The sequence below is a fragment of the Carcharhinus amblyrhynchos genome, chromosome 1, assembly GCF_965287045.1.
Source record: "Carcharhinus amblyrhynchos chromosome 1, sCarAmb.v2.hapA, whole genome shotgun sequence".
Taxonomy (NCBI): Eukaryota; Metazoa; Chordata; class Chondrichthyes; order Carcharhiniformes; family Carcharhinidae; genus Carcharhinus; species Carcharhinus amblyrhynchos.
The window spans coordinates 95,739,068-96,027,425 of NC_137324.1; the positions used below are offsets into that span (position 1 = coordinate 95,739,068).

General features: G+C 41.7%; 1 protein-coding gene and 1 pseudogene across 2 annotated transcripts; both read right to left on the reverse strand.

The window, feature by feature from the left end:
* Positions 1-102,262: 102,262 nt before the first annotated feature.
* On the reverse strand, positions 102,263-102,807 carry LOC145349876 (small ribosomal subunit protein eS12-like; annotated as a pseudogene).
* A 5,033-nt stretch (positions 102,808-107,840) lies between these two features.
* On the reverse strand, positions 107,841-236,458 carry stim2b (stromal interaction molecule 2b). Of its 2 annotated transcripts, XM_080189133.1 has the most exons (13): positions 235,921-236,458; positions 235,324-235,514; positions 204,664-204,794; positions 152,853-152,967; positions 138,403-138,514; positions 136,434-136,549; positions 131,929-132,106; positions 130,229-130,406; positions 122,393-122,560; positions 121,933-122,033; positions 116,543-116,781; positions 111,110-111,311; positions 107,841-108,971 (listed from the first exon to the last, which is right to left on the reverse strand). In XM_080189133.1, exons 2-13 carry the CDS (start codon positions 235,469-235,471, stop codon positions 108,506-108,508), a joined length of 2,154 nt encoding a protein of 717 aa, XP_080045259.1. In that variant the 5' UTR covers positions 235,472-235,514; positions 235,921-236,458; the 3' UTR covers positions 107,841-108,505. The 2 variants fall into 2 exon arrangements, with proteins under 2 accessions (XP_080045259.1, XP_080045269.1); XM_080189143.1 differs by lacking the exons at positions 204,664-204,794; positions 235,324-235,514; positions 235,921-236,458 and adding an exon at positions 177,891-178,094.
* Between the last annotated feature and the right edge of the window lie 51,900 nt (positions 236,459-288,358).

The window sequence follows — 288,358 nt, forward strand, 5'->3', positions numbered from 1 at the left end:
ATCAAACTGGACTTTAACTAAGATTTTTGCTGCTAAATTATGTCTGTAAATATTAAAAGTAAATATCTTATTCACTTTTTCAAGCTATTGTTTTGAAATTAGCTCAAAACTGTTCTGCTGCTTCGTCAACAAGCAATGGTAATATACCTTTCCACAAAAACTGATAGAGGATCCAAAGACTAATACAGGAATTTGGGCAGTACAGATATTATAGCGTATCACTGCACATTGCTTGAATATTTTAAATGAACCAATTTACTAAATTTGTTCCCTAAATAGAGGAATTAGTTGTCTATTATTCACTGCTGCTGGCACAGTCATTTGCATTTAAATGTATTTCAGGGCAAGCTTGTGTAAATTCTCAATCAGACATTATGCTATCCTTTCTTCCTGATCCTTTCTAGGATCATCAGAGTCATCTGTTCCTGGGGATTTGCTCTTCTACACCAGGGGAATATCCTGCAGAGTGGCTGCTTCTAAGCAGAAGTGATACTTCTCAGGCGAATTAGCTTAAAGTACTGAAGAACTGCTCCTGGCTGCAGAAATTCCCATATCTTTTCATTCAAAGTCTGTAATGTTGAATGTTTCCGAGAATGGATATGAATTGGGATTAGAGAGACGTACAGACTTTTCTAAAAAATTCTTTCATGAGATGTGAGCATTGCTGATAAGACCAGCATCTATTGTTCATCACTAATTGCCCATGAGAAGATGATGATGAGCTACCTTCCTGCAAAGCTGTGGGTACACCTACAGGGCTTTTTTTTGCTGTAGCAGTTTGGTACAGCTAAGTATCTATGCCATTTTAGAGGGCAGCATATTATTGTGGGACTGGAGTCACATGTAATCCAGCCCAGGTGAAGATGGCAGATTTTCTTCCCTGAAGGGCATTGATGACCTGTTTTTTTTAAACAACAATCTGACAGTTTCATGGTCACGGTTATTGAGACTAGCATTTTTTTAATTGCAGAGTTTCAAAAATTAATTATTTGAATGCAATTGCTGCCAATTAAACTTTATTTATTGGAGTCGCAGGTACGCTCACTGCAATGAAGTTACTGTGAAAATCCCCTCACTGCCAGTCTGGCACCTGTTCAGGTATAGAACATAGAAAACTACAGCACAAACAGGTCCTTCGGCCCACAAGTTGCGCTGATCATATCCCTACCTACCAGGCCTATCTATAACCCTCAGTCCCATTAAATCCCATGTACTCATCCAGAAGTCTCTTAAAAGACCCCAACGAGTTTGCCTCCACAACCACCGACAGCAGCCGATTCCACTCACCCACCACCCTCTGAGTGAATCACCCACCACTCTCTGAGTGAATACGTCCCTAAAACACTAAGGGAGAATTTAGCATATTGATATGGTTTGATTTATTATTATCGTATGTATTAACATACAGTGAAATGTATTGTTTCTTGTGCACTATACAGACAAAGCATACCAAAACATGGCTAATGCACCCAACCAGCGCGTCTTTCAGACTGTGGGAGGAAACCAGAGCACCCAGCGGAGACCCATGCAGACATGGGGAGAATATGCAGACTCTGCACAATGACCCAAGCCAGGAATCGAACCCATGTCCCTGGCACTGTGAGGCAGTAGTGCTAACCACTATGCTACTGTGCATTGCCATGGTAGAATTTGAATCTTTGTCCCAGAGCATTAGTATGGGCCTCTGGATTACTAGGTTAGTAACATTATGATTGCACTACCATCCCCTGAACATATTTAACTTATTACATTCCTGTGCTAACCAAACATTGCATTATTTTACAACTTGGGAAAGAAGAGCCTCTGCAGTTCTTAAAAGATTAAACCAGTTTTTACTTTATAGCTTTTAGCTTTTCATCAAGCCATTACTGTCAAATCTGAGAGCACATTTCTCTATTTAATGCTATTAGCATTCCACTTTCAGTAAGATAATATTTTTCATCACAGCAGTACACGTTATGATTGATTTTGGTGCAAAGGCTTAACAGTCAATATTGCGATTTGCTGTGCTAATAGGTTATGGATAATGCAGTATATTCAGGCTAAAATGTATAAACAATTGCCTAAGGAGTTCTGTGAACAGCAACTTCGGTTCGCAGGACTCCAGTGGAACCCACCATAAACAGCAGGAATCCAGTTGCACTAGGTCCTTGCTGGTACTGTGGATTCTCCGTTGTCCTTCTTGCTCCTCACAAGATAGATCCTGCTTCTCTGAGCAGTCAGGATCCACTCAAAACTGAAGAGCTGATCTACTGAGAGAGGGAGAGAGCAAGAATAATGGAAAATCGATGAGTGCAAATGAGTTTCCCAAAAGCGGTCACTTTAGAACGGGATGGAAAGCTTAAGTACATAATATGAATCATCTTATTCACTGATATTAATTGATGGGAAGTGAACGCCACTGGCTAGGTCAGCATTTATTGCCCATCCCTAGTTGCCTTTGAGAAGGTGGTGGTGAGCTGCCTTCTTGAATCGCTGCAAGCAATCTGGTGCTGTTAGAGGGGGAGTGCCAGGATTTTGACCCGCAACAGTGAACAAATGGCAACATATTTGCTCGTTGGGCCGAAGGGCCTGTTTCCCGTGCTGGGTTGTTCTTTGTTCTATATTTCTAAATCGAGATGGTGAATGATTTGGAGGAGAACTTCCAGGTGGTGACACTCCCAGGTACCTGCTGCTCTTGTCGTTTTAGATGGTCACAGCATGGGACACCAAAGCCATATTTAAGGTTTGGGGGAGGTCTGAAGAACTCACTCCATCAGTGTACAAGTGGCAAATTCTTCACATACAAGGGACAGCTGGGCAGTGGAAATGCATTAGTTGAGTGGGCACTCATCTCTTAAAAAAGACTGCACCCTCAATTTCAGAGGGGGTTTATTTTGCTGATATTCACTTCTGATTTTGAGGTCAAATGTGATATGGGCTAAACGTTGTTTCATGTTATTTTTAAAATTTACAATAGCTTATTGAAATAAGTTTTCAGAGGCCAGTATCCCTTCACCAGATTCCCTTTCATTTACAAGCCCCACTTAAGTTCACAGCGTTACAAGTCTGAGTCAGCATCCAAAGTACCAGGGGACCTGTCATTCCCAGTTATATATACAGCGAAGGCTCCCTGATTGGACAAGCAATAAAGACTTTAATCTGGCAGTTCATATTCTAAGAGGCCAATCTCATTGGCCTCATCAAAGTCATTAAACTTATTGAACAGAACCACATTAGAGCAGAGTCGGGTGGGATTTTCCAGCTCCACCCACCTGCCACCAGGATTGGCCAGTCCCGTCGAAAGTCATGGACACTTGACTGGGCAGCCGAATTGCCCGCAGTGGGTCCCACCATAAAGGAGTGGAAAATCCTAGATATAGTCAGCAGTACGAAAACATATCTAGTACATCCTTCATAATGTGTTGTAATCATTGTGATGGATACTCTGAAGGCGATGGCCTAGTGGTATTATCATCAGATTATTAATCCAGAATTTCAGTTAATGCTCCGGGGATCTGGGTTCAAATCCCACCATGGCAAATGGTGAAATTTGAATTCAATAAAAAAAATCTAGAATTAAGAGTCTACTGATGACCATGAAACCATTGTTGATTGTCGGAAAAATCCATTTGGTTCAGTAATGTCCTTTAGGGAAGGAAATCTGCTGTCCTCACCTGTTCTGGCCTACATATGACTCCAAAGTCACAGCAACGTGGTTGACTCTAAACTGCCCTCAGGCATCTAGGAATGGGCGATAAGTGCTGGCCAGCCACTGATGCCCAGGTCCTGCAAATGAATTTAAAAAAACTTCTGGGACCACATTGTGCCCCAAGTCCCATATCCAAACCTATTTCAGAAGTGATTCTACAGCTATCCCAATATAGTTTTAAACCAATCTACAGAACCATTGAAAATCCAGAGAAGGACGGCAAGTGTAAAACTGATGCTAATTAATATTAACATGTATGTAAGTAATTAACAGGTTAACATTGCAGATCAAGTGAAAAAAATACTTCCTGTGAAGAGTCATCAATAGCATTTGCCAAGAATATTAACAACTAAATTGTGCCCATACTTACAGGCCATCCCTTGTATGGATTACAAACTACAGAATATATTATTAATGTTCAGTTGAATGTGATTTGCATAATATATCTACCTGCGGTGACTGGGAGCAGTTTCCTGTTACCTACACAGCCCTCAGAATATCTCTGATTATATTTTAATTAGTTATCATGGGACTAATTAAAATTTCTAGCTCCAGTATTTATTGGCATTGTAAATATTCCAAGAATATGAATGCATTTTAACTTATTTATATTATCCCTAATTGCTGGTAACAGGGGCTTATGGCATTTGGCAAGTCAGGAAAGGAATTGTAGTTGAAATCAAGTACCTGTGATTTGGCGTTGTTAGTTATATTCTGTTAACATCCACAGTTCTAGTGAGTCGTGGGAAAAGATAATTAGTTATATAGCTTCAGGGACTGTAACTCTCCTTATTTTTTGCAAAGATTTTCAATCTGGAAGGCGAAATTTATTGGACATGCAAATAGTTTCACAAAAATAAATTTCATATCATCCAGAATTGGTGTGTGTGTGTGTGTGTGTGTGTGTGTGTGTGTGTGTGTGTGTGTGTGTGTGTGTGTGTGTGTGTGTGTGTGTGTGTGTGTGTGTGTGTGTGTGTGTGTGTGTGTGTGTGCGCACACACTCGTGCGATGGAGGTAGGGAGGATTATGGTGGTTGGGGGTGGTCAGAACTCCCCAGTCACCTGACAAAGGGGAAAAGCCCCAAAAGCTAATGGCATTTGCTACTAAATAAATCTGCTGGACTTTAACCTGGTGTTGTGAGACTTCTTACTGGGTTGGGGGTAAGAGCAGGGGTGCCCCTTGGGCAGTGCCAGCTTGGCACCCTGGCACTGCCCAAGGGGCAAACTGGCAATGCCCATCATGCATCGGGAAGGGCCAGGGGGGCAGGGTATTGGGGGACAGGACTTACTTGGTGTGATTAGTGGGAGTGGGGGACCCGTTGCCACTCTGCATTGAGATGATTGGGAGAGTGAGGCAGGTGGTGATTGGGGCTGGCCATTTGGGTGTGAGGCAGGTCAGGGCTGCCAGGGATGTGGGGTGGGGGGACAACAGGGCTTGCCCGGAGGTGTTCAGAAAGCCGGCAATAAGGGGGTAGCTTGGAGAGCTGGCCAATGATTAGGCTGGCCAACAATCTGGAAGCCAACAATGCGGGACAACTATCTATGCACAGATCTCCATACCGACAGACCGGCACATGCGCAGTGGCCTGCTCAGTGCTATGCTGCCATACTCTTGGACGGGAATAGGCCCCGCCCCAGAATTCCACATAGAACACACTGAGGCACTCTGCAATACTCAAAGTGTTGAAGATTCGTTCTAGAGATCACACTAAAAAAACTAGCGGGAGTGTTTCCATTATGAAGAGAGGTTGGATCGGCTGGGGTTGTCCTCGTTAGAGCAGTGGAGGTGTGTACAAACTTACAAAGGATGTAGATAGGATGGAGAGGAAGAATTTTTCTCCTCTTTAACAAAGGGCTCAATAACCTGGGGACAAGATGTAAGATAATTGGGCAGGACATTTAGAGAGGATTTGTGGAAAAACTATTTCACCCAAGGGTGGTGGGAATCTGGAACTCACTGCCTGAAAATGTGGTCGGGGTGGTAATCCCAACAGCACTTAAGAAGAATTTAGGTGAGCAGCTGAAATGTCATAACATACAAGGCTTCAGGCAAGTGCTGGAAAATGTGATTAGAATAGATCAATGCTTGATGGTCAGTGCAGATATGATAGAAACATAGAAACATGATGGGCTGAAGGGCTTCCTTCTGTGCTGTGGAGCTCTATCTCTACAACTCAGTTGGCTTGGTAACAAGCCTAATTGATCCTTGGTTACTTATTTAAATATGTAGGGCAGGCATCTGCATTATTGGAGTGAACTCAGAACTCAATAGTAGAATGGGCTCCTGCCCTATTTTAATACCACCCAAAACAGGCCTGGCACAGACATGTAAAATATAGCTCCAAGTGCCCATTGGCTCATCAGTCAATGCTCACTGACATTGGTTACTGGTCTGGCAATGCATCAACTTTAAAATTGTAACCCTTCTGTTCAAATTCCTTTGTAGCCTTCTCCTTCCTTTCTATGTAACCTCCTGTAGCCCCTGCATTCCTCCCAGATAGCTGCTTCTCTAATTCTGACATTTAGTGCATTCTTGATTCTGACAATACATGTTTTCCTTACTGTGGGATCTTCCAGAAGTTCCAGCCTAACTGGAGGAGGGTGAAAAGTTGCTCTCTGCTTTTGGCTTACTCTGTGTGTGCCTCCACCACACTGCCTGCTTCCACCACTCCGTGCACCTCCACCATTCCGTGCACCTCCACCACGCCGTGTACCTCCACCACGCCGTGTACCTCCACCACTCCATGTACCTCCACCCGCCATGTACTTCCACCATGCAGTGTACCTCCACTATGCCACGTACTTCCACCATGCCGTGTACCTCCACCACACCATGTACCTTCACCACGCCATGTACTTCCACCACGCCGTGTACCTCCACTATGCCATGTACCTCCACCACACTACCCAGCTCCATCACACTACCCAGCTCCATCACACTACCCAGCTCCATCACACTGCCCCAGATATGTCTGAGAACCTGTCTGAAGTTCTGCTTTTTGAGGTTTCAGAAAATCAATATTAACCATCAAAGGTTACACTTCTGGGGAAATAATGGCATAGTGGCAATATCAATGGATTTGTAATCTAGTAGGCCCAAGCTAATGCTCATGTGTTCAAAATTCCAGATCAGCCACTGGAATTTAAATTCAATTCATAGAATATGGATCTGCCTCAGTGATGGTGACCATGAAACTTTCACTGATTATTGTAAAAGCCCACTTGCCAAGAGGGAAGGAAATTTACTGTCCTTCCTGATCTGGTTCCATGAAATCCCGGACCCACAGCAATCATATTAACTCCTTCCTAACTGCTATGTGAAATGGCCTAACTGGCTACTGAGTTGCAGCAATTACTGATGGACACCAAATGCTGACCTTGTCAGCACTGCCCACAGAAGAAGGCATTTAGAATGCTTGGTTTCATTGGACATTGAACATTGAATACAGGAGTTGGGACATCTTGTTGAAGTTGTACAAGACAATTGGTAAGGCCACACTTGGAATACTGTGCACAGCTCTGGTCACCCTATTATAGAAAGGATATCATTAAACTAGAAAGAGTGCAGAAAAGATTTACTAGGATGCCACTGGAACTTGATAGTTTGAGTTATAAGGAGAGGCTGGATAGACTAATACATTTTTTCTCTGGAACGTGGGATGCTTAGAGATGATTATAGGTGATTATAAAATGATGAGGGGCACAGATCAGTTAGATAGTCAATATCTTTTCCCAAAGGTAGGGGAATCTAAAACTAGAGGGCATAGATTTAAGGTGAGAGGGGAGAGATACAAAGGTGTCCAGACAGGAATTTTTTTTCATACAAAGGGTGGTGAGTGTCCAGAACAAACTGCTACATGTAGTAGTAGAGGCGGGTACAATTTTGACTTTTAAAAAGCATTTACATTGTTACATGGGTACATAGAACATAGAACATTACAGCACAGAACAGGCCCTTCGGCCCACGATGTTGCGCCGACCAGCTAAAAAACAATGACCCTCTAACCTAAACCAATCCCTTTCCATCCATAAACCTATCCACGGATCTCTTAAACGCCCCCAAACTAGGCGCATTTACAACTGCAGCAGGCAGGGCATTCCAATCCCTCACCACCCTCTGGGTAAAGAACCTACCCCTGACATCCGTCCTATAACTACCACCCCTTAATTTAAAGCCATGCCCCCTCGTGCTAGCTTTCTCCATCCGAGGAAAAAGGCTATCACTGTCCACCCTATCTAAACCTCTAATCATCTTATATGTTTCAATAAGATCCCCTCTTAGCCGCCTTCTTTCTAACGAAAACAACCCCAAATCCCTCAGTCTCTCCTCATAGGACCTCCCCTCCATACCAGGCAACATCCTGGTAAACCTCCTCTGCACCCTCTCCAAAGCCTCCACATCCTTCCTATAATGTGGGGACCAGAACTGCACACAATACTCCAAGTGCGGCCGCACCAGAGTTTTGTACAGTTGCAACATGACGTTGCGGCTCCTAAATTCAATCCCCCTACCAATAAACGCCAAGACACCGTATGCCTTCTTAACAACCTTATCTACTTGATTCCCAAAGGGTAAGATGGGTATAGAGGGATATGGGCCAAACATGGACAATTGGGACTAGCTTAGAGATTTTTTAAAAAAGGGCGGTGTGGACAAGTTGGGCCGATGGGCCTGTTTCCATGCTATAAACCTCTATGACTCTATTACTCTATCTGATGAAAAGAATAAGTGAAAAGGCAAAGGTTTACAATGCTACGACTAAAATTCAGCACTTAAGGTATTATGCTCATCTGCGTTAATGCAGAGTAGCATGACCAGATGAAGCCTGTTGTGAGGCTTTGTCAACTTTAAATTACTACTGTGTGTTCTTTCAATACTCAACGCTGCGTTATCTCTATATTTTCCTATGGATTGGCCAAATCATTCAGCATTAGTAGCCAATTGGACAGCTATTAACAATTCCAACAATTCCCACCCACCTGACTTGTGATAGGTATCTCCTCCCACGATCTGCACACCTGCTTACACACAGCTGGAACATTTTACAACACTACTTACTGTGACAGAGAAGTTCCTCACACAGGGCCCAGCTTGACATCCAGTCCGCATCTGGGACCAGTAGGGCTGATTCTATCCCACACCACATGCCCAACTTGCAGCATGAAGATCACATTATTCAGGAGCCTTTCTATCACAGCAGGTGCTGTGAATCAGGAATTTCCCTAGTCAAGCTTTCTGTCTCAGTCGTGAGATCTGGGACCAGACATTCCGGACCAAGAGGAAAATGGCATGAGGTCACGAATGTGGAGGAAAATCAGGTTTAATGCCTTTAAGGAATTTCAAATTGTCTTTAAGTAGCAAACACCCAGCTATTTTATCCACCCTCCCAATCAGTAAGCTGCTGACCAGTTGCATTTAAGTTAAGCCCAACCACAAAAATACCAATGGCCTCCGCTGACCACTGCAGGCAGTTAGAACAGATTCCCCACATACCATTCACCCCATTGAAACAACACCTAAAACTGACCCTGGTGACACCAAATGGTCTCTAATCATTCCTCTGCAGCCAGGAAAACCAGTGGTAGGAGACCACAGCATGTGACCCTTGAGAACATTTCCTGATAATTGGGAAGGGTATGGGGCAAGACCAGAGATCAGTGTTAAGTGGCCATTGCAAAAGGCTGACAATTGGTGTTTGAAGGTAGGATATCTGTGACTGTGGCAGTAAGTGAGAGACAGAGGCTACAGTCAGTAAAGGCAAGGACCAGGGATTTCCTGAAAAACAGGTGGGGAGAGCACTCATGCCCGGAAGAAGATTCCCAAAGAAAACTTTCCTTCTTCAGCCAACAGCTCTCATTTGTCTTTTACTGCCAGAGTTCCCGCCCACTTGCCAGCAATTGAATCAAAACAAGCTATCAATGGCATAGTTGGTGCCTGATTAAACACGTTAATGAAATGGCCTGCTTCTTTGCAGCGGGACACATATACCACGTAAATCCACACTGCGTTCCATGTGAAAGCACATAGAAGGAGGGCATGGTACCTTCACACATTGAGACGATAGAAGCCAGTCACTGTGAGCAACCGCGAGATGGAAATGATGAGGATGTCATCCTGTACAGGAGGGATGGGGAAAATTTGAATGGGAGGGGGACAAATGTCTTAGCAGGGAGGTTAGCTGGAGTGTTTAGGCAGGGTTTAAACTAATGGGGGGGGCGGTGGTGGGGATGAGACTGATAGCTCATTAGACACTGGGGTCGGGAGTGAGTTGGGTGATAGGGTAGGTTTGGGTGAAAGGAAAATTATCAGGGAGAATGAGGTTCTGAGTGGCCCTGGTGGGTTGGACTGCGTCTGTTTCAATGCGAGGAGTGTGACGGGTAAAACGGATGAGCTTAGGGCCTTGATGTTTGTGAGGAGGTTAGATGTGGTGGCAGTAACGGAGTCGTGATTACGGGAAGGGCAGGACTGGCAGCTGAATATTCCTGGGTATAAGTGTTTTAGGTGTGACAGAGGAGGGTTGAAGAGAGGTGGTGGGGTGGCGTTGTTAGTAAAGGAGCACATCACAGCAATGCAGAGGGAGGACAATATGGAGGAGTTAGGGATTGAGTCGCTGTGGGTGGAGTTGAGGAATAAAAAGGGAGAGATTACGATGCTAGGGGTATACTATAGGCCACCCAACAGCCCGAGGTCAGTGGAGGAAGGTATTTGCAGAGGCATTTTAGATAGGTGCAGAAAGAATAAGGTGGTTGTAGTGGGTGACTTTAATCTTTCTGGACTGGATTGGAAGGTGCCTAGAGCTGGAGGTACGGATGGGGAGGAATTTGTAAAATGTGTGTTGGAAGGGTCCTTGGAGCAGTACGTAACTAGCCCGACTAGGGAGGGGGCTATACTGGATTTAGTGTTGGGTAATGAGCCGGGGCAGGTGGTTGAGGTTGAGGTAGGCGAACATGTGGCTAACAGTGACCACAAGTCTGTCTACTTTAGGATAAAAATGGAAAGGGATGAGTGCCGTCCGAAGGGGAGGGTGCTGAACTGGGGGAAGGCGAGCTATAGCCGGATTAGGAGGGAGCTGAAGGACACTGATTGGGAGGGGTTGTTAGCGGGCAAGTCCACAGTTGGTAAGTGGGAGGCTTTCAAGGGCAAACTGATAATGTTGCAGGAAAGGCATGTGCCGGCAAAGAGGAAGGATGGGAAAGGCAGGATTAGAGAGCCGTGGATTACAGGGGGTATCGAAGACTTAGTCAGGAAGAAGAGGGGGGTATATGTTAGGTCGAAACAACTGGGAACGGAGAGAGCGCTGGAGGAATATAGGGAGAGTAGGAGGGAGCTTAAAAGGGGGGCTAGAAGGGCAAAAAGAGGGCATGAAATGGCTTTGGCTGATAGGATTAAGGAAAATCCAATAGCATTTTACTCTTATGTTAGGAACAAGAGAGTGGTTAGAGGGAAAATTGGACCTCTTAGGGACAAAGGAGGGGAGCTATACATCGAGTCTGAGGGAATGGGGGAGTTCCTGAATGAATACTTTGCGTCGGTATTCACAAAGGAGAGAGGTTTGGTGTCGTGTAATGTCTTGGAGGGAGCTGTAGATCAGTGGAAGGAAATAGCCATTACGAGGGAGGAAGTGTTAGGGTTTTTAGGTAGCATAAAAACAGATAAAGCTCCGGGGCCTGATGGTATTTATCCCAGGCTGCTTAGGGAGGTGAAAGATGAAATTGCTGGCCTCTGGCGCAAATCTTTGTCTCTTCTTTGGACACAGGTGAGGTCCCAGAAGACTGGAGGGTAGCAAATGTGGTACCGCTGTTTAAAAAGGATAGTAGGGATAACCCTGGTAATTATAGACCAGTGAGTTTGACATCGGTGGTAGGAAAATTATTGGAAAAAATTCTTAGGGATAGGATGTATGAGCATTTGGAGTGTTGCGATCTGATTAGGGATACGCAACATGGCTTTGTTCAGGGGAGGTCTTGCCTTACGAATCTGGTAGAATTTTTTGAGGAGGTGACAAAAACGGTTGACGATGTCATCTATATGGATTTCAGTAAGGTGTTTGACAAAGTCCCTCATGGTAGGCTGGTAGAAAAGGTTAAGGCACATGGGATACAAGGACAGGTAGCTAGATGGATTGAAAACTGGCTGGGCAACAGGAGACAGAGAGTAGTAGTGGAAGGGTCCTTTTCTGGCTGGAGGTCAGTGGTGTGCCGCAGGGCTCAGTATTGGGATCTCTCCTGTTTGTAATATATATAAACGATTTGGAAGAGGGCGTACGTGCTGTGATCAGCAAATTTGCAGATGACACCAAGATGGCAGGTTTGGCGGATACTGAGGCGGATTGTCAGGTGACACAGCAAGATATAGATAGGTTGGTATACTGGGCAGATAGATGGCAGATGGAATTTAATCCTGACAAATGCGAGGTGATGCATTTTGGAAGGAATAATGCAGGGAGGAGTTACGTGATAAAAGGTAGACCGATTAAGAGTATAGAAATACAGAGGGACCTGGGAGTGCAGGTGCACAAGTCTCTGAAGGTGTCAACACAGGTAGAGAAGGTTGTGAAGAAAGCTTATGGAATGCTAGCCTTTATAGGAAGGGGTATAGAGTATAAGAGCTGTCGTCTAATGCTTCAGTTGTACAGAACATTGGTTAGACCGCATTTGGAGTACTGTGTCCAGTTCTGGTCACCTTACTACCGGAAGGACGTGGAGACCCTGGAGAGAGTGCAGAGGAGGTTTACCAGGATGCTGCCTGGTATGGAAGGACTGAGTTACGAGGAAAGATTGGAAAAACTGGGGCTCTTCTCCTTAGAAAGACGGAGATTAAGGGGGGATCTGATAGAGGTGTATAAAATAATGAAGGGAATAGATAGAGTCAACAGTGGCAGGCTTTTCCCTAGATTGGGGACAACTATTACAAGAGGTCACGATCAAAGGGTGAGGGGGGAGAAGTATAATTTGGATACCAGAGGGAGATTTTTCACGCAGAGGGTCGTGGGGGTATGGAATGCGCTACCAAGTAAGGTGGTGGAGGCAGGCACGTTGGACTTGTTTAAGGTTTACTTAGATAGACACATGAGTGAAACAAGGATGGAGGGTTATAGAAGACGGTATTAAATAGGGTCAGAGCCTCGGGACAACACTGGAAATGTAATATTACGTTAATGTTTTGTCTTTTTTAATCCACAGGTGTCGGTCCACCTTGTTGTCAAACGAGGGGCATGCACACGGTGGGTCATGCATGGGCTGCTCTTGGAGGTTTCGAGAGTGGCCTAGTACTTCGTGTCGTTGTGTGTGCTTAATCCTGGACCAGCAGACGGGTACTACAACAGCTCAGTGACTATCACTGCTAGCTGTGCAGATACATGGATTTGGGCCTGTGTCTGTGGGAGTTTGCTCATTCTCCCTGTGGTTGTGCGGGTTTCCTCCAGGTGCTCCGGTTTCCTCCCACACCCCAAAGATGTGCTCTTAGGCTGATTGGTGTACCAAATTGACCCTACACTATTCTCCCCTGGATCTGGCTACATTAGGGGTACCATTCACATACACACAGGGCAGGGTAGGTGTAGGAAAATGCTTTGTTGAAATGGCGGCGCGGGCTCGTTGGGCCGAAGGGCCTGTTTCCTGTGCGGGGTTGCTCTTTGTTCTTCGTTCTTTGTTCTTTGTCAGCAGGTTCATTATCAATGATGGAGAATCACCCATAGCAGGGGGCAAGGATGGTGTTTCGGGCACTTTGGAAGCTGGTGTCGATATTCGAGGTGATACTGTTAATGCACTAAGTTGAAGGGGACATTCGTATGAGTGCAAAGAGTGGGTCGTTTGATAGGGATTATGGAAAGATGTTGAAAGACTCCTGACCTGGAGTCTTCTCAAAATGCTTACTCTAATTACCACCTTTTGTGTCTCCCACTTTCATTCTCCCCCACTCTGCAGATGGAAAAAACACCTGTCCAGAGCCTTCAGAAGCTTTTACAACTTATCAATAAAGTGCTGAGTTACACAATCCAGCTTCAGTCACTTCCAGGAATGAGTTATCAATACTTTTATAAGTTCTGGCAGATTCCAGAATGATGCATGGGTAAAGTACACCCTGTATCTTTCCACTACCAGCAAAGATGGTTTCTACTGGAAATGGGGGCCGGACTTAGAAATCCAGGTGCCTGCCATCATTCTGAATAGTCCACAAAGTCTCTACGAGCGATGGCCACAGCTTAATTCAGATCTCAACAAACTCCCTGCCAGTCACTTACACTTGCTTCATCCTCTTTCCCCATCATGCCTTCTCCTTCTCCGCTTTCTTGTTTTCATCTATCCCTCCTGTTATCTTTTGTTCGCACTACCTCTTTTCCTTTAAACCACCTTTCCAAACACTGTGATTAACAGAACCAGGGGCAACATGAGGATACATTCTTTTTACACAGTTATTTGTTCAGAGCTGGAATTCACTACTTGATTTTTTTTTAAGTTTATTTATTAGTGTCACAAGTAAGCTTACATTAACACTGCAATGAAGCTACTTCAAAAGTTCTCCGATCGCCACACTCAAGCGCCTGTTCAGGTACACACAGAGAGAATTTAGCTTACTAAATACACCTAACCAGCACATCTTTCAGACTGTGGGAGGAAACCAGAGCATCCAGAGGAAACCCATGCAGATATGGGAAGAACGTACAGGTTCCACACAGACAGTGACCCAAGCTGGGAATCGAACCTGGGTCCCCGTCTCTGTGAGGCAGCAGTGCTAACCACAGTGCCACTATGTTGCCCTTAATGTAATGTAGTGAAAGAAGATTCCGTGCAAAATTCAAAAGAGAATTGGATAAATATTTGAAGGTAAGGAATCTAGATGGTTATAGGGGAGAGTAGAAGCAGTGGGAAGTAATTGGATAACTTTACCAAAACGGCAGCATAATTAATTGATTGGCTCTTTCTGTGCTGGATCACATTGTAACACATTGATGGTCATTTCTTCACTTCTACAATAAGCGTATTTCCCTAACTTCAGGTCAATGCACTCTAGTCTCCAATCTTTCTGTGGGTTACCAATGTCCAATGCCATGTGATATCATCTATATCCATAATAAGTACTATATATACAGTGTAATATTCCTGTTTTTAAAAGTAAATCCTTCAACTCTCCATGAACCTCATGGAAGATCTGATGGTACTCCGGGTTAAATATTTAGTGATATTTTTGTTAAACTGTATTAAAACGTAGTTGCGGCTTAAAGTTGATCGCTGGTTTTAAAAATAACTTTTTGTTATACTGGGATAACAAAAAAGTACATTTCCTTTTGATTGAATATTTTTAATATTTCATACACTTCCCGTCAGTCATTAGAGCACAATAGTCAGCAAGCACTGGAATCACTCCGTTTACAATGTCATATATGACATTTGTTATAAATAATCCTCACTTTGTGATGACACTGCTGTTTAATTGTACCTCATCCCGAACAATTATTGAGGTAAATTTAGGAAGTATGAGTATTCAGCCAAGACCACATACAGAGTCATTTGCTGCCTCTGGATTGTGTCATCTACAGTTTCCTCACTGCTGATGTGCACTCGTGACTCCCCAGGTGAGTAGACTAATCGTTATCTAAGTAGGAGACGTCCCACCTCAGATTGTGGAACTATACTTATATCCCTATCTTGACAATAATTGTCCGCTACAATTATACAGCTTTAAGCTTTACTTTCCAACCTGTGCAGAAAAAATGCGGTCACATTTTTCCTGTGATGACACATGCACCCGTTAAAAATAATCTGTAAGGATTCTTCAATTATTGTCTTTGTTACAGACTTTGAAATTCATGAAATAAACTCCCAGGGAGCTAAAGGATGCTATACCAGATGATTTTGTGCATTCCCATACTATACTGCATTCAAATATACATTCAAATGTTCTTAGTCATTTTTCCTTATTTTTGTTTCCCTATCCCAGTCAGCTTCTTGCATCTCTGCTTCCTTCCTCGCATTGAACAATATAAGCTCTTATCAATGCTGCTTAACATTAGCTTACAGCAGCAAAGCAGAAAATCTGAATTATTTTTGTTTTCCTGAAATGAAAGGTATAGAGCTCAGACAATTGAGAAAACTCGCCCATCAAAGTTAGCCAGGTCAAAAATTCATTGGGCTCTGGGAATCGAAGCAGGGGTCTTTAGCACTCAAACGCTGGGTCCATTTTCTGCTCCTGTTTCTGTTCCTGCTTTGGCTTTAGTTTTGTCTACATTGCAGACTAATGTCTATGTTCCACTACCATTAATATGGGCTGTGCTAGCTGAACCAGACGTGACTTGCTAAAGGGTGCTCCTGACCATGAGACCCTCTAAGTGAAAATGAGATAGAGATGCTATAACTTCTTTAAAAACTTTTAATTATTTATTAGACACAAGTAGGCTTACATCATTACTGCAATGAAGTTGCTGTGAAAATCCCCTCACCACCACACTCGGGCACCTGCTCAGGTACACTGACGGAAAATTTAGTATGGCCAATCCAGCTAACTTGCACACCTTTGGAGTGTGTGAGGAAACCAGAGCACCCAGAGGAAGCCCATGCAGACACAGGGAAAACATACAAATTCCACACAGGCAGCAACTCAAATCAGGAATCGAGCCCAGTCCCTGGCGCTGTGAGACAGTAGTGCTAACCACTGTGCCACCATGCTGATTTGTATCTTGAAGATTTCAGGTGATGGGGCTGTGACTATTTCCTTTGGCAGCTCTTTGCACAGTGGGATTGCCTTTGGAAAGAAAGGTTGTTGGTACACTGACTTGGAAACAAATGGTCTTTGTAGATTATGTGGATGGCTACCTTGTGTTTTGTTATTGCCGGAGGGCACAAAGTACTTGTTTCTGTCAATTCCCACTAGTCCATTCTATATTTTATAAAACATGCTCAATCTCATTTTTTCTCTCCTTTGCTGCAGTGATCCCATTCTAAATCTTTGATCAAGGATTTGACATTGTGTATTTCCCATACTGATTCACACAGAATCATGTAGCACACTGTTGGATAACTTCAGTCTTATTTATATCTCTAGCTGTGCAAGTATTCCACACATAACTTGCACCCTCCAGGATTGGACAAATAGATGTTTGGTGAGCCATGACGTTAAGATTTAAGATTTAAAATTGTATCCTTTGAGCTCTTTGGCTACCGAATCAATTTAGTCTCATGCAAAGTGTGATACAAATCTAGATTTAGCTTCCAAAAATGCTGTGGGCAATGCGACCATTGGAACTTTCAAAACTGAGATGGAGAGATTTTTGTTAGGTGAGGGTAAAGGGATAGGGAGCAAAGGCAGAAGAAATAGAGATGCAAGATGATCCATGGTGGAATGCTGGAAGTTAGGCCTGATGGGCTGAATGGCCTACTCCTGTCCCTAATATTTAAATACCCTTTAGCTTAGGTTATTTTAATCAAAGCACTAAGTAAGTTTGCTGTTGAAGATGCAGTCAAATTATTTTGTACCCTCCTAGATTTCTACAATCTCTGCAGGTACTAATTTATTCATTTTATAGTTTGTAGTGTCTTAATGGAATGAGCTTTAAATTATCTAGAGGTCCATAGATGCAAAGCAAGCAAACATGTATACTGCGATTACATTTCAATATTTATCAGAAAACAGATACTTTCTAATTTATTTTTAGTGTGTTTCCTCCTCTTGTTCTGGTAATTAATTATTTTTGTTTCCTTCTGGTCTGACATAGATTTGTATTGGGAACAGTCAATTTAAGAACAATGCACCACGACAGACTTGGGTTTGTGAGCTCCATTTTTCTACATATATATGTCCAATTATCAGCTTATTTCATCATATTTCTTTTATTTATCTGGCTTGCAATAACATGTCACAAATTTCATTACTTTTCCTTTATTATTTATGGCGCACTATTTTTCCTTAAATGGTCTGGCAATTTCCATTTCAGAAAAGAAGTCTCTGTGCTCATGAATTCGTATATTATACTATGCAGCCCTTCAATAACTAGAACCAATTAAAGCAGCTTGCTTCCATTGCTCTGTTGTAGTTCTATCTTTAGTACTGAAACATATGGCAGTAATGGAGACATTAGTGTTCACTAAAGTTTTGATGTCCTCCCTGGTTCTGAGCCAGATAAAGCGACAATGCTGAGCACCACAGCAGCAAAGGACATGTCTTGAATCGACACTCTCATCACCAACTATTTTGATGGAACTAACTTTAATAGATTCAAAATGCATATGCTATCAAGAGGTGTTAAAGCAGTCTTTACACAACATCAAATATGTTATATTCTCATTTACGTCCAGCTTTTATTTTTTTATAAGGTGTGCTCACTTTGTTGTGTTACAAAGATAAAATGGAATTTGATGTCTGTGGTCAATACTATGTGGCATAAGTGCCATCTACTGGAATTAATCATCATTACATCAAAACAAACACCACAGAAAATGGTTTTTATATTCCAAACATGAACCTGATACCCATCACCTACTCATTCAATCTACCCACAAGGCCTATTTACTCAATCAGCTCCAGCAGTAATACCACCTCACAGTGCTGTTGGAAAGACTTAGATATTAAAGATTTCTTCGCAGGCACCTTAACTACTGAAATCATTTTATTTAGATTGTGTTTGCTAAAGAATTTGATATTAAAAATTATGGCCTCACAGTTTCCCACTCCAGCTCACATTTTTGCAAAATCCTTACTTCCTGTGGTTTCTCATATAGCGCTAGTTCTCAGTGCTTTGACTGAAGGACCCCTTTTCAAAGAGATTAGTAATTGTGGATTTCTCCCATCTGAATTAGTAGTTAGTTAGGCGTTTATCCATCTCAGGGGATAACAGATCGCACCCAGGGTCTATGTCTGTTCTGGATTGAACATTGTCTGTTGTGGCTGTAGAGACTGATTAGGAAGTGCCAGTCCCTTCCATAGCTGACACAGATGAATGGTGTTGGTCCCAGGTTGTCTGCTGATTCTTTTCCTTTCTGATGGATACAGCCATCTGGTTCATTCCTCTTGTCTTCTGCTCTATCTGCACCCTCCATGACTGCTTCTCCCCAGGCGCTCTGGTCCATAGTGAGGACTTCCCGTGCATCAACTCCAATCACAATCAACCTGAAGTCTTGCTTGTGGGCATCCTTGCATCGCAGCCATGGGTGACCTGTTAGTCTCGTGTTGATAACAAGCTCACCATGGAGCATGCCTTTAGGGATACAGCCATCAATCATGCAGCTCACAAGATCCAGCCAACGGAGTGGCTACTGACTTAAAGAGGGTAAACAGGACAGCATGGTGTCACAGTGGTTAGCACTGCTGCTTTGCAGCACCAGGGATCTGGGTTTGATTCCCAGCTTGGATCGTTGTCTGCAAAGTTTGCACATTCTTTGTGTGTCTGCTTGGGTTTCCTCCAGGCACTCCAGTTTCCTCCCACAGTCCAAAAGATGTGTGGATTAGGTTGATTGGCCATGCTAAATTGAGGCAAGCTTTGAGGAGATTAGCAGAGTAAATACATGTGGTTATGTGAATAGGAAGGCTCAATGGGCTGAATGGCCTCCTTCTGTACTGTAGGGACTCTATAATTTAATACTGGGGACCCCTGTACACTGGTATATCTCCACATTCAGCAGTCTGCCTTGCCAGGAGATGCCCAATATTCATGTAAAACACTGGAGGTGGAAGTTGTTCAGTTGTTTTCTTGGCTTGTATAAGTTGTCCATGCCTCACTACTGCAAATGAGGGTGGTGAGAATACAAGCCTGGGACACAACGAGCTTTGTATTTTCAGCTAGTTTGCTGTTAGGCCACATTGGACCTCTCAACTTTGACATGACGGCTGTAACTCTGGCAATCTCAGTGTGGATTTCAGCATCAATAGACAGGCTGCTGGTAATTGTTGATCCAGCGATGTGAAACTGTCAGCTGATCCTGGCATCACCAAGTATCCTGAGACTCGGTGCAGCTACTAAGCTGGCAGGTCGACAGCTGGACTAATCAGAGTGAGGAAGGCGGGGAAGGAGTTGATTTGAAGGAGGAGGGGGGATGGGGTGGTCAATTGGGGATGGGGTGGTAGTGTGGAGTGGAATCAGATTTCAGAGACTGGGAGAGGGAGGAAATTGGAGGCCTGAGGATGGGTGAAGGGTCAGTGTGGGGATTCGATTGTCTCCTGCTGAGGGGTGCGACATGCGTTGGGTTGGAGTGATGAGAATTTGAAGGCTGACATTAGTGTTGGCGTTGAATGGGATCGGAGGCTTCAGGCGGTTTGCCAAAATATAAAAGCTTCTCAGGCTGTTGCAAGTATTCAGCAACTTGGTGTGAAGGCACTGACCTCCTGAACTCAGCAAGACCTTCTTTCCATGTCAAGGCTCAGGAAATCCAAGTAACAAAGTTAAAAATCTACAGTGAGAATGATGCTTACAGCCTCATTATTACGTTTAAAGTTCCAACCTGAATGCTCAGAAAGGACTTGAGGTAGATTTGGGCAGTCAGAAAACAGATTTCATGGACATGAATTCCCCTAACTAATCTATCTGGAGTTTCTTTTAGGTTAAAATTCAGCCCCTTTGTTGACATCAAACATTTACAGCCAGATATAGTATCGTAGAATGCAGAGTAAAGCTTTCTCCGCTCTGTCCCAAGCTTATGGATGGCACAGTGGGACAGTGGGACAGCATGATGGCACAGTGTTTAGCACAGCTCCAGAGACCCGAGTTCAAGTCCCGGCTTGGGTCACTATCTATGAGGAGTTTGCACATTGTCTGCGTGGATTTCCTCCAAGTGCTCCAGTTTCCTTCCACAGTCTGAATGATGTGCTGGTTAGGTTGATTGGCTATGCTAAATTCACCCTAGTTTTTGGGGGATTAGCAGAGTAAATATGTGGGTTTACGGGGATAGGGTGGGATTGTTGTCGGTGTAGGCTTGATGGGCCAAATGGCCTCCTTCTGCACTGTAGGGATTCTATGATTTTAATATGCTGCAGAAAGTCATTCTGCACATTTCCTTCTCTGTTACAGCCAATCTTAGACCTGTCTGCGTAACATTGCCCAATTAGTGTTATATTGTGAAATGGTGCAGTCCCGGTCTGTAACTTTCTGTCCATTAAAATTAATGGATTCAAAAATACAGGCTGGATGGTAAGTAACTTGACAATATCCTATATGTATTTGCAGCACCCACTAGGAGCACAGAAAGAGAATTTGTGCCCATAGATTGAGACTGTCAAACTCAATTCAAATAAGAACTTCACATCCAAAGAAAGCTTTCACCTCAGCAGGCTAGTTTGGATTTGAAATGAGATCCCAGAGGGGAAAAGTTAATATTTGAGCCACTGCACCCACTCAGTTTTCCAAGCTCTAGTGGATAGCCAGAAGGGATATTGTTCAAGTATACATTATCAACAGCTTCCAATTCTTTTGTGTTGTACTTATTTTCTGACTGCATGGATTGATTTTTGGAGAAGTTGACTAGATAAAGACATTCCGCTTTTTAATGCTGTGAATCTATAATTAATCGGAATAGCAAGATCTACAGGCTCACAAAATGCCTGCCTGCCTTATCTAAGGAGATGATTTTGATGTGTTTCACAGCTGGGGTCACTGTCCGTATGGAGTTTGATATGGAGATGCCAGTGTTGGACTGGGGTAAACACAGTAAATAGTCTCACAACACCAGGTTAAAGTCCAACAGGTTTATTTGGTAGCGAAAGCCACTAGCTTGACGAAGGGACAGCGCTCTGAAAGCTATTGGCTTTTGCTACCAAATAAACCTGTTGGACTTTAACCTGGTATTGTGAGACTTCTTACTGTGTGAGGAGTTTGCACATTTTCCCCATGTCTGTGTGGGTTTCCACCGGAGGTTCCAGTTTTCTCCCACACTCCAAAGATGCGCAGTTTAGATGGATTGACCATGCTGAATTGTCCCTTAATGTACCCAGATGTCTCCAGATAGGTTAGGGGAATTAGTCATGGTAAAATATATGGGGTTACAGGGAAAGTGTGTGTGTGTGTGTGTGTGTGTGTGTGTGTTGGGGGCATGGGGGGGTGTTGGGGGGCCTGTGTAAGATACTCTGTCAGAGAGTTGGTGCAGACTTGATGGGCTGAATTGTCTCTTCTGCATTGTAGGGATTCTATGATTTAGTCAGATGGTAAAAATCAACAACTTTGAACATGATTTGACGTTGTCCCTATTACACCGTTAAATTTTGCTTAGTCAGTTATAGTCAATTCATCAGTTCTGCTGAAACTATCCCACAGTGCCCAGGTCTACAAAAATATAATTTACAAGTTAATCATATTTTTGATAAGAATCCATGCATCACGGGTTTTTTTTTAAATTGACCGCCTATCATGGGAGATGATATTCTCCCCAGCTGCCTTATAGAGAGCTACAGGAGAAACATAATGGAAGACTGCGAACTAAAAAACACCTGAAAACACATAATGCAGCAACATATGATGCACAAGTAAGGGAGATGTTTGCCAAATGCTCGATTATTCTGTAGAGTTTATCACTAAATATTATAAAGGGTTCATTCTTCTGATATATGATATTTAATAATACACCATGCATTGTTGTTGCTGAATGTATAAGATATACTAAAATAAAGCTGCCTGCATATTAGTGGAATTTTTGTTTGCTACGGTTCACAAAACAGCAAAACCGACACCATGGCTTATTGTTTCCTATCGCAAACCAAAATATTTCACTTCTGATCCATTTCCACTTAATGATATTATCACTCTTGTTGCTGTTGTGCTAAATCTTAACAGCTGTAATTCATTCTGTCATTGGCTTTCTTAAATGCACGGCGTCTGCAGTTTGCTCCATCGTGTTGTCAGAAGAATGAGTTACTAGATCAGTGAATGATATTGCTGTGGATTACCTCCGAAAGGTTCGGATATAGAAAAAGCTGAGCTGTGTATATGCTTCCGCAATCTGGCATCTGTTTGGACCATTTATTCAGCAATCTCTCACACATCAGTGCAATGTTACTTACTGCACTGGTTTTGTTTCATCTCCTTAAATGTCAGAGTGGTGAGAACAAATTTGTCTCGCATGTTCCAACGCATGGATTGATTCTACAAATATATATGTAATAACTCTGGTGGAGAGGTTAAGGGGTAACTATCCCTAAGTGGATGTGAGTTCCTTCATTTGCAAATAACTGAGTTTGTGTCTCTACAGCCCTTATCCCTGCATAGGTACAGTTATGCCACTGTTTATTATAGTATTGGTCACACGTTACATGGTTAGTATCAGCTGGGATCTCAGAGTCATTCGTTAGCAAATGTCAAACTTCTTTAATCATTTGCTATTCAATTGACTGCTCGTAAAACAGATCCTGGGAAAAAAGTGGCCGATATCTTCTGGGTCATTATACACCATTGTATGATCTAAGATATCCATTGGGACACCTTGGAATTAAGTGCATTGACATCTGTGGGAATTGCCCAGGAAGTTTGAACCGGCAATGGACAATTTCCCTGCTCCCTGAGTCACTCTGAAAAAATCTGTGATTCTGAGTTAGAGACTTCAAACAATTCTGATTTCCTTACCTGCATAATTATCCAGGAAATATTAGACAGAAAAAGCCTTGTCCAACTACATAGCCCACCTCTCCCTAATCACACTGAATCCCTCCCAACCCACTTTGGACCCCATTCCCAACTACCCCCAACACCTCTGACCACCCCCCAACCTAAATGAACAACAACCCCTTCCAAACCCACAGTTACACCCCCAACCAGATCCAACTACACTCCACTACCTAACTAGCCTCTGGCCCACCCTCTCTGGTACAAATCCATTAAACATGCATGGTTTGTTTAGATAGAATCATCTTAAGTTCATACTGTTTTAGCCATTCCATCAAACTGACTTTAAAACAAACATCTAACCATATTTTGGCCATTAGGACAGCTTCAGTTCAACTAAAATGAACTCTGTCATAAAACAATAAAATAAGCCTGTTCCTTCACACTCATTTGCTTTTCCTGCTTCCCCAACCATCTTGACTGTTAAGTACTCAACAAGTTAGAACTGAACCATTTCATTTTAAGATGTTCTTACAGGATAAATTCCAGAGATATTACAGATTATAGAAATTAGTATGATCCTCAAAATCTCACACCTCACCCAATCCACTTCCCACAATACCCACCTATCACCCTATTTATCTGACACCTCACCCAGTTACCCACTGACATCACCCAATACCTCCCTCCACCATGCCCATTCATCTCTCACCCACTCACTAATATTCAAACTGGACAGTTAAGATAGTACTATAAAAAGCAGCTGCATCTTGTCTTACCCCAATGCTTCTGCACTGCAGTGGATTTCTCCAATGTACACTGCACGCCACATCCAGAGAAGGTGGGCTTGGAACACCCAGCAAGAAGTACAGAGCAGCATCCAGACTTGGAAAAGTTTGAGCGATGCGGCAATCCGGTGATGACCGCCCCATTGCGGAAGATCCAGACAAATTCATTCCTTGTGCTTTAGTAATAGCATTAATATGGTAACTGTTAATACAGCTGATTGTGAACTTTGAGCTGAAAAACAAGGCAACATGCAGAAACGTCAAAGCAACGCTAAAGCTTTAACGAATACAATTTCAAACAGCAACACCCATTTATTGTCTCTTTGGGGAAATGGCAAGAATTTTTGAGGCAGAGTCTTGTGGACTTAGGTTATGGCAAAACAATAGGAGCATTTCTGAGTCAGCAGGCTGACCCTCCGAGTAACAAGCCTTGCACAACAAGAGCAGCCAATTAACAGGATCCCGCTGGAATTAGTGTCCAATTCGGCACAATGTAAGAATCCTAAATCAGAGCAGAATATCTAAAGGGACATCAGCAGCACTCACAGCGCTATCATTCTGCATTGTGAGCTGCTCATTTGCAGGTATTAAACGAGGATAATGGATGGCAGAAAGGAGAGGGGTTCGTGGACATGAATGAAGGAAACATGATGTGATAATGGGAGATTGAGAACATGGTGAGAGCAGGGTGAAAGCATGGTGGCTGGTGCTCTTTCCAGAGGATAGCCAGAGGAGGCCAGCCAGACTCCCAAAAATATCATCGCTAGAAATCACTGGGGAGGTGAGCAGCTGGAATGTGGTGCAGAGAATATGGATCCAGTTCAGGAAATGGTTCAATGATCCCTTGACATCTGACAAAGTCAATGTCACGTAACTTCATGCTGGAAACGATCACTCATTCATTTCCTTATTAGTGTCCAGCATGCATATGCTTTGAAGAAGACTATTCGCATCTACACAGAAGAATATCTTCCCAGGCTTCACCTTAACTCTTCAGTAATACAGACATCAATGACAGTCATCCTCAAAATGTTTGTATTTCACTTTCCCTCTCATAGTGATGCCCACCAATAACAGATCAACATCCAGAGCAAAGACTGTGCTCCTTAAAATCTGCCATTTTTCATTGCAGGATTACTCCCAGGAGAGACACAGAAGCAGTGATATTGCGTCATTGAACATTCTGTTGGCAATGGAGAGGAATGTTGTGGAAATCAGGAATGTGGCAGCAGTGCAGGCTGTCACAAATGGAGAGATGGGGATATACAGAAACCAGCCCATTGTGCTGGAGGAGCACATTGCAACAATGTGCGCCATCATATTTCAGGCATTTGAGTACATCACAACTTCCATTAAAAGAGTGGCTAACCTCAAGGAGAGTCATATATGGCAGGCAATGACTGGATGCAAGCATGCAACAATGTCCTCCTTACGGTGGCAGCTATATTGAGAAGAAAGTAGCAAAAAGCTTGGTAATAAGACCACCATATTTGTATTTAGCCAAATGTTCATCCACACGTTATTAGCAGAGAGGTGCAGGTCAGCCCCAAAAAGGAAGAAGAAGACAGGGGTGAGGGCATTAGGGCTCTCCTCAAGTTTGCCCCAGATCATGGCCTTTCCTTGTGACTCTTCTGAAAGAGGCATGGACACTCTTGTGCAGATGCACATAGGGCAGTCTTTGATGGAAGTCTTGAAGATTCCACAGAGACCTGTTTGTCATGTATATATATCATGTCAGGTTTGGAAAGACATTGGTTGTCTCCAACTGAGTTTCAGCCACAGGGGTGGCACCACATAGAAGGAAAAGAGAGGACACTGAAGCCACCTTAATGGCACAAAGGGATTGACTTGGGTATGGCTTCTATGTCAATGAGGAATTAGTTGGCACCCTTGGCTGTGGTTATGGTGCTTTTTATTTCCCGTCCATCATTGAAGATGGTTAGGTTAAAGTAGGCCAGTGTCATGAGACTCTTAGATGGCAATACAATGTAGAGCTTGAAATGTGTTGATGGAACCTTGCAGGTGATAACTTTGTTGCAGGAAAGAGTGTGATGTGAGAGTCAACAGATAGGACAAATGGCATGAATCAAGCACTGCCCCCTTCTTCCTCCCATTAAACACATCTAGACAAGGGTAATACGGACTTCTTTGGATTGCAGGTTCACGACAAGCTGGCATCATAGGCAACTCCACTTGGTTATGATCAGAATTTTAAATGAGAAGTGCGAGAGGTGAACCAACGTAAGATACTCAAAGGAGGAGAAAGTGCTGGAGGGATAGGTTGGACAGGCCAAGATGTGGTTGAGTGGTGAAGGCCACTACATCACCACCATGGTATCTGGGCCAAGCAAGTAGCGAGACAGAGACACTTTATTTACATAACATAAGGATTAGGAGGAGAAGTAGGCAATTCAGTCTCTCAAGCCTGCTCTGCCATTCAATAGAATCATGTCTCATCTCACCTGGGCTCAGTTCCACCTTCCTGACCATTCCTCATAACCCTTCATCCTGCTACTAATCAAAAGCTCATCTATCTCCTCCTTAAATTTGCTTAGTGTTCAACGTACAGAACACAGGGGTAGAGATTTCCATAGATTCACAACCCTTTGATGAAGTAATTTCTCCTCATTTCTGTTTTAAATCTGCCACCCCTTACCCTAAAACTATAGCCTCTCATTCTAGAATGTCCAACAGGGGGAAATATCTGCTCTACAGCTTCCCTGTCAATCTCCTTTAGCAATTGCGGGGAAGGTGTCATCATCCATCAGCCCAGTTTTTCATCAAAGTCATAATGTTGATGCAATCATTTACAATAAATCTATAGGTTACCAGTGGATGGTTCTTTGACCCCATAGAGGCCAATAACTCTTAAAAGCAATGAATTCAGACAACACCAATGGAAAGAAAACCTTCACATAAAATTTCACTCATTGGGGCGGTATTTTACAACCTCATTGCATCCATTTTGCGGCTGGAAAATATTGTTACATTGGCCGTGATGCAATTAGTAGGATTGGCACCGTTTTCGTTTAAATGACCGGTTCTTTACTTTGTAGCTATGTCCCCTTGTTCGAGACTCTCCCACTAGTGGAAACATCTCATCATCTACTCTGTTAAGCCCTCTCAAGGTCTTACATGTTTGAATAAGGTCACTCACTATTCACTCTTCCAAATTCCAAGGAATACAGAGCTAGACTATTTAATATATTTTAATAGGATAACCCTCTCATCCTAGGCATTAGCCTGCTGAGTCTCCTTTGGAGTGCCTCTAATGTTACTTTTGCCTTTTTAGGTAAGGGGACCAAAACTGTTCACAGTATTCCAGATGAGGCTTCATCAACACCCTGTAGAATTGCAACAAAACCTCTCTATTCCTAAACTTCGACCTCTTTGCAATGAAGGCCAAAATACCATTTGCCTTCTTAACTATTTGTTGGACCTGTCTGCTAGATTTTTATGATTCACTAGAATACTTAGATCCCTCTGTATTTCACTCACCTGCAGTCTCTCTCCATTTAGATAATAATATGCCTTTTGATTCCTCCGACTGATATGCATGACCTCATCTTTGCACATCTCCATTTGCCAGCTTTTCACCCAATCACCCAGTCTATCTATATCCCATTGCAGAATCATGATATCCTCATCACAACCTCTCCTTCCACCTATCTTTGTATTATTGTCAAATTTGGAAACCTTACATTCTGTTCCTTCCTCCAGGACATTAATATAAATAGTGAACAATTGTGGGCCATGATCCTGCATAACCTACGGTACTCAACTAGTTACATCTTTCCACTCTGAAAAGACCTATTTATTCCAACTCTCGATTTCCTTTGTGACAGCCAGCTTTCAATCCATGCCTATACATTTCCTCCAATTCTATGGGCTTTTACTTCATGTATCAGCCTCTTAATTGGCACCTTGTCAAATGCTTTTTGGAAATTTAAATACAACACATCTACAGGTTTCCCTCTATCTACTCTTCTGTTACATCCTCAAAACATCTGAGTAAATTTGTCAAGCATGATTTACTTTCATAAAACCATGTTAACTAATTTTGATTGTATTCTGCTTTCCTAAATGATTGGCTGTTTCCTCTTTGACTATTGACTCTAGCATCTTGCCAATAATAGCTGTTAAACTAACTGGCCAATAGTTCCCTCCTTTTTGCCTTTCTCTCCCTTTGAACAGGGAGTCACACTGGCTGTTTTCTAGCCTTCTGGAAGTTAGCAAGTTATGAAAATTTTCAACCAATAGGTCCACTTCTTCCATAGCCACTTCCATTAAAATCCTGGCGTGCAGTTCATTGGATCCTGGTGACTAGCCCTCCCTTAGACACTTGAGTTTCTCTCATACTCTATCCCTTATGATTGGGATTTTTGTAAGTTATCTGAAATCAGCCCACCTCAGGAATATGTGCAATGTCTTCTACTGTGTAGACTGATGCAAAATAATTATTTAGCATAACCGCCATTTTCATGCTGTTAGCAATTCACCAGTTTGTTGGTTTACTGTAACAAACCAGTTAAAATAAACATAACTTAAATATTAATTAACAGGTGAAGGATATTTCAAATAAAATGGTAAAATTCATTTTAAATTGTAGATACAACAAAATTACAAACATGTTTACGAACTCTCTTCTTTGGGCTACAATAATCCTGATGGCTCAGAATCCCCAGAGGGTTACTTCTCCATCTCTTTAAATGATCTGGCAAGCTCTACCAACACTGAAACAGCAATAATGAATCTTGTCAAATCCACAACACCTTGCTCTTCCTGTCTTTAACTCTCTCTTCTTTTCAACTAAAAAGCAGCCACAGTAACAAAGTCTCAGCTCTTTTTTCAGAGACCTGCTTCAGCATCAAGATCTGTTCAAAGATTCTCAAAAATATTATTATTCCATTTGGAATGAACCTTGCTTGTTTCCACATTATGTGAATCCTCAGTATGTTCTCAAATCCCAAACAGCAAACACAAGCTGACCCAGTCCCATTGCAAATTAGCTTCCTGTTTACCCTTAGCTTCCTACCTGTTCATCCTTATGGAAACCTTGTATCACACGAGCGTTTTGTGGTATAAAATGATGTCATTACCAGGAAACCAATTAACCCGTCATCAGAATATTCCCCAACCTATTTTCGTCTGAAAGGGATATTGCACAACAGCAAATATAGGTTTTTCCCAGTATGTGGGTCATCACATACTCCTCACATGAAAGGAAAAAGATTTACTGAAGCAAGGATATTTTCACAACCCTTTCAAGGTATGACATATTTTGACATTATAAACACTTTAATAATTACTTTATTACACACTATACAGGTGACATTTTCCCTTTGGTAACACCTTAAGGCTTAACCTATAACAAAAGCAATTAAACATCACGGTTAGATTTTAAGTAATTCCAGCATCAAGGAATTATCATAACTCAGTCCTCTTCCTCTTCTAACTCTCTTGATGGGGCATCAGCAATCACATTGATTTTTCCTGCAATATGCACAATGTTTAAGGTAAAGCCTGTGGCTGGGAGTGACACACACACTCACACAGACACACAAAGACACACACTCTCGCACACACACATACACACACACATGCACACACAGATGCACACACGCACAAACACACACACTCCCACACACACACATGTTCTCTCTCGTTTGCACACACACCCGCACACTCTCTCTTGCACACACATACACACACACTTGCCAGGATTTTAACGCTTCGTCCGTCCCAGGCTCGTAGGATCCTGCCTGAGGCCATTGGAGAATGTTGTTCTGCAAGCCTCAAGGCAGTAAAATTTTGGCCACACTCTCTCTGTCTCGCACGTGAACACACACACACACACACATATACATGTACAAACCAGGCAACCTCTTCCCTAACCCTGATCCTGGGCTCCATACATCTGTCAGGCCTTGCAGCCAGTGTCTTAGCAGCGGGTCCCTGCAGTCTTTCTTTCTGAGGGTCTCAGCAGTTCCTCCTTGCCCCAGAGATTTGGCAGTCTCTCTCCCCCATCCCCAGAAAAACCTGTTTCTCGCCAGCATGCTCACTAATGTTCTCTGCTCCTCCAATCACAGTCCGTTTATCACACAAATGAGCTAGTGAGCCTATCAGCAGCAAATGTGGAAGAGGAACTGCCTTTGATTGGAGGAGCAACCACTTGCAGAATCTTCAATGTCACATACCTATCAGAATTTTGAACAGTGGCTCAGGGGTCACATAGAATGGCAACAATCTGGCCCCTGGGCCTTATGCTGGAAAGACCTGTTCCAAACCAATCTAAGAATACAAGTAGGCTATGGTCAATTTGGACTAATATCTCCTTGGGACAAAGCCTGTTACTCAAAAGTTGGGGATTGTCTTTGATGCTTATTAAGCTTCCTAGAGAAGCAGCCTCATCATGTTGGAGCAGCACCACTCCTGCCCTACGTCATTGGCATCAATACAGAATTTGAATAACTTGCTGAAATTTGCCGCTGACAAAATTGGCCCGCATATCAAAACAGTCTTTAATTTCTGTATACCTGTCAAATCTCACATTTTCTTTAACAAATTAATCAAGAAGGGGGTGACCACTGTGCTGAAATTAGAGACCAACTTCCTGCAGAACCCATATACACAAGAGAATCCTAGTATCTCCTTCTCCATCTTAGGGGTAGGAAAATCTAGTATGGCCTGAACTTTGGCTTCTTGAGGTAATACTTGACTTTGACCCACAATATGACCCAAATAAATGATCTTGGCCTTGACAAACTCACCTTTGCCAGGGTTTTGACAAGGTTAGCCTTGACTAGTTGGTCAAATAGAATCTCCTAAATGTTTAACATGACCCCTCCAAGTATTGCCGTACACCAAAGGATCATTGGCAGTTGCCAATATCCCAGGAGAACATGAATCTTGTTGACAAATGCTGTGCTCCCAACTCAATCGATACAATCCTTGAGGTGTATGTAGGGATTTGCAATCTATACTAAATCCCAAGGTAAGAAGATTCCAGTTGAGGAATATTCTTATTGCAAAAGTGACAATCAGTAATTTAGAATGCAAGCAAACAATATTTATTGGATAACAAATAAACACAATGTAAATATGTCGGATTCCCAAATCACAGACAGCAAGGACGTTTGTGAAGAGTAATTTATTCACCAGCTTCGCAGCTACTTCAACAATTGTACTCTGCCCACGCTCTCATGGTAACTCCTGCGCTCCTGACCGTAACCTGTTTCGTAGCTGTGTCATCACCTTATCATGTGGCCACTCAGTCTACACTTAACATTCCACTAATCAAAGCTTGGCACAATACATTGGACAGGATTCCAGAAATTCCCACCCGAGGTCAGCGGAGATTTCCATTGTCAGACTCTCGCCAATGCAGATTCTGTAGCGGGCAAGGTGATAGAGTTCCGGCCATTATGTTTCCTATAGATCTCAAGACCTTTCGGCCTTCTCTTCTTGGTTCCGTAAATCTGGTCCTTTGACTCATGACATCCTTTGAGATTTCAACTCAGTTAACTTAATTCTAACATACATAGAAACCACTTTGCACCTTTTGTATACTTCAACTTTAATTTTGCAGTGTACCATAACTGCAGTAACAGCATTTTTCACAGAGTGTTTTTCTCTTTCTTTCTCTCTCTCTCTCTCTCTCTCCCCTCTCTTACCCTCTCAAGCTGAAAGTAGACTCCTGACAAAATCCATTTACTTTCTCTTAAGGCAATTGCTTTAGCCCTTATACTGGAACTTATTACTGCTCTGGATGCTTACGACAAATCTCAAACCCATGACAATTACATTAGCCATCACTGGATTCATACAGAAATCCTCAGCCTCTGACAATTTAGTCACTTCTGGATTCTTAAAGCAAATCCTAAGCTATTACAATTACTATTGACTGCCAATTTTCTCCCCAGTTGCTAAATTTCCTATCAAGTGCCCCATTGCTAATTCCCAGTAACAATCCCCTTAACAAAAATCCCAAAATGAATGCAATCCTCTGGCAAGTGCAAATGCCCCTGGCAAGTGTCCTATTTTATCCCACTTTTTGAGATAGTTTTTGCAGCATTCAACCTCAGTTGTTCATTAATTGTGTTAACACAATTAATAATTTCTAACCAAATATTTGCAATTCTTGACCAATCGGAAGAGTGCTTACGGCTGCCCAACAATAAACTAAACTTAACTTGTACCCTATGTTTACAATTCAGGCCATCCTTCCAGCCAATCAATGCCCCTATTTTGGCTTTTATTTATTGCTCCTACTAGACTTACTGGAGCCCAAATGTACAAACATGCTTTGTTAAGAATTCTACATGTTCTTTCTTAAAGCTGCATTACAGTATTTTGACATTTAAAGAGATGCTAAATTAAAGAATTCTTAACAACACTCCAATAATACATACAAATTAAAGCTAATCATGACTAAGCTTATGTACAGTACAATTTGCTAACTTAAGCCTTATTAATTGCATAAATGTGTCAATGAGGTGAAGTCTAACATGTGATTAGATTTGGTCTAACCAATGTTTTATATAATTCCAACATGTCTGCTCTTAAACTCTATGCCATTCATTATGTATTTTCTTGTCTTGTTTGCCCTGCCCAAGTGCATGACCTCAAACTTATCAGGATTGAATTCCATTTGCCTCTTATCAGCTCATCTGTCCAGCCCGTCTATATCCTCCTGTAATCTAACGTTGTTCGCCTCATTATTTACCACCCCACCAATCCATGAACTTACATTAACCCTCTTACATTCAAGTCTAAATCATTTAAGACAGTAGGACTAGGGGGCACAGCCTCAAGATAAAGGGGAGGCGGTTTAGAACGGAGTTGAGGAGGAACTTCTTCACTCAAAGGGTGGTGAATCTCTGGAATTCTCTGCCCGTTGAAGTGGTGGAGGCTGCCTCGCTAAATATTTTTAAGAAGCGGGTTGATGGGTTCTTGATAAGAGAGGGGATTAAGGGTTATGGGGAGAGGGCGGGAAAGTGGAACTGAGCCACGACAGATCAGCCATGATCTTATTGAATGGCGGGGCAGGCTCGAAGGGCTAGATGGCCTACTCCTGCTCCTATTTCTTATGTTCTTATGTTCTTATATATACCACAAACAACAAAGGCCCCAACACTGATCTCTGCAGGATCCTACTAGAAAGTCTTCCAGTCATAAAAACATCCCTCAACCATCACCGTATCTTTCCTGCCACTCAGCCAATTCTGGATCCCATTTGCCAAATTTCCTTGGGCACTTTGCTACCAGTCTCCCATGTAAGACCTTATCAAAAGCCTTGCTGAAGTCCAAGTAGATTAAGTCAAGTGCGTTGCCCTCTATGGGCATCTACATAAATAAAATTGGTCAGACATGACCTCCCCTTAACAAAACTGACTGTTCTTGATTAATCCCTGCCTCTCCAAATGCAACATAATCTGTTTTTCTGAATTGCTTCCACTTCCCTGCCACTGAGGTAAGACTGATTGGCCTGCTGTTTCCTGGTTTATCCCTTCCTCCTTTCTTGAATAATGGCACTCCATTACAGTTAAAAAAAATCAATTATATTATCCTCATTTTATTTGCTTTCAAACAAATATGTAGCCTTTGTTAATAATTTGTCCTCTTTGTTAAGCTGAATTACCCCATTTTTCCCAAATATAGCTTCAGTGCTATGTTTTCAATCATGTACTCTGCTGGCTCAGTGTTCACCGATGTTGTGCACGTGGAGAGATTGTTCTGAATTTCTCAAACTTCTTCAGAACCTACTATTGGAGTTCTGAAACTATGGGTAGGATTTTCCAGCTACACTTACCTAAGACCAGAAAATTCTTCCCGAGGTCAATGGACCTTTGCACGGTCCGCCCCCCCACCCCCCACCCCGCCCCCATGGTGGGCAGCCGGGAAAATTCCACCCTGTGTTACAATATTCGTCAGCCTTGATTTCTCAAATGTAATGTAAAATAAAGAATCTATCCCAGCTTCACCACTATCTTTCTGTTATGTATTTCATTGAATAATGCTCAGCTGCAGACAGCCATTATTGAACTAACTATATTTATACCATCCCATTACATATAACAAAATGGTCAGTTTTGTAATATACAGTACTACAGTAAATAAATGTCAACTTTTTATTTTGTACATTGTTTGACAGAAGTTGTAATATATTTAGCGAAGTCATGCTCTCAATAACAGAATCAGTTAAAAATACTCTTTCCTCGAAGCAACGTTGAGAATCTCTTCTGCTATTTTCTGCACCAGGGAATGACTATTCATCAGGCACTAAGCACAGTAAGATTATCAATTTGCCCTATATTCTCAAAGAAATTCCAGTTTGGAGGGGAGCAGAAGGGTAACGACTTGCACGCAGTGGTGCTGATAGCCTGTTGTTGGTTTTCATTCAGATTCAGATCTTAACAAAATAACAGAACCGCAGCAAAGCATTTCAGCCTTTTTTTAATTAGTACAACACTGAACTCAGCCAAACGCACAACAGACCACTGTTTCTTTCTTGTTAACTAATTTGGCATATTAAGGAATCAATAAGCGACAAGCTATCACACATGCAGCATTCCAAACACTTCTAATTCTGCTACTAAAATAACACAAATGTTCGCAACAAATAAATAAATACACACTTTTATCAAAATCATTATCAGCCATTCCCACATTGCTTTCACTCTTATAATTGGTAAACTATTAATTAGCACAAACCAAAATCAGAAAATACACCCAAGGAAATAGCTTATTATGTACAACAAATCACTTCCCCAGTTCCTCAAACTCGCAAAAAATATCAAACTTATTTTAGGAGAAAAGCTTTGATTCAAATATGAATTCTATTTGAAGCAGCTATCTTAGTTATAGGACAGATTTTTCAGTTTGAATTTCTGTTCCCACTAACCTTGATCTGATTCTCATGACTGGCAAATCCAGCCTCCAGCACCAACCTAAATAACAGCAGGTCATTGCCATTGCAATCTCCACTCTCGTTCCACTCCAGCCATTTACCTTCCATCAAAATGTGTCTGCTCAATAGGGAACAAATGTCATGATAAAACACTGTAAGTAATTTTGAAAAATTAGCAGTGTCACTCACAATGTATTTTTTTAATGTAAATCATGTGGAAGAGCAGGGACTAATGCTCTATCAAAACATAAACTGTTTATATCTGAAGCCTTGTAACATAATTGCATGAGGGTTAGTTGCAGATACCACTAAAACCCTAAGTTACTTTCATCATGATCACATCTTAGTAAAATTCCTGTTCCCTCAGGTTCAAGGGATACAGAACTGAGTGGCTTTACCTCTGATTACCAGAACTGTGTTAACAATTAGATTAGCACCATTGCATTGCTGAATGTCATCAGTCATGAACTAATGGGAAAGAGACCAAGGAATATATGCACAAGGAGGTGTGAAAATTATACAATTGTTGTAAATTGTTGTTTACTTATCTTCATGTAGAATGGAATAGTAATAGCGTAAAGAATTTGTTTGTTAGTTGTCACCATAGCCCTAGTGAGGCCATTGGCCAATCAGATTGGCTAGCAGGTCTCTGAGATGGGATCTCTGTCCAAGTGAGGCACAGAAATCCCACTTCCAGCCACTTAATGCTCCTGGGAGGGGTAGGCAAGGGGCAGCTGGCATGGGTGGAAATGCGATTCCCACTGATACTGAAGGTATATGTGCACAAAAGTTATTGGAGATGGCAGGGAAGGTTGAGAGAGTGGTCAATAAAGCACGTGGGGTTCTAACTTTATAAATCGGAGTATAGAGGGTACAAAAGCAAGGAAGTTATGATGAACCTGTATAAAACGCTGGTTTTGCTTCAACAAGAGGATATCAGCCCACTGCAAGCACACACTTGGAAAAGAGTGAAGCTATTAGAGGGAATGAAGAAAAGAATCACTCCTCGCCACTTCCTCACGCTAACAGACATTGTAAATAGTTCCCTCTATTCCTGTACTGTTTGCTTCCCTTTCCAAATTGATGCCAGCACTCCATCCTCAAAACAAAATCACACTCAACATCATTGTCCCTGCACCTCCAACCTGCCTTTTTGAAGTGGCCCTAATTAAAATTACAAATGGCATCCTGTTGACTGTAACCATTACACGCTATCTTGCCTCCTATTCTTTGACTTTTGCTGAGCCTACAACATGGAGGATTAAAACATTTGTTGCTGCTGAGATCAGTGCATGTTCTTCTCATTCTCACCATAGCAGTAGGGTATGGCCAGTGAGTTTGATTTCTCTTTGGGATTTGATTTGCTCAGCAAATAAGTCTGCTTTAGTCATAACAATAGAAACTCAGGTTTACGATTCAGATGCAGATGGAGATAAGGAAGAAGAAACAAGACAAAGCATTACAATCACCGAGGAGAAGGAAACCCATACTGAATGAGGAGAGAGTGCAGAATGTCCGGGATCTTAGAAGGAGATCAGAACAAAGTCAGGAGGTTGGTCAAGAGTCCTCAGAGCCTAACCCTGTAAAGTCTGAGACTTGTGGGGAGGTACAGGAGGATGTATGTAGTCTGAATAAAGGCTTGAGGAGTGATGTAAAGAGTTAATATTAAAAGTACCTGATGCTGATATAACTATGATGTGATGACATACAACTTGGTAACAGAGGAGAAATCCAAAGTCAAAGTTAAAGACTTTTTACCTGAATGCATGCAGCATTCATAACAAAATGGATGCATTGTCAGCACAGATAGAAATAAATATATGTGACCTTATACCGTCACATTTTTTTTATTCGTTCATGGGACATGGGCATCACTAACTGCCAGCATTTATTGCCCATCTCTAGTTGCCTTTCGTGGGCAGTTGAGAGTCAACTACATTGCTGTGGTTGATGTAGGCCAGACCAGGTAAGGATAGCAGATTTACTTCCTTAAAGCATATTAGTGAACCAGACGGGTTTTTCCTGACAATTGACAATGGTTTCATAGCATTTTTCATTTCTAGGCATTTTTTATTCAACCCAAATTCCACCACCTGTCATGGCAGTATTCAAAGCCGAGGCCCCAGAACATTAGTTGAGTTCTTGGATTAATAGTCGTGTGATAATATCACTTGGCCATTGCCAATCCCTATGCCATGGTTCCAGGGTGACCAAGGGCTAGGACTTAAACCTTGAAGGGTATTTGACATTTCAAAAAGATGGAAAGCTAGGAAAAAGTGGTGGGGTAGCTTTGTAAATTAAGAATACTATTAGTAAAGTAGAGACAGGTATCCTTAGATTGAAAGAGCAATGCATTGCCATAAATGTTCTGGCCTTACCTGCCTGGGAAATCATTGCAGGTGGATTGGAAAATTTGACAGACCATTTAAAGTTCCAATGATCCCAGGTGGGAATTTCCAGCCTTAAGGCAGGTACAGCCAGAAAATCCCTCCTGTAGAATCAGTTTGGATAGAGATAAGGAACAGAAATGGTAAAAAGTCACTTGTGAGAGTAAACATTAATCATATTTTTGGATAGAGTATACAGGAAGAAACAATTGGGATGTGTTAGAAAATTACTGGAATAATCGTGGGTGACTTTAGCCCACACGTAGATTGGAAGAGTCAGATTGACAAAAGTAGCCTGGAAAATAAGTTCATAAAGTACATAAAGAACAGTTTCTTCGAGTAGTACATCAGATAGCCAACCAGGGAACAGGCTATTCCAGACATCATAATGAGATAGGATTAAACAATAACATCATGGCAAAGCAGCCTTTATTTTTATCCATTCATGAGGTTTGGATGTCACTGGCTGGCCAGCATTTATTGCCCATCCCTAATTGCCCTTGAGAAAATGGTGGTGAGCTGCCTTCTTGAACCACTGCAGTCTCTGAGGTGTAGGTACAAAGTGCTGTTGGGATGGAGTTAGAACATAAGAACAGGAGTAGGCCATCTAGCCCTTCGAGCCTGCCCCGCCATTCAATAAGATCATGGCTGATCTGTCGTGGCTCAGTTCCACTTTCCCGCCCTCTCCCCATAACCCTTAATCCCCTCGCTTATCAAAAACCCATCAACCCACGTCTTAAAAATATTTAGCGAGGCAGCCTCCACCACTTCAACGGGCAGAGAATTCCAGAGATTCACCACCCTTTGAGTGAAGAAGTTCCTCCTCAACGCCGTTCTAAACCGCCCCCCCTTTATCTTGAGGCTGTGCCCCCTAGTCCTACTGTCCTTTCTGAGTGGGAAGAGTCTCTCCACCTCTATCCTATCCATCCCATTCATCATCTTATATGTCTCAATGAGATCTCCCCTCATTCTTCTAAACTCTAATGAGTACAAGCCTAGTTTATTCAGCCTCTCCTCATAGCTCAACCCCCTCAACTCCGGCATCAGCCTAGTAAACCTCCTTTGCACTCCCTCCAAGGCCAAAATATCCTTGCGTAAGTGCGGCGACCAAAACTGCACACAGTACTCCAGCTGCGCCCTCACCAGTGCCCTATACAGCTGCAGCAAGACCTCCCTACTTTTATATTCAATCCCCCTCGCTATGAAGGCCAGCATCCCACACTCCAACCTGAAGTAAATTAATAAATCCACCGTAAATGCTCCGCTATTTTAGGCGACAGGCTCCTTGCATTAGAAAGTAAATGGAATTGTGATCGCAAGTTCTAAGTACAGGTGGTCAGCCTGTGTGCCTCTGATACTCTGTGCACTAGTTTAGTCTCAAGGAAGCAGGAGATAACCTCACAAATAAAATGAATCTGGAAAGGGCAGAAACTAGAGAAAATCCTTGATTCATAGCTACAGCGGGGGATGTGGACATGAGGGAGGTGTTAGCGTTAGTTTCAAAAAATTTCATAGATTCCTCTTGTTGCAAAGAGGGAGAAGAAGGCACAAGAGAGGACTTAAGGAGACAGTCAGTAGTAGAAAAAGAAATTAGTTCCAGAGATCGGAAATGAGGATAGAGTGGGGAGTTTGGGGCTAATTGCCTTGGAGAGAAGAAGGCTAAGAGGAAATTTGATAGATGTGTTCACGAGGGGCCTGGACAGAATAATTGCACCCATTCCCACTATTAACATATCAATGAGCTAACAGTGGGATTCCAAATGGATGATATGCAATCTTTATTTGGAACCGGAGTATTACCAGGCCAGACTCCTTTCCTGGCATTACTATAATCAGGAATGCTTCAACACACATACAAAGGACAAACTAGCTAACACAAACACACAGCGCAATAGAGCAGAACCCAACGGCAAACAACACAGCAGGGGTCATTTATCAGCCAAGGATGCTGACTCACTCTGCTTTCAAATATCATGCCACCCAAGTGATACATAGACTGTACTGCTTTAGGAAAGATTACTTGTGTTCTTTCATTTGGGTAGAATTAGATTGATGTCTAGTCTAGCAATGTGAAAGCAGAAAACGTAATGGTGATGTCTTCATCCAATATTGAGAATTCTGGCTTTGACCACACTGTAGTGAATCAATTATGTAATAAACAGAAACTTCCATTGTTACAATACTTTTCAATCTTGAATTCCTTCAATAGTGATACATCCAATCTTCTCACAGGATACTTCTTCAAAATGTAATCTCAAAGTATCACAAAGATAAAACTAGACAGCAATTGAAAGCATTGTGACAGAATATTCTGAAAATTGTCATGAATGTAACATTAGGTAATTTCAGACACCATTGAGATAGTATATTCTGTCATCATCTGTTTAGATCTAAAGTATGTTGGACTGTATATATTATTGTTGAGGAGTGAGGAAGCTGACAGATTGGGGAAAATTATGACAGCAGAAAAATCTGTACTTCTAAAAGATGGCTGGCACGATACGACAAGACTCAAGATCAGTCAAAGAATTTCTTCACAGTTTGATTTATTCTCCTAAATAAATAACAATTCTCTACAACACTCTAGGCTGTTGCCCAGCTGATCTGCTTTGGGGGATGTTAAACAACGGCAAAGGATTTTTATTCTTCTGCAAAGTATTGTAAAACTTTTTATCTTTGACAGTTCCTTCCCATTTTCCCCCTCCGTACATGTGTTGCCCAAGGATAAAGACAATGCCTCCAAAGGCATTGTCCAAACAATAGACTGGCTTTTTTTAGGTGAGTTCAACATCTGTATGATGCAAGAGAAGGTTCCTCCTGGCTCACTTTATTCATTTCCCAGATGCTTAATCTCAGAATCAAAATCAATCGTAGAACCCTACAGTGCAGAAAGAGGCCCTTCGGCCCATAGAGTCTGCACCGACCACAATCCACCCAGGCCCTACTCCTATATCCCTACACATTTACCTTGGACAAGACCTGGTCATTTCAAACAAATCTCAGTGAAACACTCAATGCTTCATACTCAAATCACACAGGTCAGAATTTAGTCACTTGACTCCACTTTTGAGTGATAAATTATCGAGATTTCAGAGTCGTAATATTTCCATCATTACAACGAAGGCTACATTTCAGAAGTACTTAATTAACTTCAACTATAAGCTGCTTGGAACATTCCAAATAATTCCAACTAAACCTGTTGGACTTTAATCTTGTATTGTGAGACTTCTTACTGGAACATTCTGAGATCATGCAAGTCGAACAAAACACGTATCTTTCTTTCCTCAGTAGCAACCTCTTCCTTTACATTTTCAGAACCTTTTGGGGAATTTTAACCCCAATCAATGAATGAATTCGAGATGGATGGTGGGTTAAACTGTTAAAAAAAATCAGAATCCAGACAGCCAACTCACTCCAATTCCATAACAGAGTAATGGGGGTGCAGGAAGCTACTTGACAATTTAAATATTATAATGAGGCTGCGTGTCTCACTTTTATGCACCATTTTAAATTTAATTTGCACTCCCCACAGATATAGGGAGTTGAAGACCATTGGAACCCAGAAGAGGTGATGGCCTAGTGGCATTATTACTAGACTAATAATCCAGAAACTCAGCTAATGTTCTGGGGACCCAGGTTAAAATCCCACCATGGCAGATGGTGGAATATATCTTAATTCCAAAATATATCTGGAATTAAAATGTATATATACATATATCTGGAATTAAGAGTCTACTGATGACCATAAAACCATTGTCAGAAAACACCCACTAATGTCATTTACGGAAGGAAGTTGGCTGTCCTTATCTAGTGAAGCTTACATATCACTCCAGAGCACAGCAATGTGGTTGACTGTCAACTGCCCTCAGGCAACTAAGAATGAGCAATAAATGCTGAGCAGATAGTCATAATCCATTAATGAATTTTTTAAAAAACACCAAATTACTCTCCACAATTTGATACCCTATGACTTTCTCCCCTTCCCCAAGCTTAACATGTCCCAATTTCCCTTGTGATTACTGCCTCACCCTCTGAGATCACTCCTCCTATGTCTCAGGAGATCACTACCTGCCCAAGATTGGAATTGTTTTCTCTGCCCCTCACCCACTTGTTGGAACTCACTTGGTCCTGCAACTGTTGGCCAGCATTATTCCCTGCCTAACCTGAAAGCCAAGCCAAATGAAATGAAACAACAACTCTAATTTGGATAAGAAATGAGCAGCTGCCTGAATTATTTACAGACAATATGAAGACAAGGATCAATTTCTTCATTTCAGCTTGTGGAAATTGCAGTGTCGGGTAAATTGGTTTTGTACTCCTTAAATATCTATAACAGACCATGTGAATTCACTTACATTGAACAAGATGCATCATCTATGATAGAAAAAATACTGTTTATTCCTAATTGAGACCAATGTGTCGTTCAAGCAGAACAACTGTGAGTTAATTAAGGACAGCTCCACTGATTTATAAAAGACAAGTCGTATGTCTGACAAATTTAATAAAGCTCTTTGAGAAAATAATAGTGTATTGATAAAGGAAAGGAAATGTATGTCATCTAAATCGATTTTCATAAAATATTTGATATGGTGCCACATTGGTGGTAAAGTGAAGATATAAGGCATTAAAGGGAATGTGACAAGCTGGACAAGGAGTTGATGGAAGAATATTTCTTGGCTCAAAAAAAACTGCAAACAGTGATGGCCGCCCCAGGGCCAGGGGTGACACCACCACTCTTCTCAATGGATAGCGGGAACATGGTGCATTTGCAGTTGACACATCATGACAATGCAATTATGAATAGGACTGTAAGTACCTTCAGGAGGTCAGAGACAGGTTAGTAGTTTGAGCTCACTTAAATCTGTTGAAATTGAATGCAGATAAATGTGAGATGATACATTTTGGAAAGAAGGATAAGGAGAGGAAATACATATGGAATGGTGTAAGTTTCAAGAGAGAAAAGAGGCTTAAGCAATCAGACACACCAATCTTTAAAATTGAGGTGGTAATAAAGCTTTATAAATGCCAATAGTGGCCAGTGCCTGGTGGCAGTGCCGTGGTAGAGCAGGAGCCAAAGTCAGGGGACAGTGCCAAGGTCAGTACCCAGGTACTGTCCAGGCTTGACTCTCTCCACCCCTGCAGGGCTGTACTCACTGGGGGACCTCCAGTGGATTCTGCTAGCCAAGTGCTCATCATGGGGAAACTGTTGTGATTGCAAACTGACATGAATGGACAACTTGACATGGGGGAGACTGTCAAGAAAGGCAGGACTCCCATTAGTTCAGGGCTCCTATTCTCTGTCTCCTCTGCCATTCCCATCCCTCAAAAACAGGGGCAGAAAACTCCCCCTTTTAGAAATAAAAGCCTATTTCACCAAGAACAAGAATATTAAGAAAAGACCTAAAATATGGTTTCAAATTATGAAGGATTTGATAGGCGAAATAAGAAAATAAGTTATTTCCATTTGCTGATGAATCAGTGACTTTTGAGGATGAATCCAAGATCACCAACAAAATAAAAAAAAGACTCATTATGAAAAATATTTTTAACATTGTAATATGAAAATTGTAATTAGTCTTTGGAGGCAGAAGTCCCTTCACCAAAATTCCTTTATTAACAAACTCTTAACAACACAGAGAGTTAGTAGTCTACTTCAGGGGTGTCAGGTGAACTGACATTCCCAGTTAAGTATAAGGCAAAGACTCCCTAATTGACCCATCAATTGGATCCTTAATCAGGGAGTTCATACTCCAATAGGCCAACCTTAATGGCCTGATTGAAATCATTGCAGAAATATCTCCCAGGAATACAATCCATAATATCTTCAGAAAATGGACTGGATAAGTATTACAAACAGAACTTTTTTATGGGGTGTAGATGAAGGATAGGTAATGGAGATAAATTGCTAGCATTTTGTGAGCTGGCACTAGTTCAGTGGTCTAAAGGGTTTCATGATCATTTCTGCTCATTTTTCTTTTCAATTATTTAAGTTGACTTCAAATTCTCAAGCTGCTCTGGTTCATTCACCATTCAAGTATTGTGAGCAGTTCTGATCACCACAATCTAGAAAGGATACAAAGGCTCTTGAAGGGCTGCAGAGGAAATTTATCAGAATGGTTTCAGGGATGAAAGATTATAGCTACAATTGGAGAAACTGGGGCTGTTCTCCTTGAAGGGAGATTTGATGGAGGTGCACAAGGTTATGACAGTTAGATACAATAGGTAGAAAAAAACAGATCCCACTGGCTAATGGCACAAGGACACAGATTTTAAGTTTAAAGTTAGTGTCACATTAACACTGTAATGAATTTACTGTGAAAATCCCCTAATTGCCACACTCTGGTGCCTATTCGGGTACATTGAGAGAGAATTTAGTATGGCCATGTACCTAACCAGCACGTCTTTTGGACTGTGGGAGGAAACCAGAGCACCCAGAGGGAACTCACACAGACACAGGAGAATGTGCAGACAGTGATCCAAGCCAGGAATAAAACCTGGATCTTTGGCATTGTGAGGCACTGTGCCACCATGGCGAGAGATGGAGGGGGAAATGTGAGAAAGAATGTTTCAACAGCAGGTGATAATGACTTGGAATTTGCTGTCTACAAGGGCAGTAAAGACACAAACCATTAATGATTTCAAAAGAAAGTTGGATGGACATTTGAGGGAAACACACTTGCAGGACTATGGGTATATAGTGGGTGAATGAAACTGACTGGCTTGTTCTATACATGGCCAACATGTATAGAACATGTATAAATCATTGGGCTGAATGGTCTCTGCCTGTGCCAAAATGTTCCCATGACTTCCTTCTGTACCACAAACATTCTGCGATTCTATAATTCCAGTGATATATTTATGGAGACGTTATTTTGAAAATGTCACAAAGAAATGCAATTAATTCTAACATTTATTTTGTTTGTCCTTTTCTTTCTCTTTTTTGTGTGAAGCAAGTGCTGATGGCATCACCTGGAAAATGATTTGGAAAAGATACCGAACCTGACAGTGTGAAGGAGCCAGATTAACATGTGTAGCTGATCTTAAGAACCCTTGGGTTACAGGCTAACTCTAACAGTGTTAATTCAGCTCTCCAAACAGTCAGCCTCAGCAATCCATGCAAGTCACAGCCCTGAACAAATTATCAACACTTATAGTGTTACATGAATCAACAGAAATTATGTGACCCACCATCAAAAGTATTAATCCTTACCTAAATGTTTTGGTAACAATTTGATTATTAAATAGGGTTCTGGGGGTACAGTGCCTCTTTTAATTTTTGAATCCAGTTTTTGTATAGAAACCACCACAATATTCTTATTACAATCAATATATCAACCAGGTCATTTTAATGAATTTATTTGCGTTCCTGCCTTCGAATATCAACAAGTCCTCTTTTTCAAAGTACAAATCATTTATTTTTGCTTGAACTCTGCAAGAAAAGTAAAATACATTGGCAGTATTGTTCCTTGGGTAAATCACATTTACCTGTTTGAGATGAGCAGGAACCCATTGTGATTTTTCATTTGCAAATTCCACTCATTAGTTATTAAGCAGAAGCTGAGTTATGTTATCTGTCACATAATGGAAGAACAACATGGACATAGCTACTAATGAGGCACTACTAATGCTCGGTTTCCAATTTAAACAGTTTGATGAATATTAAGCTAGACTACATGTTTCTAAATCCTGCATATCATCTAATTTAATCTGCACTAAAGCTGATTGCATAGAAACACGTTAAAAGGATTCGGTCTCAGAGAACAGAACAATTTTCATCTTATTGTTGCTCGTCAGCACTGATTATTCTTTTGATGGTTGCAGCATCATTGCCATTGTCAATGTCAAACAATACACTGGGTTTATTGATAGCTGTAGCTTGCATCCATGAATATTTTAACAGCATATTCCATAGCTCTATTTATTTTAACTCAACAACAGCTTATATCTATATAACAACTTTGATGCAAATGAAAATGCCAAGACACTTTATCAATAGGGATATGTAAAAAGGTCACCAATCCAGAAAAGGAAAGACCGGGGGCGGGGGTTTCAGCGACTTCATCAGACTGCTGGAGGGAATCCTGATGCCCTGAATGGGGCATCAATCAGGATTCCTGCTGGGCCTGAGAGCTATAGGGATTCATCGACCTGTTCTGCCGACTTCAATCAGGTTCCCGCTCACAGCAGACTGCAACCCAATCATTATATAAACCCCCTCACTGTAATACAAGTAACAGGTTTGACCTGTTCACCAGCCCCCTCCATTCTCGAGTGGAGAAAGGCATCAGGTGGGCTTTGGTGCAGGTCATGAACAATGTGAACCCCTGTGCTGGACCTCAAGTGGGGGTCAAGGAGTTAGGCCCAGTCGCCGTTTACCCTTCTGCCACTGCCAAGCTGCAGAGGAAGGGTCCCTCAAGGATCCTGGGGTTGAGTGCTCTCGGTCTGGGGGCAAGAGGTTGACCTTGTCTGAGATGGGGTTCTCATAGCATTCAAGCATTCATGCCCCTTCTAGCCTTGGTAGACCTGAAGATCACTCCAGCATCTGATTTCATGCAGTTCTTTAGCCAACATCTTCATTCCACCTGTCAGCTGTGAAAATTTTCAAGTGGCCAGGTCACTTTAACCTCCGTGCTCCCCCTGTCATCTAATCGGTTTTTAAATCACTGCACACTGCATCCTTCAGCAGAGATTTCTCTTTCTCCCTGTCAGGGGACAGCAAACTACTCTGAAGTCCTCTGACAGAGAGGGGGTGTCAATTTCATTGAGGAGGGTCCCCCTCTCCGCAGCTGTTCACTGAGCCCCAGTGCATTCACACAGCTTTTATTTGTCATCCCTGAGCCTTCCTACAAAACTGAAAGCTTTTGAACGGGCTGTTTTTGGATGGAGATCACAGTGTCCTTTGAAAATAACTCCTTGATCCCCGAAAGTCGAGCTGGCTGGTGGGTTCCTTGGCAGATGCTTCCAGTGCCAGCGGGAAATGCCCTGGTTTTCCCATGGCGTGGATACTAAACCCTGATTGAGGAAAACCATGCCCTGCGAGTTGTTTGGACTAAGATATAGCTTTTGAGGAGTTTTTTTAAAGGCAGATAGAATTGGAGTGATGTTCACCCCGCCATTGCTGCAAGCAAGGATGGAGAATTTGGTGCTCAGCCAAATCTCCATCCTCTGCAGTGGGACCGGACAATACCGCCAGCGAGAACTGCCGTAAATTCCCGCTGTAGTGTTAAGTGAGTAAACTTCAGTTTTACGACCGAGGGGGTTGAAGGTTTGGCTCTTTTCCTTCCCAAATGATGGGATAGGGGAGTCGAACAGAAGAATGGAGAATTCAGGAGAAATACAGGGCTGAATTGGATTGCAGATCCAGTGGAACAGTTTCACAAAGGGAATTAAAGATGAAGCAACTAAACTTGAGATACAGGGGGCACAAAGCCAATGTAAATCAATGAGGACAAATGAGAATTATTAACAGACAAGATACCCACATCAAAGTGCTGAGCAAGTTAAGCTTATGGAAATTGCAGAGTGTCAAACCAGCAAGGAATGTATTGGAGTTGTTGCATTTGGCAGTGTAAGTGACACAGTTAAGGTTTCATCACTAAAGGGACAAGGGCAGATAATGCAGCAGAGATGAACATTAAATGGCCTTTGTAATGGAGTTCAGTAGGATGTCAAAACTGTGATGAGACTGGATTAGGGTAAGAAAATAGAGAGAATGTGGGGCTGAATTTTCATCTAGTTTTGCGGCATGCTTTGGTTCATAAAAGGCCATGTGGATTTCCTCCACATTCCCGAACCTGCATTATTTTTGATTGCATTTTTCACAGGTAGGAATGCCCTCTGTATAAAAGGCACAACCACAGCCCACTGACAGAAAAATGCGAGAACAAGAAAACAAGTAGTAGAAACAGGAGTAGACCAAATGGCCCTACCATTCAATACCATCATAGCTGATCTCAGCCTTCAACTCCACTCTCTCTTTCACCTCCCATATCTCTTGGTTTCCTGAGAGACCAACAAGCCATTTTTCCCAATCTCAAATGTACTCAATGATGTAGCATCCACAACCTCTCTGAGGCAGAGAATTTCAAACATTAACAACCCATCGAGTGAAATAATTTCTCCTTATCACAGTCTTTATCCTAAGACTCTGCTCCCATTGTTTGGAATCCCGGTCCAGCAGGAACAACCTCTATTTTTCACCTTAGCAAACCCCTTCAGAGGAATCCCTTTAAATCCACACCCAGCACAGCTGAACATCAGCAAAAAGGAGGCATGTGCCTTCAAGCTCAGCCTCCTTTTGTGTACAAAAACACTTAAAAATTCTGCATTCTAGGATGGCAGCAGCCCATCCCATCTGTGGTACACAGAGGTACAAGTGGAGCAGCAGCAGCCTAAAATGCTTCCCTTATATGTGCATTACTCTAAGACAAGAGGCACCACAATGTCACATACTGTAAGAAAATGCATATAATGCTGAGGAGTTATCCACCTGAGAGGCTATACAGTAATAGATATAGAGTCATAGAAGTTTACAACATGGAAACAGGCCCTTCGACCTAACTTCTTCATGCTGCCTTTTTTTTAATGCCTAAGCTAGTCCCAATTTCTTGCATCTTACCCATGTAACTGTCTAAATGCTTTTTAAAAGACAAACTTTTACCTGCCTCTACTACTGCCTCTGGCAACTTGTTCCAGCCACTCACCACCCTCTGTGTGAAAAGTGTGGACACTTCTGTATCTCTCCCCTCCCCCCTCACTTTAAACCTGTGCCCGCTAGTTTTAGACTCCCTCGCCTTTGGGAAAAGATATTGACTATCTAGCTGGTCTATGCCCCTTATTAGACCTCTACACGATCACCCCTAAGCCTCCTATGCTCCAGGGAAAAGTGTCCTTATCTATCCAGCTTCTCCTTATCACTCAAACCACCAAGTCCTGGTATCATCCTAGTAACTCTTTTCTACACTCTTTCTAGTTTAATAATATATTTTCTATAATAGGGTGACCAGAACAATACACAGTATTCCAAGTGTGGCCTTACCAATGTCTTCTACAGCTTCAACAAGACATCCCAACTCCTGTATTCAATGTTCTGACCAATGAAACCAAGCATGCCGAATGCCTTCTTCACCACTCTGTCCATCTGTGACTCCACTTTCAAGGAGATATGAACCTGTACCTCTAGATCTCTTTGTTCTATAACTCCCGAAAGCCCTACCATTAACTGAGTAAGCCCTGCCCTGATTCGATTGACCAAAATGCATCACCTCGCATTTATCTAAATTAAACTCCATCTGCCATTCATCAGCCCACTGGCCTAATTGATCAAGATCCCATTGCAATCTTAAATGACCTTCTTCACTATCCACTATGTCACCAAGCTTGGTATCATCTGCAAACTTACTAACCATGCCTCCTAAATTCTCATCCAAATCATTAACATAAATGACAAATAACGGTGGACCCAGCATCGATCCCTGAGGCACACCACTGGTCACAGGCCTCCAGTTTGAAAAACAACCCTCTACAACTGCCCTCTGCCTTCTGTCATCAAGCCAATTTTATATCCATTTGGCTACCTCACCCTGGATTTAACCTTATGCAACAACCTACATGTGGTACCTTGTCAAAGAATTTGCTGAAGTGCATGTAGAAAACATCAACTGCACTGCACTTCTTGGTTACCCCTTCAAAAATATGTGAAAGTATGTAAAATGGAGTTTATTTGTTAGTCACAAGTAGGCTTACATTAACACTGCAATTAAGTTACTGTGGAAATCCCCTAGTCGCCACACTCCTGAATCTGTTTGGGTACACTGAGGAAGAATTTAGCATGGCCAATGCACGTAACCAACATGTCCTTTGGACTATGAAAGGAAACCGGAGCACCCGGAGGAATCCCACACAGACATGGGAGAATGTGCTGACTCTGTACAGACGGTGACTCAAGCTGAGAATTGAACCTGGGTCCCTGGCACTGTGAGGCAACAGTGCTAACCACTGTGCTACCATGCCACCCTGCGTCCTTGATGTGATCAAGAGGCAATGAGGCAATGTGAGAGGAGGATGCATCAAACCTTTCTGAGAAGACCTCCAGCCAAGGAGAAACCAGAGGCTCATATTCTCAGTGGCCCTGAAAGTGACAATGACTCTCAATTTCTTTGCAAGGAGCTCTTTGCAAAGCTATACATCTGACCTCTGAGGGATCTGAGAAGCTGCAGCATACAGATACATCCATTGGGTAACCAATGCTATTGCAGAGACACAGAGGGTGGCAGGTTTGCTTCAATCTCAGCGTTTCCCAAGTGTAAGATATAGTTGACTGTACACAAAAAGCAATAAGAGCACTCTATGAGAATGATCAATCCAAAGGACTACCGTTCCCTGAATACACAGCTCATCTGTAATCACCACAAAAGATCTGCAGCTGCTACCCTGGCAATTGTCATGACTTGTTAATCCTTAGAGAGTCTGGACTGGCAAGAATGACTAAACCCACCCCCTTGATGCACAGCTGGACAGCATGGGCTCAGAGAGTTAGTACACACTGAATGGGCCAAATGGTCTCCTTAGAACCATAGAGCACTACAGCACAGAAACAGGCTTTCTGGCCCTTCTTGGCTGTGCCAAACTATTTTTCTGCCTAGTCCCACTGACCTGCATCTAGACCATATCTCCCACACCCCTTTCATCCATGTACCTGTCCAAGCTTTTCTTAAATGTTAAAAGTGAGCCCGCATTTACTACTCCTTCTGCAGTGTAGGGATTCTATGGGATTCTGTACCCTTTGACTCTCTTGTTAGGCAAGAATCTATCCAACTCAGCTCTAGAAATATTCAGTGATTCTAATTCTACTGCTCTCTGGTGGAGAGAATTCCACAGGCAATGGCTCTCTGAGATAAAACTCATTTCCATCTTAAAAGGGAAACCTTATTTTTAATCTGAGTCCCTCATTCTAGTCTTCCCCACAAGGGGAAATAAGCATCCATCCTGTCAAGTCCCCCCAAGACTTCATATATTTCAATTTTAATTTAATCAAAGGCAAATTGTTGTAAGGCATGATGGTAAAGGGTGAAAAAGGCAGAACCACATTCTTGGCGAACTATGAAAACCTCAGAATGTGCAAGTTATTATCAGTAAAGTTTCTCCTGAAAGAACACTTGATGTAACTTCACAAATAAAGTTTATTCATTGTCCAGATAAGACAGATGCTTCCCAGACATGGGAAGCTCCATTTGCCCGGTTTGGCCAATGGCATGGAACTAGATGGTAGGAACCTTACCTCTGATATTTGAAGTCAGGCTTTTAGGGTTGCTAAGCAATAAAGGAAATTGGATTAGCCAAGATAAGAGTTACCTTCCAAATTCTACAGACTAATAAAAATTCCATTATGCCAAAGGATGAAATGCGATTGGCTAAAGTATGTGACAGGTGTATTAATGATTTTTATAAATTGAAGATGATTGATTTAAAGCTAATGAAAGGCAGGAATAATTGATCTGAAAAATGTCTTATTGATCTGTTTTGAATTGTATACATCAGGATTCATTGGAGAGGTCTGGCTGCTCCATCTTTGAAGGAGCCATGACCCTTTGGTGACTTCTCCTAGAGGCCACTAGTCAAATAAAAGGTATGTCTTTAAACTAGGACACCGGCTTTCATGAATCTTGTATTATCTGAAGTTTTGTGATACCCAGCCACCTTGCAAATCCCACTAACAAATTCAAATTCCACCGTCTACCATGGTGGGATTCAAACTCAGGTCCCAAAACAGTAGCTGAGTTTCTGGGTTAATAGTCTAGTGATAATACCACTAGGCTGTTGCCTCCCCAGCAGTTATCCCAATGGCTGGGCAGTCTACAGCGATGGATCTCAGCTGCCATTCCTACAAACCACCAATTTGCCACCCTCAAAATAGTCCTGTTCAGTCCCAAAAGCTCCTCCCCCACTACAACACTGCAGTTATTGCCACTGCACAGGTGATCATACATTTACTGCACATGCTGGTGCATAAGGTTCACCACAAAGTTGGCCACTCTCTCATGGACGCTCATCATGCATCCCCCCCCAACCACACACGTTGTTGCATGTCATAACAATGACAGATTCCTCCATTTGAAGATGAAAACCTAGCTCCTGAAATCATTGGAAAGGGTGTGATAGAAGTTGAAGAGAATCATTTTGGTCTTCCTAGCATTGAGCTGGCAAAAGTCACAAATCATCCAAGCGTGAACACTGGACACTAGATCAGTCCTCACAGAGTCTTGTGTCAAAGAAAGGAAGGAACAGATTAACTGAGAAGTTTTGGAAAAGGGAGCAGAACAAGAACCAAGGCGTTTATAGTCAAGGTAAATGAAAGCTTTACCTCTGAGAATAGCTGGAGCTGAGGCAAATCAAAGTAGTCTCCAGAGGACTTTGGCATAATGATAGTTGCTCTATATAGAAATAAATAATCTTAAGATATTGTAGCATATAAAAGAATTCTTGTGGGAATCAAGAAGTAAACCCAAGGTCTTAGCACATGTGAATATAAACTATGGTGCTATAACATATTTGTTATAAACTAACCATAACATATTTGTTATGATTAATCTGTTCTTTATAAATTAAGGTTGTATTTTGTTTACAAAGAGGGAAATCCTATGACGTAACTCTATTGATTGAAACAAGGTATCTGTCTAAATTTCTCTTCAAATGTTAACAATATTAACAAATCGTAACAACAGGCACAGAAAGCTTTCAACACGTAAACTATGAAAGTAAAATCTTGTTGTCATTCCCTTAAAATAGAAATGATAACATATTCCTCTCTCACAGCAGTTTTAACTATTACTATGGGTTCTCAACTTACTTACAAAAGAATAAAAGAAATGAACCACAATGTGTTTGGACAATTGTTTTTGAATGATTGATGCTTCCTACCATGATAAAAGTACAACATAGTGTGCAGCTGTAGTTCCTTTTAAATGGCTTGGGCAGCACAGTGGCACAGTAGTTAGCACTGCAGGCTCACAGCACCAGGGATTCAGGTTTAATTCCAGCCTCGGATCACTGTATGTGTGGAGTTTGCACATTCGCCCGTGCATGTGTGGGTTTCCTCTGGGTGCTCCAGTTTCCTCCCACACTTCAAAGGTGTGCAGGTTAGGTTGATTAGCCATACTTAATTACTCCTTAGTGTCAGGGCATTAGTGTCGGGTTAAGGGGATGAGGCCTGGGTGTGAATGTTGTCAGTGCAAGCCTGATGGGCTGAATGGCCTCCTTTTGCACTGTAGGGATTCTGTGATTCTGTGACATGGTGCTAAGTCAGGCCACAAGATTTAGTTTGGGTACAACATGGTAAGCAGTCCTAGATCATGCTGTAAGGCATGGGATGATCCTTCATGTTTTTGTCATACTGCAACTAAGCATCCTAGAGTGTTAAAATTGCAGCATGGTGACTGCACAAAACACCATGAAGACACAATACTGGGATGGTGCTCAATTAAAGAATTGGTAAGAAAAAGACCCCTCAGGGTAAATAGGACAATGCACCAAGGGGACCAGCACAAGGTCAGCTGAGTCAGGAATAACCAAGGTGTGAGCCAGATTGACAGTAGGTGAGATAGAGTCAACAAAATTGTCATAAAAATCAGACCACAGAAGGTTGCAATTATAACAGGCAGAGTTTTGGAAATGTACAGCTACAGCGACACTCACCCCAAATACTGTAGGAGAAGGAATGTTAAAGGGATATTACTGGAATGTCCAGAAAATTCCCTGGTTTCAACTGGGATGCAACTAACCTATCCAAATTTAGAATGTTTAAACAACTTAGAGAGCTATGGTTTGTTGATTCTGGTGTGTCTAAACCAGACACACAACCCATAAACATTCATCTGGCAATTGGGAATGAAGGTCTACAAAGGCTGAACTAGTCAGGATTGACATCAGAAGACCTAAAGGATCCCCAGAAGATGTTGACTATGTTTGAAGACTGGATCAAATGTTTAACCTTCCAGGTTAAACTTCCATATTAATTGAACTGGGTTCATATCATTTAGACAAAAGTCTATAGAATCCATTGAACTGGGTTTATATCATTTGGACAAAAGTCTATAGAATCCATAGATCATTCATCAGCAGCATCAGAAAAAAGGATATGTACTGTGATTTTTCAAATGCAAAACTAGCAGACACAATTGTTGAGTGGTGATGGCAACTGCTCCATGGAAACATTTCAGAAATATCTACTTAGTCATTCTAAAACCGTATAGCATCAAAGAAATATTCAAGAATGAATGTACATATGAAATGATTCTCACAGGTCGACAGTGCTCACAAGTCCTAAATATAACCCTAACTTTTGACACACTTACTTGAACATGCACACCCAGCAACACATGTGGAAGGTACAGTCTTCTGCATGCAAGAAGGAAATGCCCAGCTTTAGAGAGCTGGTGCAGACATGATGGGCCTTAAGCCTCCTACTGCACTCTAACAAATTTGTGATTCTGTAATTTCCAGGAACCCTGCTAAGCATGTTGCAGAAAGGGCGATTGGCAGCAACAGTGCACTAGAGCAAAGGCTGATGCAGCTACAAGGAGCCATTCACTGATTCAAACAGACAGTGTACATCAAGCAATAAAAATGACCATAAGATATCCTACTGGAAAAGTATACATGAGGTGATTGACAAACCAAAATATAATGACAACAACATGAAGAGAAGTGAATGCATGTTTCACACTATCAATCTCATGGAAAACGTAGATACCATCAGACCATCCAAAGTGTTTGCCAAGATTCAAATTACCTGTCCTAAGAAAGTTAATAGCTCTTTGTTATTGGCCAAAATAAGCATGGGGCAAATGATAACATACTGCCCCTGCAAATTCTAAAGTACATGTAGCCATAGACATGGAGAGCCATAGCAAAACCTACTGCTGTGGACCCTCAGCAGACAAAGGTTTGCTAATCCAATGTGCAGGGTTCATCATCCTGGAGTGTCAAAGATGTGACACATCTTGGACATTAAAGGTCCTGCAATCCAGTTTACCTTGCCTTCACATGCCTTCACATGACAGTCTGAAGAATTAATCAGACACCACAAGTCAGGTCAACCTAGAAACTACAGCTATCATCTCAGTTCATGGCCTAACATCAAAATATTCGGAATGTTTTGACAAAATTGACAGTTTCCAGGGAGCTGCAGCATAACACTTACAGAGGAATTAAAATCCACCAACTTTATAAATAAATATTAGGAGTTGAAACTTAGGCTGGTCGTAAATATTTTTGCCTTTTGTTTTCAATACAGGCATAATTCGTCTGATAAATTCTTATTTTATTTTGCTCTGAATTTTAGTGTTGGTACTTGCCTGTTCTACTGAGGTGAGTACAGGGCCCATTTGTTTGGAATGAAGGCAGAATGGTGGTTGGAGAAAGAATGGTAAAGCTGGGACTAGTGGTCAGTAGAGAATGGGAGAGCTGAATTACTCCTTGATAAGTTTGGCCACGAGTGCTCAGGCACATAGAGATTCTTCCTTTTCCACCTCCTTTCCCACCTCCTGTGGCACTTGCTAGCAAGGTTGTGGACATGCTGCAGATGACAATCTAAATATCTGCTCATGGATGTGACTTCGGAATGGGTCCAGTTTATGGAAATGTTGCTTGTTGTACACATAATGATGTTCCTCGTGAGAATATAGCTCATTGTAGGTGTGCTGTCCAACTGTGAGCAGGTTCCTCACAGGAGCCATAAGCCATGGTGAGAGAAGCAAACTCATATTGCTCATTAGCCAGCCTGTAACTTGGCAAATTAATTGGAGTGAAGGTTGTTCAAAGGCCTGTTATTGTATGAAAGAGTCATTATTGCTACCAATATAGTGAGCCTAGACTGCAGTTTGCAAGTGTAAGTACTTCCTAAGTGTAATATGAGATGCATGGACAGAAAAGTCAATGCTAAAAATTCAACAATGACATTATAGTATGATCAGCGGAATTAATTCTTCAAAAAGAGTGTGAATTATGTTCCATCAAAAGACAGTGGGCCTGGAGAAGGGTCAAGAGCTAACACTCTAAGTAATGGAAATGTCCCAACCTTAGTGCAGTGTTGCCTACCCCAGCTCCTCTGCACAACCTTAATTCATAGCTTGCACACTTCCAACCAATAGAGCTTATTGCTGGTTGCTGATTTTGTTTGTGTCTCAAGCATGCAAGTCCTCAGCAGAATTTAGTCAGGGTGACATCAATATCTGCCTATTCACCAAAAAAAATGTTATTACTTCTTCACAGATAAATCTTTTGTATTTTGGCAAGAAAAGAAAATAAATCCCATTAGAAGTAGAAATGGTGTTTGACATGACAAAATGCATCTAAGAGTCATAGATATTAAGAAATGGTCACTTGATACATCGATTTAAATGCATATACATTCCTCTGTAAATCAAAAGAAGTTCTATGGATTGTCACACTTGAAATACCCTATTGCACAAGTATAATCTATCTCCTTTTCTTAAGCTTATTTCACCGATTTCATGAAAGGAATGTTATATATATATTAGGTGTCACAGTTTGTCATGCTACTTTTTATTCCTTTATCAGCAAAGATGCAGTGAAGGATATTCTGGTTCTATGATTACATAGCACCACTTAACACTGATGCAAAGAAAACACTGCAACAGAGACAATCACTTTATAAAAATAAGTTGGGATATTGTAGAAGAGACGCTCTCAACACATTCTCATCTCTACTGATGCTAACAGAACTGGGTCTTAGTCCTTGTTTGTGAGCTGTCTCCCTAGTGTCACACTATTCTTTATACTTAAGACTAAACACTAAGTATCAGGAGCCTACTTGCCCCTAAGGGGCAACGCAAATGAAACCAATCCTCTCCTCAGGAATTCCCTTTTTTATGCAATAGCTATCACTGATCAGGAATAGAAACACTCATGTTATTTTCCTGTAGCTACCCTTGGAGTGTTAAATAGAATCCCTACAGTGCAGAAGGGGGCCATCCATCCCATTGATTCTGCACCGACTCTCAGAAAAGGCATTCCAACCAGATCCACCTGCCCCGTAACCCTACGCCTTCCACCTAATGTACACATCTTTAGACACTGAGGGACAATTTAGCATAGCCAATCCACCTAACCTGCATGTCTTTGAAATGTGGGAGGAAAAGAGAGCATCCAGAGGAAATCAACATAGACACAGGGAGAATGTGCAAACTCCGCACGGACAGTGATCCAAACAGGAATCGAACTCAGGTCCCTGTAGCTATGAAGTGGTTAGCGGTGCTAACCACTGTGCTACTGTGCCAGCATGCCATTTCAATCCAGAAACTTGCCTGCATGACCCCATGTTACACAATAATCATAAATTCCAACATCGTTCTAAAGAAATGGTGGATTCCATTCCAAAACCTGGAAAAGACCCCATACTTGCAGCTAGCTGCCATCAAATCACTCTCCTGTTAGTCCCATGCAAAATCCTGAATGCCTCATCCTTCAGCACATACCCCCAATTGTAGAAGAAGTCCTTAATGTGGTCAAGCTGGTTTCCGAAAGGACTGCAGTACAGGGGAGCAGGTACAGGTCCTTATCATTTGCATTGAAAATGGCTTTCAGAAAAACAGGTTCCTCAACCTCTCAGCCACCTACGACACTGTTTAACACATTGGTGTCCTCCTGAAGCTGTCGTGGGTCCTCTCCCACCCAGATGACTAAAAGCATTGGAACGCTGCTGAATAATCAAAGGTTCAGGCATCACCTTGGACAGGCAAAGAGTACACAAAAAAGACAAACCAATGGACTCCCCCAAGGCTCAGAACTGGCTCCAACCCTGTTCAACTTGTACACAAATGTTCTTCCAAAAACTACCTCCTGAAAATTCATATATTGAGTAGAAGGATTGGGAAATTATGTTGCAGCTATATAGAACCTTGGTTTGGCCACATTTGGAGTATTGCATGCAGTTCTGGTCACCACACTACCAGAAGGATGTGGAAGCTTTGGATAAAGTGCAAAAAAAAAGGTTCACCAGGATGTTGTCTGGCCAAGGTCAAGTACAGAAACAACTCTTGATTGCCAAAGTAGCTAGCTGAATTTTGGGTAGTTCTACCATCATTCTCCCAACTTCAGCACTTGCACTCTCATACTGAGCCCCTCTTTGATCAAGATCACACATGCACAAACAGGGCCCTAGTTTACCATTGTGTCGGGCACGCAAACGTGGTAAAGTCAGGTGTGAGGCCATTTACGTGATCCACGCCTGTGTCCAAGCAGATTGCACTTTACCGAAACCCGGGAATGGTGGCGATCCGATTCGCACCTGAAACAGGCACAATGGTGATTTGAATACATTTGCATGTATTTCAATTGAATTAATGAACTGCCCACCCAAGTTTATCAGCATTTCCTCCTTTACCATGGTGTTCGCTGATCCAGAATCGCACCAAAATCAACCTGCTGAATAAAAGTCTGAATCGGGTGCTCCAGCTGCTGAAGAGGCGAGTTCAGAGGTTCCAACTGCCCTCTGACTCAGATCAACGGTGGGAGGGAGAGAGGGAAGCGGGTTAGATCATTCTTTGATTGGTGGGGGGAGGGGGTGAGTGAGGCCAGAGTGTTGTCTGGTTGGGGTGGGGGAGGAGGAGGCGGGTCAGATATATCTCTGGTGGAGGGGGTGGTGGGGGGGCAGAGGGAGGCCCAATCATTGTCTGGTGATGGTGGGGTGCGGGGGGGGGGGGGGGGGGGGGGTGTGGCGGGGGAGGTGGAGTGAGAGCTGATTGTTGTCTGGTAAGGGGGAGCGGGGACCTGATCATTCTCTGGTGGTGGGGGTGGAGGGGGGTGATCGTTTTCTGGTGTGGGGGAGGGAGGTCCAATCATTTTCTGGTGGTGGGGTGGGGGGGGCAGGGGGTGGATCATTGTCTGGTGGTGCTGGGGGGGAGGAGGGGGTGGGGGGGATGCTGATCGTTGTCTGGTGGGGAAGGAGGAGGAGGCAGGTCAGATGTTCCTCGGGAGTGATCTGACACGGGCACGCCGTTTCAACTTTTTTCCAACTGCGCGTGTGCAGTTCAAAGCTCCGATCATTTTGGTCACGCTAAGCCTCGCCCACAGCGCAATTCAGACTCACAATTTTTTTTCAGGTTGAGTGGGTACGGGGCATCTGAAAGCAGATTTCCAAGTCGGATCTGAATTATGCCCAGTTTCAGCATTTAGAATGAAAATGGTAAAATCAGGCCCACAAAGTTGATAGCTGAATGCTACCATGCATATCAGTACTAGAACACTACATTCAACACCACTCCCTTGGCTCCTGGGCCTGGCAAACATTTTTCCTCCACATATCCACCAACTTGCAACATCCCAAAAGATGATAGAAGAAGTTTGCAATAATGTGTATCTGCCACTTCATGCTGAGCTATTCAGCCCACCCAAGGTACAAATCCCAACAAAAAGGCCGATCTGGGAAAACCCTCCCACACAGGACTTCAATGCAAATTCCACCTGGAAAAATGAATGGGAATCATCGGACATGACAAGCAAGTACATGGTCTCAAACCCAACCCAACGGCTGACTGGTTTCAACTTAAGGGTGAAGAGAGAAAAGTGTAAAGGGAATATTAGGGGGATGGTTCTTCACACAGAGAGCGGTGGGAGTGTGGAATGAGCTGCCAGATAAAGTGGTGAAAGCGGGTTCACTTTTAACATTTAAGAAAAATTTGGACAGGTACATGGATGAGAGGGGTGGGGGGATATGGTCCAGGTGCAGGTCAGTGGGACTAGGCAGAAAAATGGTTCAGCACAGCCAAGAAGGGCCAAAATGCCTGTTTCTGTGCTGTAATGTTCCATGGTTCTATGGGTCTAAGGAAAGTGTGGTCCACTTGCAACAGGTTCAGGACTGGCTACAGCCCCTGCTGGCATTGTGCCAGTGGGGCACTGTGCCAGACCCCTATGTGCCTGGAGGGGCGAGCAGCCTACACCACATCAGAGAAGAGCATCCAATCCACAGACACAATGGAGGCCTATCCACAGCAGGACTGCAAGAAACTGCCTGGTTTAGGGACTTCGCATTCACTAAATGAATAAATATCCAGAAATAATATTCACGCTTCTATTAGCCTAAGTTTTGGAACAATTATAACTGTGGATATTGGTGTATAAGTTAACATTTGAAGCCTCAGAAATACCTCCAAAAACAAGGGTCAATTTATATGCCAAGTATAAAAGTGAGCCACCAACGTGCATTTCGGTGGTTGCCATTTTGAAATGCCATTTGCATCTGATGCAATGAATGGGCATGCCTTAAACTCCCAAGCACACTTACAAACTCCATATCACCTTCTTTGATCCCTAGCATTCAGTTCTAAAATATCATTAAGTGAAATATGCATTTAAAGTAATGAAAAATTCAGGCTGACTATGAATGTGAGAATTGGTTGTAAAGGGTGGTCAGTTTATATGCTGAGTGTGTACAAAAATTTGATTTTTGGAGTTGGAAAAGTTGGCTTATTTTGTAGGCTGGATTGAATTAAAAGCCGCAATTTCTGGTAGTTAAATTCAAACCAAAATTGACATTATTTGGGATTCAGAAATACTGGAACTCAAAAACAATATATCCACAAGGATAAATATTTATCATAAGTACAAAGTGACACAACGGAAGAGATATGTGAGAAATTGGTAGTCATCATGAGAAAAACAATAAATGCTGGAGAGATGCTAGCAGTCGAAAAATAGACAAACAGTATGGATATTCAAATAAGGTACAGAACAGATCCAGACCATTTCAGAACCACCTGCCATATATCCCTGAAATAATGGATTCTTAGGAACTATTTCAGGCAGTAACCAAGGAAATGGTGGCACAGTGTAGCACTGCTACCTCACAGCATCGGGGACCTGGGTTTGATTCCCAGCTTGGGTCAACTGTCTATGTGGAGTTTGCACGTTCTCCCTCTGTCTATGTGGGTTTCCTCCGGGTGCTCCCACAGTCCAAGAGGTGCATGGTTAGGTGCATTGGCCATGCTAAATTCTCCCTCAGCGACCCCAAAAAGGCGCTGGAGTGTGGTGGCTAGGGGATTTTCACAGTAACTTCACTGCGGTGTTAATGTAAGCCTACTTGTGACTAATAAATACACTTTACTTTGAAAAGCAACTAGTATTAAGTTAAAATGGGAATGTGTTGCTCCTTGATGTGGAGGGAAAGATCCTTTCCAAAAAACAATTGGGAACTTTAGAATTTGATGTGAATAGATTCTGACAGAGCACTGCTTGAAAGATTGCAACTTAAACAAAATTGGAATGTTTGGAAATAAATAATCTGAAGTTAAGAAACAGTGGATGTCTGGTCATGCAATGATATTAGGCGTGAAGAAATAGTAGGTAAAGTTCTCCAGAAACAAGTGCTGGAGTCCTTATTGAGAGTCATTTTGAATATATGCAATGGTGCAAAATCAGAAATAGAAAATTTCTCCTGACTTTATTTCTATTTATTTCAATGAAACTAAATGCTTCTCTTTATTCAGATATCATCAGACAAAAAGCAGCATTTCAATCTGAGAAGAAAGTTTGGAAACAACAAAATGAATTAGACAATTTTGGGGAACAAGTTTCCAAAAGTTGCTTCAGCGCCATTATGTATGAGCAGGAAGGGGCTTGAGACATTGGGCTGGATTTTCATTCTTGAAACCTGTGCACGGGGTCAAGAAATATTACAGCTCACTGCACGCTCAAATAATGGGATCTTCATTCTGGGGTTGGGGTTATAAAGGGAAGGAAAGAGGTGAGGAGATGGATAACGACTCTCACCAACTTTTACAGATGCACCACAAAAAGCAGTTTTTCTGGTTGTATCACAGATTGGTATGGCTCCTGTTCTGTCCAAGGCCACAAGAAACTGCAAAAGGTCATGAACGAAGCCCAGTCCATCGCGCAAACCAGCCTCCCATCCATTGACTCTGACTACACTTCCTGCTGCCTCAGCAAAGCAGCCAGCATAATTAAGGACTCCATGCACCCCGGACATTCTCTCTTCCATCTTCTTCCTTTGGGAAAAAGATACAGAAGTCTGAGGTCACATGTCAACCGACTCAAGAACAGCTTTTTCCCTGCTGCTGTCAGACTTTTGAATGGACTTACCTTGCATTAAGTTGTTCTTTCTCTACACCCTAGCTATGACTGTAACACTAAATTCTGTACGCTCTCACTTCCTTCTCTATGAATGGTATGCTTTGTATAGCGTGCAAGAAACAATACTTCTCACTGTATACGAATACATGTGACAATAGTGAATCAAATAAAATAAAATCAAATCAGAAAAATGCTAGAGTCAGGCCTATTTGCCTTGGAACAGTTCAGAGGCAGCCAGGGGGACCATTGGGTACCAAGCAGACCAATTAAAGGGCTCACTTTGATACCCTGGGACTTCATTGCAGGTGAGTGATTGACTCTTGGGTCCTCTAGCCTTCAGCACTTGTATCTGCTCCCCACACCAACCCACCCTCCAGAGGGTGGTGATCTAGTATTATCACTAGATTATTAATCCAGAAACTCAGCTAATATTCTGCATACCTGAGTTTGAATCCCACAACATCAGATGGTGGAATGTGACTTCAATTGAGATAAATTCTGGAATTAAAAATCTACTGATGACCATAAAATCTTTGTCAATTGTCAGAAAAATGCATCTACTTCACTAATGTCCTTTAGGGAAAGAAATCTGCCGTCCTTATCCGGTCTGGCCTACATGTGACTCCAGAGCCACAGCCATGTTGTCAACTCTCAACTGCCCTCTAAAAATGACTTAGCAAGCCTTTCAGTTCAAAGGCAACTAGCAATGGGTGATAAATGCTGACCAGCCAGCGATGTCCATGAATGAACAAAAACTCTCCATACCTGATCCATGCCAATTCATGCCAATGCATGCTCTCACTCTCCCCCAATGACCCTTCATGCCCTCATACCTTCCATGCCAGCCTATGCCCCTGAATCTTCCCATGGCCCCTTAAAGGCCCTGTGCCAACACATGGTTCATGTTAAATTTCAAAATTTAAAAGGCAGAAGAGATTAAAAACTTGAGAGTTTGAAAGTTCCACAGATCTTATCTGCCTCTTAGAGAATCTACATCAACCCTTAAAAATCATAGGTCACACACTGTGGGATAAGAGCTTTGTTCCAGTGAAAATGGAAACTGTTTGAATCAGCACTGAGTTCAAATGGCCCTGCTGGGTAAGGGTTTCCTTCATCCACCATGTTCCCCACCCAGTGAAAGTGGGATCTGTGGGCAATGGGGGCAGGAATCCTGACACCATTTTGATTGAGGTGCTGAGTCTCCACAACTCCATAAAAATCTGACAAAGGTCATCTTGACTCAACACAACGGCTCTGTTCTCTCTCCACAGATGCTGTCAAGACTGTTGACTTTTTCCAGCATTTTCTGTTTTTGTTTCAGATTCTAGCATCCACAGTAATTTGCATTTATCCATAAAAATCCAAGTCATAATGTGTAAGTCATGTCCCGTCCCCTTTCCCCTACTGGAGAAATGGGGTCTGTTGGAAATTGGGGCAGGACTTCCAGATCCTTTCACAATTCTTTGATCTTTGATTTGATTTATTATTGCTACATGTATTCGTATACAGTAAAAAGTATTGATTCTTGCGCACTATATGGATAAAGCATACCATTCATAGAGAAGGAAAAGAGACAGTGCAAAATGTAGTGTTACAGTCATAGCTAGGGTGTAGAGAAAGATCAATTTAATGCAAGGTAAACCAAAAGAGAAAATACTGGAAAATCTCAGCAGGTCTGGCAGCATATGTAAGGAGAGAAAAGAGCTGACGTTTCGAGTCCAGACGACCCTTTGTCAAAGCTTAATACAAGGTAAGTCCATTCAAAAGTCTGATGGCAGCACGGAAGAAGCTGTTCTTGTGTCAGTCAGTACATGACCTCAGACTTTTGTATCTTTTTCCTGATGGAAGAAGGTAAAAGAGAGAATGTCTGGGGTATGTGGAGTCCTTAATTATGCTGGCTGCTTTCCAGAGACAGTGGGAAGTGTAGACAGAGTCAATGGATGGGAGGCTGGTTTAAGTGATGGACAGGGCTTAGTTCACGACTTTTTGTAGTTCCATGCGGTCTTGGACAGAGCAGGAGCCATACCAAGCTGTGATACAACCAGAAAGAATGTTTTCTATGGTGCATCTGTAAAAGTTGGTGAGAGTCATAGCTGACATGCCAGATTTCCTCAGCCTTCTCAGAAGACTAAGCACAGAGCCTTATTGTTCCATTATTGTTCCAGGAAGTTCCAGGATTGTGCAGTGCAGTTACTACAGCTGAGAAATGAAGAGTGCTGCAACTACAGGTTGATATAATCCTGCAGGGTTTGCTTAATGTTTAATGCATTCAATTATTCTGATCCCCTTACTATAACAATACAGTCTCTACCTAATAAATAATTACTTTGTTATTGATAGGAAGGGATGAGTGTTTAACTTAGTGGATTGCAATGCCTTTTTAAGTTTAAATGTGGAGTTTGTGGTGTTAGTTTAAGGAGAACCCCACTGATTCTATTGTGTACTGACAAACAGTGAATCCTGTATTTGTTTTGGCAGTTTTAATATCTTTCAAAATTCTTATGAAAATGATGACATCAGAAGGGGAATTGACTGCTCGCACTAATGAACTTCCCTGGATCCATGCCTGAACTGCCTTTAGCTAATCACTGTACATATTAATCAATTCAACAGCCTGCACTGTTTGATTAACGGAAAATCTGATTTTGCTACCCCAGCTGAGGGGTGGTCTTTGAAGAATTTCATCTACAAATTGTCCCTTTACAGGGAGGGGGCTCTGAAAGCTCCATATAAGAAAATCTGATCAGTAAGAACTTTAAAGGGAAGATTTCAGTTAATGTGGAGGTACTTTTTTTCTATTTCTGTTATGATTTTCTTTTCTATTCCTGACCCGAACACCAATCAAGTTACTAGCAGAGAAGAAGCCAAATCCTGTGTTGCATTGAATTACATTGAATATACTTTTGGCCAACCAGCCATTCCTACATTTTTGCTTCACTCGAAATGCAATTGAGCAAGAGACACAGGTCACAGTTAAGAGAAAGCAAGTGGAAAAGAAGAATATTCTGGCCAGGCAATAAATCCAGACCTAGAGATTGGTATTCTACTGGATCCCATGTGAATTGATACACAATTAAAACTTTTTTTTAGTTTACTTATTAATGTCGCAAGTAGACTTACATTAACACTGCAATGAAGTTACAGTGAAAATCCCTGAGTCGCCACACTCCGGTCCCTGTTTGGATACACTGAGGGAGAATTTAGCATGGCCAATGCACCTAACTTGCATGTCTTTCAGACTGTGGAAGGAAACTGGAACACCAGGAGGAAAGCCACACAGACATGGGGAGAATGTGCAGACTTCGGACAAACAGTGATCCAATCTGGAAATTGAATCCCAGTCTCTGATTTTTGAGGCAGCAGTGCTAACCATTGTGCCACTATACCACCCCTCATGTCATTCAAAATATGAAGCGGTAGAAAAGTGCCAAATGGAATTAAATCCAGGGAAGCGTGAGATGATGCATTTGGTGAAGTCAAACTAGGCACAAAGAATTACATGGAAATGGGAAGATATTGAGAGATGTAGAGAAATTGAGGGACCTTAGAGTGAATGTCCATAGATCCCTGTAGGCAACAGGGCAGATTGATCAGGTGATTAAAAGACATATGGAACCCTTTCATTTTTTAACCAAGACATGAAATATAACAGCTGCAACTCTTACATTTGCTGCAACTATATAAAACATTAGTTAGCTGCAACTAGAGTACTGTATGCAGTTCTGGTCACCTCATTACCAAAAGGATGTATTTGCATTCAAGAGGATACAGAGGAGATCTGTGAGGATGTTGGAAGGGCTGTAAAATTGCAGCTATGGGCAAAATTGGATAGACTGGAGTTGTTTTCCTTGGAACAGAGGATGTTGAGGGGAGATTTAATTGAGATGTACAAAATAGGGAAGGGTCTGAATAGAGTGGTTGGAAAGGGCCTATTTATCTTAGCAGAGAGTTCAATGACTTTTGAGTGCATAGATTTAAAGCGATTGGTAGAAAGATTAGAGGGGAGATGAGGTAAAATGTTTTCACCCAGAGGGCTGTGGGGGTCTGGAATTTGCTGTCCAAATGGGGAGTGGAGGCAGAAACACTCAACTCATTTAAAACCTCAAGTGTCGTAACGCTCAGGGCTATGAACCGAATGCTGGAAAGTGGGATTAGGTTGGGTGGGTCATTTTTCATCCAGCCCAGACCCAACAGGCCGAGTGGTTTATTTTTGCGCTATAAACTTTTTTAATTTTATGATATTATGGCAGAGCCCACCACCTATTAATCTTGCACTTACTGTCATGGTGACCCTAACAGTCTGCTGCAGCAGATGGCATAACTTGGTCAGTGGATTTATAGTGAAGCAAATATGACAAATACAGCTCTCCTCCAACATGCCCAGGTAGGAATCACCTTATGTGTAAACATGGGTCACATGACAGTGGTGTGAGTGCTTATAGTGTCTGAGGTGAATTGATTCTTTCAGTTATTGACCCTTCATGAAGTGGTCTTCCTCATCTGCACCAAGCAATACGATGAGTGCTAACAATGGAAATCCCATTGCTCCAGTCTTGTTAGGTGCTATTTGTATTGTTGCAGGACTGTGATAGGGTAACATGACACATTGTGCAAAAAGCAGCATCAGGCAACAAAGGAAAGCAATGCAAACTTTTCAATGCAGAAATGGAAAACAGGCACATTCTGCAAACCAAAATCAACTTTCAAGATTTTTTTATGGGTGAAGGTGTTGCTGTAAATAAAGCATCATCTAAAATCAGGACATAGGGGTTTATATTAAATAATTTCCATATGTTAATAAAATCTAACAAAATCGGTCCTTTGTTCTCCTAATTGGTCTCCTGAATGATGTCACCATGATAAAGCAGCAGGAGGTAGTGTAGATTGTCCAGCCGACTTCATCATATCCAAAATGAACCTGGGTGAAGTCAAAAGTAGGTAACAGCAAGGACATACTCGCCAAAAACCTTCAATCATGTCCCTGGCTGGGATTCTCTGGTGCTGCTGCAGTGAATGAAGTTTAGGCTGGGTGTCCCATTCTGCTGGTAGCAGGGCAGGAACAAACAAGACCAGAGAACCCCATCCACATTTGCTCATGCTTACACAGTAAGAAGTCTCACAACACCAGATTAAAGTCCAACAGGTTTATTTGGTATCTTGAACTTTCAGAGCACTGTAAGCTTATGCTACCAAATTAACCTGTTGGACTTTAACCTGGTGTTCTGAGGCTTTTTACTGTGCGTGCTCCAGTCGATGCCACATCTCCACACCATGCTCACACAAAGAAGTAATCAATCCTGAATTAGTTGTTTTATCTAATATAGAGATACCACACTCTCACACCATCTGAAAGACGCATTGTTACAATTCCAGCTGATATTATTACTGAACAATCAGGACCCAGAGTGAAACGTTGGCTCAATAGACATTAACTTTTATTTTTGTTTAGAGACATAGATAAACAGGTCTGCCAATTAACTTTTAATAAAAGAATATAACATTTATTAAACATGAAAAGATCGACAATAATGCAATGCCTTCACTCTACCTATATCTTTTTGGATGTACACAATTTTTTAAGGATAACACAATTTACAAGATATACAAGATATAATGATCTTAGTAATTTACAGTCCATGTAAACCAATAGGCCAACTGGAAGTAGACATTCTATACCCCAAGATCAAGTGGCAGATACCACCTAATATAACTTCTGTGGATTTCTCATCCAGTCGCCCCAGATGCTTATCACACTGTGAGCCAACTGGTCTCACTGGAACGTGATTTCTACACCAAGGATGCTTTCACCAAGGATACACTTCCAGGATCTCAATCTCTCCTTTCCATATTCCTCTGCCTTGGATTGCCACATGCTTTCAGGGTTTCCACACAGGTACCCAGCCATGCCAGCAGAACTTCACTACTTCAGAGGCTACAATGAAGTATCACCAACCTTAGGATTACTTCAGATGTTTGGCTTCTCATTGGCAATTTCACCAGGTTTGCACCTTTCAGCTCTGTCAACTTTTAGACAGCATTCTGATTTAAAGGCATTCAGTCATAACCCCACAGATAATAGCTTCGCACCATTGGCTCCCCAGCCAAGCCGATATACCTGTGGTTCATCTTGCACTGAGCAGGATTACTATTGCACCTTCACTTTTATCATCAGAAAGATAAAACTAACCTGTTGATAGAGCATCTGAAGCATCTGTCTGAACCTTTTTTAACTTCAGTAAACAATGTCTTGCTCTAATTTCAGTTCTTTGCTCCTTTGACCTCAGTTTTCTAGTGGCTTCTCTTTCATTCCCTGGTTTCTAGAACTACTATTCTCTAGCTTCTGGGACTTATTTCTGTTCTTTACTCCAGTGTCCTGCCTGTGCTGGCAGTTTCTGTAAGAACTGTTTTCTTCTCTAATTCCAACTCAACCACATGTGTTTATGTTATTCAATGTGGGCTCTTCATTGCTAAGCAACAACCTAGTCTTTCTTTAAACCCTATTTATTTTCATTTTATAAACCCTTTAATATACAATTTAGGTACATTGCGGAATGAAATCAAAATCCACAGATATACAGGCACCTTTGTTTAATATGAAGCTAACTAATGTTTCAACCCTTTCTTATGTAAAAGCTCTACCAGATTTCTAATATCACAAATACAAATATAGACTATTTAAAATTAATTGTTCCCTGACAGTATGCAGTCTTAGCCATGCCAAAAGCATACAAAGACCTCAGCTATCTCCAGCATATAACAAGATATGTGATAAGATTCCTATATATTCATCTGTGCAGTTATCAGAGAATGAGGTTGTATCATGTTTTTCCCACATTAAACCATATAAAGTTCCTGTCCTGATGGACTGCAAGGTAATGTACCAAAACAATATATTCATCAGCTCAGTGGGGTACTTACACAATTATTTCATTTTTTTATTGGACGTATGTACTGTTCCAAAAATTCAGAAATCTTAAGTAGCCAGAGGCCAAATCACTTAGTAATCTTAGACCTGTGGTTCTCACTTCCTTATTGGGTAAGCACATGGAAAGAGTTGTCAGTAACTACCTCAACTTATCTGTATCAGATTATCTTGATCCTGTATAATTCATTTATGAAGGTTATCAGGGAATTGAGGATCTACCCCTTCCTCAGTGAACCTGATAACTAATCACCTCCAACAGCCAAAATCTTTTGTGCGTGTTTTATTTATTGATTTTAGTTCAGCATTCAACACAATGCAAATTCACATCCTGTTACAAAGTTTGCTTATTTTAAATATGAACTGATGTCTAATCCATCGGACCGTTGATTTTCTTATTGACCACCCTCAGCATCTTTTTTATAAATGGCCTTTTAACTGATTTATTTTAAACACAAGTCCCCTCCTCAGGGCTACGTTCTGCCATCTCTGTTATTTCTACACAAACGAATGATATGAGAATCAAGTGAACTAATATTTATTTACTTAAGTATGTAGATGATATGGCTTTTGTAGGACTATCTTTCAAAGATAAAATGACAACTGAAGGAAATTACTTTGAACATGCTGCCACCCTTCAGAGATGGTGTCAGTTGAGTGCTCTGCAGATTAATGTGGATAAAACCAAAGAGCTACTTTTATATAGCAATGACCTTCATATGTGAAAACCTCTGTATCTTAATGGCCAACTGATAGATGTTGTAGAATGTTTCAAGAATCTGGGAACACATATTGACTAGAAGCTAAGCTTCACAGGGAACACCAACTGTACTTTAACAAAAGGCTAGTCAATATCTGTTTTTAATTAGAAAACTGAGAGAGTTTGGGTTAAGTCAAGATATTTTAGAGAGGGTACACAGAAGTCTGGTAGAGAGCATCCTCACATTAAACATGATAATCCAGTATGATAACTTAAAGTTAAAAAGAATAATAAACTGACCAGAATTGTCTACACAGTAGGCAAAATCATTGGTAGACAGCAGACACAGCTCGATAACCTACTTAACAACACAACTAAGGGGAAAGCTCAGGCCATCATCGATGATGCCTCTCACTCTTTATATTCTCAATTTGAAAGGCTCCCTTTGGGCTGGCACTTTAAAATGCCTATTGCCAGGAAAAAATTGTTGAAGAGGTATTTTGTTCCCAGTGCCATACATTTACGAAAAAACATAATGTACACTCAACCCTGCAGTTTTTATTTATTCAACTGTAGTAAGTGTTGTAGTGGCAGAGTGCAATGTGTTATGTTTGTGTGGTATGGATGTATGTTATTTATGCATAAATGTATGTATGTTGGTGCAAGTGTTCACTGTTTTTAAACTATTGACTGTATGATTATATGTCATACTGGAGGTGAAGTCAAAGACAATATCCTACTTTTGCATAGACAATTAAGTTCTTTTCTATTTTCTATTCTATTCTGTTCTATCAAGAATTGGATGTCTTCCTCATCACAGTCCTCTAAAGTCCAGTGATTTCTGACATTCATGGATTGCTTATGAATCAAGAATTAACTGACATTGTGAAAGAGTGATTCAGCCCACATTTGTTGTACCTGGACTTTTATGTATACACTATCCAAGTATCACATTGGGAACTCAATGTTGACAAGTGTTGACAAACTAAGATCTTACATCAACGACAAGGACAAGGAATAGAGTAATCCTAAGAACATAAGAAATAGGAACAGGAGTAGACCATAAGCCCTTAAAACCTGATCTGCCATTCAATACAATCACGGCAGATCCTCGGCCTCACATCAACTCCCCACATCCCTTGATTTCACTCAGCGACCAGAAATATCTCTACCTCAGCCTTAAATGTGCTCAATGATAAAAGTTTCCACAACCCTCTGAGGCAGAGAATTTTAAAGATGCACAACAATCTCAGTAAAGAAACATAATCTTCTCTAATCCTAACCATATATGATTGGCCCCTTATTCTGAGGTTGTGCCCCCGAGTTCTAGGCTTCCCAGCCAGGAAAAAAACAACCTCTCAGCATCCACTTTGTCAACCTCTTTTTGACCATACTCACTTAACTGCCAACATGCAACATCTTTATCTCCTCATAATAGCTTTCAATCCTGCCTATCTTTGAATCATCAGTAAACTTAGATATATTACTCTCATTCTCTTCATCTAAGTCATTAATTATAGGTTGAAAGTAGCTGAGGCCCCAGCACTGACCCTTGTGGCACTCCACTAGTTACAGCTTGCAACTTGTAAAAAACATCATTTATTCCTATTCCCTTTTTTGCTATCTATTAACTAATCTTCTTCCTATCCATACTAATATATTAACTCAACTCCATGCAACTCTAACTTGCATTAGATTTTTGTGTGGCACCATATCAAATGCTTCTGGAAGTCCATGTATACTAATCTACTGGTTTCACTTTATCTAGTCTACAAGCTACATCCTCAAAATGTGTATTTGTCAAGCATGATTTGCCTTTGGTAAAACCATGTTGACTTTGATCATACTATGCGTTTCTGAGTGTATTGTTACAATTTCTTTAATAATAGATACCAGCATTTTTCCAATGATGAATGTCAGGCTAGTTGGCCTGCAGTTCCCTCTTGTCACTCTCCCTCCTTTCTTGAATAGCTTTCAATCCACCTACTCCATTTTAGAATCTAGGCCCTAGACACAGAACAAACCTGATGCCTGTAGTTACTTCAGGAAAAGTAATGAAACAGATGAAATAATCACATCTGCATGGTCTTCTTCCATTGCTGATAGGAGTTCCCCTTTCTTGTTACACCTACATAGTTATACCCATGGATTTATGGAAAATGGGCACTATTTTCTAAAACAAAATGGAGAATGAACAACCTGTGCGGAAATTCGTTGGAGGTGAGTGGTTATGTGTGGGCCAATTTACATGAAGCCGCACAAGACTGGAAGACAGCCTGCCTTTCTGGGCAGGATGCTAAAATGCAAATGACCTTTTTGGGAAATTTTATTAAGGAAATATTAAAATGCAACAGATCTCTCCTGTGGATTGAGTTACTACTATTGTCCAAATATCAGCAGAAACTAGTGCACTATGACCCTGTAGGCTTCTCAGCTGCAGAATTGACTTACACAGGAAGGGTGTGATGAGAATCCATTTTATTACAGAGAGATGCAAATGGATGAAATTCAAACCTGATTGCAAGTCAATGCTTAAGTTATCAAGGCCCATTGGAATAAATTGATCCTATGGTTCCCCAACAAAAACAAGCTTATGATAAGGAACATTTATTAACACATTGTGAGTCAGTCAGTCAGTCTGGGAGATAAAGAGACTCAGAGGGAAGAGATGCAGCCCAGCGATGAAAGTGTCCTGCCTAGAATCCACTGGCAGGCAGAGAATTGGGGCTAACTTTTTACTCAGCAATTTGAAGAATCAAGCCAGGTCTGGGGGTTTAACTGCATCTCACTAGGAACCAAGGCAGAAATCCATTGCTGGAAGTAGTAAGCCACTGTGAACTTGTTGCCGCCAACTTCCAACTTCCATTTCTTCAGTGAAATAAAAAGGGAATCATCAGCCCTACCATGTTCCAAGCTTCCATCTTGAAGGATTCAATAATAAATGTGAATTTTGGCCTTTTTTAAAAACCTAAGTGCATGCTACCTGGAGGAGGGAAATAAAATGAGCCTTGGAGACTATATTGAATTTGAAGAAAAGATTTTACTCCACATGTTTGAGGGACAGATGAACTCGGGTCTGAAATCCCAGTTGCCTGCGAATTCTCTCTGCCCATTGTAGATTTGATGTGGAGATGCCTGCGTTGGACTGGGGTAAACACAGTAGGAACTCTGACAACACCAGGTTTAAGTCCAATCAATTTATTAGATAGTAAACTCACAAGCTTTCAGAATTTGCCCTTCATCAGGTGAATGGAGAGTTCTGGCCTCAGACAGAACTCTCCATTCACCTGATAAAGGGCAAACACCAAAAGCTTGTGAGTTTACTATCAAATAAATTGGTTGGACTTAAACCTGGTGTTGTCAGGCCTCTTACATCGTAGATTTGTACAGGCTAAAATACATTTCTTAGTCGCAAAGTTTTATATTATCATATTAATTCCTCAAGTTGGATGCAAGTGGTTCTTTTAATCTCATCACGCAAATACATTTTTCAGTACACCCCTTCTAATCATTTCTCTGGACATTTCCATTTAGTCGATTATAATGTCAAAGCATTGTGTTTGCCCAACCGATCTAAACAATGTGTTAATTTTTCGCCCCCCCCTCTGCTAAATGATCACGTTTTTCATAAGAACATAAGAACATAAGAACATAAGAAATAGGAGCAGGAGTAGGCCATCTAGCCCTTCGAGCCTGCCCCGCCATTCAATAAGATCATGGCTGATCTGTCGTGGCTCAGTTCCACTTTCCCGCCCTCTCCCCATAACCCTTAATCCCTTCTCCTATCAAAAACCCATCAACCCGCTTCTTAAAAATATTTAGCGAGGCAGCCTCCACCACTTCAACGGGCAGAGAATTCCAGAGATTCACCACCCTTTGAGTGAAGAAGTTCCTCCTCAACTCCGTTCTAAACCGCCTCCCCTTTATCTTGAGGCTGTGCCCCCTAGTCCTACTGTCTTTTTTGAGCGGGAAGAGTCTCTCCACCTCTATCCTATCCATCCCATTCATCATCTTATACGTCTCAATGAGATCTCCCCTCATTCTTCTAAACTCTAACGAGTACAAGCCTAGTTTATTCAGCCTCTCCTCATAGCTCAATCCCCTCAACTCCGGTATCAGCCTAGTAAACCTCCTCTGCACTCCCTCCAGGGCCAAAATATCCTTGCGCAGGTGCGGCGCCCAAAACTGCACACAGTACTCCAGCTGCGGCCTCACCAATGCCCTATACAGCTGCAGCAAGACCTCCCTACTTTTATATTCAATCCCCCTCGCTATGAAGGCCAGCATCCCATTCGCCTTCCTGACCACCTGCTGCACCTGCAAGCTGGGTTTTTGCGATTCATGCACAAGGACCCCGAGGTCCCTCTGCACCGTCGCCTGCTGCAGTTTTTCGCCACGTAAGTAATAGTCCTTCCTACCATTCTTCCTACCAAAGTGGACCACCTCACACTTGCCAACATTAAATTCCATTTGCCATTTCCTGGCCCATTCGCCCAGCCTATCTAGATCCTTCTGCAGACTCTCCACACCCTCCGCACAATTTGCCGTTCCCCCAATCTTGGTGTCATCAGCAAATTTCAACACCCTGCACTCGGTTCCCTCCTCCAGATCATCTATATAAATGGTCAGAAGACTATGACCTCTCTAGGCTGTATGGAGCCTAGTTGTCTTAATGCCAGTTCTCCCATTGTCATGATAACTCTGAAAGATCTTCTGCGTGTTAATATTGTTAGAAGTTGATAGCAAATGCTCATCATTATCTGTCAGCAAAGCAGGTCTCTAGCTGTCTGTGTTAACCCTTTTCTTCCCTCTGGTGAGGTTTGGCTCTCTGGCCTTGCTCTGTGTAACTGTGCACTGAAATCAAACAAAATATGAACAGACACATAAATTAAAATATAAAAGACACAATCCCTGATATTGCCCTGCAACACTATGTCTTTTGTAATTACCTTTTCTTATGTTTGTGCATTTTTGTGCTTGTGTATGGGTGCTGCTGTCAGTACATCCAGATGTTAAGATTAAATTATTTTTTAAAAAGCTTAGGAGAAAACCTGACTTGTGTCCATTCTTGAGGGTCGCAACACTCTTCCATTTTAAAACACGTTTTGGCAGTCAATTGAGAGGTCAGAAAAGGGGGAGAACCATCCTACTATCTTTTCGCTGTTCATAATATATTGCACACACACAATACATCAAGGACTGTCAGGGTACTAATAACTAGATGCATAGCATGTGAAGATTAATAAGGGGCTGTTGCATCAGCATTCACCATTTATTCAATAACATTCAGAAAAATAGGTGGGAAAGCTACATAAGAATATAAGAACTCGGAGCAGGAGTAGGCTATTTGGTCCCTCGAGCCTGCTATGCCATTCAATAAGAAAATACCTGGTCTTTTCATGGACTCAGCTCCACTTACCTGCCCGATCACCATAACCCTTAATTCCTTCACTGTTCAAAAACTTATCTTTGCTTTATAAACATTCAATAAGGTAGCCCCAGCTGCTTCACTGAGCAGGCAATTCCACAGATTCACAACCCTTTGGGTGAAGAAGTTCCTCTTCAACTCAGTCCTAAATCTGCTTTCCTTTATTTTAAGGCTATGCCCCTTAGTTCTAGTTTTACCCACCAGTAGAAACAACCTCCCTGCTTCCATCTTATTTATTCCCTTCATAATGTTAAACGTTTCTATAAAATCCCCCCCTCATTATTCTAAAAAGTGTGCAAACTCCACACAGACTGTCTCCCGAGTCCGGAATCGAACTTGGGTCCCTGGCATTGTGAGGCATCAGTGCTAACCACTGTGTCACCCGTGCCACCCACAAAGGCTACACCAATCCCTGCTAAACCCAGGATTAAAGTAGAGGCCTTCAGATATTCAGTCTAATACGCTCCCAACTGAGCTATTTTGGCTGGCATATATTCAACAGATGATTTTTGTATAAGGAGCCATTGTTACAGCAAGATCTTGATTTTGAATAGGGGTGTTATTTGAATTGGCTATATTTATATAAAAACAAGAAATCCTCGAAACTGCATGGAAGTTGATCAATGAGAAAAACATTTATATTGTGGTATATCAGTTTAACAGGTAGTTTACCATCTCGCTTGCAACACCATTTGCAAGGACCTTAATCCATATGGTTCATTGTTAGTTTTTTATTCCTTTATGGAACATGGGCATCACTGGTTCAGCCAGTATATATTGTGCATCCCTAACTGCCTTTCATTTCAGAGTCAACTGCTATTGTTGTGGATCTGGAGTCACGTGTAGGCCAGACAAGGGTGGCAGATTTTTGGGTTTTTACAACAATGGTTTCATGAACTCCCATAGACTCTTAATTCCAAATGTTTTTAAATTAGATTTTCCCCATCTGCCATGGTAAGATTTGAACCCAGCTCCCCAGATCTTGCCCAAAATCTCTAGATCGCTAGTCCAGTGACAATGCCACTACACCAATACCTTCCCTACACCAAAGCACAGTGAGAGATAATAAAAGTGAAAATTGGAGCAGTGAAAATGGCAGATTGTGTTGCCATTCAGAAGCTTAAAAGAAGCCAGCTGTTCCCACTATCAAAACACAGAGTACTTAGAGCAGAAAGCAGATTGTCTGATCAGCCATAATAAACTTGCCATTGCTATACAAGCAGCCTGGAGATACCTCATTTTCCCAATCTTTTTAAATTTACCCTTCTCTGAGCAAACTTCTAATCAGGAAAAAGTGAACATTGGAATAGAGACAGAATGCTGAAGGCTTGCCAAACATTTGCCTGAAATTGTTTGTCTGCTCACCATGTGTCTCACTCACTTAGATTATTCTTTTAAATTTTATGTATTGCCATGAATTGTAAGTAGCTGAGTTGCTTTAAATCTCTCCTTAAATGTCACATTTGTTTCAGGTTAAAAATGGTTACCTACTGAGAATCTGGTCAATAAACAAAAAAAAACAAGAAGGACAGCATCAAATGCTGTAACAAGCAAACTAAAATGTGTTACAAATTGCCAGGGAGAAAACAGAAATAAACTTTCATCTGTCGATGTAAAGTACAACACCAATTTGAGGATTTGAAAATAGCTTAGAACATAAACTCAAGTCTAAATATTATTCACTTATCTATAACAAGAATGATTAAGACTTTTTGTGTATATTTAATATATATGTTATTACAACCAGTTAACAGCAGGGTGGTGCAGAGGCTTTTTAATTGTGCAATTACGTACAATGCAATTTTGTGATTAAGGACAGCTTTAAAAAAAAGCAGCCAATCCTGACATCCTATATTAATGATCCTTTAACACTCTTCAAATACCTAATGAGGCACTTAACCAATGTAATTGATGCAACTTTTGCCAATTCAGCTGTTAAGTATGCTTTACATTTATGAAATAGCTCACTGACAAGGTCTTGTAATCATAAAGTCATAGAAACCCTACAGTGGAGAAGGAGGCCATTTGGCCCATTGAGTTTGCACTGACCACAATCCCAGTCCTATCCCCATAACCCCATGCATTTAATAAGAACATAAGAACATAAGAAATAGGAGCAGGGGTAGGCCATCTAGCCCTTCGAGCCTGTCCCTCCATTCAATAAGATCATGGCTGATCTGTCGTGGCTCAGTTCCACTTTCCTGCCCTCTCCCCATAACCCTTAATCCCCTTGCCTATCAAAAACCTATCTACCCGCGTCTTAAATATATTTAGCAAGGTAGCCTCCACCACTTCAACAGGCAGAGAATTCCAGAGATTCACCACCCTTTGAGTGAAGAAGTTCCTCCTCAACTCCGTTCTAAACTGTCTCCCCCTTATCTTGAGACTGTGCCCTCTAGTCCTACTGTCCTTTCTGAGCAGGTAGAGCCTCTCCACCTCTATCCTATCCATCCCATTCATCATCTTATATGTCTCAATGAGATCTCCCCTCATTCTTCTAAACTCTAACGAGTACAAGCCTAGTTTATTCAGCCTCTCCTCATAGTTCAACCCCCTCAACTCCGGTATCAGCCTAGTAAACCTCCTCTGCACTCCCTCCAAGGCCAAAATATCCTTGCGTAAGTGCGGCGACCAAAACTGCACACAGTACTCCAGCTGCAGCCTCACCAGTGCCCTGTACAGTTGCAGCAAGATCTCCTTACTTTTATATTCAATCCCCCTCGCTATGAAGGCCAGCATCCCATTTACCTTCCTGACCACCTGCTGCACCTGCAGGCTGGGATTTTGCGACTCATGCACAAGGACCCCGAGGTCCCTCTGCACCGTTGCATGCTGCAGTTTTTCGCCATGTAAGTAACAGCCCTTCCTACCATTATTCCTACCAAAGTGGACAATTTATCTTAGCTAGTCCTCCTGACACTAAGAGGCAATTTAGCCTGGCCAATCCACCTAACTCACACATCTTTGGACTGTGGGAGGAAACTGAAGTACCTGGAGGAAACCCATGCAGACACAGGGAGAATGTGCAAACTCCACACGGACAATGACCCAAGCCACAAATTAAACCCGGGTTCCTGGTGCTGTGAGGAAGCAGTGCCAAATACTGTGCTATCCTACCACATCTTGTGCCACTGTGCTGTCCCTGTGCCACCCCTGATTGCCATTTTATGGATAGAGCTCCAGCAGTGCTATTGAGTTGAATTTTGGGTGAAGGTAGGGAGGATAAGTGCAGAGAACAAAAAAAAATTATTGGCCCAAAATAGGTATGAAAATAGTTGTTCTGACAGCGCAGAAGCCCAAGCTCAATCTGCATGGAAATGTCACCAACATTAGTCAGTGCCATTTTTAGGCTGCCCTGTGGTCAGCTAGAATGACAGCTAGGCCTTATTTCAATATTGCAGTAATTTTCTAGCACCCATTTCAGATCCAGATTGTTGAATTTGTTTGCACTGTTGCAACTCATGATGTTATTTTTGGGTGTTGAACAGCATGCAAGTGATCTATAAAAAGGACTTCTGGATGCAGTTCAGAAGAGAAGAATGAAAACTTCCTCAAATTGTTCTTTTGTGAAATCAGGTATTCACTTAAGCATTCATTCCTTCCACCATGGGCACACAGTGGCAGTAGTATATACCATGCAGCAACTCACCAATGTTCCTTCAACAGCACCTTCCAACCCTGAGATCCCCTCCCATCTAGAAGAACAAAGGCGGCAGGTATATGGGCCAAGATCTTACAGGGCAGCAGTGGCCCCATCCAGAAAATAGGGGCCAATCCATTACTGGCCTATTGTGGAAGGCCAACTGCATCTCACGTACAGCAGACAGTGAGCTCCTGCAGGCAGGGCTAGCATCACTTTAAGGGACAAAGTTTCATCCCCAAAGACTGTTGAGCAATCGATGTTGCAGAGCACAAGTAAGCTGCTGAAATATTATCAGTATTTTCTCTGGTAAGATCAGCAAAAACCACTAATTGGAGCTATGCAAATATTTTGAAGTTCCAGTGCACTAATTGGTTCTCCATACTCTACCAACATTAATCCATTCTGTGATAGACTTTCCAGGTAGCATTCCTTATTAAAACTCAGGTTAAAACTTGAACGTGATATGCAAGGATCAATAACCAAATGATGTAAGCTTGGACAACCTTTTCCAATCTGGAATGTTAAATCTTAGCTCTTTTATTGAGTTATTTTGGTCCCCAGAGAGAGAACAACTTCATGATGCGCCAGCTTTATGATGCTCTACATATTTATTGGCTACACGGGCATATTTGGCATTAACCATTTAATCCAGAACTTTGTGTAGAGGGTTCTGCCAGTCCCACACTGTAAGGCTAACTCACCCTCAGGGTTGGAATAGGCTGGCACCCTCACTTTCTGTTGCTGTGCCCTCTTCTGAATACTGCACATATATCAAAGACAGTACTTCAGGGAGTGCAGCACTGTTGAAGGTGCTGTTTTTCAGATGATATCACAAACAAAGACACCCATCCACTTGATCGTGTGGCTGTAAAAGATCTGATGGCATTATTAAAAGCAGTACAGGGGAGTTTTCCTGGTTTTCTGGGCAACATTAATACTCTGAACAAATATCAATAAAATAGTCATTAATATACTATTGTTTCTGAGACATTACAGTGCATGTTTTAACTGCAGTGTTTGACAGAAAAAAATTAGTAACCACATCTCAGAATGAATTCATCAGTTGTGAAGTCCCTTGGGATGTCCAGTTAATGTGAAAGAATATATGTAGCTTCCTGTTCCTACATATGATTTTCCATGGCATGATTAGAGTCTCTAAGTGATGAAGAAGTCATAAAGCTGCTTAAACGCATCCTCATTGTCTTGATTATAGTCTTATTCTACCCAGTATCTCTCAAATTCCATTTCCCCGAGAATCATTCAGTCTGAATAGTCAATTATCCAGCTAGTTCAGTTTTCCCTTTAAAGTAGCAGCAATCAATTGAGCTGTGGGTAGATAGCTAACGGTTTTACAAAGAAATAATTCTGTTTTTTAAAATGGACCTCCACGCATGTTTGAAGTTAAAGCTTGCTGAGCACTAAGGATAAGACTTAAAGGCTCTGACTGCGCCTTCATAGGCCTCAAGAGCTGAACTTAGTTACCGTGGTGAAGATAAGACAAGCTTCCCACTGGGTCTTTGCTCATCAGGAGTAACATTGATCAAAACGTGAAAAATCAGGCCAGCAGGTCTGCTTCTTACTCTGAACCCTCGAGATATAACAGGGCATCCTTCAGTATATAATCATATTTAGTATCTGCTGGAAATCTTCAAATAACAAACCGAGTGAATCTGATGGAGTTCTGTAGTGCTGGGGAAAGGATTTTTTTCTGTTAAATTTTGGTCTGACCTCTGAATTACAAGTCAGATGAAATCTGTTTGACAGACAGGGGCTTTGTTTTTGCAACATGAAGGATGACAGGGCAGAGAATGCTTTTCACTTTTTGCACCCGGTGTCAACACTAAGCTTTACTCGGATAGCAATGATTCAGGCCCAGCACAATGCAACGTTGCACCCTCTGTTATCCAGTAAATTGTGTATTGTGAAAGTGTAGCATTGAATCATTTCCTCTTCCCACACTTTCAATCACAACCGCTCCTCAGTTCAAAACTAAACCTGGTTTCAAACTGCTTCGCTTAGAATTGTGCTTTTAAGAACTTCAGAGGGAGGCGTTTTTCATCCCACTCATACTTCTATTATAGTTGATTCAAGAACTAGGGGGGTAATTTTCACTTAACATGAAACAGGTGACAATGAGTCAGAAGCCCATTTTACAGCTCTCCCAATTTTTATTTTTTATTCAATTCAACAACATTAAAACCTCATTAGGTGGGAGAAAAGTATTTCAATGCAATATAGCATCAAACCTGCATCATTGGCTGGTGCTGGGGATGTGACTGTGCCTTTGGGACTTTCAAACCTCATCAACAAGAAACTTCATTTGGTACCAAATTGGGGCAAATCCAAATGTGAATTTGAAAGTTAAAGTGAACACACATCTCACAGGGATGAATAAATACAATTAAATACCAGTGATAAGCTCCTTTTAGACCAAAATCTCAAACTATTTCTTCTATTTACTTGCACTTCTATCTTGCCATTTATCAAGAGCACAACATGGGAGTGTTTTAACTGGAAAGCAGATGAACAAAGTTACTAACCTCTCACTAGTACCTGCAGATTTTTGATTTGATTTATTGTTCTTTGCAATTATCATTATATTACAGCAAGAAGTCTCATAACACCAGGTTAAAGTCCAACAGGTTTATTTGGAATCATGAGCTTTCAGAGTGCTGCTCCTTCATCAGTGCAATCCAACGACGGCATCGCCACACCATGTTATACTACAGATCACAGCTCAGAGTAAGATGGGAATATCTGTTGTCTCCTTTTTGACCTTTGGTAAGCTAAACATATTCTGCGCTGACTGGTATTCAACTGTTACTGTTGATAGTGGGTGAGTAAGTAGAACTACCAGCGTGTTCTCTGGTGAAATTAGCAAAACTTAAAATGAAAGTTAAAAGGATTCCAGGCAAGCAACTTTGTAAATGTGGCACAATACTAATTGTACCCCTATTGCAGATGTTCTGAAAAATTATGGGGTGTGGTCAGTGCAGACATGATGGGCCGAATGGCCTCCTTCTGTGCTGTAGGGATTCTATGAAAAAGGGGTGCGAGACTGTTTCCTGGATAAAAAAAAGTATGTGATTTCACACCTAACTACACTCTGCAGTTTAAAGGCAAAATTATTGTAATTTGGAGCTGGCTCTGCTTGTTTTAAATTTATTGTTCCCCTTCTGCACTCTGAAATAAAGCACAAACATACTGTTGTCCTTCTTATTATGACAAATCAAGCCAAAAATTAGTATTCAAATCATACCATAATATTCAGTCTTTCACTACACCCCATGTATTGATTGGTAAGCTTGTCAGGTCTGCTGAGAGAAAGTCAGATTTTTGTGAGGTAGAGGTCACAGCTATATGTATGTGCCATTATGGCATCGCATGCCTTCTCACGCATAAGAAAGCAAGAATATACAGAATTCAGAGAAACCCCGGGGAGAGAAAAAGACTGGTGTGTTAGTGGATTATTGGAAAAACACCTTCAATTGAACTTGAGACATTTCATTGTTTCTGCTAGTATGCACTCTCCACTTACTAAACAGCTACTGATAGACCAGAACAAATTACCACTGGTTTATTCAGCTGTATCCTTCGCCAGAACGCGAGGTACGGTTGTAGATTGATTTTGCGTTCTTCAATAAGCTTCTCGGCAAATTCTATGTATCATGTCACTAATTTTACTCTGCATATAATTAAAGGATATAATTCAGCAGCAGGCCTGTAAAAACATTTCTTCCCATCCTGCAAGAGTAGAATGGGAGACATATATCGCAGCAACAGCACTGAGTTCTAGTGTAGCATCACAAAGAAGGATGAGGTAGTTCTGCAGAACAAAAAGCAGCGAGACCATTTCATCGGTGATTTCCGCAAATAAACCAGGAAAAAATGCTGCTCTTATCATATTTAGTGGTGCAGAGCAGAAATATTACTGTAGACCTCAGAGTTACATAATGATAAATGGCTTCAGTGCAGCAGCAGTAGTTAGCATGCAGAGTGACACAATCCCTCGGGTTATTACATTCCCTGAAATATATATCATTGATTACAATGTAGAAAACCAAATAGGTTCAATTGAAATAAGTGCGTGCTGTAATACATTTTTTTACGTGTGTTTTATTGTGTATTTTGTTCTCTATTGAGTTTGATAGCCCTACAAATTGAACAGCTTCCTGACCAGCCTGCAGGATGCTGTTTAAACATGCAGCATTGCTCTGTATGCCTGCGGGCAAAGTGGGGTTTAAAGTAAGGCTATGACCTGAACGTCTCTGAAGCAAATTGTTCCATTCAGTTTTTATTAAAAATCTCCAACCCAATTCATTATGTACAACACAGAACAAAAATAGAAAAGAAGCCAATTCTCTCATTCAGAAATAAAATAAACCATTGAGATTGTTACATAGAAACATAGAAGATAGGAGCACGAGGAGGCCATTTGGCCTTTTGAGCCCGCTCCACCATTCATCACAATCATGGCTGATCATCCAATTCAATAGCCTAATCCTGCTTTTTCCCCATAACCTTTGATCCCATGTGCTAAGTGCTATATCCAGCCGTCTCTTGAATGTATTCAATACATACTTTCATGCATGTGTTGGAAATACACAGCAGGTCCTGCTGCATCAGTAAAAGACAGTATGCTAGAATCTGCTCCTATCTTTCTCTGATGTTGACAGGACTGTTCTGCATTTTCAGCGTTTTATAACTTTTCTTCTCAAAATTCAATTGTATTTGCTGTGTGTGAGGAATACTGCCGCTGCTCATTGTGATCCCACTTCAATATTCTTCAACATATTTTGGTGCAGTCATTCATGGGGGGAAAAATCATGTGGATATAACTTCAAGCACAATTGCTTTTGGGGAATGCTGAACATAGATAACTTACACCTTGGAATTGTTTCAGGATTAAACTAGTGCGGCATCGAAGCTACCTACTTTTTTTATACAGGTGAAGATTTGCAGCAAATATAATCTCTTAGCCTCTGTGGATGCTTTGGGGGTTCTTTTTTGGAATAAACTCCAGATCGTTCTATAAATCAAATTGATTTAATTATGTCTTACAAGATCCTTTGGGAGGGAAAAACAAATACGTAGGAATTTTGCCAGCGTGCATCTTAATAACATAACACAGGTGTTCATTCATCAGCTGCAGCTCTGCACGTGGACTCGTGCGTTACGGCACTGTCGCCCCAACAGCTGCTTCCTGCTTCATATTCCTCAACCGAAGGTGAGATAAAGATGTCTCCTCACTTGCTTGCTAACAGTAGTACAGTAACTGTAAGAGATTTCATGACTGTCGCTTCGGAATTGCAAATGCATTTACGACTGGCAAAATGCACCACACCATTTAGGGCAATGATGTAGATTTCTGTGTTATGGCACAGATACGTACACTACAATGTGTCTGGTCTTTTGTTCAACTATTGTGCATTCCTGCCATCTAGAGGTAAGATGTGAGGTAGCAGCTATAGTTCCATTGGTAAGAAGAAAAATGATAATTTTTTAATGGCTAACTTTCAAACCGTGAACCCCTTAATGGGTGATATTCCGGCATCGTCACGCCTAGCACAGATCATGCTAGTCCAGGAAAATTGCATGCCCGGCACCCAACTATTTGCAGTTATCCCAGTCCCTTGCTATTGGTGCGAATCGGATTGCACCCAGAAAGGGTGTGAGGTTGATTAGTGTATTTAAATTAACATTTGAGGATGGATTCTCCCAGCTGCCGGATCTTTCAACCCTTGGGCCTGGCGAGAACCACCTCAGGCCACCATTAGCGGAGATCAGGTGTGAAGTCATGCAGGGGGGCTCAAAGGCTAATAATATCTCCAGGTGGTCAGAGACACGGCTGGGTGGTACCCATCTGCCAGTGTGCCAGGGCAGTGCCAAGGGGTGGGCCCTCGGTGGAGGTTATGGACGGGGTTGAGCATGGAGAGGGGACACAAAGGAAAGCTATAATGGGGTCTTAGAAGTGAGGGGTATGAAGGGGGCTCACAAAGGAATGAGGCATGGAAGGGGAACCCATTGATGGGCACAATGCCCCAGTACTAGTGATATATGAAGGGAAAGGGGTGGGGAATCATGCTGCTGATGAGGGGGTAGGGTTCCCAATGTCTGGGTGAGGTTGGGGGTCTTCCAGTCCACTGAGAGATTGGGGTTCCATTTTGTCTTGCAGCCGGGTGCACCGTCGTGTTCAGGTGTTGCCCCTCTGACAAACCCCAGAACCGGCACACAACTCACTACTCTCCAAAATATGAGGAAGTGTAGAATGATTGCGGTCCAGTCCACATCGGACAGGCTGGCCCAGATTGTTTAAGTTTTCTCATCATTATGAAACTTAGTCATTGACTGCTTAATGCATGTACAAGAACAATTCTGCATCAGCAGGTGATATAAATAGCAACAAAATAAACAGTCAGTTAATTTTGGTATTTATGTTTTGCTAGTACTTGGTTGAGCAAGGAATGCCAGGTGAACTTTCTATTCATCATTGAGTGCTGCCTCACAATCTTTCATGTCCATCGAAGCAGGCAACTGATTTAGAATTATAGGGCAGAGTTTTACAAGTCCCCATGGGTAGTTTTGTACATCAGGGGAGGGGGACGTAATATTCCACAGGTGGCCATTGCATCGCCCTTCTATTCACACTCCACCTGTCCACAATTTACAGTGGGTGGATGAGGCGTAGGCCAATCTGCCCACCTTCACACCTATTGAGGTCTTTATGTAGCCACTCAAGTCACTTCCTGCCTAGTCTCTATTTTGAGGCCTACATGAGGAGGTCAGGTTTCAAGCTTGTGGTTTGGAGGTGGAGGTGTGTGGTGGAGAGAAGTCTGTCAGGTTACTTCACTTGGGTCTTGTGGGGAAGGGGGAAGGGGGAAGGGGGAGGGGGCTTCCGTTAAGGAGCAGTTGGCATTAGCAGGAATGTGTTCCCCACTGATTTTATTTAGGTAGCAGAGGAGGAAATCCCACCATTCATTGAATTCTGCTACTAGAATCATAAAGCATTGAACCATGAACCATTTGGCCTATCCAGGAATGAAGGGTTTGTCAGATGAGGAACAGTTGAGGAGTCAGATTGCAGCATCCGCAGAAATGGAGTTTAGAAAGATAAGAGGGCATTTAATTGAAACGTACTGAATATTGAGAGGCCTAGATAAAGTGGATGTGGAAAGGATGTTTCCACCAGTGGGAGAGACCAGAACTCGAGGACGGAATGCAGGAATGCTCCTTTAAAACGAAATGAGGAGGGATTTCTTCAGCCAGAGGGTGGTGAACCTGTGTACTGCATTCCCACATAGATCTGTGAAAGCCAGGTCATTGAGTGTCTTTAAGACAGAGACAGATGGGTTCTTCATCAAAGTAGGGGATCAAGGATTATGGAGGGAAGACAGGAGAATGGGGATGAGAATCATATCAGCCATGATTGAATGGTGGAGCAGATTTGATGGGTCGAATAAGCTTAATTCTGCTCCTATATTTTATGGTCTTATTACATGTCCCTTGCTCATTTCCCAGAGCCATGCAAATGTTTCATTTTCAAGTATATTTCTAATTTGCTTTTGAAAGTTACTATGGAAAATGCCTTTCAATTAAAGTAATACATTGCAAATCACAAGTTGCTGCTTTAAAAAAAAATCCCTTCATCTCCCTCTCTGGTTCTGTTCCCAACAATTTTAAATGGTTGCTGACCTTTCTGCCAGTAAAAAGAGTTTACCGTACCAAAAACCCTCATAATCCTTAGAAAGGGAAAGTTCTCCAATGAAGAATTCCTTAGTGTGTTGCAAGGATTGGTGACTACATCTTTCTTAGGGAAGTCCAAACAAAAATCAGTTGAAACCAGCATTAATGCTTAGGTCCCATGGTTAAAAAGTTCCAGCTATTGGCCTACAAAGAGCTTTCATTCGCCATTTGCATTGTTCATATTTCATTCTTCCCATTTAGTATAAATTGCTAATGGAAAATTACTGCAGATGCTGCAATCTGAAACACAACAGAAAATGCTGGAAAATCTCAGCAAGTCTGACAGCATCTGTGGAGGGAAAAGTTTTAAAGTTTATTTATTAGTATCAAAAGTAGGCTTATATGAACATTGCAATGACATAACTGTAAAAATCCCCAAGTTGCCACACTCAAGCACCTGTTTAGGTACACTGAGGGAGAATTTGGCATGGCCAATACACCTAACCAGCACATCTTTCGGACAGCGGGCAGAAACCGTGGCACCCAGAGAAAACCCGCACGGACATGGGGAGAACATGCAGACTCCGCACAGACAGGAATTCCCAAGACAGGAATCGAATTTGGGTCCCTGGCATTGAGAGGCAGCAGTGCTAACCACTGTACCACCGTGCAGCCCAATAGAAGCAGCCAGCATAATTAAGGACCACACGCACCCTGGATATTCTCTGTTCCACCTTCTTCCTTCGGGAAAAAGATACAAAAGCCTGAGGTGACATACCAACTGATTCAAGAGCAGCTTCTTCCCTGTTGCTGTCAGACTTTTGAATGGACTTAACTTACATTAAATTGATCTTTCTCTATATCCTAGCTATGATTGGAACATTAGATTCTACACTGTCTTGCTTCCTTCTCTATGAATGGTATGTTTTGTCTGTACAACGCACAAGAAACAACACTTTTCACTGTATGTTAATACATGTGACAATAATAAATCAAATCAAATTAGAATACATTATAGTTTTTTTTTGCATCAAGACTTTTTTCCCGTCATATATTAAGCACATACTTTGGCACTAGTTAATTGGTATTAAGTTGCAACATATTTTAATATTTTATATCAAATTCAACCATCTCAGGAAATTACAAACTCCAAACATCAAAAAGACCATAAGACAGAGGAGCAGAATAGGCCACACGGCCCGTTGAGTCTGCTCCTCCATTCAATTATGGTTGATATTTTTCTCGTCCCCATTCTCCTGTCTTTTCCTCATAACCTCTGATCCCCTTATTAATCAAGAACCTATCTATCTCTGTCTTAAAGACATTCAATGAGCTGGCCTCCATACCTTCTGCAGCAAAGAGTTCCAATGGTTCATCACTCCCTGGCTGAAGAAATTCCTCCACATCTCTGTTTTAAAGGATCATCCCTTTACCCTGAGGTTGTGCTCTCTGGTTCTAGTTTTTCTCACTAGTGGAAACATCCTCTCCACGTCCAGGCATCGCAGTATCCTGTAAGTTTCAATAAGATCCCTCCTCATCCTCCTAAACTTCAATGAGCTCTTCATTCCAGGGATTATTCTTGATGAACTTCATCATTTGATTTTAAACAATATGTAATTTAAGTAATATCTTACTAACAATCCAGTTCATTACTGTACAGTGACAAGATTCTGTGTTCAATCCTTAGGTCCCACTGGCAGTCATTCAGATAATAGGCCAGTAAATGCAAATATTAGTTTTTGGGAATGGAAGAATAGTCTAGTGGAGTGGTTAGATATGCTGAATCCACGAGGACCCCTTAGAGTAAAACCTTGATGCTATTTTGCACTATGTTGTTTAACCTGTCAATACTAAGCATCTTATTATCCCATTTCAATAGTACTATTATCCTTGTTTCTCCAGCTCTCTCCAGAAAAGTGTACTTGCCAGTCGATTGGAAGTGATTGATCAAATAATTTCAAAATGTATACCAAACCATGTTATACCAGTTCACCTGATTTTACCTTTAAATAACTTCCAATCTGCTGCACTTGACCTGCTTTTCATAACCTCACGTTGACTTCATTGTCTTTACACATGCCATATGCTATTAAATTGCTTCCTTCATTGTAGGTTCTAGATATTAACCTAGTTGGCTCAGTTTTCTAATTTCTCAGATCTTGTTGGCTACTTGCCAGCTCTAAATTATCAGAAAAGTTTTACTAAAGTCTTACTACTGCAAACTCATTTAACATCATGCTGTAAAATATGATTAACAGAAGCATAGTTCTCTATGAATCATGTGTTTTAGTTTCTAATTGTCCATGTAATTTATGAAAAAAGATATTTTCTTGTTAGTTAAGCTATGAAAGAACAAACAGAAGCTGCAAGTTTTGCAGACTGTGTAAGATAATAGTGGGGCAGAACATGTGAAATAGTTATATCAATAGTAGTTCCATGATTAAGAGTATCTTCCAATTTAAGTATTTAGCTGAGAGTACTACTAGCTGGTTTTATTGCAGATACTATTTTGAAATAAAATGCATTTAAATCTCATTAGTGTGCCTTATAATTAATGGAACTGGTTGTGCTTATGGCATTCAATTTAAAAAAAATGTGCCCACAAATTTCTTTATTAAAACTCTCAGGTTTTGATCTATTATTCATCTATTTATAATTTCCGTTTCTTCTATTTCAAATCCAAGCTGTGTGAATTCGTAAACCCACCCTGTTTCCATATATTGATCTCGTTCACGCACCACTTTCAATACCTGACTTTTCATCCTCACAGAAATGTAAAATCTTGAGAAACATTGGTTCCTACATTTTTAATACGTAGCTTTCTGTCTTATCTGTGAGCCATGCCTACTTATACTATCCTTGTATTTGTGTCTGAGTGTTCTCTACCTATTATTGAGGATCTGCTTCGCTCACTTCATAGTAGAAAGGAGAAATGGCCCTGAGGGAAGGAGTGTCAAGGACACAACAAGCGTTTGTGAAACACCTGACTCTATTTATAACAGCCCCAGAGGCCACTCCAACCCCCTGCCACAAAATGGCAAACACAGCAAACGAGAATGTCAAAATAACCCAACCATATTTAAAGTAAAGTAATTGCTGAATAGCAAATTGGCTTTTTTTTTGTAGTTAGCTTACCTTTTAGCTGGGGCAGGGAATATGATTTGATGACCTTTTAAGGAACTTACATTCTTAATTAACACATAACGGTGATTTTTCAAACAAGGAGAGCAGTTTTATGCTAAATGTATAACACATGATACGAAGTGAACCCAGAGTGGAAAATGTTGTCTGACGTTTGGGAATGTTGTTAATGGGTGGGCAGGGTTACAGTTAAAATGAAACACTAACAAAAATAACATAGAAAATGAACAGCATAGAAGGAGGCTATTTGGTCCATCATGTTTGTGCTGACCATGACAGACATCCAGCCTGATCCCATATTCTGTCAAGGACAATTAGGGTTGGGCAATGAATGCTGACCTAGCCAGTGAAGCCCACTTCCCTTGATGAATTTACAAAAACAAATGCATTTCAGCTCTTGGCCCTGCACACTATAGGTTACAATATTTGAAGTACTTAACCAGACATTTGTTAAATGCAGAATGTTATTGTTGCAGAACAGGAGGGAGCTATTCGGCCCATTTTACAGTCAGGATTTCTGCCTCTACCACCCCTTCAGACAATGAGTTCCAGGTGCTCACCATCCTCTGGGTGAAAACATTTTTCCATCAACTCCCCTGTAATCCAGTTCCAGATTGAATACCATTTACCACTTTTCTGCCCACTAGACTAATGCATTGATATCTTCCTGCATCATCCAGCCATCTTCATCAGTAACAACCACACAATTTTTTAAATCATCTGTAAACTTCTTATTCATGGCCCTGTATTTAATTCTAAATCATTGATATGTAATAGTGAGGGATCTGGCAGTGAGTCCCTTGAAAAAGCCTTCCAACGCCCAAAAACCCATCAACCATTTCCCTCTGCTTCCTGCACTAAAAAAGTCTCACAACACCAGGTTAAAGTCCAACAGGTTTATTTGGCAGCAAAAGCTTTTGGAATGTCACTCCTTCTTCAGGTGAGTGAGGCGTTGTGTTCACAAATATAACAAATATATAGACACAAACTCAATTTACAAGATCATGGTTGGAATGTGAGTCTTTATAGGTAATCAAGTCTTAAAGGTACAGACAATGTGAGCAGAAAGAGGGTTAAGCACAGGTTAAACAGGTGTATATTGTCTCCAGCCAGGACAATTAGTGAGATTTTACAAACCCAGACAAGCTGTGGGAGTTACAGATAGGAAAGGAAACCTGCCGCTCATAGCAATGTGGTTGATTCTTTTAAAAACAGTTCCAGGGCAAATAGGGATGGGCAATAAATGTTGACCCAGCCAGTGATGCCCACGTCCCATGGATTAATAGAAAAAAACATGAGAATTAGTCAAAACTGATGGGCAGCACAGTGGCATGGTACCTCAGCGGGACCTGGGTTCAATTCCAGCCTCAGGTAACTGCCTGTGTGGAGTCTGCACATTTTCCCCATATCTATGTGGGTTTCCTCCAAGTGTTCCAGTTTCCAGTGCGTGTTTCCTCACACACTCCAAACATTTGCAGGTTAGGTTGATTGGCTATGCTCAATTGCCCCTTAGTGCCAGGGAGATTAGCAAGGCAAATAGATGGGGTTATGGGTGGAATAGATGTCAGTGCAGGTTCGATGGGCTGAATTACTTCTTTCTGCACTGTTGGGGTTCTTTGAAAAGCCTTACTAAGATCCATGTAGACCATCCTCACATCCCTTGTTACCTCCTTAAAAAATGCAATTAAGTAATTTAGAATGATCCATGCTGACTGGATTAACCCATGCCTTTCTAGGTGACGATATATTTTGCCTCGTAAGAATTTTCCCAATAATTTTTCCACCGCCAAGGTGATCACATGATTCATCCTTTCCTCCCTCTAAACAGCAGTCCTCCAGCATCCTGCCTGAGAGGATTAAAAAAATGATGGTTAGAGCCACCATTATTTCTTATTTGCTTTGCTTAGCAGTTCGGGATACATTTCATTTCATTTGATGATTTATCTACTTGCGAAGGTGCTAAACACCTTAATATTTCTTCTTTCATGATGTTTATGCAAGCCAATATTTCACACTCTCTCTCATTAATGATACTATTTGTATCATCGTCTTTTGTGAAGATGGATGCAAATCTCCTGGTAGTTTCACAGACATTCCTGCAAGTGGGGCAGGTTGTCCCAATTGAGAAACAAGGCTTTGGAAGTCCTACAGAAAAGTGTAGCTCTTTCTTCAGAGGTTAGAATCAAAATGGCATTGATGGCAATGATGGAGCAGATTGGTACTCACACACCAGTTGTTGAACCTGAAAGCAGGCAAGGAAGAGATACTTTGGCCAATGGAAGGACACCAATGTAGTTGAGCATACACAAGATATCTTAATGGATTGCTAACCTCATTTTTCTTCTCATTATAAATTTTGTACACTATTACAGAGGAATGCCAACTGCAGAGCTCTGTAAATGTGCGACCATCCTCATTTACTTTAATTCCATGCACCACATTGTAATATCACCTCTATCAGAGGTGGAGAGACTCTTCCCACTCAGAAAGGACAGTAGGACTAGGGGGCACAGCCTCAAGATAAAGGGGGGGGGGGCGGTTTAGAACAGAGTTGAGGAGGAACTTCTTCACTCAAAGGGTGGTGAATCTCTGGAATTGTCTGCCCGTTGAAGTGGTGGAGGCTGCCTCGCTAAATACTTTTAAGACGCGGGTTGATGGGTTTTTGATAAGCGAGGGGATTAAGGGTTATGGGGAGAGGGCAGGAATGTGGAACTGAGCCATGACAGATCAGCCATGATCTTATTGAATGGCAGGGTAGGCTCGAAGGGCTAGATGGCCTACTCCTGCTCCTATTTCTTATGTTCTTATGTTCTTATATCACACTGCTGCACATATTGGCTGTTAAATGGATCAGTTACCAGGCACCAGGTGTTATTCCACAGAAGGTTCCTTACAGCTGCATGTTCACACATTCACATAAAGTGCAAGCTGTTGTACTGACACTGTGCTATTACTTCTTAACAGATAGGAAGGACAATGATAGTTATCATGGCTAGAACCTTTAACTTCTGATGAATGGAGGGCCACCTAGATAATTAAAGCTGTGGAGAGAAATGCAAAGCTGAATGCATAAATCTCCCCAAAACTCCAAGCTAATTGTCTTTGCTTTTCATTGCTTAGATCCTAATTTATGCTCTTATTTATTCACTTCCATACAGGCCTTTATCACAGCAGAAATAATTTGCCCCAAAGCGCTGTTTTGAGATGTGTATTGCTACAAGCATTATGAAGTATATACTTTTGTTTCTGTAAGTACCAAGAGGAGGAGGTGTTACAATTTATTATAAAAGGTAAAGTTTCCATGGGCCTGAGTGATCATAGGCTGCTCTCCCCTTTGATGTGGAGACGCCAGCGTTAGACTGGGGTGGGCACAGTAAGTCATCTCACAACACCAAGTTAAAGTCTAACAGGTAGCATAAGCTTTCAGAGCCCTACTCCTTCAAAAGTTGAGTATCCCCTTTGAGGGGTAGAATTGACTGGTGGTGATTTAACCTGAGGATCACCACACCTCAGGCAAGGGGCAAGGTTGAGAAGATGGGGCCTCAAGTATATAGCTGCAACTGAACCTTTCAAAACGATGCCTATGGTAATAATCACAAATATGCCCTCTCACAGAGACTCTATTGGCAAGATGTAGGAGTGACCAATGAGCACACTTGAGAAGAAAGTTGATGTCAAATTTTAGGATTTGCAAGCTGTTCAAGCTCACTTGTCTGCCCAAAGAAGAATCAATTGGAATATGCTGACAGTGTTTCTCTATAAACTTGATAACCAGGCCATGTTGCACCTTTACTGACACTAGTCCAATACCTACTAGTAATGATCTTTGTAACAGGAACATCCTTCCTGATCCTTCAGATAAGGCTATTATTGTAGATTGCCACAGGATGAATTGAGAGAAGTGTCAGAGTAATATATATTCCCGTCTTTCTTTGGATGCAAATTCCAAATATACGTACAATTATGGCCTAGTAGCCTTTTGATTCATGAATATGGTTTGCCTCAGTACTAATTGCTCAGAATTATGGTGACTAAATTTGCCGTTGACACCAAGATAGGTAGGAAATTTGTAAAGAAGATGCAAGGAACATGCAAAGAGATAGAGATAGGTAAGAGTGGACAAAATTTGGCAAATGTATAATGTGGGAAAATGTGAACTTGTTCACTCTGGCAGGAAGCATAGATAAATGGAGAGAAAATACAGAACTCTGAATGTTAGAGGGATGAGGAAATCCCCTAGTCACCACATTCCAGCTCCTGTTCAGGTACAGAGGGAGAATTTAGCATGGCCAATTCATCTAACCAGCATGTCTTTTGGACTGTGGGAGGAAACCGGAGCACCCAGAGGAAATGGGGAGAATGTGCAGACTCCACACAGTGACCCAAGCTGGAAATTGAACCCAGATTCCCTAGTGTACAGGAATGAGGAAAAGTTAATTTACAGGTACAGCAAGTGATCAGGAAGGCAGATTGAATGTACGTATTAATTGCAGAGGGAATTGAAACACTTTTATTCTTTCATGGTGAAGGGTTAAAAATCAAGTGCAGCAAAGTTCCCAGGAATCTGTTAGCACTGCAAGTTACAGCTGCAAAAACAAGGGACAGAGAGGAACTCTGATACCACAAGGGGGCTACATATTCGTAAATCATTGCTTTCCAGACATTCAAGGCCCACAGATGTATCTGTTTATTGATTATGCAGTTATGTATATGTGCCCTGTTGATGATTGGATATTGTAATTAGGTATGCATTGAGTTGCTGTGATTGGTTAAACACTACAGTGGGAAACAAATTAAGTAATCAGAAATATTAATTGTGATTAATTATTGATTACCTTCGAATAAGTGTACAATTTTGATCGGTGTGCATAAATCACCCATAGCTGAGCCCAAAGGTATAATTGCCATTGCATTTCTTTGTTCTGGGAAACTGTATGCCACAAGTGTGAAAAAAGGTTTCCCTTGAATAAAAGTCAATTTAAACTCTGAAAATCTTTGTCTAAACTAGCACAGTGGCATGGTGGTTAGCATTGCTGCCTCACAACACTAGGGAATCTGGGTTCAATTTCCAGCTTGGGTCACTGTGTGGAGTCTGCACATTCTCCCCATTTCCTCTGGTTGCTCCGGTTTCCTCCCACAGTCCAAAAGACATGCTGGTTAGATGAATTGGCCATGCTAAATTCTCCCTCTGTACCTGAACAGGAGCTGGAATGTGGTGACTAGGGGATTTTCACAGTAATTTCATTGCAATGTTAATGTATGCCTACTTGTGACTAATAAATAAATAAACAATGACTTCTGAGATAATAGGTATCAATTGGCTCAATGACATATTGTCAGAAATAGGTATCAGTCAAGTAACATTCTTTGAACTACTTCAAACATATTCATATCCTAATTTAGAGACCGAAAGTGTACACAGTTCCCTAGATATGGTCTCACCAACAGATACAGAAATAGCAAAACAGCACTATAATATCCTTTAGGGAAGGAACTTTGCCATTTTATGACTCGAGACCCACAGCAATATGGTTGTTTCTCAGCTGCCCATTGAAATCGATTAGCAGGCCATTCAATTGAAGGGGCAATAAGTACTTGTCTGGGCAGTGCTGCCCATATCCCACATGTTAGTGGAACTACCTTCTAACCATTCACACTCAGTTTGATAACCAAACGTATCTGCTGTTTTGTTGGTATGTTTTCATTCAAAAGTTTATTAAAAATTACTTCAGAGGGATGTGATTATTATTGCGTACTTACTTATTTTAAAACAATAGATTTTCAAATGGAGAAGTGTGTAACTAAAGCTTATTTTACTTTTCAGGCAATGTTACTTGACAATAGGTCATTGAGCCAATGGATACCTATTATCCCAGAACCCATTGCAATTTACTGGTAGTTCAGTGATTTAATGGGGGCTTTCCAATGCCCTCAGGAGGCTGCCCAGAAAACCCTTTAGGGGCCCTTTTCAGGGACTCAGCCTCAGTTACGAGGATGTTTGCTGAAAGCTAACCCCCCAGCCTTGTCTTCAACCCCTTCATCCATGTCCTCCATCTTGCCCACCTTCACCTTTAGCCTGAGGTTCAACAATGATCCTGAGCCTCCGGAGGTGAGGGGTGCAGTGCAGAGGTACCACATCTGCTGACAGCAATGACAAGCTGGCAAATTCATTCTCACTGTCCTTGGTGGGACAGTTGCCAGAGACCTGAATTATGGGACGGGCCTGCCAGTGACCACTTAAGTGTCTGAAGGGCACTTTATTCTGTCAGGCCTCTCCCACGAAACTGATGTGGGGTTTGCCGTCAGTTCCTCGAACAGTAGGCGAGATTGCCATTTGCCCAAAAATATTCCAGACATTAACTCTAGTTTCTCTTTCCGTACACCCTGTCTGACTTGAGTAATTTCAGAATTCTGATTTGTTTCAGATTTCTATCATTTGTAGTTTTTTAGTATAGTATTTCTTGAACATTTGTGTAAAACAGTGAATTCTCACTTAATTTACTGAACCTCATGTTAGTACTTAGTGCTTAGCACAGATATAAACTTAGTAGACAGACTGCAAGACATAAAGGAATAGGCTAGTGCTATGTTTGTTTTACTGGAAACTGCTGGAGATTTCATTTCTCTAGAAACAACCAGTGGAATAATTATTCTTGGGTGAAGGTAGATATACTTAGCCCGAAGGAGGATTGTAGACAGAAAAAACCTTTGCCGTTCAGAGAGAGAAACAGGGCAAATAATTAAAACAATTATATTACAAAACATTGTTGGGCTTTTCATTTAACCTTGCTTAATTAAGATACTTTCTGAAATGCAAAAGTTCATTAGCACGCAGAAGTAGAGTAGAAGTTATTTTAATGAACAACCCTAAGGTTCAATAGTTTAATAACAAATTAGACTGCTCAGACTAGGTAGCCATTATCAACAGCTCATTAAGATGCCTTACAAACAACATTGAGCTTGGATATTGGAACGCAAAGATTAAAATTACACATTTAGTCAGCCCCACCCAATTTGAGAGGTATGTCAAACAGTGAGAATGATACCAATTGGCTGCAACAGGACATCACTAGCGTGGCAGAATGGGTGGACAATTGGAAAATCGGATTTAATACAAAGAAGTGGAGATTATTTTGGCAGAAAAATAAAGCCAGACAATTACTAAATGGCACACTTCTAAAGAGTTTGCAGAGACAGAGGGTCTTGGGGGTCCACCTGCATAATCTCTAAAATTGGCAGGACATATTGAGAATGCAATTAGCAAAGCATATGGGATCTTGAGCTTCATGAAGGTATTGAGTACAAAAGTAGGGGAAGTTACAGTGAACCTTTTATAAATTCTGCTTAGGACACAACTAGAGTTTTGTACCCAGATCTGGTCATCACACTAAGAAGAATGTGAGGGTTACAAGGGAGTTTATCAGAATGGTTCCAGGGATGGGGGTTCTTAGGTATAAGGTTAGATTGGAGAAGTTGGAGTAGTTCTCCTCAGAGTAGAGGAATGATTTAATAGACGTGTACAAGATAATGAAAGGTTGAGATAAAAGTGGATAGAATAAAGCTGTTCTCTGTTAATTGTACAGCTTTAAGATTTTGGGCAAAAGATGCAGAGGTTCTGTGAGGAAAGTCTCTTTACAGAATGAGTGAGCAGTGACATGAACACTCTGACTACAAGGGTGGTGGAAGCAGAGACAATCAATTTCAAAAGGAAATTGGATGGATGATTGAGGGAATAGATCAGTGAATGTAACAACTAGATTGCTCTACAAAGGGCTAATGTGGGCTCATGGGGTTGTTGGCATCATTCTGTCCCAAAGCATCATTATGATACTAAATAACTAATAATAGAGCAGATACAATTCATGAAACTTTTGCGCTCGATAGATGTGTGGGTTAGGTTGATTAGCCATGATCAATTACCCCTTAATGTCAGGGAGATTAGCAGGGTAAATACGTGGGATTACAGGGTTAGGGCCTGGGTGGGATTGTTGTCAGTGCAGGCATGATGGTCCAGGTGGCCTCTCTCTGCACTGTAGGTATTCAATGAAGTTAGCTTTGAAGGCTAGGTGTAATGTTTCTCAGAGGATACAGCTGATCATTGGAACCTGAAGTAAGATGAGGAAAAAATGATGCCAAAGGCCTGGTTGGTCAAGTACAGAAAAAGGTTTAAGATTGATAACACTTAACAGCAAGCCTTAGAGCTCAGTATTTTATTGGATATCTTTGGAGGGCATTAATTTGATCAATAATTTGTACAGATCCATTCCAGAAAAAGGGTATGAAGTAAGAGATTATGGGAGGCCTCACTGAAGTTAGCAGTGAAGAGAAACGCCAAAGGATAGATTCACGTCAACACTCTTGGCTAGTTTGAGAAGTTAGGAAGACATGAGGCATTAAGAGGAGGAAAGAGCTGTTGATGAATGTCAACTGTCTTGCCCAATTAGGGCAAGTACTCATCATGGTCTCATGGTTTGACTGTACAATGAGTGTGTTAAACCAGTCCTAACCTCTGAATAAAATCAACATGCCCACCATATTATCACATCTGATAGATTAAATTATTAATAGCAAATTGTGCTTAATTGAAAAATACAAATTGGAAGGATTAAAATTCTAACAGTGAGTAGATTTTTACACCTAGCTCCTGATGTACTATCTGCCCCAGGTAAATGGCAGGTCTTTGTCCTCTGGCATTGATCTACATTCCACAGCCCATCACCATCCTCCCATTCAGAAATAATTGGACAATTTTGTTCAGAGGGGCCATGGTAGGCAATATGGAAATGTCACTTTAGTTTTGTCAACTTAATGCAGGGTACAAGGTTACATAACCAGGGGATTGCTCAATTCCATTACAGTTCACAAATTATGGAAAATACAAACTTCCTTTCCCCAGAACCATTTCTAGTGAGCAGAGACACTGAAAACATTAGGTCAGATGTTTTCTATTTCAGGTTCTGATCAGTGAAAGGTTATTAAGAAATAAATAGCAAGAAATAAGATTTAAAAGACACATGATTTTAAAAATGCCAATTAATGTATTTTCATCAGGAACTTAGAGGCCCAAGTTGCTCAATATTCCATTCTCTTATTATTAGATATGCATGGCTAAAAACAGATTTGTCAATTAAATCAATCGGTGCAACAAAAAGACATTAAATGCACATTTACGAAGGAAGAACCAATAGCTAAAAAGTACATTCAGAGCGTAAAGGCAATGTGCTTTCTCTATTCACTCTTACTGCTCAGCAGGCTATCTCTGCTGCATTACAGAAAGCTGCTTGTTATGAAAGCATTTTCTCCCCAACCACATCTGTGTTCATTGAAAATTGATTTTGAAAACCAGTTTCCATTACTGCACCGGCAAGTGGTACAGCAGAGTGATTGGGTGTACTTTACCCCTGGCAATTTGCTACACTGCAAGTTCTTGATCTGAGCCAATATTTGGGAGGATTTATAGCCAAAAACAGTTGCAGTGCAACCTTTGAGCAAGCCAGCACGTACGATGCTGCACATGTAGATTTGAAATGCTGTTACTGCTGAAACAGTTTCACAGGACTGGATTTTACATGTTTCCCGCTGGGCATGTTTTCAGCTGGGGAATATGTTAGAATAGCCCAGATGGCTCACCCACATAATATGCTAAGTGGTTGGGTTCCAAAATCAGTAGCCTGTTATATGTAAATCAATAATTAAAAGGTAATTTGGGCTTGTTAACAAACTTATTGACCTAAATAATATGCTACATACACCAAACCAGAGTTGGCATGGACAGTCGGGAGGGAGTAGGCAAGGCCATTCTTAAATTTTGTATGAACAAAGGTGGGAAGGATGGGGCACTTCATTCAGTGGGTGCCCTGCACACCTTGGTAGCGTATCCTCCCCCATCACCCCTCACCCACCCACAAAGATGTTAGCACCCTCCTTCTTTCCAAGTTGCCTGCCTGACAGAATCCAATTCCCGCACATTCCTCCCTGGGCTCAGGGATCCCTCCCTACCCTAAAGCCTCAGGGCTTACTTTTGAGGTGGCCGTAATCCTCTTTGGTCTTCTTCCTGCAGTTCCAGCAGTGCCCACTGCTCAGTGCTAGCGCTGCCGGGAATGATAGACCTGCCAGAAAATCTGATTGGCTGGCAGCTCCCAAGGGCGGGACGTCCTCCCAAAAGAGGGACAGATGTCTTCCTGTGAGCCTTTTATGGCTGCAGGGCAGGGTGGCATGGAGTGAGTCGGCTTCTAGTTGTCTTTACTTTTAGGACTTGAACAGTCCATTCACCCCATAAAATGCTGCCCACAGAGCATCATTACAATACAGAGCTGATGTTTCTTTTGATCCAGGGCATTTTGGGAGAAATAAGTGCTACAATATTAGATTATTGTAATATCCTAACTAGATTATAGGTCGTGGGTTTTAAGTTAAAAAAATACATCGTTTGCATACGCAGATTCAAAGTAACACACAACAGGGTTATTGCAGGGAGATGTTCTCTGCATAGAACTGAAATCAAAACAACAGCCTGTGCGACATCCTAATGACATCACCATCAAATCATGTGATCAACTCGTAGTCATGAACTATTTAAATATGTAACAATTAAATACTTTCAATTCTAGTTTTCCTTCAACGCTTGGGTCTTGTATATATACTTAAAAAAAGTATAAAGATTAGCCTCAAATTTTCTTAGAATCACCCAGCATCAAAGGAGCCCTTTCAAAGTTTCTATGAATCCACTTCCCACTAACCCTTCTGACAAGATATTTTAGATGCTAACTCAGAGTTTAAAAAAATCCTCATCTGTCCTCTTTTGCCAATTATCCTAAATCTGTGTCTTCTAGTTATTAACTTCAGCTAATTTTCTCTTCATTTCTCTATCAAATTGCCTCAATTTTGAGCACCTTTATTGAATCTTCCCATAACATACTCTACAGCAAGAATAGTCTCAGCTCCTCCAATCTCTCAACATAATTGAAGTTCCTCATCCTTTTTCATTTACAGTCTTTTGATTTTACACATCTTAAACAAGATTCAAATATCTTCTCTATAATTAGTAAGTTTGAATATTACAACACGCTCACTTTTTTTTATATAGAGAATTAATCGTGGTCTCCTGAAGAGATTGATTCCAACCAAAATCTTTTACCTCCTTTTGAGCTACATTGAGTCTTAATCAAAATTATTTTCTCTGGTGTAACAAGTTAAATTGGGTTAAACTAGAGCACATCACATTATTTCCTATAAAGCTGTTTGTTCTGAATAAATAACATGATCATTATGTAAACAATACAGAAACAGATCATTTGACCCAGATCTGTGCAGATGTCTACGCACCACACAATCACCATCCTTAGATTCCATTCTCCTTTAAGTATTTACCTAGCTTCTCTTTAAATGCAATTCACCACAACTGCTCCTGTGGTAGCAAGTTCTGCATTATAACCACTTTCTGGATAAAGGTTTCCCCTGAATCCTCTGTGGGGTTCATTAGTGACCATCTTATATTTATGGCTTACTTCTGGTCTCACCTACAAGTGAGAACGTCTCCTCTACATCTATATCCTGTCAAATCCTTTGATAATCTTAAAGGCATCTATCTGGTCACCCTTCAGTCTTCTCCTTTCTAGAGAACCAAAGTTCAATGCAAGTTCAACATAAATCCAGTGCATTTCCATTCTCTCTGTCTGGAAATAAACTCCAGTGACCATAGATGTTGGAGCAGAAGTAGGCCATTCAACCCTTCAAGTATGACTGATCATAGAATCCCTATAAGTGCAGTAAGATGCCATTTGGCCCATCAAGTCTGCACCAATCACAATCCCACTCAAGCCCCATCCCCACCTATTTACACTACAAACCCCTTACACTAAGGGGCAATTTAACATGGCCAATCAACTTAATCTGCACATCTTTGGACTGTGGGAGGAAACCCACACAGACAAGGGGAGAATAGGCAAACTCCACAGAGTGTGGAGTTTGCACATTCGAACCCAGGCCTCTGGCATAGTGAGGCAGCAGTGACCTTATATGACGATTCTCAACTCCACTTTCCCCACCTTATCTCCATAACCCTTGATTCCCTTACTGATTAAAAATCTGTGCATATCAGCCTTGGACATACTTTATGACCCAGCCTCTACAGCTCTCTGTGGTAAAGAATTCTATAGATTCACCACTGTCAGAAGAAATTCCTCCTCAGCTCATTCGTAAACAGATGATCTCTTACTCTGAGATTGTGATGTGGAGATGCCAGCATTAGACTGAGGTGGGCACACTAAGAAGTCTCTCAACACCAGGTTAAAGTCCAACAGGTTTATTTGGAATCACAAGCTTTCAGAGCACTGGTCCTTCATCAGGTGATGAATCTGAGATTTTGCCCTCTGGTCCTAGACTCTCCCACAAGGGGAAACAACCTATCAGCATCTACCCTCTCACACTCCAATAAGTACAGGCCCAACTTACTCAACCTCTGCTCATAAGAAAATCCTTCCAATCCGGGGATGAAACCTAGTGAAGCTTTTCTGGACTACCTCCAATGCAAGTATATCTTTCCTTGGATAAGGAGACCAAAACTGTTCACAGTATTCCAGGTGTGGTCTAAGTAGTGTCATGTATAGTTTTAGCAAGACATCCCTATTTTTAATACCCTACTCTCTTTAAAATAAAGACCAACGTTCCCTATTACCTGCTGAACTTGCATGCTTTTTGTACTTTAAATCGTGTGTTGCAGCCTTCTGCAGTCTTTCTCTATTTAAACATATTCGGGTCCTTTATTCCTCCTACCAAAATGCACAACTTCACATTTTTCTACATTATATTCTATCTCCAAGTTTTTGCTCATTCAATTAACCTGTCTGCGCCCCTCTATAGGTGTCATCCTCACCACTTGCCTTCTGCCCCATCCACAAGTTTAGCAATAGTAAGTACATTCACTTCCCTCGTCCATGTCATTCATACATATTGTAAATAATTATGGCCCTAGCACTGATCCCTGGGGTATTCCACTAGTTACAGATTGCCATCCTAAAAAATACCCCTTATCCCAAATCTGTGTTAATTAGCCAATCCTCTATCTGTGCTAATATACTACACCTAACACCATGGGCTCTTATCTTTTTAAGCAGCTTTTTGTGCGACACCTTTTCAAACTTTAAAATCCAGGTATATTACATCTGGTGGTTCCCCTTTACTTTTTCTGCTTACTACAGCTCAAAAAAATTCTAATACATTTTTTATCAGGCATGAAGCCATACTGACTTTGCTTGATTATATTATGTATTGTGGTCAGGTGACCCATGACCTTCACAAATATTGATATCTTGCATTTTTTAGTTTTTTTAAATTTATGAAACGTATCACTTTCCTCAGAAATAGTTGTCAATGACATTTTTTGGCTTGAGAGTCTTTGCCATAATCCTTGACAACAATATAGCTGCAGCCTACAACCTTGCGAGGATTCCCTTCTCAGTCTATTTTGCACAGGCCTACCCATTCACCAAGTTTGTTGTTGTCATCAACCTTAATCAGGTTGATCTGATGCTTAGCACAGAGGGCTTCTACCAACTTAACATACTGTGCCTCATCACAATTGCCTGCCAGGACGTACAAATGAGCCTGTTGTTTGTCCAGCATCTTGACAGCTTCCTGGAGACCACAACTCTCCATTCACCTGACGAAGAGGGTAACCCCTCGAAAGCTTGTGAGAATATTATCAAATAAATAGGTTGGACTAAAACCTGGTGTTGTCAGACTTTTTACTGTGTTTACGCCAGTCCAACGCCGGCATACCCACATCATGACCACAACACAAGCCATCGTGGATGTATGCAGTTTTAAGCACTTTCTGAAGTGCAGTGTTAATATCCATGACACCACCTGCAGTTGTGCATTCCTCGGCCATCGTGCTGCTTTTTGTCCCGGAAAGGGCAGTTTGCACAAGCCCGGAGCCGCTCCGCAGATATGAGCATGGATAAAAACTTGAAATGTTGAAGCCAAGTTTAGACCTAGCCTGATTCTGCAACTTGCAAACTGCAGGATCAGGTACAGACAGTATTCGTGCAGCCAGGCTTTGGACAATCAACTACCCATTGAAACCAGACAGGCCTGGAACTGCCTGGCCGAGTGTTAATGGCCACATTGTTTACACCTCCAGTGAACCTGGAGCACTACGCAGACTTAGTGGCACCCAACACAATAGGAAGCCAGACAGCACTTCACAGTTGAATGTTCAAAACCATGTTCTGTGACCTCCAAAAATAGAAAGCCGTCACCTCATTGGATCTTCCTGCCCCTGCCCGATGCCAGTGTTGGACACAAGCCCTAGAATCATTAAGGTGCAAAGAGGGGGATAAAAGGAGCAACCCGGCGTCCCAGTTCCCTTTGCTTTTTGCATTTTTTTTTAAAAAGAGATTGAACAATGTCACTTTAAGCTTCGATCATATGTTTGACTGAAAAGACAAAACACCCATTCAATAAAGCTGGAACGGGCTTTTCCTCGCTCTTTGAGGGTTGGCTGATATTTCAGACAAACAGTTCCAATACAGTGATTGGGACCTGTGGATAGGTGTAGCGAATCCTCGGAAGCACCTGCTATAAATAAATAGCCAGTGTCAATTTAAGACTATACTGAAATGTCCTGTAAAAAGATTGAAAGTGTTTGATCAAGTTTAAATTAAAGTACAATAGTAGAGTCTGATAAATATTGTCTTTCCCTGAAAAAGTATTCAATAAAGCTGTATTGGACCTTCACGTGACTCTTGTCCCCTTTGTCTATTTCACCATATAACATGCCTGAGTTAAAAAGGGTTACTGCAAACTGGTCAAGGTCAGTCAGGGTATATTTACCTAGTATTTCTAAATGCTCTGCTGTTGCATCCTTTATAATGGACAATTAATATTTCCCAATGACAGATTAAAGTTAACTGGCCTTTATAGGTTAAATAATAGCAAAGACATAAAGTACTGCAGATGTTAGAAATCTGAAATAAAACAGAAAATTCTGGATAAATTCAGGAAGCCTAGAAGCATCTGTGGATAAATAGCATTTCAAGCCTATAAAAATTGCAGAACTGAAGAGGGATAGAAATATAATAAATTTCTAGTTGGAGAAACGGGTAGAGGAAATTGGGCAAAATAGAAGGTCAAGGATAGGTCAAAGCAAAGAAGACTGAGAAAAATGTATTGGACATAAGCCAAAAGGGTGTGTCAACAGTGCCATTAAAAAGATCGAGAGAGTGCTAATAATGTGAAAAGGTAAGATGCTGCAGAATGTATTAATAGGAGATCAAAGGTTAATGCTTAGAGCAAAACTAAACAAGGGACAGGTGGCCACGTGGGAGAGGGGCAAGTCAAGGAAACCAACATACAAGGCACAAGTCAGGAATATGATGGAATACTCTCCACTTGCCTGGATAAGTCAGCTCAAGATGCTTGACACCATCCAGAAAAAAGCAGCCCACTTGACTGGCATCCTGTCCACAAACGTTCACTCCCTACACCACCAGGAGCAGCAGTGTGTAACATTTACAAGATGCGCTGCAGGAACTCACCAAGGCTCCTTACACAGCAGCTTCCAAAGCAACAACCACAATCAATCTAGGACAAAGACAGCAGACACATGGGAACACCACCACCAAGCAACACATCATCCAAACTTGGCAATATATTGCCATTCCTTCACTGCCGCTAGGTCAAAATCCTGGGACTCCCTCTCCCAGCAGCACATGGATGACAGTGATTCAAGAAGAAAACTCATCACCTTCTCCAGGCAATTAGGGAGGGACAATAAATGTTGGCCAAGCCAGCCACATCCACATCCCCTAATGACTAGCTCATGTCCAAGATGTGCCAATCCACTGTTAGCTTCAAGAAGGTGAGAACTTGCATTATGTAGCTTGAAGTTGCAGTACTTGCAGAATGGGTATAAGTCAAACTTGCTACAGGAAATTGTTGCGCTGCTTTGACACCATGATGTGGGTATGCCGGCGTTGGACTGGCGTAAACACAGTAAAAAGTCTGACAACACCAGGTTTTAGTCCAACCTATTTATTTGATAATATACTCACAAGCTTTCGGGGTTAGTCCCTTCGTCAGGTGAATGTCACCTGATGAAGGGACTAACCCCAAAAGCTTGTGAGTATATTATCAAATAAATAGGTTGGACTAAAACCTGGTGTTGTCAGACTTTTTACTGTGTTGACACCATGAGCCAGCTTTGAAAGCATTTACGGTTCATGCATATTTAATCAAGCTGGGAATATCCTTTTTAATGATTTGTTAATTGCTGCCAACAAAGCCCTCTGGCACAAAAATTAACTATTGGAGTCTCTGCTTTAGGTTTTAATTGTTGTTTGATTTTAAAACTTTTCCTTCATCTATTTTATCTCAATTCAATCTCTCCCTCTCCAATTCTCTCTGTAGCTGAATTGACATTGAATTCACACAATCTCATTGATGTTCTGTTAAGGTCTTTCACTGTTAATTTCATGTTCTGGTGGAGGAGGTCATTCAGTGATCTGATCATGGTTTCAACCCCTTTCCTCTCTACCTTCCATAATCCTCAACTTCCTTTTCCATCGAAATTCTAACTCATAAGAACATAAGAACATAAGAAATAGGAGCAGGAGTAGGCCATCTAGCCCTTCGAGCCTGCCCCACCATTCAATAAGATCATGTCGTGTCTCAGTTCCACATTCCCGCCCTCTCCCCATAACCCTTAATCCCCTCGCTTATCAAAAACCCATCAACTCGCGTCTTAAAAATATTTAGCGAGGCAGCCTCCACCACCTCAACGGGCAGAGAATTCCAGAGATTCACCACCCTTTGAGTGATCCTTGAATAAATTCAACAATCCGGCCTCCACTGCTTTCTGAAAAGAATCCCTCAGACTTATGACTCACAGAGAAAATAGAAATTCTCATCTTGAAAGGGAGGCCTCTTATTCTGAAACTGTGTCCTCTAGTTTTAGCCTCACACACATCCTCCCGGTATCCACCCTATCAAGTTCCCTCAGAATCTTATGTGTCTCAATATGTTCACCTTTCATTCTACAGATCTCTTACGAGTTTTGGCCCAACCTGTTCCAACCTTTCACACAGTTGCTTACCCAATTCACTAAGGTCCCAGGAACCTGGTTTCTCTGGCTGTGATATTATCAGCTCTTGAACTGTGGAACTTGTGCCACAAAACCCTTGTGATTAAATGGAGCAAGTCTAAGTAACATCAATAGGTTCACTCCTACAGCAAATTATGGTCCAGTGCTATATACACTATTTTTGGAAAATAAATAACGCCAGCTTCACTTAAATACAATATTTCAATTATGCAAAGATGTCACACATTTAGTCATGTATGATCGCAAAGGATCTTAATAACAAATGAACGTGGAAAAGACTTTCAACTATTGCCCATCTTTTCCTTGCCTAAGAAATGGGTAAGTTGCAGGGAAACGTCCAGTGGGAACTTTATGCATCTACTTACCCCACGAATTAACTTCCTGACAGGATGTTAAATGGGTTCCCAGCACTCCAGTCCAAAAAACAGGTATTGTCAATATACACGGAGAAAATATTTTGTAACCATCAATTTCCATTGATTCCAGGTGACCAAAGTGAACAGAGTTAGTTTTGCACAATTAAAAGCATGTGTGGATAAAAATATAGAATTCATTAACAGTTCCACATTCTCCTATTTCACTTTGAAAACTTTGAAAAGGCACGAAAGAATTGAAGAATTTATTAGTGATATTACTAGCAATTACCTCTTAGACACATTACGTGACCTGCTGCAGAACAAGCAGTCAATGACTAGAGTTAATAAAAGAAATTGTGGGGCACGGATTTCATTATAGCACAACTAAGCCACTATTAAAGTTATTTTAGCAGCACCTCAGAACCAAAATATTAATAATTTTGTTTATATAATTAGTGGTACTTTTCAAAGAATTTCACTTTCACTATTTTGCTGCCATCAGACTTTTGAATATACCTACCTTACATTAAGCTGATCTTTTTGTACACCCTATGAATGTACCATTATATATTTTCTAATTTATTAGTGTCACAAATAGGATTACATTAACACTACAATGAAGTTACTGTGAAAATCCCTTGTTGCCACTTTCCAGCGTCTGTTCAGGTACACAGAGAATTTAGCATGGCCAATGCATCCTAACCAGCACGTCTTTTGGATTGCGGGAGGAAAGCAGAGCACCCGCGAGGAAACCCACGCAGACATGGGAAGGACATGCAGACTCTGCGCAGACATTGACCCAAGCCAGGAGTGAGGCAGAGTGCTAGCCACTGGGCTACCATGCTGCCCTATTCTGCACTCTCTCCCATCCATCTCCCCTATGTACTCTACGTACAATATGTTTTATCTGTATAGTGCGCAAAAAAATGTATCCCAATACATATGACAATAATAAATCAAATTTTAAAAACCGCAGCAGAGAGATGAAGCGTTCAAGTTCAGAGCCACACGTTGCAGAACAAGCATTGGTTCAACTCATTTTCTAATAAGCTGTGCTGAGTAGAGGAGGGAAAAATTAGCGGAAAGTATCACATCCAGGAGATCCCAAATGCCTACTTATTCCCATGAATAGCAGCCGCTGCAAGCAGAATGGTAGCATGCCCCTAGACTACCCTGAGTAGCAGAAGCATCAAGGCCAGGTATCAAAATTATTACTACAAATCGTGAAAGAAATAAAAACAATGGGGATAAGAACTTTCTTAAAGCCACTTATGCTTCAGTTTCACAGCATAGAAATCTTCTACAATGGTGGAAGGGTGGTGGGGGAAGAGAGGCAATATAACAAAAGCAAACTTTCATACACATTCAATTCATCACAGATTTTGATACTAGTATATAGCATCAAAACTTCAGTGCAAGAAGTATAATCCAATGAAATAATTAAGCAGACCATATTCACTGCAATCATATTATAATGCTTCATTTTATTCTTTTGATACATTCAAGAAGTTCCGAACACCCCAACTACCCTCAAGTCTATTAAGTTCAGGTGAAGCAGTTTTCATTTCTAATCTTCAATAAGAAATCCTGAATTAAGAGTTCATAATTTTGCCAGGTCCCACTGCTGCTACAACCAGGTGAGGTTATAAGGAAACTGTTAGTGCTTGCTTGCAGGCTGGTATTAATTTTTAACAGCCTCCACTGCCAATCTACAGAGTTCAAAGACAAGGCATGAATGTAAAGCTCAGAGGCAGTCAGGTATTTTTAATCATTTGTACAGCAGGTTTGTAAAACTTTTATAGGAAATTTGTCTCAAGAAAAATGCTGCTTTCTCACTCATAGAAATTCCACTGTTTTTAAGAGATTAGAAATCTGAATCCTTAAAAATCCTACCAAAGCTCTACATGTAACAGTAAAAACATAGAATCTGCTTAATTTCTCTATAAATCTTTATACACTGTTGATATAATCAGAGGTACCTTCCCCCATCAGGAAAGTAATAGTGCAACATTTATTTTACAATTGTAACTCGGGCAGAAACACAGCCCTCTGTGTAACATCTAAATGCAGCTTTCGTAAACAGATGTTACGGTGAATTAGGCATCACCATTATCACACTTTGGCTTTTATCATTTTGACATTTTCTTGAAGATCTTTTTCAACTTGGAGGTTTTTTTAACTCTGTCTGTACTGTAAGCCATTTCCTGGGACACTGCTTGTCTCTTAGTTATGCTTTGCGGAGCTCTCATTGTACTATTTTCGCTTTGTGTGGAAGGTTCGAGGACACGTCTGTCCAGAGCAGCTGCTAGCTGTCCCATGCTATATGATTTCTCAATACCATTTCGAATTGGCTTGTTGGCCAGCAGAGAGCTCACAATCATACTTCTGGTGTCCGCTGGGCCCAGAGAATCAGGCGTTGCAGCTGACTGCTCGCATGCCATGGATGAATCAACGACAGACAGGTCATCTAGGGAGTTCTTGGACATGTTACGTGAAGGACCACTAAGGGCCTCACTGTTGGATAAGAGAAACATTTTCTTTCCATTTAGAGACCCAAAAGAGGAGTCACAATCCGAGGCTGTGTCCTGCGTGTCCCTGCAATACAAAACAAGCAAACAGCAAGTTAATATTTTCTTACTTGCAGAACAAGGTATAACACAGCAAATATTGGGACTGATTTCAGGTCAATATCAGGGATATTATGACAACTTGTATTTATCCAGCACCCTGAATGTACAAGAGTGTTGATATTACACAGTGACCCATGATGTCAATATTTCCCTCTGTGACTTTGCAGGCAACTCCAAGACACAGTTCAAGCCTATATAAATGAAGTGAGAGGGGCAGCGCTAGACCTTCTGCTTAGCTTTCCAGACGTTTTTAATCACCATTTCCAATGGTGCCAAGGAACTCTGTGATGGAGCTGGTACCACTTCAGATTCTAGGGACTGCAAGAGTGGGATAATAAGGCTAAGGAGGTGGCAATGATAGGTGGCACCCTTCTCTGCAACTTCTCTCCATATCCTTCCAACAGTTCTTCAGGCTGAGGGGCCTTCTGACCTTCTTCAGAAACAGTCAGTTGACCTTCAAGCCACTGACCAGGCCTGTTTCTGTACTTCTGCTTCTAACCCCTGGCATGAAGACTGGCCTAAACTCAGGGTGCAACCAGGCCATATTAACCACAAGGCTCATTAAACGTGTACTAAGATTTGGCAGAGTGAAAACGTACTTGAGGTACACTGTCTGCCTTCCAAGGAAGAGAGGCGTCAGGAAAAAATATTGGAAAGTCCAAAGCACGAAGCAGAGACGAGAGATTTCTAAGGTAACTGGATTTCACACACTATTTCAGTAGATTTTCACCAATGACCCATAACTACTTATGAAATTTAGAATCTCACTGGAAGAAAATCCATGCATTTTCTGTATATATACCACTAAATACACAGTGTTTCCTAATTCTTTTTATCAATTCATATAATAATTACATGTTGTTAAAGATGCAAAACAATCTTTTTCAAAAAGGAAATACATAACAAAGCATGAAATGTACATCAACTACAAAAGGCCTCAAAACTGTAATTGATACTAGCGTGGAGTTACATTCTTCTGCATTATGCCCATAGGGAGTACTTAAATAGTGGTCTTTAAAGGGGCACATCAGATTAATGGGTACAGATCACAAATATGCTGCAAACCCTGCATAAACCATAGATATCATCAGTTAACCCTTCAAAAACATCTTTTTAGATCCTTCCACAGGATGCATTATTGTTTATCTATGCCGACACCAATGCTGTTCAGTCAGCATTGCTAGGAATTGTATAAGGCTGGCTCACTCTTTTGTTTTCCTCCCTTTTGGAGAACTTGGCAAATGGAAAAATTGTAAAGAGGATTATTGTGCTGTTACACCAATTTGTTCAGGACACCATTTTAAATATTTCATTCTTTCAAAATAACATAACATGGGCTTGGAAAGGTTATTTTTAAAATAATGGTTAGTGACATATTGATCACCATACGGAACAAGAGAACTCCAGGAATATTAAAGGGCCAACTGATGGCTCCCCACAGTTACTGACATTTCTTTATTGAAATGCTCATGCAAAGATTCCAGATTATGTCTAACTGTTTGCTCAATGTAAATAACTGAATCATAACGGTGATTTATTCCTCAGAGGAGTTATTCACATTGGGAGTTTTCTCCTTCTGCAATATTAGGATTATTAATTCATATCTACTGCAGGTTAGTAACGGTGCTGTGGTAACTAGACTAATACCTGAAGCTAAGTTTGGTTAACGGGGATAGTTTCAGTTCTTCCTTTATAAATCTGTTGACGTGGATTTAAATCCCGAGGCTTTGTGACATGTAAATTTTCCAGCCTGAACTACAATCAGCCCTATCAGCTTCAAACAGACTTTGAAATCCACACTAGTGTGAAACGGAAAAAGATGCTGAAAATCCAAATTTTACCCCAATTCAGATGGATTGTCCCTCGAGAAATTTGCAGAATCCTAGGTTCATTTTAAATCCACTTTCACATTTTTTTGTTGTCAGTAAGCTTGTATGGCTGATATTTTTGAGGATTAAAACTAACAGCGGTAAAGTAAATTTAGTCCCATTTGATTTCCAGGATGTGCGTGTGACTGTGAGAAAGCTGAGCACTCTGTGGCAGGGTAAAATACAATTTAACATGCTTCCCAATTCATTCCACAACACACAACAATCGAATTACCAATTCCTGTCAGCTGTGAAGAATATGGCATCTTCCTCCTCCTCACCACGATGAAGCGTTGAATAACTGTTCATTACAAAGATGTCAGGAGCTGAAGATTGCAAGGAAGGTGAAAGCCCAGAAGCGATCATGTTGGGCCTCCGACTGCGACCCTGGTTGCTGCTTTTTGGTAAATTGTAATTGAGTTTGCTGTGAGCTATTGCTGAAAACAAAAACACATGCAAACATATATTTAGAAACAGGGACTTGCACTTCAGTGAGCTAAATACACCTGAATATAATACACTAGACAGGGGCTTAGGAGTTAAATGATGAGAGCAGATTGTAAAAAGCTGTCTTACACTTCTTGGATTATGAATGATTTATTCGTGACCTGATCCAAGATATTGCCAAATGCTGAGAAGATTTTAAGGTGCACACTGACGGTGGTCAAATTCAAGAATCACAGCTCAGCTATTTAAAAGGAAAATCGGGAAGTACTTTACCACTATCCTTCTATTTGGAAAATGTTGAACTCATTCCCCATAAAGGCTTTTTATACGGATGCTTTCTAGGCTGCACCTGACAGGTCTTTGTTAGGCAAGGGTATCAAGAAATACGAAGCTAAGGCAGGTAAATGGAATTGAGTTGCAGATCAGCCACGGTCTAATTGAGAAGTGAATGTTCAAGGGGCTGAATGGCTCAACCGATGTTCCTTTTTAAGCTTACTACATGAAATTTGACTGCGGCAATGAAACAATGATTGCTAACTGAAATCACTTTCTTACAAACATACAATCAAAAGAAGCTATTAGATTGATTTAACTCCTCATTTTTGATGAGTAAAAACAATGAACCACTAATATTACTGTAAAGTTCATGCAATCATTATTGTAACTTTTTGGATGAACAAGTCTGTGATGCATTTGTATTCTATTGTTTTATGCAAATAATTAAGTTTAATTATATATCCTAAATGCTCCAGATTTTTTAAAAAAGTGGAATCCCAAGGGAAAATAGTTACACCATTTGTGGTGTGACATTCAGCAGTCCTCAGGCAAAATGCAAAAGCTAAGGGGCAATTATTTCTCATACTAGCTTGATGTGCACTGTCCCAATTCACTTTGTCAATTCAGTGCCAAATAAGTGGTAGCTCGTGTTGCCGTTCCATACCATGGATTTAAACTGTACAGTAGGAGGTCACTCTGCCCAGCATGTTGTGCTAACTCTTTAAAAGATCTATCTAATTAGTCCCACTCCCCTGATCTTTTTGCAAAGCCCTGACTTTCTTTCCTCTTTCAAGGTTATTTACAATTCTCTTTCAAAAGTTACTATTGAATCTGCATTCACCACCTTTTCAGACTATGCATGCCAGATCTAATAAGTAGCTGCACAAAGAAATTCTTCCTCAACATCCCGTTGGGTCTTTTGGCAATTATCTTAAATCTCTAGCTTCCGATTACAAACCCTACGACCAGTGGAAACAGATTCTCCTCATTCCTCTCAGAAAACCCATAACAATATTGAATGCTGCTATCAAATCTCCAGTTAACCTCCTTTGCTCAAAGAACAATCCCAACAGGGCAGCACAGACTCGCAGCACCAGGGACCTGGGTTTGATTCCCAGCTTGGATCACTGCCTGTGTGGAGTTTGCACGTTCTCCCAGTGTCTGCCTGGGTTTCCTGTGTTCCAATTTCTTCCTACAGTCCAAAGATGTGCAAGTTAGGTGGATTGGCCATGCTAAATTGACCCTTAGTGTCAGGAGACTAGCTAGGATAAATGCATGGGGTTATGAGGGTAGGGCCTGGATGGGATTATGGTCAATGCAGATCCGATGAGCCAAATGGCCGCCTTCTGCACTATAGAATTCTATGAACTTCACCCACACGACACAGGTGGCATCAATCCTGATGCCATTCTACCAAATCGAAGAACTGGACATAACACTCCAGCTGAAGCCAAACTACTCATTCACAAAGGTTCAGCATAATCCCTTACTACCACTGACAAAACTTTATCAAAAATGTTTAAATCCAGGTCCAACAATCCAACCTGAAGTTTACAGAATAAGTAACAGGACAATACAGAGTAACGTGGAAACCTATCATCATGAACAACTGCATCAATTCCACAAGTTAACTGCAGTTGTTGCAGAGTGTAGAAAGCCTGGGAGAAATTTGAGTTGGATACTAACAGATAACAGATCGCGTATAGCTAAAGCAAATGATTTGCCTTAGTGTAATATCGACCACTTTCAACACTCAGCAAGTGCACTGCAATTTTATATGAAAGATCTTAAGGTAATTAAAACAATGGCAGTATTTGTGCTATAACAAATCATTTGCCTTACCTCCAAGAAATATGTTTTGAGTAATGGTCAACTCTTCATTTAAACTTTGTCACACCAAGGACAGAGTTTCCAGCAATGACATGAAATAATTCAATGGATGAGGGAAGCTTGTGTGTGCAGTTTGTCTCTAGTATGATTTGACTGATGCAAAGGGCGAGTTACAGCTCTAACATTTCTATCATGAATGTAGAGATCTGCTTTATAGCGTGATGCTCTGTGGCAAGGTCAGCCAGTGGATGTGTTACGAGAGCAACCATTTAAAGTTCGTGAATTCAAATCTGGTAACTTGCACCAAAAAAAACACTATGAAAGTTGGCAAGCTGGTGTTAAAAACCCAAGTGGTTCACCAAAATCTGTCAGGAGAGGAAACCCACCACTGCTGGATGATCTACATGTTACTCCAGTTCCACATTACAAGGTAAACTCTTTATGCCCTCACTGCAACAATGGGTAGGTAATAAATATTATTGCCCTGTCAGTTCCGCCCACATTTCAAGAAAATTTAAAAATGATAAATGTAACTAGTTGATAGCTGTTCAATGTCAATGATGATGAATTCATCCAGTACATGAAATCAGCTGCATTCATCAAGTCCACTTTTGAAATGTACTGAATACAGGAGCAAGAGATCACCTTTTTCTCCAACCTCACAAATAGAGCTGTGATGGTCCACTCAGGACAACAACTTACATTTACATGGCACCCATAACTCAAAATGCCAGAGTATTTCACAGGAGCATTCTAAAACAATATATAAGCCCAAGCCTCATTAGGGGGTATTAGGTCAGATGACCAAAAGCTTGGATCATAGAGAGAGGTTCCAAGAACAGAACAGAGATGCAGGGAGGGAACTCCAGAGTTTGAGGCTTGGCAACTGAAGGCACGGCCACCAATAGTGTAGAGATTAAAACAACGATGCTCAGGAGGTCCAGGATTGGATGATCGCAGATAAATGTTGGGCTGGAGAGACGAGGGCTGCAGATATATTTGGTTAGGTGGACTGGCCATTCTGAATAGCCCCTTAGTGTCCCAAGGTGTGTAGGTTAGATGGATTAGGCATGATAAACATACCTTTATGGGGATAGAGTGGGAGAAGGGGCCTGGGTAAGATAGCTGTCAGAGAGTCGATGCAGACTCGATGAGCCAAATGGTCTCTTCCTGCACTGTAGGGATTCTATGATTTGAGATTTTTTTTAAAGGTGTTACTTGATCGAAAGCCAATGCAGGTCAGCAAGTACAGGGTTACAAGCGAGCAGGATGAGTTACGGTACGATAGAGAGAATTTTGGATGATCTCAAGTGTAGCTAGGGGCTGGGGGGGGGATAGGGAATGTGTTAGAAGAGTCAAATTGAGAGGTAATGAAGGCATGATTGAGGGTTTCAGAAGATAAGGGAGGGGCAAAGTTCAGCAATGTGAGAAATGGAAATAGGCAGCCTTAGTGGTGGCACGAGTGGTGAAAGATACAAAGTGGCTTCACAGAACAGTGATATTGCCAATGGTGACAGTCTCGGCTTTCTTCTACTAGTTTTGTTCAGCCTCCCTTGCCATTTGTTTTCCACAAACATCTTTCAGATATCATTATCAAGCTAAGAAGCTGAATGTTTATGTTGACAAGCAGCATCACAAATATCCTTTGGGGCTGCCAAATGGAATAATGAAAACAGTCCCACAGGGCACTAACATCCAGAATACTGATCATAATAATATTCCTTTCCAGTCAAAATGATTAGATAGTACGACAGTTAAGGCACTTGATGTTCTTTGATCCAGGTTTTGTAGTAGGAATGACAATCAGTGCTCATCCTAATGGAGTAAATCATGCAGCGATCTCCAGCATCCAGATACAGGAAATTATTATCTGCAGTTCCCTGCTCACCGCTACCTTGCCACAAGACTCAACGTTAAAACAAACAGGGTATGAAGTAGCAGTACTTTTTATCTAGAAACACATCAGAAAATATTGAGCTTATCCATTAAAATGTCAGTGAATTTTCATCAAGTAATTTTTGATTACTACCAAACAACCATTCTGACACTGAAAAATTACTTTTGCAAGCTTAGAATATTGTTCCTTTAGATTTCAATTATTGTTGCAGATTTAAAACATACTTTTCCTTTCTATCTTTCTTTCTTAATCACAACTTTCTTCCCCCTCTCAATTTTGTTTTCCCTATACAATTTACGTTGAATTAAATATTCTAACGTGCATTTGCTGCATGCATCAGAAATTATTATTCAGTCTGACTGGTTGAGGAACCACACTGTTGATCGATTTGGTGTCAGATTTGATATAGTGTGGAGGATACCGCTCTGAAAAGCCGCTCTCTGATTACCATAAGTGGTCACACAAAGGCCCAATAAAAGTCTGTGGGCAGCTGTACATGGAATGGACAGCAAGCGCTATTCAGTTGTCAACTGCAAAATCTGGGGCCATTATATTTCATCCATTAGTCGGGCAGCCCACTCCATGTGGTAAAGTATTAGTTTTAACATGTGATAGTGCAAAGCCATTATTGTGTTTATACAGATTGCATGAGGAAGAGAGGCTACACTGACAAGGAACATTTCTGAAAGAGACAAGAAATTGAGAGGAGTTTGATTTTTAGCTTCTTTAAAATTTAGTTTAATACACAGTAGCTACAGATTAAATGATAAGTTAAATGTAGTATCCTACATTTAAATGTTATGCTAGTTAGTTACAAAAATGGAAGAATATTAGTAACGAACAGTTACAGGTTCTATATTCTATATCCATGGATGATCCCTAGTTAAGATTTAAAAACATTTGCAAATTGAGTCATTAAATGATAATTCATTTTGTTTATTAGACAATGAAATAATCATTTGCAAATATTGAATAAAAAAAGCTTCTGTCCAAGCACTGTACTTCAAGATGGCAACGCTCTACAACCTCTTCTGAAAGGTAAAATGTCAGGTGTTCAACTGGCTAATTGTTTGGGAGTAACGGAACGGAAAATAATAGCTTCTATCCAACCCTACCCTGTTCCTCAGCTGGACGGGAGGCTCTAAGTTTCAAAATTGAAATGTCAAGGTTTCAGTTGCTTGTTTTTACTCTCGTCAGAAGATGGCATTTGTAACTTACGGTGAAATTGTGGAATGATTGGTGGCGTGTCCTCATCCAAGTCATCTACTCCACCAGCTATTGGATATGGTGGGACAGATACACGTGGCATAACTACCCAGCTGTGTTCAGAATACAGAACGGAGGTTAGACTTGGCATTCCCGCGTTGTGCACAATTGGAAAGCCACAGATTTTCTCAATCTGCTGCCAGCGGTGTAGCCGTTCACGCAAGGCTGCCGTCACCTCAGATAACGCTTGTCTGTAATATGGATGCAAAAGAAACAAAAATTGTGATGTCCCCGATAAAAACTCAATTTCCACTTAAAACATTGTTTTTAAAATGCAAGCTTTCCGGTGGCTTTCTGAAAGCACGCACTGTCCCACGCTCTTTGCTTAACTGCTTACCTCAGTTGAGGTGGAATAGAAATATTATAAGCATTTTGGTTTTACAAGGATATAAAAACATCAGTCAGGCTTGCAGTCACTATCCAGTGATTTTGCTGGAAAGCACATGGGTGAGTAAGCTGGCCTCTTGTGTCACCCCCAACCTCATGCATTAATAGCCTCCCATGTCAAAATTGAGGTGCACACCTGAACATTTGCAATTTTAGATAAGAACTGGCAGCACAGTGGCAGAGTGGTTAATACTGCTGCCTCACAGTGCCAGGGGATCCGAGTTCAATTCCGGCCTCGGGTGATTGTCTGTGTGGAATCTACACGTTCTTGCCATGTCTGCGTGGAGTTTACACGTTCTCACCGTGTCTGCATGTATTTCCTCCGAGTGCGCCAGTTTCCTCCCACAGTCCAAAGATGTGCAGGATAGGCCGATTGGCCTTAGCGTCAGGGGATTAGCAGGGCAAATAGGTGGGATTATGGGAAATGACCTGGGTGGGATTGTTGTCGGTGCAGGCTCAATGGGCTGAATGGCCTCTTTCTGCACTGTAGGAATTCTAAGATTCTACTGATATGTTTGGAAGTGAGATGAGGACCAAAATCGGGAGGAGAAAGGGGAAAATATGAGGATCATTTTTCTTTTCCTTTAAGGAACAAGAACATTCCCATAAAGGCTATCAATCATTTTTATAAACAGGGTAAAATCAATCTCTCCTAACTATTTTCTCTTCACAATAAAGTGCCATCAACTGCTGGATTGGGTATGGTGACAAGCACAATTAAGGAGTACAGATCCTGTATTTTCAAATGAATTGGTTGCAAAATAAAACAATTTGCCAGCTTCCAAGTAATATTAATGCCATTCTCACTAAAATGGATCCCTTTTCTGCAACTTTTCTTTCTTAAAACTCAATGTGATTTCCTCTTTTGTAAGGATGCATCATTCTGATCAAAGCTTAAATAAGTTCTCAGTAACTCAAAAATTAAAGAGTTCAAACAAAAGGTAATAATAACTTGTTCACTAAGCACTGGATTAATCTCAAACATATTTTTGTAGCACGAGTGATGATCAATTAATTGATAGAAGTTGAAAGATATTCCTGTTGATCATGTTTGTTTTTTTAAAATGTACAAAACAAATGTTGTGGAGTCAATTTAATTTGAATTACCTGTAAAGGCATGAATATTTACAATTGCCTCTAAGGTTCTACAAAGGCATCAGTATAAATTACAAAAACTGCACCTAAAGACCACAGTTGCCTCGGACTAGCATCATGAATTCACTTCAATTTGTTCATAATGACAGAAGATCAAAAATGTTGAAATAATTTTTTTTCCTCTCCAATTGCTTTTCCAGGGAAGAAATCCTGCAAGCTCACATTAATACATATCTCTGCAGCAAGCCAACTCTTACAAACATTTAAACCATCAAAATACTGTAGGTCTGCTGTACAAAAAGAATACGGCACAAGTTGTCAGCTAGTCACAATGACTGACTGTCATATTCCCAAAAAATACATTGACAAGCAGCAGTTTCTGAGAACGAAAGGGGTTTTAAAAAGTAAGCAATTGAGTTTTGCAATCAATGTTTTAAAGAAAAACCTACCATGGAGTCCAATACAACGTGAAGCAAAGAATTTGAAATCTGAAAAAGTGATGCCAGAGGAGTGGTGGAATTAAGGAATGACCACTCAGTGATTAACTTATAACCACATCTACACCACACAAGGATTATTACACACAATTACAGCTCACAAGATTGGGGATAATATATTAGCATAGTTAGAGGATTAGTTAATGGACAGAAAACAGAAGAGGAATAAATGGATCATTTCCAAGTTGGCAAGCTGTAACTAGTGGGATACCACAGGGTAAGTGTTTGAGCCTCAGCTATTTACAATTTAATAAACATCGACAAGCAGACTTAGTAAAATATCCAAGTTTATGACAATACAAAGTAAGCTTGAGGAGGATGCAAAGAGACATTGACAGGTTAAGTAAGCAGCCAAGGAAGTTTCTCCTGAATGAGGAAAGCTGGAAGAGGTACACCATCGCAAATGAGGCATCTGAGATAAGGAAATAATGTCTTCACCCAGTTGTCTTTGGAAATTTATATCCTAGAAAACTGTGGATGCTCAGTTGTTGAGTATATTCAAGTTACAGATTGCCAGATTTTGGATATTAAAGGTAATCAAAGCATACGGAGATAATGCAGGAAGGTTTTGTTGAAGTTAAGGTCAGCCATGATCTTATTGGATGGTGGAACTGTCTCAAAAAACCAAATGTCCTACTCATTCCTCATGTGTTTTTACAGTCAGTACGTAAATGATAGTAAAAGTATTCTTGCAGATCTATAAGCCTGCATATCATTTATGTCTTTTAATTTTACTCTCACCAAAGTACCAACTTGTGAATTCCAAAAGAAATTAAATCGCGAGAGCCAACAGTTCTGCAATATTTCTTTCTGGGAAGTTTTGAAAATCACCAGGTCTTTCTTCTAGCTTCACTATCCAGTCTTTACTGCGCTACTTTAAATGAACAAGATTTTTAGCTCTGCCTCTGAATGAGTTGAAGATCCCATTCTGTGCATTTACTGACAAAAGATTTTTTTTAAAAAAGAAATGCAATTAGGGACACACAACTAGGGTCTCTGCACATATTGAAATGCTGTGTGTGCAACACCTAATGCACAATTGAGCAGCCAATTATAGAGCATCTCGAATAATGCTGCTGAACAGCAAGCAGCCACTTAGCCGATATAAATAATGGGGCAATCCAGGTGTGCTGTGCCCTCTGGGAGAAAGTAAAGGAAGATTGCCAAGTCCTGTTTAATGAAGGGCACTATAGGTGACCGCTGACAGGATGAACAACCAAGTGTTCTTGACTGTGTGGAGGATAAAGCAGCCAATAAGCAGAGTACAACAAGCAGATAAACAGTCGCACAATTAATAAGGTTGGTGTTGTGTGCAAAATGAATCAAGAGAGATATTGAAAATGATGTCTGATCTGAAGAAAACTGTGGAGATGAACAATGAATATGAAGCAGCTATTTATTTACACGGAATAACCAGTGTGGAAAGGTGCCATTTAGCCGCACCTGTTAGTGCTGGTGTTCATACTCCACATGAACTGTAGTCCTAATTCCTATTTATCTATATCCCCTTTTTCACAAAACAGCTAGCTAATATTCTTAAAAGCTGATAAGAGAAATTTTAGTTTTGGGCGAGAATCAGACTGAACACAGGTTTATTAAGATTTTAACTCAGTGTCATTTAAATAATCCAAAGCCAACATTCACTGGGAGCCATAGAGAATGTCAATGCCACTGGGCAGGAATGGGAAGTTGCAGAGTGTCAGGTCACTGCTGTGTACCCACAGGAACAATCCCCAGCATTATAACCAAGGATGGAAGGGTGATGCTGGTTGGAAGTGGTTGTATTTGAGGGGGGCAGAGGTCCAAGGTATTTTGCTCTTCTTACCCCACAAGGATTTCATAGTGAAGATTATTTTGTTCAGGCTTTCCTTGGGTTCCCTTATGAGGCCGGCACGATGGAGGTGTAAGGGTGTACGCATCTTCTAAACACAGAAGTCAAAATGCTGTGTAGCATTGGGTAAATCAGCCCAATTTTAACATTTAAATTAGTCCCGCCTGCTTGCAGCTGATCTTGAAGGTGTGATGTTAAAATATGGCTGACTAGAATGATGTACACTCGGGCTGTGAAGTGGACTCAGGTTAATTAACCACCTCCACACACCATTCACGCTGTGTGATGCACCATAAAAACTGATCCCCTAACCGCTGCATTCATTATTAATTCTGTCCATATGTCTTATCGGGCTGGATTTTACACTTCCAACATGTGTCCTTCCAACCACCTACATGCCCACCCAGATCTGTCTGAAATATTTTATGTTGGGTAAGTGTGGGGCAGCCTGGCTGCCTCTGGGCCTATTGAGCTCTTAAGGGCATCATCTTGCCAATGCCACTATTTCCCTGTGGCAGGAAAAGTCACCCCTTCCTTGCAAATCAGTCTTCACCCCCACCTCCATCCATATCCTCTCAAAGTTGGCTCCAACTCCCCCATCCCTACCTTGAAATTGCCAAAACTAACCCACCGCCCCCCCAACTCTCAATTTACCTTAGTGCCCAGCTCCAATGATCATCTCCATGCAGAACATAAGGTAAAATAGGTGAGTAAATTTATCATACACCTCCATGAACTCAGCCCACAGTCACCCTGCTCTAACAAAGACAGGTCCAGTTTTTCTTCCTTATACTTCCTCAGACTAAGTATCATCCTAATGAATCCACACCTGATCAAATCGGCACTATACCTATCCGAGTGACTCAACACCCTTCCTAGAACCATGGAGCCCAATTGCTTATAATACTCCACCTGCCAATTTACTGAGGTTAGAGCGATGCACCATCCTATCTTGACCTACATTCTATATTTTTTGCCATAAAACCAATTATTCGGCATCTTTTTTATAAATTCTGAAGTTTATAAAAAACACGTATTTAATGTACCTGAGATGCACCCTCTGCTCTTTCACATCATTCTGCTTTCTCCTATTAAATTCTTTCCTTTAACCAAAACAAGCAGCTTGGAACTGTTGCTGCTACTTAGCAACATATTTCTTTTCAAAAATGGTAAAATTCATCTATGATCACCTTGGTGATGTGAAGCCTCATCATTCAAGTCTTCAGTGAGACTAAAGGAGCTCCACCGCTTGGGTCTAACGTGTCACTTGGTGAAGCACAGCATTTGGCTACCCTCCTGTGCTGGTTTATGACCTTTTTACCCTTTCCCCTTTGTCAACATGACTAACCAGGATTACTCATGGCAGTTTCAGAAACATTTTGTGACTATTCCTGAAAATTTCAACACTCTGGTACACACTTAACACATGTAAAATCTCTAATACATAGAATACTGTCGGCCTGATCAACATCATCGCTACCACTGAGGCTGTGTGTATGATGCTTAGAAAGGGGAGTGAATGTAAATCTTACTTTGCTCCAAGTATTTTGTGATCAACCTCATCGAGGGAGGAACTGTGCGCTACATGGAATGTTCCAAATACAGTATTACGCTTCTTCTTAATCTTCTCTGCCTAAAGACAGAAGTAAAATATTAGCGTCTGCGATAGGCCAGATCAAAGAATATTAAATTGTTGCACAAACAAAATACATAACAGTAAGTAGGTCCATCACAATTGATTAATTGCTTACTCCTGAATTGCCAGGTTTGTTTGAGTTATTAAATAAAATACATATCCCATGATGCTCACGAATTGTCTACTTTCCTCCTTTACAAATTATAGTGACAAATTGTGACTTAACAGGCAGGTACCAAATCACTTTGCACTCAAAACATTAACACTTTCTTCTTTCCACAAATTCAGCCCCCAACTTGCAGACCTTTTCCAGCAGTTTATTTCAGTAAAATACGAAGCCCTAGCATAACACTTACCTCGTCTTTAACGGCATTGAGTTGCAATTCAGCACTATGTTTCTTAATGTTGTAGTACTGAACCTCCACCTCGTGGGTAAGCTGCAACCATTTCTGCAGGGTCTCTGGCAGCGCCCAGCCACTGCGGACTTCCAACTCCTTCTCTGCATTCTTCAGGGCCATACGGACCTACCAATCACACATTAAAATGGGTTACATGTGAAAGTAACACAAATGGCACTAATTGCATTGAAACGAGTGACACAGGACATTCCATTGCCTTATTCTGAGTCACTCTCCCTAGCCACGCAGCAAATTTGATAACCTTGACAGATGTTAAGATTTTATTTCTCCATTTTCTTGCTTTGGGCTTACCAAGTTATGGCACATAGAAACTAGAAGCAGGAATACACCATCCAGCCCTTACAGCCTGCTCGGCCATTCATTTTGATCATCAAATTCAATAATCTGATTCCACCCTCCCCCTTCCTCCCATATCCCTTGATCCCTTTCGCCCCAACAGCAATGTCTAATTTATTTTTTGTGACATGTTTGAGGCACATGAAAAAGGGCTTTTTTAATTCTGCAGAATGATGCTAAGTATGAGAAAACATGGTTGTGAGAAAAAAATCAGAGATATTGAGATGGACGAGAACATGTACTTGAGGCTTTAAAATTATGGGAATTTTTAAAACAGAGCAAATAGAAAAGGTGCTTTTTTCTTTGATTGGGTAGTCAGAAACGATATTAAAATAATATTTCACCTCTCGACCCACGTTAGTAGTCCGCCCATTTAAAAGGATGCCCCTGGGTGTTGGTTGTAGGCTGAGCTGAATTCCAAAGGTATCCATAAATTAATCAAGTTGACTTCACTATCTAGAATATAATACCTTCCATGTTCTACATGCTATCAGGATTCTATCAGATCAGATTGGGATGAGAACTCTCTCTGTTTACTTCCCTAACTCACTGGGCAATAGAACATCACATCTACCAGTTCTGGCTCGATGAACCTTGGGCATCCCAATTTATATTTGCTTTAATGAAATCCCCTGTTCATACAACCTCTTAGTATTCACATTTCATTCATTTCCTCCTAATTATTCCATACTCCCAATAGTTGCAGAATACTAAATTTGTGTCCAGCGTTATTTTAACATTATGTAGTTCATTACATTTGATCAAATAAATCTATATTGGAGGATAAATTTAGTAATATACATATACATATACTGCTGTTCCTCCATTGCCATTAGGTCAGAATCCACTATAGGAGCATGTGTGCCACATGGACAGTATTAGTTCAAGAGGGGGAAAAAAAACTTCACCGTAAAGCTTCTCGAGGGTAATTAGGAACACCACTAAATTCTAGCTTCACAAGTAAAGCACAGACAGAAAAATGCAATAGCTTGAACTCCCTGCAGGGAGGGCTAAAAGAAAAATCAGTGAACTTTGTTAAAAATTGGACACAAGTTTAATACAGCTTTCTCCTCTACTTGTAAATATAAATACCTTTTATATACGTTTTATTGATAGAGTGGCTAGTTCTCATCCTCTCCCTTTTCACCAAGTTAGAATTTGGCCTGGATTTTCCTTCCCTGACATGAGGCCAAATTGTGTTGGACAGGCTTTATATACAACAGGTAGGACCCAATTCATGAATTTTCCCCACCCCCATTCCCAATACCAACTATTTTCATTAGGGCAGGAAAAGGATCAGACTGCGAGCCTACACCCAACTATCATAGGGTTGCCAGCTTCATAGCATAAATCTGCATTTCAGATTTTGTGCAGTTTTCAAAGTTGAGCCGGTTTTGGAAGATGACATCTTTCACATCAACTCAGAGGTGACATGAACTTGAAAGAGGGAACTGTAAGGAAGATAAATTCAAAGGGTGTTACCAAATTCACAATTAAAAAAAAATTCTCTCATGGAACTCACTAGCAAGGCAAGCATTTGGTCCCATCATTAATTGCCTTTTAACTGAATGGCTTGCTAGACCATTCTCGAGGACAGTTAAGAGTTAACCACGTTAGAAGAGCACAGATATCTTTCAGTGTTACATAAGAACAGAAGGAAAAGGACAAAGAGTGGTCCATTCATCTCCTCAAACCTGTACTTCCATTCCGATTGTCACTCTAACTCCATTTTCCAGCATGCCCCTCCCATAACTCTAGACTCCCTTGCTGATCATAAATTTAAAGATTGAGACGCCACTGTTTTCTGTGGCAGATAATTCCAAAGACAAATGGTCCCTTTTTTGTCTCACTTCAGTCTTAGATCAGGGAGACCTAATTTTGTAACTGTGCCCCGAGTCAGCATTAGCAACTGCACCTACGCTTGCCCAAGCCCTGAAATTCCCTTCCTGCACCTTTCCACCTTTACCTTGCTTTCCTCCTTTAGGGCACTTCTTAAAACCTAATCACGCTGAGCAAGCTTTTGGTCATTTAATCTAATATCTCGTTATGTGGCATTGTGTTTCATAACTCTACTGTGAAGCGCCTCATGTTAAAGGTGCTGCTGTTTGAATGTAAGCTGCTGTTGGCTTTAAAGAAGATTTTGAAAGCAAGGTAGGGTGAAAAGACAAACGGATTTAAGGGAGGGGATTCCAGAGAATGAGCTAAGCGTCTGAAAGTCAGATACCAAAGGTGAAGGAAGTGGGGCACGCAGAGACTGGAACCAAAAGAACCTAGAATTCAGTGGGGGAAGAGACTTTCACAGCTACAAAAAAAAACAGGAGATAGGAAAAGGGCAACATGGTGGCACAGTGGTTAGCATTGCTGCCTCACAGCTCCAGGGACCCGGATTCAATTCCGGCCTTGGGTCACTGTTTATGTGGAATTTGCACTTTGTCTGTGAGAGTTTCCTCCAGGTGCCCCAATTTCCTCCCACAGTCCAAAGATGTGCAGGTTTGATTGGCCACGCTAAATTGACCCTAGTGTCAGAGGAATTCGCAGAATAAATATGTGGAATTTAGGGAACAAGGCCTGGGTGGGATTGTGATCAGTGTAGACTTGAATGGTCTCCTTCTGCACTGTAGGGATTCTATGGTTCTATGAAAGATCACGATTCTGGAAGGATTTTAAAACAATGAAAATGCCAACTTTTACCAATCCAGTGCAGCTAAACTAGATGAGTAAATGAGACAGCATTAAATAATCCTGACCAATGGAATTTGTTGATTTACTGTTTGGAAGTCATCAAGGCAATATGCACATTTATCTGTGTTTGTATTCTGAGGATACCTTTAAAAATCACTTACATGAAAAAAAACAAACAAATTATTACAAATGTTCAGCATAACTTCAAACTACTTCCTCATCATATAATGCATTCAAATTACTATATATTTTAATTATTTTGCAAGCTGCACCACACAAGTTTTGACCTTTGGAAAACATTTCTTGTTTCTTCATCAAAAATTGAACAGACTTACAAAGACTGCAATTATTTTCCTCTTGTACTACTGCAACAGCTGAATTTCCGGTTATACGAGGTCTGCCGAACAGCATACACAATGTTTTTTTTTAAAGCCACTTATTTAGGTCACCTTGTTACAGTTACCAGTAAGTTTTATATCAGGATGTGCATTCAGCATTTCATGTTTGCTCTCACCACCATAAACTTCAAGGAAGCATAATCTTAAAATTAGAGCTATCTAGGCCATTCAGGCACAAAATTCAGAGCAATAGTTTCAAAATACTACTTCAATTGAGTGCTTAGTGTAATGTGTCCCACCCGGGACTATTACTGGGAAACTGGTTCACAATTAAGTCAGCCCATGAACAAGATGTTGCCAATCACTTAACAAAGAAAATCCAGCAAATAGGGTAAATTTCACCTGCACCACCTGAGCAGAGGGGAGCATACTGACAGCCCATTGTAGAATGGGCGTTAGAATAAGGTACAGCTAATGTAGGTTGGGAGGACTTACGTTTGCTCAATAAAAAGTCTAAGACTTGTGTTTGTGTGTCTATGTATGTATAGTCAAAAGAGTTGAGTCAGATCATTCAAGAATGAAACTGGGAAATATTTCTTCATGTAAAGGGTGGTAGAAGTTTGGAACGTTCTTCCAAAAATAGTAATTGATACTAAATCAATTGTTAATTTAGAAACAGAGATAGATTTCTTTTATCCACATGTATTAATGAATAGCAGACAATTGTGAATATATGGAGTTAGGCTGTAGGTTGGTCATGCTGTTATTGAATAGTGGTAGAGGCTTGATGGGCTAAATGGCCTCTTGTTCCCAAGCAAGGATGATGATGCTTAGTGGTAAATGACTGAATTCATTCCTTCTCAGAGTTGAAAAGTTTACTGTGATTGAAAATGATCCTCTTTGTTTCTAGTCAGATTTTAACCTCCCTCACCTGAAGATTCGTAGTTCTGACTGGAGCAATGGATATGTAAAATAGAAAAAATGAAGAACCGTAATATTTTAAGAAGTGGTGTTCTGCATTTTTGGAAATCCCTATAAATTGTCAAATTTGCTTTCGGCTTCAGTTTTAAAGGAGTGAAGTCTGCTTTTAAAGAGGAAAGTAATAAACACGAAAAAAATGAAAGACTTGTATTTTCACACCTTATGATTTCCCAGAGCAATTTTGCTTCCTCAGTGAAAACAACAGCCTATCCTGATCTTACGGGGGTGGGGCTTGAATGTCTGAACCTCTTGACAAGAGACAAGTGTACCACTGCTGACCTAAGGCTGGTAAAAAATTCTAAAACAGCAATATCTACATAATTTGTTTTAGCAGAAACTGTCTAGTAATACAAATGACCCATGTTGCAGTGAATTTACACCATGCATTTGTAGAAAAGGGCAAAAGAGTAGCTAAGGAGAGAGTAGGACCTGCTAAGGATCAGCAAGGTCATCTATGTGCAGATCCATAAGAGATGGGTGAGATCCTAAATGAATATTTCTCATCAGTATTCACTGTTGAGAAAGGCATGCATGTTAGGGAACTTGGGGAAATAAATAGTGATGTCTTGAGAAGTGCATATATAACAGAGGAGGTGGTGCTGGAAATCTTAAAGCACATCAAGGTAAATAAATCCCCAGGACCTGATGAAGTGAATCCCAGGACACTGGGAGGAAATTGTGGGTCCTCTAGCAGAGATATTTGAATCATCAATAGTCAAAGGTGAGGTGCCTGAAGATAGGAGGGTGGTAAATGTTGTGCCTTTGTTTAAGGGCTGCAGTGAAAAGCCTGGGAATTACAGGGCAGTGAGCCTCACATCTGTAGTGGATAAGTTGATAGAAGGTATTCTGAGACAGGATCTACAGGCATTTAGAGATAGAACATAGAACATAACAGCGCAGAACAGGCCCTTCGGCCCACGATGTTGCACCGACCAGTTAAAAAACAATGACCCTCTAACCTAAACCAAACCCTTACCATCCATAAACCTATCCACGGATCTCTTAAACGCCCCCAAACTAGGCGCATTTACAACTGCAGCAGGCAGGGCATTCCAATCCCTCACCACCCTCAGGGTAAAGAACCTACCCCTGACATCCGTCCTATAACTACCACCCCTTAATTTAAAGCTATGCCCCCTCGTGCTAGCTTTCTCCATCCGAGGAAAAAGGCTATCGCTGTCCACCCTATCTAAACCTCTAATCATCTTATATGTTTCAATAAGGTCCCCTCGTAGCCGCATTCTTTCTAACGAAAACAACCTCAAATCCCTCAGTCTCTCCTCATAGGACCTCCCCTCCATACCAGGCAACATCCTGGTAAACCTTCTCTGCACCCTCTCCAAAGCCTCCACATCCTTCCTATAATGTGGGGACCAGAACTGCACACAATACTCCCAAGTGCGGCTGCACCAGAGTTTTGTACAGTTGCAACATGACGCTGCAGCTCCTAAATTCAATCCCCCTATCAATAAACGCCAAAATCCCCCTACCAATAAACGCCAAGGACCGATTAGGGATTTTCCACTGTGAGTGGAAACGTCGTCTCACAAATTTGATTGAGTTTTTTGAAGGGGTAACCAAGAAGGTAGAAGAGGGCAGTACGGTTGATGTTGTCCACATGGACTTCAGCAAGGCCTTTGACAAGGTACCATATCATAGGTTGTTGCATAAGGTTAAATCTCATGGGATCCAGGATGTGGTAGTCAAGTGGATACAAAATTGGCTCAATGACAGAATGTGGAGATCCCAACGTTGGACTGGGGTAAACACAGTAAGAAGTCTCACAACATCAGGTTAAAGTCCAACAGGTTTATTTGATGGCAAAAGCCACCAGCTTTCAGAGCGCTGCTCCTTCGTCAGGTAAGTGAGAGTTCTGATCACCAACAGGACATATAAAGCCACAAACTCAACTTACAAAATAATGATTGGAATGCGAGTCTTTACAGTAATCAAGTCTTAAAGGTATAGAAAATGTGAGTGAAGAGAAGGTTAAGCACGAGTTAAAGAGGTGTGCATTGTCTCCAGATAGGACAGTTAGCGAGATTTTGCAAGCCCAGGCAAGTTGTGGGGGTTACAGATAATGTGACATAAACCCAAGATCCCGGTCGAGGCCGTCCTCATGTGTGCGGAACTTGATTATCAGTTTCTGCTCAGCGACTCTGCGTTGTTGTGAGTCACGAAGGCTGACTTGGAGAACGTTTACCCGAAGATCAGAGGCTGAACGCCCATGACCACTGAAGTGTTCCCCAACAGGAAGAGAACACTCTTGCCTGGTGAATCACCTGCTGGACTTTAACCTGATGTTGTGAGACTTAATGACAGGAGACAGAGGGTGGTTGTAGAGGGTTGTTTTCAAACTGGAGGCCTGTGACCAATGTGTGCCTCAGGGTTCAGTGCTGGGTTCACTGTTATTTGTCATTTATATTAATGATTTGGATGAGAATTTAGGAGGCACGGTTAGTAAGTTTGCAAATGACACCAAGATTGGTGGCACAGTGGACAGTGAAGGTGGTCATCTAGGATTGCAATGGGATCTTAATCAATTAGGCCAGTGAGCTGACGAATGGCAGATGGAGTTTAATTTAGATAAATGCGAGGTGATGCATTGAATCAGGGCAGGACTTACTCAGTTAATGGTAGGGCATTGGAATGAGTTATAGAATAAAGAGATCTAGGGGTACAAGTCTTTGAAAGTGGAATCACAGGTGGACAATGGTGAAGAAGGCATTTGGCATGCTTGGTTTCATTGGTCAGAACATTGAATATAGGAGTTGCAACGTCTTGTTGAAGTTGTACAAGACATTGGTAAGGCCACACTGTGCAGGTCTGGTCACCCTATTATAGGGAGGATATTATTAAACTAGAAAGAGTGCTGGAAAGATTTACTGGGACGCTACCAGGACTTGATGGAGAGGCTGGATAGACTGGGACATTTTTTCTCTAGAGCATAGGAGACTTAGGGGTGATCTTATAGAAATCTATAAAATAACGAGGGGCACAGATCAGCTGGATGATCAATATTTTTTCCCCAAAGGTAGGGCAGGCTAAAACTGGAGGCATAGATTTAAGATGAGAGGGCAGAGATACAAAAGGGTCCAGAGGGGCAATTTTTTCACAGAGGGTGGTGAGTGTCTGGAACAAGCTGCCAGAGATAGTAGTAGAGGCAGGTACAATTTTGTCTTTTAAAAAGCATTTAGACAGGTACATGGGTAAGATGGGTATAGAAGGATATGGGCCAAATGCAGGCAATTGGGACTAGCTTAGGGACTTAAAAAAAAAAAGGGCAGCATGGACAAGTTGAACCAAAGGGCCTGTTTCCAGGTGGTAAACCTCTTTGACTTCATGACCTCTTAAATGTGGCTGGTTTTCATTTGCCTCAGTTGTCACCATTTTTAATTTACATCAACTCTTTTAATTAAAAAAAAAGCATTTGCACCTGTACAAGCTCCTCTTCTGCGTACTTCAGCCGGCTGAGTTCAGTCTCTGAACCCTCTCGCAGTTCCCTCAGGCGCTGAGCCTCCCGCTTGGCATCATTTATTTCTGTTTTCATTTTTTGTTCTAAATTTTGCTTCTCCACTTCCACTGTTCTATTTTCTTCCTGAGCTTTTTGAAGCCTGCACCAGGGTGAGAGAAGTAACAAAAATAAATAAATAAAATGTTCTCTCTTCACAAAAGCTGCCACTTATAAAAATACAGTCTCTCCCTTGAGCCGTCCCATTCTTCATTTGGCATGCAATATTGACAAGTAGAGATCATGAACTGAGCAGAGTTGAGCAAGGGTCAAGTCACTGAATAAGCGTAGACTTTATTCGCAATAACTAATGTGATGTTGCTATAAATGCAATAGGGGAAAAAAGATCTGCAAGTTGCCTGAAGATTGACATAATTTGGAGCAGATACACTCTCAGTGTAAAATGCTGTTAGGATGAACCTTTTTTTAAAATTCAGTTGTGGGCGTCGCTGGCTTTCCAGCATTTATTGCCCATCCCTAGTTGCCCTTGAGAAGGTGGTGGTGAGCTGCCTTCTTGAATTGCTGCAGTCTATGTGCTGTGGGTTGACCCACGATGCCATTAGCGAGGGAATTCCAGGATTTTGACCCAGCGGCTGCAAAGGAACAGCAATATATTTCCAAGTCAGGATGCTGAGTGGCTTGGAGGGGAACTTGCAGGTCGTGGTGTTCCCATTTATCTGCTGCCCTTGTCCTTCTAGATGGAAGTGGTCATGGGTTTGGAAGGTGCTGTCTAAGGATCTTTGGTGAATTGCTGCAGTACATCTTGTAGAGAGTACATACTGCAGCTACTGAGCATCAGTGGTGGAGGGACTGAATGTTTGTAGATATGATGCCAATCAAACGGGCGGCTTTGTCCTGGATAGTGTCAAACTTCTTGAATGTTGTTGGAGCTGCACCCATCTAGGCAAGTGAGGAGTATTCTATCACACTCCTTACTTGTGCCATGTAGACGGTGGATAGGCTCTGGGGAGCCAGGAGATGAGTTACTCACTACAATATTCCTAGCCTCTGACCTGCTCTTGTAGCCACTGTGTTTATGTGGTGAGTTAGTTGAGTTTCTGGTCAATGGTAATCCCAAGGATGTTGACAGTGGGGGATTCAGTGATGGCTAATTGGAAATAGGGGCTTTTAACTGAGAATCAAATGCCACTTTTCAAGCATCCATTTAAAATATTTTAATAGAATTCATACCCATTTAACTCTGGGGTCAGTTGTTGTATATGAGAGTTCAATGTTTTCTTCATTCACTACTACATGAAGTTCTGGATAAAGTGGATTCAGCATATTGCTCAAGGAAGATGCCACCCGTTAGGAAACCATAGCAAAATGGAATTTAAAAAATAAATCACCATAACCTAGCACACTTTTAAACAGGTACGGCAGAAGAGATGTGGAAATACGAACATCTACTTACTAACAAGTATTTTATGAATCTCTGCCCTAAATCAAATCAAGAGAAATAAATATGCCACAACTCAAGACTTAAGGCCTACACCAGGTATAAGCTGTGACAGGAAAGATCACTTTCTCTGGAAATACATGCTCCACTCATCTGTACTTACCTTTGGAAAGTAAATTTTGAGTATCTGGCATGGATTTTATTCCTACTTTTGCTCTAATCTCACCTCGCTTGAAATTCCATCAGGCTTTCCTCTGCTCTGTGCAGACTGTCCAGTTCTTTCATCATCTTTGCAACATGTTCTTTTGAATTTCTGTTCTGTGTGTATGCAAACCAACAGCCACCAATACCAACCACCATGGAAACAGCAAGAATAAAATCCTTCAACCAATTGTGGCGAGGGCCTGCAAAGTAGAAACCACCGTGAAGGCAAAGTTCAATGAGCCATTAAACATCTTTGAACAGTTTCAATAATTTAATCATTCAGCTATTTCTCTTTCAGCACCTGGTTTTAAAGTTACATTAATTTTTCATTCAGTGCATTCATCTTAAATATGTAATTTCTTTTAGTCTGACATACTTACTAGGAACATATATGTGCACAGAAATGTGAATATACAAATATTACAAAGGGAACCAATATACAGTAGAAGTTTACTGCAATACCAACCCAACAATTTGACTACATTGTTTACTATGGGGAAAGGACAGTTTAGATTGTAGTATTGACAATGATGGCTTTGAGTGGATAAATCTAAAAATCTGAATGTTTGTAGACATATTAACATTGAGTATATTTTTCAATTTGATAGTTGCCGTGAGGAGCACTGGCCACCAAGGGTGCACTCGTGTTTAGCTTCCTAGTGCTAGCTTTTATTTGATTCAGTTTTACAAAATAACTCAACTTCTCAGACTTGCCATGTTGAGACTAGAACTCACATTCAGATTGTTAGTCATTCTTCTGACTAGATTACTCATCCAGAATCAAAGCCACTACATTACCATACCCTTGATATTAGGCCCACTGTGCACAATCTTTAAACAAATAATGGGCCAGATCTTCCTACAGTTGTAGGTTAGGAAATGTCCACCATGAATCTAGTGTGTTGATCTCACCATTTGTAAGTTGCTCTAAACTTTCTTCCATTTCTAATTAGAATGCATCACAGGCAACAGTGCTAACCACTTGCTAACAACGCTAAGGACCTTGGGTAAATGTCCACATGAAGTTTGCTCATTCTTCCGATGTCCGCATGGGGTTTCCTTGGAAGTGTTCTGGTTTCCTCCCACAGTTCAAAGATATCTCAGTCAGGTGGATTGCCATGGTAAATTGCCCCCTAGTGTCTCAGGATGTATAGGTTAGGGGATTAGTGGAGTAAATACATGGCGTAATGGAAATAGGACCAGGGTGGAATACTCTGTTCAAGAGCTGGTACAGACTCAATGGGCTGAATGATTTCCTTCTGCACCATAGGGATTTTATGGCTCAACAATGTTGATGAGCAAAAGTGGTGCCATTTTCCCTGTGATTCGATGAATAAACAGGGTCGCAATCTAAAACTGCGAAACAAGCTATCACACAATGCTGAAGCATGGTGCAAATCAAAAACACTACTCCCATCACGTCAATCACCTCTCAAAGAAATGGCTGACTTCCCTTCAGACTGTGTTGTTACAGTACCAGAAATTTGAGATCCTATGTGCTGCGACTCTGTTTAATCGTGCAACTCAGTTTTATTTTAAAATTATAAATCTCAATGCTGCCCGGACATCAAGCACAGTAATTTTATATTAAAGCGGCAGCACCATGAAACTGGTGATCATCCAGCAAAATCATGATGCATTTTCTTTGTTTTCTTTAGAGAATGCAGCTACAAAAATTAGATTCCAACTGTTTTGGGTTAAAATTATGTGCTTGGCACATTAGCATCTCTGATGCACTTTCTCATTGTGTGTGGCTCTGCAGCAGGAATAAAGAATTTGAACTGTGAGGCGAAGTAGGAAGGAGGTTCCAAAAATGGAACTTCCTGGTTCCCACGAACAACCACGTTTTAGGTGAGTTGGTTAGAGCTATCCAGACAACTATTTTTGGATGGGATATTCATGCAACCAAATTTATTTGCAGGCCGGGTAAAATGCCCTTGGGTTTTGTGGTCATGCCAGAGGCCACGTTACGGCAGCTGTTTTTCTCAAAGTTAGCCATGTGCTGAGACATGCATTCTACAGCCAAAGTCAAGTTACTGAAAAAGATGCCTCAAACAGCTCAGAGAGCTCATCTTCCAATATCCTTCAAGAAGAGCAAGAGAAGAAAATTTAGTGACTCAGATCCTATAGAACGCATAAAGTCTGTGTATGGGGAGGATGGAAGAGCAAACACTACCATTAGAGAGTTATAATCACTTTTCTGGCTAACAGTAATGGCCAAATAAAGAATAAGTGCAGCAAGCTCATTTGGAAAGCAGCGTAACAGTAATAGCAATAATACTATTTGTTAGACGATTTTCTTTAGTCCTGTTCGGTATCTGGGCCAACGATTCAGTGCATGGCAGCTAAAGATCACTGTGATTGTTAGCAAGTGATTCAATGTACTCGTCAATGAAAATGACTGAAAAAAATCGTGGTGGCAGAATTATCACCTTTGCAATTTATAGCTGAAGATTAATGTCTGCGTGATTGGGACAGAAGGATCTATTTTATTTCCACAGTCTGCAGTAGCCAGGATTTAGACAGGCAAGATCAATCCATCACACAGCACTGCCAGAATTGTAATGAAGCGCAATCCTGTTTGGTTTTATTGTTTTAAACAAATCCATCTCAAGTTCTCAGCAATTTTTGAAGAAGCACATAAGACGTTTTTGAAAAATAATTGAAAGCGAGGAGCTCCACCTGGAGGTGGCAATGTTGAAGATTTTGCGGATGCTTCTGTTCTTACACAACCCTTACTCTTATCTCATGTTTCTCTAGAAGTGGAACCTGCATTTACATTGAAGGCTTAGTAGTTTTCCACTTCCTTGCATTATATTCCCTTAAATTTACATCTGTTAGTGTCATTATTAATTACAAAATACTTGGAACAAAAAAGCTCCTATGTCTTACGTGTTATGGTCTTACAGAACAAGAGTAAGATACTAAATTCTCCTCAATGTTAAGCTCAGTTGCTCGCAGGATTTTAGCTGAATTGTTTGATATCTAATAACGTTAGTAACAGTGGAGAAATATTTGAGATTTAACTCACTGCAAAATGCACCATCCCACCCATAAAAAATGCATCTTTTAATCCTAGACCTGCAAATTTTCTGGCTTTTACTCTCACCATGGCTACTTAGCTTCTGTTTTCTGCAAGGGCAGACGTAATAACAACTCTGCATCGTCACAACACATGAGAGTTTGGGACTGCAAGCTCAGCTCCAGCAAGGCCTGGTGAGGAACCAAGTTATTCTCATATACATTTAACAACAATTGAACAATGGGGTGCAAGATTCATAAAAATGTAAATTAGTACAAATATTTGCAATTCTGATGCCAATAACACAATGTGGAAAGCTCATCCTTTTCAGCAAGATTTTGTCCTTTTTGAAGAAAGGAAAACTGGCACTTTTGTTCAGATCACAACCTTTATTGCCAATAGCAGATGAGGCTGTTATGGTATTCGGAATATGTTTGGTGAAACTGTTTCAAAGCTGTGCAGAACTTTAATGAAGTCCACAATTCTGCTATTTGTTGTTAAGTTTCATCGTGGCTCAAACATTCTCACTATTTGGCTCATTTTATAGGAGATGCTTATAAACATAGTCATCCTTGAAATTCGCTTTGTGCCTTAATTACTTAAAGGAAAACTATGACTGTTCGTAATAATTTAAGACTACAGCTTCAAGGCCTGGTACTGTTTTTGTGTGATGCAACTGATGGCTAGTAAGCTTGTCAAAACTATTTGTCTGATGTTTCTGTAGAGGATCTTCAAAATTTAAGCCACAACTTTGCCGAAAACCGTAACAAAATTAAAGCTCCTTTCACTGATTTTTCACCGAAATTACAGAAAATGGTTCGCAGAAATTCAACCCCATTATATCAAGAGGGTCCAAGCACCATTAAAGTATTAGATGTGTAGCAACAGTGCCACCTAATGGGGAAGCAATTATTCTGACTGGGGCATACAATGCTCATTTTCAGCCTCTCTCTGGTTGCATGTTCTCCTGACTTTTTAAAAACAAAATTCAAGCTTTTAACTTTAGATACAACTGACTAAAGGTGGGGTAACACAGCAGCCAGAATCCATCAATTCCATTCACACTCAGTATCTACCTTCAACGAGTGACGGTTCAGCAAATTTATCCAATGAGTAGCCAAGTCATATAGACCAACGAGTTCCCAACAATAGCGCACTGGACAGGTTAATGTCAGCCAATAGCAGCAGCAACAATACTATAATCGACCTCAGCTCACCTGAGGTATGAAGGAGAAGGGCAAAACAGACCTTTCCACTTCTGGTCAACGTCACCATGTGTCAACTTGGACACCTCACCTTGCTGCTTTAGGTAGCAGCCTGCTAATTAGGAACAGGACGAATGGTGTAGTTGGGGGGTGCTGGGGGGCGGGGAAGACAAACGGCGCAGTGGGGGGGGGGGGGGGGGGGTGCGGTTTAGTTGGGGTGGGGTGAACGAATCCCCATATCAACACACAAAAAGCTACTGAACATTTTAACAGAATTGGGCAAACTTAATAGACACTCACGTATCGGAGCTCCAAACAACACAGCATCCAGTGCCTTCAGCTGAAGCTTCTGTCTGTGACTTCGGTCAGTGATTTTTAAATTTGAGATCATAAAAGGAATCTCATTCACGGCTAACCTGTAAGATAAACACAGTGACTTCAAAACATCATACACGGTGGGCAGCACGGTGGCACAGCAGTTAGCACTGCTGCCTTACAGCACTGGGGACCCGAGTTTGATTCCTGGCTTAGGTCACTGACCGTGAGGAGTCTGCACATTCTCCCCGTGTCTGCATGGGTTTCCTCTGGTTTTCTTCCACCTTCTAGCATCCAGAATTAATGGGTTTGCTCAGGCTAGGTTGGAGTAAAGGATTGGGGCATTCGGTGAGGTTAAAGACGTGAGAGTGGAAGACATGCTGGTTGTCCGTGCCAAATTCTCCCTCAGCGTACTCCAATAGACGCCGGAGTGTGATGACTGGGGCATTTTCACAGTAACTTCATTGCAATGTTAATGTAAGCCTTATTGTGACTAATAAATAAACTTTCAACTCGAACGTTCAACTTCCAACTAACAGCGCGATAACATTGTATAGATCAATTTACATTGCAATGTAAGACAGCTTGCTTTTTCACTACTTATTTTGGTTCCTTTCTCTGTTCTTATAAAGCTTAGTTTTTTGCTGGGCTGAAGTTCCACTGAAGTGACTAGCCTTCTAAACTTTCACCAAATTGACCAGTCTGGACACGGGCCTTGAAGACAAGTCTCAGTGATCTGGTTTGACTTGAGTGCATCACTGCCGGGCTTGATGCCATCCTCTCAACAAATAAAAATTCACTTTCCAGTAACAGTCTCTAGGTGAGAAATTGGGCTTGCAGAACTTGTGCTAAGGCAGTACAAGAGCACTTAAAGGTGGCAGTGGTGCACAAGCACACATCTGTAGTAAATTGTTCTGGGCACCATGTTGCTGAGGACATTAGCACACATGCAGTGATCCTCCATTAGAGGTGTGCAATTTGTTGCCCATTTTTTTTTATTGATACCTTTCGGTACTTTAATTCTAATTTTTTAAAAAAAGCCAGAATCAAAGCAAGTCCAATCATGCTCCCCATGAGGGGCAAAAGATCCAAGTTGACAAGACATTGTACCCCACCCTGCGCTCAATCAAACAAGATCCAAGTTGACAAGACACTGCATCCCATTTTGGGTTTTGATCTAATGCTTCACCTTAGCCAAAAGGACTAGATGGCTTGGAAAAACCGAGAAACCTCACCAAATGCCCTGATCCTTCACTCTAACCTAGGCTGAGCAAACCCATATTCGTGTCATGTCATGAAACTGTCTAGTGACTGTTGGTTAACTCTGGATCCTAGAAGGTTTTTGTCTTGCAATAACAATTATGGATTGTTCAGTAAAATCAATTAATTTCAGAAACAATTTGCATTTCAGATCAAGTTAAAATTTTAAAGGAAAGGACGGACCTGTGTTTATATGTAAGGTGCCTTTCAAACCTTCAGGGTACCTCAAAATACATCAGTGCAACGATTTACTTTCGGAGTATAGTCACTGCTCTCTTTAATCAGAGAAAACAACTATTTTTCACAAGTTGTTTTGGCAGTCTCAACTGGGGGATAAGACGTTGGCCAGAATACTGGTAGGAGTGCCTGCTCCTCTTCTTCAAAAAAAGCAATGGGATCTTTTATATTGCACAGAGTGAACAACTGAGAACACCACTGTTGCTGGTCTGGAGGCTAAGTACAAACAGATGAGCCTGCTCCAGTCTGTAAATTAATACAGCTCCATGAAGACAACTCTATATCATTTTTTTTTAAATGAAGCTATTGAGTTAGCCTCGCATTTCATAAAAGGAGGAATTAACTTGAGTTTGAGATGGCTTTACATCATCTTCTCCAGCCTTTAGTTTGGAAGTCATTTCCATCATACACAGACAAACAGAAAATCTACCAGTCATCTGTTTCCAACAAATCTAACCTGGGTAGGTCAACTCCACGAATATTATTTTCCTGGAAAACCTTGGCGTATTGCGGCAATTCCACAAAGTGAATTAGCCAGTCCATTGTTTCATCTACTGTCCAATTGTATACTGCAAGAGAAAAAAAAAAGCACACTTAATGATATATCAAATATAACTATATAGGATTACAATAGGATATAGAACACAGAAACAGACCATTTGGCCCAACCAGTGTTTATGCTCCAAATGGGCATCATCCCTTCCTTTCCCATCCAAACATCTTCATAACCATCTATTCCCTTCCACCACATATGTTTGGTTAGATTCTCCTTAAATACATTTATATTATTTTTGATTTGATTTATTATTGTCACATGTATTAACATACAGTGAAAAGTATTGTTCCTTGCACACTATACAGACAAAACATACTGTTCATAAAGAAGGAAACTGAGTGCAGAATGTAGTATTACAGTCATAGCTGGGGTGTAGAGAAAGATCAACTTAACGTAAGGTAAGTCCATTCAAAAGTCTGACAGTAACAGGGAGAAAGCTGTTCCTGAGTCGGTTGATACGTGACCTCAGACTTTTGTATCTTTTTCCCAAAGGAAAAAGATGAAAGAGAGAATGTTCAGGGTACGTGAGGCCCTTAATTATGCTGGCTGCTTTGCTGAGATAGTGGGAAACGTAGACAGAGTCAATCGTTAGGAGGCTGGTTTGCATGATGGATTGGGCTACATTCACAACCTTTTGTAGTTCCTTGTGGTCTTGGGCAGAGCAGGAGCCATACCAAGCTGTGATACAACAAGAATGTTTTTTATGATGCATCTATAAAAGTTATTGAGAGTTGTAACTGACATGCCAAATTTCCTTAGTCTTTTGAGAAAGTGGAGGCATTGGTGGGCTTCCTTAACTATAGTGTCGGCATGGGGGGGGGAACCAGGACAGGTGGTTGGTGGTCTGGATACCTAAAAGCTTGAAGCTCTCGATCTTTTCTACTTCATCCCCACTGATGTAGAAGGGGCATTTCTCCTTTACACTCCTGAAGTCAATGACAATCTCCTTCGTTTTGTTGACATCGAGGGAGAGATTATTGTTGTTGCACCCACTTCACCAGATTCTCTATCTCATTCCTGTACTCTGTTTCATCATTGTTTGAGATCTGACCCACTATGATACTGTTGTCAGCAAACTTGAAAACCGAAGTGGAGAGGAATTTGGCCACACAGTCATAAATGCATAAGAAGTATAGTAGGGGGCTGAGAACAGCCTTGTGGGGCACCGATGTTGGAGGATGATCGTTTCTATTCATTTCTATCACTCGCTGTGGTAGTAAGTTCCACATTTTCAACACTCGGAGTAAGAATTTCTTCTGCACTCCCTGAATTACACTGATGACATCTAGCTATGCTCTTCTCCACAAGAGGAAACATTCTCCCTGCATCCACTCTATCACAACATTTCTCAATTTAAGTCACCCTCCGGCCTTATTATTCCAAGAGAGAAGAGAGAAGGAAGCCTTTCCTGGTAATGTGTGCCCATACATTTGATATCATTCTTCTAAATCTTCTCTGCACCCTCTGCAGTGCCTCTATATCCATTCTGTTATATACAACCAGAACTGCATATAGACTCTAACTATACACTAGCCAATTTCAAAAGGATTAGCATAATTTTCCTACTTATTTCGATCCCCCTAGAAATAAAGCTTAGTTTTTGGATTTGTTTTTTTCATAGCCCTGCTAACCTGTGGCACAATTTTAGTGACTGATGTGTTTGTATTCTAAGATCATATAATTAGTCCACTCCCCCTAGATTTGCACTTTCCAAGTAACAAGTGACTTCCCATCATAATGCAGTACTTCACATTTATGCACTGTATTTCATTTGCAAATTATTTGCCCATTCTGCAAGTTTATTAATGTCCCTTTGTAATTTTTTGTAGCACTCCCCAGAATTGACTATACCCCTCCTTCCAAATTTGATCTCAATTTTGAGTCAACAAAATCAAGGTGCAAGATCCATAAATTGGCCTAGATCGTCCATTCCCTGGAGGGTGGGTGGAGAACTCCCAGAAGTCCACATACAGGAGCTGCACAGGAATTGCCCAGGAAGTTTCAACTTCTGTGGGCAATTACTGGAACCAGTCAAAATTCTGATTAAAGTCATCATACATTTTGGTTGTATTTCTCTTAGCAGAATACCTCAAAGGTTAGAACGATCAAAAGCAATTCTAACTCCTGGGCGACTATGATACTGACTGCTGCTTGCCCCCTTTCCCCCACCCAAAACCCCAAATCCCCTGATCACTGCCCCAATCCACCTCACCTCATCAGAACTAGGAGGAGTAGGCCATCTAGCCCCTCAAGCCTGCTCCACCATTCAATAAGATCATAACTGATCTTTTCGTGGACTCAGCTCCACCTACCCGCCTGTTCACCATAACACTTAATTCCTTTACAAGGGTTCCAATATGATTGTTGCAGATGGGGTGAGTGGGAAAGGTTAGAAGCCACAACTCAGTAGATGGGGAAAGTTTCAAACTTTCTGAAGGATTCTCTCATGCCAGTTGGTAGATGCTGAGCTTTTAAAAAAATGGGTATAATTATTCAATTCCGTTTGAACTGAATGGTACGATCTATTCATTATTTGATGTATGGTATGTTATTTTAATATACCTTCTATTCCTCTAACTAATTAACTGCCACTTTTCTGGAGTCAGACACTGATTGGTGATGGATTATAGCTGCTTAAACTGTAGTGCAGAAAATCTCCAGTAGAGGGAGGCCAATGTCTTGACAAGCCGGGCTTGTGTGTAGCTTATGTAATAAATAGTTTCATATTACATGTGACGCAGGACACATTTTAGCTTAACATACAATATTAAGCAAATTTGCCCTTATGGCCAACAGAAACTTATTATTTAGAATCATAAATAATAGATGTGGTAACCCAGCTTTATGTATTACCCTGGTTCTCTCTATTTCAATTTATTAACTCTTCTGAAGAATGTTCGAGTTATGTTAATCTTTAATAATAAAATCTTAATATATTGTGCAAATCACTGATCATTAATACAGACTTAGAGGGAGCAGGAAACATGTTAAATTAACTTTTTAAAAAAATGTTTTGTCTTCTTTTTGTGGCCAGAATTCTGTTAAAGTCTTTAACATGGTGGTTATGTAACAATCAATAAGCCACTTGTTCCAATCTCTGAAAAAATTTGAAGTGTACTTCAACCCAGTAAAACAACACAGTTACTCCGTTAAATCCTCTTTTCTGACAGCAAAGCCCAGAATTAGAATTCCAGTCATGTTATTCTCCCTCCTCCAATCACATGCCACAAAGCTGTACAGCATTAGTTACGGCAACGTTATTATAAGGTACTAACTCCACTCTTAAAACACAAGCCAGGTCGTCTAGTGTCATCTTCCTGCTCAGAAAGGACAGTAGGACTAGAGGGCACAGCCTCAAGATAAAGGGGGGGCGGTTTAGAACGGAGTTGAGGAGGAACTTCTTCACTCAAAGGGTGGTGAATCTCTGGAATTCTCTGCCCGTTGAGGTGGTGGAGGCTGCCTCGCTAAATATTTTTAAGACGCGGGTTGATGGGTTTTTGATAAGCGAGGGGATTAAGGGTTATGGGGAGAGGGCGGGAATGTGGAACTGAGCCACGACAGATCAGCCATGATCTTATTGAATGGCAGGGCAGGCTCGAAGGGCTCGATGGCCTACTCCTGCTCCTATTTCTTATGTTCTTATCAAAAGAGAAAACACTGAAATGTCAGCAGGTCTGGCAGCATCTGTATGGGGAGAAAAGAGCTGATGTTGTGAATCCAGACAGCCCTTTGTCAAAGCTCAAATTAAAGTCATTCACGCCCTTTATTCTGTCTGTGAACAGCCATTAGCAGTCTTTTCCCCTGGTTTCTGTGGCTAGCACTCATCTTTCATGTGATCCCCCTGCAGAATAAATATTTCCCACTTTCTATGCCTTTCAGTTTTGACAAAGGGTCGTTTGTACTCAAAACATCAGCTCTTTTCTCTCCTTGCAGATGCTGCCAGATCTGCTGAGATTTTCCAGCATTTTCTCTTTTGGTTTCAAATTCCAGCATCCACAGTAGTTTGCATTTAGTTGATCTAGTGTCATACTGGTCAAGCAATAATCTTCATGTCCATGTCCAGTCAAACCTCCATTATGCAATAAATTCCATTGTTTTTAATGACAGCCCATATTCTAACCTGCTTTTTCCTCACCACTATCTTCTATCCTGGTATGTATCCTGGTAAACAAGCTTCTGACATTCCTTCTAAAACAGGCCCTGAACATTGCTTTGTCTGAAGTGAGAGTGTACCAATAGTAACTTCCTTCAAGTTAAAGTTTATTTGTGTCACAAACAGGCTTAGATTATCACTGCAGGTGAAAATCTCTGAGTCACCACACTCCAATGTCTGTTTGGGTACACCAAGGGAGAATTTAGCATGGCCAATGCACCTAGGCAGCTCATCATTTGGTTGAACCTTGCTCTTAATTCTTTGATGCCAATGAATGAAAAAGCACTGAAATTTTTGGATTTTGATCTCTCTCTTTGCCACTGGAAAGCTCCTGTCCATTCTCCACATTTGGAAATATTTCTATTATGTCACTCCATAACTTTGTTTGAATTTTTTTCAAATTCATTTACAGGATGTATTGGTGACTAGACCTGCATTTACTGCCCATCCTTAGGTGCCCTTCAGGCGGTGGTGAGCTGCTTCCTTGAACTGCTGCAGTCCGAGGTGTGGATATGCCCAGAGTGCTGTTGGGAGGGGCTCCAGGATTTTGACCCATAGATAGTGAAGAAACAGTGATATATTTCCAAGTCAGGATGGTGAGTAATTTGGAGGGGAACCTCCAGGTGGTGCTGTTCCCAGGTGTCTGCTGCTCTCATCTTTCTAAATGGTAACGGACATGGGTCTGGAAAGTTCTGCCCAGGGAACGGTGGTGAGTACCATCTTGTTGATGGTACACACGGCCGCCACTTTTGTTGATGGCGGAGGAATTGAATGTTTGCGGAAAAGGTACCAATCAAGCGGACTGCTTTGTACTGGACTGTGTCAACAGTTGCAGCTGCATTCATCCAGGAAAGTATTCCATCACATTCCTGACTTGTGCCTTGCAGATTATGGACAGACAGACTTTGGGAAGTCAGGAGGTGATCACTTGCCGCAGAATTCTTAGTCTCTGACCTGCTCTTGTATTCACAATATTTATACATTGGTCCAGTTCAGTTTATGGTAACCCCCAGGATGGTGATATTGGGGGAATTCAGTGATGGTAATGTCACTAGAATGTCAATGGGAGATAATTAGCTTTTCTTTTGTGGGAGATGGTCATTGTCTGGCACATGTAATTTTTATGCCAAATTTATCCCTCCTCAAAAAAACCCTTCATCCCACTGTCCTTGCAAACTACATTCCATCATTGTCCAAAGCGCATGCACATGTTGCCAACTCCCAAATCCATTCCCATGGTTCCAAAAACTCCAAGCCTGAGTCCCTCCAATCAGGTTTCCACCCCTATCACAGTATCGAATTGACTCTTAAGGAAGTCACAAATTCTATGTAAATAGAATTTCATTTAGGAGCAGGAGGCCATTTGGCCCTTCAAGTCAGCTCCACCATTCATCACAATCTTGGATGTTCACCCAACTCAATAGCCTAATCCTGCCTTCGCCCCACAACCTATAGAAACATAGAAGACAGGATTTTGCTGATAAAAGAATTGCCGTGACAAATGTAAACATTCCCTCTTTATCTTTCTTAGCCTGTCTGTAGCTTTTGAAACAATTAGCCACACCATCAAGGCCTCTCTGCTGTCGTCCAACTGAGTGGGACTGCTTTCACCTGGTTCAATTTTTACTTACAAAAGAACAAAGAACAACCCAGCACGGGAAACAGGCCCTTCAGCCCAATGAGCCCACGCCACCACATCTTCCTACACCTACCCTGCCCTGTGTGTATGTGAGTGGAACCCCTAATGTAGCCAGATTCAGGGGAGAATAGTGTCAATTTGGTACTTAATTGTAGTCAGGGAATCATTTGCAATGGCTTCTCTTCCTGCTTATATACCATTCCCACTGCTGTCTCCCAAGGAATTATCATTGGTTCTGTACTATTTCCTGCCTACACGCTGCCTTTCATAATACCAGTATATCCGAAAGACAACGTGCAAAGGGCAAGTGATGTGCGTGCTGATTGCACGCAACATTGACTGAGAGAGCCATGCACTCCCTTTGTTTTCAAACTGTAAATATTTATTTTATTTTTACCATTTTAAGTTGTAGGCAGTTCTATTAGCAAGAATGATTCAGCATTTTCTACAACTCATTATGAAATATTCAGCATGTATTAAATATATTTAATTTCAGAGTCATGGCTAGTCAACAAACCCAATTTCAAGCATGCAGCCAGCCCACTAAGATGGAGGAGGGCCACTCATGCAGCCCACTCATTAGCCTAGGTTGCCTAGCACTGCTCTAAACTCGCACTCCCCCCAAAACCCTGCTTCCTGCTTCATGCCTTAAAACATATCTCTTTGATCAAGATTTTGGCTATCTGCCCAAATATCACCTTATGTGGCTCAGTGCCTAATGCTCCTGTGAAGCACCTCAGGATGATTTATTACATTAAAGGTGTCACGGCACTAAATAAATACAAGCTGTTGTTAAATTGCCAACTTGGATTGCCAAATCTCTTTTCTCCTCTACAATTCCTAGCATCGCACCATTTAGAAGACGCTCCAATTTATGTTTCTCGAGTTTCTTGTTTTGTCAGACTATTCCACACCAAACTCCGTTTGCTATAGGTTTGTCAGTAAGGAGGTAAAGGGCTCCATATCTCATTTCACTGTTGGGACTTCAAGCCCTCTTGAGATTTGCCCAGAACAGATGGTTCTTAGGTCTTGGCACCCAAGGTGCAAAATATACAGAAGCGTTGGATGAATTCACCCTCCAAACCTCTCAAAAAAAATCAAAGGATGAGACAAAAAAATTCAAAGAAAGGTCTAGTCTACAATATGACTGAAAATTGCACACGCAAGCATGTCAGCAAGGGTGGAAAGATAATGCAGAGTCTGATTAGAGGAGCAGCAAACATAGGACAGACAGAATCAAAGTTCCTGTTCTTCCGATCACAGGTTCAGTCTTTCCTGTGTTCATTGTTCCCACTCTTCCAGTCACAAGGTTCCTCCTTCCCACTCTGGTTACTCCTTCAGAGACAGAATCTATAATTGGAGGAACAACAAGGGTGGACAGGAAGGAAGCTGGGATCCATGGTCAGGAAGTAGTTACGTTGGACAAGTCCAAACCATTCGACGTTCTCTAGGACTGAGAAACCAAGGGCAGAGAAGCAGAAAAAGAAAACAAAAAAAGAGGGAGAAGGCTGCCAGAAACTCAGTAATGAGGCTGGGAACAGGTCTGGGAGAGCCACCTGTACCAGTAATAGGGCAGCAGCAGCCAGTGGAGAGAAGATCTGTGCCATTTTAATTTCCCTATAATCCTGTGCTGGTGGTGGGAGGAAAATCTCATTTCTTTGTGGTAAATTGGGAATGGTTTCTGATGATGAACAGAGACTCAGGCAGCAGGCAATGTTAGTTCATGGGTAGTGACAAGCTCAACATTGTTGGTAATCTAGAACCTTCTGCACAATTACTAAATTGAAGAATTAATTTATCCTAAGATCAACCTAAATTTTTATAGTTCCTTTTCAGTGCCTTATCACTTCCAGATATTCTGATTACTTTCCAAGCTTTGTAAGGTGTTCCCTGTGAGTTAAAGTCAACGGCAGCACTTTCATTGAGATTTGCCAACTCTGATCGTTAACATATTTGATCTACTCTCTTGTAGAGTGTCAATTGTTGGTTCTTCTCAATCATCTCTCTTTCTGAAATCATGATTTTTTTACCCCATTTCTGCTCCCCCCCCCCAACACAATCAAATGAAAAATGAACCCCCAAGAAAACCAAAATGTTGCCCCTGTTGCCTTTGTCAAGATTAAGTTAGGCAGGTTTTTCTCTCAAGAAAATAATTGTCTTGACCTCTGCTTATATATACCTAGCCTCAACAAGAATCTTTGATTGGAGCAGGGCCTCAGAAGCACTCGCTGGGGAGTCCTGCAGATGCAGGAAGGGGAGGCTTACAGCTGGAGGTTTCCTGACTATACTTCTTGGACAACAGCCAGAACGCCCTGTGGTCTAAACTGACGCTGGACCTGTAGCAACCAGGAACTTTCCTTGACTACTTCAAAATACGGAGCGCTGCCAGAGAACCACCTGACCCATGTAAATAACGCAAACCCATGTCACGTCAGAGGGAGGAGAACAAAATCCAACTGCAAATTAATTTTTTGTGTCAGTGCACCTGAAGAGTTCTTTCGAATACACTTGTAGCATATTCAACTGAAACTAGTGGAAGGAAGATTGCTGCATCCTTTAGTCAACTGACTCTTTGACGGAGAAACAACTCCATCGCCATCACCCTCTTCTCACAACAAAAGCCTCTGTTGTTCAGATACAAATAACTGAGTTCAAAAATCAAGGAATGGGATTCTTCAAACTTGCCAAAGACTTATTTGCTGGTTAGAGCTGAACAGTGAGAAGAGTTTTTTTTGTTTCTTAGCAAAGGAGGCAGGTATTATAGATCAATGATAAACTATCAGTTCATAGTATGTCCTTAATTAATCAGACCATAGGGACATCTTTAAACTAACCCTTTATCAAAGTGAAATTATAGGGTTTCAAGTAATGAAACATGGCTTTAGAATCAAATAATTTGAACTCTTTGGTAGCAAATATTTAATTAGGACCACCAATTAGTCAGGTCACAAATTTGTTTAGTAGTTTTTCACTTGAATCAAAATTTTGATCAGCCTTGCAGCTCCACATGATTGCAATGAACGGGATTTGTAGCATCAAATACAAACAGCTGAATTTTCCTAACCACAGACAGAGGCTTGGAGGTGGGAAGACACAGGTCAAGACAACTCCCCAACATATTTCCACTTCCAGGAATTTTTTCCCCTAGGGATGAATGCCACCCAGATTGGCTGTCAGCCCGCCCCATAGCATTAAGCAATCGTTTGGAGCAGTTGAGGGCCATTTTGAGATGCCTCCTGTAGTTTCCTGCCATCGGAGCAGCCCCCAACACATGCCAAGACTGTCAGCTCACTCGAGACAGTCCCTCAGCAGGGGTAGGTGACTAATTGAGTCAGAGACCCCATAACACACTGGCCTGGCCATCGGGACCAAAGGCCAGAACTGTGGCCATCGTTACACCTGCAAATGGGTTCCCTCTCCACTCTGATGGCCCTAGCAGGTTCAGGCTTATTTGTTTGTTAACTTCTCGGCAGGCAACTTAGGGCCCTTCCTACGGAAACACTCCCTGATGCTTGCCTGCCCATCTCAGCAGCATCCACCTCTCCTAATGGAGAGCTTACTGCGGTCATCTGATTGAGGCTCCTGGTAACCTGGTCCGCCCACCATTCCCAGTTGAGATGGAGCTCCTGGCGATGGCTTTTTAATTGGAAGATCAAGGCCGACATCTTGCCGTTGTCCTTGAATGAGGCCACATCAGACCCATGAGCCATCTGGGAACCCCATCCCTGTAACTGGAGTTAACAGGGGTTTATCAGGACCATTGCATTTGTGAATGATGTGACTAAAGATTAACATCAACTTATCCCATCTATAGGATCATGTACCAAATATAACTCTTCACTCATGTAACGAGACACATCAGAACCTGATGCTGATTGAGGTACTTAAATACTCCACTTTTTACAGAGCTTGCAAACTTCAGTAAACGCAGCTGCCCTCAGTCATCATCTTCTATTAAGTGTAATTATTTTACAGATCACTGACAGTAAATATTGACATATTACTCCAGCAAGTAGTAACATACTCCAGTTAAAACTGCCAACAAAAAAAAAACTGGCTTTTTACTCAGAGAAGGTTACATTTCCAGAAAAGGCCTCAACAATAAGAAAGTATAAAATTTCATTTATTACGTGCAAAAGTATGCAGTAAAATAAAGCTGCACAAGACAAGCTGGAAGATATAACACTTGTAGAGAAAGCCAAAGACTTTGCCCTTTGTATAATTTTATCCTCTCATCTTGAGCTACGGTCTCCGAACCATCATTTCCCAGCAGTTAACAGTCAGATCCATAGCTGCCCAGACAAGCACCTTGTGAAAGCACATTTTTACCAGTTCTTATCTGTTCCTGATTTAATCCAGACTCTATACCTTCTGCCCACAGATATATGGCTTGTGATAAGCTTCCCCCCCCCTCCCCCCACTTCTAGTCAACATAATAGAATTGGAAGCCATTGCCAGGCACTTAATTTCTTTCAACTTTTTCAGATACGTGTCAGGCGTTTAAAAATCAACTACTGCTACCCTCTGCAGAGTTTGAAGCATTTTCAATCCCCTCCTTTTGCGCATTTCTATGGTTGATATTAAGCAGAAACAGTGATGCATTAAACTACAGAGTGTTTCTTTATTTACATGTCCTGAAAGTAGGGAATAATTCTATTTATCTAGTTTCACAGAAAGTACCCTCAGTCACAGAATTTCATTATAGTACATATTCTGCGGTTAGTTTAATCCTTTTTTTGAGCTGTTTACAGATTTGAAAGCTGTTTATTTTATCGCTTTTAGAATCTCCACCATAAACACTTATTGACTTCAGTGGAAAAAAACTCAAGTGAATGTTAAACAATCTGTCAATTTCCAATCAGTCCATTTTGCCTTACTGATGTTGACCAATACCATCCCTATAGTGCTTCCATGACTGTAAAACACAGGCCAGAAAGTTTTAAGTTCTATTTTCAGCCACCATTGAACTTGTAACAATACAACAACTGAAGCGTGTCTATACATTTAATGAAACATACAAAAAAAAACAAGCATGAGACTTGTTGTATAATGTCTGATTGTTATTCTTTCTTCATACTGTACTTCAGTTCAGTGATCAATAGGTTTAGCTTAGTCATCAATAGGGTTCACTGCACATTTTCTTAATCCCTTTCCTGAAGATATTGACTCATACTGGAGTAAGGTTCCACACACTGCGTACGCAAGTATCTCATCATTCTTCATGTGCAAAGTATTGGTAATTTAGTACGGGTGTCACAACCGCCAATCCCAAATATATTCTAGCCTGTTTATAAATGCCAAGCATATTTCTGTACAAGGTCACTAAGCAATAGTCATCAAAAGAAAAAATTGGTTGAAGTTAATTTTGATATTTCTGCTGCTGCATTAACTGATGAACTAAAACAGTTCAAATCAACAACTTAATTGAGAACCTTTCCAGTACATGTGATTTTCTACAACGCATTTAACTAGTGACTACCACCTCTATATCAAAAAAAGGTATGCAGCACCTCAATCAATCTCAGGCTCTGATGTGTCTAGTTACATGAGTGCATATTTGGTGCATGATCCTCTGGATGGGATAAGTTGATCTTTAGTCGCATCATTCACTGATACGATGGTATAGATAAATCCAAATTAATTCCAGTCATAGAGCTGGATTTTCTCAAACGTGCCACCAGCTTGGAGTCGGAAACCCACAAAAATACGCCAAATCTAAAAATTCATTGCATTTTACATCAGGTCCGCCATTTAACATTGCCCTAATTTCACTTTAGCATCATTAAAGTTAATGGGGCCTTTAATCTCACTGAGCATCATGAGATTTGTTTTAAAGTCAGTACTCGCGTGACCCAATGGGCACCAAGTTTCAAAGATGTTCCTCCCATCCAACTGCACTTCTCCAAAGTCCTCACACTCAGCGAAGATTCAGGAGAGGGAAGTGGCCAGCAGAGGAGTTTTAAAAAAAAACATGGATTACAACACAGCCCCAGTCGAGCATTCTTGCACCATCAGGACTCACATTTCCAGAGCTCCAGCACTGGGTCTAACCTGTATCTTGAACAGAAAAGCAAGTTTACAAGAGGGAAACAGCAGGAGGGTGAGTCAGGGAGCTGGAGATTTGGCAAGAAGGTACGTCGGGGAGAGGCCACAAGTCGGAGGGTGGGAGACAGGGAGAGGTAACAAATTGCAGGGTCAAGAAAGGGGAAGAAGATCTGCAGCAGCCACAAGGATTAGGGAGTGGGAGGTTCAGGATTCAGGATTGATGGCGAGCAGGAGGTACTGCAAGGAGAAAGTTTTTCAATGTATGAATTTAGCAATATATAATATTTCAACTTACAGGGTATAATGTTTTAAATGTTTCTTTTTCTTGACAAGGAAGATCCTATACAGCCAAATTGCATGGAAACAATGCTTCACTTAAAGTCATTATTTTCAGGAACAAACCACAACTCTAAGTGAGGATTTACTGTACATAAATGTTTAATACATTTAAATTCTTACACCTGTCAACTTTTTCAATTATAAATTCCTTTGTTCACATTCATAATGGTGGCTCTCAATATGAACATGTCAATGTATAACTACACTCTGTCCCAGGTGGAGACGCCGCATTCACCATTCAAGGGAGTAGAATCCCAGATGGGTAGTTTGCACTAGAAATATAGACATAAAAAATAAAAAGGGAAATGTAATTGTTTTAAAACGGGGACTGAATTCCATCTTGCGGGCTCAAGTTCAAATACTTTGTGAGGTGATGCACTTTGGAAGGAGTAATTTGACAAGAAAGTATACTACGAAAGGTCTGACGCTGGGAAGTTCCATAGTGTGCTTGTCCCTGAAGACAGAAAGGCAGGTCAATGGAGTGGCAAAAAAGAAATATGGCACACTCACTTTTATCAATCGAGGAATAGATTACAAAAGCAAAGGGGTCATGATGGAGTTGTGTAGAACTTTGGTGAGGCCACAGCTGGAGCACTGTGTGCACTTCTGTTCACCACATTAAAAGAAGGACATGAATGCACTGGAGGGGTTGCAGAGAAGCTTCATCAGGATGCTGCTGGGATGGAATATTTAAGTTATGAAGAGAGGTTGGATAGGCTTGGGTCATCTTCGTTGGAGCATAGAAAACTGAGGGGGGTGACCTGATTGAGATGTTTAAGGTTATGAGGGGCATGGTCAGGGTGGATAGGGAACAACTGCTCCCCTTAGTTAAAGGGTCAGTTACGAGGAGACACATTAAAAGTGAGGGGTGGGAGGTTTAGGGGGTATTTACTTAGGGTGGTGACAGTCTGGAATGTACTGCCTGGGAGGGTGGTGCAGATGGGATGCCTCATATCCTTTAAGAAATACCTGGATGAGTACTTGACACGCTATAACATTCAAGGCCACGGGCTAAGTGCTGGCAAGTGGGATTAGGTGGGCAGGTCAGGGCATTTCATGTTCCAGTGCAGACTTGACGGGCCAAAGGGCCTCTTCTGCACTGTAGTATTTTGTATTTTGCACCTGCTTTTTAACCTCAAGACTACATTTGGTCCTGATTTCTTCCCTGGGAGTTTAACTGCTACAGAAGATTGAATAGTTTACTCTAAATATCCAGGAAATTACTTGTCCTACTCTGAAGTATTTGCCTCTTTAAATATATTGTTCCTTATCTTCTTTTAAAAAGCATGGCCAAAACAATGCCGTATTCATCTTGCTACTTTAATTCTAAAAGCTATCTATTCAATTTGTTCTGTCAATTGTGTAGATTTTGTTCATTTCACCAGAGCAGAGGTCACAGAGGAAACTGTATTCCAAATGTGCATTACAAAGCTTTCATTATAATGCCTCTTTTTTTCAGTCAGATTTCCAGGTAGGAGCTCTATTACCGTAGGCAGTGCAACTCAAAACCAGTTAACATAAATACCTGACTGGAATTGCTGCGCACGTCCACACAAACATCAATTGTATTAGTGCATCCTTCAAAAAGTAAGCCAACTATATCATTGGAAACACTACTATGATTATAGCTCCCTTTCAGCTGCACAGTGGTTAGCACTCTGAGCCAGGGACCCAGGTTGGGTCACTGTCTGCATGGGTTTTCTCTGGGTGCTCCAGTTGCCTTCCACAGTCGAAAAGACATTTGGTTAGGTGTAGGGGCCATGCTATGTTCTCCCTCAGTGAACCCAAACAGGAATCAGAGTGGCGACAAGGGGATTTTCACAGTAACTTCATTGCAGTGTTAATGTAAGCCTATTTATGACACTAATAAATAAACTAAGCTTTCATTTTTATTCAGGAATCAAAGTGGCAAATGGCAATTAGCACTCATGTTTAACTGAAAGCCATCTGAAGTCACTAACTCTTCAGTAAAAGCCCACTGTTTAGATGACTAGTCACACAATCAGTTCACATCTACATTAGGAGCTGAATACATGAAACAGTTAAGCTTAGAGCATTGCAAAGATTGCAGACATGTTTTATACGGCCAATCTACCTGATTAACATTAAGTTACACAGCACACCCTCACTCAGCAGCTGCTCCTATTATTCTGAATAGCCACTATCGGGGCCTACCTTGTGAATTCTTCCAGTGGTTCCACAGATCTCTCACTGTGATGTGTTTGTCTTCTTTATGGAATGTATTGCCTTTACTGGTAGGATCTTTGTCTTTCATATCTTCTTTGATGAACTGCAGGCAAACAAAATGAGAAAAACGAAAAATTTTAATTTTGAGGCTAAAGTAGGTAAATTGCTTTGGAAATGTTACTTGAGCAAATCTAATAAAAAAAGTGAAGTAGTTAAACTTCAAGCTGTTGGTAAGACTAAAGATTAGTAGTTGGTTAAACAAAAGGATGGAAGTAGGTGTAAAGGCCAAAATGAAGGTAGTGACCAGTGAATCTGAGCTGCTGCTATATATTTTTATTTCTCGATACATAAGACAACTGAATTTGTAGTCTTAAGTGATGCATGGTAAAATTTGCAGATGATGTGTGGACAGAGAATAAACTCAAAAGAGCCAGCTAAGGTCTGAAAAACAATTTAATAGTGGTTTCATCTGGAGAGAATTAACTTCCAAGGTGGTAATTGCATGCTTGGGTCTTTCTGGAGTTGTATAATGTCATAGTTAAGCCATACTTGGGAGTAACGCACTCGTTCTTATAACCACAACTCAAGAGGTCTGAGCAGCACTGCGACAAACCCCATTTAAAGTTTTTTTTTAAAATGACAAAGATTTAAACAAATCAAGTTCAAGTTAACATTTAATTTCATTTTGTGCTGCTGAAATTCAACCCTTGTCATCCTTTACTATAAAATGCAACATTTTAGTTGCTCCATCATTTATGTTTTATGAACAAACAAACCAATGGTTACACCTCAGGCATCGGTATGTTTGGAATGTTTCACCTCAAAGTCCTAAAAATGGAAGAGGAAAATACAGATTGCAAAACCAAAGGCCAGCCACAAAACAAAGAAGCCCACCACAAGGTGCACACAGACTGTGGAGCAGAAACAGAAAGGCCGCCACCTGCAAACTCTGTGGAATAATTTAAAAACAGGACAATGAGGAAAACAAACACACACACACACACACACACACACACACACACACACGAGTAAGGCTGCTGAATTTATGCACACAAATATCATAAAAGAATCTATTCAGCAGCTTATGGAGTCTTGCAGCAAGTTCAGTTTTATGAAAAGTGGCACCAGAAACTATTAAAATGTCTCATCCCTTAGCTAGCAGGATGAATATCTCAAATTCATAGATTATTTAAGATTTCATATTAAAAATTACTTCCGCAGAAGGTAGGGTAGTTGATAGTCCGTATGGAAAGACAACTTTGGCTGTCTGCAACGTATTTTCTAAACAGCTATTAATGTTTTCTCTGAACAATTCATATTCTGCAGTCGAAACAGAATACATTTTAACTATAATGTTCCTTTTTTAATATTCCTTCTAATATAGCCAAGTGTATTAAAAATATCCATTGCTAATGCTCCAAACGGAAGTTATTGTACATTGTCTAGCGTAGAATTAAGTCATACAATGCAGGAGAAGATCCTATGTTAAATTCCGGTCTTTACGAAGTTGAAAGATCTCAGTCAGGCCAGCAATGCGGGTACTGTAATTGTGCTTGAGAAGTTTAGGGAGAGCGTAAAACGAAAGAAGTCAATCAAAGATTCAATTTCTGATTGCAAACTAGCATTGTTTGCATGGAAAATTTGCAGCGTAAATACGGTATGAGAGAAAGCTTTAACATTCTCCGTAGCAGACTGCTTTAACATTCTCCATAGCAGACTGATCTGCCGACACTTATTACCTGGTCATCACACTAGATTATTTAATCAGTCATACTAGAGGTCTGCCAGTCTTTGTGAAATTGCATTGCATTCACGAGAGGAAAGGAATAATGTTTGATTGTTGGTTGGAGTGATGTGGGCGAAAGCTGAAGCAAAAAAAGTATCCAAAGCTGCATTCACACCAACTGTGGAATTCAGGCAGAAAAGTTTTGCTTTGCAGGAGTGTTAAAAATGCAGCCTATACAAATTGAAAAAGTATGCAATGCAATAAACTTCATCTAACTGGTTTTAAAATTAGTACTAAGCTAACATGATAAATGATGGACTGTTCTTAGCACCCACAAACCCTGGCACTGAAAGAACACAATAAACTGCACATTAAGCAACAGGCATGTGCAAGAATCCATAGCGTCAAATCACGTTAGAAACCTGTGGTTGACTTTTCACTCAATATTCAATTTCAGCACAGTCGTAAGTCTCCAGTGTTTTGTATTTTTCTTTAAAGTTAATGGCGCTTTGAATAAATTTGTGACCTAAACGTGAAGTATGTTCACATTAGCTGCACTATCGACCTGGCTTTCCTTGTTTACTAAGGTATTTGTGGAAATGATATCATGATGAATGCACCTGACTATGCAAATCAGCACACCATATAGGTTCAGACTGTACAAGGAAATATTGACTTGTATTTTTTTTTCCAGTTGGCAGGAGACACTTTAATATCCCTAGAATTACACTTTATGCTAACACAATTACCATTTCATCATCCCCTAGCTACTGGAACATAGAACGCCTTGTGGCAAAGATATGGATATCCAGGAGTTGTGGCTCAATGACCAGTTCATGGTTCAGGATGTCCACAGCCATCGTGCATCTGACAAATGTGGCTAAGTCAGTGCAGATGAATGAGATAGAGAATCTGGTGACCGGGTGTGACGACAATAATCTCTCCCTCAATATCAACAAAACGAAGGAGATTGTCATCAAGTTCAGGAAGCATAGAGGAGAACATGCCCGTCTATATCAATAGGATGAAGTAGAAATGGTCGCGGGCTTCAAGTTTTTAGGTGTCCAGATCACCAACTACCTATCCTGGTCCCCCCATGCCAACACGATAGTTAAGAAAGCCCACCAACACCTCTCTTCTCAAAAGACTAGGGAAATTAGGCATGTCAGCTACGACTTTCACCAACCTTTATAGATGCACCAAAGAAAGCATTCTTTCTGGGTGTATCGCAGCTCCTGCTCTGCCCAAGACTGCAAGAAATGACAAAACAAAGAACAAAGAACAAAATCAGCCCGGGAAACAGGCCCTTCGGCCCAACGAGCCCGCGCCGCCATCTCAACACCACCAGTCCACCTCTCTACCCACGACCCCTGTCTAATGTTTTATGGCCATCAATGAAACCCAGTCCATGCAAACCAGCCTCCCAGCCACTGACCCTGTCTACACTTCCCACTGCCTTGGAAAAGCAGCCAGCATAATTATGGACCCCATGCACCTCAGATATATTCTCTTCCATCAGGAAAAAGATACAAAAGTCTGAGGTCACATACCCACTCAAGAACAGCTTCTTCCCTGCTGCCACCAGACTTTTGAATGGACTTACCTTGCACTTTCTCTACACCCTAGCTATGACTGTAGCACTCTCTCTTTTCCTTTTCTATGAACAGTATGCTTTGTCTGTATAGCACACAAGAAACAATACTTTTCACTGTATACTAATACATGTGACAATAATAAATTAAATCAGAAATGCTGTTTCCTTAGCAATGAGTATATGTTGATGGAATCAGCATGCTCCAAGACCATTAAGTTGGGGACCTTGTCTTTCCAATAAATGCAGAGGATTATCTGAGACAGCAAAAAAGTGGAAATGTCGAGTCCTTTTCTCCTGCCTAGCATCAGGTCTTACCACTGTAGAGAAGCAGTGTGCTGAGGATATAGGCTTATTAGACTTGCAGCTTGGTGTTCTCTGTCAGGTCTCAGTCACACTCTTACTTAGCTAATACATATCAGCTGCAGCTTTTGCAAAGCCTGTGTTAATTTCAGCAGCAAGAGAGGATTGTTGGTGATCGTGGAGCCCAGATATGTAAAGCAGAAGCTACCTACACGTTGATAATGCTGCTAGATGGCAGTAAAACATCCCAGACAATGACATATGTCTTCATGATGCTGATGGTCAAACCAAACACTTCTGGTATGAAAGAATCTGAAGGAATTCCTCAATATAGAATGGTAATGACACATGGCTTGTAAACAGCAATTCTCTGATAAAGACTTAACATATTTTTGCCTTGGATCTTGGATAAACAAGTACGAACAAGCTTTCCATCCTTCTGCTAAGTTTTTTTAATTCACTATGGGATGTGGGTGTCGCCAGCCGGGCTAGCATTTATTGCCCATCCCAAATTGCCCTTGAATTAAATTGCTTGGCTGTTTTCAGAGGGCATTTGAGAGTCAACCACATTGTTGTGGGATCTGGAGTCACATGTAGGCCAGACAGGGTAAGGACGGCAGCTTTCCTTCCCAAAGGGCAGTAGTGAACCAGATGTGTTGTTATAACAACTACCATAAAACCACTGTCAATCATTAGACTTTTAGTTCCAGATTTTTATCAAATTTGAATTTCACCATCTGCTATGGTAGAATTCAAAACCAATTCCTCAGAGCATTACTCTAGATCTCGGGGTTACTAATTCAGTGACAATACCAGTACCTCTCCCTCTGACGCTCTCTGTAGATGACCAGGATGTTGCCTGGTTTGGAGCATTACAGCTAAGAGGCTGGTTAGGCTGGGGTTGTCTTCCTTAGAGCAGAGAAGGCTGAGGGAAGGACCTGATTGAAGTATATGAGACATAGAAACTCTTCCCCTCAGCTGAGAGATCAATATCCAGGGAGCATAGATTTAAAGTAAAAGGACAGAGATCGGAGGAAAGACTTTTTCACCCGGAGGCTGCTGCGAATCTCAAACTCATTGCTTCCCTAGCCTTCGTTTTCAATGCAGCCATTTTCATTTGCTGATGAGCCTATTGGCTTTTTGATCTCTTCATACATGCCCCTAGAATTCTCTAAGCTTCAAAGGATATCTGGATATTCTGACAAATTGTAACCAATAGGCATTGGCACATCATAGAACATAGAACACTACAGCACAAATAGGCCCTTCGGCCTACAAGTTGCGCCAATCACATCCATACCTACCAAGCCATAGAACTATCTGTAACTCCCAAACCCATTGAATCCCATATACTCATCCAGAAGTCTTTTAAAAGCCCCCAGTGAGTTCGCCTCTACCACGACTGACGGCAGCTGATTCCACTCACTCACCACCCTCTGAGTGAAAAACTTACCCCTAACATCTTCTCTGTACTTGCTTCCCAGCACCTTAAACCTGTGTCCTCTTGTAGCGACCATTTCATCCCTGGGAAATAGCCTCCGAGAACCCACCCTAACTATTCCTCTCAACATTTTATAAACCTCTATCAGGTCACCTCTCAACCCTCGTCTCTCCAGGAACAGACCTAGCTCCCTCAACCTATCTTCATAAGGCATGCCTCCAAATCCAGGCAACATCCTTATAAATCTCCTCTGTACCCTCTCAACAGCCTCCACGTACTTCTTGTAGTGAGGCGACCAGAACTGTGCACAGTACTCCAAGTGGGGTCTGACAAGGGTCTTATAAAGTTGCAGCATTACCTCCCGACTCCTAAACTCAATCCCTCGATTAATGGCCAGTACACCATACGCCTTCTTGACCACATCCTCCACCTGCGAGGCCGATTTCAGCGTCCTATAGACCCAGACCCCAAGATCCTTCTGCTCCTGAACACTGCTAAGACTCCTACCCTTGATCATCTAGCATCTGTTGGGTTTTACCTCAAGCAGCTTTTAGTGCATCGAATTTTCTTGCTCAAATCTCTCACATAACTGATGAAAGTGAACCACTTACATAGAACATCACAGTGCAGTACAGGCCCTTCGGCCCTTGATGATGCGTTGACCTGTGGAACCAATCTAAAGCCCATCTAACCTACACTATTCCAATATCATCCATATGCTTATCCAATGACCATTTAAATGCCCTTAAAGTTGGCAAGTCCACTACTGTTGCAGGCAGGGCATTCCACACCCTTACTACTCTGAGTAAAGAACCTACCTCTGACATCTGTCCTATATCTATACCCCTCAATTTAAAGCTATGTCCCCTCATACTAGCCATCTCCATCCGAGGAAAAAGACTCTATCTAATCCTCTGATCATCTTATATGCCTCTATTAAGTCACCTCTTAACCTTCTTCTCTCAAGTCCCTCAGCCTTTCTGCATTAAGACCTTCCACCATACCAGGTTTGGCCAGTTCCATCAAAGGAATGTTAGCCTCTAGCCAGACAACACTCCTCTATCTTGCTTTCTATACGTTCAGAATGCAATGCAATATTGTACATGGTGCCTCCCAATACATCCCATAGGGTACCTATAAATAGTTTCAGTGTTCTGTGGGAATGCCAAAAACATCTGTTTAATGGAGTCAAAGAACTGTCGCTTTTTATCTGGGTGGACTGGGTGGAATGCTAATTTGAGGATGGCAATCCTCCAGCCTACGGGCACGGTGAAATAAAAGGTGAGAATCACTACTGATCCACACTAGCGCAAGGCCACGTCAGGGGTTCAGAGGCCATTGTGGTTGGGGGCGTGGCTGGGCAGTGCCCATCAGGTCTCCTACTCACTGCATGATCAGGCCACCCTTGTGAAATAGCGACAGAGTGCTCTGAAACCAGGCTCTCTGACTGAGTGCGGATGATAGAGGTGCAGAGCATGGGTGAGGGACTGGCACTGATCACTCCTGCTTTCTCACCGTTATGACACTTAGAAATCCTTTGGGAGCATTCCGCCCCCAATTTCTAAGAAAGAAAAACAGCAAAATACATTCCAGAAAAAAGTGGAGATTGCTTGTGTCCCAGTAGTCCAGTATAAAAGTTGTACAAGTATACTAAAGGGAGCAGAGGCATGGGGTACACTGTCACATAAAACACCATACGCTAACTGACAGAAAACTGAAACAAGCCTTTGAAGTCAAAATAAACACATGGTCCTAAGTTGACATTTTTCTTTTTGCTTCTTTTGGATTGAGTAACAAGTTCACTTACTAATTTTACACAAGCTGTTGATCTATTTACACAAGCTATAAAAATATTTCAATAGAATTCATTATGTTCCAATGTGTAAATTAATCAAGATGATTAGTCTCACATGAGTATCTTCACTCATGGAGTTGTAATATGAAATATTCAATAAAGACAATGTACGTCTTTAGTAAAGTACAAATTTGTGTCTTTCCAAGTAGTTCAGAATGGAATCATTGCGACTTGATACGACTATTGTGTTGTGCCTGATTGATTTACTGTGTCAAAAGACATCATTAATATTTCATGAATCTTAAGTTTTTAATTACACCTTACTGTGACAGCAATGGATCAACGGGCTTACAAAGTCCATACTGAGCTCTACAGTGCCTCATGACATGGAACAATGCAGTTAATAAGCTTGTGGTTCTTAACTGAAGGAGAACGAGTCTTCTCACATTTCCTTTGTGTATGACTCAGCTGAATCTTCATTATCTAGATGCTGTGCAGGAAATGTTGCAGAAGCATCATAGCATGGCAACAGCATTCTAGAAAATAATGATGACTTTGAGAATAGACAGCAGTTGAACCACTTTACATTTGGTACCACTGTGATATACTTTAATGCATTTGGGCAACTGGTTTGATTACACATTGCAGATCAGAATATTTTCCTGACAATTGCAATGGGAAAGAATGAGGAAGGTGGGCAAGTGTGCTCAGGGTCCTTCTTCCCTGTATTGTGGCAAACTTTCAGTTAGTGCCTGTTCTTTTGTGGTTCTTTTACCTTCAACATTTTCATTCATTTAGCATTTTTTTAAAAATAATTCCTATTCTAGAAATAGTGCAAAATGCTAGAGTTTTGGCTTTTTAAAATGTCTTTGTAATTTTTTTTGCAAACTCAGTATCTGTCTATAATAGACTTGGAATGAATTGTATAATTAGATCCTACTATTCTGAGTATTTCAATTGCAGACTAAACAGATACCAGAGAAAGAATCTTCTTTTCCAAACAGAATTCTTTTGTAAAACAAATGAGCTCTTTTGCACCACTGGATCTAATCAAACTACCCTGGCTACAAAAGCAATCAGTAAATTTTGCTTGAAACATTATCTCCTCTCCACACTGAAGGTGTCAATGCCATATATCATTATACACTCTTCCAAGATTCCAACTTGGTGGATCAGAGGAAGGAAAGAAGAGTTGGATTTTGTTTTGTATACGAAACAGAACTAGAAACAAAATGTAAGGACTTCTCTTCAACAAGAATAACAAGGATAAAATCAGAAAAAGCTGTCTAAAAATAAAATTCACATTTTATTCTGTATACGTCAATAGAAAATCATGTTGTACAACAAGAGTACAGAACCCCCACTCAAGGAGGTTACAAACAGAGTCATGGCCAAAATAGCCTGTTAACTTTGAAACTATTTCAAATTGTGTTATTAAAAATAAAATAGTCTTCAAGGATTATTCCTAATTTCCTTTATTAAATTGATGAGCTTGAATTACATACTCCACAAGTAAGATTATTCTGTATAATGTAACGTACCTTCTTCTGGAAAACCGATAATTATTAATTCCAACTTTTGGAAACTCCAAACCTTCACATTAGTTATTAAACTACAGAACATATCTGGGCTAGTCACCAAAAATCAGACTGAAGATATACAAATCCTTTTATAAAATTATTTAATGATTTTCACACAAATGCGAAACCACCATTTAAAGAGTTAGCACCATATTTTTCTACAGCTCCCTTCCAGTGTTAGAATGTGGGTATCAGCAAATGTACTTTTTAATCCTAATTGATTGTCTGTGATATTGTGAAGATCAAGTGTGGCCTTTAGGTAACAGAGGGATTAGTATAGGAATAACTGGACAGAGTATGCAGGATAATTCCATCGTTATTTTAAAGCCATACAGTCTGCCTTTATTTTTATATCATACTTTAACAAAATGTACAGTAATTTGAGAAGCAATGATACAGAAGGGTTGGTTGCTCTAGGAAGCTGAGGTACTGGGACATCACCACTGTCAGCAGGTTGCAATTACAATGTGGCAATTTATTATTTTAATATACACTCATAATACACAGCTTTATTATTGGAGACACTTTTCATTGCAAGTCTTTTTAGAAGCATCTCTCTCTCGAATTCATCCAGGCAAGCATTTTAGAAGGAGAATGGTTTGCAATATTGAATGTCAAAACTGACAGAGATGATCCAGGGTTCTTTTTTGAACAGACAAAGAGACATGTAAACTTTGGTGGATAGCCTAAATAGCTGAATATTGCTATAGTAAATGCCTTTGTGCAAATTCCTTCAGAAACAGAAAAGGATCTCTTCATTGGAAATGTAATGACATAAATCTGTTATTTCAGAGGATGCATATGCAATCCAGGCACCTGTAATAACAAATATTTACAAACACCAAATATCATTTTGTTTCCAGTGTAGCAATACAACTTTAAAAGCTGATCAAGATTTGAAAATCTGGGGCAACATCTTGTGTTACAATAGTAATGGATACAGTTCAATTCCCTCAGATTACTAGTAACCATGTGCTGTTCTGCTTTCATTATGTGCCAGCTAACCTGTTCCAGTTGAAGCCGACATGAATGGAGTGGGTATTCAACCTACTGGTATGTTCTTGCAGCAATGATTGTGAGCCATCTCACTGAACTGGATACCCTTCCTTTCTTTAAAGCAGTAGATACAACATTCAATTGTAAATTAGTTTAGCTGCAACCACAAAAAAGGTGCAATAGAAAACACAAAGCAGATATTATACGGTTAAACCTTCTCATGAACTTCAGATATAAAACACTGACTAGTTTAAATACAATGAATCTTTTTCATTGAGCAAGTGTTTGTAGCTTTGCTCCTTCAAGGAGCAAATTAAAACACTAGTCCAGATCCTCTGGCCTCCGAGTTGTCAGAGATCAGATGTACTATCCCAGTTGCTCATTGAAATCCCACAAATGTGCCAACGTGCTGACCTCTGTGGGAATTGCCTGGGATGTTTCAACTTCCAATGGGCAATTCCACCATTTCCCAGGACCTGCGGTGAAAAAAAGGCTGCTGGACCCCCTCAATCGTGAGAGTGACCATACATCAGCCCACTCACATCAGCAAAACCTCCTCTGATTAAGTCAGAGGGTAATTCTCTCTGATAACTTATCTTGATAGTCATCCAGGAAATGTAAGACAGAAGAAACCTAATCTAACTCATGGGTAACTCCAGAACCGATCTACTCCTCGTACTCCCTGCTCCCTCCCCAAACTATGTGTCCTGACCTGACTACTCCCACCCACTCACCAACCTCATCTACCTGCCACCGCACCCATTTACCCCACTACTAATCTCACCCAAACTACCCATTCATCCACTCACCCATTTCCCATTTACTAACATTTGTGCTGGGCTTTTTAAACTCAACACACAGCAACTAGAGCCATAAAAAGCATGTCTTATTTTTTGCAAGGCTACTGTGCTGAGATAGAATTCTTCGAGCTACACTGTGCTTCACATTTCATACAAGTCGGGCCTGGAAAACCTGGCAAATGCAAAGCAGCATTGAGAAGTGGAAAATTAGTTTGAGTGAATCAGCAATCTGATTAAGATTGCCACCCTGCAGAAGATCCAGGCCATTAACGTTAAAATGCTCTCCCAGTGTGTTTCAGGAATTGCAGGGTTCTTTTCTCTCAGTACGTAGTAGGAACTTGGAACTTGCACTAAGTATTTTTCACCCAGTTCAAATGAGAAAACATCTGGTCAATTGCATTTATGTCACCTAAACTAGGTTCCACTCCCGCTCAAGTAGTTGCTCGTACTTAGTACGGTTAGAATTTCCTCGTCACTTCACATCCCTTGTCAGTAACAGTACCACAGAAAAATGCAAAAAGGAGGCAAAAAAATGTAAATAGCAAACCAGTTTGCTCTCTGAGCTCCAGCAATGATTCCCAACAATAAATGATGATGGACACCACCAGCGTAAACTACAACTTGGGCGGGTAGGAAAATCCGACTCATACTGTCTTAATTATTTTTGAGCTACTTCATATTTAATTACAGAAGGACAGCTTTGCCTCAGTGCTGTAGTTGAAAAATCCATGGGGAAGGCTACCATCTCTCCACGCACTCGTTTCATTTTAACCCTCTATACAAATTACATTACATCTGGCTCAGGAATGGCAAAGCCAGTCTATCATTGTAATCAGCACGGAGGGGGGGTACAGGGCTACCAAACTCCCAATCATACTTATTCTGGATTCTGATTTCACAATTAAGAGACTCAAAGGGCAGAACATGGGTTCCAGGAGAGTCTTTTAGTGCGCTCATAGGTCTTCTGAATCATAGTCAGAGCTGGCAGTATTTGGATGAGGCAGTGTTTTTTTTCCCCCCTTAGCTTTCATGGCTAATTCTAAGGGCATTTGCTTTGGTACGCAATTAGCTTGTATCGTCACACGAAGCAAGTTCAACCTGAAACCTAGCAGCCAGTCAGCCACTATCACTTACCTCCTCCTCTAGGAGCTCACTTAGAAGTTAATACAGACAAGAAACCAAATACCGTGCTTAATACACGAGCACATAATATTACTCATGCAAAGCACAAAGTAGGTTAATAAATCGAATATATTTATGCTTAAAATTTGTCCGCAAAGTGTCCTTAAGATGGTGAAGAAAACGACAGCAGGGCAGCAAAGGCTGCCAGACCCACTTAACCGTGAGAGAGGCCCCACGTCAGCCCACCCACATCAGCAAAACCTCCTCCAATTAACTCAAAGGGTAATTCGTGGGGGCTCAGGGATTAACTAGGAGCTGCACACTGTCCTGCACTTCCTGAAAGTTACCTGGTAAATCCTGTAGGTTTTTTCAGCTGCTTAGTTGGGGGTACAATGTCAGCAGTGGTGCTGGTAGCAATAAAGAACTGTCAACCAGATCTCAATGGGCAGGGGTCAACAGGGGTCCCAGCCACAGCCACTTCAGTGCTTGGAGATTTAATAGCATAGTTTCCGCCTCTTGAAACTGAGAGGAGCTCTCCACTTATTCTCCCATCAGCGAGCAAAACACCCATCAGGCTGATTAAATCCCACCCTGTTATCCAAGATGTTTGGTGCCACTTCCTCAGTACTGCTTGGACGAAGAGTTCCTTAAAGGGACACACAGACACTGAGGATTCAATTTTCATGGACCCAACTTGGACCAAAATGGAGGCTGGGTTGGAAAAAGAGCCGCATGTCCCACTTCTACTCCTGATACCATCTATTTTCACCAGCATGGGGAAAGCGGGAGGTCCACAACCTCAGGCTGCCTGTTGTTTAAAGTTGCCGGCTTAGCTTTGCAGATGGCCAGTTCAGACCGCAACCCCCACCCCCACTCCCCCCAAATGACTTTCTTGAAGGCATTCACCATCAAGAAGGTCTCCTGATTTACGTCTGGTGAGTGAGGTTGTGAGAACTACACTCTGAAGATGGAAATATTGTTTCCTGCTCTATAGTTTATTGGGAAATATTGCAATAGGAGGCGTTTCTGTTCGTCACCCACTGTAAACCCCAGCAATGTGAAATTTAATAATGAAATTTAAATTGTATGGAAATTGCCCCCTGCATATCTAATGCAGGAAATCCGGAGCTGGGAAATGCGCTCAGGGGCTGGACGCCCGGCAAGGATCACACAAATTGGACGCTGCTTGAATCTCAGAGTTGGCAGTATTTTGGATGAGGCAGTGTTTTTTCCCACAATGGCTTTCATGGCTAGTTCAAAAGGCATTTGAAGGAACTGTAAAATATTATTAATAGGACCAAAAGTGAACACATGGATGATTGCATGAGGTAGGTAAAGGGAGGGTGGGTGGGTTGATGGGTAATAAAACCAATCCACATTACTTTATATGTTGCAATTGGACAGCACGGTGGCGCAGTGCTTAGCACTGTTGCCTCACAGCACCAGGGAGACCCAGGTTCAATTCCCTGCTTGGGTCACTGTCTGTACTTTTTCTCCATGTCTGCATCAGTTCCCTCCGGGTGCTCTGGTTTTCTACCACAATTCGGAAGATGTGCTGATTAGGTGCATTGGCAGTGCTAAATTCTCCCTCAGTGTACTCAAACAGACGCCGTATTGTGGCAACTGGGGGTTTTCACAATAACTTCATCGCAGGGTTAATGTAAGCCTACTTGTGACATTAATAAATGAACTTTGAAAAACAGCATGGGGTGATTCTCCTTTTCCGCTGCGCTGATTTTTTTTTAAAAAGCAGCAGGCCGGGAGATTCAAGCAGCATCCAACTTGTGAGATCCGTGCTGGGCGTCCAGCCCTGAGCGCATTTCCCAGCTCTGGATTTCCTGCATTAGATATGCAGGGGGCAATTTCCATACAATTTTAATTTCATTATTAAATTTCACATTGCTGGGGTTTACAGTTGCTCCCCACTAACGGGGAGCTGGCTGTGCAGCCTCACTAGGAGAAAGGGGGACAATCCATGCCCCCAGAAGGTCGAGCACCGGGGGGGGGGGGGGGGGGGGTACTCACTGGGTATTACCACCTTGGCACCGCCCAAAGAGTAGTGCCAATGCCCAGGGGCACTTTGGCACTGCCTACTAGGCATGGGGCAATGCTAAGGGGGTGAAGCCCACTGCCATTTTGCAGCTAGGACTGGTGGGGGAATCACGGCAGTGCGGGGGGGGTAGGGAGGTGGCTGGCCCAGTTGTGCCCAGGACATCAGCGATCAGGAATGGGGTACTCAGAGGGCCGGCGCTGCAGGGACCGTGGGGTTGGCCAGTAATCGGAAGGCCGGCAGACAGGGGAGCTACTGCGTGTGTCGATTTTGGCGCTGATGGATTGGCACATGCACACTTTCCCATTCAATGTGTTGTTGCCAGCCTCTTCCACAGGGATAGGCCTAGTCCCCAGTTTTCCATCAGGATTTATGCTAGTGCACAGACCATGGGAGATTCTTTTTTAAACTCCTGTTGAGTAAAAGAACGTGATTTACTCCAGTTTTTATGCAAAATTGACACTTAAAACTTTTTTGGGAGAATCGCCCCCAGTGTTCTCATCCATGAGGATAGTCCATGAAATCGAGCCCACATCAGCATTAACTTCCTCCTCTGTCTGAGTCCCTTTCTACCTCTGACCTGCTCCAGCACCAAAATGGGGCAAGTGGGAACAGGATCACAGGATCATAAAAATTCCCAACTCCCAATACTTGTATGAACCACAAAGGATTCTAATGGGTCCTACTACAGCAGCATTCTGCTGTCCGGTGTCCATAGCCTACTCCAGCTCTGATCTTGGCTTGGTCGCCTTCTAATCTGTGGACAGGTGCCAATGCCCAGGGGGCACCTTGGTACTGTGGGCAGTGCCAAGGTGCCCCAGGCATTGGCACTTTGTTGGGCAGTGCCAGGGGCCAGGCTGACACTGCCAAGGTGACAATACCCAGGGAAAAACCCCTCCCAGCACACCCAACCTTCTGGGGGGCATCAATTGCCCCCCTTTCTTCCAGAGAGGCTGGGCAGCCAGCTCCCCATCAGTGGGGAGCTACTGTAAACCCCAGCGATGAAATTTAATAATGAAATTTAAATTGCATGGAAATTGCCCCCTGCATATCTATTGCAGGAAATCCGGAGCTGGGAAATGCGCTCAGGGCTGGACGCCCAGCACGGATCACACAAATTGGACGCCGCTTGAATCTCCCGGCCTGCTGCTCTTAAAGAAAATCAGCGCAGCGGAATGGGAGGACCACCCCACGCTGTTTCCCAAAGTTCATTTATTAATGTCACAGTAGGCTTACATTAATACTGCAAAGAAGTTATTGTGAAAATCCCCTAGTTGCCACAATCCAGCACCTGTTTAGGTACACTGTTGGAGAATTTAGCATGGCCAATGCACCTAACCATATTGCTAAGCTATGCGGCAATTATTTTTGAGACACAAGGGGGTGCGGAGGCTGGACCATGAGATGGCATTAATCCGTCAAAGCACTGTTTTGAGATGTCAGTCATGTGCTCCCTTTGGCAACACTAGCCTAGTATTTGCAACCTACTTCTATCTGTGACAATTGCCAGTGTACTGTTGACCTGCTGAATGGGATCACCCAAATGGCAACCAATACTGCTGTCCAGAAAAATGAGAATAGAGGTTAAAATTTGAAATTGAAGAATCCAATGTTGAATGCACAAGGCTGTAAAAAAATGCCTCATTGAGTTTACACTGAGCGTCACTGGAAAAATGTAGGAAGCGGAGGACCAGGAAGCCAAAAGAGTGGGACAGACAATTAAAATGACAAGTGACAGGAAATTCGGGCTCACACTTGGGGTGAATGAAGATATTCCAGATAATCCAACCTGCATTTGGTCACCACAATGAGCAATGAAAAAGTACAGTTAAGTCGTGTTTCATCAGGAAGGAGTGTTTGGAGTGCTGGATTGGGGGACAGGAGATGTGTGGGCAGGTAATGCAGCTCCTCAGCCAGGAGACTGCGTCTCTGTCTCTGTGATGCTGATGGGGATGATTGGGGAATGCAGTAGGATGTCAAAGAACAAAGAACAATACAGCACAGGAAACAGGCCCTTCGGCCCTCCAAGCCTGCGCCGCTCATTGGTCCAACTAGACCATTCTTCTGTATCCCTCCATTCCCAATCTGCTCATGTGACTATCCAGATAAGTCTTAAACGATTCCAGCGTGTCCGTCTCCACCACCCTGCTTGGCAGTGCATTCCAGGCCCCCACCACCCTCTGTGGAAAATACGTCCCTCTGATATCTGAGTTAAACCCCCTCACCTTGAACCAGTGACCCCTCGTGTTTGTCACCTCTGACCTGGGAAAAAGCTTCCCACTGTTTACCCTATCCATACCCCTTAATTTTATACACCTCTATTAGGTCTCCCCTAATTCTCCGTCTTTCCAGGGAGAACAACCCCAGTTTATCCAATCTCTCCTCAAAGCTAAGACCCACCATACCAGGCAACATCCTGGTAAACCTTCTCTGTACTCTCTCCAAAGCCTCTACGTCCTTCTGGTAGTGGGCAACCAGAACTGGACATAGTACTCCAAATGTGGCCTAATCAACGTTCTACACAGCTGTAACATCAGACTCCAATTTTTATACTCTATACCCCATCCTATAAAGGCAAGCATGCCTTATAACTTCGTTACCACCTTCTCCACCTGTGCACCACCTTCAAGGATCTGTGGACTTGCACACCCAGGTCCCTCTGTGCGTCTATACTTTTGATGGTTCTGCCATTTATTGTATAGCTCCCCCCTACATTAGTCCTACCAAAATCACTTCGCATTTATCTGGATTAAATTCCATCTGCCATTTCTCTGCCCAATTTTCCAGCCCATCTATATCCTGCTGTATTCTCTGACAATGTTCATCACCATCCACAAGTCCAGCAATCTTTGTGTCGTCCGCAAACTTACTGATCACACCAGCTACATCTTCTTCTAAATCATTTATATATATCTCAAATAGCAGAGGTCCCAGTACAGAGCCCTGCGGAACACTACTGGTCACAGACCTCCAGCTGGAAAAGACCCTTCAACTGCTACCCTCTGTCTTCTGTGGCCAAGCCAGTTCTCTACCCACCTAGCCACCTCTCCTTTTATCCCACGAGATTTAACCTTTTGCACCAACCTGCCATGAGGGACTTTGTCAAACGCTTTACTAAAATCCATATAGACAACATCCACAGCTCTACCCTCGTCAACCGTTTTTGTCACCTCCTCAAAAAACTCCACCAAATTTGTGAGGCATGACCACCCTCTTACAAAACCATGCTATCACTAATGAGATTATTCTGTTCTAAATGCGCATACATCCTAAGAATCCTCTCCAACAATTTCCCTACCATGGACGTCAAGCTCGTCAGCCCATAAGAACATAAGAACATAAGAAATAGGAGCAGGAGTAGGCCATCCAGCCCTTCGAGCCTGCCCCGCCATTCAATAAGTTCATGGCTGATCTGTCGCGGCTCAGTTCCACTTTCCCGCCCTCTCCCCATAACCCTTAATCCCCTCTCTTATCAAAAACCCATCAACCCGCGTCTTAAAAATATTTAGCGAGGCAGCCTCCACCACTTCAACGGGCAGAGAATTCCAGAGATTCACCACCCTTTGAGTGAAGAAGTTCCTCCTCAACTCCGTTCTAAACCGCCCCCCCCTTTATCTTGAGGCTGTGCCCCCTAGTCCTACTGTCTTTTTTGAGCGGGAAGAGTCTCTCCACCTCTATCCTATCCATCCCATTCATCATCTTATACGTCTCAATGAGATCTCCCCTCATTCTTCTAAACTCTAACGAGTACAAGCCTAGTTTATTCAGCCTCTCCTCATAGCTCAACCCCCTCAACTCTGGTATCAGCCTAGCAAACCTCCGCTGCACTCCCTCCAAGGCCAAAATATCTTTGCGCAGGTGCGGTGCCCAAAACTGCACACAGTACTCCAGCTGCGGCCTCACCAATGCCCTATACAGCTGCAGCAAGACCTCCCTACTTTTATATTCAATCCCCCTCGCTATGAAGGTCAGCATCCCATTCGCCTTCCTGACCACCTGCTGCACCTGCAAGCTGGGTTTTTGCAACTCATGCACAAGGACCCCGAGGTCCCTCTGCACCGTCGCCTGCTGCAGTTTTTCGCCCCATAAGTAATAGTCCTTCCTACCAAAGTGGACGACCTCACACTTGCCAACATTAAATTCCATTTGCCATTTCCTGGCCCATTTGCCCAGCCTATCTAGATCCTTCTGCAGACTCTCCACACCCTCCGCACAATTTGCCGTTCCCCCAATCTTGGTGTCATCAGCAAATTTCAACACCCTACACTCGGTTCCCTCCTCCAGATCATCTATATAAATGGTAAAAAGCTGAGGCCCCAGCACCGACCCCTGGGGCACTCCACTAGTCACCATCCGCCAATCCGAATAGCACCCGTTGACCCCCACTCTCTGCCTCCTATTTGACAACCAATCCTCTATCCACGCTAACACCCTACCCCCAACTCCATGTCCCTCGACCTTCTGCAATAACCTCTTGTGAGGTACTTTGTCAAACGCCTTCTGAAAATCTAGAAAGACCACCTCCACCGGCTCTCCTCTATCCACCACCCTAGACACATCCTCAGAGCTCCAGTAAATTTGTCAGACACGACTTCCCTTTAATGAAACCGTGCTGCGTCTGCTCTATCAAGCAATTCCCTTCAAGATGCCTCGCAATTTCCTCCTTAATGACAGATTCTAACATTTTACCTACCACAGACGTTAAACTAACCGGCCTATAATTCCCCGCCTTTTGCCTGGCACCCTTCTTAAACAACGGCGTAACATTAGCCGCTTTCCAATCTCCCGGCCCTTCCCCGGAATCCAGCAACGTCTGGAAAATAACCACCAAGGCATCCACTATCACCTCCGCCATTTCTTTCAGAACCCTCGGATGCATTCCATCCGGTCCTGGGGACTTGTCCACAATCAGCCCCTCCATTCTGTCGAGCACCGCCTCTCTAGTAACAGTAATGTCATTAAGACCCTCCAGTCCTACCACCTTTCCATCGCTAACACCTGGCAAATTATTCACGTCCTCCTCCGTGAAGACAGAAACAAAAAAGTTATTCAATACCTTAGCCATATCCCCATCCCCTACCACTAGGTCCCCTTTCTCATCCTCTAAAGGACCAACGTTCACCCTAGCCAGCCTCTTCCTTTTTATATATTTATAAAATAGTTACCCGGGTTGTCCTTGCTACCCTTCTTAAATAAGGGTGCCATATTCGCTATCCTCCAATCCTCAGGGACCTCACCTGTGTCCAATGAAGAGACAAAGATCTCTGTCAGATGCGCCGCAATTTCATCTCGTCTCCCTGAGCAGTCCAGGAGGCATCGATTCCTGCAGAACACCAGTAGCTCTGACAAGTTCCACTCTCCACACTAAAGCTTCTGTTATGTCTTGCCTTTTCCCCAGCTGAGGGTTCCCCTCAGTGATTGCAAAGCCCTGAAACATATCCATTCCAATTCACAATCTTCTGTTTTCATCACATCCCCAGCCACCCAGAACACAACAGGATCCCCCTTTACCTCCTCTTCCACTTCACCAGCAATCACCTTTATCCTCCACCATTGTCACCACCTCCATCGTGATGCCATCACTAAACATCTTCTTTCCTCTCAGCATTCCAAAATAAGCTACTATTTTACACGTGGTATAACCATGTCTTGCACACCTGGCATTTTTAGAGTTAATTTAAGGTAGACCAGAGAAGCACGAGTATTATTTTGTCACATGATACACCCAACTTAAAAGACTAATTTGTGAAAACAAGCGATTTACTCAAGAGGAAAGTATGACGGTGTTCTGTCACGCAACTTGAAATTTCTTTGATCAGATAGGCTCAACTAATCCAATAGTTGTCTGTAAGCTGCGAGCTTCAAGCAGTTTAATTTGACAGAACCGGAAATTTGTGAATATTGGCAAAGTTTGCACAGCTCAGTAAATAAAGGAGGTGTATGCAGTCTTCAGTCTACAAATAGAGCAACTATATCTGAGTTGCTATGACATTCAAGCACTTATAAAGTTTAGGTGTTATTTCTAGAGTAACAACTCTGCACCAGCTTTCTCTTGTTGTTGTCACCACTAGGAACTGAAGCAAGAATTGCATATCAGTATTGCAAGTTATCGCAAACAGCTATCAGTGAAACCAGAAGGGGAAGCACAAGAATGCAAACTGAGGCTAATACTAATCAGGTTAATAAAGCAAATGAGACACTTACGACAGTAAAATACTGACAGGAATCAAATGATTTGTATGGTATACATTGGAAATGAGTTCACAGGAAGAGATGACAAATTGCATCTAAATTAGAAACTGTCCAATTCAGGATATGAAAAATACTACTAATCTGATAAACACCTTAAAACACATCTCTCAGCACTATCACTTACATATTGGTACTTTTTGTACCAGAATCAAGTGTTTCACTTTATATGGAAAATAATTTTGACTTCAGGAACTGCCAATAATAATATATACATGGGGGTATATAAATCCCCTCAAGGGTGCAATAATAAATACTAATGCCATAGTTGGAGCTCTGTTACATTTTCAGATGTATAAATCTTCCTGGGCACAATGCAAACCATGCAGTTCAGGATTAAAGCTAAACAAGGACAGCAGGAAAGTGTCAAATAAATTTTTTTTTAAAAGCAATTGTAATTTCAAGGGCAATGACTTCTTTCCAGATGAGGTGCAATTAACATACAATGTAAGTCTGTCTTTAGAACAATACTCAGCACATAATAAATAGCATGTTTATATTAGTGTCACTGGTGTTTTTCTTTTCCTATTTTGCACATCAGCCATGAGATAGTCAATTATTGCCAAAGAAGAGGCAGTTTCATCCTAAAGGCCACGCCCTAAAGAAACCTGATTAAGGTTATTCAAATGAATTTCCTCTACAGCATTCATTATTTTAATATATCATTTTAATTCTGCACAAGTTGTGGAGTGAGCCACCTACTAACAAAGAGGACTCCTGTGCCACTCAACTTTCTACTTTATTTTCAATAATTTTTTGTTCTGTATACTCTCACTACTAACAAAGGGAAAACAAAATCAGTAAATCTAGAAGTTAATCATTTAGAATTGAGTCACAACACTCGAAACAAAAATAGTGCCACCGGAGTTCCAAAGTTTCAAGATCACCTGTACTCACTTCCATCATAGTTAGAGGTTAGTTCCCAACAGGCTCGCAGGATTCCTTGTACAAGATATTAGACTATTCAAACATACACTGTGATACCAGACTACAACCATCACAATATAGCAGTAAGCTCAAAGCGAACGCCATTGTCCTGATGTTTTTAAAATGTTAAGCAAATTGTGGAGATGAGTACTTGAAAGGGAATGTGTTTAAATTGGTTCTAGTTTGGGGTTGAAATTAGCTACAGAGATACAGTTTATACAATTCCCTATTTTATCTCTGATTCTTTTGTTAGTTAGCTCAGTTCACTAGATGACTGAATGTGATGCAGAATGACTCTAATGGTCCAGGTACAATCTCCATACTGCTGTAGAAGCTCATGAAGAAACACCTCCTCACTTTGCTTTAGATTTGTTGAGTGGTCCTCTCAAGCTATATAACCAGTAGAATAATGGAGAGAGATGCCTACAGTCCTTTCGTATGGGCAAGTACCTTATTACCTTTAGATGTCCCTACATCTTTATTTCATGCTCTCTTGTTTGAATCATTACTGCTCATTTATTTGCCTCTGCAGTCAATTTACAATTACTAATTCTGGTTGGATTTTGTTCCCATTTCTATTTGCTAAAAACTGTTCTTTTTTCCTTTCCTGCTATAATTTCATACAAACCTCTCACTATTCATAAGAACATAAGAAATAGGAGCAGGAGTAGGCCATCTAGCCCTTCGAGCCTGCCCCGCCATTCAATAAGATCATGGCTGATCTGTCGTGGCTCAGTTCCACATTCCCGCCCTCTCCCCATAACCCTTAATCCCCTCTCTTATCAAAAACCCATCAACCCGCATCTTTAAAATATTTAGCGAGGTAGCCTCCACCACTTCAACGGGCAGAGAATTCCAGAGATTCACCACCCTTTGAGTGAAGAAGTTCCTCCTCAACTCCGTTCTAAACCGCCCCCCCCTTTATCTTGAGGCTGTGCCCCCTAGTCCTACTGTCCTTTCTGAGCAGGAAGAGTCTCTCCACCTCTATCCTATCCATCCCATTCATCATCTTATATGTCTCAATGAGATCTCCCCTCATTCTTCTAAACTCTAACGAGTACAAGCCTAGTTTATTCAGCCTCTCCTCATAGCTCAACCCCCTCAACTCCGGCATCAGCCTAGTAAACCTCCTCTGCACTCCCTCCAAGGCCAAAATATCCTTGCGTAAGTACGGCGCCCAAAACTGCACACAGTACTCCAGCTGCGGCCTCACCAATGCCCTATACAGCTGCAGCAAGACCTCCCTACTTTTATATTCAATCCCCCTCGCTATGAAGGTCAGCATCCCATTCGCCTTCCTGACCACCTGCTGCACCTGCAAGCTGGGTTTTTGCGACTCATGCACAAGGACCCCGAGGTCCCTCTGCACCGTCGCCTGCTGCAGTTTTTCTCCACGCAAGTAACAATCCTTCCTACCATTATTCCTACCAAAGCGGACCACCTCTCACTTGCCAACATTAAATTCCATTTGCCAGTTCCTGGCCCATTCACCCAGCCTATCTAGATCCTTCTGCAGACTCTCCACACCCTCCGCACAATTTGCCGTTCCACCAATCTTGGTGTTCATCCATTTATTTTTTTGCAGCCTCTTATGTCATTTTTTCTGATCTAACTCATTTACTTTTATTTCTTCCCTTCATCGGCTGCTTCCTTTTTGCATTCTTTTCTAACACAGTTCTTCTTTACTTTTTTTGTTAAGAAGTTTTTTGAGTTCTGTCTGCCGCAGTACTACATGCAAATTAACAAAACTATAACAACAACGCAACCGTATTGTATCAGAGTATGCTCCGAGTTACGTGAGCATTGCTGGTGGTGAGTTGAAGAATATGCTGTTCAGCAACATCATGTTCTTCAACTTACCACCAGCAATGCTACAAGAAATTCACTAGTATAACACTAAAATATTTGGTTGAAAGAATGCCCCATGAAGTCCCATTATTTTAGTTCATGAATAATTTTCATAATATCAGTACTTTCTGTTCTATTGTATATTTAATTATCATTCTAAAAATGATTTGTTCTTAGAAGTTTTATGGCCAGAGTTTTATAAGCATCAAATGCCTAGGATGAGTAAAGTCCATTCAGTTCACCACTCTAATAACATATGTCGTACCCACCCCTACTCCATTCCCATTATAGCATTCAACTGGACTTTTTTAATCTCAACAGATCGGAGACATGGTGTAGGGAGGAGAGGCAGATAAGAGAAGCAACTCAATCAAAATTTCACTGCAAAGGAGAGAAGGGTGTGGGTTCCTTCCAATCTTCGTACTTGTTATAGTAGATTTAATAGTCTGTAATTACCTTTTCCACTCTTGTACATTCTTACGGTCCTGGCTTCGACACTTTGAGCAATCTGAGTGCTCTGCGCACACACATTTACCGTTCCCTACTTTTTAATCCTAGCATAGTGATTAGAGAGCAATGTAAAGCATTATTCCTACTAACTCTAAAGTTCACATCAAATTTTACAGCTGGATGCCAATGGTGCCTTCCAAGCCTCTCCATTTATCTTGGCTGGGGACAGCAACCAATACACAATGGTTTGCCTGCACAAGTGGCTGGATTCTTTCCTAGCTAACAAGTCCTGTAGCAGTACTTGAACCCAGGGATCTGCAGCTGCCAGAAGAAATACAATCCATTGTTCCATATCTACAAATCAAACAATCCTTCGCTGTGAAAAAGCAACTCGAAAGTAAACAAGAAAACAATATTATCCTTGTCCAATAATAGCGCAATGCAAATGTGCGTTCTCCCTTGGAAGACAAACACAAGATAAAATTGTCAATCAACTTTATAGTAAATCCCAAGTTCACCATTTTCCTGCCATAAACCATTTCAATTGAAATAAAAGCCTGAACGTTTCACCCATCAGGCACAAAACACGTTTCCGGCCAGAACGGGATTTCAAAGTTGCTGGCCAATAAATGGGTAACCAGTGTGATATGCATGCTGGGAAAGGCTCAGCGCTGTCGGGGAGGGTGGGAAGAAGGCGGGCCTGGAGAAAACAGAGGGTGTGGAATTGATGCGCTTCTAATGCACTGCCTCAAGGAGAACACTGACAGGGAGCCATCTCAGGGAGCTACAGGGATGGAATAAATTACAATGGGAAAACGCTGGAAACAGTATCTAGGCTTCAGATTCAAGCACAAACCTGTCTCCAGGCAATTTTCTTTATTTCATTTCAGCCTGATATTTCACCCACCTTGGATCGAGGTTGCAGCTAAAACGTAAAGACTGTCTGATCAAGCAGGCCACCTGCCAACCATAAAAGCAGACGGAACCATGGAGAATTGTGTTCAGTTGGCCCCTAATTGGCTGTTTGACTGTCGATGGCACACTTCCAGCTCTTGCATGTGTGCCCGCCAACTGAAACACTGCACGAGTGTACAATGATGACGGGCTGTGCGTCTGACGTCTTCTTGCACGATTTCATGCACTTCTAGATCTGGTGCATGCCTGCCTGAGCAATGTAAAATTCTGGCATTAGTCTGATGGCTGTGCGTACCAATTCAGTAGAAATTTTTAAATAACTTTTAACTCCTTTTTAAAGCCGAAGTTGCAGGAATTGATGCTATTCCAGCTGAGGTCTAGGATAACATCAACTCCTTTTCAAGAAACTCACTGAACTCTCAGTTTATGCATGAGAAATGAACCATCTCACAAAAGTATTCCACCCTCTCTCACTGTTCACCTGTACAGGCAGAGAGGAGTCTCCCACTTCTGCACTGCAAGCAAAATCTTCACCAGAATTCCTCAGAACCACTGAGTGCAGTTTCACAACCAGGATCTGTTGCCAGAGAGTCAGTACAGTTTCACTGACTCATTGAAGAGCGATTGATAGTGTCTGTAGTCAGATACCTCCAGGAAGTACAGAATATGGTCCTCGACACCATGTTTGTTCACTTGACCAAGACCATGGAAAGTCAGCTGTAAGGGTCCTTGGAAGCAGGCAGAGAAATTAATCTCAATGGTTTCACAGGCATTTGACAGAATGCTCACTCAATTCTTCAGTGGTGCCGAGGCTCTGACCCATTCCTAGTCACTAATGGAGCTTAACAGGGCTGTGTACCAGCTCCAACCCTCTGCAGCACATTTTTCTCCACCATTTTCTTCAATGCCGTCCATAATGAAGACCCTGGCATTAAAATCAGATATCACATAAATAGGAAGCTGCTCTATCACAGACAACTCCAGGCAAAGACCAAGGTCTCCAAGGAAATACTTCACAATTTCCTGTTTGCTGATGACTGTGCACTTGCTGGCAGTTCAGAGGTGGACATGCTATATAACATGGGCTGGCTCTTTAATAAATGCAACACCTTGAGTCTTATGATCAGGACTAAGTAAACTGAACATACCTGTTCCCATTTCAACCCAAGGTTTCAATCCATGCCCAGAACCTGTCATTAATATTAAGTTCAGTTATCTTCACAACACACTTACCCCACCACTTCTTCATTCACTTCCTCCACCACCACTGTGGCAGCAGTGTGTACCATCTACAGGATACAGTGCAACAACTCACCAAAGCTCCTTCGACAGCACCTTCCAAACCTTCTACCATCTAGAAGGACAAAGGCAGACACGAGAACACCACCATCTGCCAGTTCTCCTCCAAGCCACTGGGATTCGAAACGATATCGCCATTCTTTCACCGTCGCTGGGTCAAAACCCTAACAGCGCTGTGGGTGTTCTTTCAACATGGAGTGCAGCAATTCAAGACAGCTCACCACCACCTTCTAAAGGGCAACTAGGGTTGGACGATAAATACTAGTCTAGCCAGTGACACCCACATCTTACGAACAAAGACAAGCACTCTCTCAAGCTGTCTATACTGGTGACAGTAAACATACATAAATTGTTAAAGCAAGTGTAACTTTCAACAGTCTTCCAAATCAGTCTGGGAAAGCTTGCCTCCCAAAGTCTACTGAGCAATCAATCCTGCCCACTCAGTCTCTGCAAGCAGGACTTGGGATTGTGTACCAGTGTCATGCCAAAACACTCAGCGCTTTGAGTTGCCTTCAGATCAGATGACAGGACAAAATATCAGACACAGAGGTGCTCACCTGAGCTGCCATTCCAAACATACTGAGACAGTCAAGACCAATCATGTGGCCAGACACCTGTTTACCAGAGTGAATCATCTGCATAGAGCTTGAGTCTGGGATGTGCTGTCAAGGTGGTCAAAGGAAACACCAAAAGGACACCGAATGCTTCACTTAGGAGTTTTGATATCTACCCCAAATCCAGGAAAGGCCCACCCAGGATTGCTGCGACCAAATAAGATTGCTGCGACCTCCTTGAAAGCACGCGCTTATCAGAGGCAGTGAGAAAACACAGTCGGTGAAAATTCCGAACCAGCAGCTCACCCTAAAATTCAATTACCTACAGTCTCCTGTTTTATTTAGGGAAAACCTCCTGGGAGCAAATTGGTCTTCGCGGACACCCGCATATTCCCTGGAACCTGACAAACACGCCAAGCTAATGCACATGTCATTTTTGCTCCTTAAGGGCAAACAACAAATCAGTACAAGTCTTTTAACAGAAGAAGCATCAGTGGTAGCAGAAATACTGTGGACAATATACCCTTCAATCAAAGGCTACTTTTTTTCTTTTTTTTTTATATGCTGATCAGAAACAGAAATCATTCAAAATTCACACTTATTTTGTCAATTGCATATTGAAGAATTGTTTGGGAAGTACCATGCTCTGGTTCAAATATATTTCCTACAGCCCTAAAAAGTCAAAGAAAGCTTTTAAAAAGGCCTTATTACGTTATAAAGCATCTCCAAATATTATTCCTGGCACTGTGACAAATCCATAGCAATATTAAAAATAGGCATTGATTAAAGCGAACATTTTTTCGCCTAGTATCCCTGCAACATTAAAACACTTATTTATTCCACTGGACATCAAAGCTAGTTGAAATTAATGACAGTATATCTACAGCAGTACGTAACAAAGAATATACATGTTCCAAATATATTTGAATTTTAAACAATATTTAGAACACACTAGAATACTGTGCACTATTTTCGCACTTCCTTTGTTTGGAGATTTTCTTATTACGAGGGTCAAAAAGGCTATGCAAAGGTGCTATTTTAATAAAAAGTTACAGCTCAGCATTACAGTTTCTAGCAAACAATTTTATAGTAATTGCACTTTACTGAGTTGTATAAAAAGCTTTAAAAGCAGAAGATTGTATTTTGTCATTAATTTTTCTGTAGAAAGGACTTGGCTTTCAGAACTCTAGAGATTGCGACAACAGACGATGTTTAAAGGCCACATGCTATCTAAGAATGTCACATCGCACCACAGCGGGAGCTGCCAGAGTCAACGGACTGGATCTTACACTTCTCCCTCCAGCAGCCTGGGCGGGTTTGAAGGCAAGGTGGCAGACACATGCACATACACACCCACACACACACACTTATTGAGGCCCTTAAGCGGTCAACTCATGGCCACTTAAAGGTCTCATCCCACAGCTACAAGTATTTTATCCACAGCGAGGTTGAGGAGACCCTGGCCATGCACAGAGCCTGGCAACTTTAGACATGCAAGTTGGTGCTGGGAACGGGGGTTCTGTCATTATTGGTCCTCTAGCCCCATCAAAAGCATTCCCCCTCAAAGAGCTTCTTTGCAAGATGAAGCAGAAGTCTTGCCTTAAAGCAATTCATGCCATTCCCACCGTAGCGCTACGATTTCTGCAGGGAACCTTTTGTGACTGTGGGTGACTTTTAAACGGGATGAGGTCGCCCTGTAAAATCCAGTCCAATGTTACAAACATTGAAATGTCTTCTTAGAAAAGAAGTCCAATTTTTCATTTTTTTAAAAATTCCTGTAATTTCCTTCCAGCTTACCTTTTCTCAGGCGGACAGGAATTGATGAAAAGAAGGGGAGGGATTACCAGTGCAATCAGCATTTGTGCAACATCTTTGAATGCAGAAAAATATCTCAAGGCTTTTCACAGAAATATCATCAGGCGAAAGGCTAACAGGAAACCAAGGAAGTAGCTTTCTGTAACGCACTTGAAACTTTGCTCAAAGGAGTGGATTTTGAAGAAAATCTTACAAGGGGTGGTGGAGAGTCAGAGGGGGAATGTCAGGGTTTAAAGTTTTGTGGATGAAAAGGAACAAGCGATGATAAGCTTATTTTCTTTTTTAAAAATACCACAGATGCCTGGCCATAATCCACAGAGACAGCCAACAGCTGTGGCCTGGCAACCATTACATTCACGGGCAGCAGCGGTGTGTGTGTGTGTGGGGCGGGTGGAGGGGGGCAGGGGTGTTCCTCATGGGAATAATCACAGACTAGAAATCTCAGCTGGCACAGGAACAGGGCTTTAAAAGGCCCTTTGCTTATATTTAATTAAATGGTTACCTGCTGCTCACAGACGGGTAACCGATTTGATCCGGAATCAACCTCTCTCAAAATGGACTGGGATCAGGATCATGGCACAGGCCTGTCAGCCTCCAATCCTGGCACCAATCTGTTTAAAAAAATCTGCCCCACGCCTCTGAATAATGTCAGAGATAGTGTGTAGATGCAGTAGAAGAGGATCCAAGGACAAATCTGTGGCAGATTCCAGAGATTGTAAAGGGAGCATTTTATTTAAAAAGCAGGGCCAACACAGCCACACCTCAATCAAATACAGAACAGGTTAGGCCAGAACATTGATCCACGTACATACACTATTCCAATCATGTCCACTCCACCCTCTAAAGAATTCTTTCAAAGCAACAGTATCACATTTTACTTTCTGACAGAAAACTATGTCTCCGGTCTTTAAGTGACACTAATTATTTAGATTTTCTATCACACAAACACAACTGGGTAAGAATCAAAGAGAGAAACCTTTCATTCCAGAATAGAGGGCTGGATTCAATCTCAGGTCTTGCAAGATAACTTTCTTATCTGTAATAATCTTACTGAAGTTAGTCTTCCATCACCAATCACCTTTTATCTACAGCATGTATGAAACGTCATTCAATGGCTAAAGAGTGCGGGTCAAATCAAATCTTTCACCTGCCGGCCTGTGTGGAATCAGCCTTGTTTTAAGCCCTCGCTGCTACTTCCCTACTGGTTGAGCCTCCACTCCCTAACAGAGTTCACGTTCTATGAGGCCCATGGGGAGATCCACTGAAGGTTCGTCATGGTCATCATGACATTCCTCCCCAAGTCCATTTCTTTCCCAGCATCCCTGCAGGGGCCAGGATGGGGCTCTTCCACCACTTCGCAATCAGGTCGACTGGAGATAGAACTGGGTCAAGGTGTGAAGCAGATTGGAGACCTTTACTTCCAAAGGGAGCACCATGAAGTCATCGACTCTGATCCTTCTTGAGGTCTCGCTTCAGTGGAGGCACCAGTCTCTTCCACTTCCATCTCGGAACCCATGCCCTCATTAATTGGAGGGGCAGGCTTCCAGGCTCGACTCACAGGCTTGATACAGGCAGTGGTCATCCCCATGGCTGTTAAAGTCTGCACTACAATCCCCCCCTTGCCCATCCCAAAGATCTCCAGCTGGTTCAGTCTGGTGCATTGGAGCCAATCTCTATCCTTAAGGCTCGGTCCTTGTCCAGTAAAATGACGAGTGGAAGTTGGGCTGACTGCTGTCTATAACTTAATAGGGTTGCCATGGTGCCTTTTATCTGCAATAGTTCCCGTGGAGGTGGCCAGCCTGGCCTTTGTGCTTTCCAAGTTCAGGAGCTGAATACCAGCCCAGAGTCGATTATAAGTCTGTTCCCTGATAACGGAGATTGCAGCCCCTGTATGCATTTCCATTTTTAATGGGTGTCCATTTACTAACAGCACCTTTATGAAGGTAACATTTGTCATGAGAATGCAAAATAAGAACATTTTCCTTGTTCCTGGTTGTGGGCCTAACTGCAAGGTATGGTCCTGTACTAGCCTTTTTCCAAAATATTACATGTTGTGACTTTCCCTACACTTTGGTTTTGGTTGTGGCCTTCTGCAGCACTTGCAATAGTCCACCTTCTGGCATCTACAACCTACCTTCTGGAATATGCTCTTTACAAGTCTGAAGACTGTCCCTGACCTATTTGACTGCCTGATGATGCGACTCAGGCTCCACCCCTGAGATATTTTACCAATATCATTGCTCTCAGTTGTGGTATGGACATTGCACGAGGTCTATCCCAGAGGACACGGCTGTCTGATGTTTCTCGTAGTTCATGAGCTCCTTTCTCTACATTCGCCAAAGATAGAGTTATCTCAATGGCTTTCTTTAGATCCAAATCAAGTCCTGCCAATAATTTTATTTGGATTGTCACAATGTTAATTCAGTAAAAAGTCTCACAACAATGGCTGGCATCTCCACATGATAAGAACATAAGAAATAGGAGCAGGAGTAGGCCATCTAGCCCTTCAACCCTGCCCCGCCATTCAATAAGATCATGGCTGATCTGAAGTGGATCAGTTCCACTTTCCCACCTGCTCCCCATAACCCTTAATTCTCTTGTCTATCAGAAATCTATCTGACTTAAATACATTCAACGAGGTAGCCTCCACCACTTCAATGGGCAGAGAATTCCAGAGATTCACCACCCTTTGAGTGAAGAAGTTCCTCCTCAACTCCATTCTAAACTGCACCCCCCCCCCTTATTTTGAGGCTATGCCCTCTAGATCTGTTTTCCTTTCTAAGTGGAAAGAATCTCTCTACCTCTACCCTACCTAGCCTCTTCATTATCTTATATGTCTCTATAAGATCCCCCCTCAGCCTAAACTCCAACAAGTACAGACCCAGTCTATTTCATCTCTCCTCATAAGCTAACCCCCTCATCTCCGGTATCAGCCTGGTGAACCTTCTCTGTGCTCCCTCCAAGGCCAATATTTCCTTATGCAAACAAGGGGACTAAAACTGCACACAGTACTCCAGTTGCGACCTCACCAATGCCTTGTACAGTTGCAGCAAGACCACCCTGCTTTTATATTCTATCCCCCTCACAATAAAGGCCAACATTCCATTCACCTTCTTGATCACCTACTGCACCAGCAGACTGAGTTTTTGCGATTCATGCACAAGGACACCCAGGTCCCTCTGCACAGTAGCATGCTGCAGCTTTTCACCCTTTAAACAATAGTCCCTCCTACTATTATTTCTACCAAAGTGGATAACCTCACATTTGCTAACGTTATACTCCATCTGCCAGGCTCTCGCCCACTCACTCAGCCTATCCAAATCTCTCTGCAGACTTTCCGTGTCCTCCACGCTTTTCCACTCATCTTTGTGTCATCAGCAAATTTTGTTACCCTACACTCAGCCCCCTCCTCCAGATTGTCTATGTATATGATAAACAGTTGAGGCCCCAACACCAATCCCTGCGGCACTCCACTAGTCACCAGCTGCCAACCAGAAAAGCATCCATTGATTCCAACTCTCTGCTTCCAATCCTCAATCCATGCTAACACTTTACCCCCAACTCCGTGTAGACTAACCTTCTGCAGCAACCTTTTATGAGGTACCTTATCGAACGCCTTCTGGAAATCTAAAAACACCACATCCACCAGTTCCCCTCTGTCCACTGCACTAGTCACATCTTCACAAAAATCCAGTAAATTCGTTAAACACGACTTCCCCTTCACAAATCACAATGTTAATTCCACTGACTGGTCCATCTCGCAACATGTCATTCAAGGGTGGCCTGAAATCACAGTGATTTGCCAATTTTCACAACCTGGCCACAACTTCAGGGACAGATTCCCCAGGGATAACCGTGCTGTGTTAAAGAGGTATCACTGGTGTATTATGGAAGGTTATGGGTCATAATAGTCATTAATCAAGTCCACCAACTCAAAAAAGGTTTTGGAGTCAGGAGCATCCATATAGGTTGGGCTTTTTATTACATTGAATTCAGGACCTTCATAGCGAGGGGGATTGAATATAAAAGTAGGGAGGTCTTGCTGCAGCTGTATAGGGCATTGGTGAGGCCGCAGCTGGAGTACTGTGTGCAGTTTTGGGCGCCGCACCTGCGCAAGGATATTTTGGCCCTGGAGGGAGTGCAGAGGAGGTTTACTAGGCTGATACCGGAGTTGAGGGGATTGAGCTATGAGGAGAGGCTGAATAAACTAGGCTTGTACTCGTTAGAGTTTAGAAGAATGAGGGGAGATCTCATTGAGACGTATAAGATGATGAATGGGATGGATAGGATAGAGGTGGAGAGACTCTTCCCGCTCAAAAAAGACAGTAGGACTAGGGGGCACAGCCTCAAGATAAAGGGGAGGCGGTTTAGAACGGAGTTGAGGAGGAACTTCTTCACTCAAAGGGTGGTGAATCTCTGGAATTCTCTGCCCGTTGAAGTGGTGGAGGCTGCCTCGCTAAATATTTTTAAGAAGCGGGTTGATGGGTTCTTGATAAGAGAGGGGATTAAGGGTTATGGGGAGAGGGCGGGAAAGTGGAACTGAGCCACAACAGATCAGCCATGATCTTATTGAATGGCGGGGCAGGCTCGAAGGGCTAGATGGCCTACTCCTGCTCCTATTTCTTATGTTCTTATGTTCTTATGACCCCACATGCTGTCAACAGGATCACTTTCTGCTTCAATGCCCCCTCAATATTGTTGGCCCCAGAAAAGTAATGCGTGCACTCTGCATATTGGGTCCAGTCTTTTATGCTTACATCACTGGCTTTAAATTTATCCAAAAAACAAAAAGGATTTTTCTTACTGGAGCTTTACTTATCCCAATGGTAAAGATCATCCAGCGGGAAAAAAAAAATTGTTTTACTCCTTGTCACCAATGCAATAATCTTACCAAGGCCTGTCTTCTGTCACCAATCACCCTTCATTTCCAGTGTGTTCTGAGCATCTTTCAGCAGAGTACAGGTCAGCTGCAGGTCCTTCAACTGTTGGTCTGAGTGGAGCCAGCTGGTTTTAAACAACTCCACCCCCACCCCCAACTTTCCCTATTGAGTGAGCCTCCACTCACCTAATATGGGAGCTCATATTCTACGAGGCCCATGGGGAGATCAACTGACGATCCTCCGTAGCCACCATAACACTGTCCATGGACCATCGAGTTTTATCCTGGACCTTTGCAGCAGATTTTTAAGTGTAGTCCACAATGATAACATCCCACTTACATTTATCTTTCTGGTTTCTTCATATACTGCTCCAGCGAACAGTGCTTTAGAGAATGGACACCAAGCTGACCAGGGGAAGCAAATGGCTTTGCACTCGAGTCCAAAGTTAGATTTTTGCAGATTTTTTAGGACAAGCATTTTTGGCCCGTTATCGGAAACCCATACAAGCTGGTTCTACAAGTACCCATAGAAGCTTTGCTGGTATTGTGTGACATTACACACACCAGAACAGATGGTACATACATTTCAAATATAAAGGATTTTGCTTTTCATTAACTCAATAAACAGTTACTGCAGCAGCCTCAGGAAGGTTTTGCATATAGGTGCAGAATTCTTCAGAATCCTTTGATCGACTGAAGGTATGGTTGTTAATTTTGCTAATGACACAAAGATAGGTCAGAAAGTAAAATATGAAGAGTACATAAGGAGGCTACAAAGAGACGTAAATAGATTAAGTGGACAAAAATCTGGCAAATGGAAAATAATGTGGGCAAATTGTCCATTTTGGCAGGAAGATAGAATAGGAGCTTATTATCTAAACAGCGAGAGATTGCAAAGCTCTTGAGGTGCATATGTGCAGAGGGAGCTGGGTGTCCTACTGCATGAATCGCAAAAGGCTACTATATAGGTAAAATAAGTAATTAGGAAAGTAATTATCATTTATTGTGAGTGGGACTGATTACTAAATAGGAAAGTTATGTTTCAGTTGTACGAGACCAAATCTGGAATAATATGTATAGTAATAGTCTCCTTATTTAAAGGAACGATGTAAATGTGCTAGCAGTTCAGAGACGGTTTACTAGGCTAATACCTGGAATGGGCAAGTTGTCTTATAAGGCTGGAGGGGTTAAGTTTGTATCTGCTAGCGTTAAGAGTAAGAGGTGATTTGATTGAAACCTTTAAGATCCGGAGGAATATTGACTGGGTAGGAATGGAGAGGACATTTCCTCTTGTTGGAGAATCTAGAACTAGGAGTCACCATTCAAAAATAAGGAGTTACACATTCAGAGCGGAGATTAGGAGAATTTTTTTCTCGCAGAGTGTCATGAGTCTCTGGAACTCTCTTCCTCAAAAGGCAGCAAGAGCAAAGCAGAGTCCTTGAATATTTTTAAGGCAGAGCTAGTTAAATTATTGATTAACAAGGGGGTAAAGGGTTATCAGAGACAGGCAAGAATGTGTATTTCTTGGTTACGATCAGATCAGCCAAGACCTTATCGAATGGCGGAGAAGGTTCAAGCAGCCGGGTGGTCTACTCCTGCTCATAATTTGTATGTTCAGAGATCTCAATTTTTCTGCAGTTTGGAAGCAACAATCAAAATTTATTCCAAAAGCAATGGGACTATCAATAGTTTCCAAGTTTGTTCCATTTCTTCCATAATTTATGGTTCAGCAAATAAGTACAAGACTCTGCACTCATTCAAAGGGCAACTTCATCAGCAAAGAACTAGCCCCATTCAAAGGCAGAATGAGATACAGTAATTCTGGTCTTCAAGATGCAAATCTGATATTATGGAGAAAACAGGAATAACATTGAAGAAAATCAACTGGGAATGATTTAGCCCCATCTTAACACCACCCTAAATTTCACAAGTAAATAGCACTCAATCCTCCAGTCCAAGTTCACCTACATAACTATCCACAACGCCAGGTAATTAAACAGGAATGTCACAATGACGTTGGGGCAAAATTGGAAAGCTTTTAAAGGCATTAAAAAGAATGTCAATCCATCAACAACGTACAACAAAGCTATACAGATAATGTAAGGAAGAAACAGGAAGTTCTCGGTGCTGACACAGATCTGTAGCCAAATGACGGAGAAGCTTACCACCTGAACCCACACAGTTAGCTGTTGAGGTGAGGTGGTACTGCAAAAGTTCCATCCAAGAGGACTGCCCTCTATATCCCACCACCCCATTATTCCCACAGGTCAGCAATGCAAAATGTCAGCAAAGACAGCCGGCTGACCATTACAATCCCTACTTGTGCTGACCCTCTGAAATATGGTGGCTGCAGGTATCCTTACAACAGATTGCATAATTTGGAATTCATTTCTCTGTTGGCTTGGATCCCAAGAGGACACGTCTCCAATTCACTTATAATAAGCTTGCCAGAACTTGCAGAAATAGATGGCATCCTAGCAAGTGCAACCAAACATGCACTGCTGGCTCTTGATTGCCATAGCAGACCCTCATTCATACAGTATCAGTATGAGCTGCAACATAATCATTATTTAGGCATTTGGTTTTCATTGTAACACTATTTGGGGTCTGCTGGCATAGTTTCCTCTGACAAGAGATGTCTGTGGTTGAACACTGCTCAAAATTGCTATCTCCTTTTGCAGGACATATGTAAGTGGGTGCCAGCAGGAAAACACTGAGCATTGGGTAGGCAGTTCAATTCACCCAGCACCAACCTGCAGCTCCTCTTCCAAACAGATCAGCTTGGTGAATGAACACTGACTGGCCCACCAGCAACATCAAGGTTGGGTGGGTGAATATGTGGGAGTGGTGCTTTCCACAAATAAATCTTTGGCGGAAGTGTATTGGAGCTTACCAAGAAACTAACAAGAAATTCCCATTCACGTTAAGACAAACCAGTTGAATCGCAGGATATGATTTTCCACACATGATCTTACCCAAAGGCTATCCCGTGCTAGTAACTGGATAAAGGAAAAGGACATTTTGCTGGAACGTATATTATCTTCTGCACTTGCTTCAATATAATTGAAAAAATTCTGATATGACAGGTTTTGCTCCATATCACACAACAATTGATTTTTTTTCTCTGCATACTGGGCAGGTTTATTCTCAGTTCATGTTGCGTAACTAATTTATACATCACTAGTAATGTTTTGTTCAATTGATCACTAATTAAATAGTTAAGCACTTCCTCATTCAACAAAGCAAGCTGCAAAAAAAGCCATAAAGTACAGACTTGCCGAAATAACAGAGTGGTCATTGTATCAAACAAATCAGTCAAGTAAGTGGAAGATCCCAGTTTTGGACTATTTTTAATCTCTCTTCGGCAACTGAAGGAACCATGATTTCTTACCTACCTACCTCTTCATTACTAACTTTTAAAATTAAAAATCCACACCCATAAAACGATCAGTTATAATGGGTTACTTGTTACAATTACAGGCCTTTTTGTCAACTCATCCGACTGCTCCTTTTGTCCTGATGTGGTATAATCAAGCTGGGTTACCCAAACTCAACAAACCTCTTGTAGCTTTTAGGCATCTCACACTTCTGGGATCAGGCTCAGAGAAATCCCTTATAACAACATCACAAAGAAGAAAATTACAGCACCGGAACAGGCCCTTCGGCCCTCTAAGCCTGCACTGACCATGCTGCCCAACTGAACTAAAATCCCCTATCCTTCCGGGGACCATATCCCTCTATTCCCATTCTATTCATGTACTTGTCAAGACGCCCCTTAAAAGTCACTACCATATCTGCTTCCACTACCTACCCCGGCAACAAGTTCCAGGCACCCACTACTGTGTAAAAAATCTGCCCCGTACATCTTGTTTAAACCTTGCCCCTTGCACTTAAACCTATGCCACCCTGGGAAAAAGTTTCTGACTATTCACATTCCTAAACTGGTCAGAGCAACTGCACTGAAAATAGCAGCAGCAGTTGTCAAGCTGAACTATGGAGCTTCTGGAAACTCAAGTGACAAGACTCAATCAAATTGATAAGAGCATTGTGTAACAGTACTTAAAATAAGTCAAATTCTCTCTTTTTATTGATTAAAAATCTTATACATTTACTGCCTAACAGTCACAGTAACAATCATTCAAGTTCGTCAGTGGCTCAGGAAGGTTTAGAACATAGAACATTACAGTGCAGTACAGGCCCTTCGGCCTTCGATGTTGCGCCGCCCAGTGGAACCAATCTAATGACCCTCTAACCTAAACTATTCCAAATGTTATCCATATGCCTATCCACTGACCATTTGAACGCCCTTAAAGTTGGCGAGTCCACAACTGCTGCAGGCAGGGCATTCCACACCCTTACTACCCTGCGAGTAAAGAACCTACCTCTGACATCCGTCCTATAACTACCACTCCTATGTCCCTTTGTGTTAGCCATCACCATCCGAGGAAATCCCCACCTTCTGAGTTACTAGGAATGAGCAACCTGGCGCCGATCACGGTGTACAAGTCAACACAGCATACAACTTAACCTAATCTTTCAGCACCAAAAAGTCATGCTTAGGCATATACTTGACAAATAAGTAGACATCCAGACATCCCCTTTTCTGCTAAGAAATGTATACTCGCATTAGGAATTAACCTCAATTTTCACCTCAGAAATGGATGTTTCACCTAACTTGTATGTAGGCACATGTGATCAAGCAGGCAGTGCAGGCCACTTGGCTGAGGAGAGGCGCATTAGTTTAAAATAAACAAAGGCCACACATACAATCATAGAGGTTTACAGCATGGAAACAGGCCTTTCAGACCAACTTTTCCATGCTGTCTTTTTTTCAAAACTCTTAAGCTAGCCCCAGTTGCCCTCATTTGGCCCATATCCTTCTATACCCATATTACTCATGTAACTGTCTAAACGCTTTAAAGGCTTTACATGACAAACAGTGAACTGAAATGGATCCACCAGAAAAAAGAACGAGGTACAAAGCTGGTTTCAAGCCAAAACCCACAACATTTACTAACTCATCAAATAACTGCTTCAGTGAGGGAATTTTGTGTTAGTGAAAAACAAATGAAGAGTGTAAAAAGGAATTCACCAAGTTCAAATGGGCCATGGGGCTACCCACTGGCCTGATCGTGTGAAGCATGTATTAGAATGGGTCCTCGAAAATTGTCAAAATAGATGTATCATTATGAGAAACGGGAGCAATTAGGACTAGCTTAAAGGCTAAAAGGAAAGGCGGCATGGACAAGTTGGGCCAAAGGGCCTGTTTTCATGCTGTAAATCTCTATGAATCTAAATGCAATGCGTATACACGCATTTAATTGGATCAAATCAAAGCCCAGGTTAGTAAAGATTTCAGAGCAACAGCTAAACTGATGCTAGCTGTTTTATGGAATAAAAACACTCAGTGCTGTGGCAGAAGACCAAAATCGCTCAGAGAATACCAAAAGACAGCTGCATAAATACGAGTATCCATTATCTCTTCGGCATCGTGGACGAAACACCCATAAATTCCAATATGCCCAGTAGCTGACTATGGAGTGGAAAGGATTCAAATCATTTTCACGACCACACCACACTTCCATCCAAGGATTTTTTTTGAGGCCTCAAAGTTGACTATTATACCATCATCTGCAACATGTTGCTTTTCCAAAGCCACCACACATCCCAGTAACAATTTTTTTTCAAATCACTGGCATTTCAGATTATATTCCTGATCGTACTATTATTCTGAAAATAAATGCTGCACAGTTTAACACAGCAAAATTTACCTGCAGTTCTTAATCAGCACAGCACAAGTTTAGCCAGGTACGCTCACCGAGCAAGCAAACACTAACTGGAAGCTCAAATTAGGCAAAATATAATAAAATGAAGGCATCAATCTGCTGATTCATGCTCTTATCCAGCAAGTTCTTACTCAGGAGTGCAGTCTCAATGAATTTTCCCTCTGTCAATGCTTGGTATCATAAAATATCTAATATTCATCATGCAGGCAGAGTTTAATTTCATAAACTGTTTCTAATCACCTGTGAAACTGTAATGCTTTCATGTTCTGTTGATCTAATTTACCCTTGAAAAACTGCAGCACCCATTATTATGGCAAACAACTGCAAGTGTTAAATATTTTTAAAATATATCTTTTCAATACGCAGTAATAATACACCTGGATAGTAGCTTTGGAAAAGTGGAAAATACAAAGTACCTGAGCAAAAGAGGAACTAAACATACCTGGAGCACCATGCTTCAAAATAACAAACTTTAGCAAGCAATCAGACTAGCAACCAACCACCAATTGCCAACCTCATCGCATCCAAACAATTGTAAACAACAAGCAATCACAGGAGCCAGGAAACTCAATTCAATGTTATAATCACAGAATTCTAATATTGCAGCATTATAGAACCATAGAACATTACAGCACAGAAACAGGCCTTTTGGCCCTTCTTGGCCATGCCAAACCATTTTTCTGCCTAGTCCCATTGACCTGCACCTGGACCATATCCCTCCACACCCCCTTCATCCATGTACCTGTCCAAGTTTTTCATAAATGTTAAAAGTGAGCCCACATTCACCACTTCATCTGGCAGCTCATTCCACACTCCCACCACTCTGTGTGAAGAAGCCCCCCCCCCACCCCCCAATATTCCCTTTAAACTTTTCCCCCTTCACCCTTAACCCATATCCTCTAGTTTTTTTCTCCCCTAGCCTCAGTGGAAGAAGCCTGCTTGCATTCACTATCTATACCCATCATAATTTTATACACCTCTATCAAATCTCCCCTCATTCTTCTATGCTCCAGGGAATAAAGTCCTAACCTATTCAACCTTTCTCTGAACTCAGTTTCTCAATGCCTGGCAACATCCTTGTAAACCTTCTCTGCACTCTTTCAACCTTATTAATATCCTTCCTGTACTTAGGCGACCAAAACTGCACACAATACTCCAAATTCGGCCTCACCAATGTTCTATACAACCTCATTCCAAAGTAACACAGTAAAGCTTGCGAAAGCTTTGAGAGTTTACTATCAAATAAATTGGTTGGACTTAAACCTGGTGTTGCCAGACTTCTTACTGTGTTCCTCCATTGAGCCAACGTCTAATCCAATTTACTACCTCTCCATGTATACCTAGTGACTGAACTTTCCTAACTAACCTTCCATGCAGGACCTTGTCAAAGGCCTTACTGAAGTCCATGTAGACACTGCTGTGCCTTCATCCACTTTCCTGGTAACCTCCTCAAAAAACTCTAATAGATTGGTTAAACATGACCTACCACGCACAAAACCATGTTGACTCTCCCTAATAAGTCCCTGTTCATCCAAATATTTGTAGATCCTATGTCTTAGTACTCCTTCCAATAAATTTACCTACTACTGACGTCAAACTTACCAGCCGATAATTTCACGGATTACTTTTTCAGCCTTTTTTAAACAACGGAACAACATGAGCTATCCTCCAATCATCCGGCACCTCACCCACGGATACCGACATTTTAAATGTATCTGCCAGGGCCCCTGCAATTTTAACACAAGTCTCCTTCAAGGTCCAAGGGAATTCCCTGTCTGGTCCTGGGGATTTATCTACTCTGATTTGCCTCAAGACAGCAAGCACCTCCTCCCCTTTAATCTGTAAAAGTTCCATGACCTCCCTATTTGTTTGCCTTATTTCCAAAGACTCCATGCCAGTTTCTTTAGTAAAAATGGATGCAAAAAACTCATTTAATATCTCTCCCATTTCTTTTGGTTCCATACATAGCCGACCACTCTGATCTTCAAGAAGACCAATTTTATCCCTTCCTATCCTTTTGCTCTTAATATACCTGTAGAAGCTCTTACGATTATTCTTCATCTTGACTGCCAAAGCAATCTCAGGTCTTCTTTTAGCCCTCCTGATTTCTTTCATAAGTAGTTTCTTGCACTTTTTATACTCCTCAAGCATCTTATTTGCTCCCTGTTGCCTATACATGTCATACATCTCTCTCTTCTTCTTTATCAGTGTTCCAATATCCCTCGAGATCCAAGATTCCTTATTCTTATTCAATTTGCCTTTAATCCTGACAGGAACATACAAACTCTGCACTCTCAAAGTTTCTCCTTTGAAGGCCTCCCACTTACCAATCACATCCTTGCCAGAGAACAGCCTGTCCCAATCATGCTTTTTAGATCCTTTCTCATTTCTTCAAATTTGGCCTTTTTCCAGTTTAGAACCTCAACCCAAGGACCAGATCTATCTTTATCCATGATCAAGTTGAAACTACTGGTATTATGATCACTGGAACCAAACTGTTCCCCTATACACACTTCCGTCACCTGTCCTAACTCATTTCCTAATAGGAGATCTAATATTGCATCCTCTCTAGTTGGTACCTCTAATATTGATTTATAATTGCCATATTTCCAGAGTATTTAGTGCAAGCATGCTGGTATTGGGAGCACAATATAAGGTTTGCATAATTTACTTTTATAATACAATAGGCAGTTTCATAAGTCACAAACCTGTGGAATGGATGAAAACGTATTGAAATGGACTGGCAAATAGTTGGTAGGCGGCAGTCGTGGATGGGCAGGTAAATGATTGGCAGTCAGTCTCCAGTGGATTCCATCATTTAAGGGTCCTTATTCATGATTTAGATGAAAGAATGGCATGCAAAGTTTCAGAAAATGTAAAACGAGGTACAGTGACTTTAATGGCATACAACTCCAAAAAGGGTACAGACAGGCCCAATCAGTGGGTATGAGAAATTGAAGGCAAGATTTAATACAGGGAAATGTACGGTTACAAGGTTTAGCAGAGGAAAGGTTAACTTGGATCTTGAGTAAAAAGGCAGTGTACTTGAAGCATTGGAGCAGGAAAGAAACAGTTTTCTGCGGACATTCAAGGCCAAACAGAATGCCAGAATGCATAAGATGGGAAATAAAATATGAATCCCAAGAATTTGCTTAACAGCTGTATCTGGTCTTGGTGGGACCATCCTTCGAGTATTGTGTGCAGTTCTGATCTTCACATTTCAAAAGAGAACATGCAGTTATAGGAAGGGGAGAGTTACTGATAATGGTAACACAGTTGAATCGAGAAATTAAGAGAATAATAACCAAGGAAACATTGATTACATTAGACCTTTCATGAGAAAAGTGAAGCCTGTGAAGGGAAAATGATCTAACTGTTTAAAGTTATAACTGGTTTGGACAAATGAGATTGAAGATGACTTTTCTGTAATATGCACTATTTCAGTACAAGGGGTTGTGTTTACAAATTAAGAGCATACAAAATTAGAAAGGTGGATAAAACATTTAAAAGAAAAGGCTGGTAAATTATTGGAACAATCTTTAATAGGTTACAAGGGAAACGAAAACATCTTGTCAATAAATTGTATTTTGGACTATTACAAATGCACAAAAGGATGCTGTTGCTGGGTGAGCCATGTTCTATGCTCCTATGAAACAAAGGTCCACTCGTACCTGATACTGATTTGTTACTGTTATTTTCCCCAACTCCCAATCCTGCACTGTTGCTGCTGTTCCAGGCTCTGCTTCCATTCCAGCTCTCTAACCAAAAGACTTTCAAAACAGCAGGTTTCTTCTCCCAAGCTGCTGCTACTCTGCAAATGCACATGTTTCTCAACGAGCTGCTAAACTCTTGTCCTAGTTGGCACTGATGTCTACACAGCCAGTAATCAAGACAGGAATGAAGAGAAATCATCACTTCTGCCAATGTGCAACTACAGCAGATGAAAATGTGCAGCATCTGATTTTGACTTCCATATTTGGTGTTCTGATCATCTTCAACATTTGCTCAGGTGCCAAATCTCTGAACTATAATAAGTCGTTACTCATGTGTGCCTGCTGCTTCCAGTCCGTAATGCAGATTCTCCATTTCTTCCTCATCACCCTCTTCAGCAAAAGCTACCTGTGTGAACGATGACTCCACTTTGCACTGAAGATCAACAACACCAGACAATCAATACTTTCTTGACAGCTTTGCTGGCATATACGAATATGCACCCTATCTGAACAGCTGAGATGGCAGAATACGCTGGCATAATGCAGAGGAGGGAAATGGATTGGCAGAAAGATTTAGGGAGGCAATTTTGGTCTCAAAACTCTGGAAGCATTAATGATGGCGTGAAGAAAGGAAGTTGGAATCAGAGAATCTGAGGGTTCTGAGAAGCTGCAGCATTGATTATTATTACAAGTGAGGTGTGTGCGCGCGTGTGGACAGCATGGTGGCATACTGTCTAGCACAGCTGCCTCTCAGTACCAGACACCTGGGTTTAATTCCTGGTTTGGGTCACTGTCTGTGTGGAGTCTGCATGTTCTCTTAGTATCTGTGTGCGTTTCCTCCCACATTCCAAAAGATGTGCTAGTAAGGTGTATTGGCCATGCTAAATTCTCCCTTAGTGTACTCAAACAAGCGCCGCAGTGTGGCGACTAGGGGATTTTCACACTAACGCCATTGAAGTGTTAATGTAAGCTTACTTGTGACACTAACAATAAATAATAAAGGTGGTATTCAAGCACAAGAATTAATTTTTCAGATGAGACTGGGATCAAAAAGAACAAAGCTGGGCAAGTAAAAGCTTGCCAGAGCAACAGAACTTTGAATGAGGTATGATTGACAGAAGATGGGCGATGGGATATTAGACAGGAAAATACTCAACAGTGGTTAAGCAAAAAGGTGATAAAGGAAGAATCTCCATGGCAGAAATGCTGAGCAGCTACAGAAGGGTGGTGCTACAGAGAAATACGTCATTGTAATGATAAGGAAATTGGGTTAGAAGTCCAGAGTTGCCCAGGATGTCAAGGTTACAAACTATCTAATCCAGTCAAGGACTGGCCGGTTGTATGGAGTTCAGGTGTAAAGACGAAGACAGTTGTTTTGAATGCGTAGCTGCTGAATATTTGAGGGTCCATTGCTGCATAGTAGAAAGGTAAGGAGAAGCAGATTGAGGGTTGGTGGATATCACCAAAAAACAGCATAGTGACAAGGAAAAGTCTGGCACGTCCCCTTGTGGGACTTCTGAGATGCAAGTGAGGGATGGAAGAAGAAGCCATTGCTAGGGGTAGACGAAAAGTAAAAGAAAAGTCACCATGATCTCAGATGACCACAGGTTCCCTTTCACAGGGAGAGCTGACGGGTGGCTACTTAACCAAGGGTCAGCAAATCTCAGGCAAGGGACAAGGTTGAGAAGGATTCAACAAGTACGGGAATCCATGCTGTTGGCTTGGTGCTGCATCATGAACCAGCCACCCAGCCAACTGAACTGGCCGTTCTCCAACTAGAAGTACATATATGATTGCAGCCAGTGTAGAGAAGGAACCAAACGGAGGTGGCAGCATTGGAAGAAGATGGCTGGTGAAAAAGCTCCAAAGAGGGTGAGGAGGAAAGAAAGGGGAACTTGATCATAGAATGTTATGTGCTATTTTGGTTATCAACACTTTGGCCATGTAACAAATGGAAAGATTGAGAGTTGCAGGAGAGTTGGACACTAACCTGGGAAGCAAAAATATATTCAAAACTTCAGAGAGGAAAGGGAAGTTGGATAAATTTTTGGACAAAATCTGCTAATTTTTGAACAGGAGCTAATGGTGAGAAAAAAAAACTTTAAAACTTAACAATGTCAGCTATCCTGAAGACTAGGAAGGGAAGCCAATTAGTCAGCAGTTTGTAGAATGAGTTAAGGAAGCAGGGGCTGGACACTGGAAAGAATGGAAAAATAGCAGAGCCAGTCAGTTATTCTCCAGCTTTATTATAAAAACGCCATGAGCTCTTCAGTTTTTTTTTTAAATATACAGTGGAAGGGATGGTACAGCGGTTTCAAAAGAGGTGGTTTTGATAGTGGAGTAAAGCTGCTGAATCCAGCCAACTTTGCACCAGAAACACTCATGTCGACGCTACTTGGACAAGAGGCAGCAAAAATCATAGCCATGCTAAGGAACACAACCAGAGATAGTGACAGCTTTTCTAGAAACAATGGCATCAAATGTGGAAATAAGGTTGTTTTAAAATTTATTTTTTATTGTCACGAGTAGGCTTACATTAATACTGCAATAAAATTACTGTGAAAATCCCCAAGTCTTTTCGGACTGTGGGAGTGAACTGGAGCACCTGGAGGAAACCCACACAGACACGAGGAGAATGTGCAGAATCTGCACAGTTACCCAAGTCCCTGACCCTGTCAGGCAGCAGTGCTACTATCTACTGTGCCATCCTGCGGTTGACCAAGCGACAGCTACAGAGGACGTATGCAAACACTGGGCTCTATACAAATGGTTAAAGGAGAAAGGGAGGGTGGGTATCGGAGAAACTCAGATACAGCTATAGGGAGAAAGACCAATACAGTCTTATTTTAAAAAGAGAGCTCAGGGCAGTGGAATAGGGATGGAGTTCAAAGACGGTGAAATTGCAAGACTGATAGGGAGATACCAAGGTGTGACTTGGTCCAAGGGTTGCTGTTGTCATCAACGGAAGTTCATACTGAGCAGATAGAAGGGAGTATAGCCCAATAGACAATGCTTAGTGAGGAGCAAATTCCCTTCACCTATCAGCCAAGTTTCAAAACAATTATCCATAATAAGGTTGCAGGTGACAAGGGTTCGTTCAGGAGGGAAACCTGTTTCAAGAACTGATCCTTCCACTACCCCATAGCCAGCCAAAACAAAAATATCCCATTTACTCCCACTCTCTGATGATGGGTTAGGGTAGACGCTGGGGTCAAAATATCCAAGAAAGGAGAAGGCGGCAGGGATAGGAGATGTGCAGGAGAGCACACAAAACGATGGTCCAAGAGAAGGTCACATAAAGGGAGATGGAAGTAAAAGACTCAGGCCAGAACAGCAATCAAAATTTTCATTAGAATAGGCCACAAAAGGAACCTGAATTGCACATTACATAGGCAATGTGCCATTCACAGCTATAAGAAGAATGGTATTTGTTTTCCTTAACTTCGCTGAGAGCAGCCTAAAGTCCATCTCATTTATAACAAACAACGAAGCAGAGGAAGCAAAGACAGGTCACCTCTGACATGCCCAGGTTCGGGTATTGCCGTCGATAAACAGGTTAATGGCAGCTATGAACATAACACTGCAGGCTTTCACTGCATTAATCAGAGCAGAAATGTCCCAAATCAACAACTACTACTTGTATTAATACAGGGCCTTTAATGTAATTAACAAAGTCCCAAGGCACTCCACAACTTTAACTTGTAGCCTTCTATGCTCTGAAGCGAGTGTGTTTTGGTTAAAGTGCTATCCCGTTTTCCAACAGACGTTATTGACACTTACTTTATTACCTTTACAACTCAAACTTACATCTGCTTCTGTCATCTCCATGGTAACCAACCACTCAATGCCTAAAGTACACAATCAATGTGCACATAGCCCATGAAACATCTTTAAATGGTGTTTACTGAAGAAACCGGCAGCAAAATACTTGAAGCATTTAAGACTTCTGAAATTACTCACGCCAAATTGTGGCACTTCCCATGGAATTTAAGCAGACGTCACACAACACTATGCAAGTCAGAAAGGCTGCATAGAAGGCGGCCTACCAGTAAAAAGCTTCGTTACACAGGAAGTGTGTGGATGTTTATGGTTAAACAAACATTGAAAGATGTATTGGAGGGGTAAAATTAAGTTTGCCACATTAAAGCCACAAATATTTTAAGCTGCAATTTGGAGGTCTTTAACAGCACAGTAAGTAGTTGTTTTAACCAACTCTATCCTTCCTGATTGCTAACCAGTTTTACATATCACAAACCAACTTATTCGTAGCAGGGTGCAACGTTAAGACTATTACCATACTTGCACTCTCAAATGTATTGAAAGTTTTCCAGCAAGCTAATAAAACATCTTGCAAATATAAAAGACCAGGAAAGTTCAAAATGTTAGTTTTTTTAAAAGTTTATTTATTAGTGTCACGAGTAAGCTTGCATTAACGGTTCAATGAAGTTACTATGAAAAATCTCCAACACCTGCTCAGATAAACCGAGGAAGAATTTAGCATGGTTAAAGAAACTGAAACACCCGGAGGAAACCCACACACACGAGGAGAACGAGAGACTACACAGTGACCCCAAGCTGGGAATCAAAACTGGGTGCCTGGAGCTGTGAGACAGCAATATACACTGTGCTAGCTCCTTGTTACTTATAGTCTTGTAGCAGAATAATGGCAAAGAACTAAAAATACACGTTAGAGCAATGAAACAATCTGATGTCACAACAGGGTACACTTCATCAGTGAGCCAAATCATTTTGCATTGGATTAAAGTCCACACAGGTATCCAGTATCACTTGGGGCTTTAGAGGTAGGTATCAAAACAAGATCAGAAATACTGACAACTGAAGTCATCCTGCACCATTCTTGTGCGTCTCCAAGCAACCAGGCAAAGACGGAATACAGCTGGCCACACAGACTGAGAAAGCCTCAGGTTTAATGTGCAATCCATGGTAACTCTAATTCCAATATGGACAACAGGTGCGGTGTGACAGCCAAGTTCAGAGCCCTAAGACTACAGGAAAGAAAAACACCTTCATAGATCTCAGTTCTGACTGCCTCTCGCTGGCACACATAGACATTACAGAAAGATCGACTGGGTGGGAACACATTGCAATCAGCTACAAAGCCGTCTGTGGTTAAAAAGCCTAATAACATTCATCTTCTACGGTCATTTTGATATCAAAGGCCTGCTTACATTTATGAAGCCAAACCCTGGCAAAGGTCTCAGCTATCAAAAGAAGCAGGAAGAAAACTTGAAAAAAAAAAGTCAACTTTTTTCCCCCCAGTAATGCTGTTGATTGTGCATTTAAAGGAAATGTGGGCATAAAGCATTAACTGGAATTCAAAACTGCTTTAATGTGATAAATAATCATCTTGAAAAAGGTCTCAAAGTTTAGATTTGTGTCACTGGCATAGAGACAGCAATGTATTCTGAACCCCCCTTAGGAATCGGTTGACATTACAGTTTAGAACCAAAGGAAATGGCTGCTTAAGTATAGTGCAGTTGAACAAAGGTTTCCTTCTGGTGGTATGGAGCCTTATGACAATATCACTATTTATCTACACTTGGTACCTATTTCTACCTCCACCCATTGCTGCAATCAGTAAGCACAGGTGCATTCATGACCTGTTTTATCAGAACTTAACCTGTGCCCACATGAAAAGTTTCAAATCAGTTAAACGTTTGGAAAGAGGACAAGATTTTTTGGAGTTTAAGGATTTCACATGAACTATTATTGAAATGAATAGTATGAACATACTATTCATGGCTGTTGGTATTTGTATTTAATACACCACTAAACTCAAGTAATTAAACTTAAAACATAATTTTAAGCTAAAGGTTTTCTCTGGAGGCAGATCAAATACAGTGAAACCAATGATAACAGTAAGAGAGAAGGAACTGAGAAAAGTACTCCCAGGTGATTTAAGTAAGAAAATGTCAAAGTTCTTCTGTATAAAAAGTATTACCATCATATCTGCTTTCTTATTGTGGTGACACTGTGCCATTAAGAAATGTATTTATATCATGTTTCTTGTCAGGCTCTGTTAAAATTCAGCTCTGTTTTACACAGATTTATTTGCAGAACAGGCAGCTCACATGCTGAGAATGCATAGAAAAGTTTATTTCATTGTTGTCACAATTAGGCTTACATTAACACCGCAATGCAGTTACTGTGAAAATCCCCTAGTCACCACACTCCAGTGCCAGTTCAGATGCACTGAGGGAGAATTTAACATGGCCAATGCACCTAACCAGCACATCTTTTGGACTGTGGGAGGAAACTGAAGCAACCCAGAGGAAACCCACACAGACACAGGGAAAACATGCAGACTCTGCACAGACACTGACTTAAGCCAAGAATCAAACCCAGGTCCCCAGAGCTGTGAGGCAGCAGTGCTAACCACTATGCCACCATGCTGTCCATATGCAGGCTAATGATGTGTTTGTTTTAACCTGAATTAATGCATTTCTTGCTTATTTGTTTTTTTTTCCCCTGGGGTTACAGAGTACTGTTTTGATTAAGTCGATTGATAGAGACAGTCATGTGCTTACACACAGGGAGGAGCTAAGCTTATAGAGAAAAGCAGGCAATTACTTCAGGTTCTGAAAAAAATAAGAGGTGTCTCTGTATAGAGGTTGCTCTTCTGGAACTTACTAGGAGAAATAGGTCTCTTTCCAGAGGTGTTCTGAAGCTCAAGGTCTGGCCACCCAAGTACAAGCACATAAGCCTGTGCTAACTGATTTTGAAGAGGAATTTAAGTCTATATGAGGAATATTGTTTGAATTAGAACTAATAAAGATAGGTTAGCAATTAAGAATTGTATCTTGTCATGTTCAAGTATTTCAATTGGTACAAATTAAACTGATTTGTTATCATTAAACTGTACGTTAAATAAAGTTTGATTTGATAAAAGCTTCCTAGTGGATCAATAGAATTACAGCTGGAGTGAAACACCTTATTCTCACATTAATACCAAACAGAAAAACTGTTGGGGTCTAGTCATAATTTACTTTGTGGTTTCTGATCTGGTACTTTAACAGTTATGGTCAAAATTTATCTGTACATGACTTACAAAATGTCCTTCAGCATCAGATTGTTGTCACATATATCACACTAGTCTACAGCATATGTAGTTTTAATGGGACAGGAGCATTAATATATCATAAATCTTACTTTGTGACCATCATTCTGTATGGTTCACTCTCTCGTCTCTTTGTTTCATGAATTTATGATCACATCTGTGCCTCGAAGTTGTATCAAACTCAGACTCACCACACACAGTGCTCCCTCTGGGATTTGACTCAGACTCCTTTCTCACATTCTCCTTTCTGTTAGCCTATTTTCGGTTGATGCATAACCCACACTCACTTTTCTCCTCAGTTGATTTTTTTCCCCTTTTTCTCCAGTTCCTTTGTATGGTATTATTCCCAAGAACCTCATCTCCAAACTCCATGGCCGAGGTCTCAGCTCCTCCCTCTGCAACTGGATCCTGAACTTCCTAACTCACAGAACGCAATCAGTAAGGATAGGCAACAACACCTCCTCCACGATCATCCTCAACACCGGTGCCCCACAAGGCTGTGTTTTCGGCCCTTTACTATATACCTATGACTGCATGGCCAAATTCCCCTCCAATTCAATTTTCAAGTTTGCTGACAACACCACCATAATGGGATATCTCAAACAATGATGACACAGAGCACAAGAACGAGATAAAGAATCTGGTGAACTGGTATGGCGACAATAATCTCTCCCTCAATGACAACAAAACGAAGGAGATTGACATCGACTTCAGGAAGCAAAAGAACATTTCCCTGTTTACATCAAAGAAGAAAGGGTCAAGAGCTTCAAGTTTTTAGGTGTCCTGATCACCAACAACCTGTCCTGGTTTCCCCCCATGCTGACACCATAGTTAAGAAAGCCCACCAATGCCTCTAGTTTCTCAGAGGACTAAGGAAATTTGGCATGTCAGCTACGACTCTCACCAACTTTTACCAATGCACCACAGAAATCATTCTTTCTGCTTGTATCACAGCTTGGTATGGCTCTTGCTCTGCCCAAGACTGCAAGAAACTACAAAATATTATGAATATAGTTCAATCCATCACGCAAACTAGCCTCCCATTTATTGACTCTGTCCACACTTCCCACTGCCTCAGCAAAGCAGCCAGCACAATTAAGGCCCCCATGCATTCTCTCTTCCACCGGGAAAAAGGTACAAAAAGTCTGAAGTCACATATCAACTGACTCAAGAACAGCTTCTTCCCTGCTGCCATCAGGCTTTTGAATGGTCTTACCTTGGCATTAAGTTGATCTTTCTCTACACCCTAGCTATGACTGTAATACTACATTTTGCACTCTCCTATTTCCTTCTCAATGAACGGAATGCTTTGTCTGTATAGTGCAAGAAATAATACTTTTTACTGTATGCTGATACATGTGACAATATTAAATTAAATCAAACAGAAACAAAGTGATAGCCAAATTAAAATAGCCGGAGCTTTGTTTCTTTATGACAATCGGGATCCTCTGGCATTCTATCCTTCCCTTACATCACTTTCATTCTTCTATCCGTCTGCTTCATCCTCCTTCCTATCTGCCCCACCACTACTGATCCCTCTCTCTATTGCGTCACATTCCCAACCTGGTCCCTTTACCCAAAGTCTTGACACCCTCCATGTATAACACAAGAGGAAATTTGGTAGAGTGACATTTAACCCGTATTTATTGCAATGTAACATCTGGCTTATAATTCCACACTTTAAAATTATTCTTCAGTATTTCTGGGCTGGATCCAGAATCTGGAGTGGATCTGGAGGGGTCAAAGCTGAAAAGTCTTAAGAAGCATTGAGTTGGGAGCAAGTGACGTAAAGGCTATGAACAACAGGAAGTAAGTTCTCTATTAAACTAAATAAATAAGAGTTCGTGACTTTTAAAGTTCTCCTTCCATAAACACTGACTTAACATAGCTTAGTCAATGCATTCACAAACCTAGTTAAAAACAAAAAATGTCCCAAAAGACACCAAAAATAAGATCTATGTTACAAAACTGAATATTGCTTGCCAGTCAACTTTCCTGAGATATAGTTTGACTTTGTTTACTTCTGAAATATCCAGAAATTTAATCAAGTGAGTGGAAATTAGATACATGCACATTTATTTATTTCCGCAGGAAATAGCTTTTGCCAAGCATGTGCTTTTTTATCAGGTATAAATAGGACAATCTCCCATTGGCAAAGGTTACAAGGGAATTATACACAACAGCCTGAGAAATACTAGCAAGGAAGTCCGGTTAGACACCTCTGGTAAAATCATCAGGCCCTAGAATAATCTGGGGAGGAAAGTTATGAGGGTTTCTATGATAAAACCTGTGGGTTCATGGCTAAATTTAGTGATGTGTTTATCATACTACAATGTAATTTTTATATACAAATAGAAAAGTGGCTTCATAATCAATGTAATCGTTGGAATACATTTGGCCGAAACTGCCTCATTAATTTGTTTTGCTTGGTTTGTGGTACGTCCTGACATGTAAATAAAAAAAAAATCAGTCACTTGACAACTAATAGAGCATCAATATCATGCTCAATCTCTTTAATGAATACCTATGCATGAATTAATTGGACAATGAGCAAGATATTTTGTGGCTTTCTTTCCTCCCTTTCCTGGGGACACTGAGGTCAATTATGAAGTTTCACCATGTCTGTGGCTGAAGCCAAGTAACTCAGCACAGGACCACAAACTTTTCTAAGTATGCATGACTCAGCATCATACTGGGAATTGCAATTATCCTCAAAGGCATCAAGGAACAAATATTTTTTAAGATCTAAAATTTTACAAATGGGTCAAAGTGGTAACGAGGTGAAATTAGGCCTGTTGGGAAAGGAAATTAAAGTTTACAAGCAGATTACACAACACAAGTTGCAAAAGTCAGCAATAATGGTTTTAGATAATTCTGTGTACCTCATGACTCTCCTCGACATCAACATCTCCATCATTGTCATCGTCCATCTGTTTGTGTATCATTCGAATTGCTTCGAGACAGTGTCGATCATCTTCATTCAGGCACGCTGGGTTCAATGTAGTGCAATTTTCTGAAAGTAAAGGATTAGAGGTAAGAAGATAATCTTAAAATAACTGATACAGGTTGTAAGAGTAGGTATATACATTACTACACTTTACACCATGCTGCAGACAAGGAATCAAGACTCAATGCGCACTTCAGTTGAGGTGGGATGGGTGGGAAGTAAAGTTTATTTATTAAGTGTCACAAGTAGGCTTATATTAGTTGCAAGGAAGTTGCTGTAAAAAAAAAATCCCCTAGTTGCCACACTCCGGCACCTGTTCAAATAAGTAGGTGAGATGGTAGAACACCAGTGTGTAATTCAGTTCATATTTTGAATTCATTCATTTTATTCTTACAATTCTATTATAAATGATGTCAATATTTCTAATAAACTGCCTATAACAAACTTGTCTCATTGCAATTACACTGTCCTCTTACAGCACATGCGGAAGTGCAACTCATATATGGTATGGTTACACAGGCAGTCGCCATTATAATAATAAACACAGGCGTTCACAATGGAAAGGACTATCACGTACACATCTATCAACCACAATGTGGTTGATTCTTAACTCCATTCGGAAATAAACAAGCAAGCCACTTGGCTGTACCACACACAGTACAAGAATAAAACATGATAAACCACTCGGCATTGGCCCAAGCATCAGGGTCGGGCACGAGTAAAGCTCGATCCTGCAATGTCCTCCTCATTAACATCTGGAAACTTGTAACAGAATTAGAAGGTGGTTCCACAGACTAGTCAAGTAACAACTTGCCATTGTCATGCTTGCATGATCATATCTTTCAGCCAGTATCCCAGACTCCTCCACCACCAGATTATGACCTGTTCCACCAACAGGACCGTCCCACCAGAGGTGGCAACACAGTAATATAAAATGGGTCTCGGGAGACGTAAAAATTGACTCCGAACCCCGTGAAGTCCCAATGCATGGAGGTCAAACAAGGGAAAGGAAATCCAGTCCATTTCCGTTTACTGATTCCCCCCCACCCCTTTCACCTGATGAAATACGTTCAATACCACTTGTAAAGGCACAGAAATTACTCTAGCTGAGGGAATCCAATGTCAATCACCAAGAGCTGAATGTTTAAGTCCCAATGAAACCAAGTACAGATGTAGACGAGCACAAAATTCTAGCTGCCAGCCAATTGCCTAATTTTTCTGCACCATTCCTCCCACAAGCCACTTTTAAAAGCCTATTAAGGCTTATTGTCAAGGGCCAACTCCAATTTTGCAGTTAGTCCCCAGGTATCTGGGAGCATTGGGAAACAGCAGAGCAACCAGGAGGTGGCTAGCCAGCGACAGCTCAGGCTGATGGGGTAATGGAGGTCCTTCCCATCTGTCTGGCTACAGCTACAGTACAAACTCCCCAACAGAGGACCACCTCTTCCAGAATGGTGGCCTAGCTAGTAAGGACATTTCTCATCATACAGAAAACATGGAAAAATTCTTGAGAGAAATTATTTTCTGATTCTGAGTGGGATAGGGAAGTGGGTTTTCATTGTCAAGATGAGCAATCAAGAGAAAGGGATATCTTTTCCCCTGTGCATCCAGTTTCAATGTTTATGTCAAACAAACAAACAAATTATTTGTAGTACAGTTCTGCTTACAATTTCTTAACTGGAAAAAGATCAAATCTTAGGACAGCAATTGCTCATCTACACCTACTTGTGTTTCTCAAAAAAAGTGTTTTAAACCAAAACATGCTAAATGAAAATCAGTTTCCCACATAAAAAAATGTGATCAGGGCGGGTTAAATCCTGACCTATACTCTTTACATCAATCCCTATTGATTGTCTTTAACCTACTGGTCCAGAAATCCTCTAACTTACTAACTCTTTTTACTTTTCTCCCTCTCCATCCCCTCACCCCTTCTGCCACTCCCCCCTCCCCAAGCCTCTCCACTCCCTCCCTCTCACTTTCCCACTATGTTGGGAGAGGGAAGCAGCGATTGGGAAGGTCAAGAAAGGGAAGCAGTAGTTTGTTTTAAAGAAGACTGAGCACGTGTACTAACTGTACTAAAGTAAAAATGGAGGCAGCTCAATTCAAGGAATTTCCCTAGTTTGCTAACTACCCCAACTAAAAAAGCACCATCAAAACACACTTTTAATGGGGAATATCTATATAGCAGCATGAAGTTTTCACGCCATAGCCACAGTTATGGAAAAACATAATACCATTATGAAAAGCTTTTTGATATACTGAGCGAGCATTATCTGGTAAAGGCTACCAAAATTAATTTCACCCAAATCCTTCTAACTCTAATTGATAGATTCAAACAGGTCTCAGAAGTAAAGGGATGGCATTCGTGTAGATTATCACCCAATTCTTAGTCCTCCTAAAAATATGCATTTTATTCACTGAATGGAAAATATTAGCTCTGCCTTTGATATTTGAGTGCACAATTTTAAGATCCATTCCTCCCACTCCTGCTATGGCACTTTGATGTTGACCAGAATTAACAGTATATGTGCCAGTTGGAGGTACAAGTGGGAAAGGGAATTGAGTCAGATGATCAGCTGTGGTTGTGTTGAAAGGCAGGAGCGTGTTCAACAAGCCATACAGTCGATTCCTCCTCCTATTCCTTAAGTTCTTAAATCAAAATTATTCAGGGATCTAATATAAGCTTTCACAATCCAGTTAAATAGAGAGGGGCTCACAAGCCTCAGAACCATGCTGTGTGTAAAACAAGGGCAGCACATCCATGCAGCAAACCACTGTCTTTCTGTTTCACATTCTGCTGCAGCTTTCTTGTTGAATATAATATCCACAAGTTTCCTCAGTCTTTTAAGCAACTCTGACTTCTTCAGTTGCTAACTTTGTACTTTTCACATCACTGGAGCCATTGCTACAGCTTCCAGTTAATTAAATCCCCACAGTGCACAACACTCCACTGATTAATACCCAGCGGAAACACATTAGCACACTACAACTGTTTACCCCTGATAAATCAAGGTTGTGCTTTTGTACTAATAAGTTTGAATTATTCAATGTTTTGAATTAACCAATATAAACAGCAAAGTGAAATTTAATGCTCAAGGGGATTTGAATAAATGGATAGGAGGACTGGACTGCAGGTGAAACTTCCAGTGTTTCATTCCACAGACAATTCCTGATGAACATTAGAAAATAATTGGGGCCCTGTTAAACAGCATGATATAGCCTCAGTCAGACAAGGATTAAATTTATCAGCAACTAACAATTCTACTATATTCCGAAGAGTCATATGGACTCGAAATATTAACTCTTTCTTTCCTCTCCACAGATGCTGCCAGATCTGCTGAGTCTTTCTGGCATTTTTTGTTTTTAATCCTATTACATTATTGATAATTTCAGCAGATCTAATTTTTTTCCTATTCTTCTTTCCTCAATTTATTTTGGGAAGTTCCATGGCTCTGATGCAATATCCAGGTGAAAGCATAGGCCTGAATCTTGCAGCCGCTTGTGTTAGTGGGGTCTTATGATCTCGCCGATGGCGCATCCACCCCCTCCCCTCAACCCCAACTACTGCAGATTTCCCAACGTGAGGGGTGCATTCAACAGGAAACCTCATTGACAATAGCGAGACTGCAAGATCCCACCACCAGCGAGCAGCACAATGCCTCCAACCGCTGCAAAACATGCTGCAAAGAGGGAGGAAAATCCCACCGTTTGATTCAGCAGGTTATGTGCTTCTGAGCTTAACATTGCCACATTCTGGGAATTCTGCTCATATTATTTGCAGCACAGTTTGTAATTTAAAGGACAGTACTGTTCATAATGAATATCAACTTACTGAAAATAATTAAAACATTATTATTGCTAAGTGCCTTTTTTTGCAAGTTAGTTATTGTTTGCACTTCCTTTTGCATTCCAGAGTGAATAATCCCCCACCAACATTCACTACTTCTCGCATTAGAGATCTGCTCTTCCACTCTATGCCGAGCATCAGTGATGGAGAACTTCCATTGCAATGATAATATGGAATCATCTATGTGGAGCAGAGGAGAAGGAAGGGAAATTGCACAACAAGAATTATTATAGCAACCAAAGTGATACGGAAAGGAATAGGAGTGCAGGTAGTTGAAAGGGAAGACAGGCAAGTGGAAGTCAGAAGCAAGAGCAGAGCTGCTAAGACAACAAAGCAAAATACTACATGTTAGAAACAGTACCTGTAGAGAGAACAACATGACCTTTCAGGATATGGATTCAGATATTAGAAAGAACATTTAAAAATAAACAAAACAAGGGAAGAGAGAGAGGAGAAATCAGAAGCAAACCCAGAGATGAAATAGAAAGCATTACAAAATGTTTACATGTTGAGATGATTTGGTCAGAAAATGAATATCAAAATAAGATGCATATTGTGAGAAATATTTAAAAAAAAGCGCTACTAGACGCTAGATACTAGCATGATATCTAACAAAGCAGAAGGTGGATCGGTATTCTATGTAAGAATACAATAGATTCTGGAACAGCTTCCATTATACGATAGCAGTCTTTTAGTCTTGTGTAACTTGTGTAAAACAAAGTTTAACATAAAAAAAGGAAGCTGAACTTCTCCAATGCAGTTTTAGTAACACATTTCAGTGAGATTGCCAATTCAGGGACAATTACGGACAGCTCATGTTCTACAAAAACACTAACTAGGAATCAGTATAAAACTTGCAACATCCACGTGCACAGAAGATTTTTAAACCTGCCACAAGTCACAGCTGAAACAAAATTCAGAGCCATGGAATTTCTCAGCTGGCCTCACTCAGGCAGCTATTAGCTTGCTGAATGTACAGAAGAAACTCCACTTATAGATGAGTTCATGTTGCTGCCACACCTCCAATGATCAGTATAGGCAGCAGAACAGCTACAACACATTTCCTGGGCAAGATCTCAAAAGCTGATATTTTCAAGGTGCCAACCACAACACCCAGTCCTTTTATTTTGTCATCTGCAAAACTCTAACATAAGAACTAATAGTATAGCCTGGATTTCACTGTCAACAGCTAAATGATGGTGCATACTTCTAACCCCTAAGAAAGCTTTCCCCAAACACCTAGTGATCTCAGTAAGCAAGATAAACAGCTAATCAATGATGAATTTTGACAGACAACAAAGCAAAAAGAAAAATGCCATGGTTATCCTTCACTTCTAATTAATTTTATTGACAGTAAAGTAAATGATTATGCCATACATGGAAATTAGGTAGAAGCTCAAAATATAAACAAAATTTAAGAATGCTTTTAATAGCATGGTGCTTTTTTGTAACATATCAGAAAAATGTGACATTACCCAAGTACAACATGAGTTGTTCTGGGCCAGTGAGGTTTTTCACTAACAATTAAGAGTTTAGTGTTTTTAAAGGTGTACTAATTGTAACATTTTCAAGGGCTTTCAGATCAAGACTAATAGCATGAAAGGGCAAGTTTGTGTCCAGCATCTCTAACTGATTGCTGCATATAAGAACCTACTTTTTTGGTAGTGTCAAAAGCACAAGTTTTAATACAACTATCATTTTGTAGTTTAAATTAATGTTATTTTGTGCAAAATTGATAGAAGCCATTTTAATAAAAGCAAAACCAGTATTATTGGAAACCAGCCACATTAATTACATTAATTAAGTAGACAGTCTTGAACACGAGACAATTAAAGATAAGTAATTCATTAATAGATAGACACGTCAGAAAGGCTGGAAATATATTTTGGAATGAAAAGGTTTATAACTTTTATCATTCTAAACACATTAACAACATTTGATTATTCATACAGATTCTTAAAATGCTGTGGGAATTAGTCGTCTCTGCCCTTCTCAGAAAGAAAAGGAATCTAATGACTTGTTAATCGTGACTGGAGGGAATAAAGAGGCTCCTGCTCAAGATGTTTCAACTTTAAATGACAGACAGCTATGGGCTTATGGCGTGTCGAACATGCACGCTACCTCATGATACAATTTAAAGAAGCATTGTCTAAAAAATTCTTATCTCATTAGTGAGAAATTATAGACCAATTGTCTATTTTCCAGCAATTGACTTTCAACATTTTTAAGGTATTAAAAACAAAGAGTCTTGAGAACCATTTTGGGAGTGAAAGATGTTGAAAGATGTGGGTACAGCGAGGTAGAGAGAGTGATGTTTACAGAAACGTGTTGAGAACAGTTGGTTTTTACATGTTAGCCACATTTTCGGGAGATGTCACTTGACATCCTTGTCTGAGGAGCGTGTTGAGAAGTCTAGTCAATTGTTAAAAGTTAAGCTTTCTCCTTTTACTGTTAATTGACATTTTTCGTTTTCTTTAATAGTTAATAAACTTTCTGAATTCACCACTTATTCGGTTAAGCCTGTAAAACCTGGTGTGATTTATGATGGGGGGTGGGGGGGTATTGCAAACAAGTGAGCTCCATATATCTTGGTTCGAATAAATGAAACTTCTTATACTAAAAAGAAGCATAAAATCACCAACAGCAACTTCTGGATTAACACATGTAATTGAGCATATGTAGACGCCAGAAGTTGCACTAAGTTTCAGAAGAATAATGAGGGCAAATGTCGCACTTCGCACCAGCATTGTACACGCATGGACGCACCCACACAATTGTGCCACACAAAGAGACGTTAAACTCAGAAGTTTCTGAAAGGGCCGCACAAATATGAACTGTAATTATTATGTTTAAAATAAATTGGTTGGAAACGCTTGGGGGGGGGATCACCAGTTTAAATAATGAAAGCCTTTTGCACAAGTTTTCTTGTGCAAAACTTTGCCAGTGAAATTCTCAAATTTCAATTATGTATGAAAAAGTAGATAAAATATTTCTGCAACAACATGACCCATATAACATAATCCAGTTGAGGTTCCCCCCACCAGTAAATCCCTTCTCCAAGTCTTTTACGATCATAGAATAATTAGTATAAAGGAGACCATTCAGCCTATCATATCTGTGTTATCTCTTTAGCAGAACCATCCCACTCATCCCATTCCTCTGCCTTTCCTCCCACCATGTACCTTCAAGTACAAATTTCCTTTTGAAGATTACTACTGAATCTGCTTCCACTGCACTTTTAAGGCAATGCTTTACAGATAACACAATTCACTGTGGGTGGGGAAATAAATAGACTCTTTTGTCAATCACTTTAAATCTGCATTTTCTGGTCACCAACCCCACTGCAAAAGGAGTAAATAAAACTGTTCATGATTTTAAATACTACACCGAATATCACGTTAAACTCTTCAGCTCTAAAAGCATAGCTTCTCCGATGTCACCATGTAACTGAACTCCATTATGTATGTACCTTCCCAGGAAATTTCTCCTGCACCTTTTCTATGTCCTCAATATCTTCTTTAACTGTGGTGCCCAGAATTGAATTCAATACTCTCGCTGAGGGTCAAACAATATTTACTACAGGTTTAGTGCAACTGACTTGTTTTTGTATTGTACGCCCCTATTAATAAAGCCAAGGATCCCATACATTTTTAAAAGTATTGACATTAAAAGATTTGTGCACACCTCTGATGTCTCTGCTTCTGTTCTCCTTTTAAAATTACATCACAGAATTGTTATGGCACAGAAGGCAGCCATTTCGCCCATCGTGACTGCATAGGCATGACTTAGTGCCATTCCCCTGCCTTTTCTCCATACCACGTGCATTGTTTCTTTCCAAGTAATCTCCAGTGCCCTCAAGTGCCTCGATTGAACGTACCTGTGTTTCTTCAGAAGAAACTCTTCAAATGCAGACACTAAAAATAACAAAATTTACTCCAACTTATAAATCAAAAAAAGGGTTTAATAAAGAAACTTCATTACTCCAAACTTAGGGTCTCACCCTGGGCCAATCCAAGTTCTCCACAATTCCCAACAGCTTCTTATTTATAGAGAATCAGCTGACCATCACATCATTCTGCATTTGGTTCCATGGTTTACTGGGTCAGCTGACTCTTACAGCTTGTTATCACTGGTCACATTACATCCGATACAAAGTTGTCACCGGTTACATTCTAACTGCCTGAACCACAGTTCCAGGCAGTGAATTCCAGACCCAAACCACTCATCTTGCGGAAACATTTCTTTTACATCACATTTGCTCATTTTGCAAATCACTTTAAATCTATGCCCTCTCATTCTTGATTCTTTTACGAGGGGGGAAAGAGAATATCTGCAACTACTCTATCCAATCCCCTCATGTTTAAAATCATCTCCGACAAATCTCCTCTTAGCCTTCTTCTCTCCAAGGAGAGCAACTGCTCCAATCTATCCTCACAACTGAACTTTCTCACCCCGGAACCATTCTTGTAAGTTTCTCTTGCACTCTCTCCAATGCATTCTTTGAGAGAATGGCACCCCTAAGCTTGTGCCAAACTTTAGAAGTGTGGTAGCCACTAACAGAACTCTTAAAAAGGGGAACAAGAGGTTTAAGTGGACGGAGAACTGCCAAACTGCATTCCAACATTTGAAAATTGTGCTGACAACAAAGCCACATCAAATTATGACAGACAGTTTAAGCAGGCAGCGTAGTCCCACAGAGGCCATTATATATATGGATCGTAATCCCCCAAAATTTCAAGATCAGAAAACCAGATTATTTCAATGGAATTTTTTTTACTACAATCATTTAATTTAAAAATCATTCATGTGGCCAGGAGAGAAAATGTCATTGTAGGTGCAGGTGTAAAAGAGACTATTAGGAACATTAGGTGTAAATACTCTGGAGTATATTTATGAAAATTTATTCTTTTAAATCTTTGTAGTGTTTGTTAAGATAGAAATGATTGAGAAAGGAAATTGTCTTTCAAATTAAGATGTTTCATCTGTAAAAACTGGGAATGCATTAAGAACTGAGAAAATAAAGATTAAAATCAAAATGAAATTATGAATAAAAGGAAACAAAATAGGGAGTTGATTACAGGCAGACATCTGGGGAAATGATGAGATGCGAACCAGCCTATCAGTAGAAAAACAGGTATTTGAGTATGCGACTTCAGAAAACACTGGGGTTTTGGGATGGTAACTCCAAGTGGAAAGATATGAAAATTAACAGGTACTTTTCAAAAGCCAACTCTACAGGGTGGGTAACAAAGGGGAAAAAAATGGTATAACTGTAGAACACTAAGTAAGGGAGGAACGTGACATAGCTAACATCAGAACTGCAGCAGATGCAGATATATTTTATCAAAGTAGGCATTTTCCACCTTCAGTGAAATATAAGACTTTCCCCGATTTGGCCACAACAACCTCTGTGTGGCAATTATTTTGCTGGACTTAGCTCACAATGACTTAATATTGGGTGTTGTTTGGGAAAAGAGGTGTCTCAAAGTTCCAATAGTGTAGGTAATTGCGGACCAAGGGATGGTTTTATATAAAGGTGTATGTGTATAGTCAGTATATTTAAGTGCCATTGTGTATTATTGTCCTTCTTGTCATGTATACTGTTTGTCTTTAAGTTAATAAATATTTTTTATCAATTGAGCACACAACAACTGAGCTATTCCTCACAGTGTTGTACATCATTCCTCACAGTACACCGTAAGAAATATACACCACTAAGAACTGGTGTTCCAAGTTATCCTTCTGGGTTTTGAGACACCCTCACATGCAACATCAGCAGGGTTTGTACCACCCCCTGATTCTTCTGAACTCCAGCAAATATAATCCTAACCAACTCGATTGCTCCTCATACGCCAGCCCCGCCAACTGAGGAATCAGTCTAGTAAACCTTTGCTGCACACCCTCCACAGCAAGAGCATTCTTCTGCAGATAAGGAGAACAAAACAGCACACAATATTCCAGATGTTGTCTCAGCGAGGCCCAGTACAACTACAGCAAAACATCCCTGCTCTGTACTCAAATCCCCTTAAGATCAACATACCATTTGCCCTTTTCACCGCCTTCTGTATCCTTACATTGTGACTGATGTACAAGGATACCCAAGTCTTAGAACCATAGAACCCCTATAGTGCAGAAGGAGGCCATTTAGCCCACTAGATCTGCATGGACCTGCCAAAAGAGCACTCTACCTAGGGCCATTCCCCACCCTATTCCCTGTACATCGATCATGGCCAATCCACCAAACTTACACATTTTTTCAGTACGGGAGAAAACTGGAGCACTTGGAGGAAACCCAGACAGACATGGAATTGAACTTGGGTCCCCGGCACTGTGAAGCAGCAGTGCCAAACAGCGTGCCATCCATCTTGTAGCACATTTCCCTCTCTCAACTCTCTGAAAACCACTGGTTTCAGCCATGGCTCAGTTAATAGCAATCTTGTTCCTGATTCACAAGGTTTAGACATCTTCACATCCTCTTTGACTATAAGTGAGGTTACAGAAGTCTGGAGAATTGCTCGTGTTACTCCCTTGTTTAAGAAAAGGAGGCAGGGATAATCTAGGAAATTATAGGCTGGTGAACCTGACATCAGTGGTGGGGAATGTTTTGGAGAAGATACTGAGGAACAGGATATATGCACATTTGTAAGAAAATGGACTAGTGACAGACTGCTTGGTTTTATATGGGGACGGTCACGCCCCACCAAGTTGACTGAGTTTTTTGAAGAGGTGACAAAGATAACTGATGAGGGAAGGGCTACGAATGTAGTTTATATGGATTTTAGGAAGGCATTTGACAAGATCCCACATGGCAGACTGGTACAAAAATTGAAATCACCTAGGATTCAGGATGGCCTGGCTAGTTGGATACAGAACAAGCTTGTGTTTTGGAAGACAGAGTAGCAATGGAAGGGTGTTTTTCAGAATGGAGATCTATGGCTAGTGGTGTTCCTCAGGGATCAGAGCTGGGACCTCTGTTGTTTATAGTACATATAAATGATCTGGAGGAAAATGTGGGTGGTCTGATTAGTAAGTTTGCAGATAACATGAAGACTGGTGGAGTTGCTGATAGTGCCAGAGACTGTCAGAGATGCAACAGGATATATAAATAGATTGGAGAGTTGGGCACTGAAGTAGCAGATGGACTTTAATTCGGACAAATGCAAGGTGATGCATTTTGGAGGATCAAATATAGATGTGAATTACACTGTAAATGGCAGAACCCTTAGGAATATTAACATACAAAGAGTTCTGGGCGTGCTGGTCCACAGTTCTGTAAAAGCGGTAACACAGGTGGCCAAGGTGACTAAGAGGGCAACTGACATGCCTACCTTCATCAGCTGGGGCATTAAGTACAAGAGTTGAGAAATTTTGTAGCTATATAAACCTTGGTTAGGCTGCATTTGGAGTATTGCATGCAGTTCAGGTCACCGTACTACCAGAAGGACGTAAAAGCTTTGGAGAGAGTGCAAAAAAGGTTCACCATGATGTTGTCTGGTCCCGAAGGTGTTGGCTATGACCAAAGTTGAATAAACTAGGATTGTTTTCACTGGGGAAATACAAAGGTTAGGGAGAGACCTGACAGAGGTCTACAAAATTATGAGGCGCATAGACAGGGTGGATAGAGGCTTTTTCCTAGGGTGGAAGTGTCAATTACAAGGGGGCACAGATTCAAGGTGAGAGGGGGAACATTAAAGGGAGATGTGCAGGAGAAGTTTTTCATGCAGAGTGTGGAGAGTGCCTGGAACTTGCTGCCAAACAAAATGGTGGAAGCTTCGATGAGAGTTCAAGTCCTGCTCCAAGACTGAAGCACAAAAATCAAGTCAGACACTCCAGTGTACCATTGAGAAAGTGCTGAGTAAATACTACACTGACAGAAGTACTGTCTTTCAAACAAGATATTAAACTGAAGTCCCAACAACCTGCCCTCTCAAGTGAGCATTCACAATCCCATAGCATTATTCTGAGGAAGGGCAGAAGAGTTACCTTGGCGTCCCGGGTTAAATCTTTTCCTTCAGTCAACATCACAAAAATAGATCCAGTCATTAACACACTGCTATCTGAGGGAGCTTGCTGCGCACAAATTAGCTATCAATCTCCTACAACAGCGACTATGCATCAAAAATACTTCTTTGGCAGTAAAACATGTCTAGACTTGCTTTCACTCATCTGGCTTTTCTTTCATAACATAAATGAACTTAACACAAAAGAAAAAAAAACACAATCTGGGGATATACCTTCCAGACTGTAAAGCTTTGGATTTTAAATGACATTTTATTGGTCAGACCTTAAGCATTTTTTTTGTGAAGCAGAATTTTGATTTTCAACTGACTTGCTTTAAATTTTGCATTATCAAAAAAAAAATGCTGAATAGATATCTTTCATGGAAGAAAACATTTTTGTGACAATATGTACCAGAAAGACATTAGGTAAAGGGATTTGGTGCAGACTAGTCATATAGTTTCCCTGAGTCTATACTTAGAGGTAATAATTTGATATACAGACTCAACCACAAGGGGAAAAATTACTTTCATGGGAGCACAGTCCTACCCAATCACTGAAATTGCACTTCCCTTAAAATGATCCAATTAGAACTGAGGTACCTAAAATCAATGGAAGATTCTGCTTGCACTGCCAATTTTAATACCTCATCAATAAGCAGCTAAGAATGTGAGGAAGCCAGGTATAAATATAATTCACAATATAAATTTCAGAAGATGTTTTTACATTTTGTTAGTCTGGTGCACTGGTAATATTTCCTTACAGAGCTACTGCTCAATCTTTCTAGCCTACAGCTTCAGAAGACTTCAAGTCCACAAGTCTACACTGCCACTTCTGCTAAACCTGGCAATCACTTTCACGTTAACTCTTTGTATGAGAAACCATTTCCTGATCTGTGTCTTAATTTTGTCCGCTACCAGTTTGAGAGTTACAAAAGTGCTCAAAGAAAAACTGAAGCCCACAGGTAATTTCATTTTCATTAGCAGTTCTATCTTTAATACATTTGATCACTAAATCTTTAAATTTAATAGCCGTTTATTAGCCCACCAACCTACTTTCTCAGAAAACTAAGAAAATTAGGCATGACAGCTATGACTCTCATCAGCTTTTACAGGTGCACCACAGAAAGCACCTTTTCCAGTTTTATCATAGCCTGGTAATGGCTCCTGCTCTGCGCAAGACCGCGAAAAACTACAAAGGGTTGTGAATCCAGTCCATCACTCAAACCAGCCTTCCACCCATTGACACTGTCTACACTTCCTGCCGCCTTGGAAAAACAGTCAGCACAATTAAGGACCCCACACACCCCAGATGTACTCTCTTCCAGCATCTTCCATCAGGAAAAAGATACAAAAGTCTGAGGAGAAGAACAGCTTCTTCCTTACTACCATCAGCTTTTGAATGGACTTAACTCACATTAAGTTGACCTTTCTCTAAACCCTAGCTTTAACTGTAACACTACATTCTGCACCCTCTCCTTTCTCTCTATGAACTGTGTACTTTGTCTGTATACGTGCAAGAAACAATACTTTTCACTGTGTACTATTACATGTGACAATAATAAATCAAATGTTACATTTTTAAAGGAAGACCAATCTTTATAAATACTGTTTAGGTTTAAAATAATGTACCACATTTGTTCCAGATTTCTCAAAGATAACATGAAAACAAAGAAAGATCTGCAGTCATACCCAATTATACCATTAATCTGACATAAGAACATAAGAAATAGGAGCAGGAGTAGGCCATCTAGCCCTTCAAGCCTGCCCCGCCATTCATTAAGATCATGGCTGATCTGAAGTGGATCAGTTCCACTTTCCCGCTCTCTCCCCATAACCCTTAATTCCCTAGTCTGTCAAAAACCTATCTACCTGTGACTTAAATATATTTAGCGACGTAGCCTCCATCACTTCAAACGGGCAGAGAATTCCAAAGATTCACCACCCTTTGAGTGAAGAAGTTCCTCCTCAACTCCGATCTAAACTGCACCCCCCCCCCTTATCTTGACGCTGTGCCCTCTAGTCCTGTTATCCTTTCTAAGCGGGAAGAATCTCTCTACCTCTACCCTATCCATCCCTTTCATTATCTTATACATCTCTATAAGATCCCCCCCTCATCCTTCTAAACTCCAACAAGTACAGACCCAGTCTATTTAGTCTCTCTTCATAGTCCAACCCCCTCATCTCCGGTATCAGCCTACTGAACCTCCTCTGCACTCCCTCCAAGGCCAAAATATCCTTCAAGTGCGGCGACCAAAACTGCACACAGCACTCCAGCTGTGGCCTCACCAGTACCCTGTACAGTTGCAGCAAGCCCTCCCTGCTTTTATATTCTATCCCCCTTGCTATAAAAGCCAACATCCCATTCGCCTTCTTGATCACCTGCTGCACCTGCAGACTGGGTTTTTGCGACTCATGCACAAGGACCCCCAGGTCCCTCTGAACCGTAGCATGCTGCAGCTTTTTGCCCTTTAAATAGTAATCCCTCCTATTATTTCTGCCAAAGTGGATAACCTCATACTTGCTAACATTGTACTCCATCTACCAGGTCCTCGCTCAGCCTATCCAGATCCCTCTGCTGACTTTCCACACCCTCCGCACAATTTGCTTTTCCACTCATCTTCGTGTCATCAGCAAATTTCATCACCCTACACTCTGCCCCCTCCTCCAGATCATCTACATAAATGGTAAATAGCTGAAGCCCCAGCACCGATCCCTGCGGCACTCCACTAGTCACCAACCGCCAATCAGAATAGCACCCATTGATACCAACTCTCTGCCTCCTATTAGACAACCAATCCTCTATCCACGCTAACACCTTACCCCCAGCTCCATGCACCCTAACCTTCTGAAGCAACCTTTTGTGAGGCACCTTATCAAATGCCTTTTGAAAATCTAGAAACACCACATCCACCGGTTCCCCTCCGTCTACCGCACTAGTCACATCCTCATAGAAATCCAATAAGTTGATCTAACATGACTTCCCCTTAACGAATCTGTGCTGCGTTTGCTCTATCAAACCATTCCTTTCCAGGTGCCTCGCTATTTCTTCTTTGATAACAGATTCAAGCATTTTTCCAACTACAGACGTTAAACTAACCGGCCTATAATTCCCTGCTTTTTGACTGGATGTGCAAGGACAGCCTCTACATACGAGCTGTGACTTAGCATTTAACAGAACACTTTCAGAAGTGAAACCGGATCCAGGAAGGGTCATGAACCTCAGTGAGAGAAGATTCATATTTATGTCATATCATTGAACCAGAGAATCCTTTCAGTGCAGAAGGCAGCCACACCGTCCATCAGGTTTGCCCCACCCTACCCCTGTAATTCTGCGCATTTACCATGGCTAATTTCCCTAACCTACACATCTTTGGACACAAAGGGGCAATTTAGCATGGCCAATCCACTTAATCTGCACATCTTTGAACTGCAGGAAGAAACCGGAGCACCTGGCAGAAACCCACGCAGAGACAGGGAGAATGTGACATAGACAGTCACACAAGGCCAGAATCGCCTGAGGCGGCAGTGCTAACCACTGTAATACCACGACATCAGGGCAGTGTTTGATGGAGCATGGCATCAAGGAGCCCTTACAAAACTGGGGGCAATGGGAATCAGGAGCAATGCTCTCCATTGTTTCTAATCTAGCACAAAGGAAGACGATTGTGGTGGTTGGAGGCCAATCATCTCGGTTCCAGGACAACACTGCGCAAGTACGTCAGGGTAGTGTCCTAAACACAACTATCTTCAGCTGCTTCAACAAAGGCCTTCCTTCCATAAGGTCAGAAGTGGGAATGTTTGCTGATGATTGCACGATGTTCAGCACCATTCGCAGCTCCTCAGATACTGAAGCCATCAATGTCCAAATGGCAAGGCCTTTACAACACTCGGGCTTGGGCTGACAAGTGGGAAACAACATTCATACCCAGACAAAGGCCATTTACAACGTGCAAGAATCTGACTATCACCCTTGGACATTCAGTGGCATCACCATCATTGAATCCCACACTGAACATGCTGGGGGTTATCACTGGTTGGAAACTGAACTGGACTAGCCATGTAAATACTGTGGCTACAACAGCAGATCAGAAGCTAGAAAGCCTGTGGCTATTAACTCGCCTCTCAATGCCCCCAAAGCCTGTTCACTATCTACAAGGCAGAATCAGGCGTTTGATGCTCAATCAATAAATTCCATTTGTCTGGATGACTGCAACTCCAACAACACTCAAGAAACTCGAAACCATCCGAGACAAAGAAGCTCACTTGGTTGACACAGCTTCCACAGTAATTACTTTCACCAGTGACAGATAGAGGCAACTGAGTGTACCATCTACGAGATGCACTGCAAAAACTAACCAAGGTTCCTTCAGCAGCGCCTTCCAAGCCAGGACCGCTACTGTTGAAAACTTTAAACTTTACAAAGGACAAGAGCAGCAAACACACGGGAACACCACCAACCAGAGTCTCCCCGCCAGGCCATCACCATCCTGACTTGGAAATATATCACTGCCGTTCCTTCAATATCACCGGGTCAAAATCCTGGAACTCCCTTCCCAGCAGCACTCTAGGTGAACCTACACCTCAGGGAAGGCAGCTCATCAACACCTTCTCAAAGGCAATTAGGAATGGACAATAAATACTGGCCTCGCCAGCAACTCACAAAAATCAATTTTAAAAATATCAGCAAGGATTGGATTCAAGAACGTGGGGAATTGAAACTAAGGGGACAAAACTTCCAGCAATCCAGTGAATCAAAGACTTAGTACTTCACCAATCCTTCAAAGCTCCATTGTCTTGAGCAAACTTTATTCTACTGACAGCACAATTGGACAACACAGCAAATCCAAGAGTACAAAAGTGATTGGATAGGGTATTTTGCTATAAGGTTTCTTTTGGGGGTGATGCTCAAGCAAAAACTAAACCTACAAAAACACATTTTCTTAAACATAAAGAAGGGATAAATTTTATTTTTGATCAATTACAACACTTGAAAATATTTCAGCAAGCATTCACCTTCTTTGCATGTAAACCTGCCTCAGAATTCTGCAGAAAAAATGTCAAGTCAGAAATTACTTTTGACATTATCAGCAAACAAATATATTCACAAAATTGTGAATGATGGTTTCCAGAATCACCCCTGAACAACAAAATTCTTATACCAAGTGTAATGAAAGATCAAAAGTGGAGCTTGCACTTACCACATCCAGACTTATAGGTGGAAGTCCTGGCTCCAAGTCAAACTGACATTATACATGGCCAAAAGATAGGTCCAAATAAAGTCCAGAGACATTGAGGCTAGAGAGCCTGACTACTTACATCATCTACAATAGGGTCCATGTTCAAATAGTACATAGTGTCAATGTGACTCAGGGTCAGAAGGCTCAGTAATATTTTCATAGCCTGGTCCTTTCAAAACAAGATAAACTTGAACATTCCCTAATTCAAATCTTGACCTAACGTTTTAATATATTTTCTTTTAACAACAAGCCTAGGTTGAACTAAACTACATTCAATTTTTTAAAAAAATATCATTACTGAAAGCACAGTCAACATAATAATGAATCTGAATGGCCAATGAATGAAACATACATGCCTGAGAAGCCCAAAGACCACAGCTGAAGAACTATGCACACTTCTGACCAGCCCACTGCAGGAATGAGGTGATCACATCAGGGAAAGTACAAATAGGATTTATGAGGCTGTTGCCAGGAATGTAGAATTAAATGAAGAATGTGGGCGGCACGGTGGCACAGTGCTTAGCACTGTGTCGCACAGCGCCAGGACACAGGGTTCAATTCTGGCCTTGGGTCACTGTCTGTGTGGAGTTCCCACGTTCTCCCCATATCTGCATGGGTTTCCTCCAGCTGCTCTGGTTTCTTTCAACACTCCAAAAACGTGCAGGTTAGATTGATTGGCCATACTAAAATGACCCTAGTGTCAGGGGGGAATAGCAGGGTAAATGTGCAGAGTTACAGGAATAGGGCCTGGGTGGGATTGTGGTCAGTACAGACTCTGTACTGCAAGGATTCTAATGATCTATGACAATTTTAGCAATGAGGGGAACATTGAATAGATTGGGGTAATTTTCTTGGGAACAGAAGAAGCTACAAATAGAATTAATTGCTGTGTATCAAATTATAAAGAACCTAGAAAGAGTGGAATGGAATATCCATTTCCTTTAACAGAAAGAACAACCACCCCAGGGTCAACTCTCCCACTGCGTTATGGAAGATTTATTTGACTTCATTTGCAAAAGAAAATACTCTACTTGAGGAAGCCTTTCTCACAACAAGCCAATGATTTGCATAAAAAGTACAGATCCTCACAAGGCTGCAGGTACAAATGACATGGGATCCTAAACAAGCTTCACATTTAATAAAGCTGTCAACAGAAAATGGCTCCTCTAATCTCACAGCGCCAACTCCCTTTACATTAGCTGGAAGCATGATAATCAGGTGAGCTGACAGGAGGAAATTGGGACAGGCTGTAAAACAGGTGCAATTTACCAAGCTTATCTGTAGCACGAGCAGCACAACACAGCAGCAGTAATTTTATTACCCTAGCATATCTTGACTTCACATATTTTTTCCTAAACTACGAACACTACTGGCAATGACAAGTTTTGAATTATATGGTTTAACATCTGGCAAGTGATCATTTCAGTAACAAAAACATCAGCTCCACTAAGCAGCACTTTGTTTGAAATGACAGAACTCTCAAACCTCATATAACCTCCAAACATTACATCCACAATGACCAATGTAATTCAAAATTCAAGGTTTATTTAGTTAAATAACTAGACCATCATCCATTAAATTACTATTTTCTTTTAAATCAGCAAATTCAAATTATCAAAGGTCCTGTGAAATCATATCATTTATACAAATTTTTACCAATTTTCTTTAACACAAACTGCAGAATGTAAAAGAAAACAAGAAGTTGGTAGACATGCATTACTTTATCTGTTGTGTGCAGGGAAAATAAATTTTCAAGTTTCCAGTAAAGTAAATAAGCAATTTAGTGGGAATGTGTACATTTGATTCAGCAACAATTACCAGTGATTCAGAAATGTGCTGCAGGTAGTAAACATTTCTTAACTAAGACAAATCATTTGCAAATGATGAACAAATTCCACACAAATATTTTTATGATATGCCAAAACAGAAACGTCAAAAATACTGGATTCAATTAGAAGAGATTGTGTTAAATGGAGCTAAAACATACCAGAATGCAATCTGAGCAAATCATTATTCATTAAATGGTAATTTATAACAAAAGCTATTCAACTCACTAGGGACAAAATGGTACAGTGTATCACTAGCCCTTTCTTCTTCAGCATCTGACTTTAGATTACATCCAGACAGAAGAGTGGAGCCTCCTGCCTCCACCAGCAATATATTTTTATATGAAATGTGTTCAGGCAATTGTAAACCAGTTCCTAGCGGAGAGGCAAATCCAGGATAAGAACAAATCTGGCATCAAACAACAAACTCAACAGAGGTGCCAGGATTGGGGAGGCACAGGTGTGGTGGTATTGTCACCGGACTAGTAATCCAGGGACCCAGAGTAATGCTCTAGGGTCCCAGGTTCAAATCCCACCATGGCAGATATTGAAATTTGAATTCAACAAAAAAAATCTGGAATTAAAAGTCTAATAGTGACCATGAGCCCATTATCGATTGTCATCAAAATCCATCTGGTGCATTAAATGTCCTTTAGGGAAGGAAATCTGCCAACCTCACCTGGTCTGGCCTATATGCAACTCCAGAGCCACAGCAATATGCTTGCTGATTATTAAATGCCCTCTGGAATGGCAAACCAGTTAGTTCCAGGGTAATTAGGAATGGGCAACAAATGCCAGCCCAGCCAGCAGCACCCACATTTCCTGAGCAAATAAATAGAAGGACACAATAAGTGGGGAAATTTACACTGGTGCAGGCTTTGGCTGTTCTTTTGAGTTCAAGCATAGGTGCACTGGACACACTAAAGGGATTACCATACATAGGCCAAGGAAGTAACTGATGCTGAGACCATGAGGATGAAGTTCAATGTTGGTGGCGTTAAAATGAGTGGCAGTGAATTAGCCAGCTGTTAAGATACTTCCTTTTCTTTAATTTTCCAAGAAAATTCACAAGTGACTAACTAAAGCCCAAGATGAATTTTACTCCCATGAGGACTTGTGCTCTTTTCTCCAGCATTATTAACATTTATGCAAATCATTGGTTTGTTGTGCAAAAGGCTTCCTCAAATAGAATATTTTCTTTTGCAAATGAAGTCATTTTGATGACAAAACACATTTAGAAGTTCAAGAATGAATTCCTATTAAATGAATCATAATGTAAGTATGATTGGCAGCGTACTGATGCTCATTCCACAACTGAGACAAGTGCAGCTGGAAAATCCCACCCACAGTGTCTGTTCAACGTCACCGTCATTTCCTTGTTTCCCCATTATCAATTTCTCAGTGCCACCCTCTAAGAGGTTATTTGAGGTACTGGTTTCTTTTTTCTATAGCCATAGTTGCTTTTACTGCTCATTTTTATAAGCTTGCTAGATTTCTCTCTTATTCTCCAACTTATCATATCCTCTTGCTGTTCTGTGAAACAGCATGTTTCAATCTTATATGTTGAAGCATCCCATTTTATTGGCTGAGGAATATTTTCAAATTTACTCCCTTCACCCCCCTCCAAAAGAAAAGATACCCAATGAACATTATACACAACACGATGATCCGAGCGTGCTAGAATGTTTGAGGAGCATGATGGTTTTTAAACAAAAATAACTTTGTCATTATGAAATCACGAGTACTTCTGCCAAAGTTGCCAACCCACTTTAGCCAATAATCCTAATTTAAACAAACCAGATCAGAAGGTTAAATTCCTGCCTTCCATTGAGATATCTTTTCTGCTGGGAACACATATTGGAAATTCATGGTGGTAAAATTGTGCAGTTTTCAGTGAAATTTACAACAGCTTTCAAGCAGACAAAGCCTTCTATTCCCTGTTCATTAACCTTCCTATGAGTGTAACAGTACTCCTCATTTCTCTCTGAATCCTTCATTACTGTGACCACCTCTATAAAATGTTCCCCTTCACTGTCTCTGATCTGAGGAGCGCAATTCAGCTTCTCTCATCATTCCACATAACTAAAGTCCCTTATTTCTGGTATCAAGAGAGCAGGTGCATAAAGGGTCAAAGAAAAATTGCAGAAGATACAGGCAGCAATACAAGATTTGTGCAAGTTTATTCAATGCCATGTTATCAGAACAGAAATGGACGAAGTCACAAATGAAGGAGGAAATCAGGAAGAAAATAACAGATGAGAAGCAGGATTTTGGAATGTATGTATTAATAACGAAAACATGAGAATAGCAATGGAATAATCATTATCTGGAGGTGACAGAGGCATGGTAAAGCTTTTCAGCAGCAATGGGAATGAATAAATAACACAGGCAAGCAATGTTGTGAGCTGGAGAGAGGAGCATTGGTTTAAGAAGGGAAGAATTATCCAAAGTTCCTGTTGCTGGCTCATACACAGCGAACTCTATCAAACATTTCTGTTTGTACTTTGGACTTGGTTTGAATATCCTGTGATTGAAAATGCCTCCAACTTCCTTCTCACCAGACTCTCCAGCACCACCCCCATCACCTCATCCATCAAAACAAATTCTAAAACTCCACCATTCACACCTAGTCTTCCCCAAGGCCTGCTGATCAATGACTCTTGCTCTCACCCTCACGGAATTCTGCTGGCTCCCTATGTCAATGTGCATTAAAGTCAAATTCTTTGTCCTTGCTCCACTCAAACTTTGCGACTTCCAACAGCCCTACAAAAGAGCCAATAACTTCAGTCAGCTGCATCTGGTCTTCAAAACATTGCTCTCTGTCAAACTTTAACCATCTCAGTCTTACTCTTCAGTAATAATTCTTCCTTCTCAAAAACCTAACTTTTTGACCAAGTCTTATTTTCCTAACTCTTACTATTGGTTAGCTTCTGTCTATTTTCAGTGAAGCACACTGGGACATTAATTATGTTAAAGCCACTATGGTAGATGGTTATTGTTGCGAATAACCAAAAGAAGAAAAAGGGAACTAGGACAAAAGAAAAGGAAAGATCTTGCATTTTTATAGTATAAACAGAAAATGCTGGATAAACTCAGCAGATCTGACAGGTTCTGCAGGAGGGTCATTTGAATGCGAAACACGAGCTCCGTTTCTCTCCACAGATGCTGCCAGACCTGTGTTTATCCAGCCTTTTCCATTTTTACTTCAGATTTCCAACGTCTGCAGTATTTTGCTTTTATTTGCATTTTTGTAATATTGATCACACCCTCAAGGCTACACAAATAGCAGTGAATTACTTTAGAAGTATCACACCCTGTTGTTATCGCAAAAGGGCTACCAACAGAGCCAAACGGACAGATTTGCAGCAATTTGTCCATGGGACTACATGGACATTCAACAGGAAAGAAAATTAGTGAAATAAAAAAAACAGAATGTTATGTAGTATTACACTCACTTGGCAACAATCCTATTGGCATATTTAAAACCAGAAAGCTGACGGTCAGGAGGAGATCACAGATTCATATTCTATCCTTCTGTGATGTTCAAAGTTAAACTATTCCTGCAAATAGCTGTCAAATATCAAGTTGCTCAAAAACGCTGGGCTCAAAGTTTGACTGAATTTATTCACAATCCCACCCAAAACTTAGCTCACACACCTCATGCTAATCACTATTCTGTCAACTATCTTGTTAGCTAGTTTCATCAGATATCCTGGAAAAACATTAAGAAAATCAGCAAAGTTTATCTCACCTATTTGCATACAGCCGGGATATATTGGGTCCTTATGTTAAGATATGTCATAGCAGACAAGCATACGAAGTAAACAGGAGAAGAAGTAATGCATGCAAATTGCACTGTCACATGCAAAGTAACGTGTTTAATTCTACTTTCTTTAAACTGCAACTTTGATGTTGAGACTGTACCATGATTCCTGGAACAGCAGTTTCAAAAATGTGTGGTCCACTGCTGCCAGTTATGAGCCAACAGCAGCAGAATCACGTTCGTTAGATCACTTGCATTTTAAGTCCAAAACCATGACAAAGAAAACCAATATATAAAAATGCTATTGATGCAAAGGATACTTATAGGAGGAAAAACACAAACTAAGCCAGCCTCTTATTGAAGCATTCTACTTTTACAGATTTAAAACCTATTCTTCAGAAAATCAGTAAAACTCTCAACAGTGGGAAGCCTGTAAATACATGTGTTTAAACGTAGAGATCTAGCACTTCACTTAATTATACTGCATGCTTGACAAACTGGAAACTTGCTTTGCTTCTTTGCCAAAAGACTAGGCACTGTACTAATAGGCACAGAGTAACAAGAGCATAAACTGCTTTATCTATAGCGTCTGGCTATAATCAATCGGAACTTTTTTTTAATCCTCTTCCTGTGTTGATACAGTACATGCTTTAATTAGGTCTGGTGGAGTAATTTGATTATTCATTTTTGCATTTTCATTTCAATTTATATTAACTACATCTCTTAGCAAGCTCTACAACAAAAATTCTGCTGAGCATAACATTGCACAACTGCCCCTATAGCACAACAGTAAGCAAGCTTAATTTTACATTATAGAAATATTTAATGTACACTTGTGCCATTCTGGAGATTTCAGCAAGTGCCCTTCTCAAAAATAATCTCTGCTTCAAATCACTATAACAACTGTACTTTACCCACTCCAACAATTAGGCATAAAAATCAAGACTGACACTCCAGTGCACTACTGGGGAAGTACTGAGCAGTCGGAGGAGCTGTTTGACTGAGTTTGTTCACAATCCCACCCAAAACTTAGCTGACACACCTCATACCAATCACTATTCTGTCAACTATCTTGTCAGCTAGTTTTATCAGATGTCCTGGAAAAATATCAAAAAGAATCAGCAAAGTTTATCTCCTCTATCTGCATACAGCTGGGGTATACTGGGTCCTTATGTTAAAATACATCATGGCAGACAGATATAATACCAATACCTCCTCTGCCCTCCGAATCAGATGGAAAAGATTCCATTGCACTATTTCAAAGACTAGGGGTGCTATCATTGGTGTCCTACTATGTAGGAGTGTTCACTTTGTGCAAGTTCAATACTGCATTTCTTGTGTTATAAGAATAACTGCACTTACATATTGCATTGGCTGTATAGAGCTCTGGGACGTCCTGTGATCATGAATGGAGTAAGAAGTCTGAAAACACCAGGTCTAAGAAAACTAAGTTGGCAGGCTTCTTACTGTGTTTAGTCCAACGCCGGCATCTCCACATCATGAATGGAACCATGTGAATGCAAGTATTTCTTTCTTCCTTCCATAATAATAGTGAAACCCAACCCTGTAATTTCATCTTTAATGTTTAGTCTTGACACTTGCAACATATCATCTGTTGATCGCCGCCTAGATGGAGTAGAGAGGCCTGTTCATCCAATGATACCTTCAGCAATGCCACTGGGATCTTTGCTCCAGGTAGGATCAGGCAGCAAGGTCAGGGTAGGTGAGAAAGTGTAGTCTAATAAGTCCTCAAAGGCAAAACAGACAAAGGAAGACTGTGCATCTCACCAGCTGCAAAGGTAGATGAAGGCTGGAGTAGCAAGATGGCCCTGGTCATCGTGATTCAACACATCACAGAAATCTGACAACCAACCCTTCAAAATCATTTGGCCAATGACAGCACCACAAGGTCCCACGTTAAGCCAAATCACACACATTTGCCCAGTCCTGTGGCGATGGAGACAGAACTGTAACCTGGAAGGCCCAAGACAAGAATCTACACTCAGGCCACAGATGCAGGAAGGTCACTGGATGTCTGTTTTGGGACAGAGGCGTCTTTGGGCAGCAGTTTCTGTGATTGAGCAGTTCCTTTCAGGATACTCCCTGCTCACCCAAATGGGGAAAGGGCAAGAAAGGTTGCACTAAAAATAGACTGTCCTGCTTTCTCTAGCTTGGGAACCACATCTTGCAGGATCATCAGCTTCATGGTCAAAGAAAGAACATTTTAAATTTTGCAATTTGGAATGTTAGAAACACTCATGGATAATCTCTAGACAGTCAACTTATTTACTCCACTTAATTTTCCAGAATTAAGTAAAGCAATGCTTCTTTACTTAGTGGATTAGAAACAGACTGAGCCAGGAAATATTCCCAAACGCTTTTTAATAATCCTAGTCCACTTTTCTGTAAGTATTACTTTTAAGAACATAAGATATAGGAGGAGTAGGCCATCTAGCCCTTCGAGCCTGCCCCGCCATTCAATAAGATCATGGCTGATCTGAAGTGGATCAGTTCCACTTTCCCGCTTTCTCCCCATAACCCTTAATTCCTCTATCAAAAACCTGTCTACCCGTGACTTAAACATATTTAGCGAGGTAGCCTCCACCACTTCAATGGGCAGAGAATTCCAGAGATTCACCACCCTTTGAGTGAAAAAGTTTCTCCTCAACTCCGATCTAAACTGTCCCCCCCCCTTATCTTGAGGCTGTGTCCTCTAGTCCTGCTGTCCTTTCTAAGCGGGAAGAATCTCTCTACCTCTACCCAATCCATCCCCTTCATTATCTTATATGTCTCTAAGATCCCCCCTCATCCTTCTAAACTCCGAGTACAGACCCAGTCTATTCAGTCTCTCTTCATCGGCTAACCCCTTCACCTCCAGTATCAGCCTGGTGAACCTCCTCTGCACTCCCTCCAAGGCCAAAATATCCTTGCGCAAGTGCGGCGACCAAAACTGCACATAGTACTCCAGCTGCGGCCTCACCAGTGCCTGTACAGTTGCAGCAAGACCACCCTGCTTTTATATTCAATCCCCCTCGCTATTAAGGCCAACATTCCATTCGCCTTCTTGATCGCCTGCTGCACCTGCAGACTGGGTTTATGCGACTCGTGCACAAGGACCCCCAGGTTCCTCTGCACCATAGCATGCTGCAGCTTATCGCCTTTTAAATAATAATCCCTCCTATTATTTCTGCCAAAGTGGATAACCTCACACTTGCTAACATTATACTCCATCTGCCAGGTCCTCGCTCAGCCTATCAAGATCTCTCTGCAGACTTTCCACACCCTCCATGCAATTTGCTTTTCTACTCATCTTCATGTCATCAGCAAATTTCGTCACCCTACACTCAGCCCCCTCCTCCAGATCATCTATATAAATGGTAAACAGTTGAGGCCCCAGCACCAATCCCTGCGGCACTCCACTAGCCACCAACCAGAATAGCACCCATTGATACACCCATTTTATCCCAGCCAATGTTCAAATGTTATTTTTTTTGTTCTTAACCTCATTGCTGAACTATCCGCACATCTCTCCTTCTATCTCATCTGTGTGCATACCAAAATGCACTAGTACTGTACCATTTTTTAATGCTGCCTTAACACAACTACCCAGGATATCTCACGCATCTCACCAGCTGTACAGATATCATGATTGTGATAGATTTGACATGCTGAAAGAGCAAACAACATTATACATTAAATTATCGCCTCACAGCCCATGCTACTGAAAGAGGGAAACATCTTATGGAAAGGATGCAAGAGGCCTACGTTGAAGTCAATGACACAGAATTTGAAGTTTCATGGAGGTTGTTTAAGGAGTAGGGCACCAGATTGTGGTGGTAATCCCCACATTGCATCCTGTATCATGCACTGGACAACTTAAGGAGATGAACATAAAGAAAGTGCCATTTACCCGTCAGTTACGTCTCTATCCCTTGAAAAGCATCCAAAGGAAATAGTTTGTCTATCAATTCCTTTTATCATTTTAAACACCTCAACTTTTTAGACTAAAGGAGACACAAATAAAATCAGTGCAAACTGCCCTTGCACTCAACCCTAGAACATCTAGGTAACAAGGACACCTATAACAGACTCCTATTTATCGACTATAGCTCAGCCTTCAACACTATTATTCCCACAAAGCTCATCTCAAAACTCCATGTGTCTCGGCACCTCTCTCTGCAACTGGATCCTGAACTTCCTAACTCACACACCACAATCAATTAAGATAGACAACAACACCTCCTCCACGATCATCCTCAACACCGCTGCCCCACAAGGCTGTGTTCTCAGCATCCTACTATACTCCTTATATACCTATGACTGTGTGGCTAACTTTTCCTCCAATTCAATTTTCAAGTTTGCTGATGACACCATTGAAGTGGGTCAAATCTCAAACAATGATGAGACAGAGTACAGGAATGAGATAGAGAATCTGATGAACTGGTGAGGCAAGAGTAATCTCTCCCTCAATGTCAACAAAATGAAGGAGATTGTCATCGACTTCAGGAAACAGAGGAGAACATGCCCCTGTCTACATCAATGGGGACGAAGTAGAAAGGGTTGACAGCTTCAATTTTATAGGTAACCGGATCACCAACAATCTGTCCTGGTCCCCCCATGCTGACACTAGTTAAGAAAGCCCACGAACACCTCTAATTTCTCAGAAGACTAAGGAAATTTGGCATGTCAGCTACGACTCTCACCAACTTTTACAGATGCACCACAGAAAGCATTCTTTCTGCTTGTATCGCAGCTTGATATGGCTCCTGCTCTGCCCAAGACTACAAGAAATTACAAAAGTTCATGAATGTAGGCCAATCCATCACGCAAACCAGCCCCCCTTCCATTGACTCTGCAAAACAGCCAACATAATTAAAGGTCTCACGCACCCCGAACATTCTCTCTTCCACCTTCTTCCGCCAGGAAAAAGATACAAAAGTCTGAGGTCACGTACCAAGAACAGCTTCCTCCCTGCTGCTATCAGACTTTTGAATGGACTTACCTTGCATTAAGTTGATCTTTCTCTACAGCCAGCTATGACTGTAACACTAAATTCTGCACTCTCTCATTTCCTTCTCTATGAGCTGTGTGCTTTGTCTGTATAGTGTGCAAGAAACAATACTTTTCACTGTATGTTAATACATGTGACAACAATAAATCAAATCAAATTTAACCAAAGATGTGGCACCATTCTGGCAAATCTGGACTGTACTCTTTCCAATATCTATATTCTGAGGTTCAATGTCCAAAACTAAATGCAATTCTCCAGATGGGTTCTGAGTGCAATTGGAGCAATTTTTTTAAATCGCCACTTCAAAGAAGCAGCAGTGGAACTTGCAGGAAGACAGAATCAAGAGGAATACAGCAAGATATCAGAATGAAGTGTTTAGCAATACCATCCCGATATATCCCCACAGAGCTGGCGTACAGCTGCTTCTGCAGAGCAATCCACAAAGCAGGCACCAGAGCCATTCCAACAGGATGAGACCCTGCATATACATCTTGCCTGAAGAGAAGTTTGCCTCCCTATTCCAACAATTATGAGCCATCCAGTGAATCCCTGGACAGTGCTTGCCAGGCCAGGTGGGAAGAAACAAGAACGTGGACTTCACCTGCTCAAGTTGGAAGTGTTGGAGAATCTATACCACTTCAAATCAGCCCAGCAACCATTAATGGCATCAACATGAGCAGCATGGCAATTAGTGAGCCATCTCCGAGAAAGGCACCACTGGATAGCAGAGTGAACAGGCAAACCCAAACCGAGTGGAGGTCCTTCCATTGGCAGCACAATTCCAGATCTGCAGCCTTCATCACCCTGGAGTTGAACAAAGTACTACAATCTGCCAAGCTGGGCATCACTGCTGATTAAGACAACATCCTCCCTGAGTTCCTACAACACTTTGGCCCAGGGCACCACACCTTTGCACATGAGGGAAGATGTCTGCCAAAACAGGTCTTTAGCCTTCTGAAACCAGGCAATGACCCAAAACTACCAAACTACCAGCCAATATCGCTGTCTTAGTACATTTGAAGGTGGTACAGTGCCAAGTGCTAGAGTGGAGCAAGCTAGAAGTGGCAAACATCCTATCTGAAGATCAAGCAGGCTTTTGACAAGATAGAAGTATGTGATCAGATCCTCACATTAACCACTTTCATTAATCTCAAAGCAAGGGCAATTTTCTTTGACCTCACTGCAGCACACTGGCCTCTTCATCAATATATCAAGAGTTATCCCACCACGGATTACTGACACTATTGAACTGCTATTCTGCGACAGATGGTTCAGAGCACATACTGGTGGCAAGACTAGCACCTAGAGGAAACAGATGAATGCAGAACCCAAGGCATTTATCTTAGTTCCAACTTTATTAAACCTGTGCACCAACAACCTGCCCCCAACCCAGGACTGGAAGTTTACCTACACAACTTACATCGGCCATGGCATACAAACTCAGACTCTGTCAGAAATGGAAGACAATTAAAGCAATGATATTACAAAACTGGCTGAACACATCAAGACCTGGTGCCAACAACTCAGCACCAGCAAAACAGTCTCAAGCACATCCCACCTTCACAATGCCAGCTCTCAGAGGGAACTGAACATTACGCTGGATGGCCAGAGACTGAAACACAATTCCCACCTCCTCAAGACCAGGGGAAACATTAAAACCCACAACCACCTCCTCAGTAAATTGGTTAGTATCATACGAGGATCACAGGTCAAGACCCAAGGACCTCTACTCCTGGTACATCACATACTCAACTGCAGAATATTTTGCACCAGGATACCAATCTGCCCCCACCTAACTGCAGGTGCAACTCAGCTCAACAATGCTCATCACAGATACTTTTCCATCAACTCCCCTGGTTCCCAGCCCTGAGAAACACTGTTTGACCACCCCCCCCCCCCCCCCCCCCGCGAGGGGGATGGCTGTAACAGACAAGCTGTTGGTTACAGCCTGCTCCAACTTATGCCTGCCCTAATTCAAGGATCTGCTTGATACACTTCTTCACTCACACCATTCCATATGGTTAAACCCAACACACTGAGCAGAAATAATAACATGGCAGGAGAAAACATCCACCAGAAATCATTTTCTCATAAATGATATGTCCACCTGATCTCCCACAATGACATCTTTTAAACTATTTCCAAATGAGCGGCCAAAGCCTCTGTGCAGCAACCTGACATCAATGGGACACCAAGACCATCCAGACTGTAGTTGTGGTGCAGTCCAAACAATGATTCACATTGTCCAGGAGTGTTCACTGACTGGACTGTTGAAGGTGGACAAAGAGAGCTCCATCTAGCCACTGACAAGACTATTGCTTGACTCTGTTACAACGCACATATTAATTTTTTTTTGTAATTGTGGACTAACTTTTAATGATGTGCGTACATGGAATCATCGACATGAACACCCAAATCTCTCTGCTCCTCCGCACCTATTCTGATTGGATCTGAAAAAGACCCAAGTTGGTGAGCTCACATTGAACTCAATCTATCAAAGTTTTGGCAGCCCATTTAGTCCCATCAACTGCAAACTGTTTTCATTCAATTTGAACAGATCAGTGACACGAATAGTAAATGAACAGAATTGAAGAATTCAATCCACAGTATAACAGGAATAGAATCCCAGGCTCCCTTGCAATGAAAGCAAAATTCAATGTATTCGCTGGTCAACAGTGATCAAAACCTTTTTGACAAAATAATTGCCAACAGTGCGGTTACAGGGTGTCGTAGAAATTTATAAAACAGCCAGGGACCTGCCCCCACAAGCTATATTAACTTAACTCCATCCTTAATTGAGTCGGCTAATACAAACTAATTGAGTATTTACCAATAGGAGTAATTTGATGTTGTTGATAGAGCGGAATTGCAAAATACCTCAACTGAGTGCACACAGGAGTTTGGAGTTTACCTGCAAGGGTGTCCGGATCTCCCGATGCTTCCTCGGCGCTGGGGTGGGCTGGAGATCCGGCTGAAGAAGGGCTGAGAGAGGTAGCGGGAATGTAGAAGCGAATCCACAGCAGAGACAGCAACACACATCGGCTCCAGTCCATCCTCATCGCCAACAGCAGCAGCACACGGGCCGAGTACCCCCTAGAAGAACTAGTGCGCAAATAAAAAGACGGTGAATATTAAAAGGGCTGTAGCCTGGCGGTGGAGAAGCAGTGGTTCCGCATATGCCGGCGAGTGAGGAAGCTGGGGATGTGAGGAGTACAGGCAGCAATGATCTAGCCCTTGCTGCATGTAACCAGCGGGTGGAACGTGCCTCTTGTTGAGTCACAATCGCTCGAATGTCGTCCGGATCGTTGCGAGTTCCAGAACACAAGCAGCGGGAGAAGTCGCCGCTTCCGCAGCAGCATCAGCAACATGAGCAAAGACATTGCAGCTGCTGCTGCTGCTGCATTCAGCACAACCACATCTTCCCCCTCCTCCACCGAGGGGAGCCTTCTAACACCAACTGACCGCTTTTTAAAGAAAACAAAACCCTGTAAATACATCTGCTCCTCACCTTTAAACAAAACCAAGAGCGCTCTCTCGCTCTGAGTATTTATTCCCCGTGCGGCTCCTCCTCACTCGTGAACTTCAAACAGATCTTCATCTGTGGGAAAGTTAATGGTCGCTGGTGATTGAAGCCGCATCGATCCAAAGGGAAGCGACGCCAGTAATTGAGGGGAGTTGAGCTGAGGGAAAAGGACTCTCTCTCCGCCCAGCCGGAATCTGAAGTCGGAACCGACTGGCAGTCAGTCAGAAAGCTGCAGGAAGCCGCTGGCTGCCTCACTCACTCAAAATGTGAGCTGTAAATCCTACCCCACCACACACAGCATCTCTTCAAAGAGAGTCTGGATGCCTTCTTCCTCAGCAGAAACTTTATCTGACAAGTAGATTTTTCCCTCAACCCCCGCCTCCGCCTCCTCCTCCTCCTCCCCCCAGCATCATGACTTTTCCTATCCGGTTTCTTTGAGTTGCAGTGTTGCTGAGTGAGGGAGAGGAGGTTGTGTTATTGGGAGGGGGGGTTGTTAGTGAGGGAGGAAGTCAGTATGCAAATGGTGTGACATCAGCCGCGGTGAGTGCAGCTGCGTGGCGCTGCGGCTCTCTCTCTCTGTCGGTGTTTAATAATAAATAATCATTGGTGTTACAGTGTGTCCCCCTGCCCGGCCCCCTCCCCACACACACAGGCCGCTCACTCAGTGCCAGCGGCGCGGCTATTCTCCCCCACCCCCTCCCCTCTGCCGCTTGGCTGAACTTTGTTTACTTTTTAAAAATTTTTTTCGCCTTTCTGCCTCCTCCGCTCGTGCACCTGCTCGGGAAGCTCGCTCACGAGCGCGCGGAGACGAGGGGCGCGCTCCCGTCCCCAGGTCACGCGTGCGCGCTCCCGGGGCCGCCGGCAGGCGGATTTTGGCGCCGCTCCTTGGTGCTTGCCATTGGACAGTGTGTCACAACATGGCAGCGCCGCATTGGTGCAGCGGCTGCTCTGAGGCAGACGCGGGGCCCCCCCGGGCCTGAGGGAGGGAGCCGCCCCACCCGGCACTCAGCACACAGGCCCAGAGAGAGAGAGAGAGACACACACACACAGTCTGCAACAGGAGCACTGTGTGTGTGTGTGAGAGGGAGAGAGAGCCATCCAGCCCGGCACTCAGCATCACAGACACCGAGAGAGAGAGTCTGCAATAGGAGCAATGTGTGAGGGAGAGAACCGCCCGCTAGGCTCTCAGCACATCACACACACTGCAACAGGAGCAACATGTGTGAGAGAGAGGGAGCCACCCGGCCCGGCACTCAATACACCACACACTCAAACATAGAGAGACACACACTCTGCAACAGGAGCAATGCGTGAGAGAGAGAGAGAGAGAGCGCCGCCCGGCACTCACATCACACAGAAAGACAGTCAGACAGACAGCAACAGAGCATTGTGTACGTGAGAGAGACAGAGAGCCGCCAGCCCGGCACTCACATCACATCACTCACAGTCAGTCACTTAGACAGCAACAAGAGCACTGTGTGTGTGTGCGAGAGAGAGAAAGCCGCCCAGCACAGTGTCATAGTCAATCAGGAGCATTGCCCCTCAGCGCCAACAGTGTTCTCTGTGTGTGTGTGTGTGAGAGAGAGAGAATGAGAGCCGCTGGCCCTACTCTCAATATCATTCAGACACACACTCAATCAGACAGTATTGTCCCTGAGCACTGGCAGCATAGCATTGTGTGTGAGAGTATCACATCACTCAATCAGCAGCAGCCAGAGCATTGTTCCTGAGCGTGTGAGCACTGGCAGCATCTTCCTGGTGACTCAGAGCTGCATACAAGAAGTAAATACAGGATCTGCTCGCAGTTGTTTCGCAGTGTGTGCGTGCATCCCATTTGTAGTTCAGTGACCCCGGATCAATTTGAGCAACACAGTGACCATCACAGCCATGCAGCGTGTATGATCTGCTGCAGCACATTCTCACCATGCCTGACATTGCAACTTGATGTTTTGGAGCAGGTTCTTTGCCTTTAGAACAACTCCCCACTGCTGTCATTTCCTCTTAGATAAATGTTTAGCTTGTAACGTCCACAAAAGTAACTTTTTTAGAAGGCACACAACCATCATTCAAGTGCTTGGGTACTTCTGACCCTCTTCCATCTTTTCATCCTTCTATCTACGAAAGATGATGGACATACAACAAACAGCCTATTTCAATCGGGATGTCTTCATAAGCCACACATTTGCTGATGGCTGAAGAAGTCAATCCTTGAGAGGCAGGTTCTGCCACAAGTTCTGTGCAGATACATGAAGATACCAGGTGTTGTGGCTTTCACTGATACAGTAGCTGGACAAAAGATTGTTTTTGAGAGGATAGCATTGATTCATTTACAGTTTCAAATAATTTGCATTCCCACGTTGTGTTTAAGTGGAAGGGATAGATTTTCCATAAAGCAAGTAATTTGTTACGGAGAAGCACAATTAAACCCAAAACAGGATTTTCCCCACATATGCTGCCACTCAAATATAACCAATAAAAGAGTGATCATTCAGCTTTGAAATTTAAGTAGTTACCCAGTTCCTTGGAGTACTCCATCTTTAAAAGCATAAGAATTTAAGAACTAGGAGCAGTAGTAGGCCAGTTAGCCCTTCAAGCCTACTTTTCCACTCAAGATCATGTCTGATCCAATGATGATTTTAACTTCACATTCCTGTCTGGAGCAGAATCATTACTTTTTATATATTAAAGTTATACCAAAAATCTTGAAAAAGCCTTCCATAACTGATGAGGAAAATAGTAGATTGTGTCTACATACAAGAAGTCTTGGACAATATTCAGATTTGGGCAGTTAAATTGCAAGAAACATTCATGCCACACACGTGCTGGCCAATAATTGTTTCCAACAGGAGAGAAGCTAACATCACCCCTGACGTTCAATAACATTACCATCGCTGAATCTAACCCCACCATCAAAATCATAAATATTGTGACTACAAGAGCAGGTCAGAGACTGGATATTCTATAAGATGACACAGTGTTAGCACTGCTGCCTCACAGCGCCAGGGACCCAGGTTCAATTCCGGCCTTGGGTCACTGTATGCGGGCTGCACATTCTTCCTATGTCTGCATGGGTTTTCTCTGGGTGCTCCAGATTCCTCCCACAGTCCAAAGTTGATAATTTGACTTTAATGTCAAGGGGATTAGCAGGTTATTATGTGGGATTGTGGGGGTAGAGCCTGAGTGGGGTTGTGGTCGGTGCAGATGTGCCAAATGGCCTCCTTCTGTATTGTGGGGATTCTATGACAACTAGTGACTCGCCCCTTAACTCCCAAAGCTTTTCCACCATCTACAAAGCACAAATCAGAAGTGTGATGGAATACAGTACATTTGCCTGAAAGAGTATAACTCTCAAGAAGTTCATTGCAATCCAGGACAGAACATCTGCTTGACTGACATTCATGCATCAACTCAAACATTCATTCCCTCCACCACTAACCCCAGTGAATGCCATCTACAAGATGCACTGCAGCAACTTTGCAAGGCTTCTTTGACAAAACCTTCCAAACCATCAACCTTTACCGCATAGCAGAACAAAGTTCTGCAAGCTTGAAATAGCACCATCTGCAAATTCTCTTTCAAGTCATGCACCATCCTGACTTTAAAACATACCAGTGCTGCTTCATCATCACAAGATGGAAATCCCTACATTAGCAACACGCTGCAAAACTTCATCATATGACCTGCAGCAGCTGAAGAATGTTGCTCATCGCCACTTCCTCAAAGATATTTTGGGATGAGCAATAAATGCAAGTGATCTTGCCTGAAATGCTCACATCTATGGATGAATTTGTTACAGACAGGAAGTGGGGTTAATTTAAACAGCACTCATTTGTCTTCTGACCATCCATTTGTAAACAGAAAGATGTTTTGATTTGCTTTCCCCTTGATAAATGTAGTGTACTTCCCAAACCCTTATTTTTGGTGTGATACAATTTCTACCTAATCTGTACATCTTTGGACTGTGGAAGAAATCCGGAGCACCCAAAGGAAACACACACAGACATGGGGAGAAACCCACTCAGATATGGGGTGAATGTGCAGCCTCCAAGCAGTCAGTGACCCCACAGAAAAGTCCAGATAGAATGAACTCAAAGAGTTGGTTTATTTGTACACACTCAAATGCGGGAGGAGGGGAGCAACAATGCCTTCCTTTCACTCCTACAGTAAAAGAGGGATATACCCAAGTCCAATGAGATATTCCTTCATGGAGCTTGGCAGGCTGTAAATGATGCTGTGTAATTCCCTTTACCAATGGAGTTGACTTCACATGAAGCAATAGGCATGCAGAGATTAATCAGCCTTGGAGGCAATGGCACAAAGTTCCAGTAGAAACAGTATCAATGGGGGCCAGGTATTTAATCTGGGTAGAGTTCCATTTCTGTATGATGGTTAAGCAGCTCTGGACTAATTGTAACGAAATATTGGGCATCTTGCTCTGACTGAGAGTGCCAGGTCCTTTGATCATGGAGCGGAGTGAATTTGGTCCAGTTTACCTCCTGCCTGTCTGCCTTGGTAATATGTGTGTTCAGCTGTTCAAACCTTGAAAATGGGGAACATTAATGATTCTTGATTTGATTTATTATTGTCACATGTATTAGTATACAGTGATAAGTATTGTTTATTATATGCTATTACAGACAAAGCATACCATACATAGAGAAGGAAAGGATAGGGTGCACAATGTAGCGTTACAGTCATAGCTAGGGTATAGAGGAAGATCAACTTAATGCACAGTAGGTCCATTCAAAAGTCTGATGGCAGCAGAGAAGAAGCTGCTCTTGAGTCCGTTGTCCTCAGACTTTTATATCTTTTTCCTGATGGAACTTGCAGCTGAGGTGCCAGAACAGCTGGAGTGATTCAGATAGCTAGGTGCTTTAGGTTGGCACAGCAGCAGGTGGGTAGTCTGCTGCTGAACTTGAGCCAACCTTTCTGGGCCCAGACTGATGGGAAGATGGCCTTCTGGAAGGGGCCTCTCCTTCATCCATACATATAGGTCTCCAACGCTGGAGCCCAGTGGTTGTTATGGATCATTTTAAATGGGAGTGGGCATTGCCTTGTCAGATTGCCTTGTGACTCATTAATGTGAGTGGATCTGGGATCCAATTTGGTAGGAATTCTTCGGCTGATCAGCTGGGTAGCTGGCTCCAGGTCTTTTGAAGCACTGCTGCCCTCTTGTGGATGGGCAGTTCTCTCTGTACTTCCCAGTGGATTTTCAACTAAGTGAGACATCACCCTCACCCTTTCTGGGCCAATTTGGGAACTTCCCTGGTCCCCATTAAAATTTGCCATAAAGCTGTCAGCTAAACCAATTATTAGCTTTCTAACCGTGGCCAATGGCTCAGGAGTGGGTGCTCTCCTAACTGGTTGAATGTACCCTGGAACATTCCTGCCTTCCAGTGGAGGTGCAGCTCTAGCCATACTCTTTTGTGGCTTTTCAACAGGGTGAGGCATCTCTCTTCCTGTCTGGTCCTCTGTGTTTTGTCTCATTTAATGTCAGAAAGAAGTTTTCTAGTAGCCATATTTTAGACAATTTTTTAACATTTTCCTTTCCTAGTTTAATAACTTGCCTTCCTTTGGGTTGTTAGACCACATAAGAACATAAGAAATAGGAGCAGGAGTAGGCCATCTAGCCCTTCGAGCCTGCCCCGCCATTCAATAAGATCATGGCTGATCTGTCGTGGCTCAGTTCCACATTCCCGCCCTCTCCCCATAACCCTTAATCCCCTCGCTTATCAAAAACCCATCAACCCGCGTCTTAAAAATATTTAGCAAGGCAGCCTCCACCACTTCAACGGGCAGAGAATTCCAGAGATTCACCACCCTTTGAGTGAAGAAGTTCCCCCTCAACTCCGTTCTAAACCGCCCCCCCTTTATCTTGAGGCTGTGCCCCCTAGTCCTACTGTCCTTTCTGAGCGGGAAGAGTCTCTCCACCTCTATCCTATCCATCCCATTCATCATCTTATACATCTCAATGAGATCTCCCCTCATTCTTCTAAACTCTAACGAGTACAAGCCTAGTTTATTCAGCCTCTCCTCAAAGCTCAACCCCCTCAACTCCGGTATCAGCCTAGTAAACCTCCTCTGCACTCCCTCCAAGGCCAAAATATCCTTGCGTAAGTGCGGCGACCAAAACTGCACACAGTACTCCAGCTGTGGCCTCACCAATGCCCTTTACAGCTGCAGCAAGACCTCCCTACTTTTATATTCAATCCCCCTCGCTATGAAGGCCAGCATCCCATTAGCCTTCCTGACCACCTGCTGCACCTGCAGGCTGGGTTTTTGCGACTCATGCACAAGGACCCCGAGGTCCCTCTGCACCGTTGCCTGCTGCAGTTGTTCGCCATGTAAGTAATAGTCCTTCCTACCATTATTCCCACCAAAGTGGACCACCTCGCACTTGCCAACATTAAATTCCATTTGCCAGTTCCTGGCCCATTCGCCCAGCCTATCTAGATCCTTCTGCAGACTCTCCACACCCTCCGCGCAATTTGCCGTTCCACCAATCTTGGTGTCATCAGCAAATTTCGACACCATACACTCGGTTCCCTCCTCCAGATCATCTATATAAATGCTAAATAGCTGACGCCCCAGCACCGACCCCTGGGGCACTCCACTAGTCACCAACCGCCAATCCGATTAGCACCCATTAACCCCCACTCTCTGCCTCCTATTTGACAACCAATCCTCTATCCACGCTAACACCCTACCCCCAACTCCATGCCACCTTACCTTCTGCAATAACCTCTTGTGAGGTACCTTGTCAAACGCCTTCTGAAAATCAAGAAAGACCACATCCACTGGTTCTCCTCTATCCACCACCCTAGACGCATCCTCATAGAACTCCAATAAATTTGTCAGACACGACTTCCCCTTAACGAAACCGTGCTGCGTCTGCTCTATCAAGCAATTCCCCTCAAGATGCCTCACTATTTCCTCCTTGATGACGGATTCTAACACTTTACCTACAACAGACGTTAAACTAACTGGCCTATAATTCCCTGCCTTTTGCCTGCCACCCTTCTTAAACAACGGTGTAACATTAGCCATTTTCCAATCTCCCGGCACTTCCCCGGAATCCAGCGACGTTTGGAAAATAACCACCAAGGCATCCATTATCACCTCCGCCATTTCTTTCAGAACCCTTGGATGCATTCCATCCGGTCCTGGGGACTTGTCCACAATCAGTCCCTCCAGTCTGTTGAGCACCGCCTCTCTAGTAACAATAATGTCATTGAGACCCTCCAGTTCTACCACCTTTCCATCACTAACACCCGGCAAATTATTCACGTCCTCCTCCGAGAAGACTGAAACAAAAAAGTTATTCAAGACCTCAGCCATTTCCCCATCCCCTACCACTAAGTCCCCCCTCTCATCCTCTAAGGGTCCAACGTTCACCCTAGCCAGCCTCTTCCTTTTTATATATTCATAAAAACTCTTGCTATCCTTTTTTATATTAAGCGCTAGCCCAGCTTCATAGTTTCTCCTACCCTTCTTTATCAACTTCTTTGTCAATCTTTGTTGACATTTAAACCTCTCCCAATCCTCTTCTCACCCACTACTCTTAGCTACTCTAAACGCCTCCGCTTTTAATTTAACACTTTCCTTCACCTCCTTCGTTATCCACGGCTTATTACCTCTCCTCCTACGGTCCTTTTTAACCATTGGAATAAATTCCTGCTGAGCACCAAGAAAGATCTCCTTAAAGATCCTCCACTGCTCCTCAGCAGACCTACCTTACAACACGCTCCCCCAGTCAACATTCGCCAATTCTTCTCTCATCCTACCGTACTCCCCTCTGTTCAAACAAAGGACACGTGTCCGGGAACCCACTTTCTCCTCCTCCATCTGCACCAGAAACTCCACCATACAATGATCACTCTCCCCAAGAGGATCCTTCACCGCAAGGTCCCTAATTCTACCCGCCTCATTACATAACACCAGATCCAAGATAGCTCGCTCCCTCGTTCGCTCCAACACACACTGTTCAAGGAAACTATCCCGGCAGCATTCCAAGAACTCCTCCTTGAGCCCACCATGTCCAACATGGGTCGACCAATCAATATGTAGATTGAAATCCCCCATAATTATCGCCGTTCCATTCCTGCACGCCGCACTTATTTGCGCGTTAACAGCCCGCCCCACCTCCAGATCATTATTCGGGGGCCTATAGACGACACCCACCAGCGTCTTCCTCCCTTTGCTGTTCCTAATCTCCACCCACAACGATTCCACTACATAAGGCATCTTCCTCTCTGTCTCTTTTCCTGCTCTGGGACATCTCTGTTCCCAATTAAATCTGAGATATTCTATAAGTCTATCTGAAATTCTATTAACCTTTTCTGGTTCATCCTTGCTACATTTGAGCAGCCGTCACTCAATTTTTATGGGTGCTATTTCATTCTTCTATGCCTCTGGACCTTCCCCAGCTTTCTGCTCTCCTGCAGATTTCTGCTAGTTGGTGTTGGCCTCTTTTTTTTCTGCCAACCAAAGGACAAAATTGATTTCTGCTACTGGTCATTCAGGGACAGTTCTTACCATGATAGGGCCCGAAACAGCTCAATGGACTCTATGAAGGAATGCAAACACAAATCTTTCTTCTGCTCTGCTGATCGGGCTTTGGTCTTTGGGAAGGACTTAAGGGGTAGGTTTGGGTTCCCCTGTAATATTAAAGACTGAGTGTACTGGAGTAGTACAATAGATAACAGACTTGCTTCCAGAGACCTTCTGGGGATTTATCTCCCTACCTGTGCCTAAATGTAAGCTTGTCCAGCTCAGACACATGTGATGCCAGGTCCTACAAGGGGTAAAGTTCTACAGCATGTACCTCTGCCTGTTCTGCTGGAATACCCATTGGGGCATCCTTCAAGGAATTGCTCATATGGGCTCTGTTAGGCCACCGGGTTTCCCTCACAACCTCCAGCGCTCAGGCTTGGAATGGCACATTTCATTGCAATGAGAACACACTGGTCTCTGGGGGTTTTCCTTTCAGACTTCAGGGGGGCTTCTTGCATCTTCCTTTGTGTTTTCTAATGGTGGGGGGGTCTTTCCTATCTTGATCACCCTGCTTATCTTTCCAATGCTTGTGGGATTAGTTCGGAAAGCGTCCCCCTGCGTATCCAGATCTATGGGTAAGATCGTAGCTGTCTGCTGTGATGGCTGCATCCTTGGCTGTGAAGATTCTCTGCTTTCTCTGGGCACATCTGCAGGTTGGAGGATAAGCAATTTTAAATTCATCCAAATTCCGAATGCAACCCCTCATAAATATGTGGGATTCTTAGTGAACTTGCCTCTGCAAATTATGAATCTAAAATGGAATCTTAATCTAGATGTATTTAACTGATGTTGCCAACTAATGATGCACCTAAGAGAGAGATAAATACCACAGAAAGTTTCAGTGACTTTGGCATCTTCTTGGGATGAGACTGAGGTAATCTCGGCTCAGTCAAACCTGCAAAGTCCTCTTCGGTTGTGAAGGAAATACATAAATAAGTAGATAGTATTTAGGATGTTACGCTTTAGATTGAGAAAGTGAACACACATTCATGTATAGCCATTTTTACCCAAAAGCCTTAAAACATATACAAGGACAGCGTTAGCTGACAGCTTTGGTTTCAACGTGTTAAACTGATATTGTCTGTACCACGCAAAAAGTAGCACCAGAGCCTTTTAAATTCTCTTCACACGGAGAACAGATAAGAAAAAGCTTGAAAGTTAATTTTCAAAGGAACTTAAAAGCTTTTATGAAGGTATTGACTCTTATCTATTCAGGACATTCTTAGATCTTACCTCAACAAATTAGAAAAACAGACTTTTAAAAATCTAATCCTCTGTTAAATGTTTAAAATCATTTATATAAAAAATAGAAACAATTGGAGGTAAATAGGAAAGATATTACGCACAAACTTAAAAACATGATGACCATATACAGGTTACAGTGTGGATAATAAATCCTCTTTAACAACTGAGTACTTTTCTAGGAGGAGAAGTTAATCAAAGAGACACCTATTGCTGCTAAAGAATGATGTAGTCTGGTTTAGAAAGGTATAACTGTTCCCGTTTCCTTTTTGAAAATTGGGAATATTGTAAGAGGGTGCTGGGAGCACCCCCATAATGTTTCTTTAGTTGTCAAGGAGTTGTATATGGTAAAGCAAACAGCTTTTCTATTCAACTGTCCAACAACTGATCTACCTGAGGATTACATTATATTAAATACTGATGGGTATTCTTAAATTGATATTAGCTGTGGCATTGTACTTTTAAGGTTTTATTGGATTCTGCATTAGAACTAAGATTGTTTTTATCTTTCATAGTCATTAAGGTTGCAACGTACTTATCCATTTTAAAGTGTATTGCATGTTAAGTAGTTCTGTATTAAGCTTGTAAATAAGTCGATAAAGTATAACGTCTCTTGTTGTCTTCTGCATTCAGAATAAGAATCCACCTCTCTCATATTTTCTGAAAATGAAGACACAATTTTTGAAGAGGTGAACACCCAGACCATTATAATTTCTGGGTAGTTATAACTTGGCAACAAATTATTTAACAGGCTACCTGGGAAAGGGTAATATCACTTTCCTTGGGGGGGCAAATTGTTCACCTTCTCAAATCCAAAATAAGTAAGTGTCGCTACCTTGAACGCAGGTTGAAAGAGTGTCCCAGATGAAGGGTAGTCTTTATTTGGGGCTAGAGTTACAGTCCACTTTACAGCCAGGGCCCAATTTTATTTTATCAGCTTTGTAGTGCAAATGAAATGTGGGGTGGGAGTTCCCACCGTGCTCACCCCAACATCAGAAAATCCTGCCCGAGGACAACAGACCTTTGCATGGTCCAGCTCCTGCCCACTGCAATTCCTGTGGCGGGATGGATGGGAAAATTCAGTTCATACTGTCGGCAATATCATGAGTCCAAATAGCTCCATCTCAGCTATAAACTCAATGGATATGAAAATCAGCTGGGATATATAAGACACGTCCTGTATTGCCATCCATTTTGCAGTCCCACCAAAGTTCAATATCACTGATGCTGTTCCCTTGTTTTTCAATAAAAAACCTTTTGAAAATTTGAGATACCTTTGAATAAGTAATGTCGAGAAAGCTCTGACAGCTGACTTGTCCAATGCACACAAATTCAATCTCTGTTGAACTCTGTGTGATTACAGATAATGCTTAGTCACTTTATTGAGAAATAGTTTAGGCCTTGACAATAATTAGATTAGAATTAGAAGGTAACAGCTGTTGTCTGAAGAAATAATACTCCACAATGCACAAACTGTTATTGACAATCACTTTGCCCACCAGGCTGGAAGACAGATAACCAAGACATCTATGTAAGTGAACTGCTATTGTGGACAATTGCTGAAGAGCATTCTGCGACGACAACTGATATCATAGAATAGAATCCCTACAGAAGGAGGCCATTCAGCCCATCAAGTCTGTACCAACCACAATGCCACCCAGGTCCTATTCCCATAACTTCACACATTTACCCTGCTAATCCCTCTGACACAGTAAGAAGTCTCACAACACCAGGTTAAAATCCAACAGGTTTATTTGGTAACAAATGCCACTAGCTTTTGGAGTGCTGCTCCTTTGTCAGGTGAGTGAGGAGTTCTGATCACAAACAGGGCATATAAAAGGAACACACTCAGTTTACAGAATACTGATTAGAATGCGAGTCTTTACAGCTAGTCAAGTCTTAAAGGTGCAGACAATGTGAGTGGAGATAGCGTTAAGCATAGGTTAAAGAGATGTGTATTGTCTCCAGACAGGACAGTAAGTGAGATGTTACGAGCCCAGGCAAGTCATGGGGGTTACAAATAGCGTGACATGAACCCAAGATCCCAGTTGAGGCAGTCCTCATGTGTGCACAACTTGGCTATCAGTCTCTGCTCAGCAACTAGGCACTGTCGTATGTCGTGAAGGCAGCCGTGGAGAACACTTACCCGAAGTTTAGACGCCGAATGCCCGTGACTGCTGAAGTCCTCGCCAACAGGAAGGGAACAGTCTTGCCTGGTGATTGTCGGGTAGTGTTCATTCATCCGTTGTTGTAGCGTCTGCATGGTCTCCCCAATGTACCATACTTCAGGACATCCTTTCCTGCAGCTTATCGGATAAACAACATTGGCCGAGTTGCAAGAGTATGTACCGTGTACCTAGTGGATGGTGTCCTCACGCGAGGTGATGGAATCCGTGTCGATGATCTGGCATGTCTTGCAGAGGTTGCTGCATCAGGGTCGTGTGGTGTCGTGGTCACTGTTCTCCTGAAGGCTGGGTAGTTTGCTGCGGACAATGATCTGTTTGAGGTTGTGCGGTTGTTTAAGGGCAAGAAGTGAGGGATGTGGGGATGGCCTTAGCGAGATGTTCGTCTTCATCAATGACATGTTGAAGACTCCGGAGAAGATGTCGTGGCTTCTCTGCTCTGGGGAAGTACTAGATGACAAAGGATACTCTGTCCATTGTGTCCCGTGTTTGTCTTCTGAGGAGGTCAGTGCGGTTTTTCGCTTTGGCGCGTCGGAACTGTCGATCAATGAGTCAAGCGCTATATCCTGTTCTTATGAGGGTATCTTTCAGCATCTGGAGGTGTCTGTTGAGATCTTCCTCATCTGAGCAGAGCTTGTGTATATGGAGGGTTTGTCCATAGGGGATGGCTTCTTTAACGTGTTTAGGGTGGAAGCTGGAGAAGTGGAGCATCGTGAGGTTATCTGTGTGCTTGAAGTGCAGTGAGGTTCTGAGGTGACCGTCCTTAATGGAGATGTGTGTGTCCAAGAATGCAACTGATTACAGAGAGTAGTCCATGGTGAGTCTGATGGTGGGATGGAACTTGTTGATGTCACCATATAGTTGTTTCAGTGATTGCTCACCATGACTCCAAATGACGAAAATGTCATCGATGTATCTAGTGTATAGCATCGGTTGAAGGTCCTGTGCAGTGAAGAAGTCTTATTCGAGCCTGTGCATGAAGATGTTGGCATATTGGGGTGCAAATTTTGTCCCCATGGCTGTTCCGTGTTTCTGGATGAAGAACTGGTTGTTGAAGATGAAGACATTGTGGTCCAGGATGAAGTGGATGAGTTGTAAAATTGCATCAGGAAATTGGCAGCTGTCGGCATTGAGCACTGAGGCAATTGCAGCAATGCCATCGTCGTGAGGAATGTTCGTGTAGAGTGCCGAGACATCCACTGTGACGAGGAGTGCTCCTGGTTCAACTGCTCCATGTGTGCTGAGTTTCTGTAGGAAGTCACAACAAAAGCTGGGGATTCTTTGTACAATGGGTTTCAGGATGCGCTCGACATAGCTGGATAGGTTCTCGCACAGGGTCCCATTGCCCAATACGATGGGACAGCCGGGTGTGTTTGCCTTGTGTATCTTTGGGAGGCAGCAGAGATCTCCAACGTGGGGAGGGCATGAGATAAGAGCAAGGAGGGTGCTCTGAAGGTCCAGATCAGAGTGTTGAGTTGACAGGTGTGTTCTTTGGTCGGATCTGTGGGTAACTGTCTGTTCTGTTCCTCGTTGTTCAGTTGTCATACACTTCTTTGCAGTAATCCATTCTGTTCAGTATGACGGTGGCACCTCCTTTGTCTGCTGATTTGATGACAATGTTGGCAGCTGGTCTTGAGAGCGTGGATGGCATTGTGTTGTGTTTGGGTGATGTTCGGGGCTGTCTTGTGAGTGCAGTTGATGAATCTGGTATTGATGCACCTTCTGATGGCTTGGGCATATATGTCCAGTTGAGGGCAACGGCCTTCTGGAGGAGTCTAATTGGACTCTTTCCTCTTCGGTTGCTGCACTGCGGATCTCTCTGTCAGCTGTTCCAGTTCATTGGCTGTCTCATTGTGTTTGCTGTTGGCCTGTTCGGGTTTGTGGAACAACTCCCACACTCTCATTCGCCTGATGAATTCCTCTGTGAGTCCACTGCAAGACTGATGGTGGTGGGGCAGAAACTGAGCTCTCAGCTGCAACGTCATCTGGTTGAAGTGTGTAATCCGACAAGGATTTCCCTGCAGTGGTGCTGTTTTCTACTGTAGTGCCGGGGGAGGCTTGGTTGCTGCTGGTGGTGATGCCGAGTTTCTCAAGCTTCCTGTTCTTGGTGTGCATGTAGATGGTGTAGTTCTTTTATCTCGTCTGCTTGGCAGAGTTTCGTGGCTGAGCGCAAGTTGCACCAGGGTCAATTTTAGCATGATCAATTAACCTAACATGCACATCTTTGGGGTGTGGGAGGAAACCGGAGCGCCCAGAGGAAACCCACGCAGACATGGTGATATCTTATAGAAACAAAAAACAGAACATTCTAGAGGTAGCAGAATAGGCAATAATTGTACAGGAGAAAAGAGACACTTATTGTCACTAGTGGTGGTTTATAGAGTTAGGAGCTAAACCATCATAATGTTTCACTCTGGGAATAAATTTAACTTGAAGTAAAGATTGACTTCTGATCTCCTTCACCAACTGCTTATAAGAACTTTAATATCTATGACGCTGTTGGAAAACCTGGTTATATTTAAAATTGATAAATCACCAGGATTAATTGTGGTACATCAGAGAGTGCTGTGAGAAGTAAGGAAGAAATTGCCAAGGTATTGGCCATTATTTCCCTACCCTCTTTAAATAGTGAATGGCAATGTTAGTGGAGTAGTAATCCAAAGATATGAGTTCAAATCCCATCAGGCAGCTGGGGAAGGTTTAAAAATTCAATTAATTAATAGATTTGGAATGAAGTACTAGTTTCATTAATAATAATCTGAAACTAGTGAATTGTTACATTAAAAAACAATTTCAGGGAAGGAAATTTGTCGTCTTTACCTGATTTAGCCTCATATGGCTCCAGATCCACACTGATATATTTAATTCTTAACAGTCCTACAAAATTGAATAGCGACCCACTCAGTTGAGCTACAATAAAAAAGTCAAAATAAGGCCTGCACCACACAGATTGCAATGGTTCTAGAAGGCAATTGCTTCTCAAAGGCAATTAGTGGTGAACAACAAAACCTGCACCTGCAGAGGCCCATGTTCCAAGAATGAATAAAATATACCAGAGTACTATGAGAAGACTGGAGAATTGCAGACATTACACCCTTATTCAGAAAAAGATGCAAGATAAACCCAGCAACTACATGCCCGTTAATTTAACCTCAATGATGGGACATCTCTTAGAAATGATAATCTGGGATAAAATAGACAAGCACAAAATAATTAGGGAGTCTTTTTGCACACAAGATAATTGGGGACCTCTTTTATGTTTCAATCAAATAAACAAATGCAAATTAACTTAGTGACAAATGAAAACAGGCTTTTTTCAATCAGTACAGATTTATTAAAAGCAAATTCTATTTAAGTAGTTTGATTGAGTATTTGATGAGATAATTGGTGACAGTTAAAGAACTAAAAGCCCTCAATTCTCCATGATCTACAGCCAACATTTTAAAAGAGATAGCTATTAAACTTTTTACAGCCAGTTTGTGAAGGAGGAGCCCAGAATTCAATGTCTACTTAGTTTTATTTTTATTCACAAAGTGGATCATTACAGATATGTAGCTCCTAACTTTACAACCTGTTAGTGTCAGCATCTTTATATGACACAAATAATTAACCAATGAGTATCCTTCACCTCCCCCCCTCCATATAAACATCTATTTCATTTTGATCTTTAGTTTTATTTCACTACCCTTAAAATATTCTTGACTTTAGATGGATTCATCATAGCCCATCAAAACTAGAATCTGGTCTTATCTGAGTATAAACTGACCAATTAGCTTGAGGTGCCAAGTTATCTATTCTTGCTCTTATTTCTTACATTGGTATGTTCTTTTCTAATAGTTCACCTCAGATGTTGAGATTGATTGGTGACAGAGACTTCTCCATTTAGGCCTGTTCAGCTTTGGTTTACAATATATTGGAGGCTCAGAGTTGCTTTAAGAATGTCTTTACATCAGAGGTTGGGGTGTCCTTTGGTGCTAATTTCCATGCTCAGTTGGCAGTAGAGTACCACCTTTGAAGTGTGTGAATTTTTCATCCAAATTATGTGGCCAATCCAAGAAAGCTGAACTCTGATGAGGATGCTCATTATCAGGTAGGCAGATTCTTGCAAGATGTATGAAGGAATTTGTCCAGCCATGTAATGTTGCGGATAGATCTTAAGCAGTGAAAGCAAAATGCATCTTGTTGCTATGTGACATCAACAGGTTGTTCATCCTCAGTCATAGAGAACTGATGTAAGAACCACTGCCTTGTAGACTTTGATATTTGTTTCCAGACAAACTGTACGCTCTTACCAAAGCCAATGGTTCAGCCCTATCGAATGCTAAGTTTGTTTTTGCCATCTATTTCATCAGTGATTTCATCATTCAACATGGTTTTGTTGTAGAGAATATTCCCAACTTCTGAACTGAGTTGAGAGATGTGTTGTTGATTATGAATATTAACTCCAATCTTGAAGTTTTGGGTTGGGCAAGTTGTGACAAAATCTGTCTTTTTCAGACACTGAGACTTGTGCGAAGTGGTCAACAAGAAATTGGATATCCTCCAATGAGTGTGCTTTGAGAGCACAATCATTGGCAAAAATGGTTTGCTGACTAGTGGTTCTGTGATGTTTGTGTGAATATTGAACCTTTGGAGATCAATTGATACTGTCTGTGCCGAACAGAATGTGCACTCCTATGTCAAGATTATTGAGTACATTGCTAAAAAATAGATGACAAACAGAACTGAAGCCAATATATAGCTTTATTTGATACCATTGGTCAGGAAAGGCCATCTGATGAGGCCTTATTCTGCATCACACTAGCTATCATGAAACGTCATGATGTGGGGATGCCTATGTTGGACTGGGGTAAACACAGTAAGAAGTCTTACAACACCAGGTTAAAGTCCAACAGGATTATTTGGTAGCAAATGCCAGATTTGTGAAAAGAACTCCCACTCACTTGACGAAGGAGCGGTGCTCTGAAAGCTTGTGGCGTTTGCTACCAAGTAAACCTGTTGGGACTTTAACCTGGTGTTGTAAGACTTCTTACTGTATCATGAAACGAGCAGATGACCCTGATCATTATTTTTTTACATTCAGCCTTCATGGGTTAATGTGTCAAAGATCTTGGTTTGATCAATGAACATATTTTGGATATGAAAGAACACAATTAACATGGTTTGTTCATGGGATTTTTCTTGAATTTAGTGCACAGCAGAGATCATGGGGTTGAATGCTCCTCATCCTGGTGATGCTGTAGAAGTGATTCAATAGTGCTGATGCATACTTTAGATTGTTGGTTCAGGAGATATGTATTAATAACCAAGATTTGGATGTGCATGACACTACTTAAAAATTTAGAATTTAAAATTTGGAAGTATTCTGAGCTGTGAGTAGGATTGAGGATTTCAAGAGAAAATAGACAGGCTGGTGGATTTGTTTTTCATTCATTCATAGAATGTGGGCTTTGCTGCTATTTGTTGCTCATTTCTATTTGTCCTTGCGCCACTGGTGGTGTGAATTGTTGCAATCCATATGATGTAGGTACACCCACTGTGCTCTTAGGGAGTTCCAGGGTTTTGACCTAGGAACAGTGAAGGAATGGTGATATATCTCTAAGTCAGGATATGTGTCCTGGAGGGTAACTTGAAGTGGTGGTGTTCCCAACCATCTGTTTCCATTGTATTTCTAGGTGTTAGTGGTTGTGTGTTAGGAGGTGCTGGTAAAGAAGTCTTGGTTAGTTGCTGAAGTGCATTTTGTAGATGGTACACAGTGCAGCCAATCAAAAGGGCTGCTTAATCTGGATGGTGCCAAACTTCCTGGGTAGAATTTTGATGTCCCACCCGCAGCGAGCTGGACATGGACCATACAAACGTCTGTTGATTCCCAGCAGGATTTTCCAACCTTGGGGTGAGCACAGCCAGAAAATTCCTCCCTTTGTGGTGTTGGAGCTGCATTCATCCAGGCAAGTGGGGAGTTTCCATCACACACTTGATTTGGGTCTTGCAGATAGTGGACAGGTTTGGGTATTCATTTGGGGAGTTATTCATCACTGAATTCCCAGCCTTGACTTGCTGTTATTGCCACAGTATTTATATGGCTGATCCAGATCAGTTTCTGTCCAATAATACCCTCCAAGAGGTTGATAGAGGGAGATTCTGTGATGGTAATGACATTTAATGTTAAGGGGAGATGATTTGACTCTGTCTTGCTGGAGATAGTCATTGCCCAGCACTTGTTATTTGTCACTTATCAGCCCAAGCCTAAGCATTATTGAAACCTTGCTGCATATAAAGAATGCCTGTTTCAGTATTTGAGGAGTTGCAAATGGTTCTGAACATTGTGCAATTATCCATTAACACACCCACTTCTGAATTTATGATGAAGGAAAAGTCACTGATAAATCAGCTAAAAGTGTTTGGACCTAGGACATTAGCCTGAGGAACTCCCACAGTGGTGTCCTGGGACTGAGATGATTTGCCTCCAACTACCACAACCATCTTCCTTTGTGCCAGGTATGACTCCATACAAGTAGAAAGTTTTCCCAGGATTCCCACTGACCTCAGCTTTGCTAAGGCTCCTTTATGCTACACTTAGTCAAACACTACCTCGACATCAAGGGCAAACATTCTCATTTCACCTATGGATCACAATTCTTTTGTCTATATTTGAACCAAGGCTGCAATGGGATCAGCAGCTGAGTGACCCTGGCGTAACTCAAACTGAGCATTAGTGAGCAGGTTATTGCTGAGTAAGTGCTGCATTTGGACATAAAGCAGATGAAATTCAATGAACAGAAGTGCCAGGGAGTAAATGATGGTAGGAAGATCAAGGAGAAGCAATATCAAATAAAGGGTACATTTTTAAAGGAGGTGCAAGAATACAGAAACCTGGTGGTGTATATGCACAAATCATTGAAGTTGTCATGGTAGGTTGAGAAAGTAATTAAAAAGCAAAGAGAATCCTGGTCTACATAAATAGCAACGTGAATCATAACAATGAGAATGTTATGATAAACCTTTATGGGTTGGCCTCAAGTAGAATATTGTACCCAATTCTGGACAACTCACTCCAGGAAGAACAGAAAGACTTTAGAGAGAATGCAGGAAAGAGAAGGGTTCCAGGGATAAAGGAGTAAGGCTTTATGGACAGATTGGAGAAGCTATGGTTATTTTTCTTAGAGAAGAGATGTTTAAGAAGAAGTTTTGAAGTGGAGATGCCGGTGTTGGACGGGGGTAAACACAGTAAGAAGTCTCACAACACAAGGTTAAAGTCCAACAGGTTTATTTGTAGCAAACGCCACTAGCTTTCAGAACTGCCTGTTCCTTCGTCAGGTGGGTGGGAGTTCTGAACACCTGACGAAGGAACAGCCAGTTCCGAAAGCTAGTGGCGTTTGCTACAAATAAACCTGTTGGACTTTAACCTGGTGTTGTTAGACTTCTTACTGAGAGGAAGTTTGACAGAAATATTTAAATTATGAGGCGCCTAGGCAATGTCATTAAGAAAGAAACGATTTCAATTTGTGGAAAGGTCAAGCACCAGGAGACACCAATTTAAGGTAATTGGCAACAAAAGGAAAATCATTTTTTATGAAATGTGTGGTTAGGATCTGGGATGCACTGCCTGAGAGATTAAATCATGGCACTCAATAGGAAATTAGATAAGTACCTGAAGAGAAAAGGCAAGGTCATGGGGAAAAGAACTAGTGAGTGGGACTAGCTGAGTTGCTCTTGCAGGCTGGATAGAGGCTAAGTGGCCTCTTTCTGTTCTGTAATCATTCTATCTTTACAATCACATTTTTATCATATCTATTGTTGCCAATTCATGGAGGTCTTGTGTATGAATATTCAAATTCATTTCAGATCGGAGGGTTCAATGTACTGCTAATGGAAAAATAAGGTGTTGATTACGGAAGCTAAAGATTTCTTGCTTGGTTGGGATAATAATTTGTCAGAATTCTATCCAAATTGATTAAATAGCCACTTGGTATTTTATTTATTAAATATTTTCCCCCTGTAAATATATGAGGATAATATTTAAATTTGATCTATTATGTTGTGTCACTTAATGTTATTTAATGTACCTTGAATGCAAGGAATCTGGAAAGGGATACAGTGTGATTAAAAGACAAGTATTTATTTTCAACAGAGAATAATGGCTCTGAATTCCATTGAGGCCTAGGGTGTACATTGACCATAAAATGCTCAGGTATCAAGTAGAGAGAAATAAAATGACTTAAAGGAGCTAATAAGAGGTTCCACAGGTGCAAGTTCCATCCACCCCAATCTAGGCCTCTGATGTCATTAGCAATGGGAGACTTTCACTGACAGATTTCTCACAATTATCTTCTTTAAACCCAGCTATCTGGGAAACAAACTGTTTCCAGGTCTGGAGGAATGCAAGTGAGGCCCAGCAAAGACTCCAGGTCAGGATCAAGCCATGGTAAGATCCCAATTTATTTTTTCTTGTCAATCCTTTGACATGGATAGCAATAGTTTATGGTTTGTCTCAGCCAGCATTTTCCCCATCTGGCTCTCTATCATATTATCCCCACTTCCCCCATCCAGCTGTCGCCCAATTTGTGCTCACCAGAGATATTTAAAATAGATTGCCTGGCCTATACCCAAATACTCCAGTGGTGTTAGCAGCAGAGTGAAACTTCTGTTCTGCTGCAACTAGTATGGTGGAGTGAGTCCAAAAATCTTTGGCTCCAATTACTTTTAAAAGGTAATATATTTCCGTATGTTATAAAAACAGTTCTATTCTTTGGATATTCTAAACTATTCCTTACTTAAGCAGTCATGATTACCTAAACACATGAAAGGCCAGAGTTGTGTTGAAATGATTAGTGAATCACTGTCTTAATATATCTGGTATTTTAAAGTCAGAAGGATTTACTCTGAGGTGCAATGTAGCACTGTGTAAGCATTTCTGAAATGGTTCTGCCTGTAAATATAAACCTTCTGCGCAGTTTAAAACCGCTTCCCTTCATTCATACAATGGGATCCTGATTAGAGATTTGACCCCACTTGAACTTAATTTAATTCCATGACCACAAATTTAGTATCTAAAACACAGCTCAGTCAATCACATTAAAGAATGATTCCTGTCATTCACATTTATAGTATCGTTCATGCCCAGGCAGGAAATTATTATTTATTGTTAATTATTATTTGGCTAGTTAACCATCTCAGGTTTTCCATTTCAGTAGTTTACAATTAATTGTTTTATTTGTGTGTATGGTTTCCCCTTTCTCCCTTTTTATTCTAATTTTTAAAAATCTGATTCAATTGTAATTTCTTCCATTTCTAGTGAAAGTGTCCACACCTGAAATGACAGTTTATCAGCAAAATCTCCTGCATTTAGTCCCTCCCAGGATAGTGGGACAATTTGCAGGTTGGGGACCAGAGTGGTGAAGGAATGAGCTTTGCCAATGCTCCTCCCCAGTCTGTTTCCAGAACCCTCATTGTCTTGTACTTTACACCCTTTCTCAATTCAATGTGGTATTCCTCACCCTCCCCAGCAGCACAATTTTTTTTTTAGCTTCCATTCAAGATGACACACTTCAGTGTTCCCCATCCCCCACCTCTCAAATCAATCCGGCATTCTTCTCTTCCTCCAGATCTGATTAAGAGTTTGTGCCACCCTTCTCATTCATGCTAGCATTTTCCTTCAATGCCCATTCCTCACATCCTAATTTGCTATTCATTGGCACCTTCTCTTCCTTCATTGCCATCATTTCCACCTTTCTCCATATCATTACCATTTATTTCCCCTTTTCTTTCATTAATATCTATTTTGCAAACCCTTTCCCCTTTATTGTCAATAATTTGTCTCTTCATTTCATCTTATCCTGTTAATTTCATCACTACCAAGCAAGTCCTGATACAGATGGAAAGGATTCCAATTATGTTGTACTTGCAGTGTCCAGTTGGCTGGACAGCTGGTTCATGATGCAGAGTGGCAACAACAGCACGAGTTCAATTCCCATACTGACTGAGATTATTCATGAAGGCTCTGCCTTCTCAACATTGCTCCTCACTGAAGTATGGTGATCCTCAAGTTAAATCATTACCAGTCAACTCTTTTCTTCAAAGCGGAGAGCAGCTGATGGTCATCTGGGACTATTACCTCTACCTTTTACTGACTTATAACATCCTTACAATGTTAGAGGTTGTGGGTTTTAAACAAAAAGAAAAGATGTGATTTGCACACACAGATTTTGAAGTAACTTAATCTCCACAAGGTTTGTGCTGTGGTCACTCCTACTGATGATATCATGAACAGATGCATTTGTGACAGTTTAGTGAGGACATAGTCAAGTAGCTTTTTCCCTCTTCTTGCCGTCACCACCTATTGCAAACTCAGTCCAACAGTTATGTCCATTAGGACCCAGACAGCTTAGTTAGTAGTGGTGCTACTGAGCCAGTCCTGGTGATAGAATGCATTCATGGTGAGGGGGCTTCCATGTCTATGTCCTTGCGCGCTCGGTGCTTTCTCCAGGTGGTGTTCAACATGGACGAGTACTGATTCATCAGCTAAGATGCATGTGCTGTAGATGGTAATCAGTAGGAGCTTTCCCAGCCCATGTTTGACCTGATGCCATAAGATTTCCTGGGGGCTGAAGTCCAGTGTCAATGTAACCCAGTGTAATGGGAATCAAGGAACACAGGGATAAGGTAAAACAGTAGAATGGAGGTAGATCAGCCTGATCTTATGAAAAGGTGAATCAGGTTCAAGGAAAAAAATAGGTCTACTCCTGTTCCTACTACTTATGTCAAATTTTATCTGAAAAGCTATTATAAAGCACTTTGTGATGGTTTATTCTGTTAATGATGCTTTATAAATGCAAGCTACTACTTTTATTGCTACACATTCCTGAGTCCTGCAACTGGAGTAATTCTTTATATTTGCCATTTCCAATCCATTGCATTTCCCCTACACTGGACAAGATCATATGATTCACTCTGGGAAATCTGCCAGTTTGAGCAGTGGCAGGCAATCCCACCATTCTTGTTGACTATCGGTCCTACAAGTTGCATTTCAAAAAAAACATTGTGACAAAATTATGCCCCATGCTGCAAACTGACTCTAGCCCAAATGTCACCATGACCACAAAACTGTCGGTGGCCATCAAGATTACGTTATCCCTCAAGTCTTTTTGCTGCAGTGCCTTTCCAGGTTGCTGCAGAAGATGGCAGCCAATTGGCAGAGCCAGACAGATAACACCTGCAACAGAGCAGAAGCAGTTTGGAGGATGTTCTTAGAATATTTCTGCTAACGTAACTTGTTAGCAATATACGTCGGGGCTACTAAAGATATCTTGAAATCAGATTTGTGTTTGCACCAAGTACACTGCATGCTATCAGCCTTCCGGTGTATTAGAAGAGTCATGCAATATAAGATTTCCAAGTGGAACTGCAGAAAGTATATACATCTGTATGTTTCCTTTCAAGCCAAAAATGTTCAGCCTCTCACAGTAAATATGTAGATGCGTGAAGATGGCAAGTTGCAAATGTCTAAACTGATGGGCTTTTAGCCCATGATTACAAAATTCAGGAAGTTGAGCAATGCCCTGCTTTAACCATGCACACTCTACACTATGGCTGGGAGTTTTCAACCCTACCATGGTATAACCCACCATGGAGGTTGTAGCAAGCCAACCTAAAGTCTATTGACTTTTAATGAGACTGGACAATCCTGGTGGTGGGCTGGGCTGGAAAATCCTGCCCTATACATAGAGCACAACCTTATTTTGATTTCTTTTGTTTAATAGTTTTGTTACAGTAGGAATAAGATGTAAGATGCATTGTAATATGCCTTGTAGCAATGGGAGCATGAAATCATGAAAAAGGAATTGTCATTTCAACCAGTTTTAGTTTCATTTTTGTTGAGAGCAGAGCACACACACACAGCTTTGCTGATGATGTATTCAAGCTTCTTGTCCATGTATAAATGTTCTCACGTATCAAATCTTAACAAAGTAACCTACAATGCGTTTACCTGATCCCTCACTGTAAAAACCCAACACAGTGTGCAGCAGTGATTGCTTCTAAAAGACGTGGTGCTCAGTCTGGCAGCAAGATTCTGTACTGGTATAATATGGTAAACAGTCTTAGATCACGCTACATGGCATGAAACAGCCCCTGACATATTGGTCAGACTGTAATGAAGCCACGATGTCAAGAAGTGTGAAAATCAGTGTGGTGACGGCACACACAAGCTTTGAAGGCTCAACGCTCAAGGAAGGAATTGGTAAGCCAATGGAGGGTTTGGATTGATAGTGAGTTGGGGATAGTCCTAAGAATTGGGTTGAAAATGTTGCAATTATAATGGGCAGAGTTTCAGAATGTGCACAAAAGCAACTACAGTGACACTCATCCCAGCTCCTATAAGAGAAGGAAGATCAAAGAGATATTGTCAGAATGTCCACAAAATTCCCTATAGAATCCTGACAGAGCAGGAAGGGCCATTCGGCCCATTGAGCCTGCACCAACCACAATCCCATCAAGGCCCTGTCCCTGTAACCCCATGTATTTACACTGCTAATCCCCATGACCCTAAACAGCAATTTTGCATAGCCAATCAACCTGACTTGCACATCTTTCGACACTAGGAAACCAGAGCACCCGGACGAAGCCCATGCAGACACAGGGAGAACGTTTGAATTAGGATGCAGTTGATTTACTATTCAAATTGAAAATGTTTAAATTGCATATAGAGCTATATGCTGAAATTTTCTGGCCCCAATCGTCACTTGTATCTTCCAATGCCACCAAAACTCAATGGAGTCTTGGCTGACCTGCCCCATCCCTTGCACCAGGGTCTGCCGTGGTTCTTGATCATGGTTTCTTGATTCAGATGTATCTGAACCTGACAAGCAAGCTATAAAAATTCATCTAGCAGTTGGAAATGAAGGTCTGCACAGGCTAAACACAAAAAGAAATCCCACAGCACCAGTTTAAAGTCCAAACAGGTTTATTTGTAGCAAAACGGCGGCATCTCCACATCGAGCTAAACACATCAGGATTAACAGCAGTTTATTGCAAAGATGCCCAAAAGGTATAGACTACATCAGAAGAATCGTTCAGAATCAGGTTAAACTTCTGTATTCATTGATGAGTGTTCATATAACTTCAGCAATAGCCCACAGCATCCACACCCCGCTTCAACAGTAGATACAGAAAAAGGTTCATACTGTGATTTTTCAAAAGCCAAACTAGAAGACAGAATTATTGAGTTAATGATCCACGAAAAACTTCAAGAAATATCTGCTTGACAAGCCCAAGACATACAACAACAAAGACCAACCAAAGGATGGATACAAGTACAAAGTGATCCTTGCAGGTTGCTGAGGCTTACAGGTCCTAAGTACAACCCTAATTGTTGATACATTCACTAGCACACCTAAATGTATAAACATGCCTTCTACATGCACTAAATAAATGCCCAGCTTTCTGTCAATGAGTATGTGGCAGAAAGGGCCATTGGTAGCAGCAGTGCACAAGAGCAAAGGCTAATGTAGCTATATAGAACCATTCACTGATCAAAACAGTGAGTATACAATGGGTACCTTCAGCAATAAGAATGTCCACCAGTAGCCAATTAAAAATATGCACGAGGTGATTTACAAACCACAAAATGATGGTGATGTGCATGAGAAAACGAATAGCATTGAACATATGTTTCACATCATCAATGTGGTGGAAAACATGGACACCTCATGTTGTCAAAAGTCTTTGCCAGGATTAAAATTATCTGTCCTAAAAATATTGGCAACTTCTTGTCATTGGCAAGATTGACACAAGGACAAGTGCCAACATAATACATCCGCAAAGTCTCAAAGCCATGTATCTAAATACATGTACAATTGTTGGCATACAAAGATTCACTAATTCCATGTACAAGATTCATAGTGCTGGACTGCAAGTGTAATCAATTCTCCTGGATGCTATTGAGTTCTATATCACAGAGCCTAATATCATTCCTTGGATTGCAAGATCAACCGGAGGAGTCCCAATGCCTTCTGTTTATGGAGATTGTACTGGTACTCTGAGGCAGCCAGGTCAACACTTCAAGGGTATGGGCCACAGTGGAGGATTTTTACCATGATCTCCATGGTAGAGTATGTGAACTCCATGGTCCATGAACATCCATGAGTCCCAGCAGCAGATGATGGCAGGGTTTCTGCACCTCATTCTGTCTGCTCCTGTGTCCCTCTACCAGGGCTACGTTTGCAGCCAGGTGTCCTCGGAGACGGAGCATGTGGTGTCCACGGGCACAATTGACGCCTTCCGCGCCCATTAGGCACCACAGGGGCTGGGGTGCATTATCGTCCCTAATGGTCACATTTTAATTCGATGTTTTCAAGTTTCATTTGTACTTTGATTTTGTTTGGGCTGTTCCCCCTCTTTTTGGGGAGCTGCCCCTTTTACTTTGTTCTGATTTAACATCAGTCTGTTCACTTGGTTTGATCTTAAAAGAAGTCAAGAGGCTTTCAAGTACCCTTAGGGAGGAGGAGAGGTTGGTCCATGGCCTGGGGTCTTCCAGATGTGGGTATGCCGGCGTTGGACTGGCGTAAACACAGTAAAAAGTCTGACAACACCAGGTTTTAGTCCAACCTGGACTAAAACCTGGTGTTGTCAGACTTTTTACAGGGGTCTTCCACCCAGGAAGCTCTGAAGTTTGTGACATCCTCCCATCTGTGATCACACCAAGCTCCAGTCTTACACACTGAGCAGGGTGACACTGCCACCACATAGCTATCTAAGAGCATGCCAGGGCTCTCCAGGCCATGGCCCCCACAGGATGCTGCCAAAGCCATCATAGACAACAGGGCATGGCAGACAGATGGCTGTCTTCACTTCTGCTGTGGTTCCTGGACAGAAATCGAGATGTAGAGGTGGGTTTAGGAAGATAACGGGAATTTAGTGATACCGAGTAGGACACTGATGTTGTCAGGCAATTGAAGATCGTGAGCACTAATGTAAGAATGAAATCACCTTTGGGGGGGCTCTTTTAAGGAGAATGAAATCATCTTTGGCACTGTATTAAACTGTACTTATTGCACCCTATTTGTGCCTCCCTGCTCTCAGTACACCTCTTCACAGTCCCACTGTCTAAGCACAATGCACATTTTCCTCTGAACTGCTTTTCGGAAGCGAGACCGCCGGGTTGCCATTTTTTAAAAAGCCATTGTAAAACCCAGCAGCTTGACAGGGGAGCTTACAGCGGGACAACCCACTAATTATATAATCATGAATTCAAACAGGTTCTCCCACCCCCGCCCCCATTACCTTTCTTAGTGAGAACCGTATCAGGGCAATGGAGAGGGTTGGGGACATGTCGCCACCGTAAATCACCTTTTCTTGCCTCCCGCGATAATTTGGCCACCCGACCCCATTGCCAATCACTGCAAAAGTGGCTCAAAATCCCAGCCAATGTGCTGAAGCTCCAGTGGCTATTGATCTGAATGCTAGAATGTGGATCTGCAATAGGTGCGTGCATAGCAACTGCCAGGAGGCCTGTGGGGAAATACCAATTTATTTCAGTGCTTTTCTCAAAAGGAACAATGAGACAATGGGACTCTAGTTACACAGCTGGATTAGCATTGGAACTGGTAGAAGATTGACTGTAATCCATCTATTAGCAGGAGACCAAAATTGGGGAATATAAATCTGAAATAGGCCAATCATATAAGTGATGGAAATTATATCGATTAGCCACATCTAAACAAGTAAGAAATTTATAATTTACACTGTTCAATAACCATAATGAAAAAATTGTTGACCTCTGATGAAAATTGCAAAATGTATTGATTTCTTAAAGAGTGAAGGATAGGAACTGACATAATTATTTTTACGGACTATTGCAATTGTTACAGATCCATTTTTAGAACACCCGTTGAAAGATTTCCCTTACGTGCCAGAACTGTTATAAATGGTCCAAACAGCAGAAGAAACTTGGCTTTGATTTAAATGTCTAACTTGTTTCAATACAAATTCAATTTGAATGCTGTTCTGCCCAGTGCAAATCAGCTGAAGCCAAACTTGGTTCTGTTCCAAACCTCTTGCCAATTTAATTAGATTTCTTTAAGAACCCAGAACTCTACAAGTCAACTTTACAAAGGAGATGCAATTTGTCTTGGTGGTGGTGGGGGAGGGGTTTTGGTAGAGTTGGGTTGGGGGTGGTGGGGTGGAATCGTGCAGAATGAGTGATAATGGTTTCCAACAGCCTGTTTTACCCTCTGACTGAAAATCATGAAATATGCAAAATGAGCTGCCAAATAGTTAATGCCTGTTTTGCTTCACTGTCCAAGATGTATTTCACCTCCGCTCTGTTGTGTACTGGGTGAAAAATGTTGTATACTCAAAAAAACCACTGCTGGTCAGAAAGTAACATCATCAGTTTGATGTTTGTAGAATGTTCAGATATTGCTATTCATTTATTTATTTAAAACATTTGTAGTTTCCTTATAAGGTTAAATATAATCATTAAAACAAAAAGCAATTGAACAATGTAAACAATGCTTTTTAGAGGTGCCTCAGTAGGAAAAATAGATTATCAGCTCAGAATTAATTACTACAAATGTGACTGAAGACTATGTAAATACAAGTGCTAGCTTCAGAGGGCGCTTGGGAATTGAGGTAAGTGTGAGAGTTTAAGGAAGTGGGGGAGGGGGGGTACTGCTGTGTCTTGTTTTCCTTACTTTGTCCATGGGTTAGTAAGGGAAGAAGCAGACCAGGGCCAGAAAACTGGGACAGAAGCCACAGTGGTCCTGCGACATTGAGTGAATACACCCATGTGATATACAACCAAGTGACTGGTTGGGGGATTTTCTCTTCTCACCTTTCTGACATGTTTTCAGATTGAAGGCAAAGTAAGGAGAAAAAAATCAGCATGGAAACTAAAGATCAGTTACAAAATTAAAAACAAATTGAAAATCAAGTAAAATAAAATATGGATTTATTCCAATATTTAAGAAGAGTTGTAGAGATAAACTAGGGAACTACAGACCAGCGAGTCTCACATCAACAGTAGGGAAAGTATTAGAGAAACTTTTGAAGGACAGCATCATTCTCCACTTGGAGAGGCAAAGCTTGATCAGGAATGGTCAGCGTAGCTTCGTCAGAGGGAGGTCACGCCTAACAAATTTGATTGAATTTTTTGATGACTAGGTATGTAGATGAGGGTAGTGCAGTCGAGGTAGTTTATATGGATTTCAGCAAAGCCTTTGACAAGGTCCCACATGGGAGACTTGTGAAGAAGGTAAATAAATATACATGGGATACAGGGTAATTTGATAAAGTGGATTCAAAACTGGCTCAGTTGTAGGAGACAGAGGGCAATGACAGAAGGCTGCTTTAGTGACTGGAAGCGAGTGTCCAGTGGTGTTGGGCCCCCTATTATTTGTCGTTTATATAAATGACATTTGGGTGGCACAGTAGAACAGTGAGTAGCGCTGCTGCTTCACAGCTCCAGGGACCTGGGTTCAATGCCTGGCTTGAGTCACTGTCAGCATGGGTTTCCTCTGGGTGCTCTGGTTTCCTCCCACAATCCAAAGATGTGCGGGTTAGGTTGATTGGCCATGCTAAAATTGTCCCTTAGTGTCCTGAGATGTGTAGGTTAGAGGGATTAATGAGTAAAATATGTAGGGATATGGAGGTAGGGCCTGGGTGGTATTGTTGTCGGTGCAGACTCGTTGGGCCGAAGGGCCTCTTTCTGCACTGTAGGGTTCTATGATTCTATGATTGATGACTATGTGGGGGCGGGAGGTGGTAGGATTCGTAAGTTTTCAGCTGACACAAAGATTGGACAGGTGGTTAGAAGTAAAGCAGATGTTTTGGGCTACAAGAAGATACAGATGAAATGGTCAAATGGGCAGATAAGTGGCAGCTGGAATTTAACCCTGAAAAGTGTGAGATGATACACTTTGGAAACAGTAATTTGACAAGGAGGTATCAATGAATAGGTGGACACAAGGTAGTTCTGTGGAAAAAAGGGACCTTGGAGTGTTTGTCCACAGATCTCTGAAAGCGAAAGGGCAAGTTAGCAGAGTGGTGAAAAAGGCATATGGGACATTTGCCTTTATCAGTTGAGTAAGAAGTCTCGCAACCTATTTTTCAGATCGCATGAGTGGATCCATTCACCTGATGAAGGAGCAGTGCTCCAAAAGCTTGTGATTCCAAATATACCTGTTGAAATTTCTTACTGTGCCCACCCCAGTCCAACACCAGCATCTCTACATCATGGCTTTATCAATGGAGGCATAGATTACAAAAGCAGGGAAGTCATGTTGGAGTTTCATAGAACTCTGTTGAGGCCATAGCTAGATTACTGTGTTCAGTTCTGGTCGCCACATTATTGGAAGGATGTGATTCTACTGGAGGGGGTGCAGAGGAGATTCACCAGGATGCTGCCTGGGATGGAACAGTTAAGTTATGAAGAGAAGTTGGATAGGCTTGGGTGGTTTCATTGGAGCAGAGAAGACTGAGGGGCAACCTGATCAGGGTGTACAAGATTATGAGGGGCATGGACAGTGTGGATAAGGAGCAGCTATTCCCACATAGGTGAAGGATCAGTCACAAGGGGACAAAGGTTCAAGTTGAAGTTTAGGGGGGTTATGAGGAAAAACTTTACCAAGAGGGTGGTGACGGTCTGGAATGCACTGCCTGGGAGGGTGGTAGAGGCGGGCTGCCTCACATCCTTTAAAAAGTATCTGGATGAGCACTTGGCACTTCATAACATTCAGGGCTATCGATCAAGTACTGGCAGATGAGATTAGTTGGGAGTTCGTGTTCCTAATGACTTGATGGGACAAAGGGCCTCTTCTGTCATATGTGATTCTATGGATATAGAAACAGGCAATGTGTAAGAGCTGGTAGACCCCATGTGTTTATAGTGATGTCTGCAAAAAATGTTGGTTGTTCTGGGAACTCCGGCTCAGAGTTAATGAGCTGGAGTCTGAGCTTTGGATAATGCAACACATCACTGAAGGGAAGAGTTACCTGGATGCTGTGTTTCAGGAGGCAGACACACCCATGAGATTAACTGTTTTGAATTCCATCATTGTTCAGGGACATGAGGGGGTGACTATGAATGAGGTGGGTAGAGGGACCAAGAGATAGTGTTGCAGGAGCCTCAGCCCTACCCTTGTCCAACTGGTTTGTGATTCTTGCTCTGTGTGCACAGAAAGTCATTCAAGTGAGGTGGGGAGTGGGGAAACGAAAACAGAAATGCAGTCATAGTAAATAGAGAGTTCACCGTAGCCACAAGCCAGAGTCCCTAAGGCTGTGTTGCCTACCTGGTGCCAGAGTAATGGGTATTTCATTTGTGTTGCAGAGGAACCTGGAATTGGAGGGGAAAGATCCAGTTGTCATGGTCCATGGTAATACCAACAATATAGGTAGAATGAGGGAAAAGGTTCGGTGGAGAGAATATGAGCAGCTAGGTGCTAAATTAAAAAGCAGAAACACAAAGGTAATAATCTCTGGATTACTAACTGAGCCATGAGCTAATTGGCACAGGGTCAATAAGATCAAAGAGAAAATGTGTGGCTCAAAGATTGATGTGAAAGAAATGGGTTTGGGTTCATGGGATATTGGCACCAGGACTGAGGAAGGAGGCAGCTGTTCCAATGGGATAGACTCCAATTGAATCGTGCCAGGATCAGAGCCTTAAAATTGGAATAACTAGGGCTTTAAAGTAAATAGTTGAGGGAAAGGTTCAGTTGCATGAAAATTTAAAAAATCAAATTGGAAGAAGTTAGGAGCACAAATTGATGATGAGGTTAATTGTTACCAGATAATGAAAGGAAGGGACAGAAAATCATATTATAGCAGAGAATTGTACAAGAGTGGAGAAAATTAATAACAAAACAAACCTAAAGGCTATGTATTTCAATGCATATAGCATTCAGAATAAAATGAACTGGTTAACAATGTGAATAGAGACAAAGGGGTACGATTAGCAGCAATCACTGAGACAAGGTTATGAGGAGACCAGATCTGGGAGTTGAATATCAAAGCATATTCGTAAGAAAATAAGAGCTAGGAGCAGGACTAGGCCATCTGGCCCCTCGAGCCTGCTCCGCCATTCAATAAGATCATGGCTGATCTTTTCATGCACTCAGCTCCATTAACCCATCTGCTCACCATAACCTTTAATTCCTTTACTGTTCAAAAATTTATCTATCCTTGCCTTAAAAACATTCAATGAGGTAGCCTCAACTGCTTCACTAGGCAGGGAATTCCACAGATTCATAACCCTTCATGTGAAGAAGTTCCTCTTCAACTCAGTCCTAAATCTGCTCCCCCTTATTTTGAGGCTATGCCCCCTAGTTCTAGTTTCACCCATCAGTGGAAACAACTTCCCTGCTTCTATCTTATCTATTCCCTTCATAATTTTATATGTTTCTGTAAGATCTCCCTCGTTCTTCTGAATTCCAATGAGTATAGACCCAGTCTACTCAGGCTCTCCTCATAAGCCAACCCTCTCAACTCTGGAATCAATCTAGTGAATCTCCTCTGCAGCCCTTCCATGCCAGTATATCCTTTCTCAAGTAAGGAGACCAAAACTGTACACAGTATTCCAGGTGTGCCCTCACCAGCACCTTATACAGCTGCCACATAACCTCACTGTTTTTAAACTCCATCCATCTAGCAATGAAAGACAAAATTCCATTTGCCTTCTTAATTACCTGCTGCACCTGCAAACCAACTCTTTGAGATTCCTGCATTCTATAAACCAGGAAATACTAGGGGCTTGCAGAAAGTTACAACAATAATCAAGTGTGATTTTAGTATGTATACAGACTGTATTAATGAAATTGATAAGGGTAACCTCATGGGAGACTTCATAAACTGCATTAGAGATTATTTCTTGGAACAATATGTTGTCAGACCAACTAAGGTGCAGGCTATTTTGGATTTAGTACTTGGGCTGCTCTTGAATGTTCGAGAGTAGCCTAGTGCTTCATGTCGTTAGTTTGTGCTTAAACTGGACCAGATGCTGGGCAACATGACAGCTCAGTGACTATCACTGTTTGCTGTGCAGACACATAGATTTGGGCCAGCGTCTGTGGGAGTTTGCGCATTCTCCCCGTGCTTGTGTGGGTTTTCTCCGGGTGCTCCGATTTCCTCCCACACCCCAAAGATGTGCTATTAGGTTGATTGGAGGTAATAAATTGTCCCTAAATTAGTTTCCCTCAATGTGGAATGCCATAAACAATAGATAAGGGTCATGGGTGGACGGGGGGACTGGTAATGTTAAAATGGTGGCGCGGGCTCGTTGGGCCAAAGGGCCTGTTTCCCAGGCTGTTTTTGTTCTTTTGTTCTTCGTTCTTTGTAATTAGATAGGATTAATTAATGATCCTCATGGGAAGAGTGATCATTGCATGCTTGAATTTCAAATTCAGTTTAAGGGCTATGAACCCGAGACCCACACTAGTATTCTGGTATTAAACTAAGGTAATTACATTGGCAGGAGAAAGACTAAAACGTAGGACAGTTGATGAACAGTGGCAGATGTTTAAGGAGACATTCAATTACTCCCAACTAAAATATATTCCAGAGAGGAAGAAAAATTGTAAGAGAGGGAAATGCATCCGTGGCTAAGCAAACAGGTTAAAGATAATGTACTGGCAAAAACTAAGGAATACCATATTGCATAGGTTAATGGCAGGCTGAAACATTGAAAACTTTTAAAGATCAACTGAGGATTTGTAAAGAGTAATAAAAAAAGTAAAGGTAAATTATGAAAGAAATCTAGCGCAAAGTATAAAAACAGATAGCAAAAGGTTCTATTCGTATATAAAAAGGTAGAGAGTTGCTAAAGTCAACATTGGTCCCTTAGAGGATGACTGGAGAGTTAATATTAGGTGAGACTAAAATGACAGAGACACTTATTTAATATTTTGCCTCAGTTTTCATGGTGGAGGACATTTGAACCATTCCATTACTAGCAGGAAATGCAGAGATTGTAGTAAAGGAGGAACCTAAAACAATCATCATCACTGAGGAAGAAGTGATGAGCAAGCTGTTAGAATTACAAGTAGACAAGTCCCCATGGCCTGATGGGTTACATCCTAGGGTCTCAAAGGACGAGACAGCAGAGATCGTGGAAGCATTGGTTATATTATTCCAAAATTCCCTGGATTCTGAAAAGGTTTCAATGGATTGGAAAAAGGCTAATGTAATACCCCATTCAAAAATGGAGAAAAGTTAGTTTAATATCTGTTCTTGGGAAACTGTTGAAATTCATTATTAAAAAAGTAGTAATGGAACATTTGGGAAAGTCAAAATGCAATCCATCAGAGTCAGCATGGTTTTATGAACGTTAAATTGTGTTTGACTAATTTGAAGAAGTAACAAGCAAAGTGGAATATTAGGGCCTTTAGGTGTTGTGTTTCTGGACTTCCAGAAGGCATTTGATAAGGTGCTGCACACAAGGTAAGGTCCCCCAGGATTGGTGGTAATATATTTTGATTTGATTTATTATTGTCACATGTATTAACATGCAACAAAAAGTATCATTTCTTGCACACTATACAGATAAACATACCATTCATAGAGAAGGAAATGAGAGAGTGTAGAATGTAGTGTTACAGTCATAGCTAAGGTGTAGAGAAAGATCAACTTAATGCAAGGTAAGTCCATTCAAAAGTCTGACAGCAGCAGGGAAGAAGCTGTTCTTGAGTCAGTTGATATGTGACCTCAGACTTTTGTATCTTTTTCCTGAAGGAATAAGGTGGAAGAGAGAATGTCTGGAGTTCATGGGGTCCTTAATTATGCAAGCTACTTTGCCAAAGCAGCGGGAAGTATAGACAGAGTCGATGGATGGGAGGCTGGTTTGTGTGATGGATTAGGCTACATTCACAACCTTTTGTGGATCCTTGTGGTCTTGGGCAGAGCAGGAGCCACACCAAGCTGTGATACAACCAGAAAGAATGCTTTGTATGGTGCATCTTGTATGGTAACAAGGGAGAGAATAGGGCCTCATAAGGATCAAAAAGGTCATCCATGTGCAGATCCACAAGAGATGGGTGAGATCCTAAATGAATATTTCTCATCATTATTTACTGTTGAGAAAAGCATGGATGTTAGAGAACTTGGGGAAATAAATAGTAATGTCTTGAGGAGTGTACACAGTACAGAGAAGGAGGTGCTGGAAGTCTTAAAGTGCATCAAGGTAGATAAATCTCCAGAACATGAAGAAGTGTATCCCAGGACATTATGGGAGGCTAGAGAGGAAATTGCGGGTCCCCTAGCCGTGATATTTGATTCATCGATAGTCACGGGTGAGGTGCCTGAAGATTGAAGAGTGGCAAATGTTGTGCCTTTGTTTAAAAAGGGCTGCAGGGAAAAGCCTGGGAACTACAGGCCAATGAGCATCACATCTGTGGTGGGTAAATTGTTGGAACGTATTTTGAGAGACAGGATCTACAGGCATTTAGAGATGCAAGGACTGATTAGGGGCAATCAGCATGGCTTTGTGAGTGGAAAATCATGTCTCACAAATTTGATTGAGTTTTTTGAAAGGGTAACCAAGAAGGTAGATGATGGCAGTGCAGTTGATGTTGTCTATCTAGACTTTAGCAAGGCCTTTGACAAAGTACCACATGATAGGTTGTTGCACAAGGTTAACTCTCACGGGATCCAGGATGAGGTATCTAATGGATACAAAATTGGCTTCTTGGCAGAAGCCAAAGGGTGGTTGTAGAGAGTTGTTTTTCAAACCGGAGGCTTGTGACCAGTGGTATGCCTCAGGGATCAGTGCTGGGTCCACTGTTATTTGTCATTTATACTAACAATTTGGATGAGAATACAGGAGGCATGGTTAGTAAGTTTGCAGATGACACTAAGATTGGTGTCATAGTGGACAGTGAAGAAAGTTATCTCCAATTGCAATGGGATCTTGATCAATTGGGCCAGTGGGCTGATGAATAGCAGATGGAGTTTAATTTAGACAAATGCGAGGTGACGCATTTTGGTGGATTGAACCAGGGCAGGACTTACTCAGTTAATGTAGGGCATTGGAGAGAGTTACAAAACAAAGAGATCCAGGGGTACAGGTTCATAATTCCTTGAAAGTGGAATCACAGGTGGACAGAGTGGTGAAGAAGGCATTTGGCATGCTTGGTTTCATCGGTCAGAACACTGAATGCAGGAGTTGAGATATCTTGTTGACATCGGTAAGGCCACACTTGGAATACAGTGCAGAATTCTGGTCACTCTATTATAGAAAGGATATTATTAAACTAGAAAGAGTGCAGAAAAGATTTACTAGGATGCTACCAGGACTTGATGGATTGAATTATAAGGAGAGGCTGAATAGACTGGGACATTTTTCTCTGGAGTGTATCAGGCTGAGGGGTGATTTTATAGAGGTTGAGAAAATAATGAGGGACATAGAACAGCTAGATAATCAGTATCTTTTCCCAAAGGTAGGAGAGTCTAAAACTAGAGGGCATAGGTTTAAGCTGAGAGGGGAGACATACAAAAGTGTCCAGAAGAGCAATTTTTTCACACACAGGATGGTGAGTGCCTGGAACAAGCTGCCAGAGGTAGTAACAGAGGCAGGTACAATTTTGTCTTTTAAAAAGCATTTAGATAGTTACATAGGTATGATGGGTATAGAGGAATATGGGTCAATACAGGCAATTGGGATTAACCTAGGCGTTTAAAAAAAAGGGCGGCATAGACAATTGGGCCGAAGGGCCCGTTTCCATGCTGTAAATCTCTGTGATTCTATCTGTAAAAGTTGGTGAGAGTCTTAGCTGACATGCCAAATTTCCTTAGTCTTCTGAGAAAGTAGAGGCGTTCATGAGCTTTCTTAACTAGAGTGTCAGCATGGAGGATCAGGACAGGTTGTTGTTGCTCTGGATACCTAAAAACTTGAAACTCTCAACCCTTTCTATTTCGTCCCCATTGATGTAGACAGGGGCATGTTAACTTGGTCACTAGACTAATTAACCAACAGAAAGCAGAGAGTGAGGATAAATGGGTCTTTATCTGGTTGACATCTGTAGCCAGTGGTGTGCCACAGGGTTCGCTCCTTGGGCAACAAGTATTTATAATCTATAATAATGACTTGGATACAGGGATAGAATGTACTAGAGGCAAATTTGCAAATGACACTAAAATCGGTTGGAAAGCAATATGCAATGGGACAATAAGACATTTACAAATGAATATGGATAAGTTAGGTGAGTAGGCCAAAATTTGGCAAATGGTATGTAGCGTGGGTAAGTGTGACGTGTATCCATTTCGCTTGGAGGAATAAAAAGACAACTTATTTTCTAAATGGAGAGAAATTTCAAAATGCTTTGGTGCAGAAGGACCTGGGTATCTTTGTGCACGAATGGCAAAAAGTTAGTATGCAGGTGGAAAAGGTAATAAGAAAGGCAAATGGACTTTTGGCATTCATTGCTAATGGTTTAGAGTACAAAAGTAGGGAAGTGCTGTTGCAAGTATATAGGGCATTTAAGAAACTGCATCTGGAGTACTTTGCACAGTTTTGGTCCCCTTAACTTGAGGAAAGATATAAATGTATTGGAGCTGTTGCAGAAAAAGTCCACTTGGTTGATTGCAGGGAGAAAGGACTTGTATCATGAAGAGAGATTGAGCACCTTAGGCCTATAGTCACTAGAATTTAGAAGAATGAGCGATCTAATTGAGATATATAAGATGATAAAGGGGATTGGCAGGGTAGGCATAAAGTGGATATTTCCCCTTGTTAGACATTATAGAATGAGAGGCCATAGTTTTAAGCCGAGGGACTGCAGATTTAAAATAGAAATGAGAGGGAATTACTTCATTCAAAGTGTTGTGAATCTGTGGAATCTCTACCCAGAAGTTCAGTGGACACTGGAACTATCGACAAATTTGAGGTGATTGATAGGTTTTTAATTAGTAGCAAGCTGATGGGTTATTGGGAGTGGGCAGGAAGGTGGACATGAAGCCATGATTGGATCAGCGATGATCTTGCTGAATGGCAGCAGGCTCAAGGGGCTGAATTGCCTACTCCTGGATTTTATGTTCTTATGTAAATACTTAAAACGGACAAAATATTTGATTTTTGTATTGACGTAATTAACATCATTTATAAATAAAACAAGAACACAAAAGAATAGACAGATGTAAGAGTAACATTCAAATTAAGCAATTTCTGAGATGTTACTACAGCATCAACCTCAGAGAGAAACATTTATTTATTCAACAAAAGCATCATTGATATAACTAACTTTTAAGTTAACTTGTCACAAAAATGCAAGGTTTTTTACAATGCACAAATTAATAAATAAAGCAATGAAATTCAAATAGGCACCTCATCCATTTTGGAAACCAAATTTTCCATAGGGTTTGTAAAAAGACATTAGGCCTTTCATTGACATGGCCCCATTATTTGCACTGGGTGGCTAAATATATTCAAGGATTTGGGTCTTGCTCCCTGAAATGTATTGGTAAGAAAGACTGGCCCCAAAGATCCAGCAAAGTTCCAGGGACCTTTTATCCTAAGTTGCTATTTCTTCATAAAGATATACATTACATTGAGGATGTGGAACTAGCCAGAATTCCATCGGATGAAGTCACCCCACAAGCCCCTGGTGTCACCAAAAAAGCGAGTAAATACAAAAATCCTAATGATCCCATTCTGAAACAGTTTCTTAAAAGCTTTGTTGTAAAAATTGTGATGAGCAGAACCCTCAAGACATTTAGCCATCTTTGCATAATAAATTCAGAGAAACAGCCATTGTGAATGAGAATATTCTTGGCATACATAGCTTTGTAGTGATGACATGACATTAGAATGCTTCAGAAATAGATGTTTATGACTTGTGCTTGAAACTCCTTCAGGATCACATTTCTTAAATTCTTCCGACTGAACAAATAATTCAATGCTATTTTTAGGAGAATTTATCTTATCAATGCGAGATTTTAACTGGAAGCATTGCTTCATTTAGCAAGATGATTGAATTGAAGAGTTTAACTGCTTTGTGATTTTGTATGTTTGTTAACTAGTCATTTAGTGCAGCTGGAATAAAGGACGATCAGTATACATGAAAAACTGTTTTGTTACACTTAGTTTAAGATGTATGGACACAAGTGCAGATCCATGTTGTGTTCCTGGACTGCCAACTCCTGAAAATGCCAAAGGTCCAAAAATTGAATAACATTAAAATGTCTATTACTTGGTTCAAAAGAACCTAAAAAGTAGAAGCAGAAACAGGTCAGTTGTCCTTTAAGCCTGATTTGTCATTCAGTAAGACCATGGTCGATCTGACTGTGGTCTTAACTCAACTTCCCTGCTTGGTCTCATAATCCTTGACACCCTTATTCATCAAAAGCCTGTTTAACTCATCCTTGAATACATTCAAAACCCAACCTCATGGTTCTCCGTGGTAGAGAATACCAAAGACTGACAATCCCTGAGATAAGAAATTCCTCCTCATCCCTATCTTAAATGGGAGACTCTTGTTTTTAAATTGTTCCCAGCTCTAAATTACCCATGAGGAAAAACATCCTCGCAGCATCTACCCTGTCAACTCCCTCAGAATCTTATATGTCTGAATAAGAACATTTTTCATTCTTCTAAGTTCTGATGAGTATAGGGTCAACCTGCCTTCATAAGACAACCCATTCATCTGAGTAATTAGCCTAGTGAACCTTTTCTGAATAAACCCCTCAAGTAAATAAACCAAAACAGCACACAATATTCTGGTTTGGTCTCACTTATAACCTGAACAATTAAGCACGGCTTCCCTGCTTTTATACACCAGCTTCTTGCAATAAAATCCATCATTCCATTTGCATTCCTAATTACTTGCTGTACCTCTATGCTGATGTTTTGTGATTCATGTACCAGTACACCCAGTATCCTCATAGGGCAGCATTCCGCAATCTCTCTCCACTTAAATAATATTCTGCCTTTCTATTCTCACCTGAACATTTTCCCACAATATACTCCATCTGCCATGTTTTTTGCACATTCATAAGCTATCCATATCACTTTGTGTTTTGTATCCTCCTGATATCTTGTTTTCTGACCTAGTGTTGTATCATGAACAAATTTGGCTGCAATACAGTCAGTCTCTTCATCCAAGTCATTAATATAGACCATAAATAGTTGAAGTCCTAGCACTGATCCCTGTGGCACTCCAGTACATTCAGTTTGCCAAGCTGAAAGTGACTTTCATGTCAACTCTCTGTTTCTTGTTGTTTAGCCAAGCCTCAATCCATTATAATGGTCAGAATTATCTGGCCATTCATGCTTGCAGGATTCTGTGGTCCGGTTACAGTGAATGAAGATTTGACTGAGTGCCAAATGCTCTTTCGTTGCTTGCAGCTGTGGCAGAGCATGAACAACCAGAGAATTCTGTCCAATATGTCATCCCAACACCACGATTTCTGATCTTATGCAGTAACCTTTTATATGGCTTGTTATCAAAAGCCTTTTGGAAATCTATATGCACCACATCTACTGGTCTGCTTTTGTCCACTCTGCTTGTTACATCCTCAAAGAACTCTAATAAATTTGTCAAATATAATTTTCCCTTCAGAAAACTATGTTGATTGTGATTGTATGTGATTTCCTAAATGTCCTGCGACTCCTTCCTTAATAATGCATTTCAGCAATTTTCCAATGATAGATATTAAGTTAAGTGGCGTGTAGTTTCCTGCTTTCTGTCTCCCCCTTTTATTGAATAGAGGTGTTATATTTGCAGTTTTCTAATCCAATGGGTCCTTTCAAGAGTCGAGGGAATTTTGAAAAATTCCTACTAGTGTATTTCCTTTTTCCTCCTCCACCCCCTTCCTCCACTATCTCTGCCATCATTTTTGTTAAGACACTAGGTTGAAGACCATCAGGTCGAGGGGTCTTGTCAGTCTTTAGTCTCATTGGTTTTCCCAAGTTATCTTTTAAAATCTTTTCCTCCAGGTGATAGCTTTAAGATTCCCTTTTTCCTCATTATGTTCTATTGCTCTTGGGATGCTTTTTATGTTTTCTACAGACATTAATTGGACCTGACATTTCCTTATTTCCCATTATTAATTTCCCAGCCTCAACCTCTAAGGGAACAATGCTCAATTTAGCTACTCTTTTCCTTCTTATATATTGAAACTTCAACGGTATTTATAGTTTTCACTAGCTCTTATTTAGTCTGTTTTGCTGGTTGCTAAACATTTCTTCTGGCCTATCAGTAATCTTTGCAACAACGTAAGCTTATTTTTTCAATTTTATACTACCCTAGTAAGTTAGCCACAGATCTTGCATCCTTCTTGTTGAATCTTACTTTCTCAATGCAATGTCTTTTTTGAGAGTTATGAATTACCTCCTTTAATGTCTGCCACTGCTTCTTTATTGTCTTATTCTTTAACCTATTTTCCACTTTAGCCAACTCTGTTTGTAGCCTTGTAATTGCCTTCTTTCAAATTTAAGCCCCTCTTCGGATGGTTATCTTATTGGAGGAGTTTGCGTCGGCCAGTCAACTGGCATGGCACCATGGTGGCAAAGTGGTTAGCACTGCTGCCTCACAGCGTCAGGGACCTGGGTTCGATTCCAGCCTCGGGTCACTGACAGTGTGGAGTTTGCACGATCTCCCTGTGTCTGCGTGGGTTTCCTCTCACAGTCCAAAACTGTTAGGTGGATTGGCTATGCTAAATTGACCCTAGTGTCAGGAGGATTGGTGGGGCAAATGTGTGGGGTTATGAGAATAGGGCCTGGATGGGATTGTGGTCAATGCAGACACGATGGGCTGAATGGTCTCCTTCTGCACTGTAGAGATTCTATAAACCCCGGACTATGACATCTGGAGACTAATGTTCCTGATTTGAGTCTCCTCCGTTGATGAACCGGCCTGGGGAGAGATTCTGCACCAAACAGGGCCCAAAGAATCCAATTGCTAAAGAGTAGATTATGTGGAAGAACTCCTAATTCTCATTGGCTGCGATGGCAAATGAGGGTCACAGTAGGAAGCTGACTCAAGTCACCGTAGATATCAAGCCATTTCCTGCCTGAGCCCCCATGTGGTAGGTGCAGCCACAGCAGCCTCCCCAAATTAAAAAAACTCCATGCACAGTCTCTTTCCACACTTTTTGCACCTTTTTTTTCTCATCTCTTCCTTTTTTAAAAAGCCCTGGGCTGACAAATAGGTAGCATGGTGGCACAGTAGTTAGCACCACCGTCTCACAGTATCAGGGACCTGGGTTAAATTCTGGTCATGGGATGCTCTTTTGGAGAGTCGGTATAGACTTCATGGACCAGATGGTCTCTTTCTGCACTGTAGGGATTCTGAGAGGTGACAGGAACTAGTGTATATGGAAGTCCCCAGCTCTAAAAATACACCTGTGTGACAGTATGTGATTGATGATAAATGCCTGGGTAAGGCTGGGGCACTTCTCAGCAGTGAATACCAGGACTGATCAGACCTTTTAGGATTTCTTTTCTTTGCCCCATATGGGGAAGAGGCTAGAAAATATGTCCTAGACTATTTTACCCCTTACTGACCAGACAACTGCATTAGCCTTCTGCGGTTAGGTAAACAAAAATACTCAAAATCCCAGGAAGTGTCCAAAGCAGACCCCAGCTCTTACGACCTAGAATGCTTGCACTCTAATTGCCAACAAGAATAATCTCTGTTGCTAAAGACAAATCTCCATCATAGCAAGTCAATTTGTGAACCTCAAAATCAACATAGATGCCCTCCACAACATGAGAGTGATGAATGTTGTTCCTCTCTTCAAGAAAGGAAATAAGAATGACCTTGGTATTTACAGGCCAGATAGTCTTACTTTGGCAATTGGTAAGTTAATGGAAAGGAGCCTAAGGGACAGGATTTATGACCATTTGGAGGATGCAGTTTAATCCGGGATAGTCAGCACAGGTTCATGAGGGATGAGTCCTGCCTCACAAATTTGATTGAGTTCTTCGAGAAGGTAAATAAGTTTATAGACAAAGGTAGAGCAGTTGATGTCGTATACATGGATTTTTAGTAAGGCGTTTGATAAGGTTCCCCATGGTAGGCTCATGAAGAAAGTAAGGAGGTGTGGGATAGAAGGAAATTTGGCCCATTGGATAAGTAACTGGCTGTCTCATAGAAGACAGAGGGTGGTGGTGAAGGGAAAATTTTCAGACTGGAGGACAGTTACCAGCAGTGTACCACAGGGATCAGTGCTGTGTCCTCTGCTTTTTGTGATTTTTTTTATTAATGACTTTGAAGAAGGGGCTGAACGGCAGGTTAGTAAATTTGCAGATGACACCAAGATTGGTGGAGTAGTGGATGAAGGGTAGTGATGGAGGGCTCTAGCAGGCTGCAAAGAGACATGGATAGGATGCAGCGCTGGGCCAAAAACTGGCAGATGGAGTTTAACCCTGATAAGTGCGAGGTGATTCATTTTGGTACGACAAACTTGAATGCGGATTACAGGGTCAATGACAGGATTCTGAGGAATGTGAGGAACAGAGACATCTGGGGGTTCATATCCACAGATCTCTGACGGTTGCCACTCAAGTGGATAGAGCCATGAAGAAGGCGTTTATTAACAGGTGGTTTGAGTTTGAGTCATGGGGTTATGCTGCAACTATACAGGACCTTGATAAGACCACATTTGGAATATTGTGTGCAGTTCTGGTCACCTCATTATAAGAAGGATGTGGAAGCACTGGAGAGAGTGCAAAGGAGATTTACCAGGATGCTGCCTGGTTTGGAGGGTAGGTCTTATGAGGAAAGGTTGAGGGAGCTGGGGCTTTTCTCTTTAGAGCGGAGGAGGATGAGAGGTGTGGAATGTACTGCCTGCTGTGATAGTGGAGTCCGACACTTTAGGAACTTTCAAGCGGTTATTGGATAGGCAAGATGGAGCACACCACAATGATAGGGTTTGGGATAGCTTGATCTTGGGTTCGGACATAGCACAGGACAACATCAAGGGCCAAAGGGCCTGTACTGTTCTATGCTCTGTGTCTGAGTCTATGTCTATGTTAGTGAAAAAGTCCCTTGCCAACCCTCCATTCCCTCGACAACATTCATCAAATCATTTCACAAGCCAAAAACATCAAGGCTGCCCACTGTGGGGCTGTTTTCCCATCTGATGTGTATAAGCTTGATGAGGACTCAATTGTGCAGAGCCTGCATTTACTTTTCTGGCATGAAGCGAAGCCTGCAGAAAACCTAAAGGTTGTGAATCTTTGGAACTCTGTATCCCAGAGGGTTATGGATGCTCCTTTGTTGAATGCATCCAAGGCTGGCATGGACAGATTTTTGGTCTCTTATGAGAGACACTAGAACTAAGGACACAGTTTAATAATAATAGGTCTTCCATTTAAGATGAGGAGAATTTTTTTTCCCCGAGGGCAGTTAGCCTAAGGAATTGTCTTCCCCAGAAAGAACTAGAGGCAGAGTTCCTGAATATTTTTAAGGCTGTTAGATAGATAGCATCCAACCTAGCTGGCAGAGGAAAATGGTGGGAGAAGTCGGCTCAGTCACCTCAGCAGAATAGAGGGTCGCAGAAGACCCCTTCCAGTGATAAACAGGAGGAACAGCATCTGACAGAGTTGGTAGAGGAGCTTTCTGGGAGAGGTTGGATTAGTCACCTCAATTGAATAGTGGGTCTTCCATGAGTTTCAGACACAATACTGCAGATGTGGTTACTGTGTATCTTACTGGTGTTTACCAGCTTCCAGATGCTATAGCTGCAATACATCACTTGCCCTGCTATTTTTATTGTGTTTCATTTAACTACTTTGATTTTAAGTCTAGAAATAGCACCCAATAATCCTTGTTAAGTAATTTAACAAAACAAACTATAAATTTAATATAATTCATACACACAATAAATACAATATATACAAGAACTAGGAGCAGGACAGGCCAACCAGCTCCTTGAGCCTGCTCTGCCATTTGATAAGATTAAGGCAAATTTGACTGTTCTTTCAACCCTACTTTCTTGTCTGACCTCCATAACCCTCAACTCCCTAGTAAACAAAAATAGCTTTGAGTCTATTCATTGACCCTGCTTCCACTGATCTATGGATAAGAAAATGCCACAGTCTAATGATTCTCTGTTAGAAATCTCAGTATTAAATAAGGGGTAATTTCCCCCTGCCCACTGCACTGCTTTTGTAGCGTAGAAGGCTGGGAGATTCAAGCAAAGGCCATCTTGCGGGCTTCCTGCTGGGTGCCATGATCTCCGAGTCTCCTGCAGCTGGATTTCCAGCGCCTGTACAAATTATGCTAATCCTAATTTTAAAATATTTTACATTTGATCAGCAGGCCCAGGACTGAAGTCTCTGGACCCACTAGCATCTCTCCACCCTCAACTTCCGCTAGGAGTGGTTCACTCCAGTGGGATATAAAGCAGCTCCCCATTAACGAGGAGCTGACAGCCCAACCCTGCTGGAGTAAAGCGGGTCCATTGAGGCTCCCTAGAGGGCTGTCCTCTGAGTATTGCAAGCTTGGCAGTGCCAGCCTGGGCTCCTGGCACTGCCCATGGGGCAAAGTGGCAATGTCCAGGGGGCATCTTGGCATTGCCCACCAGGCAAGGGGGCAGGGCCTAATCGGGACTTCTGGGGTGATTAGTTGGGCTAGGGGTGGGTGTCCTGCTTTTACTCTGGCGACAAAGGGAAAGAGGCCAGTGTTTGGAGCTGAGCATCGGGTGGGAAGTGGCGGGGGGGAGGTCGACCTGCTGGGGAGGTTGGGACTGTGGCGATGGGGATGACAAGGTTGCAGGGAGTGGGGGTCGGGGTGAGATCAGGGCTGGCTGGACATGTTTGAGGGGCCAGTGATCGGGCCATGTAGGGGATTTGGAGGGCCAGAGAGGGGTCATGGTGCTGGCCAGTGATTGAGCTGGCCAGCTATCGGGAGGCTGATAGTACGGGGCTACTGTGCATGCACCGATCTTGGCACTGACAAGTCGGCACGTGCGCAATACCCATTCAGCGTAATGATGGCCAGCCTCTCCAGCAATAGGCCCACCCCCTGAATTTTCATAAGATTTATGCTAGTACACTTGAAATTCCTGCTGAAAAAACTAGCACAATTTACTCGTTTTTATACAAATTCAGCTCTTTTTGGGGAGGGGAGAATTGCCACCCCCCGCAAACTTTTAAGATGTGTCCCCAACTTCTAGACTGCCCCATAAGAAACATTTTCTCAGTATTTACGCTCTTAATCCCCACGAGGTCTTATACGTTTCAATCAAATCACTTCCCATTCGTCCAGACTCTAATGGGTCTAGGCCAACTGTTCCTTAATAATAATCCTTCAAACCAGGAATGAGTTGTGAACATTCTCTGAACTGCTTCTAAGGGAATTATGTCCTTTAAGTAATGAGACCAAAACCAAACACAGATGTCAGAGCTCCAAATAACTGTAGCAACACTGCCCCACTTTTATTTTCCCAATATTTGCAACATATATATTTTCACATTAAGAAAATAATATTTATATCTTCCTCATACCAGAAACTTTGTCATTGTAAATTAATGCCTTTATCCTAGTCGATTCTTACTCTTAGTCATACTCTTCCTGTTGTTACCCAATTATTTCTCAGCTGAGAGAGGAAAAATATTCACCAACCACTTACCTACTTCTCTAAGATTTTTTTGAACATGCACCTGCTAGCTCTTTTATGCTCCCTGCTGGTCTCACTCTGTGCTCATCCTCACTGCTGCTGTCTTTCTTTTAAGCTCCCTGCTGGGGTCATTCTGTTCTGCTCTTGCTGCTGAGGATATTCTTTTATTCTTCCACTGATGTTACAACTATGAGGTTTAGAAGATTATTATATTCTTCGTATTTAGGGTAAATGAAGGAGCTGAACTGAAGTCTGTCTGACAGTAAGCCTAGGTGATTCAATTGTTAGAGATCAAAGGAAAGCTTAGATTGACTTAATGAAAAAAAAATGCAAGGTATTTACACTGATGGACAATAGTAGCATTCTGAGTTTGCAATAATTGGACTTTTGAGTGCTGAATTTTTAGCGTGCAACCCCAGAAAGAGGTCGGAGACTGTTGGATGTGGAGGCGAACTTGGATAAAGCCATGCTCCGACACTTCGCTAAGCTAATGAAAGTAAACAGTAAAACAGCTCTCACCATCCCCACCCACACACTACTCACGTCTTATCCATGCCAATACATGCCACTTCACACCTCCACCCATCCCCATTGCCTCTTGTAGCCCTATACCAACTTAGTGGCAACTCATTCCCCCACCTACCACCCTTTTCCTTGTACCCACCATGCCAACTCATCCAACAGTCACCATAGGCAGATCCCAGAACCTATGCTGAAATCAAGTTCTTAAGTGTCTATTGAAGAATTCACTATTTCAAAAAAGATTTACTTTTATTTTGAAAGGAACTTGCTGAGTAAGCAAGTGAACCATATTCCTTATGGTGCTTTATAAAAAAAGTTGTATAAGGCATCTAATAACAGCTCAAAATTGACAATGCCTTTAAGTAGACCTATCTGAAGGTGTTTGTGGTACACTGATTAATATTAACATTCAATAATCAACTTAAAAAAAATGGGTGTTTCATTCTGTCAACAGGTTTCCTGGACATGTCTGCAGACTATTGAATACAGCTATTGAAAACAGCCCATTAACTACAACTGCCACCAATGTCTGATTGTTCTAATCCAACCTTTGCAAAATGCTTCTCCCCATTGTGACACAATGCTGTTAAGAACAACCTTTTTGTATGTCACTGGGAGTATTAATACACACAGGTAATTGGATGCATGTAAAAAATATTACAAAATTAAAATCCAACCTCAACCCACCCTCTTCTGGATGTCTGTGTAGAGCGTTCAGCAGTCAGCATTGTGGTGAAGCAGTCTGGGAAGAGTATCAAGCAGTCAGTTCTTCTTGAAAAACGACAAAGAGTAACATCACAGAAAAACCTATAAAAGTGCAATGAAAAATGTGGGTGCTAGCTTGGAGTTTAGAACTCCTGATGTGACGTCAGAATTCAAAAGTTACACAGGATAAGTGGAAGCAGCTGATTGGGTGAGTATGGGCACGTAAGTATTTACTAATTTATCACATAGTTTGAAAGGGCTTTATCATATAGTAACAAGAACCAGGGAAGAAGTTCTCCCAAAAAATTGATATAATTTGATTTTAAGTACCTTCCACAAGGTTTAGTTTAAAGTAGTAAGCCAAGACAGGAGAGCCCAAAATGGTGATGTGCTCCTCCAGTTCTATGTGGGAAGCCAGGAGCATTTTCAGTATCTGGGCTTGCGATGCACAGATCTCCAGAGAATGGAGGGAAAAACATAGTAGCATGTGGGTGGGGTTAGTGAGAGCTTTTTTACTGTTTATTTTCATTAGCTTAGCAAAGTGTCGGAGCATGGAGGCTGGGCTATATCCAAGTTTGTCTCCACACCCAGCAGCCTCCGACCTCTTTCTGGGGCTGCACACTAAAAATTCACCACTCAAAAGTCCATTTATTGCAAACTCAGAGAATGCTACTATTGTCCACAAGTGTAAATACCTTGAATTTCTTTTCATTAAGTCAATCTAAGCTTTCCTTTGATCTCTAACAATCGAATCACCCAGGCTTACTGTCAGACTTCAGTTGAGTTCTTTCATTTACCCTAAATGTGAAGAATATAATAATCTTCTAAACCTCATACCTGTAACATCAGTGGAAGCATAAAAGACTATCCTCAGCAGCAAGAGCAGAACAGAGTGACCCCAGTGGGAAGCATAAAAGAACGCCGCCCTCATCCTGATGGCCACCTTTGTGTATGGCTGCATCAAGCTGTGTGTAGATCCTCAGTGCACTGACAGCAAGTGCCACTATTGTTTGAGGTTCTACCTGTCCCAAGTGTTGCGGAGGATGGGTCTGGCCACTCTGCTGTGGAACGCTCCAAGTAGTTGGATCCTACCGCAGCACCTGTCCTTCTGGAGAAATTTTTCTGCAAACACACCTTTGATCACATGGCGATCAAGCAGTTGTCAGCACATAACATCCTTGAGGCCCTGAGAGAAAAGGAGATGGTGGATCCTGTCAAGTGGTTCCCGGAGCTGACTGTCAGTTGGACTGCCTCATCACCAAAACTTGGCTGATGGTGAGAAGGGCACTCCCTGTCAGATCCTTTATGTACGCTTGAGGTCTCAATATCACTACATGCTGCCCTTGAAGCAGCTGCAGGGGTGATGAGACGGTTGCACACCTCCTTGTGGAATGTGCCTTTGCAAAGAAGGTCTGGAGTGAGATGCAGTGGTATTTGTCGAGGTTCATCCCGAGCAGCTCAGTGATGCAGGACTCTGCTCTATGGGCTGTTTCCAGGGACGCACACAGAGACAAATATTAACTGCTGCTGGAGGGTCATCAACTCGGTGAAAGACGCACTTTGGTCCAACCAAAACTTCCAACTGAAAAATTTGTCAACTGAGTGTTGCAGATTGGCACACTTCAAGGTCCAGGACTACGTGCTAGGGACGCATTGAAGCTTGTTGCAGCCGCCACAAAGGTACAATGGGGAAAGGCCACTGTGTAAAGCCTTTCAACCGAGGCAGACTGAGGGCCCAGTAACTGCAGAATACCCTCAGCCTCTGGAACTGTGTGCTAAACTGAAAAATAACAGCGCACTGTATAATCTGATGTACGTATATAGTTTTAAGTTTTGAAATGTAATGTGTAAATAAGCATCGTATAGTATGGTAAAAATGACTTTCTTTTGCACTGTTTAATTATTGGATCTATTGTTTTGCAAAGATTTATTTGAGGGGTTAAATCTCGGCTCCCTTCGCTTCTCGACCTTTTGGCTAAGGTCAAGTGTAGTATCAACATGCTGTACTTGGTTGAAGTCGTTAGGTTACATTTTAGCCTTTTTTGAAGCAATTTTTAAAAGCGGCATCTCAGCCTTTTGGCTAAGATGCAAATGAGATCAAGCCTTGGTGGAGGTGCAATGCCTACTCCAACCAGCTTCGATCATATAGATCAAGCCCAAGACCGGATTTGAGAGCCCTGTATTGTCAGCTTGTATCAGGAATATCTCACTTGTTGAGATTCTGAATTGGACTTGGTTTGAATTGGATTAAGAAAAAAACCTGGGGTCTGCATGCCTGCAGGAAATGTCTCCAATTGCAGTCACTGGAAACTCAGGTTTCAGAGCTAGGGATACTGTGGAGCATCCATGAGGTGGAGTATATCATGGATAGTATGTACTGAGAGATAGTCACACCACAGGCTAAGACTTCACATGCAGCTAGGCAGCGGGTGACCATCAGGCAGAGCAAGAGGACCAAAACAGATATACTGCTTTGGATACTGTTGGGGAATGGACTTTGCAGGGAAAGCAGCAAAAGCCAATTTCATTGCACCACTGATAGCTCTACTGCACAGGAAAAAGGTAAAAAGGTGGGAATACAATAGTTATAGGAATTAAATTGTAAGGGGAATAGATATGCATTTTTGTGGCACAAACAACACTTAAGGATGGTATGCTGCTCCCTGGTGCTAGGGTCAAGGATGTCTCAGAGCAGCTGCAAGAGATTCTGAACAGCCAATGCTCTTGGTATATATTCGTACAAAGGACATAAGTGAAAAAAAAGATGAGGTCCTAAAAGCAGAATGTAGGGCGTCAGGAAGTAAATTGAAAAAATGCGACCTCAAGGTTACTACCAGTGTCACTTGCCAGTCAGAGTAGAAATAAATCCCAGGGGGACTAATATCTTGGCGGGAAGACTGGCTAAGGCTACCGGGGGGACTTTAAACTAGAAAGGATGGGGGGAGGGAATTGTGATGGGGAGACTGGGATGGAGGAGGTTAGCTCCCAGGTAGGGGAGGACTGCAGGCAGAATGAGAGGGAGGTTAGACAGGGGGTGGAGAAGGGAAATGCCCAGACTGAGGGGCTGAAGTGTATCTATTTTAATGCAAGGAGTGTAGTGAATAAGGTAGATGAGCTTAGGGCGTGGATTGCTGCTTGGGAATGTGATGTGGTGGCCATTACGGAGACTTGGATGTCTCAGGGACAGGACTGGGTACTTCAGGTGCCAGGTTTCAGATGATTCAGGAAGGACAGGGAGGGTGGCAGAAGAGGTGGTGGAGTGGCACTGTTGATCAGGGACAGTGTCATGGCTGCAGAGAAAGAGGATGCCATGGAGGGACTATCTACAGAGTCTCTGTGGGTGGAAGTTACGAACAGCAAAGGGTCGAAAACTTTGCTGGGTGTATTCTATAGGCCGCCCAATAGTGACAGGGAAGTTGAGGTGCAGATAGGGAAACAGATTCTGGAGAGATGTATTAATAACAGAGTTGTCGTGATGGGAGACTTCAATTTCCCAAACATCGACTGGAATATCCCTCGGGTAAGGGGTTTGGATGGGGAGGAGTTTGTTAGGTGTGTTCAGGAAGGTTTCCTGACACAGTATGTGGATAAGCCTACGAGGGGTGAGGCTGTACTTGACCTGGTACTGGCGAATGAACCAGGGCAGGTGATGGATCTCTCGGTAGGAGAGCATCTTGGGAATGGTGACCATAATTCTATCTCCTTCACAATTGCATTGGAACGAGATAGGATCAGGCAGGCTAGGAAGGTGTTTGTCTGGAGTAAGGGGAGATACAAAGAAGTCAGGAAGTTACTTGGACAAATAAACTGGAAGGAGGCGTTCTTAGGGAAAAGTACCGAAGGAAGGTGGCGGATATTCAAGGAATGTTTGGCTGGAGCTCTGCACGACAACGTTCCGATGAGACAAGGAGGTTTTGGTAGGTCGCGGGAACTGTGGTGCACGAAGGCTGTGTTGAACCTAGTCAGGAGGAAAAGGAAGGTGTACAAAAGGTTCAGGGAACTAGGAGAGGTTAAGGATCTTGAGGAGTATAAAGACTGTAGAAAGGAGCTTAAAAGGGAAATTAGGAGAGCCAGAAGGGGTCATGAGAAGACCTTGGTGGGTAAGATTAAGGAGAATCCCAAGGCCTTCTATAAATATGTGAAAGGTAAAAGGATGAGAAGAGAAGGGATAGGCCCTATAAAAGGTGAAGGGGGAAAGGTCTGTGTGGAACCAGAAGAAATGGCAGAGGTGCTTAATGAGTACTTTGCCTCAGTATTCACAGTGGAAGCTGATCTAGGAGATTTTGCTACGGATTTGCAGCAGATGGAAAAGATTGAGTATGTGGATATTAAGGAAGAGGATGTGTTAGAACTTTTGAATTCTATCAAGATAGATAAGTCGCCGGGACCAGATGGGATGTACCCCAGGGTACTGTGAGCGGCGAGGGAAGTGATTGCAGCGCCCCTGGCGATGATCTTTGCGTCGTCAATGGAGACGGGAGAGGTTCCGGAAGATTGGAGGATTGCGGATGTAGTTCCTATTTTCAAGAAAGGGAACAGGGACAGCCCGGGAAATTACCGACCGGTGAGTCTGACCTCAGTGGTTGGTAAGTTGATGGAGAGGCTTCTGAGGGATAAGATTTACGAACATTTGGAGAGGTTTGACATGATCAGGAATAGTCAGCATGGAT

Excerpts from the sequence above, each read along its gene's own strand:
- stim2b (XM_080189133.1), bottom strand. The coding sequence starts at position 235,471 with ATGAGGATGGACTGGAGCCGATGTGTGTTGCTGTCTCTGCTGTGGATT. Across the intron at positions 204,795-235,323 it reads AGATCCGGACACCCTTGCAG|AAAATTGCACTACATTGAAC; the intron begins GTAAACTCCAAA and ends CTTTACTTTCAG. Across the intron at positions 138,515-152,852 it reads CCACTGGAAGAATTCACAAG|TATACAATTGGACAGTAGAT; the intron begins GTAGGCCCCGAT and ends TTTCTCTTGCAG.